This window comes from Bos grunniens, chromosome 7 (assembly GCF_055505025.1).
Source record: "Bos grunniens cultivar Pamir isolate PY7600 chromosome 7, Bosgru_T2T1.0, whole genome shotgun sequence".
Taxonomy (NCBI): domain Eukaryota; kingdom Metazoa; phylum Chordata; class Mammalia; order Artiodactyla; family Bovidae; genus Bos; species Bos grunniens.
This window is the reverse complement of record NC_141171.1, coordinates 94,768,070-94,973,983: the sequence shown is the minus strand read 5'-3', so window position 1 is coordinate 94,973,983 and position 205,914 is coordinate 94,768,070. Positions and strand designations below refer to the sequence as shown.

General features: G+C 39.2%; 3 protein-coding genes and 1 pseudogene across 12 annotated transcripts; 2 read left to right on the top strand and 2 right to left on the bottom strand.

Annotated features, from left to right (window-relative positions):
* Positions 1-21,845: 21,845 nt before the first annotated feature.
* On the bottom strand, positions 21,846-23,895 carry GPR150 (G protein-coupled receptor 150). Its single transcript, XM_086413191.1, has one exon. It carries the CDS (start codon positions 23,732-23,734, stop codon positions 22,415-22,417), a length of 1,320 nt encoding a protein of 439 aa, XP_086269317.1. The 5' UTR covers positions 23,735-23,895; the 3' UTR covers positions 21,846-22,414.
* Positions 23,896-37,553: 13,658 nt separating this feature from the next.
* Positions 37,554-96,533, bottom strand: ARSK (arylsulfatase family member K). Its single transcript, XM_086413189.1, has 8 exons — positions 96,370-96,533; positions 85,401-85,530; positions 81,905-82,064; positions 59,911-60,193; positions 54,062-54,233; positions 50,357-50,581; positions 40,715-40,939; positions 37,554-38,454 (listed from the first exon to the last, which is right to left on the bottom strand). Exons 1-8 carry the CDS (start codon positions 96,505-96,507, stop codon positions 38,165-38,167), a joined length of 1,623 nt encoding a protein of 540 aa, XP_086269315.1. The 5' UTR covers positions 96,508-96,533; the 3' UTR covers positions 37,554-38,164.
* SKIC3 (SKI3 subunit of superkiller complex) lies at positions 38,593-197,932 on the top strand. 10 transcript variants are annotated; one of them, XR_015168293.1, is made up of 43 exons: positions 96,769-96,812; positions 97,846-97,916; positions 103,006-103,096; positions 106,310-106,453; positions 108,308-108,399; positions 108,794-108,869; positions 109,386-109,526; positions 112,963-113,061; positions 113,170-113,278; positions 121,753-121,893; positions 122,700-122,801; positions 123,792-123,931; positions 125,884-125,970; positions 126,054-126,157; positions 126,913-127,039; positions 127,672-127,851; positions 128,244-128,368; positions 129,271-129,524; positions 130,862-130,964; positions 133,140-133,316; positions 133,405-133,549; positions 133,719-133,797; positions 133,878-133,939; positions 134,048-134,104; positions 136,251-136,319; positions 140,869-140,943; positions 141,550-141,691; positions 143,377-143,470; positions 147,656-147,733; positions 149,910-150,034; positions 151,164-151,287; positions 154,992-155,210; positions 157,610-157,682; positions 160,523-160,576; positions 160,757-160,868; positions 163,798-163,926; positions 169,680-169,801; positions 171,874-172,032; positions 181,207-181,359; positions 192,469-192,635; positions 192,928-193,058; positions 195,126-195,249; positions 196,904-197,932. XR_015168293.1 is itself a non-coding variant. In XM_086413184.1 (43 exons), exons 4-43 carry the CDS (start codon positions 103,007-103,009, stop codon positions 196,976-196,978), a joined length of 4,692 nt encoding a protein of 1,563 aa, XP_086269310.1. In that variant the 5' UTR covers positions 96,769-96,812; positions 97,846-97,916; positions 99,640-99,776; position 103,006; the 3' UTR covers positions 196,979-197,932. The 10 variants fall into 10 exon arrangements, 9 of the variants coding, with proteins under 9 accessions (XP_086269314.1, XP_086269310.1, XP_086269311.1 ...); XM_086413184.1 differs by lacking the exon at positions 192,469-192,635 and adding an exon at positions 99,640-99,776; XM_086413185.1 differs by lacking the exon at positions 192,469-192,635 and adding an exon at positions 99,640-99,776 and having other exon boundaries at positions 96,769-96,976.
* LOC147369989 (RNA N(6)-adenosine-methyltransferase METTL16-like) lies at positions 54,624-56,727 on the top strand (annotated as a pseudogene).
* Positions 197,933-205,914: the final 7,982 nt, after the last annotated feature.

Below are 205,914 nucleotides of genomic sequence, written 5' to 3'. Positions count from 1 at the left end.
GTTCCCTGACCAGGGATCGAACCTGGTGCCCCCCACCCTATCCCCACCCCTTGCATTGGAAACACAGGGTCTTAACCACTGGACCACCAGGGAACTCATCCCCTACTCTTGCTCTTAGGATCAAGCTGTTTGTAGGCAAGTTTTTCTGAGACCAAACCTTTCTTTCTGAGAGGTTCAAAAACTGCCTTCAGTAATAATCCAAAGTTCGTCTTGCAAGCTAGTGAGAACTTTGTATGTTGCTAGCAACAGCAGCAGCAGTATCACTACAGGAAAATTTGAAGAGTACCCACCAATTGGAATTTGCTACTTTCTTCAAACCAGAAAAGGGTGATAACACAGCCTGTATTTGGCCATTGGGATTATGATCATGAGATAGTGACGATGACTTTATATACCACCTATCTGCTTACAACTCCAAAATGAAAGTTTACACAACATTCATTTCTGCGGATGTCTGCATACTTTCCCCACCTGGATATTGTGCCAGAAACAGTGGTGTCTCTCAGATATCCCATCTCCTAGCCCGCACTGCCCAGCCCCCTTACAGTCAGTTGAGGCTGTGTGACTAGTTTCGACCAGTGTGCTGTGGGTGAAAATGCAGAGTGTCGCTCCCAGACCGAAGCATAGTAAAGCAGGTGTGTCTTTTTATATAACAACTGAATTTCTAGATGGTGGAGTCTCCATCAGTCACCACCCCAACACACTCTCATCAAGCCATAAAAGACATGTAACTTATGTGAGAGGTGAACTTTTTTTATGTTAAGGCACTGACATTTTAAGGTTGTTTATAACTGCAACAGCATAGTTTAACCTGATATCCCATAATCAGTTGTCTCCAATTTTATATGTTCAAAATTGAAATATTAAAATTCTCCCATAAATCTGTGCTTCCTTTGTCTCCTCCATCTCTGTGACAACACTGTATGTTGACATGCTTAAGGTAAAAACTTAAATACCATACTTGAGATCTCCCTTCTCCTCACTTCTCCTGTGCAGAACAGTTAACATATCTGACCTGAGACTACTATCCTTAAAAAGCTCTGCTTGCAAGATTGATCCTTGGCTGGTGTCTGGTAACTTGGCTGGTAAACATCTCCTACACTTATGTAAAAATTTCCCTAAGAAATAAAGGTGACTCACCGTACCTAAATTGTACAGACAATATGCTTTATGCTAACCATGACCTGGGCTTCCCTGGTAGCTCAGCTGGTTAAGAATCTGCCTGCAATGCTGGAGACCCTGGTTCAATCCCTGGCTTGGGAAGATCCCCTGGGGAAGAGATAAGCTATCTACTCCAGTCTTCTTGGGCTTCTGTGGTAGGTCAGTCAGTTAAGAATCTGCCTGAAATGCAGGAGACCTGAGTTTGATCCCTGGGTTGGGAGAAGGGAATGGCAACCCACTCCAGTATTCTTGCCTGGGAAATCCCAGGGACAGAGAAGCCTGGAGGGCTACCATCCATGAGGTTGCAAAGAGTCAGACATGTGACTTACCATGCAGATTTGAGTGGCTTAAATGTGCAGCCAAATGGACTTGCTCACAGTCTTCTGGATTTAATTTACATACCCAAACCACTGCCTTCTGCCTTCAAGGTGCTGCCTTGAGAGGAAAGATGAGATTGTACTCTGCAGACATACAGATCTGTAGAAAGGAGGAGGGGGCTGAGCTGAGCATACCAAAAAGGGAGTGAAGGGTGGTGATTAAGAAAAAATTAGAAGGTTTCTTGTTCACTTTTGACTTCTGTCTTCCAGGTAGAATGCCAAGTCCTGGGCATGAAGCAAATGATATGTAAGCCAGCTGTAAGTGGTGGGTAGAGAAAGGAGTTTGGTCACTGAATATCAGATAGTCTGCCCTGAGCCTCAAGCAAAACACTGGCCGTAAGTACCAAGCCAGACTTGGCAAATTTGTGAAGCGTCCCATATTTTTTTAAGAGGCTTCCCTGGTGACTCAGATGTTAAAGAGACTGCCTGCAATGCAGGAGATCTGGGTTCTATCCCTGAGTCAGGAAGATCCCCTGGAGAAGGGGATGGTAACCCGCTCCAGTATTCTTGCCTAGACAATTTCATGGATAGAAGAGCCTGGTGGGCTACAGTCCATGTTGTCTAATGAGTCAGGCATGACTGAGTGACTAACACACACATGTTGGGCTTAGCAAATATATGTAGAGCTATGTGGGCCCAGCAAAGGCACAACCCAGAGGGCCTTAGAATGCAGACTGTTGCTCCTTGACTTTGAACCTTGTTCAGAACACATTCATTCCACTGCACTGGGTCTCAGCAGAGGTAGGGAGGCTGCAGAGACCTCAGAAATCCTTACTTAAGGACTAAATTATAGGAAAACTATCTTGCTTCATTAGCTTTTCAGACAACACTAGATAGAATATTGCCTGCAGTTGGAGGCAGTAAAGTTAATGAAACTTAACTTTCAGATCCCCTCACATTTGTGGGCCATTGCCAAGGTCCTAAGGGACCCTGGTAATGAGTTCACATGGTCATCCTCTGTATCATTTTAATGTAATTTGGAAACATACAAAGTTACAGGAAAGTAATACAGGGAATTCTGTTCCCCAACAACCACTGAGGTTATGCTGCCAATCTGATGCTCCATCAGCTCCTAGTGCTTTAGTGTGTGTTTCTTCCATAAGAGGATACTTTTCTACAGAACCACAACACAGCCCTCAAAATCAGGAAGTAAACACTATCTAATTTCAACTACTAAGCCTCAAATCTCCTCAAATCTAGTTCAGAATCAAGTTGGCCTTAGTTGTCTTATCTCTGTTTTTTTAATTTTTATTGGAGTGTAGTCGCTTTACAATGTTATGTTTAGTTGTCCTGTCTCTTTCGCTTCTTTGTCTGGGGTAGTTCCCCAGGCTTCCCTTAATGTTCATGACGTTGACATTTATTCTATGGAATGTCTCTCAGTTGAGGTTTGTCTGGTGTTTCCTCGTGATTAGATTCAGATCATGCATTTGAGGCAGGAACGTCAGAGAGACCGAGCTCTAAGCCACTGTAGGGCCTCCCATCCACCCCCTTCTCTCTCAGCACAAGCGAGACTCACTCCACCACCATGTCACTATCTACAGCACTCTGAGCCACGAAGCATCACCCCACTCCTCCAGCCAACTAGCATGTCTCTGCACTGCCCTACTTGCTGGCTTTAGGAAAAAGCTGTTCAAGAAGGAAAGAGAAGAGGGAAAGGAATAGTGGTCATATGCTTCTGTAAAAATGTACAAAAGTAAGGTGATCTCAGTGGATTGAGGCCATTGTCTCTTTCCCTTCAATCACTCAGGCATTTCAGGGATTTGTCTTGGATCTATTTATATGATTTGCATCCAATTCTGTGTATAGCTATGTTTTTGCTGGTTGTCCTAGTGTAGAAATGACTCCAAAAGTGGCTCTCACAGTCCACTGTGATGACTCTTCGGTTATCTTTGCTGACATGGAGGTCAGGGGTAAGGTTCTATCAAAATGTGAGTATGTGCTGTACTGTCTGGCTCAGAAAGCATGGGAATCCTGGAGGAAAAAAGTTGACTTGAAATGATAGAGCCAGAAACTACTCTAAGGAAAATTCTGTCATCAGCACAGTGTTCTTTTCTCATAGACAGAGTACACATGGGATATGCTCAATAATACAGCATTTAAATTGTGAATTTTCACCATACACCTCTCTTGATGGGAATCATAGGAAACAGAATTTATCAGAACTCCTATGAATATACAAACCTGCATTAGCACTACAAACTGTTTTATGCTTCCTGTCAATTGAAAAATGCTTAATGCGAATCAGGACCACAGTGTACTGTCACCTTATACCTGTCAGAATGGCTATCATCAGAAAGTCTACAAGTAACAAGTGTTGGCGAAGATGTGGAGAAAAGGGAACCCTTGTGCACCGTTGGTAGAAATACAAACTGGTGCAGCCATTATGTAAAACAACATGGAGGTTCCTCAAAAAGCTCAAAAATAGAATTACCATATGATCTAGCAGTTCCACTCCTGGGTATATATCTGAAGAAAAATGAAAACACTAATTTGAATAGATACATGGATCCCAGTGTTCATAATTGTGTTATTTACAATAGCCAAAACATGGAAGCAACCAGGGTCCCATTGACAGATGAATGGATAAAGAATGGTATACCCCCCACACAGTGGTATACTACTCGGTCATAAAAAAGAATGAAATTGTCTTGCAACAACATGGATGAATCTAGAGGGTATTATGCTTAGTGAAATGACAGAGGAAGACAAATACTGTATGTTATCTCTTATATGTGGAAGAAACAATGAATGAATATAAGAGAACAGAAACAGGTTCACAGATACAGAGAACAAACTAATGGTTACTAGTGAAGAGAGGGAAGGGAAGAGAGCCAAGTTGGTGGTAGGGGATTAGGAAGCACAAATAACTACGTATAAAATAAATAAGCTACAAGGATAAGTTGTACAGCACAGGAAATACAGCCAATGTTTTGTAATGATTTTAAATGGAGTATAATCTATAAAAATTTTGAATTACTATGTTGTACATACTTCAGCAATACATGAACCATGAACTTCCTGATGTTCAAGCTAGTTTTAGAAAAGGCAGAGGAACCAGAGATCAAATTGCCAACATCCGCTGGATCATGGAAAAAGCAAGAGAGTTCCAGAAAAACATCTATTTCTGCTTTATTGACTATGCCAAGCCTTTGACTGTGTGGATCACAATAAACTGTGGAAAATTCTGAAATAGATGGGCATACCAGACCACCTGACCTGCCTTTTGAGAAACCTATATGCAGGTCAGGAAGCAACAGTTAGAACTGGACATGGAACAACAGACTGGTTCCGAATAGGAAAAGGAGTACGTCAAGGCTATATATTGTCACCCTGTTTATTTAACTTATATGCAGAGTACATCATGAGAAATGCTGGGCTGGAAGAAGCACAAGCTGGAATCAAGATTGCCGGGAGCAATATCAATAACCTCAGCTATGCAGATGACACCACCCTTATGGCAGAAAGTGAAGAGGAACTAAAAAGCCTCTTGATGAAAGTGAAAGAGGAGAGTGAAAAAGTTGGCCTAAAGCTCAACATTCAGAAAACGAAGATCATGGCATCTGGTCCCATCACTTCATGGGAATAGATGGGGAAACAGTGGAAACGGTGTCAGACTTTTATTTTTTGGGGCTCCAAAATCACTGCAGATGGTGATTACAGCCATGAAATTAAAAGACGCTTACTCCTTGGGAGGAAAGTTATGACCAACCTAGATAGCATATTGAAAAGCAGAGACATTACTTTGCCAACAAAGGTCCGTCTAGTCAAGGCTATGGTTTTTCCAGTGGTCATGAATGGATGTGAGAGTTGGACTGTGAAGAAAGCTGAGCGCCGAAGAATTGATGCTTTTGAACTGTGGTGTTGGAGAAGACTCTTGAGAGTCCCTTGGACTGCAAGGATATCCAACCAGTACATTCTAAAGGAGATCAGTCCTGGGTGTACATTGGAAGGACTGATGCTGAAGCTGAAACTCCAGTACTTTGGCCATCTCATGGGAAGAATTGACTCATTGGAAAAGACCCTGATGCTGGGAGGGATTGGGGGCAGGAAGAAAAGGGGACGACAGAGGATGAGATGGCTGGATGGCATCACTGACTTGATGGACGTGAGTTTGAGTGAACTCCAGGAGTTGGTGATGGACAGGAAGACCTGGCGTGCTGCGATTCAAGGGGTCGCAAAGAGTTGGACACGACTGAGCGACTGAACTGAACTGAACTGAACACCTGAAACTAATATAATATTGTAAGTCAACTATATTTCAACTAAAATAGTTTTTAAAGACTAACTGCACTATAAGAAAAATTTAGTTATCTATTCTTTTTTATAGAAAATATTGTCATAAAATGTGAAGCAATGGCTAAAGAATAGGTAGACAGAAAATGTAGGATAAAAGTATTTTAGAGGTATTTCTGGCAATTGATTAATGAATGTTTGCTATTTTCATGTTTTAATTTTATATTTTTATGATTATCTGCCAACTCTAAATAAATATTCACTTTCATACCTGATTTTTAATTATTTTGTGTACCCAGTTATGATGTGGATCTTTCTTTAACTGCATTTAATCTAGAAGGCATCTGGCCCTTCACCTGTTAAAGACCACCAAAGGGCCTTTTAACAGGAAATTGGCCATGACAGGCATGCGTAAGGTGGCACTACATGGGCTGCTCCAAATTCCATTTTGCATTCTGGCCCAGAGAGGGAAGCATGAAGGGATTTCTTGGATTTCTGTAGGATGTCACATGCTCAGTCACTCTGCAACATGCAGAGTCAAGATGCCTCTGGAGAAAGCCTGCCTAGAAGCAGATTGCTTCGCCAAAGTCACTGAAAACAGCTGCTGAGGCAAAGGACTGGAAACATATGTTCTAAGAGAGCCCCATGACATGATGGAGGCCCTGCTCAATCCAGTAGGAGGGCTCAGAGTGGAAATCGCCTTGAAGAGATCTTTAATCACTAAGAGGGAGACTGAGGCCTCTACAGTACTTTTGTACATTTCTAAACTTGCAAGAAGGCAGGAGTGATTCAGTTCCGTTTGTCTCAGATAACCGCATAAATGCATAGATGGATCTTCCTCTCATCTGAGGTTTTTTAAACATGATGCCAAGTAAACCTCTAATGAAAAGATTTCTCCTAATTGAGTTTACCTTCACAGTTGGACCATCTGCATTGACAAACTGACAGCCAGTCTGGGAAGCTGAGACCAAGATCTTTCCTTCTCTCAGATCCTAAGTCTCTGCTGGAAATCTCTGAGGACACCAAGTACTTGATTCTGGGAAAACCATTTTGTTTAGCTATTATTCTATGGGTGGGAAGTGCTTTGTTTCCTAATTTTGATAAGTATATGAGGGGCCATGCTACAATAATATTCTGCTTCCTCTTAACACTTCAAACTCTTTAAAAGAATGAGACTCATCAAAATATGGGAACTGAACAGATGGAACCAAAGAGATCCTAAAGAACTGACTTATTCCAGGAAGAGAGGAGCTGCAGCTGACTCTGCTGAGGGACATACAGCTCTCCCTGGCTTGGGAACACCCCCAGAAGAGACTACACGGAGTTGACATTCAAGGATGTCTTTTAATTTTTTTCAAACAAGGGCAAGGCATGTGCACTTTAATTTTTTGGATTTTGTTATCTTTGGGCTTTATCAGAGGGTTTCATCCCTGAATTTCATTTTCTCCCAAAATATTGGTTTAGAACACACATATGGAAAAGGCTTTTTGTTTGTTTGTTGTCAGTTGGGTCCCTCTAACCCCAGCAGGCTCCCCACATGGCACTAGTGCTAAAGAATCCGCCTGCCAGTGTAGGAGATGCAAGAAACGTGGGTTCTACCCCTGGGTCAGGAAGATTCCCTGGAGAAGGAAATGGCAACCCACTCCAATATTCTTGCCTGGAAAATTCCATGGACACAGGAGCCTGGTGGGCTACAGTACATGGGGTTGCAAAGAGCTAGACGTGACTGTATGTGTGCGCATGCACACACACACATACACACGCTCACACAACTCCAACAGGGGAGAAAGTCCAATAGTGTTAGTCTAATTGAAATCCCTTCACATGAGACCCATAGCTTAGGGGCTGTGTGTTCCCTACTAACACCCTGTCAAGCCCACAGTTCCTGTCATGCATATGCTGCGTGGTAGTGGTGGTGGGGGGCTCTGTATAGTGTCAAGGTCTCCACATCACTTGTGAACAACATTTTAAATCTTGAACACAGTGGCTGACTTCACCCTTTCTTGTTAGGGAATTGGTTAGGTTTATGCAACTTGCTTCCAGGATAACCCAGTATTTCTCTCCTTCTTTCCACCTGGAATATCACGTGTCCACGTTTCTGACTTTGCTGTTGCTTCTGAATCTGGCTTCCCCAGGTCTTTGGGAGCCAGACTGCCTCTGCCATCTGCTTTTTAAGACACTGCCATCCTCAGGTATGCAGGGTCCTGGGCTTTGCATGGCAGGATATGTCTTCAGTACTTTGGTCCCCTCTGCTGTGTCCTATTCCTTCTAGGAAGGCTTGGTTGACTTTCTGACAGTTTAGCTTCCTTCTTACATTAACCTCTTTCTTTCTCTTTGCCATGTGTCTGCCAAACTGAGTGCCTTCCTTGCTCCCTTTTACTTTCTTCTGTTTTCTAGCCCAGACTTTTTTTTCTGAGTCCATACAAATAATGATCCTCTGTGCAAAAACAAACTTTTCTTTAGCCGACTGATCCCCACAGGAAATAACTTTCCATCAAATCAACATATAAGCCAGACCTGACCTTGTCCTGCTGTGTTCAGCCTGGCTTTATCTTTGTTTGTGGCATCTTGGTCGTGTCTTCTCTAGGGCTCTAACTCAGCACATTTTTCTTACCTGTTTCCTTAAGGTGTGGCCATTACCAATATCTACAGCTACAACTGGACCACAGCCTTGTCTAACTCAATGAAACTATGAACCATGCTGTGTAGGGCCACCCAAGATGGACGGGTCATGGTGAAGAGTTCTGACAAAATGTGGTCCACTGGAGAAGGGAAGGGCAAACCACTTCAGTATTTTGGCCTTGAGAACCCATCAACAGTATGAAAAGGCAAAAAGATAGGACACTGAAAGATGAACTCCCCAGGTTGGCAGGTGCCCAATATGCTACTGGAGATCAGTGGAGAAATAACTCCAGAAAGAATGAAAAGATGGAGCCAAAGCAAAATAAACAAAAACAAAACAAAACACCCATTGTGGATATGACTGGTGATAGAAATAAAGTCCAATGCTGTAAAGAGCAATATTGCATAGGAACCTGGAAAGTTAGGTCCATGAATCGAGGCAAATTAGAAGTGGTGAAACATGAGATGGCAAGAGTGAATGTCAACATTTTAGGAATCAGCAAGCTGAAATGGATTGGAATGGGTGAATTTAACTCAGATGACCATTATATCTACTACTGTGGGCAAGAATCCCTTAGAAGAAATGGAGTAGCTAACACAGTTAGCAAAAGAGTCTGAAATGAAGTACTTGGGTGCAGTCTCAAAAAATGACAGAATGAGCTCTGTTCATTTCCAAGGCAAACCATTCAGTGTCATACTAATCCAAGTCTATGCCCCGATCAGTAATGCTGAATAAGCTGAAGTTGAATGGTTCTATGAAGACCTACAAGACCTTCTAGAACACCCAAAAAAGGATGTCCTTTTCATTATAGGGGACTGGAATGCAAAAGTAGGAAGTCAAGAAACACTGGAATAACAGGCAAATCTGGCCTTGGAGTACAGAACGAAGCAGGGCAAAGGCTAATAGAGTTTTGCCAAGAGAATGCACTGGTCATATCAAACAGCCTCTTCCAACAACACAAGAGAAGATTCTACACATGAACATCACCAGATGGTCAACACTGAAATCAGATTGATTATATTCTTTGCAGACAAAAATGGAGAAGCTCTATACAGTCAGCAAAAACAAGACCGGAAGCTGACTGTGGCTCAGATCATCAACTCCTTATTGCCAAATTCAGACTTAAATTGAAGAAAGTAGGGAAAACCACTAGACCGTTCAGGGATGACCTAAATCAAATCCCTTACTATCACAGTGGAAGTGAGAAATAGATTCAAGGGATTAGATCTGATAGACAGAATGACTGAAGAACTATAGATGGAGGTTCATGTCATTGTACATGAATCAGGGATCAAGAGACAGGGAGACAGGGATCAAGATCATCCCCAACAAAAAGAAATGAAAAACAGCAAACTGGCTGCCTGAGGAGGCCTTACAAATAGCTGTGAAAAGAAGAGAAACAAAAAGCAAAGGAGAATAGGAAATATATACCCATTTGATATACACCCATTTGAATGCAGAGTTCCAAAGAATAGCAAGGAGAGATAAGAAAGACTTCCTCACCAATCAGTGCAAAGTAATAGAGGAAAACAATAGAATGGGAAAGACTAGAAATCTCTTCAAGAAAATTAGAGATACCAAGGGAACATATCATGCAAAGATGGACTCAATAAAGAACAGAAATGGCATGGACCTAACAGAAGCAGAAGATATTAAGAAGAGGTGGTACCGAGATCCAGCCCCGGTAGATCCAGGGAATTCGAAGGGGAGACGGCTTTGGCGATCAGGATACGATAGAATTAAAGATATAAAGAGTGGTTAAATAAGGATAGCTCAGTGAGAAAATTCAGTGAAGAAAGAGGCCGAATAACTTGGTTTACATGGAAAGCTAATAAAATTCCAAAATAAGGAATTTGCATCACCTACATAGGCCGCAGGCGTCCTCCCATTCTCCTGAAGAAGAGGAGACACTAAGGCCTCCCTGGTCAGATCTTAGAAGCCCAGGCATAATTAGTAGGCTTGATGAGCCTCCACATCCCAGATGAGAATTCAGCCAGAAGGTGAGAGAAAGAATGACATGAGGAGACCAAGTTTCGGTGAACAAGGCCCACACTTTATTTTCCAAAGTAGTTTTTATACCTTGAGTTGTGCATAGAGGATAATGGGGGAAGGGGTAGAGTCATGCAAGGACAGCAGTCCTTGATCCCTATCAAAGCCAGGAGTTCAAACTTATCATATGCAAAAGTTTAGATGATTTACATCATCTTCTGGCCAGGGGGCTTGTCAACATTTTAAGATCCTTTCTTCAGAAAACTTATTTTTCTCTAAAGGTGATTATTCTAAAGTCAGGCGCCACCCTCCGAAAGCATTAGATAAAGTTGCATTCCTATAGGGCAAAGGTGTGGTGGGCTATAACAAGAAAAGAATTAACTCAAGGGTCCAAGGTTACAAACATTAAAGCTACTACTTACATTCCTATACACCAATTATATTAATCAATACACTCCCAGGGACACAGTAGGTAAGGGATATGGAAACTTAGCAGCAAACATTGGCCCAAAAAGTGAAAAACCCTTCACCAATACAATTTATAATCAATCTTTTAACTGCTCAAAGGAATCTGTGTTTAGACAGTTTAGAACATCTCCTGCCTCTCACAGTTGGGAGGCTCTGAACAATCACATGTGGCCAGAAGAACCTATTCAGGCAGGCTAGAGGACTTCCAAAGGAGTTTGTAGGTTGAAACACTCTTGTCATGCCCAGGAACTTTATTAACTGGAGCTGTAAGTTAACTCTTGTTCAGAAAGAGGTGGTGGGGGACAGCCCCCCGTAAAGTCAGAGGTGTAGGCGAGAGCACAAAGCAGTAAAGTAGGCAGACTCTGGTTTGGGGGTAGATGCTCGAGAATTTCCAGGGGGACTCCTGAGGCTTGATCCCGCCTTTGCATATGCCGAGCCTCTTTCCTCATGACCTTTGCTACGGGCGGAGTTCCTCATGCTGGCTCCCGGCAAGGTGGCAAGAATACACAGAACAACTGTACAAAAAAGAGCTTCACAACCCAGATAATCACGATGGTATGATCACTCACCTAGAGCCAGACATCCTGGAATGCAAAGTCAAGTGGGCCTTAGGAAGAATCACTACGAACAAAGCTAGCAGAGGTGATGAAATTCCAGCTGAGCTATTTCAAATCCTAAATGATGATGCTGTGAAAGTGGTGCACTCAATATGCCAGCAAATTTGGAAAACTCAGCAGTGGCCACAGGACTGGAAAAGGTCAGTTTTCATCCCAATCCCAAAGAAAGGCAATGCCAAAGAATGCTCAAACTACCGCACAATTACACTCATCTCACATGCTAGGAAACTAATGCTTAAAATTCTCCAAGCCAGGCTTCAGCAGTACATGAACTGCGAACTTCCAGATGTTCAAGCTGGATTTAGAAAAGGCAGAGGAACCAGAAATTAAATTGCCTACATCTGCTGGATCATCAAAACAGCAAGAGAATTCCAGAGAAATATCTATATCTGCTTTATTGACTACACAAAAGCCTTTGACTGTGTGGATCACAATAAACTGTGGAAAATTCTGAAAGAGATGGGAATACCAGACCACCTGACCCGCCTCTTGAGAAATCTGTATGCAGGTCAGGAAGCAACGGTTAGAACTGGACATGGAACAACAGACTGGTTCCAAATAGGGAAAGGAGTTCGTCAAGGCTGTATATCATCACCCTGCTTATTTAACTTATATGCAGAGTACATCATGAGAAACCCTGGCCTGGAAGAAGCACAAGCTGGAATCAAGATTGCCAGGAGAAATATCAATAACCTCAGATATGCAGATGACACCACCCTGATGGCAGAAAGCAAAGAAGAACTAAAGAGTCTCTTGAGGAGAATGAAGGAGGATAATGAAAAGTTGGCTTAAAGCTCAACATTCAGAAAACTTAAGATCATGGCATCTGGTCCCATCACTTCATGGCAAATAGATGGGGAAACTGTGGAAACAGTGACAGATTTTATTTTTGGGGGGCTCCAAAATCACTGCAGATGGTAACTGATTGGAAGAAAAGTTATGACCAACCTAGATAGCATATTAAAATGCAGAGACATTACATTGCCAACAAAAGTCCATCTAGTCAAGGCTATGGATTTTCCAATAGTCATGTATGGATGTGAGAGTTGGACTAAAAAGAAAGCTGAGCCTCGAAGAATTGGTGCTTTTGAACTGTGGTGTTGGAGAAGACTCTTGAGAGTCCCTTGGACTGCAAGGAGATCCAACCAGTCCATCCTAAAGGAAATCAATCCTGAATATTCATTGGAAGGACTGATGCTGAAGCTGAAACTCCAATATTTGGCCACCTGATGTGAAGAACTGACTCATTTGAAAAGACTCTGATGCTGGGAAAGATTGAAGGTCAGAGGAGAAGGGGAAGACAGAGGATGAGATAGTTGGATGCCCTTACCAACTCAATGGACATGAGTTTGAGTAAGCTCTGGGAGTTGGTGATGGACAGGGAGGCCTGGCATGCTGCAGTCTATGGGATTGTGAAGAGTCGGGCACGACTGAGTGACTGGACTGAACCGCTACAACAACTATAATTCTTTCAAACTCACCATTAATACACCCTAATTTTCCTAGTTTCCCCTCTTAAATCTGTCAAAATTTCTGTAACTTCTTGTCATACCTGCCCTAGTCTTTTAGGAGGTGATTTTGATGTAGTAGCCCTGAAGATGGAGTTATGAAGTCCAGATGTGACTGCTGGAGGACTGAGTGTGTGTGTGTGTGTGTATGTGTGTGTTGGAGGTGGGGCCATTTCCCAGACAAAGAGATATTGTGATGACAGAGGCTCAGAAAAGGTGCCCATTAACATGTTGAGGACTCTGAAAGGTACCACAGTAAAGAAACCTGGTTGGGAAGAGAGGAACAAATTAGAAGGTATTGTGAGGAAATACTCAGAAAAATTAAGAATGCGTGATATCTCGTGAGTCAACTGGCTTGGTCTCTTCAAAAGCACAGTATCTTTTTTTTTTTTTACAGGTCAGTGAGAATATTTTAGAATAAAAGAGACTAAAGAAACAATGATCAAATGTAATTCTATTTTGCTTCAAAAGAAAAAAATCTGTTCAAGTATATTGAGGGCAAAAGGGAAGTTTTGAATCTGGACTGGGTATTAGGTGATACTAGGGAATTATGGTTAATTTTTTGGTGATACCTTTATGGTTATACAAGAATGTCTTAGGAGGTGCACACTCAAGTATTCAAAGGTGAGGTGTAATGGTGTCATAATGTCTGCAACTAAGTCTCAACAAAGTCTCAAAAAGTCTCTGCAACAAAATCAACAACAAAAAATATGTATCAAAGCAAAGAAGGCAAAATGTTAACAACTACTGAATCTCAGTGGTGCATATGTGGGTGTTCTTTTGTGTTATTTTTCAAGTTTTCTATCTACTTTATAATAAAAATTTTTAAAAAAAGAAGAAGAGGGAAACCTATTTAACCTAGTGTTCCAAACGTTTAACTAGGAAACTCTTTTTTCCTTTAAAATAGATTAATATGGAAGCATCTGGTGCTTCACAAAGTACACTTGGACATGTTGGCCTCGAGCAGGCTCTCATTTTAAAAATATACTCTGATAAATGCTCAGTAAAGAGTAAAAATTTCAAAATATGTGTTAAAAGCTCCATCCAGCTAGCTGATGAAATGCTTGCTATATCACTTACAATGGGGCCATTCCAATGCTCTCAGCAATGGTATGACTTCACTGGCCAGAGAAATGAAGGTTACAACTTGCACAGTGATTCTTTAATATCCAGTATGTGTTACTCAAATCCTTTGTCTTAGGGTAACCTTAATGATGATAGCACAGGCTAAATTGTCAATCGTCTGTATCCTTCTGTGCTTAAAGAATTAGATGAAGTGATAGATCCATTAGAGCACCTTAAGGAAGATAAACAAATATGCATCATAATTGATGATTCTTAGTAGGGATTAAGTTATAAGGAGACCCCATAGTTTCTTGTGACTGCCTAGATATTTGGTTAAATATTTCTTTGTGTGCCTGTGAGGATATTTCTGGATGAGATTAGCATTTGAATTGGTAGAGTACAGCAGATTGTCCAGTGGCCCCCAGAAGCTCTTACCTCTAGTTTCATTGTCCAAAACCAATCAACTAGTAGGAAGACTGGAATTACCTTGGTTCTCTTGGATATATATCCCAGAGCTAGGGATAACATTATCCTGGTGGATGGCGTGGCAATTTTAAAATGTAACTAAAAATTCTTTGACACCTCATTCCTTAGAAGGTAGGGTTTCTGTTCTCTGCCTTTGAATCTGGGCAGATTTGGGGCTGCTTCACAGATGATATGCTTCTGTGAGACTTTTGAGACAAGACTGCACAGAGCCATGGGGCTTATTTGTTGGGGGCCAGAGTGAGGTACTCCGCCTGTGACAAAGGTCATGAGGAAGGAGGCTCGACATACGCAAAGGCGGGATCGAGCCTCAGGAGTTCCCCTGGAACTCCTCGAGCATCTACCCCCATAACCAGAGCCTGCCTACTTTACTACTTTGTGCTCTTACCTACACCTCTGACTTTACGGGGGGCTGTCCCCCACCACCTCTTTCGGAGAAGGAGTTAACCTAGAGCTCCAGTTAATAATAATTCCTGGGCGTGATAAGAGTGTTTTAACCTACAGACTCCTCTGAAGGTTCTCTAGCCTGCCTAACAGGCTCGTCCAGCCACATGTGATTGCTCACAGCCTCCCAACTTGAGAGGCACAAGATGCTTTAAACCCTCTAAAAACAGGTTCTTTAGAGAAGTAGAAAACTATTAGTATAAGTATAATGGGCTAATTAGAAATTGTGTTGGTGAAGGGTTTTTCATTTGTTGAGCCAATGTTTGTTGCTAAGTCTCCATATCCCCTGCCCTTACACACATTAATGAATATATAGAATTAACCTTTGATATTAATCACGTTAGACCTTAGGCTAAGTAAATTCTTTCCTTAACTAAAACCCACTACACCCTCACCCTGTAGGAATGTAACTTTATTTGGGTGGCGTCTGTTTTGAGAATAATCAGCCCTGGAGAAATAAGTGTCCTGATTGACTGACCGCTGTCACAAGCAGAGGGTCGTAAATTGTCAGCAGGCCCCCCTGGCCAGAAGATGATGTAACACCCCTAAGACCTCTGTATACATTTGTATGAAGCACCTGACTTTGATAAAAGTCAGGACTGCTGACCCCGCGTGACTTTTGCATAACATCTCAGTGTATAAAAGTAGACCATGGAAAATAAAGAATTGGGATCAGTTTCTCGAAATACTGGTCTCCCCATGTCGCTCTCTCTCTCACTCTGGCTGAGTCTCCATCTGGAGCGCGGAACCCGCCATGCTTACTTATTATGCCTGGGCTTCTAAGATCCGACCGGGGAGGCCTCAGTGTCTCCTCTCCTTCGGGAGAACGGAAGGACGCCTGTGGCCTACGTAAGTGGTGCAAGCTTCTTGTCTTGAAGTTTTATTGGTCCCCCGCGTAAACCAAGCTACTCAGCCTCTTTTCTCCTCTGAATTTTCCTACTGAGCTATCCTTATTCTATTACTCTTTATATCTTTAATTAATATCTAATTGAAGCTATCGTATCCTGATCCTCGCCTACGCTGTCTCTCCTTCGAATACCCTGGATCAGCCGGGGCTGGTCCCCGGCACTTATTCACTAGAACACTTGCTCTTGGAGACTTGAGCTGCCTATGGAGAAGTTTGACTACTCTATGGCCATCATGCAATGGGAAAGCCAAAGCCACATGGATAGCAATATGCAGGCACTTTGGCTGATGTTCCTGATGAGTCCAGTTTTGAATATCCCAGCCAAGGCATCAGACATATAAGTAAAGAGGAAGCACTCAGATGATTTCCAGCCCTGTGAACACAATCAAGATTCTTCTAGTAGGAAAGAGAATAAGAAATGTTAATGTGGGCACCCAGAAGGCCTGCCGCATTGTGGACCCCTGCTTCTGGACTGATGTCCAGAGACATGAGGTTTCTCTGACACTTTCAACTTTTAGATTAGAAAAAAAGAAGTGTTTCCTGAGGTTAGGGACTTCTTTTGGAGAAAATATAAGATGTATCCCACAGGCATGATTTGGCTCAGACATCTTAGATCTCTGAGGATTTCACATTCTAGACTTGGTTCTGCTTAAATTCACACCAAACTCCCCTGGAAACACGGGGCCTAGGGAACAGAAAACTAATGAGCAAAACCAACCTAGTCTCATTTAGTACAAGATCAATATATTAATTTCTGTCTAATTTAGCTCAAAATATTAGTTGCTGTAATAAACATTTCAGTGGCTTAAAGAAGACAGAAACATATTTCTCTCACATAACTCCCTGGCCAGTTTAGGTTGTCTGTGCCCCACAAGATCCTGAAGGAATCTCTAGGATGTTGTTCTCATCCAAATGGATGAACCTGATCATTGTCGCTTCATGTGACTGTCACCTCGTCTTCCAACCAATAGGAAGAGGGAAGAGAGCATGCAGGAGCACAAGCCCTATGTCTCAAGGCCCAAGTCTGGAAGCCACACATGCCACTTTTGCTCACGTTTCATTCCCAACAACATGTTACATAGATGTACCTAGCTGCAAGGGAGACTGGGAAATGGAGTCTCTGGCAGGATAGCCACTTAAGAAGGGGAGAATAGATTTTAGTGAAAAGCTGACAGTCTCCTCCATGCCTAGCAAGTGAGTTCTTCACTTGGATAGTTCAGAGGCTGAAATGATGAAACTCTCTGAAATAATCATATACTGGTTTTTCTAAAACACATTTCACTCTTCTGGTAGCCATTTTTTTTTACCCCACATCCATCACCCCTGTCCCCCGCTTGCGGATGATGAGGAAAAAAAAACCAACCAAACAAACAAACCCCTACAGCTCTGCCACTTACTAGCTTTTTGATCTTGGGCATGTTATCATTTTTAGCCCCCATTTCCTTATCTGTAAATTGAAGGTGGTTATGATACTTTCCTTTTAGTTGTTATGAGGGTTAAATGAATTGGTGCTTGTAAAGTGCCAAGCTTCATGGAAATTATTTAATAAATTTTAGCTGTTATTATTGTTGCAGTCCCCATTGTTTATCTATGAGCATTTTGAAGGCAGACAATAGTCCCTTGATAGTAAAACCATACCCAGAACTGCCAGGGTTTGGCCATAGAAGATTTCACCTTTTGGAAAAAGGATTAGAGCTGGGGCTCTAATTCTGTTCCCTGAGCTTGGAGTTCTCTCACTTCAAGCTTGTGTGAAGCCTCATCAGATTATATGGTAAGCAGTTGAATATCCCAATTTGACACGTGGTAGGAGACTAGAACCCAGGTCTTATGATATCTGGGCCTTTTGACTTTCATTTTTAATGCATTCAACACTACTTTACTACTCCACCCAGGTTTTAGTTATCAATTGCTGTGAAGCACACCACCCTAACACTATGATTTGTTATTTCTCACAAGTCTGTGGGTTAGCATGGCAGCTCTCCCTTTGCTCTCCCCTGGGCTTACTAATGTGAGTGCAGTTAGCTGGAACTGGGCCCCGTTAGAATGGCTGAGTAGCTGGCTTTTACTCTCCCTGTAATCTTTCATTCTTGGCTGTTTCATGGCATGGTTGTCTCAATGCAGCTTTTCTGAGAAGGCAAGCCCTGTGCATAAATGCTTATCAAGAGCTTGTCTGTGAAACATCTGCTGATGTCCATTGCCAAACAAGGATACATGGCCAAACCCAGACTCTGGGAAAAGATTACACAAGGGATGGATATCAAGAACAGTGACTCTCTAGGGGCCAATGTACAGTAATATGTGTCTCTGTGTGTGCGTATGTGTGCACGCTCAGTCACTCAGTCATGTCTGACTCTTTGAGACCCCTCTGTCCATGTAATTTTTCAGGCAAGAATACTGGAGCAGGTTCTTACTTCAGGGGATCTTCTGGACCCAGGAATCAAAGTCATATCTCCTGCATTGGCAGGTGGATTCTTTACCACTTGAGCCACCTGGGAAGCCCTACCTCAGCACATTTAGGGTCGTCACTTCCAGATCTGGTCAAAGAAAATATAGTAATAGTTGGCCTAATTTCCCACCCAAAACCTAAACTTTAAATGACATATATGTCTGTGATAAGTGATACAGTATCTTGCACAAGATAGATCTTTAATTAGTAAATACCAAGATGAATGAATGAACGAATAAATCAGTAAAATTACCAATGGCAAGAATTTGCAAATTTTCTAACATTAATAGTTACAGGTTGAGATGTCTCAATAAAGTTCTTAACATAAAAATTATATTTCTTCATAGAATATGAATTCTTAAAATACAAGAGTTACATCTTTGATTTTCTTCCATCTGTCCCACTATGCCCAATATGAGTCCCTCAATACCTATTGGCTAATGAACTATATAAAATTACACTTGGAATGTTCCTATTTCTTTGATAACACACAGTAAGAGAATCAAATGAGATACTTCTTCTTGCCAGACTTCTTCACTTAGAGGCTGCCTGCTGCTACAAATAACAGAAAATTTAGTTTAACTGCCTTGAGCAATAAGAAAATGTACAGGTTTATTTAACAGGACCTGCAGAAGGTGTGCCTCAGTGGTGTTTAACATGACAACTCAGTGAAGTCATTAAGAATCTTAAGTTCTTTTCATCTCGTCACCCTGCTGTATCCTGTATTGGCTTCATCTTACAGCTGGTGCCCCTCATGGTGAGAGGTGGACTGCCAGCTGCCAGCCACACATCATGCTCCCTCATTTAATGTCAGTGGGAGAGAGATGGAGAGAGCTTGCTGGCTCCCATGGCTCTCTCAGAAGAGTTAAGGACCCCCTTCCTAGATGTCCCTCAACAACCCTTCCCCCAAGTCTCGTTGATCTTAACTGGATCACATGACCATTTCTGAGCAGGACATGGTGGTAAGCGGGGGTGGACTTATTTTGATGTGCTTAGATTCATTAAGGCCCAGTCTTGGAGTGGGAGAGGAATCAGCTTCCCTAAAAACATGACTGTTCATAAGAGGCATAGATAATAAGAACCTGAGCACAGCTAGAAAAGAAAAAAATGGATTCAAGGAAGGCAACTGACAATAACTGTGGGCATACTACCAGCTGAAAGGCCTGATTTCTCTATTACCATGTAGCACCATTGAGTGCATTCATCTTACATAGATTCTCCAAGATCTCTTGCTTCCTTCCAGGTAATATTACTCAACTGGCTTTTATTCCTCACAGCCCAGAGCTGGAGAATAACAATAGCTATGGTATATTGAATACTAGGGTGAATCTAAAGAGACAAGCTGGCAGGACAATCCCCCTACCCATCAATCAAGTATTTTACATACATGAGTCCTAAGAAGTAAGGTAATGAAAATATCATTGTATTGATGAGAAAACTAAGACTCAAAAATATTCATCAAACAGACCAAAGTCACAAGCTGCTATGTTGTAGAGATGAAACAAGTCCACATCTTTAGACTCCAAAGACTCTGCCCTTTTCATCATGTTACATTGCCTCTCAACTTTGCAAAACATGTTTCACTTAATTAAACTATTCATTTGTATTTGTATTTTATTAATATCTTCCCTTTAATTGAGTCAGAACATTTTAGGAATGAGAGAGAAACTCCTCAAATTTTCTACTTCCTTTAGTGTTTCCTAGGAAGTGGCTTAGATAAAAACATGTTTTAAATCTATCTTCTCTTTCACAAATGAGCTAGACTGTTGTATTTTTAGTAAATGATTTATAGCCAGTTGTTTGGAGAAGGCACTGGCACCCCACTCCAGTACTCTTGCCTGGAAAATCCCATGGATGGAGGAGCCTAGTGGGCTGCCGTCTATGGGGTCGCACAGAGTTGGGCACGACTGAAGCGACTTAGCAGCAGCAGTGGTTTTAGTTATACTCCTGGCTGTTTGCTACATACTTTCTGCTTCAAATTATGTAACCGGTCTTGTTTACTTATTTTAGCTGTATGTTACTGTGTGGCTAGCTCTTTTTAACTGCATAGAATACTTTTCAGTATTCCCCAGTGGCTCTATGATAAAGAGTCTGCCTGCAATGCAGGGGCTGCAGGAAATGATCCCTGGGTTGGGAAGATCCCCTGGAGGAGGGCATGGTGACCCACTCCGGTATTCTTGCCTGGAGGATCCCATGTTCAGAGGATCCTGCTGGGCTGCAGTCCATAGGGTCACAAAGAGTCAGACAGGACTGAAGCAACTTAGCATGCACATCTGATGGGCCACCCCCCTATTCTCCAGGCTCTCAAAGTTGTTAGATGTTCCTCAGTGCCCTGGCACCCTTCCTGGAACCCCTGTTAAATTCCATCTGACTGTATTTGTGCTGAACTTGTCAGATTGTCTTCTACATATGATTACAAAGTCTTTGAGGGAAAGATGTGTCTTATTCACCTTAGCGTCTCCAATGCCTAGCAGGTTGCTTGGCACAAATAAGTAGTAAGTGTTTATTAATGAATAAAAGTAATGCTATAACCTAGATTTAGGTTCATGAAGACAATTGTGTTCTTTTCTCTTTAGGTGTCTTATTCTTGGTATATTGCATGCCTCAGCAGGATAAGAAGGATTAAAGAGGGGAAGGAAAATCTGTAACTCTGTAACATTTTTGGACATGATTTTGGAGGGAGGTAAGCCAAGTTTAATGAACATATCTTTTTGTAAATCTTTTATTCCAGTCTATCTATGCCTGACTCATATGATGATTAATCAACAAATGTGTTTTGGGTGCGTACTATATATCAAACATTGTCTAAGAGTGTGAGATTCATCAATGATCAAAACAAAGAAGGACCTCAAAGAGCATTAGCTCTGCCAGTGAACTTTACCAGTCATTTCCTCTTTCTGAATCTTAGTCCTGCCTTTGTGCAGGAACCCGAAACACTGTAATGGAAAGCTTGCAGATTCTCAGATGAAAGACACTGGTAAACACATGGATATTTGTTCATCAGCGCTGCTACTTCTCTCTAGAACCAAGGACAGTTAGGAGGAGAAGGAGGTCACTGACTAAATCTGCTCCTTGACTTTGTCCTCAGCAGTCCACATTAGTAGACACTGCCTTTGTTAAAAAAAAAAAAGAGAGAGAGAGAGTTTTATATATCCGTGCAGCATTGGGAGGTTGCAGCTTTCTTTCTAGCTGCCAGTCTCCCTAAAGCTCCACCTGGGACTGAGCCTCTCCCCTATGCAGCACCCAGGTACTTCCCTTCTCTAGTCTGCTAGGGTTTTTGTGCTGAGAGTCTCCACCTGTTCACAGCATCGCAGCTGTAGAGGCTGGTCTGGACACAGGAACCATTTCCTACAGAAACTGGGCGTCTTTGAAAGATTCCAAGGGAAGCTTTTATGTCTCCCTCCTACAATCCCAGCTTCTCCTTAGTGGAAGCTAGACTAAAAACAAAGACCACGCTGATTTTTTTTTTTCTCCTGAGAAAACACAGTACCATGGTTTTTTTTTTTTTTTTTTTTAAGTCCTAATTGCTTGGTGGGAAATGTTTTTATTTCACAAATACTCTGTGGCTCTGAAGTGACAGCAAGATTACATTTCTGATAGAATCACCGGTACAGTTTCCAGGCTCCCCAGGGAGAACACTGTGAGGCTATTCCTCCCGGAACTAGAGGCGCCTTCTCTGGTCCCGACGGTACAGTTAAACACTATCCCAAATAAGTGAAAACAGGGGGTGGCACATAAAAGAATGAGAGCTCGGCACTTGAGCTAAAACCAGTGATCTTAGCCAGAAGACTATGGGAGCAAAAAAGAACTGCAAAAATAACTCTTAACTTCAATTTTTCAAATTCCCAACGGGTCACTCTCTCGTCTCCAAATGGGGGACATGTGACAAGGAAAGGAGAAAACCTGGAAAAGTGTAAAATGTAAACAATACATAAAGAAATTACAATAGGGGAGTGGAGGGCAGGGGCAGCTTCAGGGTGAGGCTCTCAGAGACCCTCCTGCTGGCTGTGAGCTAGAAAGACCCGGGCCGGCCTCCTGTTGCGCGGAGGCGGCGGCGCAGCGACAGATGACCCGTCCCAGGCCATCGAACAGCCTAGAAGACGCTTTCGCAGGAGCAGGGCGGCGGCCGGGGGCGCGGCGGCGGTGGGCGCAGGTAACCCTGTTCGGGCTGCTCCCGCCGGGCGTGGTGGTAATGCGGGTGGGGCCAGCGGTGGCGGTGGAGCGCCTGGTGGCCCCGGGTCCCCTCCTCGTCCTCCGCGACTCCCTCCGGCGGGCAGCACAGCGCGCCCAGGCGCCTCCGCAGGCGCCGCCGGAGCCGACAGCCGCCCGCCTGGAAGAACAAGTAGACGAAGGGATCGAGGGCGCTGTTGGCCACCCCCATGAGGCGCAGCGCCACCGCCAGGTCGTCGGTCTCCCAGTCCCCCACCGGTCCAGACGACCACGTGGCCGCCAGCCGGGCCGCGAAGTAGGGCAGCTGGCACCCCACGAACAGCAGCGCCAGCACCAGGCTCATCTTGAGGCTCTGCACCTTGGCGCGCGGCAGCACGTTGGGCGCGGAGGCCTGGACCGGACTGGCCGACCTGGGTGCCGCCGCCGCCGCCGCGGATGGGGCTCGGGGCTGGCGCGGCCACCAGGTGCGGAGCAGGCGGCCACCCGCGACGCTCATGACCGCGGCTGGCGCCGCGAAGCCCGCCAAGGCCTCGTAGAGCGCGTAGAGCATCAGGTGCCAGCGCGGCAGTAGCGTGAAGATGTCGTGGCAGCGGCGCTCCCCGGGCCAGGCGCGGGCGGGCGGCGGCGGCGAGGGGGCGCCCCCGCGCACCACGAAGGCGGCGGGCAGCGCCAGCAGCAGCGCCAGCAGCCAGCCCAGGGCGGCAAGGGCGCGCGCGGGCAGCGGCGGGCCCTGCGGACGGCGCACGGCGCGCTGGCGCTCGAGGGCTATGAGCGCCACTAGGTGGGCCGAGGCGGCGCGGCCGGACGCCCGCAGGAGGTGCACGCAGCGGCACGCCAGGTCTCCCGCGGCCCGGCGCGGCTCGCCCAGGAGTTCCCAAGCCAGCTGCGACAGCGCGGTGCCCCCGCCCGCGTACAGGTCGGCCAGGGCCAGCTGCACCAGCAGGAAGTCCATCTTGCGACGCTTGGGACCCGCCCAGGGCCCGCCGCCGCCGCACAGGCGACACAGCACCGTGGCGTTGCCGGCCACAGTCACCACCAGGATAACCCCCAGGAAGACCAGGCGGACGCGGCGGCTGGGCAGCCCGGACGGCGGCGGAGGTGATGGAGGTGGGGGTCCTGGGATGGGGGCTTCTTGTCCGGGGGCTCCCTGTCCGGAAGTCAGGTTGAGACCCCAGCCCAGCGAGATGGGTACGGAGAGGTTGGGCGCCGGCGACGGAGTTGAGGGGCTGAAGGGAGCCTCCATCCTTTGCCTGGAGGAAGAGGAGGTACCAAAAAGGGCAGGCAGGGCGCGGGAAACCGAGGTGGAGGAGAGGCTGCGCGGAGTTCCCAAAGTTAGTTGAAAACGCACACGCGCGAAGAGGGAGATGGATGCGGGCAGCTTTGCGCTTAGTTGTTTTTATAGGTTGTCCTCGTCATTTGTCACTCAAATGGGGGTTGTACACTGGAGGAACACACATGATCCCTCTTCTCCACCTTCCTCTGCGCGTCTCCCCTCCCAATCCGGGTAGATCTCCTTCCAGTCTCTGCCGCAGCCCCGCGCTGCCCTCGCGGGAGTCGCAAAACCCTGGGCTCTAGGAACCTCTCCTGTTGGCTGTTTACATAGAACTCAGCCAGACACGACTTAGAGACCGAACAACGAACAGCCAGACAGAAGGTCGCTTTGCCCGGCCATCGTTGACCTGGACCAGCACCCTGGGGAGGAAGGTCCTAATTGAGGCTATACCCCACAAAATGGTATTAGATTGGCAGCAGGAAAAAAAGTAGAAAAGGCACTGGTTTTGATTAAAATAAAAAGAGAAAGATTTGAAATGCAATGGGATCTGCACTAGCGTGGGAAAAACAGGAACACAAGAAACCGAACAGCGTTTTGAGCTGAGGAGTCCAACAGATAAATCTTCCTCTGGCCAACAGCCAGAGTGTTTTATTTGGAGAGAGCTCAAGACAAGGGTATTGGCTGGCAATTAGGAGTAGCAGTGGTTTGCAGATTGTTTCAAATACTCCCCATTACTAGAAACAGCAGATCACAGCTGTTCTCCTTGATGTAAAATTCATGTCATTAGTCTGAACAGGGCATTAATAGGTTTTATGCAAATAGAGTAGTACATTTATTGCTTTTCTCCTAATATTTTCACTCAGTGCTGGATATCTCATCATGGCTCTTCATTCTCTTGATTCTGTTTTTCAGCAGATGGGAGGTTGCTAGGAATGAGTACGCCTCCAATAAGACTAGAGAAAAGGTGACTAAGAAAATGATAAGGCGGCCAATTTTTTAAAAAGACATCCAACTCACAGGAAATGGTTTAGATTAAATGCTATCTCTTTTTATTTCAGCCCTACCTCCTCACAAATTTTAGTTTTCCTGTTGGAAGCATCAATTTGTCTTTTATGCACCCTCCACACTAATTAGGGTGACAGTAGACTTCCTGTGCTTCCTGGTCTGGGTGTCTGTTGGGGTTCATGTTTCCAGGCTGAGATGTGCAGGATAGGTGGATTTGGTGGGTGCTGCGGATGTCTCTGCCAGTTGCAATGGGAATCTCATTTCCCAAGCCGTTGTCCTTTGACCAGAGAACTTTGCCATTTTTATTATATCCCCAGTGCCTATCACTGGACCTGACATATGGTAGGTGTCAGTAATTTTTTTTTGAGTTGATGAATTAATGGACATGTGATGCATTTCAGAAAAATTTGAGCAATGTTTCTACCTTGATTATAAATCTGTCAACCTAAGGGGAAAATTGCCTGTTATTCCTATGCCAGTATGATCCAGAAGAGCTCAGGGAAGCTCTGGGGAGGTATAGGAATAGCCATTATTGTTGGAACATTTAGGAGGTAGGGTGATAGGCTTGGGAAACGAAACTCCTGGTTTAATTTCACATTCTCCCCTCAGAGGAGTTTGCCCATGACCTCTGTCTGTATCACATACATCATATTAGCTTATGAACCACTTCTTCCAGGGAGCTGTCTCTGAGCAATACTCATAACTCAGTGATTCTTCTAGCCAATATCACCTTAATATTTCTCAAGATAATTCTATAGTTTGTCTCAAATTTGTTGAAATGCTTTCATACAGCAAAAGAAGATTCTACCAGAAAAATTACATTTTACAGAACTTTGCTAAGACCTGATAAAATATTGATATAAAAAAACCCAGTTCTTCAGGAAATTCTTCAGGGAATTCCCTGGTGGTCCAGTGGTTAGGACTTTACGCTTTCACTGCTGAGGGCCTGGGTTCAATCCCTGGTCAGGGAACTAAGATCCTGCAAGCCATGTGGCATGGCCAAAAGCTTTTAAAGAAAAATTAAAAACATAGATTCTTCTCAAAGTAATACCTGCACATAATTGGAAAATCAGCTAGAACTAGATGGCTGGTAACAATGTGAAGTTTCCCATCCACACATCCTCACGTCTCCTTCCCTTCTTCTAGAGAGGAGCCAATTTAGTTCTATTTCTGTTCTGGCATTTACTTAATTTCATGATTCTAAATAGTAAATGTACAGTACTATTTATTGCTTCATTGATTTTAGACATTATCTGTTGGTTTCTCATTAGGTAAGGACACAGATTTAGCTCTCACACCCTTTCCCCATGGTTTCTCTTTTTCCATACTGTTAATACAGTAGTATTGTAATTTTAGGTTAGATCTATATTCAGTTTTCACATTATTTTGAAATGAAAATAATGAATGTTGTAATGTACTATGAGTATCATCATTTTCCCTTTACATTAATAATTACTTTTTCTTAAATTTCTTTATTACAATAGGTAGGTCTTCCTGTACCTTAAGGATTCCCTCAGAAGCTAGTCCCTTGTGTATAATTTCCACAAGGTGAGTTTCATAACATGATATAGCACCTCCCCGTTTTTTCTTGGAAACCTTCTTACCAAAGACCTCCATTCCTCCCAGCATGGGCTGGTTTCTCTCTAGGCCTGCCGCCTAATGATAATCCCAGAAATGTCCCTTCATTGTCATCAGAGAAACTCTCTGCCTTTCTCTTCAGTTGGAGTTCCTGTTTCTTGGATCTCCTTTCTTTTTCCTTGATTTCTTCCCCTTTGGTAGAACACAGCATCCAATATGTCATAAAGTTAAAAGACTGGACAGAGGCTGAGGAGAGAGCAGAGAGAGCCCTCAATGTACCTGTTACTTGAGTCACATGGATTCAATCTGGACAGGTTGCCTTCTGGTCCAGATGCGTCTGGGCACCTCCTTCACCATCACCCTAGAGACTCACTTAGCTTTGGTTACTTCTCCTGCTTTCTAACTTCATGTGTTTTCTTCTTTATTGGTTTATTTCTTTTCTTGGGTAGAAAGCATCCCTCAGTGGCTTCCTGAAAAAGGGTAACTTTTTGGGACCTCGCATGTCTGAAAATTTCTGCCTTTAACCTTCATGCTTCGCTGATGACTTGGATGTGTTTGCAATTTTATACTGGAAATATTTTCTTTCTAAATTTTGATGGCATTTCTCAATTGCCTTCTCTCTTCTAAGTGTTTGTGTGTAAAAGCCTAAAGTCATTCTGACTCTTGGTTTGGATGTTTTTCCATTCTAGAAGCTTCTTGATTCTTCTCTTTGTCGCTGATGAATTTCACAAAGATGTGGTTTGCAATGAGTTTATTTTCATTCTCTGTGCTTGACACAGCCAAAAATCATGAATTATATTTGATTGTAATATTGCTCTAGTGGTCGTTTATCCAGAACAGTTTTTCCCAGACTTTCTTTTTCATTTTATGACACACAGGGGTCTGAAGGGCCCATGACAGATGTTTTGCAGAATGTCTGTAAAGTTGTATTTGTTTCCATAAAATTAAATCTTGATTAGACTTCTGGGGCTGAAATAAGACATGTGTAGTACTGTGTCATCAGTGCATTGTTTGTGGGGCACGCGGTTTTAGTTTGTCTTAATAGTGGTGATGTTAAACTTGACATAATCTTTTTAAAATAAAATATTTTTATTATATAAATAGCACATATTGCATAAAAATTAGACAATAACAATCACTAAATATCATCCACATATAATACTTAGATATAAATCCTTCAGACTATAGTGACCAGGTCTGTTTATTTACAGAAATATGTCATACTATATACAGTATTTTATATCATGCTTCTTTTTCCAGTTAACATTGTATTTGGACAGTTTTCCATGGCCGTCATTAAAAATGTGATATAACTATCTGTTTAACATGAAGTGAATTGCAATTATTTAAATAAACCCTTATTTTGGGACAAAGGTTTTCCAGTTTTCACTTTATAAATAATTCTGTGAAGAACATCTCTTCACGTACATCCTTGCACACATATTCAATTATTGCCTTAAGGTAAAATCCTAGGATTGGAATTGCTAAGGCAAAGCATGTGCATTTTTGAAGCATTTTAATACATGGTGCTGAAATGCCCTTGACAGAGGGCACAAGCAATGGATAGTCTTTTAATGCCTAAACTTCTTCCCCATAGTCTTTGCAAAAATAAGCCTAGTTATTGTTTTAAATTTTTGTCATTCTCCTGGATGAAAAAATGTTTCACAGTTAGTTCATCATTTTAAACTTCAGATACAATTCACAAACCGTAAAATTCAGCTTTTAAAAGTGTACAGTTTGGTGCTTTTTAGTATTACATAGTCAGAAGTTTGTGCAACTATCAGTTCAGTTCAGTCGCTCAGTCGTGTCCAACTCTTTGCGACCCCATGAATCGCAGCACGCCAGGCCTCCCTGTCCATCACCAACTCCTGGAGTTCACTCAGACTCACGTCCATCGAGTCAGTGATGCCATCCAGCCATCTCATCCTCTGTCATCCCCTTCTCCTACTGCCCCCAATCCCTCCCCAGCATCAGAGTCTTTTCCAATGAGTCAACTCTTCTCATGAGGTGGCCAAAGTACTGGAGTTTCAGCTTTAACATCATTCCTTCCAAAGAACACCCAGGACTGATCTCCTTTAGAATGGACTGGTTGGAGCTCCTTGCAGTCCGAAGTACTATCTAATTCTAGAACATTTTCACCATTCCCAAAAGAAACCCTTCACACATTGCCTTCATCCCAGATCTCCTGGCAATCACTAATCTACTTTCTGTCTCTATGGAGTTGTTTATTCTGGACATTTCATATAAATTTAGTAATAATAGTATGTGGTCTTTGGCTTTTTTCACTTACCAACATGTTTTTAAGGTTCATCCATATTGTAGAATGTAACAGTACTTCATTCCTCTTGATGACTAAGTACTATCCCATTGTACAGATGATACATTTTGAACTACACAAAACCATTTATCTCTTAGCAGCTGTTGGATTGTTTCCACTTGTTGAATATTGTGCACAATGCTAGTGTGAATATTTGTGTACAGCTTTTTCTGTGAACATCTCGCTTCCATTTTCCAGGATAAACACCTAGGGGTGGAATTGCTGGGTAATATGGTAATTCTGTGTTTAACTTTTTGAGGAAATTCCAAACCATTTTCCAGAGCATACCACTTTATATTCCCACCAGTAATATATGAGTGTTTCTATTTCTTGCTTGTGTAGATACAGATTTCCAAATGATGCCATATTCCTTCTGCTTAAACAAGGTCCTTTAATGTTTCTAAATAGTTCAGATCTGCTGGCAACAAATTCTCTCAGCTTTTTCTTCATTTTTGAAAAATTTTTACTACATATACAAAATTCTAGGATGACAGTTTGTCTTTGAAGAAGCTGCACCATTGTCTACAGTTTTCAGGTTTTGGTGAGAAATCTGCTTTCTTATCTTTGTTCCCTCGTACAGAATGTTTTTTTCTCCCCCTCTGGTTGCCTCCAAGATTTTTCTCCTTGTCTGTTTTTCAGCAGTTTGAGTAGGATGTGCTTATGTGTATTTTTGTCTATATTCTTTTTGAGCTTCTGTAAACATTTAGGTTGATTTGTTATCTTTTATTAGTTTCAGAAAATCCTCAGAAATTATCTTTTCTATTTCTTGTGACATTTTCCCTCTACTCACCTTCTGTTATTTCAGTTGCACTCATATCTTTTCATATTGTCCCACAGTTCTTGGATGCTCTGCTCTATTTTCCCTCATTTTTTCTTTCTTTTTTTTTCCATTCTTTTCTTTTTTTCCTATCCCATGTCTCCTCAGAGGAGTTTGTTACCCTATGAAATTCAGAAATTTATTCTGAACAATTTCTTTTGGCCTGTATTTAAGTTTACTAATTCTTTTTTTCAAGTTTACTAATTTTTTGTTTTGTGTTTGGGTGGTTGCTAAGTTATTTGAAGGACTTCTTCATCCATGATAGCATGTTTTTCATTCCTGGTAAATCAATTTTATTCCTTAAAAAAAAAAAAATAGTTTCCACTTCGCTGCTGAAATTCCCTATCTGTTCATGCATGTTACCCACATTTTGCTCCAGATCCTTCAATAGATTAATCATAGTATTTTCAAGTGACTTTTCTCATAGATCCAATTTCTGGGCCATCTCTAAGTCTGGTTCTGACTATGTCTTCAGAATGGGTTTTTTGTTGCTTCTTTGCCATGTCAGTTTGAACACATGCCAGACATAAGTTACGGAGGTAAATAGTATTTACTCCAATGGGCATGCCTCTTCAGCCGTCAGGCTTAGGGTGGGGGTTGACTAAATGTAGGCAGTAGCTGAGCTAAGTTTGGGTTTTGATGTTGCTGAAGTTATCGTTATTCTACTACAGACCTCAGACCCCTCCATCCTGGGGCTGTTCTGCTTTAGTGAGAGGTCTGGAACGCTCGAAGTTTTTTCTCAGTGTTCCTGCTTCACCCCTACCTTTCAGCACACCATGGCCATGCGGGGCGGGATGGGGGGTTTCTCTCTCCATGTTTCTTACCCTTCTCTCAGAAGTAGTGACACCTAGACAGCATAGTAAAAAGCAGGGACATTACTTTGCCAACAAAGGTCCATCTAGTCAAAGCTATGGTTTTTCCTGTAGTCATGTATGGATGTGAGAGTTGGACCATAAAGAAAGCTGAGCACCAAAGAATTGATGCTTTTGAACTGTGGTGTTGGAGAAGAATCTTGAGAGTCTCTTTACTGAGAGTTTAATGCATATAATTGTAAGCATCACACACACAAACGCAGACAATCTAACCAGTGTAGAAGGGATCAATCTGTTTTCCACATTGAGCTTCTTTCACCTACTTTGTAATTATCTCTCTTTTTTGCTCCTGGCCCCTCATCACCAAATTCTAGTTTGATTCAGTGATTTACAGTATGCTTTAATAGCCAGTAAGGATTGTCCGTGGAGAAGGCAATGGCACCCCACTCCAGTACTCTTGCCTGGAAAATCCCATGGACAGAGGAGCCTGGTGGGCTGCAGTCCATGGGGTCGCTAAGAATCGGACACGACTGAGCGACTTCACTTTCACTTTTCGCTTTCATGCCTTGGAGAAGGAAATGGCAACCCACTCCAGTGTTCTTGCCTGGAGAATCCCAGGGACGGGGGAGCCTGGTGGGCTGCCATCTATGGGATCGCACAGAGTTGGACACGACTGAAGCGACTTAGCAGCAGCAGCAGCAGCAAGGATTGTCCGATCTCAATATTCTCTCTCAATAATTTATTAGATACTTCAGACATTCAATGTTCCTTGAAAACCTTAAGATCATTTAGTCCAATGAAAGAAAAACCTTATTGGGATTAAAAGCTGTATTGTGTGAAATGTATGCATTAATTCTGGAAAAGAGCATTTTAGTATTAGATCCTACTATCTTGAAGCGACTTAGCAGCAGCAGCAGCAGCATCCCAGAACATGCTGTCATTCCGTATCTATATCTTGTTTGTAAACTTAATAGAACTTTATAACTTTTTTCATCTAGGTTCATGCCTCCTGTTAAACTTTAAACTGTTTTGTAGAATGTCATATTGTGAGTGGAATATTTTTCCTAATTTCCATTTTTATCTAGTGATTGTTCTTACAGATGACATTCTTACAGATAGGTATTGATTTTTGTATTTGTTTAACAAATCTCACCTCAGCTATTTAACAGATCTCATCAATTATAGTAGTTTTTAGTAAGATCCCCTGGGTTTTATGAAATGGAAAACCACAAACAGTAGAAAGAATACAGATCTACTTTTTTTTTTTTTTTTTCCTTTTTACAAAGAGAAATAAAAACATATAAAGCTTCCAATTGATGTGGATGCTTCTGGTCCAAGACCATAGTTCGGATAACAAGGTTCCAGACCCATGGTTCTTGCATTTTGCTGCACATTAGAATCACCTGGAGAGCTTTAAAAAATCTCAACAATTGGAGGTGGGAGCCAGGCATTAATAGTTTTTAAACATGCAAATTGCAGCAAGCTGTGAATCCTTGTTCTAGACTAGCAGTTAGCAATCTGTAGCCCACAGGTCAGATCCTGTGTTTTTGTAAACAAGGCTTCACTGGAATATAGCCAGGCTCATTTGTTCACGTATTGTCTGCTTTCATGCTGCTACGGCAGGATTGAGCAGTTGTGAAAGAGATCCATATGGCTCACAAAGCGTAAAATACTTAGTATCTGCCTTTTTCATAGAAAAAGGAAAAATAAAGAGGGGTAGAGTTCCTTCGTCAAACTCTCCTCTGCAGGCTTTTGCCAGAATTTACTCTTTCTAGAAGGCTCAGCTTTTTTGAGCCGTCTACTCCTTTTCACCCCTTGCCCGGCCATGGACAAATGGGTTGGTTTTCTAATACAGTGTAATATCTGAAAAACTCAAATTCCTAGCATATCAATTGAACAAATATTTACTGAATTTCTACTACATGTAAGGTCCTTGGGGTACTTTAGGAAACAAAAAAGGACCAAAGGCCATTCCTGTGCAGAGCCTCCATTCTAGTGGGGTAGGAGGGGTGGGAGACAGAGTCAACAAATGGTCTGCAAAACATACACTAAGCTGGAGGGTAATGGTTTATATTGCAGAACAATAAAGCAGGTAAGCCCTCGTGATGAGGTTAACATTTTAGCAATGACCTGGAGGAGATAACAAAGTGAGCCCTTTTGACATCTGAGAGAAGAACTGCATTCTAGGCCAAGAGAGTTGACAGGCACAAAGGGCTTGAGATCATGCTTGTCTGACATGCCTGGGAAAGGACAGGGAGGCCAGTGGGGCTGGAGCAGAGTGAGCAAAGTGGAGTGCGGGAGCACAGGTACAGCGAGAGGCCAGATCACTTAGGGCTCTGTAGCCAACCAGTCCATCCTAAAGGAGATCAGTCCTGAATATTCACTGGAAGGACTGATGCTGAAGCTGAAACTCCAATACTTTGGCCACCTGATGCGAAGAGCTGACTCATTTGAAAAGACCCTGATGCTGGGAAAGATTGAGGGTGGGAGGAGAAGGGGACAACAGAGGATGAGATGGTTGGATGGCATCACTGACTCAATGGACAAGAGTTTGAGTAAACTCCGGGAGTTGGTGATGGACAGGGAGGCCTGGCGTGCTGCAGTCCATGGGGTTGCAAAGAGTCGGATGTGACTGAGCGACTGAACTGAACTGAGGCCACTGTAATGACTTGAGCTTGTGACCCAGAATGTCACCTGATGTATCAATAAACAAAGGATGTTATGACCATCAAGCCATCAGCCACCATAGTTGCCCCCACTCCCTGTGCATCCTGAAGGTATTCAGGATCTAGAAAAATAGGATACGGGCCCTAGATAGTTCAAGTACGTATCAAAGGAATGATGTCATTAAGCCCAGGTTCTTGCATCTCCCCATACATAGGCCACCTCACCTGTCTCCTGAGAAACCTGTATGCAGGTCAAGAAGCAATGGTTAGAATCAAACATGAAACAACAAACTGGTTCAAAATTGGGAAAGGAGTGTGTCAAGGCTGTATATTGTCACCCTCCTTATTTACGTATATGCAGAGTATACCATGTGAAATGCTGGGCTGGTTGATGCACAAGCTACAATCAAGGTTGCCAGGAGAAATATTAACAACCTCAGATATGCAGATGATACCACTCTAGTGGCAGAAAACAAAGAGAAATTAAAAGAGCCTCTTGATGAATGTGAAAGAGGAGAGTGAAAAAGCTGGTTTAAAACTCAGCATTCAAAAAATGAAGATCATGGTATCTGGTTCCATCACTTCAAGGCCAATGGATGAGGAAAAAGAAACAGTGACAGACTTTATTTTCTTGGGCTCCAAAATCATTGGGGATAGTGACTGCACCCATGAAATTAAAAGATGCTTGCTCCTTAGAAGAAAAGTTATGACAAACCTAGATAGCATATTAAAAAGTAGACAAAGGTCCAAATAGTCAAAGCTATGGTTTTTCCAGTAGTCATGTACAGTTGTGAGAGTTGGACCATAAAGAAGGCTGAGTGCCAAAGAAGTGATGCTTTCGAATTGTGATGCTGGAGAAGACTCTTGAGAGTCCCTGGGACTGCAAGGAGATCAAACCAGTCCATCCTAAAGGACATCCACTCTGAATATTCGTTGGAAGGACTGATGCTGAAACTGAAGCTCCCATACTTTGGCCACTTGATATGAATAACTGACTCATTTGAAAAGTCCTTGATGCTGGGAAAGACTGAGGGCAGGAGGAGAAGGGGGTGACAGAGGATGATATGGTTGGATGGCATCACCGATTCAATGGACATGAGTTTGAGCAACCTCTGGGAGATAGTGACAGACAGGGAAGCCTGGTGTGCTGTAATCAGTGGGGTTGCAGAGTTGGACATGACTGAGCAACTGAACAACAACAACAGTACATAGACAAGTGCTAAATTTATTAACTTAGAATGTTGTTTTTCTCTAATTAACATGTTCCTACTGCCTGCTTTTTTGTTGCAAAAACTCCTATATAACCTGGCTCTTCCCTTATCTCTTTGGGGCAGTCTCTCCTTCAGAGCTATCTGAGAGGCTGCTTGCTGGGCTTAGGTCCTCCACAAGTCTGCCAATAAAATATAATTCTCAACTTCTAGGCTGTGCTTTTTTTTTTTTTTTTTCCCAGTAAACAGGTCTTTACAAAGTGAGAAACCAGTGGAAGGTTTGAGTATCCATCAGTGTGATCTGCTCTATCTTAACAGAATCACTCTGACTGCTATGTTGAGAAGAGACTGAGGAAAGCCAAGGGCAGGCTCAGGGTGACCTCCTAGGAGGCTATTGCAAAACTCCAAAACAACAGATGGTGGTGAACCGGAAGAGGGTGGTAGCAGTAAAAGATGAAGCCCGAAGATTGTCCTCAATCCAGCTATTGATGAGTGTCAGGTCCTCTCAGACTCTGGCACTAGATGATTTGTCTTGGTTTTGCAAGTTTTTCTTTTTCTTTTTTTGCTTTCTTGGTTGGTAAGATACCATTTTGGATTAGATACAGTCCTAAAACATAATTTTACCTAATTATGATCCTATGTTGGTGGTGGTGGTTTAGTCGCTAAGTCGTGTCTGACCCTTGTGACCCCATGTAGTTCATCAGGTCCCTCTCTGCGTGGGATTTCTCAGGCAAGAATACTGGAGTGGTTGCCATTTTCTTCTCTGGGATCTTCCCAACCCAGGGGTCAAACTTGGGTCTCCTACATTGCAGGCAGTTTCCTGCATTGAAAGCAGATTCTTTACCAACTGAGCCACCAGAGAAGCTGTGTTGAATATGATTATAACATTGTAGATGCTTGGTAAATTCTAACAGTGAATGCATCTTAAAGGGTTTGAATAGAATGAGGTGGATTATATTTATCTTTATATGCCCATGTTTTCAGAATCACATTTCTACTATTATTGCTTTATTTTTCCCTATAATAACATATATACTACACGTTAGATATTTTTATATCCCTTAGGTTCCATTAGGAGATAGGAGGTAGATTTGTATATTTTAATTTTAACCTCAATAATCTAGTACTGAAATCTTTCTCTTAATAGTTTTACTTCAGAATACATCTGAAGTGAAATTTATTTCTGAGAAATTCATACATAAATGCAAAGATAAGCTCATATAAATTCACTGAAGAACAATAAACAAAGGAGATGAACTGGCTCATGAAGAAAACTTCTAAGACAGTTTGAAAAGGAAAGTTAGGTTAAAAATAAAAAGAAATTAGGTAAAATTGTTATTTGCAGATAGACTTTTTACCTGAAGAATATAAGATACCAACTGGAAAACTACTGGTACAAAAATATATTGTATTGTTGGCATAAAGTAAATATATAGACATAGAGTTTGCATATATAACTAACTGGTTAGAAGCATCTATTTAAAATATCACAGATGATAAAATACCATCAAATGATAAAATAGCTAGGAATAAAGTCACCTCTGGCTACACATTAGGGTCATCTGCTGGGTGGCTTAACAGACAAAACAGCAGCAAGAACAAAACCACCCAGGTGCCATCCTGGAATTCTAATCCCACTGCTGTGGGATGGGGTCTGAGTGAAGCCGTTTCAGTCATGTCTGACTCTTTGCGGCCCCATGGACTATAGCCAGCCAAGTTCCTCTGTCCATGGGATTCTCCATGCAAGAATACTGGAGTGGGTTGCCACGTCCTTCTCCAGGGGAACTTCCCAACCCAGGGATTGAACCCATGTCTCTTATGTCTCCTGCGTTGGCAGGCAGGTTCTCTACTGCTAGTGCTACCTGGGAAGCACAGGGATGAGGCCTAGGTGGCATTTTTTAAAGGTCCTTACTTTCTAAAAATGTCTATGAAGAAACTGATTACATGAAGAAAACTTAGAATACTATTGAGTGATATAAAGAAATCTTAAAGGGGAAAGTATACTATATTCTTTAGAATAACTGAATATCATAAAAAATTCAGTTCTAATTTAGGCTATACACTTAATATGATATCATAAAAAGACTACCAAGATTTTTCATTTTTGGAACTAGACAGGTTGATTCTAGATTTATATGAGAAAAATAAATAAGTAAGAATAGACCGGACAATTCTGAAAAAGAAAACTGATTCACAGGAAACCGTCCTACCAGATATTGCCTACCCCACTTATAAACAAAATAGAACGGTCCACTGCAAAGTAAGAAATGTTTTGAAAGGACCCAAATGTCAGTGTGACTTGTATATAATAAAAATGTCATTTCAGATCAATAGACGAAAAGATCATTTATTCAATAAAAGTTGTTATATAGCAAAGTGGCATTTTCTAACTGATGGAATAAATATTACTTTTCTCAGTAAGAGGTCAATTGGGTGGTCATCTTAAAAAACACAAGCTAAAGTTAGATCTCTAATATGTAATACATTCCTATGGGTTAAAAACCTAAGAGTGAAAAATAAAACTCTAAATGAAGATAGGTAGGAAAAGCCAGTCTAAATATGACACAAAATCCCAAAGCCATAAAAGCAAGGATTCATAAATCGGACTGCATGAAAATACCAATTTCTACATGTCAACAAACACTAGGGCACTAGTCAAAATACAAATTATGAAAAGGAAAAAGATATTTGCAGCTTCTCTAACAGACAGAGGGCTAATATCTAAAGTATGTAATAAAAAAGACAAATACCCAACAGAAACTAGGCAAAGTATAGAAATAGAAAAGGTCATAGTAAAGAAAATTCCAATGGCTATTAAACATATGAAAATATGATCTACTTTACACATAGTGAGGAAAATAACAATAAGATATCTTCTATCTGCCCAATTGGCAATAAATGTGAGGACACATGTTTCTAGTAGGAGTATAAATTGATATAATGTTTGTAGGGATAATATAGTAGTGTCTAGAGTGATTTTGCTAGATACAGTCTTGCCCCAGCGATTTCACTTCTAGGTGTCTTTGTTAAAGTGAAGAAAAAGAGAGCAAGCTGTGGAACATTTTGCATGGTATGCTGCCATTTTTTGGGGGTGGAGGAGTGCTGTCTCTCAAAGGATATATAGGAAGGTTGTTACAGCAGTTGTCTCCAAAAAGGGGAACTGGATGGTTGAGGGATTGGAAAAGAAAAGAGGCTTCACACTCATTGTTAACCCTTTAGTACCTTTTTGAAATTTATACCTTGTGCATATATTTTGCCTATTTAAAAAAATAAAATCAGCCATATCCATGGTCTGTGTCCCATAAAATACTCCAAATTCTCCCATCAAATACATTCAAATGACCTATGTCCAATCAGATAAAAATAACTCATCAGACACCATCAGATACTCAAAAGTAACTATTTTATGGTTCATAAGTAATAATTTTAATAATTGTTACAATATTCTATATTCCATAATATTCAGAGGAACACAACTTTATGTTCTAATATTTGTTTCCATCCTTTTAATACTCCCATTAAGTTGTTAGAAGTTGCTAAGAATAAGGTCTTGATAGTAATCACTTGGCACCCCACTCCAGTACTCTTGCCTGGAAAATTCCATGGATGGAGGAGCCTGGTGGGCTGCAGTCCATGGGGTCGCTAAGAGTCGGACGCAACTGAGCGACTTCACTTTCACTTTTCACTTTCATGCCTTGGAGAAGGAAATGGCAACCCACTCCAGTGTTCTTGCCTGGAGAATCCCAGGGACGGGGGAGCCTGGTGGGCTGCCATCTATGGGGTCGCACAGAGTTGGACACGACTGAAGCGAGTTAGCAGCAGCAGTAGAAGTAATCATTTTGAAAATATATTATTTTATAATGATTGGTATCTTATTTTAAAAGAGTACATTCTTTAATTTAAAATCAGTAATTATTAAAACTGACATTTAAAATGCATAATGAATCATGATTTTATAACATATTTCTATATAGCTCTAAAACATTCTTTTTTTTTTTCAAATTGTTTTTGCATCAGAGTGGGATTTAAGCCACTGATCGATGGCATTTTCATACTTCTTTGGTTTTTTCAGCCAGTCCTGGTGCCACCTAAGGTTTGCTATGACATTTGAATAGTTTTGCCCTATACTTTGTTTCCACTTGATAAACTGCTCTTTATTGTACTGGTGGACAGAAGCAGAAACCTTAGGGTAGTTAATAATGGAACGAAGCTTCTGATCCAACGAAGAAGTAACTTCTGGAAACTTTGCAGCAATATTTGTTAATTCATCTGGATCTGAAGAAAGATCTGAAAGAAAAAAAAATTGAATAACTGTCAAAACAGTTACCTGCTTAAAAAACATATTTTAAATGTCATTACTCTGTAACGGATAATGCAGTATAGTTTATTTTTCTTTTCAGTTCTTCTTTTTTTTTTTTTTTGCAGATGAGCCGGCAGGAATCACGCAGCTCAGCAGGCCCTGATCACGTGACTCTGCAGGCACTGACCACGTGGCTGATCAAGCACAGATCACGTGACTGAGCATGCACTGATCTTCAGTTCTTCTTAGTGTAGTAAGCTGAAGGGTGGTATAAATGGAAACTTAATATACCAAGAGTTAAACACCTTTCTAAATGTAGGTCTCTTCCTTCTTATCATTATCCTTCTATCACATTTTCCCCTTTATTCTTAGATGGCAGAAACAGTCAAACTAGTAGGCTGGCTTAGCCTCAGTGCTTTCTGTTTTTGATACTTTGCTTACTTTGACGTGCAAAAAATATATATATTAATGCTTATATTGTTACATTTCAACAGGCCCAAATGTTCCAGCTGTAGAATTCTTTATGTAGCCAAGTCATTTTCTTGCAACTTCCCTTACTCCTAGGTTTTCTGTTTGCTTTTAAATACATTTGCAACCCGTGCTTGGATTTTTGAAAATTACATTCAGTGATACTATTTGAGCAAATAGGCATGGAAATAAGAACTCTCAATCACTACCATCGAGAAAATAATGATAAACATTTCAGATAACATAAACACTCCTTTGACCTACAATGTAGGAAGACAGAGGATATAACTAGAATGCCAACCTAGTTGGAAAAATAGCAAATTGAAGCTCTTATGACAATTTGCCTGAGACAGTAAATGAACAATGAGTGCACAGTGAGGGAAAAATCCCTGCAGGCTTATTTGAGTGCATTAGCCAGAAGATTGCTGATGACACGCATGATTTTGCTGGGTGATTTCAGATGGCACCTCTCTGAGAAAGGGAAGCCAGTGAATAAACCCTAGAGAATATAGGAAAGGCAGGCTCCCCCACTGATTCTTTTCAGTCACATCTGCTTTTTGCAGAACATAAACAATGAATGAACAAGAGATGTCCATTACTCAACAGAATGAAAACCTAAGTACATTTTTGAAGCCAAGAATCTCCTCCTTTTAGAGTTAAGGATGGGTCGATCAATTCAGCCTATAAAGAATTATTTTGAATTAATAATTTTGGCATTTATAACTGGGAAAAAACTTAGGGAGAAAGGAATATTAAAAATAGCTTTAGCACATTTTATGTGCAAAAAGGTGTCAAAGAATAAGTAAAACCATAAATCTAATAATGCTGCTTGAAAACACATTCAGAATAGTGATTCTACCACGTTTTTGTAGGGGAGAAGGAGCATAAATTTTGGAGTCAGACGTGGGTTGAAATCCCAAGCTTTTCCACTTCTTAGCTATGAGACTTTGCATAGGTATCTGAACCCTAGTCTTCTCTATAAAATAAGGATGATAATATCATCTTGGAGGGGATTCCCCAATGGCTCAGCAGGTAAAGAATCCATCTGCGATGCAGGAGATGCAGGTTCAATTCCTGGGTCGGGAAGATCCCCCAGAAGAGGTCATGGTAACCCACTGCAGTATTCTTGTCGGGAAAATCCCCTGGACAGATGAGCCAGGCGGGCTACGGTGCATGGGTTGCAAAGAGTCAGACACAATTGAAGCGACTGAGCACACAGCACATCATCTTGCAGGGCTGAGGGGAACGTTAAATAATAAATGTAGGATGTCAGCCTCCATAAGATAGGAGTTAATCTTCCAGAACAACTAAATCTGAGGTACAATGAGAGGGCGCTGACTACTGATTGGGGAAGATAACCATGAATATCAGAAGACACCTTGATCAGAGAATACAGCCGTGTCAGTCTTGAGACCCAGATCAAAAGCCTTAGGGCACTTGCTTTGGAATTCAGATGCTGATTTTCAAAGAAGCGGCTTCTCTCCAGGGCAACATTTTGTAAATCGACCCAGTGTGAGAAACTGCAGGCATTTATTTACTTTAACAAAGATTTGGTTCAGTTGCTCAGTCAAGTCAGACTCTTTGAGACCCCATGGACTGCAGCACGCCAGACTTCCCTGCCCATCACCAACTCCCGGAGCTTACTCAAATTCATGTCCATCAAGTCGGTGATGCCATCCAACCATCTGAACAAAGATTATTGGCTCCCTTGAGCAAATACTGTATAGGCCAACTCATTAAAAATAATCTCTACCTAAAAAATAATATCAGCAAACTTACCGAAGAGTTGAGGCAATACTGAAGCACCATCAGAGTAGGCTATATACTTCCATTGGTTAGTTCGAAGCATGTAGGTGGAAGCATTTACATTGCATCCATGGAATTCACTCAGAATCCATGGTGGGTGTAGGTTTTTAAATTTTTGTTCATTCTTAAACATTTCTGACGATGATGGCAGCAGAGAGTATCCGCTCAGGTTGTGAGGCAGAGGAATTCCAGCAATATCTACATGACAAAAATAAGACTTTTTTTTTTTTTAATTGCATCCCGTAGCATGCGGGATGATCCCTGACCAGGGGGTGGAACCTGTGCCCCCTGCATTGGAGTCATGGAGTCTTAACCACTGGGCTGCCAGGGAAATCACAAAATAATACAGGATTTTAAAATAAGTCATTCTTTCATTCGTTGAACGTTGATAAATGACATCATTAAAGGTCACAGAGACTAGAGATTATATATAGATTTTGTAAATTGCCTAGATTCAAATGCTTACTTCCCAGCCTTGTGACTTTGGGCATGTTGTTAACCATTTGAACCTCAGTTTCTTCATCTGTAAAAGGGAAATAATAATAGTGCCTGTATTTCACAGATCTATTTTAGGTTTAAATCTGATAACTTACGTAAAATTCTGAGAATAGTGCCTGACACATAGGAAACCCTCAATAAATATTAGTTAATATCATAAGTCCTTCATTTCTGAATGATTAAGAGATCACAGGTATCTCTCAGATTTGTTCCACAGAATATTAACAAAATGTATATGAGAAAGGAGTCTAGTAGTTACATATGTTTGCCAACAATGGTTAAAATTAAATATATAATTTTTTTGTAGATGTAAATTTATTGCTGATATGTATCATAAATCTTCAAGGTATATATTGTGCCATGTATCCCAAAGTTATCTGATGACAGAATTTCTGTTTATTCCTAAGTAGCATCTTGAGGGACTAATATTTTGCAGAACATATGTTGGGAAATCCTGGATCATACTGATTTAGAGAAAAATAATCTATTTTTTCCGTATCAAATATAGACGACAGCCCACCAGGCTCCACTGTCCCTGGGATTCTCCAGGCAAGAACACTGGAGTGGGTTGCCATTTCCTTCTCCAATGCATGAAAGTGAAAAGTGAAAAGTGAAAGTGAAGTCGCTCAGTTGTGTCCAACCCTCAGTGACACCACGGACTGCAGCCTTGCAGGCTCCTCCATCCATGGGATTTTCCATTTGCTTGGAATTCAAGCTATCTTTTTCCTATAGAAAAATAGGGAATTCACTGGCAGTCCAGTGGTTAGGACTCTTGTGATTTCACTGCCATGTACCCAGGTTCAATCCCTGGAAGGAAAACTAAGATCTTGCAAGCCATGAGAAAAAAAAAAAATACTGTTAATTATGGCTGGGGACTTGGGGTGGTTCCAAAAGGAATCTGCAGTTGCCTCCCCCACAGTTTCTCTGGTTTCAATGTTCCATGTTTTTAGAAACATTAATTTAGAAATAATTTCCAATGAAAAATAGAAAGTAATATATCTGCAATGCTAGAAATTAAACAAAATTGAATAATAAAATTATTTTAGCTTGACTGTACATATTTAAGCGAGCTTCCCAGATGGCTCAGTGGTAAGGAATTCACCTGTCAATGCAGGAGACCCAGGTTTGATCCCTGGGTTGGGAAAATCTCCTGGAGAGGGAAATGGCAAGCCAATCCAGTATTCTTGGGTGGAAAATTCCATGGACAGAGGAGCCTGGTGGGCCACAGTCCATGGGGTTGCAAAGAGTTGGCCACAACTGAGCCCACACATAAAGGTATGTGAGGAAACAGATTAATTAAAAGAGAATAAGGAAGTAGACAAAGGCCTCTAATATAAATCTTCTAAAGGGACTTGTTTTACATATGAAAGTGAAGTCGCTCAGTTGTGTCTGACTCTTTGCGACCCCATGGACGGTAGCCTACCAAGCTCTGCAGTCCATGGGATTTTCCAGGCAAGAATACTGTAGTGGGCTGCCATTTCCTTCTCCCAGGGGATCTTCCCAACCCAGGGCTTGAACCCGGGTCTCCCGCATTGTAGACAGACGCTTTACCGTCTGAGCCACTATAACTTAATTAAAAAAACTGTATCTTCCATTTCCTTGGAAGGGGCATATTACAAGTCCTAATCTTCTGCCAACCATCCATCATCAGGGACTTTTTTGAGAAAGAATGACAAGTAAAGAAAGGAAGAGAAATATTTGAGATAACTGGTTAATAACAAAAGAAGTAGAAAGAGCAAAGATGTTAAAGAGAGAAAATGCACAAGATGCACAAGAGAAAAGATAGCCCAGGACTTCCCCGGAGGTCCCACAGTTAAAAATCTGTCTGCCAACCAGGGGATCTGCATTGCTTCCCAGGTAGGGGAAGATTCCATGTGCCACGTGGCAACTGAGCCCCTGTGCCACAACTACTAAGCTCGCATTCTAGAGTCTGTTCCCCGCAACAAGAGAAGCCAAGGCAATGAGAAACCCATGTGCTCACTGCAACTAGAGAGTAGCCCCTGCTCGCCGCAACCAGAGAAGGCCCTGCACAGCAACGGAGACCCAGTGAGGCCAAACTTAATTAAATCATTAAAAAAATAATAATAATTTAAAAACTAACAGGATGGCCCAAGATGAAACTAACTGAGCTGCAAGACAGTAGGCCACTTCCTGTAAGGGTTACTGTAAGAAGGGGAGAAGGAAACGGCACCCCACTCCAGGATTCTTGCCTGGAAAATCCCATGGACGGAGGAGCCTGGGGGGCTACTGTCCATGGGGTCACAAAGAGTCGGACACGACTGAGTGACCTCACTTTCACTGTAAGAAGAAAGTGGCCCGGGAACAGGCTGGGTCAGGCTGGTCAGTGTGCCAGCCGTCAGCGGGCACCACTGGGAGGCAGAGGAAGGGAGAGGAGGGCTTTGGAGACGGCTGGAAAGCAGGGGCCAACTGGTATACACCCATGACTGGGGAGTTTCCTGTATTTAGCATCTTAGTCAACTTTATACTTAGAAATGCCTTATTTCAGGTCTAATCTTAGCCTAATTTACTAAAGAAACTTGTTAGACTAAAGAAAATTTAAATAATGCTCTTGTGTTTATTTGTGTTAAGCTGGGATAAGAATCCATTTAAGTATATATATATATATTATTTTTTTTTTTTTTCCCATTCATCTAACAGGCTAGTTGCTATTCCAGATGTAGGGAAACAACAGTGGACAAGACAGGTAAGCTCTCAGACTCTAAGAGCTTACATTCTAATGTGGGGAGACAGATAAATCTGCTAGGTGGTAATCAGTGCAACGAAGAAAAATAAAGCAGGGTACAAGGGCTAGAGAGTGATGGCAGGAATGTGTGTGCGCGCCGTGTTATACAGGATGGTCAGGGGAGGCCTCTCTGATGAGGAGAAAGGGCTGCGGAGAGCCCAGCAGATCTCTGGAAGTGGAGAGGAAGGGCATTCACCCAGGGAACAGCACTTGTAAACACCGAGGCAGGAAGCTGCTTCATCCCATCTGCTCCCCAAACACTAAGGCGTCCAGCATGGCTGGAGCAGGGGACGTGGCGGTAGAGTTGTTTGAGATGAGTTGGGGGAGGAAGAAATCACGCTGGACTCACAGCTCTAATCAAAGATTCTGGATTTTACTCTAAATGATTTTGAAAAGAATCATGTCATGGTTTAGATGGTAACTACTGCATGGTGATGCAGGAGATGTGGGTTCGATCCCTGGGTCAGGAAGATCCCCTGGAGGAGGAAATGGCAAACTCACTCCAGTATTCTCACCTGGAGAATCCCATAGACAGAGGAGCCTGGCGGGCTGCAGCCCATGGGGTCACAAAGAGTCAGACACAGCTTAGTGACATTAATATAAAAATATTAAAAACATAAAATATTAAATAATATAAAAATATTAATGTTAATAATATCTCACATTTAACCATTTACCATTTTCCAGTCATTGTTCTAGGCTATGGAACAGTCACTGTTATTTCCATTTTATTGATAAGAAAACTGAAGACCAGACATGTTAAGTTTCTTTCTCAAGGGTATACAGTTGGTAAATGCTGAAGGAGGTATTTGAATTTAGGCAGTCTGACTCTAGGATCTCTGGAGTCTTCAATACTGCTCCACAAGCCTGGATCTACTGTAGTTATTCAACTTTACAGTATTTTTCAGCCAATTAAAAACAAAATAATCTATGTAAAATGACCCTCCCAAACCTCCACTAAGATCCTGTAACAAGGAAGATTCTGCAATTTAAATCATTAGTATTGAAGCATTCTTTTAAACACAACTGCATGTTTATACAATTACATTTTCACAGTTTAAACATATCCCGAATTTATCCTTTATGTGAAAAGAAGGCAGGTATTTAAAAAAAAGGCCAACTATTAAATGAAAAAAATTCACATGAAAATAAGTTTAAAAGAGAATGTCAAGACAATTTTAATTTAAAAATGATATTATTTCTAACTGAGCTAAAGGATGCTGATGTTAGATTATTTGAGAAGAATTTTGGGGAGTAATTATTTAAAAAAACTATTTTATTGAAGTATAGCTGACTTACAATGTTGTGTTAATTTCTGCTGTATAGCAAAGTGATTCTCTAATACATATACATACACATTCTTTTTCATATTCCTTTCCATTATGGTTTATCACAGGTTGGGGAGTACTTTTTAAAGCATAATCTCTGAATTAATGATATTAACTTTATTACAGTATAAAGAATTCCTGTTCAGAGAGATGGCACTTTTCTGCCAGTCCTAGAAAATGACAATGGGATAGGACCTACAATGATACTTAGACTAAAAGAACTCTTCCTACTTTATCATCAAACATCATTTCATAGAAAATAATCACTCTTCCAAAATATCTTTAAAAACTCTTTATAGACACTTTATCAAAATCTGTATGTTTATTAAGCTTAGATAGAATACACTGTCTCATAGGTCTAAATTTAGAGTTATTAATCACTACTAAAAGTAGCTTTAAACTCTAAGTACTTTCATTTTAAAAGGCTGAATTAAACATCAGATTAAACCCAGACCATCAGAATTATCTTTGCCTTGTTGACTGAAAGGCTGTTTAAACAAGGCAACAGATTCAGTTTATGCTAATCCTGGTTTAATTGTTAATAGTATTCTTTTACTCTAAAAAAATGTGCTGATTTGGACAATAAATTAGGTTGATACTTTATCTCAATAACCAACAAACCACACCAAAACAAAAAATTATTTATATACTTTAAAAGCCTACAGTTTTCTTTTCAATAATACAAGGCGGCCATTGTCATTTATCATTTCACTTTTTAAAATAAAATTGACTATTTTTTACCCAGTTCATCACTACTAGATATTCATACTGTTTCTAATTCTTTAATATAATGTAATATTATCCATGGAGATAAATCTTTGTGTGCATCTATAAGTTAATTTGGACATGGAACAATAGTCTGGTTCCAAATCAGGAAAGGAGTACGTCAAGGCTGTATATTGTCACCCTGCTTATTTAACTTATATGCAGAGTACATCATGAGAAATGCTGGACTGGATGAAGCACAAGCTGGAGTCAAGGTTTCCAGGAGAAATATCAATAACCTCAGATATGTAGGTGACACCACCCTTACGGCAGAAAGCAAAGAAGAACTAAAAAGACTCTTGATGAAAATGAAAGAGGAAAGTGAAAAAAGTTGGCTTAAAAATCAACATTCAGAAAACTAAGATCATGGCATCTGGTCCCATCACTTCATGGCACATAGATGGGGAACAGTGGAAACAGTAAGAGACTTTATATTTTTGGGCTCCAAAATCACTGCAGGTGGTGACTGCAGCCATGAAATTAAAAGACATTTGCTCCTTGGAAGAAAAGTTATGACCAACCTAGACAGCATATTAAAAAGCAGAAACATTACTTTGCCAACAAAGGTCTGTCTAGTCAAAGCCATGGTTTTTCCAGTAGTCATGTTTGGATGTGAGAGTTGGACCACAAAGAAAGCTGAGCACCAAAGAATTGATGTTTTTGAACTGTGGTGTTGGAGAAGACTCTTGAGAGTCTCTTGGACTGCAAGGGGATCCAACCAGTCCATCCTAAAGGAAATCAGTCCTGAATATTCATTGGAAGGACTGATGCTGAAGCTGAAATTTCAATACATTGGCCACCTGATGTGAAGAACTGACTCATTGGAAAAGACCCTGATGGTGGGAAAGATCGAAGGCAGGAGGAGAAGGGGATGACAGAGGATGAGATAATTGGATGGCATCACTGACTCAATGGACATGAGTTTGGGTAAACTCCGGGAGTTGGTGATGGACTGGGAGGCCTGGTGTACTGTGGTTCATGGGGTCTCAAAGAGTCAGATACTACTGAGCAACTGAGCTGAACTGAATAGGTTAATTCCTAAAATTGGAATCTTCTAGGTCAAAATATATGCATATTTCTAAGTAATTTGGAACATAATGCCACATTTGCCTCCAGGAAATCTGTGCCAGTTTATACTCCCAGCAGCAGAACATGAGAAGGCATATTTCCAATATGAGCTTTTCTGCTTTTTAAAAGAATCTTTGCAAACTCTATGTGTGAAAGAAAAATGGTGTCTTCTTGTTTTAATATTTTTCTGACTACTGAGTTTGAAGCTCTAAAAATATATTGGCCATTTATATGTCTTCTATTGTGAATTGCTTATTTATATATTCTGGTCAATTTGCTTATAGGGTATGTCTCTTTTTCATAGACTTGTGAGAGTTCTATTAATATTAACCTTTTATCACTTATAAAAAGGTTAATTTTAGATAAATAATGTTACATGTTGTTTCCCAGCTCCAGCAAAGGTTCTTGGTTTTTTATTTTTTGGCCTTGATGTGTGGCACGTGTGGGATCTTAATTCCCGGACCAGGGATCAAACCTTCACCCCCTGCAGTGGAAGCACAGAGTCTTAACCCAGTGGACCTCTAGGAAGTCCCCTAAGGCTCCCCCTTGCATCTTTCTGTTTCTACCTTATCTCTGATTAACATCTGGTTAATAGGATGCTTCAGTGTTTTATATAAAGTTCCATGCCTAGATATTCTCTTCATTCTCCTCCGCCAACCTTATAACTGTAATTTTTTCCCTTTTCATAATAAAAATATTCGTTATGAAACACATTAAGCCTTGAAGATGTTAATTTTCTGTTTAAAACTGGAGAGACACTGATCTTTGGCTTTACTTACTTGAGTTGGGCAGGTCTGATCAACACACGATGTAAATGCTGTTAATACAAAATATTCTGCTGGGAATGTGACTCAGAAGGAGTCTATTAACAAACTCCAAAGTTAAAAACAACAAAAACCTATGCAGACCTATGAGTTTTTTTAAAACTGTAATAACTGACCAATTATAGAAAAAAATCTACAATTTCAGGGAACTTATCATAATTTCCAGAAGGGTATGGAAGAAATGCAAAGGGGTTTCTGGGAATGTTTTGTTTGGCTAAAGAAATGCTCATTGTCATGTAACATAAAATAGGCAGGGATAGGAAGGTGTCCCCGTAGGTGGATAAATGACAATTCCCTCATTCCAAACAACTTTATTTAGTATTTTCTTAAATAAACTGTTAAGATACATACATTGTGAAATCTTCCAGTTTGCAGATGATTTTTAACTTTTATGAGGCTGGCAAGTAGTGATAATGGTGTATCAGAATTGTAGAGAAAATTTGCATTATAGGCAAATATAAAACAATATTCAAATAAAAATGATTTAAACAGTGCCTATTAATTAACTAACACATAAAGTGATAGAATGACTAGAAAGAGATGAGAACTCATCACAGACGGCTTCCTACAGATACTGGACTATTTAGCTGCTAAGTCAAAAAAGACAAAATGCCAAATATCACTATGAAATACATTGAGGGAAAACAGAAAGAATCATCCCAGCCTTTAACAGTCTTTTGCAGTTCTGATCACTGTACCTCAAGAAAGCAGAACAAGGGTAAAAGTTCAGCAAATTTGGGTGGGGAAAGTTCCATATGAGAAAAAACTAGGGGAGGAAACTAAGGAAATGCCACTGTAAAGAATCATTCACATAGCTACATCTTCATACAGCTACAAAGACGATAATAAGGGAGACACTTCAAATATACATAATCACACACACACATTTTTGGATGAAAAACAGAAGTGAGGAAAAGTAATAGGTATTGCCCGGAAATTGATGGAGCCAGCAAGTGGCAAAGATATGACTGTGTGATAATTGCTTTGGGACAAAAGGGAACCAGAAAATGATGAGTAAGAAACTGAAGAGATTAAAAATACACACCAGGCAAAAGAACAACAAAGAAGTGTGGTCAAATACGCAAGTGATGTGAAAGAGAAAAGAAGGGCACTGATTTTTTTTTTTTTTAATTTGATCGTGAGGCTTGTGGGATTTTAGTTCCCCAGCTGAGGATTCAACCTGGGACCTTGGCAGTGACAGGGAGTGCAGAATCCTAACCACTGGACCACCAGGGAATTCCCGGCACTGATTTAAATGCACAGTAAAGAAATTTAAGACCCCGTAACAGTCTTTAATTAAATAAAGATGAAGATTTTGTAGCAGAAAAAAAAAGGAGATAATAAGATTTTTCTTATTTAATTTCCAGATGTTTGTTTCACATTTTAATTTATACATATTAAACACATATATCTTATGCTATGCACATTTTTCTTTCACCAAAATCTATTTATAAATTGATGGTACTTTTTGCAATCGATGGTGCCTTAGACCAGGGTTTTTGATGTTACTGAATTTAAGGGCCCCTAATCGGAGAAGGCAATGGCACCCCACTCCAGTACTCTTGCCTGGAAAATCCCATGGACAGAGAAGCCTGGTAGGCTGCAGTCCATGGAGTCGCTACGAGTTGGACACGACTGAACGACTTCACTTTCACTTTTCGCTTTCATGCATTGGAGAAGGAAATGGCAACCCACTCTAATATTCCTGCCTGGAGAATCCTAGGGACAGGGGAGCCTGGTGGGCTGCCGTCTATGGGGTCACACAGAGTTGGACATGACTGAAGCAACTTAGCAGCTAAATTAGAAGCTAACAGTTCTATATAACTTCTTCTAAATTTATGATGGCTTTATTCTAGTATGTTTAACAAAAATTGCTCAATACCCACATCCAAATGTTGCTGTTCGAGACCTATGGTTACGCTTATAGACATTGAGAAGCTAGTAAAATAAGTCATACAGAACAATCTAAAGGTTCTGAGGAGAAATATGCACAGAGCATCAACATTAAGGGACATGTAACATTGTGAAAAATTAGTAGTTTCAAAGTGGATGGAATAATCCAGAAGGGAAATGCTTACATTTTAGGTAGGGGATGGTAGAGAATCAAATGATACACAAATCATATCTATAAAGTTATAGAAATGAAATCTTATTGGCTTACTTTATTGTCATATCCTGGTTGTGAATCTTTTGGAGGAAGAAGGACTAGAGGAAGTGAAGGCCAAAGGAACCTGAGGAATATTATCCTCATTTTTCAGATACAGATTTGACTCACAGTTAAATCAGTTGCTCAAAGTTATGAACAAGTCAGCAGGGGCCCCTAACCTATCTTGTTTATTCATTTCCCAGCATTATTACAAATAAATATTCACAGAATGGCATTACTTACCGAGCATAGTAGGGTAAATATCCACAAGAGAAACCACACTTGATACTTGTAGGTTGGCCTGAATTCCCGGCCCCATGATCAAGAGTGGGACATGGGAGCTAGCTTCGTACATACTCATCTTATAAAACTGTCGGTGTTCCATGGCCAGCTCCCCATGGTCTGAGGTGTATATGACGATAGTCTTCTGGAGAAGACCTAACTGGCGCAGAGCCAAAATGATTTCACCTGCAATATATATAGAAGTAAATCTTAATTAGCTTTTAGCTCACTTTTTTTCTATCATAATAAGCTCATAATGATTCTACCCTCTAAGAATTTGTCAGGATGTTTTTTAACATCTGAATGTTATCTACTGTTTTTCAATAAATAACTTATGCCAGATTTCATGTATCTGCTTCTCAGTGAATGGACTAGAGAGAGCAAGGAGAAAATGCAGTACCTAAGGATAAGTTCCTTTATTTGGAGGTCATCCTGGCTTGCTTTCTGTGTTTCTGTCAGGGAGTAGGGGAAAACATTACCTCCAGGGACTTGAATGAGAAAAGAAAGGCATGAGTGGGTATCTGCACTGTGCATGTCTCAGGAAAGGATTGGTGTCACCATCCACCCACAACTGCTGCCCAATGGGAGGAGATAAAAGGGGTCAGAACTCCTCCTCCTGATACCCTTTCTCTCAAATTCCCCATTACTAGATCATGCCCATGAAGCCGGCTGAGTCTTACAGAAATCCCACCTTTAAAAAAAAGGCTGGAAGAAGTACAGACGATATATGAATGTGATTTGGCAACTCTTGGACACTAAAATTCCTCTGACCAGTCCTGTCTCTAAGGGACATGAAACTTCCTCATTTTAATTAAGAGAACACAGTAAGACACAAGTCTAGAGAGAAGCATCATTTCTATTTTGGCAGCTCCTGAATCTGGCCTGCAGGGGTCTGTATTATTTAAAAAAAAACAAAAAAACAAAAAACAAAAAAACCATAGGCAATTCTGAGGTCCAGTTGGATCTGAGACCCAGTCTCTGAGGAGTTATTTATGGGGTGCAGACCATCAGAATCTTTCAACTGGACAACTGTACTTGCTTCCTAATTGGTTTGCTTGCCTCCACTCCTTTTTCCCCTTCATAATAATCTTTCTAAAATATCTGATCATGTCATGCCAGCTTAAAACTTTTCCGTAGCTTCCCACTGTCTCACTCTTGTATAAGTTTAGCACCTTCAGCTAGCTGCCCCTTAAGCCTTTACTTTTCACAATCCTGAATGACTGACAACTCCCTGAATGAATAATAATCAGCTTGTACTTCCTTGCCTTTGTATACACTCTCTGCCTTCCGTGTTGGATGCCCTTTCGTCCACGCTACATGGCAAATCCCCATTCTTCCTTTATGACTCAGCTCAAGCATCACCTCCCTGGTGAAGCATTCCCTGTTCCTCCAGGTAGAATGAAGTCCTCTGTCCCCAGGACCCTATAACTTGTATACTGCTGTAGTTACACCACCATGTTATAACTGCTGATGTTTATACTCATTCCATAAATGTTTACTGCCTTTTTACCTATGTGCCAGGCACCATGGATGCAAAACTGGGCACCTCGGATGCAATGATGAATGAGAAGGAATGTCTCTCCCCTCATGAAGTCCACATTCTTCAAGGAAAATGGACAGTAAAGAAGTGAGTAGACAAAATCATTAAAGATTATGATGTAAACAAACAAGATGATATGGGATAGAGTAAGTAAGATGATGGAGCTGTTATACTAATTTAGAGTGGTTGGGAAGATAGGATAGCCCAGAGAAGGTAATATCTGGGCTGACAGCTAAAAATTGAGAATACTTAAGGAACTCCCTGGTGATCCAGTCCTTAGGACTCCACACTTCCACTGCCAGGGGCCTGGGTTCAGTCTCTGGTCAGGAAACTAAGATCCTGCCAACAGTTTTGTGGGGCCAAAAAAAAAAAAAAAAGCCAGCCATGTAAAAAAGCAAAGGGAAGGGCATCCCAGGCAGTGCTCAGATGCTCAGTCATGGCCGACTCTGCAACCTCATGGATTATAGCCCACCAGGCTCCTCTGTCCATGGAATTTTCCAGGCAAGAATACTAAAGTAGGTTGCCATTTCCTTCTCCAATCCCAGGCAGAAGGAGCAGCAAATATAAAAGCCTGAGGTGGGGTAAGAGGTTAGAGTGCTTTTAATTTCTTAATAATATTCAGCTTAGTACTACCAGTGCCCAAAGTAATGTGAACAGTACATGCTAAGTCACTTCAGTTGTGTCCAACTCTTTGCAACCCCATGGACTGCAGCCCGCCAGGCGCCTCTGTCCATGGAATTCTCCAGGCAAGAGTACTGGAATGGGTTGCCATGCCCTCCTCCAGGAGATCCTCCCAACCCAGGGACTGAACCCATGTCTCTTGTGTCTCCTGCATTGGCAGGCGTGTTCTTTGCCACTAGTGCCACCTGGGAAGCGCAATGTGAATGGTAATGAATACTATTCAGGGACCAGACTAGTATAGGTGTAACAAAGAGACACAATATAGTCCATGAATTTTGTAACATGAAGTGAACTGTTGCATCTTTTTTCTCTTAAGAGACTTAAACAGGTATTCCCACACTGCCTGCAGCAATATTTTATGTACATATAATATTTCATTTTTGTTGATCTGGATGAATGGATAGCTGCAAACTTTCAAAAGTGATTTCCAGTGTGCAAATGAGTGAATATTCATTAATAATAGAAAATATTAAAGTACATTTCAGTAACTGTATGGATTTATGATTGAAGAAATTCATTTAAAATCTTATTTGTATTTAAGATTGAGTACTTGGAAAGTTCTTAGGACTTTTAAAACATATTATACTTGCTTTATTATAGTTTATCTATAGGGCTTTTTGGCTTTCTTTTTTATACTTTCTATTTTTGCTTTTTAAGAAATAGCCATTTATTTGTTCATTCCCAAGGTTTACTTTGTTCAGAAGAAGTGCTACCCACACTTCACTAATTATAATTCTCCACTCCAAAGTGCAGCAAAATAAATGATATGGTTTTATAAAAATAATTTGTCCTAAAATGGAGATATTTTAAACCAGGGTTTTTCCACATCTGAATGGGAAATTGCCATAAGTCTATAAGTGGACAAGTAAAACATTATCTTGATGGTTATCTCATGGAGGCAGGTTTGGTTTTGAGCTGAGTTAGGGAAGGAAATTGAATATAATTCTGGACCATAATGTACACGGGGAAACGGATTTCAGTTTAAGTCTTGCTCTCACTGGCCAAGGAAGAATGGATGTATTTTGCAATTATTACAAGTCTGGGAGAACTCACAAGATTTGCAATTATTACAAGCCTGGGAGAACTCACCAGATTCTATGTCTAATCTGTTTCATCTCCTAGAACTGAAGTTGCCTTAATTCAGGAATATGTCTTGTTTCCAGCAGATTATAATTTTTTATGATCTTTTAAAAATATATGAACAAATCTAAGCATCTGTGAATTTATGAATAATTAAAATAGAAAAGACTTTTATTCTATTAATAATACAAATTACCCAATTTTTATAGGTATCAGGAATCTTTCTAAGTCTGAAGTATCTCAGCAACTGTTGTAAGAAATTATCTGAGGATATTCATACAGGTCACTAACCAGCATGATCACAGTTTGTTGGGAAAATATTATACTTTTTCCTCATCTAATTGCATTTTAATTGTACTACTTACCAAGCATAGCATCTGTCTCAGCACACATAGCATAATAAAATGCTCTAATATTCTTAATTTCCTTTTCTGTAAACTTCCCGGTGCAGTTTTTGGTATATGAAGAGTAATAATCTACCGGGTGCATTTCTGACAGAGGTGACCACTTTGGGATTTTGATGGCATCATACGACACCTAAAGGGGGAGAAAACAAGTTGTAATAATCCTTCCTTCCAACTAGAATGTAAGCTACACCAGACGTTTCTTTAATTAGGTTAGCAGAAAAGAATGGTTATGAATTATGTAAAGAAAACAGCAAATCAAATGCCTAAATTAGGAACAGATTTTTAATATTCCCACTAACAACAAATATCAGTACATCAATTTGTATACATGGTAAGACAGCTGTGAAATTATTTTAAGGATTATACGTGTGGAGGCTGAATGGAGGCCCAAGATGGCGGCACGCTGGGAGCGCAACATCTGCGTTTCTAGAGTCTTCCCAGTGCAGGTGGCTTAAGACCCGGCAGTTGTAGAACCCCATAGACTAGTCGTCTGGCAGGAACTTTGACCTCAGAGGTAGCTCTGAGTAAATCCATGTATGCAAGAAATAGATACAAAGACAAACCTCCTGACTTTGCATATCGGGCACCAAATATCCGGATTTTAAGCAGTACATTCAGATAAATCTTTATGGAAGAGTGAGTCTTAACTTTAAAGACCCTAAAGCAGTGAGAGCTCTGACTTGTACTCTCCTAAGGGAAGATTTTGGACTTTCTACTGATATTCTGCTGGAGAGAATAATTCCTTCAGTTTCCTTGAGACTCAAGTATATTCACTGGGTAGAGGATCTGGTCGGTCATCAGAACTCTACAAAAGTACTCTCTGAAGAGGAACTGACATCTGTACTGGGACATCCTGCATCTATCCTTTACTTGGAACAACTTTAAATGGCTGGTATTTCATGCAACAGAAGTAGATGATATGCGATATCAAGTATGCAAAGAAGAATGTGGAATGGAATAACTTATCTGATTTTATAAAGGTGGTAAAAGTACCACAGAAGACACTCCTGATGGATGCTCTTAAGGAAGAATCTGAGATAATCTGTGACTTTTGCATGTGCAACCCTCTCTTTTTTGCCAGTCAGTTGGAAGCCAAGGTAAAATATCTTCTCCTTTAAAGTAGTTGAATATTTAAGTTTTCCTTGTTTGCAAAAATAAGAGCAGCTTTTATTTTGGAAGTTGTATCAGTTAGTGTGCTTCTGGTATCAAGCACCTGAAAATCCAATTCCAGATTGACTTCACAAGAAAGTTTACTGGTTTATGTATTTGAGAAATCCAGCAATAGCATGGACTTCAGGAACAGTTTGATCAAGGAGTTCATCATAGTATCAAGGCTGAGACTGTTTTTTCCAGGTTCCCCTTGGCTCTGACCTGGCCCTTGGTTGTGTCTATTCTCAGGGAGTAAACGCCTGGAATCCTTGAAGACCCCTACCAAGTTCTGTAAATACAGGAGGTATCACAGAGATCGTGGCAGAAGGAGGTGAATTAGAGTTTGTTAGAAGGATCATCCATGACAGTTTACAACTTAAAGAAAGATTAAGGTGGTATAACTGTATGCTGAGAAAGAAATGCTGCCTGGCTCCTCTGAAGGAAGAATTTTGCATATAAGGGGTTCCTAAAGTCACTTACTCTGCCAAGGTCATTGTCTGCCAAGGTCAGACAATGAGATGGGCTTTGGCTTGGAGTTTTTATGATGATGTAACAGTACCATCACCACCAAGTAAGCAAAGAACATAAGAGAAGCCAAGGAAGCCCATTACGTTCGTTGTACTGGAGTCTGTGATGAAAGAACTAGCCCTCAAGCATCATCTCTGGGCTCTGAGACAGTGGAAGGCATAGTGGTGTGATGACATGGATTGAAAAAAAACTTCTCACCGATCTGAAGGTCTAGAATAAATGAGTTCCCCGTGAAAAGGAGGAAGTTAGCCCTTTTCTTCTAACAGCCATAGAGATAACTTCTGGATTCACTAAAGGAGGAAGAAAAGAGACTGAGTAAGACGACTGAGAGGTTCCCCCTGCTCCCAAGAACATCACTGAAGCCTTGGAAGAGAAAAAGTCCCCCTTCAAAAAGTCCAGCAGTAGCCAACATGTGACTCGGGGCCCCCAGGAGAGTGCGCTGGGAGAGCTTGTTCCACGGGAGGTGAGACTACCACTGTGGAGGGCCGCGGCAGACTCTCCCTGGAGGAAAACCCAGAACCCATGGAGGGTGAAAGGAGTGAGGAAAAGGGAGAGACCGAGGTTCTGGAAAGGCGTAAAGGCTCTAGCAATGGAGCCCAGAACCACAAGGCTTCTGAGCAGTTCAGCAACCCAGGGTCTGAAAAGGAGAACCATCTCCAAGGAATGGCTGGACATTACCTATTCAAGTGTCTGACAAACGTTAAGGAGGAGGTAGATGATGCCTTAGTTGAAATGCATTGGGTCCAGGGCCAGAACAGGGATTTGATGAACCAGCTTTGTACTTATATACGTAATCAAATTTTCAGGCTTGTTGCTAGTTAACTCCAAAAGTTTTGCACAGTTGGAAAGTTCTATAAGGCAGCTTGCTTTGGAGTGTGGCCTGTGGGGTGGCAAGCTGAATTCCATCATTAGCTCACTGGTAGCATTATGTGGAATTATCTTAAAAAAACAAATTAGTCCATTTTTAAATATCCCTCTTCTATTTTTTAAATTACAGGGCATTGTAGTATGGCAGTTCAGTGGAAGAATTGTGTTTATCAGCATCAACAAAAAGCCATCGGTAAACTCATAAGGGATTTAAACCTGACTTAAGCTGATCACCTTGACTTCAGACTGGTTTTCTGAGACCAGAAGGATAATTTTTGTAGTCTGATTCTGATCAGAACTTACAGAGCATCATGCCCTCTATGTCAGCCTTGCTTGCTTCCTGAGGAGGGGTGACTTTCTCACTCCTGCCCCCCATGGAGGTGGTGTCAGGGTGAACAGCCCTGTACCCTCTTCTAAAATCATTCTTAAGACTGAAGACTTTGGGTACATATGATTGATGACCCCTGTATCAATTCAGAGAAAGGAACTGGCCCACCTAATGGTGGGAAAATCAGGGAGAGAAAACTCAGTGATGCCAGGAAGAAGGGCTGGTATCAGGGAGCGCCTGGAAACGGAGACATCGGCACATTCCTGACTCTTGTCTGTTTTGACGTTGCTTATTTCAGAAACAGAATTAGGTAAGCAAAACTGCCAGATGTGATTGAGATACAGCAGAATGAAGCCATACCCCTACCTCTGACCTGTTTAAAGTAATTTTGTAGCAGTTAAAAAAAATTATATGTATCAGTGAAAAACATGAGCTATATTAGACAGTATTCTAATCCATAATAAGCGTCACTTTGCTATAGTTGTGTGATCAATTCAAAACTTCAGAATCAATAACCTAAGAATCCAAACTCTTTTTTCCAGTAGTTCACTAGTAAAAATGCCAATATCCAGTGAGATAGCCAAATATTGGTTAAGAACAAATACAACTTTTTAATATATGTAAATGCTTACAGTTTGGGTGAAAAATCATTAAGACCAGACTTAAGTCATATATATCTTCCAGTCAGATAGCTTTAAAAAATTCAAATATATACTTAACTGTTTACTTAAAAACTATTTGACTCATTTCATTAGGCTAGTACTGACTCCTGACAAGTTTTTCAACATAGAGCCAGCTGGAACTTTTTAAGACACAAACTTTGACATTATTTCCTTTAAAACATAGTTTCTGGATAGAGGTTTTAAAGTAACTTAAATTTGATTTAAGGTGACACATTTCAAAACACAGGCAGTCCTCACTTTGCATAACTCAGGTATGCACATATATTAGTTACCACAGTTTAAATATTAATAATATCAGTTCCCCTATAGCAAGGTTCAAATTTCAGCTACTGTGAACCAAAATTTCAGAAATGGAGACCTGATTGAAATAAAAATGTGTTTATTTGGGGTTTGCACTTTCCAGAGTTTCACAGGATTACAAAATGGGAGAGGCTTATAAAGGCAAAAAGCTGCAAGGCCACGGTCAGTTCCATGAGTTGTTTATCAAGAATTGTAATTGGATTTGGTGAGCAGTAAGGATGCTTAGGTTGTTTGGGGTTTGAAATGACTGCATAGTTACAAGCGGAGACCTTGGGAGCAGAAGGCTGCAGCTGGCCCGTGTTGTTCTGAATACAGCTGGTCTGCTGCTGCTGCTGCTGCTGCTAAATCGCTTCAGTCGTGTCCGACTCTGTGTGACCCCATAAACGGCAGCCCATCAGGCTCCCCCGTCCCTGGGATTCTCCAGGCAAGAACACTGGAGTGGGTTGCCATTTCCTTCTCCACAGTTCAAAGACAGTTCAAGTTTTCAGTGGTGCAGAGACATGTCTGAGACCAGATCCTCAGTGGCTGCTTGACTCCAGTTTGTATGCCTGACTCTGATTTGACTACTCTATTATAATATCAATTTGTCATCATTACCATGGAGAAGGCAATGGCACCCCACTCCAGTGCTCTTGCCTGGCAAATCCCATGGACAGAGGAGCCTGGTAGGCTGCAGTCCATGGGGTTGCTAAGAGTTGGACACAACTGCAGCAGCAGCAGCAGCAGCATCATTACCAAGGTGTATTGACTGTGAGTTGCCTCATAAAGAAGAAACTTTCACATTCATATCCTGCTAGTTCTTTAGTCTACAAATCACGATGTAGATTACATCTGTGTATCAGTGATTAATCATGTCATTTCTTTCTGCATTTGTCAGTGACTGGTTACTGCACATCTTTTATTCCGTACATAAACAGACTGCAAAGTATGTAGGTGGTCTGCTTCCTCATCTCCCACTGATACATCCATGTGACATTAAAATGGATAATCAAAAGAGGAAATTGGTCAACAAAGATGAATATATAGTAAAGAGATAAGCAATAACACTGGAAGTGAAATTCTAATCAAACATTAACTGGAGTTATAGACAAAATAGCTGGAAATGCTGGCCTTGCCACCATTCAGTGCACTCAAGATACACAGCCAGAGGAATTCAGTGAAAACATTGACATCAATGAGGAAGGTGTTTATGGAGAAAAGGATGAACATGACCTTGAGGAAGTGACACTAGCAGAAATCTTCACATTAAAGGAGCTCTCCGAAATATGAAAGTACAAGGGTCAAATGTTGGAGGGTGACCCAGATTTAGAAAGAAATATGAAAAATTCCCAAGACACAGAGAAGATCTTGCTCTATATATTAAGTTACACAATGCGAAGGCAAGCACTGTTCAAACTACTCTTGATTTGGATTTTTTTACAAAAACAAAAACATTTTAATTCTTAATGTTTCCAGTGTTTTCAATTGCAGTGCATTAAATAAACATCAGTTTTACTATGTTGTCATTTCCCTATACATTTATAATCCAAAAGAAGAGTTTTAAATGTTTTGACTAAATGTTTTTTAGTGTCCTAGAAAAATGGTCGTTTTCCCAAATGACTATTAAGAGCTCTTTGTACAGTTTCAGCTTGCACAGTCATTATTACTCTCCTTAGCTGTGCAAAGCGAAGACTGCCTGGACTTCCTAGAGAAGGTCTTTTAAACATATACGTGCAATGCATATAACAGACGTATTATATTCAATGTGTTCAACTCAGAAGCAGTTTCTGAGTTTTAACACATCACATTTTTGTAAAATGGTCCCTTTAGTTTTTGTCAAGTTAGATTTAAGGTGATTATACAGTTTTCAAAATTTTCTGTAAAATGATAATAAAAGAAACAGTGGGCAAGTAACAATAACATATAGATAAAACGTTAGCTTATACTTTTGAGGACACACAGTATACACCTACCTTTTTAAGCCAATAACGAGATGTGTGAAAAGTTGAAGATCCAAAATTTTCTCCTGAAGATGGTGAAGGATACGGGTGTGGTAAATTTAATCCCAAGTACAGAACAAATGGTTGAGTGGAATTACTTGCCTCCTTTCGTAACCACTTTACCGCTCTGTCTGTATTCTTCCAGTCCACTTCCATCACTCTTACTTTAGTCTTTTTAGGGGCAAGATTAGCCATAGGCCTGCCTTCCTGTCTGAGTAAGAAAGCAACATCTCTTGTCCAGGCTTCCACACGATTGCTGAGGGGCCAAAAGAGGACAGATACATTGTAAGGTGTTTGAAAAGTTTTTAAAACTAAGTACTCTTGCCTGGAAAATCCCATGGACGGAGGAGCCTGGTAGGCTGCAGTCCATGGGGTTGTGAAGAGTCAGACACGACTGAGTGACTTCACTTTCACTTTTCACTCTCATGCACTGGAGAAGGAAATGGCAACCCACTCCAGTGTTCTTGCCTGGAGAATCCCAGGGACGGGGGAGCCTGGTGGGCTGCCGTCTCTGGGGTCGCACAGAGTCGGACACGACTGAAGCGACTTAGCAGCAGCAGCAGCAAGCATAAATATAAGAGAGCAATATGGAAAAGAATTTTTAGACTTGGTCATGTAAATGTTTGGACTGATTGTATGAGGTCTCATTAAGAAAGATGCTGAGCACTGCAAATTCAAAAACCAAGAAAAAAATAACAAGAATCAAATATTACCTTATATGTTCTTCAAAATTAAGAGAGATTATTTATGAAGGTTACTTTTTCTCAACATAATATTTAGTAAAATAACAAAATACTTCAAACTCCTAGTATTGCTTCCGAATTTTAACATTTTTTTCTTGTTAGAATAAGAAAAGTAGTATTTCTAACCAAAGCTACTATAATTTCCTCCTATTACCAAATCCTTATATTTATAAAATTCTTACCTCCCACGGGTACCTTATGTGTTTCTCAACTCTCATGTTCTACATTGTTTCCAGCCCTACCTTTTCTTACTATGAGAACAATTTTGAATATGACTAATGGCAGCCCACTCCAGTATTCTTGCCTGGAGAATCCCATGGACAGAGGAGCTGGGGGGCTACAGTCCATGGGGTCGCAAAGTGTCGGACATGACTTAGTGACTAAACAACAACAAAGCTAACTAAGCCAAAATGTCATGCAGATTTCCTGTCCATGATCAACTAGATATGTTTTCTTTACCTGGTAGTTTAAAAGCTAAATGATACGATCAATTAAATTTCTTCAAACATTTTATCTTATCACTTGATAAGTAAGTAGTAGTACTACTACTTTTTCTCAATCAATATAGATTTTTAGTTGGCATAACTGTTTCAGTTCAGTTCAGTCACTCAGTCGTGTCTGACTCTTTGGGACCCCATGGACTGCAGCACGCCAGGCTTCCCTGTCTGTCACCAATTCCTGGAGTTTACTCAAACTCTTGTCCATCCAGTCGGTGATACTATCCAATCATCTCATCCTCTGTCATCCCCTTCTCCTCCTGCTTTCAATCCTTCCCAGCATCAGGGACTTTTCCAATGAGTCGGTTCTTCACATCATGTGGCCAAAGCATTAAAGTTTCAACTTCAGAATCAGTTCTTCCAACGAACACACAGGACTGATCTCCTTTAGAATGGACTGGTTGGATCTCCTTGCAGTCCAAGGGACTCTCAAGAGTCTTCTCCAACACCACAGTTCAAAAGCATCAATTCTTTAGCACTCAGCTTTCTTTATAGTCCAACTCTCAATTCCATACATGACTACTAGAAAAACCATAGCTTGACTAGATGGACCTTTGTTGGCAAAGTAATGTTTCTGTTTTTTAATATGCTATCTAGGTTGGTCATAGCTTTTCTTCCAAAGAGCACTTACCTCAGTTAAGTCACTCAGTCGTGTCCAACTCTTTTCGACCCCATGGACTGCATCACGCTAGGCTTCCCTGTCCATCATCAGCTCCAGGAGCTTGCGCAAACTCATGTCCATCAAGTCAGTGATGCCATCCAACCATTTCATCTTCTGTCATCCCCTTCTCCTCCTGCCCTCTATCCTTCCCAGCATCAGAGTCTTTTCCAATGAGTCAGTTCTTTGAATCAGGTGGTCAAAGTATTGGAGCTTCAGCTTCAGCATCAGTCCTTCCAATGAATATTTAGGACTGATTTCCTTTAGGATTGACTGGTTGGATCTCCTTGCAGTCCAAGGGACTCTCAAGAGTCTTCTCCAACACCACAGTTCAAAACCATCAATTCTTCGGTGCTCAACTTTCTTTATGGTCCAACTCTCAGATCCATACATGACCACTGGAAAAACTATAGCTTTGACTAGATGGACCTTTGTTGGCAAAGTAATGTCTCTGCTTTTTTCAAAGCTTTTCTTCCAAGGAGCAAACATCATTTTATTTCATGGCTGCTGTCACCATCTGCAGTGATTTTGAAGCCCAGAAAATAAAGTCTCTCACTGTTTCCATTGTTTGTTTTCCCATCAATTTGGCATAAAGTGATGGGACCAAATGCCATGATCTTAGTTCTTTGAATGTTGAGTTTTAAGTCAAGTTTTTCACTCTCCTCTTTCACTTTAATCAAGAGGCTCTTTAGTTCTTCTTCACTTTCTGCTTAGGGTGGTGTCATCTGCATATCTGAGGTTATTGATATTTATCCCAACAGTCTTGATTCCAGCTTGAGCTTCATCCAGCCTGGCATTTCGCATGATATACTCTGCATATAAGTTAAATAAGCAGGGTGACAATATACAGCCTTGACATACTCCTTTTCCTATTTGGAACCAGTCTGTTGTTCCATGTCTCATTCTAACTGTTGCTTCTTGACCTGCATACAGATTTCTCAGGAGGCAAGTCAGGTGGTCTGGTATTCCCATCTCTTGAAGAATTTTCCACAGTTTATTGTGATCCACACAGTCAAAGGCTTTGGTGTAGTCAATAAAGCAGATGTAGATATTTCTCTGGAATTTTCTTGCTGTTTTGATGATCCAGCAGATGTAGGTAATTTGATCTCCGGTTCCTCTGCCTTTTCTAAATCCAGCTTGAACATCTGGAAGTTCATGGTTCACGTACTGTTGAAGCATCATTTGGAGAATTTTGAGCATTACTTTACTAGCGTGTGAACTGACTGCAATTGTGCAGTAGTTTGAGCATTCTTTGGCATTGCCTTTCTTTGGGATTGGAATGAAAACTGACCTTTTCCAGTCCTGTGGTCACTGCGGAGTTTTCCAGATTTGCTGGCATATAGAGTGCAGCTCTTCACAGCATCATCATTTAGGATTGGAAATAGCTCAACTGGAATTCCATCACCTCCACTAGCTTTGTTAGTAGTGATTCTTCCTAAGGCCCACTTGACTTTACATTCCAGGATATCTGGCTCTAGGTGAGTGATCACACCATCGTGGTTATCTGGTAAGATCTTTTTTTGTACAGTTCTTATGTGTATTCTTGCCACCTCTTCTTAACATCTTCTGCTTCTGTTAGGTCCATACCATTTCTGTCCTTTATTGTGTCCATCTTTGCATGAAATGTTCCCTTGGTATCTCTGATTTTCTTGGAGAGATCTCTAGTCTTTCCCATTCTATTGTTTTCCTCTATTTCTTTGCACTGCTTACTGAGGAAGACTTTCTTATCTCTCCTTGCTATTCTTTGGAACTCTGCATTCAAATGGATATATCTTTCCTTTTCTCCTTTGCCTTTAGCTTCTCTTCTTTCCTCAGTTATTTGTAAGGCCTCCTCAGACAACCATCCTGCTTTTCTGCATTTCTTTTTCTTGAGGATGGTCTTGGTCACTGCCTCCTATACAATGTCACAAACCTCCATTCATAGTTCTTCAGGCACTCTGTCTATCAGATCTAATCCCTTGAATCTATTTCTCACTTCCATTGTATAATCATAAGGGATTTGATTTAGGTCATTCCTGAATGGTCTAATGGTTTTCCCTGCTTTCTTCAATTTAAGTCTGAATTTGGCAATAAGGAGTTCATGATCTGAGCCACAGTCAGCTCCTGGTCTTGTTTTTGCTGACTGTATAGAGCATCTCCATCTTTGGATGCAAAGACTATGATCAATCTGATTTTGGTGTCGACCATCTGGTGATGTCCATGTGTAGAGTCTTCTCTTGTGTTGCTGGAAGAGGGTGTTTGCTATGACCAGTTGTTCGGGAAAAATTCTGTTGGCCTTTGTCCTGCTTCATTCTGTACTCCAAGGCTAGATTTGCCTGTTACTCCAGGTATCTCTTGACTTCCTACTTTTGCATTCCAGTCCCCTATGATGAAAAGGACATCTTTTTTGGGTGTTATTTCCAGAAGGTCTTGTAGGTCATCATAGAACCGTTCGACTTCAGCTTCTTCAGCATTACTTGTTGGGGCATAGACCTGGATTACTGTGATATTGAGTGGCGTAACTGTTCAGGAAGCAATTTCTAAGAAGCCTGTTTTTTATGAGTTTTGTTAAGGCAAACACCTCTGAAATACATTATCAATTAAGAAGAGAGCTTAAAAAATTCAAACACCAACATAGAAATAAAGACTTTTTAATATTAAAACATAACACTCCACATAATGGAAACTTCAAACCACACAAAGTAGCTAATGGTTCATAGGTGAACTAAATAGAACTTTTATCTGCCTCTTGAAGACAGATAAATAAGTTTAAGCAACTGTAATAAAAACAATTTTTCACAGTAGATACTCAGTATCATACTTAGTCACTCAGTCGTGTCCAACTCTTTGTGACCCCATGGACTGTAGCTCGCCAGGCTATGAAATTCTCCAGGCAAGAATATGCTAGTGGGTTGCCATTTCCTTCTCCAGGGGATCTTCCCTACCCGGGGACTGAACTCATGTCTCTTGCCCTGGCAGGTGGATTCTTTATTACTGAGCCACCAGGGAAGCAGATATTCAATATAGTTTGATAAAAGTAATGAAAACCAGAATCTCAGCAGAATTACATCTAAGAGATTCTAGTTAATTCTGTATAGCAAATGGAAATCCCTAAAACAGTAAGTATGGTAAAAGTTATCACACTACCAAACAATGTAACAGTTTCTCAATCTTTCATTTATATCATTGCTGAATGAGAAAACCCCGTGTGATCATTATTATTGCAGAAGAGTGGGATGCTAGGGGTTTATCACACCAGCAATACTTGTGGTAGAGCTCTACGATTTTGTGGTAAGCAGAAATAGCTCACTGAGATTCATACAAGCTGTTTAGGAACCAAAGTGCTTTCTTTTCAACCAAGGAGTATTATATGGGAACAAATGGCTGAGAAATGATTACAGGGAACAAGGAAATTACAGCAAACCTTCTAATGCAACCTGATTAGTTGTCCAGTGTGATATTGTGATTTATAATGAAAAGTATATATTTGGTTTCCATCACTGATTCTGATACAATTTCCTAAAACCCTCAGAATTTTCTAAGAGATGAAACCAGCCAAAGTGTCTTCTGTTATGTTAACGGGGTTACTTTTGCACCTTACCTAGGTTGGGGCCTGTTTGCCCTAAACAACAAAGAGATTAGAGGGTTGACATTTTTAGTCCTATTGCCTGCCTCTGACCTCCAGGGAGGGAGGAGATTGGAGAGGGAATCGAAATTGATTTCAATCACCAGTGGTCAGTGATCTAATCAATCATGTCTCCCTATAAGGGCTTCCCAGGTGGCGCTGGGGTAAAGAGCCTGCTTGTCAATGCAGGAGATGTAAGAGACACTAGTTTAGTCCCTGGGCTGGGAAGATCCCCTGGGAGGAGGGTATGGCAACCTCCATTTTGGTTAGAGAATCCCATGGACAGAGGAGCCTGGCAGGCCACAGTCCATAGCATCACAAAGAGTTGGACATGACCGAAGTGACTTAGCATGCACACACACCTCCCTATAAAATCCAAAAAATGAGAGGGTGGAGGGAGGGGTGGAAGAGGGGTGGGCTTAGAAGAAGGCATGAAAGCATCGTGCCCTTTCCCCAGGCATCTTTTACATTTGGCTGTTTCTGAATTATATCCTTTTATAATAAACTGGGCTTCCCTGGTGGCTCAGACGGTAAAGCATCTGCCTGCAATGCAGGAGACCTGGGTTCGATCTCTGGGTTGGAAAGATCCCCTGGAGAACAAAATGGCAACCCACTCCAGTACTCTTGCCCAGAAAATTCCATGGATGGAGGAGCCTGGTAGGCTACAGTCCATGAAATTGCAAAGAGTCAGACATGACTGAACAACTTCACTGGTTCACTGGTTCATAATAAACTGGTAATCTAGTAAGTAAAATGTTTCTCTGAGTTCTGTGAGCCACTGTAGCAAATTAACCCAAGGAAGAGGTCATGGGACCCTCTGATTTTACAGTTGGTCCAGTCACAAGCATAGGTGGCAGACCTGGACACGTGATTTGTGTCTGAAGTGGGGTAGTGGGGGCCGTCTTGTATACTGAACCCTGAACTTGTGGAACTGAGCTAAATTTTAGGACACTCTGGAGTTGGGGGCAGAGCCTTGAATGGTGATCAGAGCTTTTACTAGGCTCTGGATTGACACAGGTGTAGACTGTTGCTCTGGTCGGGCTAACCAGCCTCCTCAGTCATGAGTGAGCCTATTACATCTCAAGGAAAGATCGTGCTTGAAAGATGGCTATATTGAACTCAGATTGCCATCTTTTGCCACAGCAATGAGTAAGTGTGATTTCATTTAATCCTTCTGGCAAAGTTATGCCCCTTTCTTTTTTTTTCCCTTTTAATAGTTCTTTGTTTCTAAGGTTATTTTTGGCCCAGGTTGGTCCCCTTACAGATAAAAAGGCTTAAATCAACTTAATTTTGGCCCAGTCATACTATTACAACTAATTTCAAACTTAGCTCCATTTTTGCCATTTTTTCTAAATAACACGTGATTTACCCTCCTATCTTAGTGGCATCTTCTTTTGTCTGTTTCTGAATGTGTGGGCTTTGGGCATGATTCCTGTGACTGCTGGAAGTGGAGTATAACAATGCTTTCATCATTACTAGGGCAGCAGAGACAGGATTATGGTTGAAGGTAAAGGTTCCTCTGTCCTAATTTTCCCTTTTGCCTCTTTCTGGCTATCCCAAGACTCCTGAGTAACCTAGCTGATCAAGAGGGTAATACTTTGATTGATTAGTTGACCCATGTTCAAGCATTGTGCCTAAGTATAAAATAACAACTTTTTTATAACTTAAAAAACATTTAGCACTTTTTATATATTCAATACATATTAATGCATGTGTACATGATAAGTCACTTCAGTTGCGTCCAACTCTTTGCGACCCTATGGACTGTAGCCCACTAGTCTCCTCTATCCATGGGATTTCCTAGGCAAGAATACTGGAGTGGGTTGCCATTTCCTTCTTCAGGGGAATCTTCTCGGCCCAGGGTTCGAACCCGTTGCCTCCTGCAGGCGGATTCTTCACCGCTGAGCCACCAGGGAAGCCCAGTACATACTAACAGTTATAATCAGCATTGATTCACCATTCACTCTCACTGCTCCCTGGGCCAGCCTGGGCCCTTGTTACGCGGATGCAGTATAAGCAGTAGGTGGTCCAGGAGCTGCACCTCTCAGTTCAGAGTCCCTTTTCCCAGCCCAAAGTTCCCTTGGCAAGTAACACTAATGAGGAAAATAAGGAAAGACAATATGAATATACAACTGCATCCATTGACGGCAATGACTGCGACAGAACTGCCATCAGCACCTGAGAGCTCAGTAGGGAAAGAATCCGCCTGCAATGCAGGAGACCCCGGGTTGATTCCTGGGTCGGGAAGATCCACTGGAGAAGGGATAGTCTACCCACTCCAGTATTCTCGGGCTTCCCTGGTGGCTCGGCTGGTGAATAATCCACCTGCGATGCGAGAGACCTGGGTTCGATCCCTGGGTTGGGAAGATCCCCTGGAGAAGGGAAGGGCTACCACTCCAGTATTCTGGCCTGGAGAATTCCATGGACTGTAGAGTCTATGGTGTTGGCAAAGAGTCAGATGCGACTTTCACTTTTTCACTGTGACAGAAAGATAACTCTTAAAGTTATAATTTTCTCTACTAAACAACCAATGTTTTCATTCCTCTTTAACCGGGTCAAACTGTTGCACCAGGAAACATTATGTTTTGACCATGTGCTTAGACCTGCTTTGTCTTACTGCTCAGCATGCCTCCCCTGACCTCCTACTCTCCGTGACTTGCTATAACCTCCTCGAAATAGAAAACTTTCTCATTAGTTGCTCACTGGGGGTATTTGGGACAAATTTCTTTTCATTCCATTTCTGTGTACTTTGTCTGGAATATTAAGAGTGTGCTTTCAATCAGGACAATAATAATAATAATAATAAAAAGGCTTGTATTTATGGTGAGGAATGAAAACTACCTGTGCTTTAGATCAGCAGTCCCTAAACTTTTTTTGGCACCAGGGACTGATTTCACAGAAGACAGTTTTTATACAGACCAGGGGTGGGGGCGGGGGGATGGTTTCAGGATGATTCAAGCACATTACAGTTTGCACTTTATTTCTGATCTCATGCTGCCGCTGATCTGACAGGAGGTACTAGGGGAGCTTGGGGATCCCTGGTTTAGAGACTTTGATTCATTGACTCCTCTCATTATAAATTTACACTCTTACTTTGGCCACCTGATGAGCTGACTTATTTGCAAAGACCCTGATGCTGGGAAAGATTGAGGGTGGGAGGAGAAGGGGACAACAGAGGATGAGATGTTTGGATGGCATCACTGACTCAATGGACATGGGTTTGGGTGGACTCCGGGAGTTGGTGATGGACAGGGAGGCCTGGCGTGCTGCAGGTCATGAGGTTGCAAAGAGTTGGACACGACTGAGTGACTGAACTGAACTGAACTTGAAAATAGGCACGAACATACAATGTACAGTTTCCTACATGCCAGCATTTCTTAGAGTGTGGCCCAGCCATCTCTGGGAGGTCCCCAAGAAGCTTTCAAGAGGTCCACGAGGTCAAAACTATTGTCATAATGATAGTAAGACTTTTTTTTGGTTGCTTTTTTTCACTCTCCTGGGTGTACAGTAGTAGAGACAACTGTAATGAAGCCTCACGTGGGAGCTTGGATGTGGAATACACCTATCTCAAAGGAAACTGTTCTCTATAAACTTAGGCTTCAATGAGTCATTTTGCACATGTATACCAAGTGCCTCTCCTAAGTGGTCCAAAGTTTATTTTACCTCTTTGAGGAAATGCAAGTGAGGCTTCTCAAAGGGATACAAAAGTAACCACGTGTTTCTGATAAAGGCATTCACAATTGACTATACCTTGGCTTACCTCCCTCTGAGGTCCAGTTCCTTATATCTTTGCTACTTCAAGCAGCATCAGCATCACCTTGTTAAATAAGCAGAATTTCGAGCCCCGTCCCAGACCCACTGAACTGGAAAGGGCATTTAATGAGGTGCCCAGCAGATCTGCATGTATGTCACATTTTGAGATGCACTGCTCCACATAACAGTGTACCAATTTTTATGCTTAAGAGCCTCAATTTTTAGATGAGATAATTAAAATAGTTTCCATAGTAGCCCATGAATAAGAACTGGATCTATTCCAAAAAACAAGGTGATGGCTAAATGCACTGTCCAATGATCAGCAATTTTATTAATTCTTTTTTAACAGCAAAATCTCCTAATATGGATGGAAAATAAAACTAACATATTAGCAATTAATTATTGCATAACTCTGTATCTATGCCATTGTTGTGTGGGTTTTCTGTGCCAATGTGCCAAATTCTGCCACTGCAGTATTGGATACAGTCAGCCCACAGGTAGCACTGGGTGAATTTACATAGCAACAATAACCTTTGAAAAAATATCACACATTAAAATTGATGAGAAAATAACAGTTTTCTTTCAAAATGAATTAGGAGGCTAGGCATAAACCTTCAGCTTCCTAAGATTACTAAATAATTAAAGTGTCTCAGACTTTAAGAATTATATGGAAATGGATCTCTTTCTCTCACACAAAGAATCATTGTTCTTGACAGGGCATTAACAGCTAATGTGTCTTGAATAAGTCTCTTGCATGGAAAAATTACAATTCTGAATCATGTCCTTGCAAATTTCACTATCAACCTAATAAATTCAATGAGAGAAAATGGGATTCATATTCATACCCATTAAATGTTCTTCTCTCAAAGTTGAGAAACACACCATTTTTTTTAAAGGGACTCACAAGGCTGTCATCTATCTTTGCATATATTCATCATCACTCACAAAACAGTCTGTTTTAGTTGAGTGAATAATAATAGTTATTAATTCTGTGTTATTTTATTATATATTTATTGTAAATACATTTATGCAATTATACATTATTATACAATTGTATAATAGTAAATAAATTTCAAACAAAAGGTTTGTTTCTCTTGATGTTGGGGGGCACTCAGGGGTTTCATGGACTTGAGGTTGTGAACTTTTTTGTAACCATTTTCTAGTCTGTTAGTGAATTCATCACTGTGGAAGCATCAATTTTTAGAACTTTGAATACCTAGGTGACAGTGACTGTAGCCCTTAACAGAATATTTGCTGCAGTTTGGTTTCAAATAAAGACAGGCTTTTTGATTTAATTCAAGAAATAGTTACTGAATGTCTACCATGTGCAAGGCATTGTGCTAGGCTGGAACTTGAGGTAACTCCCTTAGCAATCAAAATAATACTACCACCTCACATCTCCTCAAGCATAAACTCCTTCTACTACTATACTTCACAAAATTAAAAGACGATTTGCTACCTTGCGGAAAAAGCAACTGGGATAAAATAGTTTAGTTTTGATTATACCTCTAATGGTTTAGATCACATTGACTACTTACATCAGATAAGGAGGAGATTTTCATTACACTTTTAGAGTAATTTAACATCTCAACTTAAGTGACTAACATTTAAAATTTTTTGTAAGCTGTTGCCTTTCAGTATTATACAGAAAATACAACCTGGACAAAATGTCATCATATACGAAAGATAAAGTGGGTGGATTATCCCCCAGTAAATCTTTCATTAATAATTAACTAAGTAGTCTCTGCATTGAACATGTTACCATGTCCACAACCCTTACTGAAGAGGTGACCCAGATGACTACACTGTGTAGGATTTAAGGTTTCTCCTATCTTGTCAACTGGCCAGGGGTGGGCACCTGACCTGAGGACCAGACCCTTGGGTCCTTAATCTGGTCAGTGATTATGATGGAGTCTGGGATGAAACATGTGTTGAGCCCATCGTCCTTGTTTATAGAATTTGAATTCGGAAAGAAAAACAGGTAACTGGTGATTCTCTAGAATGCAGCTATGAGGTTGAGAAAGTCAGTAAAAGGAGATGGATCTTGAGTCAAAAAGCATCGTGCAAGTCAGAGTTCTAGCTGGAAGTAATGTAGCTGAGAAAAGACCCAGAGCTGAGGAGACAAACAAGTCATAAGTTAACAACAGAGAACCAGGATAAAGTTCTCCTGACTCCTGCTTATTGAGGTCCTTAAAGCTGTATTAGAATCAGAATTATTCCCAGTTCCATCTTTTGAAGCTTCCCTGGTAGCTCAGATAGTAAAGAGTCCGCCTGCAATGCAGAACGCCTGGGTTCGATCCCTGGGTCAGGAAGATTCCCTGGAAAAGGAAATGGCAACCCACTCCAGTATTCTTTCCTGGAGAATTCCATGGACAGAGGAGCCTGGTGGGCTACAGTCCATGGGTTCCCAAAGAGTCGGACATGACTGAGTGACTAACACATTCATTTATTCCATCTCTTGAGATCAGTGTTAACAACAGTCCCTGTTCTTAGGCTGATAATCCAAATTCCTTTTCACTGCATAATTAATCTTTTGATCCATTTGCAAACCTTCAATCTATGTTTCTGAATATATGATTTACCAAGCCTATGAAGATACACAGTGACTTTTTTGGAAATATTTTATCTTAAACCTAACGCAGGGCCTAGAAGGTAGGAAGAGCTTAATCATGATTGATATCATTATCCTCTAGGTCACTCTGATCAAATAAATTCATTTAAACTGGGTAACTTTCATGGTAATGGGGGTATGAATGACATCACTGTGGGAATTATTTAAAATCTCCTGGGTAACTAAAACTTGGCAGATTAGCTCAGTGAGTTGCTGGACATGGTATACTAAGACAGCCAAGTTGTTGCTGTGATGTTTTCCAGACCACCTGCCCTTGTGTGGACAGAATTTCCTATTATGTGGGTTCTAATGAAAGGGGAAATGCCCTTGTCCATTACAGAAGCTGAAGTGTGGGTGATAAGCCCTCTGGCTATGACCCCAGGCACCTGGGGAGTAGGCTAGTGACCTGGGTTGCCCATTTGACACCCAGGTCCTGGGATTCTGAATCTTGAGAGTGACAAAGACATAGGATCAGCTAGAGATGCGTGATAGCAGCAGTGCCATAGCTGCAGTGATCTGACCGGCCTGTTTCTGGGCGTGACTTTGGGGTGCTCTCAGACCTGGAGCCTTTTCTGATTCCTGTTTTCTGAGTCTAGGTCTCCAGCTTGGTTGATTCTAAGGATCGAGTTGAGTGACCTAAGGATTTTTTTTTTTTATTTCTTGCTCAAGACTCAGTAGAGGGTAACCTAAGATTTTAGTGGGCAGTTTCTAACATGAATACTACCTTAGAAATCTTGTCATTTGGGTTAAGTGTCAGCACAAAACTATCACTCATTCAAAAAAGTAGTTTTTTTTTTTTTTCTTTAAATTACTTTGTTTATTTGGGTCTTCCAGGTCTTAGCTCTGGCATGTAAGATCTGGTTCCCTGACCAGGGATGGAACCTGGGCCCCTTGCATTAGGAGTGCAGAGTGCCAGCCACTGGACCACCAGGGAAGTCTCAAAAGTTCATAGTTTTATAAAGTGGATCAGTATTTTTATCTTTGCATCTACCTATATATATATACACCCAAAACTGCTTAAAAAATCAATTTATAGAAACAACAGTCAAGCTCAATATAGAAATAGGCGCTAAACTTCGGAGGATCCAGCAACTTTGTGTAGATATTCTGAGACAGTTTTGCTGTCGTAATCCTCCACTTCTTTTGAGGCTTGATACCCATAAATAACTTTACAAAACTATTACAAAATAGGATTGACATTTTCTCTAGTGCAAAAGGTACTTTTAAGAGTCTGTAAGAAATGTCAGGGGAAGGACTGGACATACTGTCCTCTTAAAGGCATACTTTCAGAGCTTGAAAAGACTAGATTCTAATTGGAGCTTTTGTATGCAAAAAAAAAGAAAAGAAAAAGTACTGCATATAACAATGAGAATTCTGAGAATTCTTATAGAAAAAAGCTACAAGTGATCTCAGACTGAAACACATTACAGGAATTGCTGCTTGAAGGCGTTTTTTTTTTTTTTGCAAGTAAAGAAATTTTAATTTTTAGTAATTCAAACATGGATATTTCATATGCTAAATATTCAGTTTCTCAATATTCAGCTTTCTCACTTTGGCATTTATTAACCACAACTCTTTATTACTTTGTGAATTTTACAAAGATGGTAAATAATATCTGTTGTGATTCTCTCGAAATTCAAATATCTCCAAGGTTTGATTACAAAAATTTGTCCTTGAAACAGTTACTTTTTGGTTTATTTTCAGTCCAGTTCTATAAGTCTAAGTGCATCCTCTAATTCTTCCAACTTTCCAAGCCAGATCTATCTATAAGGTCATGGTAGGATATTTCTCAATCAGATTTGAGAGAATTTATTAAATTCCCATAATCTTCTCCCAGATCTCTTTCTGCAATAATTTTTTGTAAAAGTTCATTAGGAAATTTAGAAAAAAAAAACTGATTAACAAAAAGCAAATAAAAATCACTAATTCTACTACAGATGGACAACCACTGTAATATTTTGGCATGTACCTTCCCAGTTTTATCTAGTGTGTGTATGTACAATATATATTTCAAAAAAGGACATGCAACATACTGTTTCATAATTTTTAAATTAAATTATATGTTTTTGGAATACCTTTGTGTCAAATGCCATTCTCTATCAGTTTTTAATTGCTTTCTAATATTTTACTGTGTATATATCTACCTCAGTTTATTTAATGAATTCCCTGCTCAATTTTTTAAACATGTGTTAAGTATTTGACACTTAAGATTTGGGTACTTTTAATGAAATAATGAAAATAATAAAGTAATTTTTGAAAATAAATACATTTCTTCAAAATGTTTTATAAAAGCATATGACAGAAATAAATATCCTTTGCCACTGATTATAAAATTAGTTCTATGGAGGTCATGTGGGGCCAGTCATTTTTAGAAAGCTGAATTTTCCTGCAGCTTAGTTTCTTTAAAAAACACACAAACTCCCTCACATAGTTAATAATTTGGGTTACCACTGTACTTTGCTTCCTAACTACTTTAATAACTAAGGATTGTCATGATGAAAACAAGCTATTATTCTGGTTTATAATATTTGCCCTTAGACTAAATTAGATCTCAATTTTTTTGTAGTTCTTTTGTCTGCCATTAATGAGTTTTGTTCTTCCTGTGTTGACAGATACCAACTTTTAATTCCTCATCTGCTTAAGCAATATTATTGCACATAATTTTTTTAAAGCACATTCTTGTCTTGCTTGAGTCTAAAGAATACAGTAGATACTGTGGTTGTTGCTTTATTTTTAATATTAAGAGTGCTGCTTTACCTATGTACTTCCAGACATTTTAATATTCTTCTTTAGAAACTGTAGGATGAGTTAAATTTTTAATATATTCCTTAGAGAGTAAGTATCTTGCTTTTTCTATTTTTTTTTTATACCTTACTTTTGAAATTCTGCATTCTGGCATCATATTAGAAGAAGAGCCAGATGCTTCCTGGCTAACTGGAATAGGATGTAGTCAGTGAAAGAGCCAAGTGGCAGGATGGAAAGACTGCTTAGAAAACAAGTGAAACGTGAAAGGAGACAAGTTGGATCAATCAAGTAATTACACGAACTCCAAAATCTGATCTAAAATCACCACGGGACTTGATTGGAGGGCAAGAAATATGTTCAAGGATGAAAAGAATAGAACAGAACTACTCCAAGGTTAATTTTTTTTTTTTTTACAGAACAAAAATTTTATGGAGATTCTCATATTCAGCTTCTCTGCTGAAACAGGCAGGCTGTTTTCTGCCAGTGCCTCAGCTTGTTCAAGTCCTTCTCACATATTAAAGTTTTACCTTTCATGGCTTCCTTACAGGAATTCGGGCTTATCCAGTGTCTTCCAAAGGGTTTTCAGTTTCCTACTTGGTTGCATTTGTTCAGAAGTCTTCTTCCTGTCTTCCACCTAAGCCTATTGATGTTCTACTTTTGCAAGTTTATCAAATCTAAAAGGCTAGTAATATGAAATGTACTCTTTTGAAAAATATATACTATTAAGAGAAAACACTCCCAAGAAGACTATAACAGAATTTTGTAGTCATCAATTGTAAGATGCATTGCAACTTCAGATATGTTAAATTGTGGGGAAAAAAATGTGCACCGTAGAATAGACAAAATGTAGTACTTTACAGCTTTTTCTCCCACCCCTTGAAAAAAAATCTGGATGTGTTTGCTTCTTCCTTTAAACATAACTCACCATATTTTGTCCTATACTGTAATTTTTTTAGACTTTTAAAAAAAAATCTCATGTTTTAAACCGTAAGTCACTTTAGCCAGGTCATATCTGGCTAATGCTAACGTTAAATTAAAAAGTGAAATCTCCACCTTATTAGATATCTTCAGGTTCTTTGAAAAGTAGATTGGAATAAATTCCACGAATGGTCAGCACTGGCAAAAGGGCCCCCCCTTTTACACTTCACTGAGAGCAGCTATACACAGGACCTTAAACTTGAGTAATTAAATGGGAAAAAAATCTAAGAATCGTAATGAAATTGTAGACTTAGAACTATCACTGGTATTCCAAGAAACTGGCATAGGAGTTATGGTAGACAGCATTCTGAAGATAGCCCCAGTAGCTGCTTCAACCAGAATTTGCTAGATATCAGAAGCAAGGGTTCTGGAGCAATAAAATAAAATAATAGCAGGCTTTTTCACTATCAGCAGTCATTCTGGCAATGTACTCAGAATAATGCAAGCTGTTTTAGATACTGAATTTCATTAAAAATGACAAGGTATGTAGCTGTGGGGTTCTAAAAATGCTTCTAAAATGACCAGAGGAATGGATATCTTTTTCCATTATAAGGAAAAGAATAAAATACACTCCTCTTTAGTATGGATAAATCTGATCTAAGTCAGGTAGGATCCTGTTGTTATTGTTCAGTTCCTAAGTTGTGTCCGACTCTATGACCCCATGGACTGTAGCCTACCAGGCTCCTCTGTCCATGGGATTTTTCAGGCAAGAATATGGGAGTGGGTTGCCATTTCCTTCTCCAGGAGATCTTCCTGACCTGGGATCAAATCCAGGTCTCCTACATTGGCAGGGAGATTCTTTACCACGGAGCCACCTGGGAAGCCCCACGTACGATCTTAGATTATACAGTTAAAATAAAAGTAGAAATGGATGAGATAAACACAGACTTATTCATTGGGCTGCAGAATTGAAAGGGACCCTATGGTTGCTGTTCGAGTTCTGCTGCTTCCCTCTTGGCCACTTAGGTTCTAGTTAGAAAGCCTGTGCTTCTGGTCTGGAGGCCAAGGGAACAAGAAGATGTGAGAGCAGCCCATGGTTTGCTGCCTTTTGCCGGTTGTCAAGCTCAAGCTAAAAAGTTTGCCATAGCAATTGTCTCACTTGGGAAGTAGGCTTCTAATTTTTCATTTGTCTCATGGGATTAAGTACGGCCTATTGTGACAGGTTTCAGAAACACATTAAGACACATGAATTGAGAACATTTATGCAGTAAGATGAGAACAACAGGAGTAAGATGAAGTGCCAGGGCATCTGATTTTAGCTTTTAAACTTTTAGCTAGGAAAGATAGGACAGCAGTTTGCTTATATTTGCTCCTGATTTGCTTAAATTTGCCACTAGAGTATAAGTTCCATGAGGCTAGAGATTTTTGTGTTTTGATCACTACAGTATTCCCATCACTTAAAAATAGCATCTGGGACTCTGTAAGTGGGTTAATAAGTATTTTCTGAACGGGTGTTCCATACATGATTTTACCCTTGTAACTTTAGTAAGGATCATCTTAGTCTTAGTATTTTAAGGAATGTTACTTAATGTTTACCTTCTTTAATGTACTGATCTTAGAAATCTAGTTTTTAATATATCTATAAAAATCAATTACTCAAGACCTTCTAATTCTATACACTTCCAAATTAACATTTTCTTTGATTTTGTTGATTCTAAAAAAAACTGAAATACTACTGTTTAAGTGGATCTTAACCCTTAGAATATGGGACAATAAATAAAATTCAAAATGCAAGCTGGTGACTGCAACCATGAACTTAAAAGATGCTTGCTTCTTGTAGAAAAAGTTATGCTCAATCTAGACAGCATATTAAAAAGCAGAGACATTACTTTACTGAGGTCCATCTAGTCAAAGCTATGATTTTTCCAGTAGTCATACACGGATGTGAGAGTTGGACTATAAAGAAAGCTGAATGTTGAAGAATTGATGCTTTTGAACTGTGGTGTTGAAGACTCTTGAGAGTCCCTTGAACTCAAGGAGATCCAACCAGTCCATCCTAAAGGAAATCAGTCCTGAATATTCATCAGAAGGACTGATGCTGAAGCAGAAGCTCCAATACTTTGGTCACTTGATACAAAGAACGGACTCATTGGAAAAGACCCTGATGCTGGGAAAGATCGAAGGCGGGAGGGGAAGGGAATGACAGAGAATGAGATGGTTGGATGGCATCACCGACTTGACAGACATGAGCCTGAGCAAGCTCTGGGAGCTGGTGATGGACAGGGAGGCCCGGCATGCTGCAGTCCAAGGGCGGGCAAAGAGTTGGACATGACTGAGCGACTAAACTGAACTGAAAATGCCAGTGATGCCTTGCAGTGTGACATTCCTAAGGCCATGATGATGAGTATAAAGTATTTAGCTTGAGATCATGGTTCCTCGCCCTTTGCACTATTGACGTTTTCAGCTTGTTCGTTTTTTGTTTGGAGAAGTGGGTGCTGTCCAGTGCATTGTGGGTTGTTTGGCAGCAGCCTTGGCCTCTACCATCTAGATGGCAGCAGCATTCCCCCTGTGCTGTCAACCAAAAGTGTCTGCAGACACTGTCAAAAGTCTTGTGGGGGTGTCAAAAATTGCCCTTGATTGAGACCACTGTTTGAGACTTTGGGGATGTGATGATGAGAGGGTAACAGGCAGGAAGGCCAGGGGTCTCCAAATAGAGGAAATAGCCTGCAAGTGTCAGACATTTTTATCTCTCTTAAGCGGCAGGAGGAAACAAACTAGCAATATTTTTTCCTTCTCTATACAAATTTAAAGAGAGGTTTCTCTTAAAATATTGTGTTGCCATAATGACACCCGGTTTCGCCTGAAGTTAGCTATTCTCGAGTCTAGAGATAACCAATGCCTTTTTCTTATGGAAATGTTTGTCTTAAGCTATGCTAATGTACTATGCCTTTACCCCAAACTCTGTCTCCAAGTCGGTTCCGCCTCTTGGCCCAGAACCTACTTGACAAACCAGTATGGATATTGTTCCCCTAATCTATGTAAATGAAACTATTTGTATGGTGGTCTGCCCTTCTTCAAGATTCAAGTTAATCATTTTATGGCCCAGGATAAACCATTTATCCCAAAATGCATCTTATGGGTGAGGGGCCTGGTGCCATTCTGAATTTTAAGACATTGCTTTCTTTCATTAACAGACTGCTAGTGACTATATAACATCCAGCTAAAGACTAGCAGGGGGGTATTCTTTCTGCCCCCTTCTGATGCCTATGTCAGAAGCTTTCTCTATCTCCTTTATACTTTAATAAAACTTTACTACACAAAAGCTCTGAGCGATCAAGCCTCGTCTCTGGCCCCGGATTGAATTCTTCTCCTCCGGGGGGCCAAGAATCCCGGTGTATTCGCGTGATTCAACAACAACCTTTCAATGACAAAAGCTTTACCCCATAGAGAAAGTGATCAAAACACCTTAAGAATTAAGTACACGTTTCCTTTCAATTGCTAAGAAGATACAGAAAATTTGAACCTAATTAGACTTATTATGAGCACAACACCTATAATGTGAGAGGGCAGATTAATATCAGGATTTTATAAACCATGTAACCGTACTCCAGTGAGGTCATAGAACTTCAGAAAGAAAGAATTTTTAGAGTCATCTAGTATACACTCAATGGCACCCCACTCCAGTACTCTTGCCTGGAAAATCCCATGGACGAAGGAGCCTGGTAGGTTGCAGTCCATGGGGTCGTGAAGAGTCGGACACGACTGAGTGACTTCCCTTTCACTTTTCACTTTCATGCATTGGAGAAGGAAATGGCAACCCACTCCAGTGTTCTTGCCTGGAGAATCGCAGGGATGGGGGAGCCTGGTGGGCTGCTGTCTATGGGGTCACACAGAGTGACTTAGCAGCAGCTTAGCAGCAGTGTACACTCATTCAGTGAAACTGGCATCCTGAGTAGATAAATAACTTGCCCTGGTCTTATAGTTAGTGTCATCTTAACGAATGGTACCACCAACACGTGTTTAACAGTTGTCTGGAAGAAACAAGCATGTAGCCTTTAAAGTTCCCAGTCTGATGTAGTGTAGTATATACAGGAAGGGACACATAGCTGGATTAGTGTCCCTAAACTGGTACAAGAAGAAAGCATCACATGATGTCGAGAAAAGAAAGAGAATTGGAGCAATAAACTAAAGGGACTTGTAATCCTGGCTGAAAATACAAACAGGTTCAAAAATTGCTTTACCACTTTCAGTGGTAAAGGTAGCACAATGTTATAAAAACTAGTTTTGAGAGTCAGTCTATCAAAAAACACTGAATGCACCTATTTATGATGTTTTATAGTGAGAGACCTTTTTTTAAAATTTATTTTTAATTGAAGCATAATTGCTTCACAGTACTGTGTTGCTTTCTACCAAACATCAACATGAGATATGTTTCCCCCCCCTGAAACTCGTCTTTAAACTTGTACAGAAAAATCTGAAAGATACTGTGCTGTAACTCATGCAGACATGCCATTCACAGCAGCCTTAACCTATGTGTCAGTCAAGTGCCATATGTGGGCACATACAGCAGAAATACAGTCTTGACAGTTTATTTAAGTTTCCTAAGGGTCACAAAGAGTCGGACACGACTGAGCGACTGAACTGAACTGAACTGAACCTAGATAGCATGTTAAAAAGCAGAGACATTACTTTGCCAACAAAGGTCCGTCTAGTCAAGGCTATGGTTTTTCCAGTGGTCATGTATGGATGTGAGAGTTGGACTATGAAGAAAGCTGAGCACGGAACAATTGATGCTTTTGAACTGTGGTGTTGGAGAAGACTCTTGAGAGTCCCTTGGACTGCAAGGAGATCCAACCAGTCCATTCTAAAGGAGATCAGTCCTGGGTGTTCTTTAGAAGGACTGATGCTAAAGTTGAAACTCCAGTACTTTGGCCACCTTATGGGAAGAGTTGACTCATTGGAGAGGACTCTGATGCTGGAAGGGATTGGGGGCACGAGAAGGGGATGACAGAGGATGAGATGGCTGGATGGCATCACCGACTCGATGGACATGAGTTTGAGCAAGTTCCAGGAGTTGGTGATGGACAGGGAGGCCTGGCGTGCTGCGATTCATGGGGTTGCAAAGAGTCGGACATGACTGAGCAACTGAACTGAACTGAACTGAAGCTCTGGTGAGAGGATCAGTAAATGAAAATATGCTATAAGCAATTATTACACTGAAAACCATCTTTGATTTCCCAAATATCAATGTTTAAGTAGCTCTTTTCCTTTTATTGATTTTAACCCTAGGTAAAATAGAATATCATTGTTTATCAAATAATAAGCTGTAACTTTTTATTCCATTCATTTATTCATTAACCAAAACATTTAACTGTGTGTCTACAATGTACAGGCACTATGATGGCAGTGGGAATAAAGTAGTACAAAGGAGAAACAGGATCTGTGCACGCCAAGAAAGATTATCCCACTGAGGAATAACACTTAGATCAAAGTTTAACCATCTCACACAGAGTGCGACAGTGATACGGAGTACATTGCGTTCAATCTTAGATTCTTTTTCATTATTGGACTGACTGAGGAAACAACAAAAACAAAAAAAAATTTCAAACATGATAATATGAATGGGTGTATCTGACTTTGGATTAACCTTACTTTCTAAAAAGTAGAAGGATTTTAAAGAGAAACTGGTAAAACTCCATGAAATGAGCACATACTATTTCATTTAGAATTCACCACAAAGAAATTTAAATAACATTATTTAATATTTAAATTTTATTTAAAAAATTACTTAAATTTAAGGAAGTTAGCTTAAATAATAGCCCTAAAATTATACTGCTGGTTAGTAGTAAACCAAGAAACTAGGATTCAAAAGTAGGCAATCTGATTCTAGATTTCTACTCTTACCGCCTATGCTTGGTTGCCTAATTTTGAGGACTGAGTAAAATGAAAGAAAAAAATTACAACAGAAAACTAAACTTGGAGAGAACTGACAAAAGCAAGTAACAAGAAGATTATAGTCTATGAAACAAATTTTAAAGTAAATAAAGCAGCCATTGTATATATAAATCAAAATAACTCATGGACTACACAATTTTATAGACCTTTAATGTTTAAAGAAAACAAAATTACTAGCATATAAGTAATTTCAATATTTTAAGAAGGTTAAAGAAAGCTAAAGATTTAGCCAAATTAACACAATCTAGAGGTTAAGAGATTTACTTTCAGCTTTGCGGAGAAATAACAGAAGTCAAAAAGGGTACATGTATGTATTACAGTAGTGGGCTGTCTATGAAAATCATTTTTTAAAACTTTTAATTTTAGATTAACGTATAGCTGATCAGCAATGTAAAGATAGTTTAAGGTGGACGGCAAAGGCTATCAGTCATATGTATACATATTCATTCTCCGCCAGAGAATCACTTTTATTTTATTTTTTACCTGATGGAGTGATGTCCTGAAGTATAGTCCAGTTTTCCAAATTTTTGTGTTCTGTAGCCATGCTTCTCCATGACATCCATCCATGTTGTATAATTTGGATCTAAGCCCTTAAAGTTATTCCAAGATTCTGTTAAGTGAGTGAAGAGCCCACTCCACATTGCTGGTGGAAAAAAAAAATGGGATCAGTGTAAACAAAGCTTAACAATTTATTTTGATGACTGAGACAGTTATACCAAGAGAGAAAAGAGATGACTAGTTCAGAGCTCAGGCTCTGCAATAAGATATACCTGCATTAGGTGTTTCACCTAACATTTTTGATTGTTACCTCGTTTTATTCAGGGGAAAACTGAAATGAGTTCCTATTTCCGCTTTACAGGTGAATCTCTAAGGCTTACAGGTCAGGTTGTTTAAGGTAAATAGATGCAATTAAATATAAAGCCTATCTTACTTGAGTTTCTTTCAATCATAAAAATAATCACTATGTATTTATTGGTCAACTTTCCACGTTGGTCAAATGACGTACAGATCTCATTTTCCCAAAATTCCCAAGGATTTTCCTTGTTTCTTGTCTTGTTACCGGCTTGCCACAAAAAAGTTAAGTGTACTTTTTAGTTATGTCTTCTCTCTTATTTTCTACAGCTATGATTGTTTAGTCAATAAGTCTTTTCCCAAATATTAACAGGACTAAACAGAGAAATAGACACAAATACTAGGGGACTTCAATATCCCCACTTTCAACAGCAAATAGATCTTTCAGACAGAAAATCAAAAAGGAAACACTAGACTACCTGTTAGAACAGATGGACTTAACGTTTTCAGAACATTCCATCCAAACACACAGAAAGTACATTCTTTTCAAGTGCAAATGAAATATTCGCCAGGAATATCATATTAGGTCATACAACAAGACTGAGTAATTACATTTACTAAGACTTAAATTCTTAAGAATTTAAGAAATTTAAAAATCAATCGAGCATCTTTTCTGACCACAATGATATGAAACTAGAACCAATTACAAGAAGAAAACTGGAAAACTCACAAATATGTGGAGATTAAGCAACATGCTCCTAAACAACCAATGGGCCAAAGAAGAAAAGAGAAAAAACGATTTCAAGACAAATGAAAATGAAAATACAGCACAGCAACACAAATGGCATGCAGCAAAAAGCATTTCTAAGAGGGAAGGTCATAGCTATAAATACCTTTCTGTGGTATCAGTCGTAATGTCTCCTCTTTAATTTCTGAGTCCTTTCTTTTTTTTGGGAAAGTATAGCTAAGGATTTGTCCATTAAAAAAAAAAACAAACTTAGTTTTTGAGCTTTTAGTCTCTGCTTCATTTATTTCCACTTTGATCTTTGTTTTCTTTCTTCTACTAACTTTGGGCTTAGTTTGTACTTTTTTAAAAATCACTTGCTCTGCAGCTATGTTCCAGTCATTGACCTTGGTCCTGGGGACACAATGTTAGTAAGGCCCCAGTGTGTGGGGCTTAGCTTTGGTAGTTACCTCATTGTTGCTGCTTTTGTGGGAGGTAGCACTATGGCTATATGTTGCTATAAGTGCTGTGTGATGCACATAAACCTGATCTGACTGATTCAGCTCATGAAAATGTTCTTATTCTCTCTAGAATATGGTGTATACCTTAAACTAACACAGTGTTTTATGTCAATTATATCTCAGTAAAGCAGGGGAAAAAAGCCTTTTCCCTTTTCTGTGTACACATGTAGTAGGGTTGAATCCTTTTCTCATCTAACAAAATGCTTTCTTCATGAGAAGTGGAATAGGGTATCACCTGGCATTGAATCCCAACACTGCTAGCCCTTTGATAAGTTATATAACCTTCCAGTACTTTAGTTTTCATCTGCAAAATGTTTATAACAACAATTTCCACTTTGTGACAATGTGGATAATTATATAAATTAAGACCCGCAAAGGCAGTTAGAATATGGCCAGGCACGCAGTAAGAATGCAATACATGTGAGTTTTTATTACGATTATTCCCTTCTCTTTGTTCTAACTGTTCAAAATAGACTTCTTCCAGGAAAAGGATCACCTAACATTTCTGAAATCTTTAGAGTTCCTTGAGCACTTTTAAAATCCATTATCTCATTTGATGCTAGAACAGCCCTGTGAAGGACACAGCGCATAAAAGCATTCTGCGATTAGGAAACGGAGGGGCGCGCCTGACATAGTCCATTGAGGACCGGAACCCAGTCCTCACCTCACCCCAGTACAGCTCTCATTCCACTTGCTCAATAAAGAACAAAAAGTGAACAAAAGTGTTTGTAATACACCTGGTCCTTCATCATGGAAACATCATTTATAATACACTTTAGGTTTCTTTTAATCATCAGTGATTATATAGTTGGTAGTGCTGAAAACATAGTCACAAAATAAAAACATGTGGCTCAAATCATGGAGAATATGATGTCAGGAACTTAACGGACAAAAGAAAATCATTGGGTGCTATTTATGAGTTCCAGTGCAAACCATCATAAAGTGGAAGAGAAAGACAACTCTATCAGAGAACAGAATTTATAAAAATGTCAATTTCTTCTTTTTTTCAGTTAGTCATGACTTAACTGCCTATTTCTTAAATTACTATAATAAAAGTAAACAGTTAGATTTGGGGTAGAAGTGAATTGAGACCGAAGGAAAAAATATCTAATCTGCAATAATACGGAAAATTCCAGGTATACCTGAGAAGTTTTACTACTTTGTAGCTCAGATGCTAAAGAATCTGCCTGCAATACAGGAGACCTGGCTTCGATCCCCAGGTTGGGAAGATCCTCTGGAAAATGGAATGGCAACCTACTCCAGTACTCTTGTCTGGAGAATCCCAAGGACAGAGGAGCCTGGAGGGCTACAGTCCGTGCGGTCGCAAAGAGTCAGACACAAGTGAGTGACTAACACTCCTTCAGTTCAGTTCCTTAGTATACTTTACAATCCCCTCCCAACCACTTATCTCTTACTGAAAAATTGAAATGGAACTCCTCTGGGAAATATAAGCATTTCCGAATTTGCCTGGAGAGCTGAGATTCTTAGTCACAAGTCATAAGGAAATGAAACAACAGATTTGAACTAAACACCATTTTAGGTGATAAAATTTCTACTCTTAAAAAAGCCCAATACCCAATGTTGTTGTTTAGTCACTAACTCACGCCTCACATTTTGCAACCCCATGGAGTTGCATGCTCCTCTGTCCATGTGATTTCCCAGGCAAGAATACTGGAGGGGCTGCCTTTTCCTTCACCAGGAAATCTTCCCAAGCCAGGGATCAAACTCACGTTTTCTGCATTAGGAGGCTGATTCTTTACTGCTGAGCCACGAGGGAAACCCCAATACCCATTACATACCCTAAAACACATCTCACATATATTCAAAAATTTTTATTAGATGCCAAATACGATTTACTATCCTATTTTGGAGTATAATCTTTTAAAGTGTGAAAACATTTTCAGGGTGGGGCTACTTCCAGTAAAATTAAGCATGTTCGTACCTGCACGCGATGGACAGCAGATTGGAGAGTTTGTGTAGGCATTTAGAAAGGAAGTGCCATGTGCCTTCATGAAGTTGATAAAAGGAAGTTTCACTACCTGACTTCCTGGATAAAATGTTAGCCTTCCATCCTGGAATAAAGAAATTTAATTGTTTATGAAGCATTGATTACATCGCAAAAGAAAAAAATAATTTCCTTTAATTTAATTTAATTTTTTTAAATTTTATTTTATTTTTAAACTTTACATAATTGTATTAGTTTTGCCAAATATCAAAATGAATCCACCACAGGTATACATGTGTTCCCCATCCTGAACCCCCCTCCCTACTCCCTCCCCATACCATCCCTCTGGGTCATCCCAGTGCACTAGCCCCAAGCATCCAGTATCGTGCATCGAACCTGGACTGGCATCTTGTTTCATACATGATATTTTACATGTTTCAATGCTATTCTCCCAAATCTTCCCACCCTCTCCCTCTCCCTCAGAGTCCATAAGACTGTTCTATACATCAGTGTCTCTTTTGCTGTCTCGTACACAGGGTTATTGTTACCATCTTTCTAAATTCCATATATATGCGTTAGTATACTGTATTGGTGTTTTTCCTTCTGGCTTACTTCACTCTGTATAATAGGCTCCAGTTTCATCCACCTCATTAGAACTGATTCAAATGTATTCTTTTTAATGGCTGAGTAATACTCCATTGTGTATATGTACCACAGCTTTCTTATCCATTCATCTGCTGATGGACATCTAGGTTGCTTCCATGTCCTGGCTATTATAAACAGTGCTGCGATGAACATTGGGGTACATGTGTCTCTTTCCCTTCTGGTTTCCTCAGTGTGTATGCCCAGCAGTGGGATTGCTGGATCATAAGGCAGTTCTATTTCCAGTTTTTTAAGGAATCTCCACACTGTTCTCCATAGTGGCTGTACTAGTTTGCATTCCCACCAACAGTGTAAGAGGGTTCCCTTTTCTCCACACCCTCTCCAGCATTTATTATTTGTAGACTTTTGGATCGCAGCCATTCTGATTGGTGTGAGATGGTACCTCATAGTGGTTTTGATTTGCACTTCTCTGATAATGAGTGATGTTGAGCATCTTTTCATGTGTTTGTTAGCCATCTGTATGTCTTCTTTGGAGAAATGTCTATTTAGTTCTTTGGCCCATTTTTTGATTGGGTCGTTTATTTTTCTGGAGTTGAGCTGTAGGAGTTGCTTGTATATTTTTGAGATTAGTTGTTTGTCAGTTGCTTCATTTGCTATTATTTTCTCCCATTCTGAAGGCTGTCTTTTCACCTTGCTAATAGTTTCCTTTGATGTGCAGAAGCTTTTAAGGTTAATTAGGTCACATTTGTTTATTTTTGCTTTTATTTCCAATATTCTGTGAGGTGGGTCATAGAGGATCCTGCTGTGATGTATGTCAGACAGTGTTTTGCCTATGTTCTCCTCTAGGAGTTTTATAGTTTCTGGTCTTACGTTGAGATCTTTAATCCATTTTGAGTTTATTTTTGTGTATGGTGTTAGAAAATGTTCTAGTTTCATTCTTTTACAAGTGGTTGACCAGATTTCCCAGCACCACTTGTTAAACACATTGTCTTTAATCCATTGTATATTCTTGCCTCCTTTGTCAAAGATAAGGTGTCCATATGAGCGTGGATTTATCTCTGGGCTTTCTATTTTGTTCCATTGATCTATATTTCTGTCTTTGTGCCAGTACCATACTGTCTTGATAACTGTGGCTTTGTAGTAGAGCCTGAAGTCAGGTAGGTTGATTCCTCCAGTTCCATTCTTCTTTCTCAGGATCACTTTGGCTATTTGAGGTTTTTTGTATTTCCATACAAATTGTGAAATTATTTGTTCTAGCTCTGTGAAGAATACTGTTGGTAGCTTGATAGGGATTGCATTGAATCTATAAATTGCTTTGGGTAGTATACTCATTTTCACTATATTGATTCTTCCAATCCATGAACATGGTATATTTCTCCATCTATTAGTGTCCTCTTTGATTTCTTTCACCAGTGTTTTATAGTTTTCTATATACAGGTCTTTAGTTTCTTTAGGTAGATATATTCCTAAGTATTTTATTCTTTCCGTTGCAATGGTGAATGGAATTGTTTCCTTAATTTCTCTTTCTGTTTTCTCATTATTAGTGTATAGGAATGCAAGGGATTTCTGTGTGTTGATTTTATATCCTGCAACTTTACTATAGTCATTGATTAGTTCTAGTAATTTTCTCGTGGAGTCTTTAGGGTTTTCTATGTAGAGGATCATGTCATCTGCAAACAGTGAGAGTTTTACTTCTTCTTTTCCAATTTGGATTCCTTTTATTTCTTTTTCTGCTCTGATTGCTGTGGCCAAAACTTCCATCACAAGCACGGAAATTGAAACTGTAATCAAAAATCTTCCAGCAAACAAAAGCCCAGGTCCAGACGGCTTCACAGCTGAATTCTACCAAAAATTTAGAGAAGAGCTAACACCTATCCTGCTCAAACTCTTCCAGAAAATTGCAGAGGAAGGTAAACTTCCAAACTCATGCTATGAGGCCACCATCACCCTAATACCAAAACCTGACAAAGATGCCACAAAAAAAGAAAACTACAGGCCAATATCACTGATGAACATAGATGCAAAAATCCTTAACAAAATTCTAGAAATCAGAATCCAACAACACATTAAAAAGATCATACACCATGACCAAGTGGGCTTTATCCCAGGGATGCAAGGATTCTTCAATATCCGCAAATCAATCCATGTAATACACCACATTAACAAATTGAAAAATAAAAATCATATGATTATCTCAATAGATGCAGAGAAAGCCTTTGACAAAATTCAACACCCATTTATGATAAAAACTCTCCAGAAAGCAGGAATAGAAGGAACATACCTCAACATAATAAAAGCTATATATGACAAACCCACAGCAAACATTATCCTCAATGGTGAAAAATTGAAAGCATTTCCTCTAAAGTCAGGAACAAGACAAGGGTGCCCACTATCACCATTACTGTTCCTTTAATTTTAACCATAAAATTCCCAAGTAGTTGGGACTTCCCTGGTGGTCCAGAGGCTAAGACTCCATACTCCCAATGCAGAGGGCCAAGGTTTGATCCCTGTGCTGGGAACTAGACCTCACATGCCACAACTAAGAGTTTGCTTGCTGCAACTAAGACCCGGTATAGCCAAATAAATAAATATTTAAAAAAATTCACAAGTAGCAAAAAACTTCAATATGATCCTAAGAACCTTCAAATAATGAAAACAAGTAGAGAAAGTGTTATCATTCTCTGGCTCATAATAGTGCAAATTCATGTTGTGTGAGACTTAGATCCATTTGAATACAGAAAATAAATGAAAGAAATTAATGGAAAGTTGGATGGACTGACTGAACCAATGTTTGTTGAGTATTTGGTATGTGCCAGGCACTATGAAAGATCTGGAGATACAATGGTGAATAAAAATAGAGTCCCTGGCCTCATGAAGCTTATAGACTAGTGGGAGAGGCAAAAAACATCAGTTCAGTCACTCAGTTGGGTCCGACTTTTTGTGACCCCATGGACTGCAGCATGTCAGGCTTCCCTGTCTATCACCAACTCCCGGAGTTTACCCAAATGTCCATTGAGTCAGTGATGCCATCCAGCCATCTCATCCTCTGTCTTCCCCTTTTCTTCCTGCCTTCAATCTTTCCCAGCATCAGGGAAACCAAGAATAAACCAAGAATAATTACAATACCATTACTGTTATATGGCCTTAAAAAAAAATCTAAAGATACAGAATAACAAAGGAAACCTTCTTGGTAAGAGTGAACAGGGAAGGCTTCTCTGGGAAGTGAGAGCTGAAGAATGAGGAGGGTCACCCATTCAAATAAATTAGAGACGTCTGCAGGACTTAAGTGGAGATACCAACTAGGCAGCTGGAGAGATGAGCTGGAAGACTGGAAGAGATGTTTAGGTTGGAGATACCTATTTTGGAATTGAATTGAGAATTGAAGAACTCTTCTTGGTAAAGAGCAAAAAAGAGAAAAAAGAATGTTCCAGTCCTGGAGTTATATCTATTGTATGTTTTCAGTGTAGTTTTGTAAATAAAATACAGTTTAAAAGTGAGCTAATCCAAAATACAGGACATACATACATCTTTGAGATGTCTGAGATTTCCAAATGGAGATATAAATTAGGGTACAGATAGGAATCTGGAGCTCAGAGAAGTCTATCCTAGTGAAACAAGGCTTTAATATATCCATGGCATTGAAAACTGTGAGACAGTGAAATCTTTTAGGGAGAGAGAGAAAAGAAAGAAGCCCTGAGGAGTCCCAGGTAAGAAGAGAAGGCAGAGTGGGAAACTGAGAAAGAATGACTAGTGAGGGAGGAAGATATCAGGAGACTGAGTCTCATGAAAGCTGAGGGAAGACACTGTGTCAAGAGAGATGGAATAGCTGTGTTGAGAGGGTATGTAAATAAGGTCAGAAAATGCACATTGGAATTGGTGGCTGGTGACGTTGACAGGAGCACTTCCAATGGAGTCATAAGAATGGACACCTAAAACAGAAAGGGAAGAGAGAATGGGAGGTGAGATGGCAGGTGGAGAAACCACTTCTAAGTATTTTTTTTGCAAAGGAAAACAAAACAAAACAAAAAAAATGGGATGGATGTTAGCTAATAGAGGGTTAGATACAGGAGAAATGTGGGATTAAGGTCAGGATTTTTTAAAAGATGGGGAAAGTTAGAGCATGCTTATATGTTGAAATAAATACCACTTCTAGCAGAAGTAATCACTGAATACTAAGCAAGTAACTCCTGATTTCCTGAATGATGAGCAAGGGAGCCCAGGACAAAAGTGCACACTCTACCCTTTTAAGAATTTCACTAAATCCATAAATTCAAACTCTCGGAAACTTATCTTGATAAAACCCAAATGCCTACAGGTCTTATTCCTTCAATCTTTTGGACATGGGGGATGATAACCATTTGTGGCCACTGGATGGATTCTAGACAACCCAGCCACCCAGGTTCATCCTTTTGGAGGGATGGAGCAGGAGGTCTTGTAGCAGAAGCACTGGGATGCCATACAATTCAGACAGTGAGGCTTGGACTCCAAGACCTGCAGGCTAGATTCTGACGGGTGTAATGACCACTGAATGGATACAGCAGTGTGTCTGTAATTCATGTTAGCAATTTCTTGACTCATTTCCATGGAAAGCAGACGAGAAAGCAGGTATCTTTAAATAGCAGAATAGCAAGGATGGCAAATGGGGGAGGGGATAACTACCTCACTTCGGGAAGTTTCTAGCACAGAATATGTAAAAGGTGGTCCATGTAAAGATTACTGCCTGCGATATAAAGGCACTCAATAAATATTCAGTGAGTGAAATGAAACAAGTCTTTAATTCAGAGCTGTATAATTTACAAAAGACAAATTCAATATGTTCAAAATTCAACACTGCATTTTTGTAAAACTTAATAAACCTGGATTATGTGCATCAATGGAATGATTTATATTTGACTAGGTTCTGAGAAAATATTTAAATTATGCTACACATATTCTCAAGGTCAAAAGCATACTAATACTTTAAATGAAGATCAAAACTATTTTATTAGAGAAGATATTGAACATTTCTAGAAGTTTTGGCTTTTTAACTTCATGTAGTTTTTACACACTAGCAAATACTTTTAAAAAGAGGCTAAAGTGGTACCACTGCTCATGGTATCGATGGGAGGTGGTTCACATAGTAATTCAATCTGAACTGAAATGGATCTTAACATGGTTAGCTGATGAAAACCACAGAGAAAGTAAGTTTTCCATCGTGTGGTACTGTAGTTCACAATGAATAGTCAGGTCTAAGTACAGTTCTAGCACATTTTAGTTGGGAGAGAAAATCTTCCAGAATGGTTTTCAGAATAACTTTCATTATCTTAAGGCCATTCCTACTGTTTAAACAAATAGAGTACCCTAAAACTGGGCATTTAAAAAAGAAAAAGAGACCCACTAATTGGCTTTCTGAGCACCAAAGAATTGATACTTTTGAACTGTGGTGTTGGGAGAAGATTCTTGAGAGTCCGTTGGACTGCAAGGAGATCCAACCAGTCCATCCTAAAGGAAACCAGTCCTGAGTTTTCATTGGAAAGACTGATTGATGCTGAAGCTGAAACTTCAGTACTTTGGCCACCTGATGAGAAGAACTGACCCTGATGCTTGGAAAGACTGAAGGCAGGAGGAGAAGGGGATGACAGAGGATGAACTGAACTGAATTGGCTTTCTGCATAAAAGTGTCAGAAATGATACCAATTGCCTTTTGCCTTAGTTTTTGAATTCTGCTATTATTCTTGACTCTCCTGGGAGGCAGGCATTTCCCGCCTTGGGATGGATAAGCTTTTTGGTAGATATAATTCTGTGATCTGGATTGCTCCTTCTAGAGCCATGACTTGGTTCAGTTCAGTTCAGTTGCTCAGTTGTGTCTGACTCTTTGCAACCTCATGGACTGCAGCTCACCAGGCTTCCCTACCCATCACCAAGTTCTGGAGTTTGCTCAAACTCATGTCCATCTAGTCAGTGACGCCATCCAACCATCTCATCCTCTGTCATCCCCTTCTCCCACCTTCAATCTTTCCCAGCATTAGGGTCTTTTCCATTGAGTCAGTTCTTTGCATCAGGTGGCCAAAGTATTGGAGCTTCAGCTTCAGCATCAGTCCTTCCAAAGAATATTCATGACTTGGTATGCAACTCCTTATTCTGGGCCAGGGAAAACCAGTGATGTTTAGATTTCAAGACATCAATCTAATGAAGAATATAATAGTAATCTTAACTGTCTGATTTATTATCAAGCAAGACTGTTTAGAGCATTCTTTTCAGATCTGTTCATCAGACTGAATGAGAGCCTCACTAGACACTACTACACAGTCCTGTGTATAGCACTCCCGAAACCTCATGAAAACTACAAAAAGCACAGGTGCAGGGGTGAAGGAGGGAGGCAGAGAGGATGCTTATGCCCTTATGCCCTTAAGACTCAGGCTGAGGTGTTTATTTTCTCTTTTAAAAAATGGGTTTATTAAGATATAATTCACACATCATGCAACTAACCCATTTAATTTATACAATTCAGTGTTTTTTTTTTTTTTAGTATATTTAGAGAATTGTGTAAGCATCATCACAATCGATTTTAGAACATTCTCATCATGTCCAAAAGAAATCTAGTATTCCTTAACTGTCACCCGTTAATCCTCCTGTTCTCCCGAATCTAGGTAACTGTTGGTCTGTCTCTAATTTTTGTCTCTGTAGATTTGCTTTCTTTGGACAAATGGAATCATACAGTATGTTGTCCCTTCTGAGTAGCTTCTCTCACTTAGCGTAATGACTTTAAGTTCATCCACGTTGCAGCGTGTATCAATACTGCATTTTTTTTTTATTGTTGAAAAATATTACTAAATTTTATTTGCCCATTTATCACCTGATATATATTTGAGTTGTTTTCACTTTTTGGAAGTATTAATATTTATGTAAAAGTTTTTGTGTGGACATATGTAGTGGACATATGTTTTTTATTTCTTTTGGATATATACCTTGAAGTAGAATTGCTGGATCAATGTGAAACTCATGTTAAACATTTTTGGAATTGCTAGATTGTTTTCAAAAGTAGCTACGCCATTTTACACTCCCACCAGCAGCATATGAAGGTTGCATTTCTCTCATATTCTCATGGCTCTAGTGTGTCTCTGATTATAGTCATCTTTGTGGATGTGAACTGGTGTCTCATTGTGGTTTTGATTTGCATTTCCGTATGATTAACAATATTGAGTATCTTTTCATATGTTTATTGACTATTTGCATATCTTCTTTGGAGGACTGTCTGTTCAGATCTTTTGCCCATTTTTAAATTGCCTAAGAGCTTGCCAGGAGAAGGCAATGGCACCCCACTCCAGTACTCTTGCCTGGAAAATCCCATGGACGGAGGAGCCTGGTAGGCGGTAGTCCATGGGGTCGCACAGAGTCGGACACGACTGAGCGACTCACTTTCACTTTTCACTTTCATGCATTGGAGAAGGAAATGGCAACCCACTCCAGTGTTCTTGCCTGGAGAATCCCAGGGATGGGGAAGCCTGGTGGGCTGCTGTCTATGGGGTCGCACAGAGTCGGACACGACTGAAGTGACTTAGCAGCAAGGGCTTGCCAGGTGGTGCTTGTGGTAAAGAACTGGCCTGCCAATGCAGGAGACATAAGAGACTCGGATTCCATTCCTGGGTAGGGAAGATCCCCTGGAGCAGGAAATGGCAAACCACTGCCTTGAGAATCCCATAGACAGAGAAGCCTGGCAGGGTTGCAAAGAGTCAGACATGACTGAAGCGACTTTGCATGCATGCAAACTACCTAATCCAAAGTCACAGATTTGCACCCATGTTTTTTTCTAAGGGTTTAATAGTTTTAGCTTTTATGTTTAATTCATCAGTTCACTTTGAGCTACTTTTTAAAAATGGAGTGAGACATTTTGCATGTGGATAATCAGTATTCCCAGCATTATCTGTTGAAAACACTATTCTTTCCCCCATTAAATGGTCTTTGCATCTTTATTGAAAAATCAAATGAGAGTTTGAGAGTTTATTTCTCTACTTTCAATTCTATTCCATCGATTTATATGTCTATCTTTATACCAGTGACACACTATCTTGATTACTACAGTTTTGAAGTGAAGGTAAGTTTTGAAGTTAGAAACTTTAAGTCCTCCAATTTTGTAGTTCTTTTACAAGACTGCCTTGGGTATTCTGGGTCCCTTGAATTTCCATATGAATTTCAGGATGGTTTTTTTCTGTTTCTGCAAAAATGTCATAGTGATTTCTGAAGAGACTGCATAGAATTTGTAGATCAATTTGATGATTATTACTATATTAACAATATTAAATCAATTTCATAAACATGCTTATCTAGGTGTTCATTAATTTCTTTCAACAATGTTTTATAGTTTGATTCAGAGTATAAGAATTGAACTTCTTTGGTTATATTTAATCCTAAGTATTTTATATTTTGGATACTATTTTAAATAGAATTATTTTCTTAATTTTATTTTTCGTTTGTTCATCAATCAAAGGTATAAAAATACAATTGATTTTTATGTATTGATCTTACATCCTACAGCCGTGTAGACTAACTTATTAGTTCTAAAAGTTTTGCAGTAGATTCCCTAGGATTTTCTTTATACAAGGTTATGTTATCTGCAAATAGAGACATTTTTCCTTTCTAATCTAGATGACTTCTATTTCATTTTCTTGTCTAATTCCCTTCCTAGAAAACTGCCAGCTTAACTGCTGAATAAACACAGTAAGAATGGACAGCCTTGTCTTGTTCTTGGTCTTTGGGAGAAAACATTCAGTCTTTTATAGTTAACAATAACATTAACTGTGGATTTTCTGCAGGTGTTCTTAATCAGGTTGAAAAAATTCTATTTCTACTTGGTTGAGTGCTTTTATCATGAAGGGTTATTGAATTCTGTCAGATGCTCTTTCTGCATCTATTGAAATGATCACCTGTTATCTGTCCTTTATTCAATTAACATGGTCTATCACATTGACTAGTTTTCAGACATTAAACCCACCTTACATTTCAGGGATAAATCACATTTAGCCATGGTGTATAACCCTTTCTATATATATTTGAATTTGACTTGCTAGAATTTTCAGGACTTTTTCTTCTATATTCATAAGAGATATTAATCTGCATCAAAATTTACATACACACATATAGAAAAATCTATGTGCTTATACTATACTAAAAACAAACAAACTCCAAATATTTCAGTCATCTTCGGAAGTTTCCAGGATGTTGTGACACACCACGCAGATTCCCTTTAGAGTGAAAGATTGCCTCTGCTGACGGTAGTTTGTCTTGCTCCAAATGGTGCCCCATTCTGGGTGCATTCCACAAATAATGGCCATCCAACATGAAAGGCCTGGTCTCCTCCCCCAAACTGGAAACAGCTCTGAAGCATCATGCTAGTTTGAGAACTACGCACAAGATCAGCTGAGGCAACAGTCAGTTCTCTTTTTGCAGGATCCTGCTTCCTTCCTTTCCCTTTAATCTCAAGAGCACTGATAATAAACTCATTCTTGTTACTCTCCAAGATTGCCTGTTAGGATCCTAAGTTTAGATAATCATAAAGATTACTTTAAGTAATATTCTCAATAAATTCTAGGGGTATATCCAGATTACGTAACTTTAATCATCCTGGGTTATTTTATGAGGAAGGCAATACAACGAAATGATTAAAAGTGCTCTTTGCTGCCAGACATACTTAACACCAACTATCTACCTGACCACAGTGACACCCTGTCATAATAAACTAACATTATATTTAGTAACCAAACATTTGTCCAAGCAGTAGTTTTAATATCATGGATAATACTAAAAATATCAGGTAATGTTAATATTTGTATCCTTTTTAGTTGATGGTTTGGGAAAGTTACAAAAAATGTTTAAGTTTGGGATTAAACAACAACAACACATACACGCATACAGTTTATCCGGAATATAGGAGAATGGGTCAAATTATGTCAACTAACGAACATAAATCAACACTAACAGATTATCAGACAACTGGGTAATAAAAGTACATTGATCGCTGGAAAGCTAACAGGCTTTTACGTTGATGCAGAATGTTATTTTTCCCCACAAGTGAATCAAGCGGGGATATGGACTGAAAATTTATTAGTAATTTAATGGGCCAGCAAAGAAAAAAAAAATTTTTGCTAAGATGCGAATCGGACTGCGTCTTACTAAAGCATGTTTTTATGTGTGTTACATGCATATCTATGTAGTGCACGTAGGTCTGTACGGGGCGTCAAGGTAAAATGCATTTCTTGCTTTGCATCAGGATAAAACGTGTTTGAAAGTCTCAGATTCTGCTCCCCGAAGCCTGCAAGCAGGGCAAGGGCTGGGCCAATCGCGGCTGTGCAGCAGGGCTCCCCCTCCCCTGCCTTTCCATACTTACGAAGGAGTCGCTCACGACTAGCAACACGTTAGGAGCATCGGGCCAAGCCTGAATTGCTCCCCGCCTCTGCCCACCTGCCCCGGGAGCTGGTGCTGCCAGCGCCGAGGCTGCAACCACCGACACCCACAGCGGCAGCATCTCCGCTTACTGGGCCTCCGGGCGCTGAACCCCCTCCCCCTCCCTCTAGGAAGTTCCTCGGGAGAAGAGGAGGGCGGGGATTGCTTTTACCCACAGAACTACAACTCCCATGAGGCTCGAGGGGAGCGCATGCGAACGGGAGTAGCGCCCGTCTCTCAACTCTCGTTAAGACCTTTTAATCAAATACCGAGAGAACTAAACTTCCCCCGGCCACTTCCAGTCATGTGATCGATGGCTGGGGGTGAAATGCGCATGCGCTGTGCTTTGAGCTTGGGCGTTTTGTAGTAGAGGGGCATCTTTCTCAGGTGGGTTTTTTTTTTTTTTTCCTTTGGTGGCTGTCGCCTTTTGCAGAAGTTGAAGCCGGTCGGCCTGTGGAATTGTTACCTAGAGCGAGAAAGGATAGGGTGCCGGGGGCTGCCGGTTTGGCGCCGGGCGAGCCTGGCAGAGTGTCAGGCGAGACTGGGAGACGGTGAGGTGGCAGCCTGTCTGTCACTGAAGCTAAACCGGGCGGTTCCTTGGGCGTCTGTCTGTCTGTCTGGACCGCCTCACGCGGGATGCGGGTCCCGTGAGGCGCCTCTAACACCTTCTCCCGAAAAGTATTTCTAGCCTGCCTTGTCCTGTTCCCCGCTTTTCCCGTGCAGTGATGTGCTCCGGAGGGGTGAGGGTTGCGGCCTACTAAGACAAGTTTCCGGAGAAGGCAGTGGCACCCCACTCCAGTACTCTTGCCTGGAAAATCCCATGGACGGAGGAACCTGGAAGGCTGCAGTCCATGGGGTCGCTAGGAGTCGAACACGACTGAGCGACTTCACTTTCACTTTTCTCTTTCATGCCTTGGAGAAGGAAATGGCAACCCACTCCAGTGTTCTTGCCTGGAGAATCCCAGGGACAGGGGAGCCTGGTGGGCTGCTGTCCATGGGGTTGCAAAGAGTCGGGCACGACTGAGCGACTAACCCACACATAAGTGCCCTTAATTGTTCTAGATTTAAAACAAAATGTAGAAGTAGATAATATTCTCTTCTGGCTCAGTTTTTTACATTGAAGTCAGTGTATTTTGAGTTTCTGTAATTTTTTCCAAATGTGATTGCTTATGGAAGTTTCTTTTGTCACCTTGAGGCCATGGGGACACAGTTTAGACCAACTCAGAAATTTGGAAATTATAATTAATATCTTTTTGGGAAAGAAAGAAATTGGAAAATTGTACATAATTATTTCTCATGTTTTAAATTATAAATTATGAAAATTGAACCTGAATCTGATGTGTTAAAAATTCAACATGTTTTGGGTGGTGTATGTTACCTTTTTCATGTGCCTAACTATCCTGTGTTTTACTTAATCTAGATGGATAAACATTTAAGGAACAATCTGAAACTCAGTTGACAAAGAAGATAGTTTGTGATAATAGATAAAAGGTAAGTGTCTAGAGTGCTAAATCTTAGGCAGTTAGACTCTGCTTTTACTCAATGACTGGTATTACCAATTCTTTTGAGAAGGATGGTTAAATGGTGTGGGTTATTATCCCAGACTATAGGTCATCACAAAGCACCTTTAGACTTTTGTAATTAGATTTAAAGGTGTCATTTTTTTGCTTTTCTATAATTAACTTCCATTGTTGTTATCGTTACTATTTTTTTTTCTTCTTCTTATTTTTGCTTTGAGGAATGTTTGTTTCTGGCACTGCTGAATGTGGCTTCAATTTTCATAGCTTTAGCTGGGGTGTGTAGGACATATCAGTTCATCTACCTGTCATCTAAATGTTAGTTTTGAGGTATATCATTGTCTTTTGGCATGGTTGTCACTTTGTAACTTTTTATTAGGTGCAGTTGATTTTTATGCTTGATATGTTGAATCAAAACCCTTTTAGTGGTAGTAAAAAAAAAAAACACCCTTCATTGAGTGAGAATGTGCTAAATATACACTTTTCTTGAGATTGAGGATAAAAAATGGGAGGAGAGGTATAAGGATAAAGTCTGTGGGGCTATGGAAGAATACTAAAGACACTTGTAAAAGGGCTGGGGTTTTCTTTGAAGTGTTGGAAATGCTTGGAATAGAGGGAAGTATCCCAAACAGAGGAATATGAGGTTATGTGGAATCCTTGTGAGTAGTAGGTTTTTACTCTGCAAAATGGGTAGATGATTAGTGCTCTATAAAGCTTTGTGAAGAAAATGAGTGAATGAGCCTCCTCGTTCTCCATAACACTTCCTAAAAAAGAGGAAAACATTTTCAGGGCTAGAAAGAGGGCTAGAAAGGCAGATTATTTTGTTTTTCAGAAAAATATAATCCCCTGAAACTAATATTTGTTTATATATATGCATTATATTTTGGTGAAGAGAGAAGGTGTTAGTGCTATCTTGTTATGCTAAATGCCAAATCAAATGAACAAGAGATAGGAGGAGAACAGAGGATTCCACTGCAGCAAGTTGGTTGTTCAGTCGCTCAGTTGTGTCCAACACTTTGTGACCCCATGGACTGCAGCACACCAGGCTTCCCGGTCTTTGACTGTCTCCCAGAGTTTGCGCAGACTCACGTCCTTTGAGTCGATGATGGCATCCAACCATCTCATCCTCTGTCATCCCCTTCTCCTCCTGCCTTCAGTCTTTCCCAGCATCAGGGTATTTTCCAGTGAGTCAGGTCTTCATATCAGGTGGCCAAAGTATTGGAGCTTCAACTTCAGCATCAGTCCTTCCAGTGAGTATTCAGGATTGATTTCCTTTAGGATTGACTAGTTTGATCTCCTTGCTGTCCAAGAGTCTTCTCCAACACCACAGTTTGAAAGCATCAATTCTTCGCTGCTCAGCCTTCTTTATGGTCCAACTCTCACATCGTACATGACTACTGGAAAAACCATAGCTTTGACTATATGGACCTTTGTCGGCAAAGTGATATCTGTGCTTTTGAAAACACTGTCTAGATTCATCATAGCTTTTCTTCCAAGGACCAGCAGTCTTTTAATTTCATGGCTGCAGTTACTGCCCATAGTGATTTTGGAGCTCAAGAAAATAAAGTCTGTCACTGTCTCCATTGTTGCCCCATCATTTGCCATGAAGTGATGGGGCCAGATGCTATGATCTTCATTTTTTGAATGTTGAGTTTTAAGCCAGCTTTTTCACTCTCCTCTTTTACCTTCATCAATAGGCTCTTTAGTTTGTCTTCACTTTCTGCCATAAGGGTGGTGTTATCTGCATATCTGAGGTTATTGATATTTCTCCCGGCAATCTTGATTCCAGCTTGACCTTCATCCAGCCTGGCATTTCGCATGATGTACTTTGCATGTAAGTTCAATAAGCAGGTTGACAATATACAGCCTTGATGTACTCCTTTCCCAGTTTGGAACCAGTTTATTGTTGCATGTCCAGTTGTAACTGATGCTTCTTGACCTGCCTACAGGTTTCTCAGGAGGCAGGTAAGGTGGTCTGGTATTCTCATCTCTAGGAATTTTCCATTGTTTGTTGTGATCCACACAGTCAAAGGATTTAGCATAGTTAGTGAAGCTGAAGTAGGTGTTTTTCTGGAATTTCCTTGTTTTTTCTGTGATCCAACAGATTTTGGCAACTTGATCTCTGTTTTCTCCCTTTTCTAAATCCAGCTTGAACATCTGGAAGCTCACAGCTCACGTACTGTTGAAGCCTGGCTCGGAGAATTTTGAGCATTACTTTGCTAGCGTGTGAAATGAGTGCAATTGTGTGGTAGTTTGAACATTCTTTGGCATTGCCCTTCTTTGGGATTGGAATGAAAACTGACCTTTTCCAGTCCTGTGGCCACTGCTGAATTTTTCAAATTTGCTGGCATATTGAGTGCAGCACTTTCACAACATCATCTTTTAGGATTTGAAATAGCTCAACTAGAATTCCATCACCTCCACTAGCTTTGTTTGTGGTACTGCTTCTTCCTAAGCCCCACTTGACTTCATACTCTAGGATGTCTGGCTCTAGGTGAGTTATCACACTGTCATGGTTATCTGGGTCATTAAGACCTTTTTTGTACAGCAAGAGTAGATGTAATTACCTGTGAAGACATGTCAGGCTATAGAAGGATATTGAACATTTGAATTGGCCCCCAAGAGAAGAATAGACTTTGTCTCGTATGGTCTTTAAAAATAACCCACTTCGAGGCATTTGACAGATGTATGTTGGCTGCTCCATTTAAGTCCAGATTTGTCTGTCTCATTTTCAAAGTCTTATGTAAACTGGTGCTCTACCTACCCAGCCTAATTTTCTTCTGTTCTTCAACAAGTCCTTCCTCTTCCATTCAGTCTGGCTTCCTTATTGTTTCCTACACAATCCACAGTCATTCTTCTCTCTGCGACTTTGCTAATGCAGTGCCTCTGGCTGTAGTAATTGTCCTTCCCTCCATTCTCAGATCCTTTCTCTACCTCGTAGCCGTTGATTATTTCACATCACACTTCTGTCTTCTACACTCCTTTCGCACTTGCACTCATTAGCCTTAGTTTAGAGTTTGATTCTTCAGTGACTCATGTGCCTGAGGTCTTTCTCTGGATTGAGATTATATTCTTCAGAGCAGAGGCCTTCCTTTCTGTGTCTTCAGTCAAAGGCAACATATAGCTTGGGAGCTGCGTGCTGTGTTAGTGCTGCTTGGTTCTGCTTTATTCAGAAGTGCTTTTACTTGTATGTTGGGTGATAGAAAAGATGGTGATCTTTGTCCTGGAAAAGTTGCATTCTTCTGATTGCTTTTGCTTGGTCTTATCTTGAAACGTTTTTTGTTCTTTTTTAACTTGGGTATCTCTTGATTTTTTTTTTTTCTTCTTGGGTGTCTCTTTTTATCCCTTTCTGTTGGTCCAGATTAGTTGTCATCATCACTGTCATTCTCTTCTTTCAGTCTGCAGGTTTATCTACCAAAGATAACTTAGGTGTGAGAAATATAATGTTGCATCAGCATACAGACTTGGTTGCTTCAAGCAAGATTTGCAGATTGTATAAAAATCCTTCTGATGTTTTACATCTGTAAATTTATGCCAATATCATTTCAGCTAACAGAGCAGTGTCCAAAATAAGAGCACATGAGATACGTTGCTTTAATTGTCTAATTATTGTAACTAAGCAAAAAAATCCCTTTTCTGTCTATTTAGGAAGTCTCGTTTTGGCTATAGATAAATTGATATTTTAGTATTTTAATTTTTGTATTATTTGAATCTAAAATTCTTTAAGTCAAAAGGATTTTTTTTAATTCTCTGGCTTCTTAAATTTCTTTCATCTTACGCTTGTGCCTCAGCCTGTTTGGATCTAAAGAACTGTCAGCTACCATGTCCGTGAGCCATCTTCTTTGTTCATTTTGCTACCTTGAGCATCAGTGATCTATAATTACCTAATATGTACATAGCTTTGTTTTACATTCTTGAGGTTAGAGTTCAATGGAGTTGGCAAAAAAAATACAAATGTTTCTTTTTTCAAGATCAAGTTGTGATTGAATTTGGCTGGTTTACTGGTAAATGGAATAAGTTGTGACATCTTAAAATATGTTAGTTTATTTAATATTATACTAATATATCTTCAGTGAATATTTTGTGTACAAATTGAAATATCTATAGCTAAAATTAGTATACAGTCTTCTTGAATATTCCTTTCCTTTATTTAAGTATAAACATTACGTTTACTTCTCTTCAAAGAATATTATATTACAAGGAATACTAGACTACTGTCATCCTAAAGAAATCCTTACTGTGAAAAAAGTTAAAATCCTGATTTATATTTTATAGAAACTAACATCAAAACAGAATGCTTTCTTAAACTTACATGATAGTTACCGAAATTTATTTGTGTTAATGTTTTTACTCTGTGACTTGGATTTATTTTAGTACTTGCTTTGTATAGAATTCTGTTGAGATTGGTGTGTGCTTTGGGTCCTGGCCCATAAGATCATCTGTGTTTTAGCCTACTATACGGAGAATGCATATAATTCAAATACAATGCAATTTCAGCAAATATTTATTAATATATACAGTTTGTCAGATACTAAGGATTGAGGATACAGCAGTTAAGCAACAGCAACAACCCAACAACAGATTAAAAATCCCTGCCTACATGGAGCTTATATTCTGGTGGGGTTGGGAAACAGATAATAATAAATAAGTATATAATATATTAGATGGTGTTAAGTGCTCTGAAGAGAAATAAATGCAGTGTTAAAGAGATAGTTAGGGAATATTGAGTGGTTGGGAATTGGAAGAAGAAAGTGTTAAAATTTTAAATAGCATGGCCAGGGAAGGTTTCATTGAGGAAGTGACGTTTGAGTAAAAATCTGAAGGGATGATCTGACTTTCTGTTTTTTAAACATAATAAAATATGTTTATTTTAAGGGGAAAGAATGCTCCATGTGGAAGGAATTATGTGTGCCTTTTTCAGAGGTTAAGTTTGTTCAATTTGTTGGAACTGTTATAGTTAGGCAGGTATCATTGTAGTTTCATTCAGGCTGAAATTAGTATATAGTCCTCTTGAATAGTTCTTTGCCTTTATTTAAGTATAAACAGGCTTTTTGTTTTGACAGAATGTCCAGCAAGGAAGTAAAGACTGCTCTGAAAAGTGCTAGAGATGCAATCAGAAACAAAGAATACAAAGAAGCTTTGAAACATTGTAAGGTAACTAATATTTTTTTTTTCCTTCCAGGACAGAAAAGGTCACAGCTGTAAGCACCACTGATTTGTAATATGTGAATCATTTGTGTCTAAATACAACAAAAGTGGTCATGCCTGTTAGTAGAACCATTAGCGTGGTTGTGCCAGGATAAGTTACTTCTACCACTTACTTTTGTCTTTCTCTCTATTGGTAACTTGTCAAAGACAAGTTCCCAAAACCTGAATGTGTCTTAGCTGTCTTTTGATGGATTGTACTATGGAACACTTAAGTTTTCCTTCTTTAATGGTATGTCGTCGGGAGAATCCACTTGGTGTGTGGTTGTGAGTATTAGGATTCTAAAGGTCCTTTCTGTGCTGAGGGAAATGTTTGTGTCCAGAAGGAGGAACTGAAGGTGCAGGAGAGATGCAGGCTGGCAGTAGGAGAGCAGTCCCTGGGAGGGTGAGTGAGGATGGAGTCCAGAGCTTGAGAGGAGGGCCTTTGACACTTCTGTCTAAACAGCAGGGAAGATAGATACAGATCCACAGCCATCAGGTTTGTAGATTGGGTGGTGGTGGTGGGAAGATAAATGTCCCCCTCTGATGGCTCCTGTCTCTTAGGGATAAGCTGAGGCTGAAAGAGGAGTTGTGTAGGAGGCTGGAGACAAAAGAAGGTATGATATGGTTGTCATTCGCCATGAGAGAAGAAATTTATTAGTAAGGATTAGCAGGATTACCGGACTGTAGTCAATGTCCTTTTGAAAATTTCATGTTACTAAAGGGAGATTGGTGTATTCAGCTGTATAGTGTCTTCCTTCATGCCACCCTTCTCAGGCTTGGAGATGGACAAGATGAATTCAATATATAGGTAGTAAGAAAGCTGAGGGGAAAGAGAGGCAAAGGAGTTGAGGATGTTTGCAAGGGAATGACGACAGTGATGTAAGCTGGTATAAGCTGGGACATGAGAGATGAGAATGGAGAAGTAGGGTGATAGTTGGAGGGAGGTGAGATTAGAAAAAAGTTGGTCATAATAGAGGTTAAAGAACTGTTACCATTGCAGTAATTGAACTGGGAGGCTAGGAGAGGTGCATGCTGGAAACCCAGGTTTTGGATGGCTGAGTACTGAGGGTAAGTAACTGAGAGGCCTTGACATTCATTGGGTCGTCTGCATGATTGATAGAATGATTACTGGAATTGAAGTGGAGAGGAGGGATACCCTATTTTCACTGAAGGAAAGGGGATTCCTAGGAGGTTGGTAGATGGTAGCAACAAGAAGGATATTTTCTAGAGTATAGCTGGTGGTTTGATCTTCAAATGTGCTGGGGTTTTTAAAGGAGGAGGGGGAGCAGAAGAAGAATATATTACAAGTGACAAGTATGAGCAACAGAAACTCTTGTCTTAGCTCCTGGCCTGTGATATGTGGGATGAATGTGAAAAGAAATTGGCTGCAGCATGTAAGATCTGTAGGGCCATAGCCCAGTTTCATTGCAACAGAACTTGGTGCAGTTCAAAGAAAGATTGAACCTAGGGACCTTGGCTGTTCACATCAGGAGTGTCAGCAGTTGCACTAAAGAGTTCAGGACAGTGGGAGGGAGAGAACTGAGTAAGCCTGGGGGAAATAGATAGCAGTATAGAATGAGAGTCTTAAGGGGTGAAGGATGCCCTTGAGAGGTTAGGTTTCTAGTGAGCCCAGCACGGGTGGAGGCCATGACAGAACTAACCCTCATACAGAAGAAGGTGGATGGGCTCTTTAGACTCACAGTAAGAAGGAGGAGGTGGCAGGGGTGCTGGGAGGGGTTGTTTCCTTCAGCACTAGACTAATACACGTGTGAATCTGTTTCTGTTAATATATACAGAAGTACCGCAGCCGTCTTCTTTCTGATTCACATATGAATGCCACCAAGCAGTTTATAATTTATACCTGAGAGACTCAGCTAGAAAGCCAAAGATGGGGAACTAGTCAGTGGCAAATGTGTGACGACTTAACGTGTAGTAACCTAGAATGTTGACATTTTAAGAGAAGTTGCTCCTTAGTGTATTTGCTGTGTCTGGTCTGATTTATCACCTCCTCTGCTGGTGCGTCTGTAACACAGTATAAGCATGCCTTTAGGCAGCCTTGTCTGACTTGTTCGGATGGAGTTGGGAGTCAGGTACTTTTTTCCTTATCTCAGAATGCCATACCTGCTTTCACTGCACTGTTATTTCTTTAAAAAGTCTGTTTCCAATCTTGAAAACCCGATGATTAGGCAGACAACAGGTCCTTACTGACTGTGGGTTGACTGTGGCATTTATCGTTTGTTCCGCAGTCGTATGCCAGTCATTACCCTTGGTGTTGGGAACACAAACGTTAATAAGACTTCAGTGTTTGGAGCTTAGCTTTGGTGCTTACCTCATGGGTGCCGGTTTTTTGGGAGGTAACATTATGGGATAGAATATTGGTGACATTGCTAGAAGTGTCATGTGGCCGCACGTAAGACTAATAATCTGCCTGCTTCAACTCAGAAGTGTTCTCAGAAGTGTTCAAAAGGAAGTGTTCTTCCTTTTCTCTAGAATATGTAAAACCTTAAGAGCTAATTTCATTTTAGCTAGTAGTTTTGTGTTCCTTTCACTGGAACATCTTTGCTTTCCATTTCAAACTGTTTTACCTTAGCAAGTAGCTGTTACTTCTGTAAGCAGTAGCTCTCTGTATAATTTTTGTTCTAGTTGACAGGTGTTGTTTAAACATTCATCGCCACTATTTCTTTTGAACATATTTGGTACAATCACATTGAAGTCAAAATACTTTCCTAGCATATAATTTCAATGAAAATATCTATCTGTTTAATATGGGGAGATGCTATCATAGGGGAAAGAAAATACGGGAGTTGGATAAGGGAGTTGGATACAATATGGAAAATAGTTTTGTAAGTGACTAGTAGCAGTGTGCCGTGGAGGGTGGTAAGAATAGTCTTAATTGTGCTCTTTATACTTAGTGTTATTCTCAAGGGGCAGAGGGAGGCATTTGGCTGAGGCACGAGGATTACTTGGGCATCTCTGTAAAATATGCCTCATATTTCAGGCCCCCCGCAGTCACTGGTCCAGTCCAGCTCCCCCTCTCCTTGAGGAAACCGGGGACCAGAGAGGTTGAGTGGTATTCTGAGATCACCGAGTTAGTGGTAGATCCAGATTTCCTGACTGTTAGGTAGACTGTCCACAAGTTTCTAAAACGTAACGAACGTCTCTTTTAATTTTTTTAACCAGACAGTGTTAAAACAAGAGAAGAATAACTATAATGCCTGGGTTTTTATTGGCGTTGCTGCAGCCGAGCTAGAACAGCCTGATCAGGCCCAGGGTGCCTACAAGAAAGCTGCTGAATTAGAGCCAGACCAGCTACTAGCTTGGCAGGTATGTAGACATTCTTTTTTTTTTTTTTGACTATGTTATAGGAAAGAACGTTTTTCAAAATACAGGTGACAGCTTTACAATAAGCATTTAGACCGCCATTTCCCCAGTATAAGAGAGAAGAAATTAAATTTATTGATCTTGTAAACTTTTTCTTTTTTTTTTTGATCTTGTAAACTTGAAAGTTAGTTGGTGCCAAGGATGCTGTTTGCTACTATTTAACATCTAATCCAAAGGATTATTTCCAAATGTTAGGACAGAAATTGAAACATGATTATATAAATCTCCAACTTAATTATGTATGCATATGAGAGACTTATGAATAATATTCTTTATGCTTATCTGAGGGAAAAGATGGTATATTAATGTGTTTTTTAAAAAATAATATGATCCCTGGGTCAGGAAGATTGATCCCTGGGTCAGGAAGATTCTCCAGAGGAGGGCATGGCAACCCACTCCAGTATTCTTGCCTGGAGAATCCCTCACAGAGAGGAACCTGACAGGCTACAGTCCACAGTGTCTCAAAGAGTCAGACACAACTGAAGTGACTTAGCATACACACATGCGTAACTGATTAACCATGTTGTGTTAGTTTCAAGTGTACACCAAAGTGACTGTTATGCATATACATTTATCTATTCTTTTTCAAATTCTTTTCCCATTTAGGTTATTACAGGATATTGAGCAGAGTTTCCTGAGCCATACAGTTTTTTTTTTTTTTTAACTTTTTATTTTGTATTGGGGTATAGCCAATTAACAGTGTAATGATAGTTTCACGTGGCCTGTGAAGGGACTCAGTTATACATATACATGTATCCATTCTCCTCTAAACTCCCCTCCCATCCAGGCTGCCACATAATATTGAGCAGGGTTCCCTGTGCTATACAGTAGGTCCTTATTGGTAATCCATTTTAAATATAGCAGTGTGTACATGTCCTTCCCAAACTCCCAATCTGTCCCCAACTGATTCTGAACTCAGTTGCCCAAGGACCACATTCTGAGAATCTTTCTCTTTCATGGTGCTGTGACCTCAATCCTCAACCCATCTTCATCATTTATCTTTAGCAATGTGATAGACACCTCATTTTTTTCCCCATTGATGGGTCTTCGCACTGTTGTAAAAAAAAAAAAAATAAATAAATAAATAATAATATGAAAAAATTTGAAATTCCTATCTGAGTATGAGTTACATTCTTTTTTCTTATTTTAATGGTCTCTGTTTTTTACTTGGCTTCTCCAGCTTTTTCATGTATAATGACTTTGTTTCGTATCTCAATCACATCTTAGAAACTGTGATTAATAGGAGGTAGAAGACTCTGGAGAACGTGAACCTGTTTGTCTCAGGTTCACATGAACAAGAACATGAGTAGGTTGTCTGGTAACATCTCTCTGATGCCAGCTTTTATTGTGTACTGATTGGTTTAGGATATCTATCTTTATTTGAAGCAAAAATGATAATTTCCACAGAGTACTTGGATTTCTTTCTTTTGACCATGTGAAAATAGTGTTGTATGGTAACATCTTAGGGGTTAAAATTGCACAAGAATTATTTAAGAAGTGTTTATTATTGTGAAATACATTTTCAAAAGTAAAGAGAATGATGAAATGAACCACTCTGTGCCCATCATCCAGTTTCAGTAAAAACCTACTCATGGCCAGTGTTTTTTCATCTGTACTTTCACCCACTCCCTCCTACCCCCAATTATTTGGAGGCAAATCCCAGGTGTTTTATTTCATCTGTAAACTATAATAATCTCTGTCATAAATAATCTTTACAGATTGTCACTTTACTTAGCAAAACAAATGTGAGCACACTGGATGTCTTTGAAGAGTAATCATTTCTGTTTCCTCTTCTAGGGGTTAGCAAGTTTGTATGAGAAATGTAATCACATAAATGCTAAGGATGACTTACCTGGTGTTTACCAAAAGCTCCTGGATCTGTATGAAAGGTAATCAGTACGTGGCGAAAGGCTCGTTTCTGTAAAGGCTTGAAGTAGAAGAAACTGGTTAAAATTATATACAAGTACTTCAAACATTTACTGGGAATTGGAAATCATTTTCCTTTCAAACTATTGTTACAGAATCTCTTAATTGTGATTGAAACAGTAATAGTAGGCGGGTTGACTAATTTGAGAACTTTGATATTATTTTTAGTCAATATAATAGAAGATAATGTTTCTTAAACCTTTATTTTTTATGAGAGGCTCATTTTATGAAATTTTTCTGTAGTGTGATAGAGGATATGTTCCAGTAGTATTATTTTGGTGATATTTTAATTTTTGTGTCTTAAGTCCTCAGTTTTTTTCATTAATCAAATTCAAAATCCTCTTTTTCTATTCTAAGTGTTGACAAACAGAAGTGGTGTGATGTCTGTAAGAAACTGGTGGATCTGTATTACCAAGAAAAGAAACACGTAGAGGTCGGTTAATGATTTGCTTGGGTAGTAAATTTCTTTTAATAAAACCATTACTAAAAGGAAGCTTTCATTTAGCTTAAGGAAACATTTGAAAAATTAACATATGGTACAGCATCAAAACAAATTACAGTGCTTTGAAAACTGTAACTTGGAATTCAGGTATCATAACTTCCAAACTTTTTTGAAACTGGGCAGGGATAAATAAAATAAGTAAAAGTATATCATCTGTAGAATTCAGTGACTCATTTGTGGTATCCCACTGCTGATGCTGTAAGTTATGAGGACTGGGGCATATAGTCATTCCTGTATGCACTCTGGTATCTCATCAGTCATACTTCTCATATATGTGGGTTTGCCCAGTCATCCTATTTTTTTTATGGAATTCATAATAGATGGAGCTCTCTGCTTTTGCAGTTTTTATGTATTAGTAAATAAAGATGTTTTTATTTATAGATTTAAATGTTTTTAATAGCATTTCAGTATTTTAGATATAGTAACCATTTTAAATCTCCTTGATAGGTGGCCCGAACATGGCACAAATTGATAAAGACACGACAGGAAGAAGGTGCAGACAACCAGGAGCTTCATCAGCTGTGGAGGAAATTGACTCAGTTGCTGGCTGAGTGCACTGAGGACCAGAATAATGAGACCCAGCAATTGGTACTGAGCCATGTACTCCCCACAGTTTGTATCACGAAAGTTGATCATTCAGTTGAGTTTAGAAAATGCAAACATGATATAATATAGAAAAACACTGTATGTCAGACTGGATATCTTAAATTCATAGATGCTCTTCCTGATAAAGTCAGAGTTACAGGCCTGCAGTTTCAAACTAAGTCTGGACTGAGTGGAAATGGTATTCAGGGTATCAAAATTTTACATCCCTGTATTCACAAGAATTCACACTATATCAGTTACTTAATAACTGTGAAAAAGAAACTATGAAATTGACTTTTACAAAACTGCTGTTTCTAAAAAATTGTACCTTAAAGGTATGTTTCTTCGTATTTCTGAACTAAGAGTATTAAATTGCTTTCAGGTTTAACAATTAGAGTATTTTATTTTTTTATGTATTTAATTTTTATTAAAGTATTATGGTTTACAGTGTTGTGTTCATTTCAGGTGTACAGCAAAGTGAATCAGTTATTCATGTACATACATCTACTCTTTAGATTCTTTCCCCATGTAGGTCATTAAAGAGTATTCAGTAGAGTTCCCTGTGCGAGACACAGTAGGTCCTTATTAGTTATGTATTTTACATGTAGTACTGTGTATATGTCAATCCCAGTTTCCCAATTTATCCCTCCCCTGCTACTTGCCCCCCTGGTAACTGTAAGGTTGTTTTCTACATGTCTCTTTTTCTGTACCATTTTTTAATAGATTCAGCATGTAAGTGATATCATATGATGTTTGTCTTTCTGCGTCTGACTTTCCTCAGTACGACGATCTCTGGGTCCGTCCGTGCTGTCGCAGATGGGTTATGTCATTCTTTTTATGGCTGCGTGATAGTCCATTGCATGTATGCCTGCATCGTCTTTGTCCACGCCTCTGTCGATAGACATTTAGGTTGCTTCTGTGTCTTGGCTATTGTAAACAGTGCTGCATTGAGCATTGGGGTGCGTGTGTCTTTTTGAATTATGGTTTTCTCCAGATATATGCCCAGGAGTGGGATTGCTGGATCACATGATAGTTCTGTATTTAGTTTTTTGAAGGACCCTCCATGCTGTTTTCCATATGGTTGCACCATTTTACATTCCCACCAACAGTGTACGAGGGTTTCTTTTCCCCCACACCATCTCCAGTGTTTGTTGTTTGTAGTCTTTTAGATGATGACTGTTCTGACTGGTGTGAGGTGATACCTCATTGTGGTTTTGGCTTACATTTTTCTAATAATTAGTGATGTTGAACTTCTTTCCATGTGCCCCTCGGCCATCTTCTTTGTATGTCTTCTTTGGAGGAATGTCTGTTAAGATCTTGCACTCGGTTTTTGCTGGGGTTATTTGGTTTTTCTTTTTGTTGTTGTTGAGCTGCATAAAGTATTTGTATTAAATGTATTTTGGAGATTAATCCCTTGTCAGTAGTAGACTATTACATTTAGAGTGTTTATATTTAGTATCTGGATTGCTTATTCCTAGCAGTATTCCTTTTTAAACTGCAGCTTTTCAAGTAATTGAAAAGAATTTTTAAAAGACTATTAAAAAACCACTGGTTTTGAACTGTAAATGAAAAATATTTTCATCATTATATTTTTTATAAGTTTAAAGGTAAACTTAATTTCTTATTATAGTAAATAAGCACTCAATGTACACTTGTTAAATTGAATAGAATTTTAAAATGTTAACAATTATAGATTCTGCGTAAGATTGGAAGCTCTTTCTTCATTTGTTCACTCACTCATTTGTTCCTTTAATCAGAAAGTATGGGGAAACTATTACTGTATGTCAGGCAATGTCCTAAGTGCTAGGAATGAAAATGTGAGAATAAGGTTTTCATTCATTTGTATATTGGAGAATTAATCCTTTGTCAGTTGTTTCATTTGCTATTATTTTCTCCCATTCTGAGGGTTGTCTTTTCACCTTGTTTATAATTCCCTTTGCTGTGCAAAAGCTTTTAAGTTTAACTACATCCAATTTGTTTATTTTTATTTCCATTTCTCTAGGAGTTGGGTCATAAAGGATTTTGCTGTGGTTTATGTCAGAGAGTCTTCTGCCTTTGTTTTCCTCTAAGAGTTTTATAGTTTCTGGTCTTACATTAAGGTCTTTAATCCCTTTTGAGTTTATTTTTGTATATGTACTCTATATGTTTGTAGGAAGTACTCTAATTTCATTATTTTGCACATAGCTGTCCAGTTTTCCCAGCACCACTTGTTGAAGGGACTATCTTATCTCCATTGTATATATTGATTTACTGGTATATAGATTCACTTGTAGAAAGAAATTGAATGGCGACAAAATTAGGTGATTTATTGATTTCTCTTAAATCACATCTTCATATTTGACTTCATTATTTCTATAAAATAGTATAGGTTACTGGAGTATCAGAGACATACTGAAATAAGTAAAATTTAAAAAAATCCATACTGTACTACTTCATGGAAGAGAATTAATTATACTTGTCATTTTAAGAATTAATTTCTAGCTGTTAAAAATAGGATAAAAGTATTGGGGGGCAGTTATTTTCAAGCTGAATGCTAGTGATACTCTGCTTCATTTGTGTTCAGAGAAAAAAATTTGTCATATATTTTACATATGGATTAATTTCTTTATTATGTTTTTGAACCTGTTGTGCATGCTTGACTTTGTTAGGCTTCTTTTTTTATTTTCTTCAAGATCATTAACTTTATCAGAGCAGTAAAATTTTACTTACTTATACAGACTTCATGTCATCCTTTACAAAAAGAATTTGAGATGGTGAACTGTATTATGAATTTTCATTATACAGTCATGGAAATTCATTGTGAAAAATGCGGAACTTATGTAACCAAATGAATGGTACTCTTTAAAAGTGCTTGCCTTGGATTCAGGTATTGCTGTTTTTGCTGAGGAAACATTTAGAAGGCTTCTTTTGGAATTTTCCTCAAAGTCAGTTAATAGTACTGTATAAAGGAAATGATCTCATTACAGTTCAGTCATATCTCTGATTTTCTTTTATCAAAAGTATGACTTCAGAAACATTTTGTTTTTGAGATTGAAGATTTGCTATTATGAAGATGTTCCAAAGACTGTACTGGTGATTTCAGAAGGGATGTTTTAAAAGTGATCTGGGCAATAGAAGCTACACTGACATATGAGACTACACCTCTTAACTCCTTAGTAGAGAGCAGCAAGCACTTAAGGGAACATTTCATTACTGTTGTTAAGCAGTTTATAGTTGTCCCTCAGTTCAGTGCAGTCTGCTGGCCAGTTGGAGTTGGGATGTATTCCAAGCTTATACATTTTTTCCCCTCATTGAAATTGTCAGGGCCAGACAATAAACATATTTGCAGTTACTAGTTGAGGGTGTCCTTTGTATAAGTGAGTCTTCTGTGTTCAACTGTTTGTTACATTTGTCACTTAAGTAAACTACAGATGATAGTTTTTTTGTTTCTTTGTTTCAGCTTTTAACTGCTTTTGAGAATGCATTGGGCTTATCAGATAAGATTCCTAGCGAAGATCACCAAGTGCTTTATAAACATTTCATTCAGTGTTTATCCAAAGTAAGTTGATTTTTAAAATTTCTAATATGACTTTTCTATTCTAATGAGGAACGTATTCATAAATATATTTTACTGCTACTCAGTTTATTTTACTTTTTTTTTTTCAAGTTTCCTCATGAGACTGCTAGGTTGAAGAAGGCCTGTGAAGGAATGATAAACATCTATCCCACTGTACAATATCCATTAGAAGTGCTTTGTTTACATTTAATTGAATCAGGTAATTTCTTCTTTATTATATTGTGTGTCCTAGAGATCTGAGAGTAATGTTGATGTCAATCAAAAATTGCTTTATTGCCTATTGCTTGTAAAGTATTATTTCAGTATTTCTGGACATGAGAGGAAGTATGATAGTTAGTCTTTATGCACATGAAAAGGCTAAGAAATACAGGAAAGTATAGTGACACAGGGAATTGTGAGCCACCGAGTTCATTGTACAATTGCACTCGTCTCACATGCTAGTAAAGTAATGCTCAAAATTCTCCAAGCCAAGCTTCAGCAGTACGTGAATCGTGAACTTTCAGATGTTCAAGCTGGTTTTAGAAAAGGCAGAGGAACCAGAGATCAAATTGCCAACATCCACTGGATCGTTGAAAAAGCAAGAGAGTTCCAGAAAAACATCTACTTCTGCTTTATTGACTATGCCAAAGCCTTTGACTGTGTGGATCACAATAAACTGTGGAAAATTCTGAAAGAGATGGAAATACCAGACCACCTGACCTGCCTCTTGAGAAACCTGTATGCAGGTCAGGAAGCAACAGTTAGAACTGGACATGGAACAACAGACTGGTTCCAAATAGGAAAAGGAGTACGTCAAGGCTGTATATTGTCACCCTGCTTATTTAACTTCTGTGCAGAGTACATCATGAGAAACTCTGGGCTGGAAGAAGCACAAGCTGGAATCAAGATTGCCGGGAGAAATATCAATAACCTCAGATATGCAGATGACACCACCCTTATGGCAGAAAGTGAAGAGGAACTAAAAAGCCTCTTGATGAAAGTGCAAGAGGAGAGTGAAAAAGTTGGCTTAAAGCTTAATATTCAGAAAACGAAGATCATGACATCTGGTCCCATCACTTCATGGGAAATAGATGGGGAAACTGGAAACAGTGTCAGACTTAATCTTTTTGGGCTCCAAAATCACTGCAGATGATGGCTGCAGCCATGAAATTAAAAGACGCTCAATCCTTGGAAGAAAAGTTATGACCAACCTAGATAGCATATTCAAAAGCAGAGACATTACTTTGCCAACAAAGGTCTGTCTAGTCAAGGCTATGGTTTTTCCAGTGGTCATGTATGGATGTGAGAGTTGGACTGTGAAGAAAGCTGAGTGCTGAAGAATCGATGCTTTTGAACTGTGGTGTTGGAGAAGACTCTTGAGAGTCCCTTGGACTGCAAGGAGATCCAACAAGTTCATTCTGAAGGAGATCAGCCCTGGGTGTTCTTTGGAAGGAATGATGCTAAAGCTGAAACTCCAGTACTTTGGCCACCTCATGTGAAGAGTTGACTCATTGGAAAAGACTCTGATGCTGGGAGGGGTTGGGGGCAGGAGGAAAAGGGGCAGATGGAGGATGAGATGGCTGGATGGCATCACCAACTCGATGGACGTGAGTTTGAGTAAACTCCAGGAGATGGTGATGGACAGGGAGGCCTGGCTTGCTGCGATTCATGGGGTCGCAAAGAGTAGGACACGACTGAGCGACTGAACAGAACTGAACTGAATTCGTTGTTGATTAGTAAGGTCTTTTGGAAGGTGGGAATTGGAGAAGGTCTTGAATTTTCCATAGAAATTAGATGAACAGGAGGAGGTGAAAGATACTCCCCATGGCATGAGCAGAGGTATGGAGCTAGGTGCAGTTTGGGGGAATAGTAGAATAGTTTTATTTGCTGTAGTAGAAAGACTAAGATCTGTTTCAGTTAAGTAGTTTAGACTGTATTACATAGGGATATAAATGTCCTGGAGAAGATTTTGTTAATGATAAGCATTCTCAGTGTTGATGTTATGTCGTATGTCATTGTCACACAAGTACATTGTTAAATATGATAAAGTAATGAAGTTTGTGAATGATCTGCTTTTTCAATAAAACAGAGCAGAATTCAAGTCAGATAGTGTGTCTTAGTGTGTGCTCAGTGCTCTTGCTTCGTTGTGTGCTTTCTCTGGGGGAAGAGAGAGAGGTGATGACAGCTAGCCTGCTGGGAGTTGCCACAACTTGCAGCTGTAGATGTCTTGTGCCTATCAGTTTACAGAATGTTGACTATATTGCTTTTCATAGCAGCTGCTGTCCTTTTTTGCCAGGGTCTGTGCTGAACAGGTGCTTTAAAAATAACTTGAATATCACTCCTGTCCATGTGTGTATTCACCTGATACAAATAAAGTTCATTGAAGTCAGTCATTGGGATGGAATTAACAGTACCAGTACCAGTGTGGTAGTGATTGTGAGTTGGTGCAGAGCTTTCCTAAGCTAAGTTTTTTCACTTTGTTGCTAAATGAGTATACACTTGGGAATGCTTTGTTTGTTACTGACTGTCACATATTCCATAATTGAAAAATGGTCGAAAATTACCGCTAAAGATAATTGAGGGAAAATTCCTATTACAGAAATCTCATTACACCAATCTTGACTCTGCCTACTCTGACTTCCCCTTCTAAGTCCAACTTGTATTTTTTCCCCTCTCGTGCCTGAGTTGAAGTCCTGAACTCTTACCTTCAGTCTGTGATTTTTTTATGGTGAGCAGTAAATGGATCCCCTTCTCCTTACTTTAACTGAGTCCAAGATAGACGTGGAAGAGCACTTTGCTCTAACGTGAGAAAAGCAAACGTTGTAAGTGTTGTGCACGCTCAGTTGTGGCCGATTCTTTGTGACCCCTTGGACTGTAGCCTGCTAGACTCCTCTGTCCAGGGAATTTTTCAGGCAAGAATACTGGAGTGGGTTGCCATTTCCTCCAGGGGATCTTCCTGACCTAGGGATCGAACCTACATCTCTCGCGTCTCCTGCATTGGTAGGTGGATTCTTTGCCGCTGATGCCACTCGGGAAGCACAGAAGTGTCGTAGTGAGTAGCTTATGAAGTATAAAGTCTCTAACTTGGTTTGCAGGATATATTGTACAGAAAATAGACTAGATTGGATAGAATAAGTGATACTAAGAACAAATGAACTGTAGGAACGAATGAACTGGGAATATGATAGCAACTGAAAGTAACAGGTAAATGAAGACAATAGAGATTTTTTTAGAGGTGAAAGGAGGGAGAAATCAATTTTAATTTTGGGCTTTCCTGAAAAGTTGCACTAATATGGAATGATGGTTTGTACAAAGGTAAGTTGTTGAGAGGAGGTGTTAACGGGTGTTCAGAGGGGAATGCTCATCAGGGTTTACTCTCGAGATAGCAGTACAAAGGCTAGTTTTAAGGCTTGGACACCATTTGCGTGTAGGTGAAAGGGAATGGAGTGGATGACTTCAGAGGATGCCTGAAGAGCAGAAACATGTACAATGTGCCTTGTGTGGAAAGGGAGGAAGAGGGGGAAGAAGGAAATGGAGGACAGAGAAGTGAAGAGGTCAGAGAGGAAAGAGGGGGACCTCGATAAAAAGCAAGACAGAAGGCAAGGAAAGCATTTCACAAGGGAGAGCTGTCATGAGAGATTGAGCAACTAGTTTTATGATTAAGAGGCCTTTAGTAGGGCTGTCTTTTTTAATCAAAGTGAGTGAATTGGAATTTAGAATACATGATGAGAAAAGAGGAGGAAGAAGTGGAGAGCAGGTATAAAGGGAAGCAATCCAGGGACAGACTGACTTCATTTAAGGGACGGGAGGAGGAAGTGTGAAAGGGGATAATAGACTTTTAGAGGAGAAGGGGAATTGCAGTGGTGTCACCTGGAAGGAGACTTTCAAGAAGAAAGAGCTAGTTAACATTATGGGCGTTGCCTTGCGGTCAAGGAGGAGGATGCCTACTGAGAGACTTTCAGTACCAGAAGCATGCTTAGAGCTTGTATGTATGGTTTTTATTTTGTTTTGCTCTAATAGGAAGCTTAGTTCTAAATCACTCAGTTTCTTCAAACTTTAACTTGAGGCCAGTGTGTTCCCAAGATAAGCGGACTGGTTTTCTTTATCGTGTAGCCCCTGGTATCCATCTTCCAGCCATTTTTCTGTGTTTACAATTGTGATTGATAAATTAATGGCTGGAGTTTACCCTTTTGTTTCTGTTCCTGTTCAGCTATTAATGGCTTGTGCCATTCCCTCATTCTTGACCTGCTCACATGAAGATACTCTGACATTTCTTTTTGAAAACTAATTAAACGTTTTCTTAAGAGGCACATATAACCCTGTAATGTGAATTTGTCGAGTAAATATGCCTTCATATCCCCAAAAGCCTACAAAATTGTAGAAGTGGGATCAACAAATAGTTTGCATGTAAAATACTTATCCTTTAATTAAAAATGAACTAAAAAACAAAACCAAAGAAAAAAAAAGTAGTCTGCAGACTTTTGCCTATAAATTCAATACTTGACAAAATATTTTAGTAAAGAGATAGCAAAGGGGTTATGCCGTTTGATTAGAGAGGGTGTTGGTTTATGTGAAAAAAAAAAATCATTCTCAAAGAGGTTTTGAGGATGGGTAATTTGCAGAGTTGAAAGAGAGCTCTATATCCTGGCAAAGGGGAGTGGGTTGGTGGATATTTATCCATGTGGGACAGCTTCTTTCCCTGCTGGAATGTTAGTTGTGAGGGTTTGCGGAATGGAGCAGTGCAGACTTGGACACGTTAAATACAGGAGGTGTAGCTGGCAACCCACTCCAGTGTTCTTGCCTGGAGAATCCCAGGGACGGGGGAGCCTGGTGGGCTGCGGTCTATGGGGTTGCACAGAGTTGGACACGACTGAAGTGACTTAGCAGCAGCAGCAGCAGCAGCAGCAGCAGCATTATTCTGGGGTGAGAGCTTAATTGTTAAGGCAGGACAGTAGGAAGCTGTGCTTAATGGTTTCTTTCTTTTTCATATTTTCGTTGCTCCTTGAAGCTGAACTTTCTGTATATTAAGAACTTTTGAAAATCTGGAAGGCCTCCTAAAGGCTGATCTATCTTCCCCCAGAGTACTTCAGTGCCTGCAGAATTTGCTACTTCAACAGCAGTTAATCACTGGGTTCTTTTCCACTGAGGACAAATAGATCCGTTCTCCTTTGTCCTCCTTTGCATGTTGAGGCTTGAAGATGTGTTTTCAAAATGACTCTGTTTATAAAGCTTCACATAACAAGTAGTGAATAGCTTTCGCCTGATGAAATGTTATTTCATGCTAAATGACCTTTTTTGATTTATTTTGTTTTGCTTTATTGCTGAAATGGGGGAAGATAAAAAAGGACTTGGTTCTTCAAACAGAAAAGAGTGTAAGGTTTTGTGTTCTAGAAATATTAGGAAATCCAGGTGGAAATAAAGAAATGAGTACATGCTGTTTTTCTCCCTCCCAAGCTAGGCTATTAAAAAAAAAAAAAAAGTTCTATAGCACTGGATTCCTTTGGGATGTCAGAAATAAAATAGTTATTAAAAAAAAACACCTCTTGCCTTTTTTTGTGATAAACTTTAGAAAACAGAATTCTTATAGCTATTACTTAGCACCTGCTCTGAACCTTTTCAGAACATCTTTTATCAGCTCCATGTCTAGCTTGCCCTGTTTATTTTTTTATTTGGCTGTGTGGGGTCTTTGTTGCAATGTTTGGGATCTTTAGTTGTGGCATGTGGGATCTAGATCCCTGACCAGGGATCAAACCCGGGTCTCCTGCACTGGGAGCACAGAGCCTTAACCACTGGACCACCAGGGCAGTGCCTCTTACTTGCCTTATTGATAAATAAAGGTAATATGGCCAAACTGTTTTAAAGTCACTGAATCTGGAATCTTGGAATCTTTTAAATGTTAAAAAGAGCAGATAAGTAAATGATTTTCTGTTCAGATTAATGAAGTCTGTTTCCTCTCTGGTTTTGTCTCCAACATTTGTATAGGTAGTATTTTCAATAAGAATTAGTATGGAGAAGTGGATTGAGAGTTGAAGCTGGAATATTCCTTGTGTCGTTATTACTGTTGATGGTTTTTGTGAACACTGTAGAGAAATCCTCTAAGTGCCACTTGATCATATGTAGAGAGTATGTTCTTAAGGGCTTGACGTGAATATAGTTTCTTCAAATCTCATTTTGTTTCTATAATTGTGCTCCCAGATGTTAACAAAGGGAGTATGTTAGAAAAATTTACCTTCTTTTAAAAGGTTTTCATGTTGTTCCTGGACCTTTTGGAAACCGTTTTCATCTCTTAGTCACACTTTGCTTACGCTCAGTGTGGATGTTCATTGGAAAGATGCCTGACTGGCTTGTCTTCTTTTCATCTTAGGTGTGTTTTCTGTAATCAGGGCAGTTGTGATAGCCAGGATAGCCTGTCATGAATTGTGTTTTTATGGAGTAAGAGAGTTTTGACTCAGTTGAGTAGAAATTGAAGATAAAATTTTAGTAGCCATTTTATTTTCTTTTTTAGAGCGGTGACTGTTTTTAATTCTCCATAGTAATTCTCAGCCATTTGCCTATTCATAGACTCAGCCTTTTGGGACATCTGTTATTACAGTATTAATTTTTTTAAAGTTTTTCCCTTTAGCTGTGCTGGGTTTTCGCTGCTGTGTGGGCTTTTCCCTGGTTGCAGCGAGTGGGGGCCACTTCCCGGCCGCGGTGTGAGGGCCTCTTGTGGTGGTGGTGTCTCTTGTGGAGTATGGGCCCCAGGACACCTGGGCTTCAGCAGTTATGGCATGTGGGCTTAGTGGTCACATCTCCCGGGCTCTGGAGCAGAGGCTCAGTTGTTGTGACTCATAGGCCCTCTGCTCCACAGCACGTGGGATCTTCCCAGCCCAAGGACTGAACTCATGTCTCTTGCACTGGCGGGGATTCCTCACCGCTGAGCCAATAGTAAAGCCTCGTAATGGTATTTTTAAAAGATCATTACAATATTTAATGAATGTCTGCCATGTGTAAGATACTATACTAGCCCCTATCTTTCAGAAATGACTGTTTAGTTACAGAGACAGCAAAGGCAGGGTATACCTATCATAAAGCTAGTAATACAGTGGGCATATGGTATTGGCAACTACTGTAGACTGGTGGTTCTTAAAGTATGATCTCTGGACCAGGAGTATCACCTGAGAACTTGTTAGAAATGCAGATTCTCAGGGCTAATAGCAGACCTACTGAATCAGAAACTTTGAGAGTGGAGCTCAGCATTTTTGGTTTTAAAAAGTCTTCCAGGTTATTCTGATATCTGATAGTTTAGACAATACCACTGGATAAAATAGAGGGGGGGACCCCATTGGTTTGCTTTTGGAGGATGCAGGGTGTATGAAACTAGGCATGTCTATTCTTGGAATTCATATTTATAGACGCGATAGAACATGTTGACAGAAGGAGAATTCTTGTGTAGAATCAGGCTTCTTCTTTCTGGCTTATTAACCAAAGTAATATTTCTTCCAATTGATTCTCACATTTCACCAAACAGTATTGAAGTTTTAATTCTTTAGCCATTATGAATTCTGTGAATCTTTGGCGCCAACTTGGACTTCTAAGTTAATATGTAAAATATTATTTAGGGATTATGCATTGTTGTATGTTTGGTTTTGAAAATTTTGTGTAAATATGTAAGCTAAATGGTATCATGCAAAGAATTCACCTTTAATATCTGTTGCTGAAACAGTGGTTCCATATGTGGTTTGTGACTGTTTTACATAAATACATAAGCATCAGGTCTTTTTTCAGTTAACCTGTTTTTATTTATTCCCTTGTTTATTGCTTCAAGTTGTAAATTACTGTCTAAATTACTTTTTAAGAATTTTCTTATGTGATTAAATAATTTATTAAAGTGGTGAATGGTATTCACAGTTTATTCTCAAAACAGAAGCCTTCTTTTCCACCTGTTTTTCTGCTTTCTGGGAACAGGAATCTTGGGATTGATTGTGGTTTGAGAAAATGGAAATACAACAGAACCTACAATGTTTTCTAAGCTAATTATTTTTACCAAAATAAATTCAAAATGCAGACATTGAATGATTACTATGTAAGCTTAACTGTTAACTTACATAGGAAAAGGAAGTTTTGAAAGAATGCAAAAATGTAGTGCTGAACTTGTAAGCCTGAGAAGAAAGTGACTTAGTCTTTGTACAGGGTGCCGTGTGCTGGACGAGTCCACTGCATCTGGCACCTTGGGTGTCTCATCTCTGGCAGTACATTGTTGTCCAGGGAGAAATTAGCGAAGATTCTGTCCTTTGACAAGAATTCCTTCATATAACAACCAAAATTGTACTGCTGAATAGAAAAGGGAGACCTGGTGGCAAGCGGTGGCTGAGTCTTAGCATTATGACAAGTAGCCATAGGTTTCTTGTGTGAAACCCTTGAGTATGACAGCAGGTTTGGTTTACTGATACTGCTGTGAATAAAGTGGTTTCTACTTCTGGTATTTAAGAACAAGAAGGAACATGATTTTTTTTAAATGAAATGTTAATATTTTCTAGATTTGTTGATCTATTTAAGTTTTGAATTCCTGGAATCAGAATGTGGAGGTGTTTGTAAGAAGCCAGCTTTTGAGATTTAATTTTTCAAAAACTTACATCTTAAAAAGATTTATGGTGCGTAGGTTTTGGCACATATTGGTATATGTATGCTAATAACTTTTTCTTTTAATTCCAGGAAGTCTTACTGATGAGGGAGAACAGTATTGTTGTAGACTAGTGGAAATGGATCCCCAAAGTGGTACAGGTCTCATAGGTTTAGGCATTAAAGCATTACAAGACAAAAAGTATGAAGATGCTGTTAGGAACTTAACAGAAGGTAAGTGGGTGCAGAGTATAACATGAGGTATAGGTGTCAGTCAGCAGTTATTTATCTTTGGGCCTTTCTTTAAGGAATGTATATATTTAGGATAGAAGCAAAAAAAAAAAAATGTACATACATATTCTGGAGTCTGCTTAAGTTTGAATTCCAACTCTGCCATTCACAAATTTCAAGACCTTAGGAAAGTTCATTAAACTCTTTATGTCTTATTTTTATCTGTAAAATAAAGATAATGTCTCCATCCTTAGGAGGCTTTAGTTTAGTCTTACCCAGTATGATGTTTCTGGATGAACTTTGATTCAGATTGAGATCTGAGTGACAGATAGAAAGCCTGGTGCTGGGGAGGGTGCTGTGGGCTGAGAGTTGAGATGGCCTGAGGCGAGAGAAAAGCTGGCATTCGTGGCACTCCTGGCCATTCAGGGAGATTGGAAAAGGAAGTATGAGAACGATTGAGGCTGGAGAAGGGCCTTGCAAACCTCATTAAGGAGTTTGTGTGTTATCCAACTGGGAACCATTGGAAGGTCTTAAGTATAGGGATTTCATAATCCCATATGTATTTTTAGAAATATTCTGACTACAGTGTAGAGAATGAATTTGAGTAGAGGGCAAGCACTTGCACTGATCTGGGATGGGTGATGGAGATCCCAACTGAAGTGATGGGCATGGAATCAGTGTGACTTTGTGACTGGTCAGATGGGTGACAAGGGAGAGGGGAGGAGACTGATTTGGGGAGTGGGTGGCGGGGCTGTTCACCTCAGTAGTGATGGAAACCTTGGACTTTGTGATTGCTGTTATCTTCTTAGGGATAAAGGAAAGCCCCCTCTGCACAGCTGGATGGTATCATCTAGCAGAAGCCCAAGTAAGAATGCATAAACCTAAGGAAGCTGTTCTTTCATGCAATCAAGGTATTCCTGACATCTTTAAGGGTGGTCAACCCTGCTGCTTCTCGTCTTAAGGAAGAACGATGGTGGTGCTTTATTTTGTATTCTAAGTTGACAGCTAATTTAAATTTTACTGGGGAGATTAAAAACCCATCAGGAGAGGGGTTCAGGATTGGGAACACATGTACACCCGTGGCAGATTCATGTTGATGTATGGCAAAACCAATACAATATTGTAAAGTAATTAGCTTCTAATTAAAATAAATAAATTTAATTTAAAAAATTAGAAAAGAAATAAAAGTAGAAGTGAAAAAAAAGCCCATCAAGTCTGTATGCATGTCTACTACTATATTTATTTTTAAACCAACAGTGAGTATTTTTCCAAGGTTACTTATAGTTGGAATTTTGATAAAGCCACTTTAGGCTTGCGTGGTGATGCTGTGTGTAATCGGGAAGTTTCTGGTGTGTTCTACAACCTTCACTCCAGTGTAGATTCTTGATTCCTCTAATGTAGATAATAGACAAGGAAAGGTATCCTAGAGCTTATTTGAATATGTTCACATGGGTCAGGTGTGGGTGTCAGAAATCAGGAAAGCGATTCACTGCTCTTGACCTAGTTGGTGACCTTACTTCTGCAGCTGAGAAATAATTTACCATGGTTCATCCTAATTCAGCTTCTTTACCCTTCCCTTATCTTTAATGGGCTATTTCTGTGATAGATGCTTTGGCTAAGGGTTAACCTCTGCTATATAGCAGATATAGACAGCCATTGTTGTGTTTCAGGATGTTCAGTTTTATTATATGTTATGTGAAGATAGCAATTTTAAATTTTGATCTGTTTTAAATTCAGGTATTTTCATAAAGAGTTCAGGGAAAAATTTATATTTAGCTTTGAATTGTTCTTCATGTATATTGTTTCAACAGTTTATATATCTGTACTTTGTTATGTTACCCTTAAGAAATGAAAGTGAAGTGTTTTGGTTGTCTTCATTTGGCTGTCCTTCCTTTTGTCAGCTCTGAAGAATATAGATAATCTTGGTGTGTCTGGTGGCAGTCTGCATCAGAAGAATCTTTGTCTTCGTTTGAAAGCAGAGGCTTTGATTAAACTCTCAGATTATGAATCTTCAGAGGAAGCAATTCGTACTCTTGATCAGGTAGTCTTATCATTGAATTTTCCCTTCGTTATTAATATTTAGTTTCTGGTCAACCGGGCATCAACCATTCTCTCCTTGCCACAAATAGTTACTTAGGAAAACTTTGTGTTAGAGGTATGAATTCACTAAATCTGCACTTCTGTAAGTTATTTACACACTTGGAAACTCCTCAAGTTATTTGTTTGCTTCTTGGTTAAGTGCTTACAATGTTTTTCATATGATGCAGTTTCTTTCTTATTCTTGCTCTTATCCTCCTTTTCACTGTTTGCCCTCTGGGGTTATAACTACTTGATTATTATTAATTTGAAATTCTAAATTTTGCCCTTCAGATAATATTTCATAGATTATTGACAAGAATTATTGAAGACACTAGTAGTTTCATGGTGCCTTTAGAGATATTTTTCAGATAAAGGCTATTTTTTGGTAAAACTGAAATTATATCACTCAGTATATTGCAGAGTTTTTAATTTTTAGAAAAAAAGTCCTTGTTTTATATATTTCAAAGGGCTTTGCATTTCATAGTATTTCTTTAAAATTAGAACAGCTGTCAGAATCCTTCAAAACCTAGTATCTTATTTTCTTGTTTCTACTTGTCTTCTTGTCTTCATCAACAGTGTGTTTTGTGTAGATGCTTTGGAGAGGTCTTTCCATAGTTTTCTTTTTTTACAAAAAAAGAAAAGATGAGTTTCTGGAAGAACTGGTGGAATCCAAGTCTGAGACAGAAAATGTACAAGAAGAGTCCAGAACATCTTATAATGCAAGAAATCAAAAAAATTATAAATGGCTATAGAATTATCTCAGAAGGGTTCAGGAGCTAGCATGAATTGATTTTTGCAGACTAAAAAGGGGATGCTTTGGGAACTAGTAACTGCATTAGATTAAAATACATCATTTATACTTAAATCCTCATGTTAATGTTAATACCAAAAAAATCAATGAAACATGCTTAATAAAGTGAATCTTTGAAGGATGCTAAGGGACCAGTTAGAAAGAAAAAAGTACCTTTTGTGTCTTTTATGAACTGTTCCTCAGAATAATCAAATAGATACTGAGAGAAGAATCTTCTCTTTGTTGAATTATGCCACTGAGTAAGGAAAGAAGGAATGATAGAATCGGAAAATCACTATTTTCCAGTCTGAAATGGATTAAAACATCAAGAGAAAAGAAACAACTAGACGAAACCTGGAGCAGGTACACACGAGGTATTCTTGCCAGAGCATCAAACCTAATCAGACCAAACTTCTAGACCTACTGATTTATAGAAGATACAGGGGATCAGGTAACATGTCAGTACCATGAGAACACATTTATCAAATGCCAGACTCTGAGAAATGATGACAGTAGCCTGTATTTTCGATAGTAAGGGATCAAAAAAAAAAAAGAGATGGAAGAGAAGTCTATAAATTAAAAGAAACTTAAGAGACATATCAACCAGTGGAAATTATGCCCCTTATTATTTAGATTTGATTAAAACGAATTGTTTAAATATTTTATGAGACAAATGATAAATTTGAATACTGGCTAATTATTTGATGATGTTAAGGATGTATTATTGCTTTTGCATACGTGTTTATGATGGTAGTGTATTATGTTATTAAAAACATTTATTAAATATAGATACTGAACTGTCAAGTGAAAATTTATAATTTGGGGGTAATCTAAGCAGGAATTTGATGAAATGGGTAGAAATACAGATGGTAAAAGATTGGCTTTGAGTTAATAATTTTGAAACTGAATGATAAGTAGATGTGGGTTTATTATGCTATTCTCTAACTTTCTGATATATTTGAAATTTTCTTTAATGAAAAGATTACAAAGAATGAAAGTGTTAATAGTGATAGAAATCAGGACCTCTATCTGAGTCTTTATACTTTGGTTATTATTTAGTTAAAGTAAACTCTGCTGCACTGTGTTGTGGGAGATTTATAGCAATTCTTTAAATTATTTTCTAGGTTTCTGATGCAAATAATATCCCAGGACTTTTGGTTCTCAAAGGCTTGGCCTATCTGAACAAGGGCTCATTAGATGAAGCTTCAAAGGTTGGTGTTTTCATTTAAGCTGGGTTTTTAAGTTAAAAATTATATTTGTCTGGATATGGAATTGATAGATGTATACTTTATAGATTATGGAAGACCTTCTCTCTTCTTACCCTGACCTAACTGAAGTGCATGCCCTGGAGGCTTTGATTCATTTTACCAAAAAGGACTATCTACAAGCAGAAAAATGGTGAGGATATATTTAGATTGCTCATACATCTAGACATGTCTTAATTTATTATTTCTTGAAAATTCGAACTGAAGGAATCTGATAAAGATTTTCATTGTTTTTGTTGTTGCTAAGCTGTGTCCAACTCTGTCACCCCATGGATTGTTGGCTCCTCTTTTCTCCACTCTCTTCTGGAGTTTGCTCAAATTCATGTCCAGATAAAGATCTAGTTTTGCATAAGTTTGCTCTTTGTAAGCTTTACTATTTTTTAAAAATATATTTTTTTATATAGCACAGTAAATATGGAAAATTTCATGGTGGATTTTTGAAATCTCATTAGCTAATCATATGGTCAATAAGTATGTGTAACTGTTTGGTTTTAAGTTCTTCTTTAAATCTTTTTTTTTTTCCCTTCATGACCTAAATCCTAAGTCCCAGTATTAATTGCTTAGTCATGTCTGACTCATTGCAACCCCATGGACTGTAGCCCACCAGGCTCCTCTGTCCATTGAATTTTCCAGGCAAGAATACTGGAGTGGGTAGCCATTCTCTTCTCCAGAGGATCTTTTGGACCCAGGGATCAAACCTGGGTTTCTGGCACTGCAGCAGATTCTTTACCGACTGAGCCACCAAGGAAGCCACAGCTTGTTTCTAATTTGGCGTCTTTGAATTACTCAAACTTTTAGTGTTCCAGTTAGGGGTCTTCTAATTTTTTTAATCTATCTGCCTGCCTACCTCCCTATCTAAATATGCCATCCTTCCCTTTTGTGACTTAGTTTTCAGCAAGCTCTTGAAAAAGATCCTGAAGTTGCTGAATATCATTACCAGCTTGGGTTAACATATTGGTCCATGGGTGAAGAAACAAGAAAAGATAAAACAAAGGCTCTGACCCACTTTTTAAAGGTGACACATTCTATCATTTAGTTCTTAGTTGGAATGGATTTGTTATAAAATAATAAATATTGATAACCAAATAAGTTAGGTACTTCAGATTACTCTTTACTGAATTGTTTGTTTTGTGTTTCATCTCTCACGCCTAAGGTTTTGTGAGAATGTTGTATGGGTTTTCTAGGAGAAAATTAAACCATAAAATTGTAAAAGTTACTGATTTAAGAAACATATGTTATAGAAAATGAAACATAATTACCTTTGGAAAACAATATTGCTTTTAGGTAATTCTACTCTGCTTTTATCAGTGTATGAGTCTTATATACTTCTCCATGTTTAACATATATTTTAGGTGTGTAACATCTACAAGTTTTGCATCCCTATCTTGATTCATATAGTCAAACTGATGAAATAATAAGTCAATTTCACATTTTTTAAAGCAAAGAAATAGTATTTTTATGCTTACTTTTATGTAAGTAGTGATGGCTAGCTTTCATGTCTGCTTTTAATCTTATGTTAAAGGATGTTTTGGTATATTGTATATTTAATTTTTTTCTCTAATCTGTGTATTTGTGTGTGTATGTTTTTAAAGGGACCCATCCTAACAAACTTTAATATTCTGTAATTATAAATTTTTTTTTTCAAAGGCTGCCAAACTGGATACATACATGGGCAAAGTTTTCTGCTATTTAGGTCATTATTACAAAGATGTAGTAGGTGATAAAAACAGGGCCCGTGGATGTTATAGGAAAGCTTTTGAATTGGATGACACCGATGCTGAATCTGGAGCTGCAGCAGTTGACTTAAGTGTCGAGCTTGAAGAGATGGTATGTCTAATAATTTAAACACTTTTGTCTTTTATTTTATTCTGAGTATAGAAGTAGAGATATATTTTTTTGTTATTCTTTTTTTTTAAATTTAATTTAATTTTTTAACTTTACAATATTGTATTGGTTTTGCCATATATCAACATGAATCCGCCACAGGTATACACGTGTTCCCCTTATTTTTAGATGCTATAGAAGTATTTGTGCCACTGCTTATAAATTGAGTAAATTTTTATTGGCAGATACTGAGTTGCTTAATGTTGAAAGTGTGGTTCAGTATATACCAGTTTAAAAAATCAGAAGTGGTAAATGAAAATATATCTGTTTACATAAATGTTCAGTATTTTTTATAATATTTAATATCTCTAATATTAGTCTTTTCTTTTTGTTAGGAAACTGCCTTAGCTATCCTGACAACAGTCACTCAAAAGGCAAGTGCTGGGACGGCAAAGTGGGCCTGGCTTAGGCGAGGCCTATACTATCTGAAAGCTGGTCAGCATTCCCAAGCAGTGGCTGAGTAAGGCGCCTTTCTGTATTTAACTTCTGTTAGCCTAATGCTTCCTTAAATTAAACACCATTTATATCCAAAATGAACTCACAAGTTGCCGCCCACCAGATTGTATTTTAATCGAAGAAGTAGCAAAATTTATTTATGGTTTATTGGCTGTTATTATCTGCATGCACTAGAATTACGAAACTGGATTAACTGATGTCCTTGTGTTAAGGAGAGAGAGAGACGTCCAGTCAAGTAAAGTCTTAATAATATCATGTATATAGTTGGTTCTTAGAATATATTTAAGGAGTGATAATAAGCCAAGGTCAGTATCTTTGTTTTTCTTGCACCGACAAGCATTGTTTTGGGGCAGGAGAGATATTAGTAGCTTGAAGGGCATTTGGGGCAGCTCATTTTTAGTAGTTTGGCTTGAACCGTGTAAAGAAAATGTATTTGATTCAAAATTGTTTCTTATTTATGTTAATACATAGAATACAGGCATTTAAAATTTTCATGGATATGGAATTTTATCTGAAATTAAAAGTATGCCTGTTATTCCCATTTTTCAACTCTCATATTTCTTGGTGAGGGCTTATAGACTGATGTTCAGATGTATACCTGTTCTGGTAGGATAGGAAATTGGAGTTCTCCCACACAGTCAAGGAAAAGAAATTTTGGTGGGCATTGCTTCAAAAAAGATCTTATTATTATTCATTCCAAAACTACAATAACATTTCTTACTATTAAAAAATTCACATCATAAGAGGGACAGGTATACCTGCTTTAAATAAATATGGGTTTTCCCTTTTATCCATAAGGGAAACCATGGATATGTGTGATTCAGTTACATTACTTTGTATTTTCCTTTAAGGTGTGGAAATAGTTTTATCACTTTTACTTTTCTTTCTCTTTCTTGAAATTCTTAGTTTACAGGCAGCATTAAGGGCAGACCCGAAGGACTTCAATTGTTGGGAGTCATTAGGAGAGGCATATTTAAGCAGAGGTGGCTATACAACAGCCTTGAAATCCTTCACAAAAGCCAGCGAGCTGAACCCAGAATCCACATACAGTGTGTTTAAGGTGGCGGCAATACAGCAAACCCTCGGCAAATACAAAGAGGCGGTAGCTCAGTACCAGCTGATCATTAAAAAGAAAGAAGATTATGTGCCTGCTCTGAAAGGTAATTGCTTTTTAATAGCTCCTTTGACTTTTTGTGATGCCAAAGTATAAAATCCTTGAATAAATTTCTAAATGTATTGAGTAACTTGAAAAGAACTTCTTTAGTTAATCACATGTGTCCAGTAAGAACCTTTTATAGTATAGCTTGTTACATAGGTCTGAATCTAGAAAGGTCAGATTTTGTTTTGTGACAGTTAATAAATAATAATGTGATAGAGATACAGCTTTTAGATAAATAGCATGATAGGTACTGGATCTAAAAATTAGATCTCTAAAACAGGAATTTTCCTACTCTTGTATTTTGATAATTAATTCGCTATATCCTCAGAATATCTTAATAGGTTTTAGTTACTTTGTAAGTTATAAAACCTCATTTTTTTCCATTTTTGAACTTTAGAGGCAACTTTCATTGTTTGTAATCATCTAATTTTAGTTCCTTTATAGGTATCTATTCCTTCTTATTTTTGTAATTTAAAGTAAAACACCACCACCCATATTTTATTACTTTTTAAATGATTATTTCTAACCATTAAAAAAAACACTGGAGTTCATTGTATTTGCTTTCCTCCATTTCCTTTTCCTTTTTAAAGAATCAGTGGGGAGTTTAATTCAGAAGTGTTGTATGTCATAAGTGACATGTAACTTAGACCATGAAACCCTTTAAAAAAATATTTTATGAAATTCCTTAACAGAAGAAGAATTCACATTTATTAAACGTTTACTAGGCAATTTAGGAAATTGCTATTTCTTTTAATTTTTATAATATGAACGTGAAAGTCGCTCAGTCATGTCTGACTCTTTGCAACCCCACGGACTGTACAGTCCATGGAGTTCTCCAGGCCAGAATACTGGAGTGAGTAGCCTTTCCCTTCTCCATGGGATCTTCCCAACCCAGGGATTGAACCCAGGTCTCCCGCATTGCAGGTGGATTCTTTACCAGTCGAGCCACAAGGGAAGTCCAATGAATGTTTTGAATGTAGAGAGATCAAATCTTGTTTCACGACACCAGATGATAATACTGTGATAGCAGGTAGCATCATATTAGGTATTTATTAAGTAATATCCCCATTTTCAAAGAAGATTTTAAGAGGTAAGTAATTTGTTGAAAATCATGAAAATTCGTAGGTTCCATAGATATTATCTTTCAATACATGTTTACTCCAACAGAACTCTGCCATTTGAATTCTTCAATAAATGTATGCAAGACCATGCTTAAAGATACTTTTTATAAAATACCATTAAATTTTGTCTGTAATAGTACACCAATAAATTTATTTGATGTTCATTTTCAGTGTTTCTTTTACATATTTTAACATCTTCAAACTTACCTGTTTTTAGGTTTGGGTGAATGCCACCTCCTGTTGGCAAAAGCAGCTCTAGTCGATTATCTTGATGGGAAAGCTGTAGACTACATAGAGAAAGCACTGGAATATTTTACTCGGTTAGTATTATTATTTATTGTGTTTATTTTCTTAGTATTATAATAAAGTCAAATTTAGAAAATCATTCTCTGTTTATCCTATTAGCTACAGCAGTCATTATTCAGACTTGCAAACGTAAACAATGACAGACTAACCAATTAATTCTGCAACATACATTTGTATTGATTTTACACTGGGGAACAAATATAGTTTCTTGCTTTTAGCAGCTGAAATGCTGGATGCATAGAGAAGAGTGGGAAGGAAGAAGTAGCTAGTGTAGCAGCAGCTTGGGTACCACTGTTTCCGTGTTCTCTTTTAGGAGACCTAGAGGTACGAGCACCTAGTTGGAACTGGTTGGTAAATGGCACTTTAGGTGTACAACTGGCTTTACATTCAGTAATTAGAGCCTGTGTTAGACTTAAGGGTAGGACTAAAGGTGAAGTAGCAGTCTGATTGTTCCTGGAGAGAATTTGTGTAGGAAAAAATGTGGTATCTAATACCAAGAAAGAAGACAGAAACGTTTCAGCAACTCTGGTTATTTTATGGAACTATATTCATTATTTAAGTGGAATGTTATTTGTGATAGATGGCTATAAAAGGTACACAAGTTAGGTGCAGAATTAATTTTTTTGCTCTTAAACATCTTTATTGTGCTTTACTTCCTTTCTTTTCCTACTTGCCTTCTCCTCTGTGTCTGATTGATTTCCTTGCTCTCGAATTGATTTGCTTTGAATATGAACCAAATTTGAAGTGAAAGCTTCATTTTTTTTTCTCCCTCTGATTTGTGTAGTTTCTTTTCAAGTCTTTCATAACACTTAGAACTCTTTCCATAGAGGATGGTATTGTGAAGAGGGTGTAATTTGTTTGAACTAGCGTTTAAAGGTAAATGTGAGCCTCTGATTGATGATGCTTCAGCTCCAAATACTGCCTTTCTGAGTGGAGAATTTTGTTCTGGATACCATGTAGCACTCACAACTAATTACAAGCAGTTATATAGAACTTTTAACGTGATAGCCCCAAGTTTGTATTTAATTCTATACTTGAATGTTCACATAACTTCAATTCTTGTGTGAGGGCAATCGAAGTTATTTCACTTTACAGATATTTTAGTTTTTACTGAACTTAAAAGGAGATAAGAGTTTGGGTTGTTAAAACTGCCAGTGATTCTCTTCTTTTTTTCCTCTCTGTTTTCATCTTTCATGCTGTCAATTTTGGAAACTGCACTGAGATACTTAGGCAAAGGAGCAACAAATAGTGTTGCCCTTCCTCCTGATCCTCACATTGGGCTTTCAGTGATGACTTCAATAATTAATCTTGTTTCTCAGAAAGACATTGGAAAATGATTTTTGGCTGGACTCCATGAGTAGAAAAGGCTATGAACAATGTTCCATCTGCTTGTCCATCTGCCAGTAACATAGCTGTTTGTGATGGCTGATTACCAATACTTGGCTTAATTGTGCAATTGCTGTGTTTTATTTATAAGATTTTGAGAAAAGTGAAGAGAAATGAATAGCTGAGATTTTCTTATTCTAAAAAAAAGTGCCCTTTGCCACCATAGTTAATATTTTTATTTATTTTTTGAGCTTGTCCACTGAGTCTTACTTCCTTCAATAAATAGGGATTTTTCACGCTTTCATATTTAGATTTTTGGTATCCTTGAACTCAGAAAGTAAAACTCCTTTGGATTACCAGATATATTTGCTATGTTATACATTTGCTAGTTCTTTTTTTTAAATTTGAGGGAGATCAAGCAAAACCCTAATTTATGGTAATCAACTAAGAGAGATTTACTGACTTTAATGGTTTGGTTTTTGTTTAAATAGACAAACACAAAAAGCATAATTTAAAAGATCCAGTATTAAAGGTAAATTTTAATGGTCCTGGATAATTTATTGATTTATTTATGGGATTTCTGCTGCTTCTAAGAAAAATGATAAAGAGTACCAAAGAAATGTTTGCACAGTTTCTGTCACTTAAAACAATTCCTTCTCCTTCCCCTCTTCCTTTCTTCTTAAAAAGGAGGTAATAAGATTTAAGATGGTTAGTAAATTCAGTAAAGCATTTGCTGCATTTAATTAAGGAACTAAAGACTGTATATATGTACACTTTCCTGTTTTAATTGTATGTAGTAGTGAGGGAGATAAATGCCATGCTTTTTGGAAATAATTTTTAAGCATCGCAATTTCTTTTTTTAGGGCTCTGCAGCATCGAGCTGATGTGTCTTGCCTTTGGAAGCTAGTTGGGGATGCTTGTACCTCTCTGTCTGCTGTCTCACCATCTAAAGTGAATGTCAGTGTCTTAGGAGTCCTTCTAGGTCAGAAAGAAGGAAAACAAGTATTAAAGAAAAATGAGCTCCTCCATCTTGGAGGAAGGTAATTTACAAAGATGGTCATTTGATGACATTCAAATTAAATTAGAACGTCATAAAAAAATATAACATTCACTTTTATATTTCCATAGATGTTACGGTCGTGCATTAAAACTGATGTCTACATCTAATACGTGGTGTGACCTTGGAATTAATTATTATCGCCAAGCGCAACATCTAGCAGACACAGGCAGCAACTCAGATGACCTTCAAGAGTTACTGGAGAAATCTATGCATGTATGATTTTGAGAAATTTTTTATAAACTTTAAAAAAAAAACTAAGTTATTTTCTAAAAGATGCTTTTGATAAAGTAAATACTAGAGTGTTTTCACATAAACTCACAGTTATCTGTATATAAATGCTGATATTCCGAGAAATAAAAATGTATCTAATTTTACTTTTCAGTATCTGAAAAAAGCTGTGAGACTTGACAGTAATAATCACTTATACTGGAATGCTCTTGGTGTAGTTTCCTGTTATAGTGGTAAGAATTGAGTTAACACTTCAATATTTTTAGATTGTTGTAAACAATAGTTGAGTTTTATGAAAGTCTGTATTTTTCAGGTATTGGAAATTATGCCCTTGCTCAGCACTGTTTCATCAAATCAATCCAGTCAGAACAAATTGTGAGTGTTCTGTGTCTCTGTCTATGAAAAAGAACATCGAAATGTCGTGTTAATAATTTTCTGAGACTGCCATGTAGACAAGGGGCCTAATTTTATTTGATTTTTTAGAATGCTGTTGCATGGACCAACTTGGGAGTGTTATACCTTGCAAATGAAAAAATTGAGGTAAATACTATATTGTCTGCTTTGTTGTAGTCTAAGTAAATAACATTTTCTGTGTATGATCTCTTCATAATTAAGCTTCTTGTGGAGAAATACTTTGCACATTGTTAATTTATCTAGTGTTCTCGCTGATATGCTAGATGTTGGATAGCATTTACTTTACTATATTGAACATTGAATGTGTAAGATTTGTTTTCCTTTCCATGTCCCGAGAAATTTCTGGTTTTATAATTACATTGTATTTTCATTTAGAGGTTAAAACAATTTTATTATGAATTATTTGGGTGTTTTTCTTTTTATCTTTCATACATGTCTTGGGCGGGATGATGAAGTAAGGGCAATGATTAGTACGCTTTAGAAACTTAAATTTAACCCTTGCTTTGGTGATTTAGATTCACCTTTAACAGATATTAATCCCTTTATATGTACGGTGTACTTTGTCATACTCGAACAGGTGTATGTTAGAGAATTGGAGTACATTAATGGGGAGCCTGTTTGTGGGTCTTGTTTGCTTCTCTGATGGCTCAGTTGGTAGAGAATCCACCTGCAATGCAGGAGAGCTTGGTTTGATTCCTGGGTCAGGAAGATCGCTTGAGAAGGGATAGGCTATTCACTCCAGTGTTCTTGGGCTTTCCTGGTGGCTCAACTGGTAAAGAATCTGCCTGCAGTGTGGGAGGCCTGGGTTTGATCCCCACATTGAGAAGATCCCCTGGAGAAGGGAAAGGCTACCCACTCCAGTGTTCTGGCCTGGAGAATTCCATGGGCTGTACAGTCCATGGGGTCGCAAAGAGTGGGACACAACTGAGCAACTTTCACTTTCAGAAGTTTCCATGGATCTGTAGATAATAGCAATCTATACTGTTTTGTGTTTCAGCCAGTATATTGAATACCATCCTTTAAAAATAGCTCAGTGATATTCTCAGGGATACATGAAGTCTCTGCAAAGACTGCTTTGGAAGACTATAAATAAAGTGAAGAAAAATACTAATTTGGATCTTAAAATATGTGAAAATATTTTTTAAAAATTTAAGCAAAGCCAAGTCTTATTAATAAGCTATGACTATGGTTTTATGGTTAGTGTTGCCTGTGAGCCTACGTTCTCCTAAGGAAGAAAAGACAATATCAGCCATGCAGAGATTATTGGGAAAACAGTGTAAAGCAACATATAATAAGCTATTCTTCGTAGCAGAAAAAAGGAAAAAAACATGTGATTTTAAGTGTCTAAGTGAGGTGTCTTGAAAGTTTCCTAAATGCTTAGTGCAGATTTATGTTGGCCATTCCTTTACACCCACTAGCAGTTCTCAGACCGCGCTGGTTGTTATTAATAGTTTTATGTTCCCAGTTAAGTCAAGGCAAGGGGAATAGATACAGTCTTCTCTAAGGATTTCCACTAAACCTGTGTTGTGGTAGTCGCTCAGTCATGTCTGAGTCTTTGTGACCCATGGACTGTAGCCCTCCAGGCTCCTCTGTCCATGGGATTCTCTAACTAAGAATACTGCAGTGGGTTGCCATTTCCTTCTCCAGGGGATCTTCCCAACCCAGGGACTGAATCCAGGTCTCCTGCACTGCAGGCAGACGCTTTACCGTCTAAGCCATCTAGGAGGTCCTCCATTAAACCTGTGGATTAGCAAATATCCGGGTGATTGACTGAAAATTTTGCAGACAAGAGGTAGACACCTGCGGAACTCCCAAGCCTGTAGAGAAATCCGTTGTATCCAGAACTCTTTTGCACATGCTCAGTCGCTGAATCGTGTCCAAGTCTTTACAACCCCATAGACTGCAGAGTGCCAGACTGCTGTCCATGTAATTCTCCAGACAAGAACACTGGAGTGTGTTGCCATTTCCTCCTCCAGGGGATCTTCCTGACCCAGGGATCAAACCCATGTATCTTGCATTATCAGCCAGATTCTTTACCACTGAGCCTCCTGGGAAGCCTGCAGAACTCTTTTTAGGAGTAGGCATTTAAGACTTGTTTTAGTGTTGCTACACGTGCACGTACGAATTGTGCTTAAACAGTGGAGTATTAGTTCTCTGTTTCATTTCTATTCATGTTTACAAGTCTGATTTTTCTTAATCTCTTATGCTTTTTTAATATAAGCGATTTAATATTAGATTTATAAACTGACTATTTTTTGTCTTTTTTTCCTAGCAAGCTCATGAAGCTTTCAAAATGGCTCAGTCCCTTGATCCATCTTATTTAATATGCTGGATTGGACAAGTAAGATACATAGCATATGGTTATTAATAACCTGTGATACAAATAACCTATTAATAGAAAGTGGTATCAGTTCAGTTCAGTCACTCAGTCATGTCCGACTCTTTGTGACCCCATAGACCCAAAAAGTTTAGATTTTGTACTGCCAAGTAGGAATCAAGTTACTAGTCTGAGTCTGTCATAGACTAATTGTTTTAACTTATCAACTGCTGGATTTCACTTTGCACACCTGGAGAAGAAGGGGATTGGTCTGAGTGGCCTCCTGGGTTTCGAGTCTTTCAGTTCAGAGAATAGTGGGAGCATCACCCATATTAGAAAATCAGTAATCAGTGATTCAGTTCAGTACAGTTCAGTCGCTCAGTCATGTCTGACTCTCTGTGACCCAGTGGACCACAGCATGCCAGGCCTCCCAGTCCATCACCAACTCCCGGAGTTCACTCAACCTCATGTCCATTGAGTCAGTGATGCCATCCAACCATCAAATCCTCTGTTGTCCCCTTTTCCTCCCGCCTTCAGTCTTTTCCAGCATCAGGGTCTTTTCACATGAGTCAGCTCTTCGCGTCAGGTGACCAAAGTATTGGAGTTTCAGCATCAGTCCTTCCAGTGAACAATCAGGACTGACTGATCTCCTTTAGGATTGACTGGTTGGATCTTCTTGCAGTCCAAGGGACTCTCAAGAGTCTTCTCCAACACCACACTTCAAAAGCATCAATTCTTTGGCGCTCAGCTTTCTTCACAGTCCAACTCTGACATCCATACATGACTACTGGGAAAACCATTACCTTGGCTAGACGGACCTTTGTTGGCAAAGTAATGTCTCTGCTTTTTAATATGCTGTCTAGGTTGGTCATAACTTTCTTTCAAGGAGTAAGCGTCTTTTAATTTCACGGCCGCAGTCACCATCTACAGTGATTTTGGAGCCCCCCAAAATAGTCAGCCACTGTTTCCACTGTTTCCCCATCTATTTGCCATGAAGTGATGGGACCAGATGCCATGAGCTTCGTTTTCTGAATGTTGAGCTTTAAGCCAGCTTTTTCACTCTCCTCTTTCACTTTCATCAAGAGGCTTTTGAGTTCCTCTTCACTTTCTGCCATAAGGGTGGTGTCATCTGCATATTTGAGGTTATTGATATTTCTTCCAGCAATCTTGATTCCGGCTTGTGCTTCTTCCTGCCCAGCGTTTCTTGTGATGTACTCTGCATATAAGCTAAATAAGCAGGGTGACAACATACAGCCTTGACGTACTCCTTTTCCTGTTTGGAACCAGTCTGTTGTTCCGTGTCCAGTTCTAACTGTTGCTTCCTGACCTGCATATAGGTTTCTCAAGAGGCAGGTCAGGTGGTCTGGTATTCCCATCTCTATCAGAATTTTTCACAGTTTATTGTGATCCACACAGTCAAAGGCTTTGGCTAGTCAGTAAAGCAGAAGTAGATGTTTTTCTGGAACTGTCTTGCTTTTTCTATGATCCAGCGGATGTTGGCAATTTGATCTCTGGTTCCTCTGCCTTTTCTAAGACCAGCTTGAACATCTGGAAGTTCATGTTTCATGTACTTTTGAAGCCTGGCTTGGAGAATTTTGAGCATTACTTTACTACCATGTGCGATGAGTGCCATTGTAGAGTAGTTTGAGCATTCTTTGGCATTGCCTTTCTTAGGGTCTTGGAATGAAAACTGACCTTTTCCAGTCCTGTGGCCACTGCTGAGTTTTCCAAATTTGCTAGCATATTGATTGCAGAACTTTCACAGCATCATCTTTCAGGATTTAGAATAGTTCAACTGGAATTCTATCACCTCCACTAGCTTTGTTCGTAGTGATGTTTTCTAAGGCCCACTTGACTTCACATTCCAGGATGTCTGGCTCTAGGTGAGTGATCACACCATCGTGATTATCTTGGTCATGAAGATCTTTTTTGTACAGTTCTTCTGTGTATTCTTGCCACCTCTTCTTAATATCGTCTACTCTGTTAGGTCCATTTCTGTCCTTTATTGAGCCCATCTTTGCATAAAATGTTCCCTTGGTATCTCTAATTTTCTTGAAGAGATCTCTAGTCTTTCCCATTCTATTGTTTTCCTCTATTTCTTTGCACTGATCACTGAGGAAGGCTTTCTTATCTCTCCTTGCTAGTCTTTGGAACTTTGCATTCATATGGGTATATCTTTCCTTTTCTCCTTTGCTTTTCGCTTCTCTTTTTTTCACAGATATTTGTCAGGCCTCGTCAGGCAGCCATTTTGCTTTTCTGCATTTCTTTTTGTTGGGGATGGTCTTGCTCCCTGTTTCCTGTATAATGTCATGAACCTCCGTCCATAGTTCATCAGGCACTCTGTCTATCAGATCTAGTCCCTTAAATCTATTTCTCACTTCCAGTGTATAATCGTAAGGGATTTGATTTAGGTCATACCTGCGTGGTCTAGTGGTTTTCCCTATTTTCTTCAATTTAAGCCTAAATTTGGCAATTAGGAATTCATGATCTTAGCCACAGTCAGCTCCCGGTCTTATTTTTGCTGACTGTATAGAGCCTCTCTATCTTTGGCTGCAAAGGATATAATAAATCTGATTTTGGTGTCGACCATCTGGTGATGTCCATGTGTAGAGTCTTCTCTTGTTTTGTTGGAAGAGGGTGTTTGCTATGACCAGTGCATTCTCTTGGCAAATCTATTAGCCTTTGCCCTACTTCATTCTCTACTCCACGGCCAAATTTGCCTGTCACTGCAGGTGTTTCTTGACTTCCTACTTTTGCATTCCAGTCCCCTATAATGAGAAGGACATCTTTTTTGGGTGTTAATTCTAAAAGGTCTTGTAGGTCTTCATAGAACTGTTCAACTTCAGCTTCTTCAGCATTACTGGTTGGGACATAGACTTGAATTATCATGATATTGAATGGTTTGCCTTGGAAACAAACAGAGATCATTCTGTCATTTTTGAGATTGCATCCAAGTACTGCATTTCAGACTCTTCTGTTGACCATGATGGCTACTTCATTTCTTCTGAGGGATTCCTGCCTACAGTAGTAGATATAATGGTCATCTCAGTTAAATTCACCCATTCCCATCCATTTTAGTTCGCTGATTCCTAGAATGTCGACGTTCACTCTTGCCATCTCCTGTTTGACCACTTCCAATTTGCCTTGATTCATGAACCTAATATTCCAGGTTCCTATGAAATATTGCTCTTTACAGCGTCTGACTTTGCTTCTATCACTAGTCACACCCACAACTGGGTGTTGTTTTTGTTTTGGCTCTGTCTCTTCATTCTTTCTGATTTCTCCACTGATCTCCAGTAGCATATAGGGCACCTACTGAACTGGGGAGTTCATCTTTCAGTGTCCTATCTTTTTGCCTTTTCATACTGTTCATGGGATTCTCAAGGCAAGAATACTGAAGTGATTTTCCATTCCCTTCTCCAGTGGACCACATTTTGTCTGCTTCTGTTAGGTCCATACCATTTCTGCCCTTTATTGTGCCTCATTTTACTAAAACTCAAAACCCAAGGAAGAGCGTGAGGTGAACATTCTGAGTACTTTAACGCATGTATGTCTTTAATTTTATATTCATTCATATCAGTGATTCGTAGTCAGTGATTAGGTATCTTCTGTTGTATTTTGGCTTTTGGGTCTGATTCTAGTTAATTGAATGGGTGAAGCTCCCAGAGTTAGAAAAGGCAAACTCCTGTTCCCATTAGCTGTGGTAGCATTTGAGAACAGTGGCGTTACCACAGTAATCTCTGTGTAAGGTTTTGGGCCCTGGGGGCCCGAGAATTTGCATTTCTAACTACTCCCAAGTGAGGACAGTGCTGCTGGTCCAGGGACTTCACTCTGAGTAGCACTGATGGAGGTCAGTAGATCTTAGGTGCTCCTCAGAGTCACTTAAGTATTTTTTTTTTTATCTTTAAATTATTTTTGGCCTTACAAATAATTTGTTTCAGGAGGTAACTAGTAGATTTAATTAAAATGATAATGATAGAGTGAAGCTTAATATTAATTTCTTAATTAGTAGTGCATGATAATTAAAAAAACCCTGCTTTCTTATAAAAGATAGATGAGCTTGAAATTAATTTTAACTATCATAAAGTCTTACTATTTGAAATCCTGAGGCAGTTTTAAAAATAAACATGTTGAGACTCTACCCAGATCTATGGAAGCTAGATTTCTAGGGGTGAGATCTCCTTTTTAAAAAGTTTTCCAGTTGAATCTTTGGTGACCCTGTGATTAACCAAGTACCTGTATGAATTGATGGGCCGGTGCGGGGGCACGCTGGGTAGTGAAGGGAGAAGGTAGCATAGCTTTATCAGGATTCTGAAGAATTTCATGTGGATTATTCCACCACTGTCTGATTGCAATGGAGTTCTTCAGGTGTCTATCAGCTTAAAGGCTCATTTAGCAAGTCATTCTGGTCCTCTGAGCCATGGAATATGGTAGTCAAGATTGAAAAAGAAATTAACTTTGCTTTTAAGCACAGTTAGAAAAACCTTTGGTTCCTCCAAAAACTTGCTTATTGTTAGTAGTAGTAGTAGTATTCCTTTTGAACATATTAAGATCCTCTTTTTTCCTTTTATAGGCTCTAATTGCAGAGACAGTTGGAAGTTACGACACCATGGATCTGTTCAGGCACACTACAGAACTCAGTATGCACGTAAGAATTTGAGCTTTCTTCAGAATTCGTTAATGAATAAAATTTTAATTACCCTTGTTGAGAAAACAAATACATGGTGATGTCAGATGCTGATGACAGCAGTTGTCTCTACTCTTTGTTCTTTCTTGAAAAATAGATAAACTCTCATTAAAGAACTTCAAGAGCTGATGAAGAAATGACTTTGGAATCTAATAGATGCAGTAGTCATGCAGAATAGAAACAGATTAAAAAAAAAGTAAACTGAGACAAACACTAGACTTAGTTGACATTTTTAGATTATTTATGAAAGCGTTTGGAAATCTTTTGATTGGTCATTATTTGTTTGACCTAGGGGAATGATGTTGAGAATCATACCAAACCATCAGGACAGTCTCTGTTTTCTCCTCTTTATTTATCCCACTTATTCCTCTACTTAGGTTTGAGGCAAGTGATTTAAATATATTCTTAGTTGTGTTGTATCATAGTGACCTTTTATTTAAAGGCACTTAATAGCTGACTTAGAAGACGAAGATCTGATATTTATTGTATTGAAATACATTGTTTTGTTTCTTAATTTTTCTTGGCAGATTTATTACTCTGTGTCTGCTTATTTGGCTTTTCTTACAGACTGAGGGAGCAATAGGTTATGCGTATTGGGTCTGTACAACATTGCAAGATAAGAGCAACAGAGACACAGAGCTGTACCGGTATAACATCCTCCAGATGAATGCAATTCCAGCAGCACAAGTGGTCTTGAGTAAATACGTGGGTACGGCACCTGTTATATAGCAAGATATATGAATAATTGTTGAGATAATTTAAAGAATTTAAAGTTAATTCCAAATTAAATATTAGTTCTTAAGACATGAATTTGCCCTTTTCTCCCATGAACAAGTATGAAGAAATCAGGTAAACTGAAAACCAGAAGAGAAATGCAGCATCATTGTAATCTGCAGGCTGGTAATACTCTGCCTGCACTGAGCCTGGGACACTTGAGGATAAGGCGGTCCTTTGTAAACGTCAGCACTTTGAGACATTAACGTGTTATGCAGTGTGCCCAAATGAGTGACTTGAATGAATACCTCCTAGAGCCTTGCTGAGAAAATGTAGGATCAGAGATTTTACTGATAGGTTTCCTTACAGAATGGGAAACATTTGTGAAGGATTTTACATAGAGGTAAACTGATGCTGAAGCTGAAACTCCAAAACTTTGGCCACCTGATGCAAAGAACTGACTCATTTGAAAAGACCCTGATGCTGGGAAAGATTGAAGGCGGGTGGAGAAGGGGATGGACAGAGGACGAGATGGTTGGATGGCATCACCGATTCAATGGACATGAGTTTGAGTAAACTCCGGAAGTTGGTGATGGACAGGGAGGCCTGGTGTGCTGCAGTCCATGGGGTCGCAGAGTTGGACACGACTGAGTGACTGAACTGAACTGAAACATTTAGCTTTCTGCAAAATTGAAATGCCTAGAACAGCGAACTTTTTCTGACAGTTGTACATAGCTAGGTTTTTGAGTCTCTGAGGGAGCTGTGTCATATACTCATTTCGCAAATTCAACTATATGTGCTTGGCCAAAAACTATATTAATTTAGAAGCAGAAAGGTGAGAAAGCGAGGATAAGAAAAATGGAGATAACATCTGTCACTGACTGTTGGCTTCAGCGTGAGTCCAGGGCCTGAATCTCCTCATTCACTTTGACTCAGTTTGGTTACCTTCTCCTTGTGAGATGACTTAAAAATTTTTCAAGAATCACTTTGTGTGATTTTCATCTTATACTGTGAACCTAACTATCACATAAGATGGGATTGTGCTCCACTTTGTTAAACAGCTCAATAAGAGATTTGAAGGCTTGCTTCCCAGCACAAATTAAGTTAAGTAGTTCATAATTCAGGTGCATTTCTTTTTCCTTTGTATATTTCCTTTATAGTTTTATGATGTTTTTTGACATTAGAATTTAAAATACTGCATTGGAAGTGCCCAAATCATCTTCTCTTTCTAGTGCACAACACTGATTGTTTTTTTTTTTTTGAAAAAAAGTGCATAGAAATTGGAACAGAATCACCAAGATAAATTGTTGCTAAATCTAATCAAGTAAGGTTTATGTGATTAGCCAAAGAACTGAATTTCCTTATAATTTAGATGACTAGTTTTAACATGAACTCTGATTTTAAATTGTTATACCTTTGGGAATAAAAATGTGTTTAAACTTTGAAACATGAATAGAAGCCACATGTAACTATAGATATTATTCAATAATTTAAAAGAGTTATAGAATGATTACTGGTATTTTATAGTCAAGATAAACTCAACTTCTATTCTTAGCAATGCACATGACCTCAGGAAATAATCTACTGTTTAAAGTATCGAAAAACTTGAAAACAAAAGTAATGTTTTTACAAATACAACCATTACGCACATATTGAGAAAAGATGTTTTTGGATTTCCAGAGAGAATTCAGAATTATGCTCCCGCTTTCACAATGTTGGGTTACTTAAATGAACATCTACAGCTGAAGAAGGAAGCAGCAAATGCGTACCACAGGTAAAGGCCCCTTGAATTTAAACGTGGTCCTTCTTGGTCAGTTGGCCAATGGAGCCTCATTTTCTTGAAGAAGGTACAAATAAAATGTTCTGATTCCTTTCCTGACCTTTCATTATTTATTATTACTACATTTTGAAGATGAAAAAATACAGTTCTAAATTTTCAACTGTGTTTTGGTTTCTGTTGCTCAATCTGAGAGAGAGAGAAGAAAAAAAATAAAACCAAACAAAAAACCCTCTCAGATTTGTTTTAGAAAAATCTGTCCATTTATAGTTTGTCTTGCTTTATTAAATACATGGATTTATTCAGATAAGAAGTGAGATTTCAGAAATGGAAAGAAATTATGTGTTTGTTTAAATCATTTTAATGTTGACTACATAGTGTTAATTCATTCAGTAAATATTTGTTGAACTGCTGCTGTGTGTCATGCAGTGTCCTTGGCTGTGGCAATTTAGCAGTGAATTAAAACAAACGTAGGCTCAGTTCTCATGGAGCTCATTTCTGGTGGGGGTGAGGTACATGGTAAGCTAATAGACATCTGTGATGGTAACAGTTGCTAAGAAAGGAAATCAGAGAAGAGTAAAAGGCTAGACAGTGGAGGGGCAGTGGATTTGAGGTGGGTGTAAGAGGTAAGTTTCCTGAGCAGGCAGTTGAGGTCTGGCCTCGTTGAGGGTGGCCATAAGTCATTTGGTCCTCAGGGAGAGAGTATTCCAGGCAGAGGGAACAGCAGGAGCAAGTGTTCTGAAGCAGGAGCGGCCTGGACGTTGGGGAAACCAGGACAGTGTGTGCGAGGGAGACGACCAGCCCGGAGAGTGATGGGAAGTGAAATTAACGTGAGGTTTTTCTTCGCTGCAAATTCACTCATCTGTGAATGAGAAAATCACACTGATCTCATGGGTACTAGATGAAAAGTTAAAAAAAACCCTGAATGCCTAACTTCTGAGGTACATCATTGCCCTAAATCAATAGAAACCTGTCAGATAAAAAATAATCATGGTATCCCAGATGCTTTGCCGTCCTTGTGTGGCTCTCTCTGTAGTTCACAGAAGTGGTCACTAGATGGTACTGAAGGCTGTAGTTATTTTGCCAGGTGTGTGCAGGAAGGTGTGTGTGCAGGAAGGTGTGTGTGCGGGGGAGGTGTGTGTGTGGGGAGGTGTGTGTTGAGGGGAGGTGTGTGTGGGGAGGTGTGTGCGGGAAGGTGTGTGTGCGGGAAGGTGTGTGTGTGGGGGAGGTGTGTGTGTGCGGGGGAGGTGTGTGTGTGGGGAGGTGTGTGTGTGGGGAGGTGTGTGTTGAGGGGAGGTGTGTGTGAGGAGGTGTGTGCGGGGGAGGTGTGTGCGGGGGAGGTGTGTGTGTGGGGAGGTGTGTGTTGAGGGGAGGTGTGTGCGGGGGAGGTGTGTGCGGGGGAGGTGTGTGCGGGGGAGGTGTGTGCGGAGGAGGTGTGTGCGGGGAAGGTGTGTGTGGGGGAGGTGTGTGTGTGGGGGAGGTGTGTGTGTGGGGAGGTGTGTGTTGGGGGGAGGTATGCGTTGAGGGGAGATGTATGTGGGGAGGTGTGTGCGGGGGAGGTGTGTGTGCAGGGGAGGTGTGTGTTGGGGGGAGGTGTGTGTTGGGGGGAAGTGTGTGTTGGGGGGAGGTGTGTGTGGGGAGGTGTGTGCAGGGGAGGGGAGGTGTGTGTGCGGGGGAGGTGTGTGTGCTTAGAGGTGTGTGTGCTTAGAGGTGTGTGTGGGGAAGTGTGTGTGCGGAGAGGTGTGTGTGTGGGGGGAGGTTTGTGTGTGGGGGAGGTGTGTGTGGGGGAGGTGTGTGTGGGGGGAGGTGTGTGTGTGTGTCGGGGAGGTGTGTGTGTGGGCGGGAGGTGAGTGTTGGGGGGAGGTGTGTGTGTGAGGGGGAGGTGTGTGTGTGGGGGGGAGGTGTGTGTGTGGGCGGGAGGTGAGTGTTGGGGGGAGGTGTGTGTGTGAGGGGGAGGCGTGTGTGTGTGGGGGAGGTGTGTGTGTGTGTGTGTGTGTGTAGGGGGAGGCATGTGTGTGTGGAGGGGAGGCGTGTGTGTGGGGGAGAGGTGTATGAAAACCCACAATACTATTTCTTTCACCACTGCAGTAAAGTTACCAATAAAGTAACTGTAGAAATTTGATAGAATACAAGGAACAGGATTTTTAAACAGAGAAATATGCAGTGCTATGTCACTTCAGTCGTGTCCAACGCTTTGCCATCCTATGGACCGAAGCCCACCAGGCTCCTCTGTCCATGGGATTGTCCTGGCAAGAATACTGGAAGGGGTTGCCATGCCCTTCTCGAGGGGATTTTCCTGACCCAGGGATGGAACTCTGGTCTCATTAGGTCTCCTGCATTGGCAGCCCAGTTCTTTACCACCAGTGCCGCTTGGGATCAGGTTAGTCGCTCAGTCGTGTCCCACTCTTTGCGACCCCATGAATCGCAGCACACCAGGCCTCCCTGTCCATCACCAACTCCCAGAGTTCACTGAGACTCACGTCCATTGAGTCAGTGATGCCATCCAGCCGTCTCATCCTCTGTCGTCCCCTTCTCCTCCTGCCCCAGTCCCTCCCAGCATCAGAGTCTTTTCCAGTGAGTCATCTCTTCGCATGAGGTGGCCAAAGTACTGGAGTTTCAGCTTTAGCATCATTCCTTCCAAAGAACACCCAGGGCTGATCTCCTTCAGAATGGACTGGTTGGATCTCCTTGCAGTCCAAGGGACTCTCAAGAGTCTTCTCCAACACCACAGTTCAAAAGCATCAATTCTTTGGCGCTCAGCCGCCTGGGAAGCCCCTTGTAAATGGAGGGGTAACCATTCCCTTCTCCAGGGCATCTTCCCGACCCAGGGATCGAACCTGGGTCTCCTGCATTGCAGATGGATTCTTTACCGTCAGAGCCACCAGGGAAACCAAAACAGAGAAACTAGACAGCTTTAGAATGCTTGCTCCTTTTTCTGGTATACGTTTTAATCACAAATATTGCAAGTCTAACATTGGTTATACATTTGGCTAAAATGGCAACTCCACAGTCACCTAGGCTTCCCTGATAGCTCAGTTGGTAAAGAATCCGCCTGCAATGCAGGAGACCCCAGTTAGATTCCTGGGTCAGGAAGATCCACTAGAGAAGGGATAAGCTACCCATTCCAGTATTCATGGGCTTCCCTTGTGGCTCAGTTGGTAAAGAATCCGTCTGCAATGTGGGAGGCCTGGGTTCAACCCCTGGGTTGGGAAGATCCTCTGGAGAAGGGAAAGGCTACCCACTCCTGTATTCTGGCCTGGAGAATTCCATGGACTGTATAGTCCATTGGATCACAAAGAGTCGGACATGACTGAGCGACTTTCACTTCACTTCACAGTCACCTGGATATACACCACTCATTCTTAACTTATACCACTCTTGTTTTCTGCCTTAAACAAGTGTTTGTGACTTGAAATTACAAATTAGGTAATAATATAACTGCAGGTATAGTTTTTACTATGACAGGTGGTTTACTATTACTATGTCTATAATACTGCCTTGTTTTTCATGTAATGTCAAAGGCATTAAAAGCTTTTCTTGGATATTTCTTCCTGGCTAATCTTTAAACAGAAAAACAGAAAAAAAAAAGTATTATTAAATATCCAACTCCTTTAGTTGTTGAGACACTTTGCTGCTTGCCCAAAGGAGACTGAGCATGAGAAGGTAAATGGGCTGTCAGCATGTTGTTACATTATTCTAAACCTCTCAGGACTCCTGATGACTCATTCCCTTCTCTGAATTCAGGATTGCCTGAATGTCTTTCTGTACGTAACAGGTAAAGGCACATGAAAGCACTCAATTTCCTAAGTCCCTACCTTGAACTACTAGTATATAAATAATTTAAAGAGTGTACTATGTACATCAAATTCTGTGTACTTCAAACGTGTCAAAACTTTAAAACATTGACACAATTGTTTCCCACATTTGAATTAAATTTTCCGGAATATTTAAAACTCAAGTATGATAAGTGATTTCACATATCAAGAGGCCATTTCATTATTAACAGTCTAAAATCTATTAAGTGCTTTTGTGGTACCAATTTAATAAAATATAAATAAGCTATTATGGAACTAGTTAAATAATTAAATGAAAACAAAAATCTGTAGATTGTTAAGGAGGAAGAGTGAAAGAATGCTATTGCACGTAGATAATTTTAAATGCTTTGTCCTTTTTTTTTTAAAGGGCAATTTTGTTGTTACAGACTGCAGAAGACCGAGATGCTTATTACGTTACAGTAAGAAATTATGGCAGATTGTTATGGTAAGCATATTTTTCCCCATTGATTTTGTGGATCTGTTAGGTTTTTCTGGTGAAGGCTGTGGAGCTATTGAGTGATGCCCAGTCTCTAAAAGAGTGGGGCGAGTGTGAATGAGCACAGTGATGACATCCGCCCAGGGCACATCATTCCCACCGTCCCAAGCTGTGTTAACAGTTTCCAGTCCCAGCCTCAGTGTCCTTTGGGAGGAGCAGGTTCAGAACTGAGGGATGTGAACTAGACAGAAGAGGCAGTTCCTCTTTCTCATAGCAGAAGCCTAGTTAATTGAAAGTGGATTAGATTTATTCTGATTTGATGTCTGTTCTTAAACTGGGAGTGGGATTAAGGGTCCAGAAACCCTTTTGAGATAGTACACAAAAATTTTTGTCTGTGCATTTTGAGGATGGCGAGGGAGCAATATAATTTTCTTTAGATTCTCAGTGACTTCTGACTTCGAAAAAGACTTTTAAAAAAGGTGGGAAACCAGTTGTTTCAGAGGTTAGAACTAGGTCTGGACAATAGGACTGTTAAGGGGAGGATGGTTTGGGGCTCAAGTTAAGGAGACTCACCTCAAATTGAGAGCTGCCCCCAAAACTGAATGTTCCTGTTTGAAACACCTTATTTATTAGACCTATAGTTTGGTATTTTGGTATTAGTACCTACATCTTTTTAAGGAGCTACACAGTAAAAATCAGAGGTAGCCAGTTCTTTTATAACCGTCTAACTGAATCATATCTGGTACCTGTAGATAGAAAATTTTCCCTGTTTTGATTGTTTTTCCTTTTAATTCCTTTCAACTGTGTGTTTAGGAGTTGATAGAACTGTCACTTCCAAGATTTTGTTGTTAGAAGCTGTATGGAACAAAGTATCTGTTTGCTTTACTTAGATGGTTCATATAATGTAACTATTTTAGAGGAAAATTTATACCTCCCATCAAAAATAGGTCCTCTGATTTCTTTTTAACTTGTTTTTATTATGAAATATATTAAACATGCAAAATACAGTATATGGAGCATGATTCGGTGAATAGTTACGCTTCAGATAGCACAGATCTTAAAATTCTGTTGATAGGCTTCAGGTTTCCTTAAAAAGAAAAAAAGTTACAAATAAAGTTGAAGCCCTTGTGTCCTCCAGTCTTTTCTCTATAAAAGTAATCAAATGTTTGAAGATGGTGTTCATTAAAAAAATATTTTTAAAATACATGTGTGTATCCATAAACACCTAAGGTAGTTCTCTTCCCTTCATTAAATATTTGTCAAAATTTGCGTTTGATTTTTAAATTCTTTTACCCTCATAAAATTAATTTTAGAAGCAAATATTGCCCATATTTTTAGCTCCCAGCCACTCTTCCAAGATTAAAAAGATTTCCAAAAACACATTAAAAATAGAAGCAAGCTCCTGAATATAGTGACACGTACCAGAAATAAGAGTCTCAAAGGTACAGTGTGTCTATTCCAGGTGGTGGCAACATCTCTTTATTTTTAAAGAAACAAAAGGTTTTTTTGTTGTTGTTGTTATTAAAAGGCATTCTACTTTAGTATTATATGTTGCAGTTTTTACTTTAATTCATATTAAATACAGAGAAGATAATGTTTGATTTTGTCTGTGGAATTTTAGTATATCTATATGCCCTTCAAAAAAAATGGATGTGCAGTTTACACAAAGGCTGGGCTTGATTATGACTTACTAAGCTTCTCAAAGATGCTAAACCCATGGTCACAGGGTAATTTTTAGCTAATGTATTAAGCTTAAAAATTATTGTGAAGGTCAACTGGAAATTATTTTTATAACTTAAGAGTTTAATTCAAGTTTATTTAAAAAAAAGACCAGTTTATTTTTTTTTTCTTTTTTTTTTTAAATTTTATTTTATTTTTAAACTTTACATAATTGTATTAGTTTTGCAGTTTATTAAAAAAAAAAAAAGACAGTTCAGCAGAGCTGTTCATTTTCACATATAATTTAAAAGAAGCAAAGTGTGAAGTTAAATCCCTCTGGTATATACTATTTGAAATAAGTGATATGCCTTCTATTTTAATATAAGTCTTTTCTGCAGCTTTAACACTGAGAGATGAAGTACGTTAAGTTGTTAAAAGAACCTTAGTATAATTATATTTCTGTATTTTGATGATATAAGCCAAAATGATTTTTGATATTAAAAGTAAGTTATGTTTTGCTTCTTAGTTCCATTGGTGAATATGATAAAGCTATCCAGGCTTTTAAGTCAACACCCCTTGAGGAGTTAGAAGACATCATAGGTTTCGCATTAGCTTTATTTATGAAGGGTCTGTATAAGGAGAGCAGCAAAGGTAAGTATGTTGTGTAAAGCTTAAGGATACATCCTACTTTTCCAGAGCTGAGAATTTCAATCATAGTGAGCTTATACATAGAAAGGTATAATTCTAAGATGTTGGTCGGGATTGTAGTGTTTATTAAAAATCTGACAAGAGATATGATAATAGGTACTTTTTATCTGTTCCTTCATTTAGTACATGATGATGAATAGTTCTTTTAGCAGTGTTATGAACTGAATGTTACCTTTATTATTTAGATGAGGAAACTGAGACCCAAGATCACAAATGGCCTTCCCTGATAGCTCAGTTGGTAAAGAATCCACCTGCAATGCAGGAGACCCTGATTCAATTCCTGGGTCAGGAAGATCCCCTGAAGTAGGGATAGGCTACCCACTCCAGTTTTCTTGGGCTTCACTGGTGGCTCAACTAGTAAAGAATCCGCCTACAATACAGGAGACCTGGGTTCGATTCCTGGGTTGGGAAGATCCCCTGGAGAAGGGAAAGGCTCCCCACTCCAGTATTCTGGCCTGGAGAATTCCGTGGACTATACAGTCCATGGGGTTGCAAAGAGTTGGACACAGCTATACACTACACTATACACACGACTTTCACTTTCACTGAAAGCAAGTATTTACTACTCCACAGTGTTTCCGGGTACTTTTCTGGTAAACAAAGACCTCAGACATTGTTTGTGATAATATATTAATATTTTGGTTTCTCCAAAAATGCTTTTGAGTGCATTTCCCCGTGTATGGGCCCAGCCTATGTGTGTGTGCAGCTCATTGTAAGAACTGCTTAATGGAGTTGCTTGTTTCTTCATGGAAATTTGGGTGAAAGCTCAATGACTGTAGGCCTCCACTTCTTTTGAAGATAGTGACTCAGACTTGCCTGTAGATTCCCAAGATGAGAATTGAGGAATATCACATGATAATCTTAATGATATTCCAGAATCACCTTGGAACAGTTAAACCAAGTTAGATTATTACAAAATTTTATTCCGTTCACTTGAGATCAAGGACATAATAAGATACAATTTTAGTTAGACCGTTTTAAAAAATAGGATTAGGAAAGGAAAAATCCCATTATTTGTCATTCAGGATTGCTTTTATATTGTTTTGTTTTTGTTTCCAATTCTGTGTAACAGCGTATGAGAGAGCCTTGACTATTGTTGAATCGGAGCAAGACAAAGCTCATGTCTTGACAGCTCTGGCAATAGCGGAGTATAAACAAGGAAAAACGGACGTAGCCAAGACATTGCTATTCAAATGGTATGTATAGTCGACATCAACACTCAAATGACCAGATACTTAAAAATATTGGGTTAAAATTGGAAGCAACGTAAAATGAATTTCTTAATGTTTTAGGAACTTTTTGGTGAACAGAAGGGATCAGACCCACCTGGTTAGCTAGAGATCATGGCTTCATTCAGTTCTTCAAAACCATCCTGTAGTCTCTGTGTATTATTTATTTTTTTAAAACAGTAATTGATCAGCTGTTCTCTTGCTGCTGCTGCTAAGTCGCTTCAGTCGTGTCTGACGCTGTGCGACCCCAGAGACGGCAGCCCACCAGGCTCCCCCGTCCCTGGGATTGTCCAGGCAAGAACACTGGAGGGGGTTGCCATTTCCTTCTCCAATGCATGAAACTGAAAAGTGAAAGTGAAGTCACGCAGTCATGCCGACTCTTAGCGACCCCATGGACTGCAGCCTACCAGGCTCCTCCGTCCATGGGATTTTCCAGGCAAGAGTATTGGAGTGGGATGCCATTACCTTCTCCAAGCTGTTCTCTTAGGATTATAAAATTTTAATGAAGGCAGTCATAACTGGCTTGTTTTCAGCCCAGTGGGTTTCCAAAGAGATTGTGTTTCCTCTTCCCTTTTCAGGTTAACCTGATAAAGTTAAAGTTGCGTCTAAAGAAAGTATATATACCAGTATAACTTGTAACTATTTCTGTATTTTGGAGATAATTTAATAAAATAGTAGTCTCTGATATATGTGGTTTATAAGGTACTTTTTGACTTTTTGAAAATTTTTTTGAGAAAGTTGACCTTAATCTTTAAAAAGCAGTAGATAATTAATGTATGCTATTGGCCAGTGGTTATCAGTGAGTGCTCTATTGACATTTTTAGTACAGATTTTTAGTACAGATCTTCATAATACAGAAATTTTCCACCCCTTGTAGGAAGATCACATCTCTGTTTCCCATCACACTAATTGCTTTCTTCGTTCATTGTGAAAACCAAAAAAGTGCCTTCATGAGTCTCCAAATTATGCTCCCCTACAAAGATAGGGGGAAATGATTATTAGATGGTAACTAGGTCAAGATGACTTCTTATAGGATAAGGTTTGTTTTTGTTTATTCATTGTGATACTTTTGTCTCATCCTGATTAAAGTAATTTTCTTGTATAATAAGTAAGCAATTCATTCTCCTTCTCTTAGCTATTTTGAGAAAACCAGTCAGAATTTAAAAAATCTTGTCACTTTACATGGATACACTCATGTTCAGAAGACCCAAATTTTTAAATAGCTTGGGAAAAAGAATTGTGTGTGTACTAAGTTGCTTCAGTCATGCCCAGCTCTTCAGACCCCATGGATTGTAGCTTTGCAGGCTCCTCTGTCCGTGGGATTCTCCAGGCAAGAATACTGTAGTGGGTTGCCATGCCTTCCTCCAGGGGATCTTCATGACCCAGGGATTAAATCTGCATCTCTTATGTCTCCTGTGTTAGGAAACGTGTTCTTTACCACTGATGCCACCTGGGAAGCCCCCAAAAGAATCATAGATGCTAATATATTGCTGTAAATTATCAAGAGCAAAAGTAACCCCAAATTAGATATGATTACATTAATCTTGGGCTTCCCTGGTGGCTCAGTTGGTAAAGAATCCACCTGCAATGCGAAAGACCTGGGTTCAAACCCTGGATTAAGAAGATCCCCTGGAGAAGGGAATGGCTACCCATTCCAGTATTTTGGCCTGGTGAATTCCATGGACTTTATAGTCCATGGGGTCACAAAGAGCTGGACATGAGTTACTGACTTTCACTCAGATTAATATTGGGTTACTATTTAAAACAGTAACAAAAACAATTTTGAACATTGAAGGAAGTAGAGAAAAATAATAGAATATTATTCTTTTCTCATTCTCTTGTGAGGGAAGGCCTTTACCTCCTTTTTCGTGTGTTACTGAATCCCCGACTAAGTAGTTTATATGATCTGTGTTTCTTTTTTTTTGGTTCTCTGTGTGTCATCTTTCAGACTGCTCCCTTTCCTGCCCCTTGGATTCTGTTCTCTGACTGACATTCTGTGAAAAATTAAGATTCCAGTTCTTTATTGATCTTGTTTGGCATTCATATCTTGGGAACTAAGCAGTGTCCTAGGTGCTTAAGGGGAATAGGCATAAATTCAATATATAAGGGGAAAAAATCCGATTACCAGCATCATAGAATTTATGATATAAATAATTACATGTAAAATCCATAGCACGTGGTACAGGACAGCTTGCAGGTCTGTGCATTCAGCACATGTGAGCCTAATGGGATGTGGTCATTCCAGTAATAATGTAGATTTTGTATATTAAGAAATATTAGAGTAGTAAGGGGTTTTCCCTTTTGAACCAAGACACAGATTAGAATGTCTTCTTTTGTTGTTAGTTGTTGTTCAGTCGCCTGGTTGAGTCTGGCTCTTTGCAATCCCATGGACTGCAGCATACCAGTCCTCTCTGTCCCTCACCATCTTCCGGAGTTTGCCCACGTTCATGCCCATTGCATCAGTGATGCCATCCAACCATCTCATCCTCTGTTGCCCCCTTCTCCTCCCACCTTCAATCTTTCCCAGCATCAGGGTCTTTTCCAATGAGTCAGCTCTTTGCATCAGGTGGCCAAAGTATTGGAGCTTCAGCTTCAGCATCAGTCCTTCCAACGAATATTCAGGACTGATTTCCTTTAAGATTGACTGGTTTGATCTCCTTGTTGTCCAACTTACAGTTTGGGTTATTTGTATTGATGGAAATGACTTACTAAATGATACCATTCCATATTCGGATGCTTCCATTAACCTTTATGGTAAAAAGAGTTCCTGTGGATTCTTTTAAGTTTAATCCAGAGCTGCCCGTGAAAATTCATGATTTTGTACCTATTTTTCAAAGTCAGATTCTAAACAATTTATCCTCCCACCCCAACAATAGAAAGGCATAGTGGTAGGTGTGTGATATTTTGTAATGTTGTAAGTATTTCTATTATATTTTAATGAATTTTAACAGATTTTTAAAAATTCCTTTGTTTTGTTACAGTACACATTCATAATTATTATTAGAAGTTCTATTAAGTTTGTAAAGAGCTTGTTTTCTTCATTTAAATTAATAAGGATTCCTAACATTAGTGACTTTTACCTCCATAAAATTTCACAGTTGAAGAAGGAAAAGAAAAATTGGATGCTTACATACAAAATTTAAATTCTCCTTCAATTATAAATATGCTCGCTTGGAATATGGTGGATATAGGTTGTATTTGTACTTACATATACTAGCTCTGATTTCAAATACCACAGAGCAGCAAGACAGACTGTTTTTGCAAATGATAAAAATCAGATCTTAGATTAAGGATTTTTCTTTATTATTCATACCTTTTAGGATTTTACTGAAATCAAAAGATTTTAGCAAATTATTTTAATTATTTACCTAGAACTGTGAGACCCAAAGAGACTGTGCTGTGTATTTGTTTCTAAATGTAGATAAAATGACCAGAAAAGAAATTTGGCTACTGATGCTCTATAAAGGCCCTTGGTACCTTCTAACTGCTTTAGAAATTCAGGGAAGTTATGGTTCCTAGAAACCATGGAACTTAGTTTTATATTTATCATAGAGCTGGACCGTAGTTTGGTGAATCTATAAGTACACTGTTTTTTTCAGCTGTTCAGTGTGTTCTAATAGCTACAGAGTATTGTACTCATGGCTAATAGGCAATTAAAAATATATTTACAGCTCTATCTTAAAGGAACCAACAACGGAAAGCCTTCAAGCCCTGTGTGCTCTCGGATTGGCAATGCAGGATGCTACACTGTCAAAGGCTGCCCTTAATGAGTTACTGAAGCACAGCAAACCGAACAGTGACTATCAGAGGAGCCTTCTTACGTCAGCCATCTGTGCCCTGCAAGGCCGCAGCGTGGCAGTGCAGAGACAAGCGTCCAAAGCTGTTCACAGGTAAAGTCTGCACTTGTGAACTTGCTGTCCCGTTGTGCTTGATGAGATTGTCTTTGCTGTTTAGACCTTACTAAGATTATTTGCGTGCGTGCTAAGTCACTTCAGTCGTGTCTGACTCTTTGCGACCCCATGGACTGTAGCCCACCAGGCTCCTCTGTCCATGGGATTCTCTGGGCAAGAATACTGGAGTGGGTTGCCATGCCCTCCTCTGGGGGATCTTCCCAATTAAGATTATACAACAAGGTAATTGAGTATATTTGGAAACCAGGTTGTGGTTTTATGAAACTGTATATTGGACCAGGTAATTGACAGTTTTTTCATGTGTAGTGATTTAAATACAAAATTCGGTTGATAAAGAACAGAAAATTTTCCTTTATTCAGATTAAGGCCCAAATCTTTTTTTGTATGAAAATCCTTACAAACTCTCAAGTTGGTGATATTGTCCGTTTGTTATTTGATACTGTTCAGTTTAATGGTTTTAGGAATTTTTTGGCCACTCAGCATTCATTAATATATTGAAAATTTGGAAAATAGAAAGCTTTTATCATTAGCCATAGTGGTTATTTGTTTTATTTTCAACAGAAAAGTGTTATATCTGTAGTTTATTTTCCTTCCATAATTCTGATCTCTGTTTTCTTTGAATGTGACATATTAAATTTCTTTAACCTTTCCTGATTAGATCTCATGGCTCTGTATTCATCACATTGCTGATTTTTCTTTCTTATTTTAATAAAGAGATAAAATATTCTTTCTAAAAATTCACACACTTCCAACCACATGTGAACAATTAATTTGAACTTGTTTTAGATGTTTAAAAGATATTTATTTTTCTGGAATTGAGCTGCAGGAGTTGCTTGTATATTTTTGAGATTAGTTGTTTGTCAGTTGTTTCATTTGCTGTTATTTTCTCCCATTCTGAAGGCTGTCTTTTCACCTTGCTTATAGTTTCTTTTGTTGTGCAGAAGCTTTTGATTTTAATTAGATCCCATTTTTTATTTTTGCTTTTATTTCCAATATTCTGGGAGGTGCGTCATAGAGGATCCTGCTGTGATTTATGTCGGAGAGTGTTTTGCCTGTGTTCTCCTCTAAGAGTTTTATAGTTTCTGGTCTTATGTTTAGATCTTTAATCCATTGAGTTTATTTTTCTGTATGGTGTTAGAAAGTGTTCCAGTTTCATTCTTTTACAAGTGGCTGACCAGTTTTCCTAGCACCACTTGTTAAAGAGATTCTCTTTTCTCCATTGTATATTCTTGCCTCCTTTGTCAAAGATAAGGTGTCCACAGGTGCATGGGTTTATCTCTGGGCTTTCTATTTTGTAATAAACGATCCAATCAAAAAATGGGCCAAAGAACTAAATAGACATTTTTCCAAAGAAGACATACAGATGGCTAACAAACACATGAAAAGATGCTCAACATCACTCATTATCAGAGAAATGCAAATCAAAACCACAATGAGGTACCATTTCACACCAGTCAGAATGGCTGCGATCCAAAAGTCTACAAGCAATAAATGCTGGAGAAGATGTCGAGAAAAGGGAACGCTCTTACACTGTTGGTGGAAATGCAAGCTAGTACAGCCACTATGGAGAACAGTGTGGAGATTCCTTAAAAAACTGGAAATAGAACTGCCATACGACCCAGCAATCCCACTGCTGGGCATACACACTGAGGAAACCAGAATTGAAAGAGACATGTGTACCCCAATGTTCATCGCAGCACTGTTTATAATAGCCAGGATATGGAAGCAATCTAGATGTCCATCAGATGAATGGATAAGAAAGCTGTGGTACATATACACAATGGAGTATTAATCAGCCATTAAAAAGAATACATTTAAATCAGTTCTAATGGGGTGGATGAAACTGAAGCCAATTATACACAGTGAAGTAAGCCAGAAAGAAAAACACCAATACAGTATGCTAACACATATATATGGAATTTAGAAAGATGGTAACGATAGCCCTGTATGTGAGACAGCAAAAGAGACACAGATGTATAGAACAGTCTTTTGGACTCTGTTGGGTGGGGGATGATTTGGGAGAATGGCATTGAAACATGTATAATATCATATAAGAAACGAATCGCCAGTCCAGGTTTGATGCAGGATACAGGATGCTTGGGGCTGGTGCATTGGGATGACCCAGAGGGATGGTATGGGGAAGGAGGTGGGAGGGGAGTTCAGGATTGGGAACACGTGTACACCCGTGGCAGATTCATGTTGATGTATGGCAAAACCAATACAATATTGTAAACTAATTAGCCTCTAATTAAAAAAAATTTTAAAAAAAGATTTTTAACTTAGGTACTAAATAAATTGTTGATTTTTTTTTTTTTTGTACTTTTTGTGGTTAAAGTAACTCCCATCTCTAAGCCCTCTGCTTTTGATGATTGTTGCAGTAACCCAGCTGATCCTGCTCTTTGGTCCCTGTTGTCCCGAGTGGTTGCCCAGTATACTCAACGAAATGCAAAGGTGAGTAACGTTCTAACTTCTGACCAAAGGTAAAGTAGCTTAGTTTGTAATATGTAATTTTAAAGTATTGCTGTTATCATTCTGGAAAATAATTAATATAGCGAGGGAGTTCTGTTATTTAATGAAGTTGTTTATTAGTTATTCAGCAAGTAGTACACTGAGTTTCTTCCATGTACTGTTGTGCTGCTGGGGTGTTATGGAATATACAAAGAAGGAGGTGGGCTTTTTTGAACATACATAGATTAAGTTGGGCTTTCCTGGTGGTTCAGACAGTAAAGAATCCGCCTGTAATGCAGGAGACCTAGGTTGAGAAGATGCCCTGGAGGAGGGCATGGCAACCCACTCCAGTATTCTTGCCTGGAGAATCCCAATGGACTGAGGAGCCTGATGGGCTACAGTCCATGGTGTCTTGAAGCGTTGGACACGACTTATCGACTAAGCACAGCTCATAGTTCGGAAGCATTGCTATTGTGTTTCAGAATACCCCCAAATAATTTTATTTAAGTTTCTTAAAGATAAGAAAATAACAACTAGAACAGTGCTTATGTCTAAAAATATAAGGCTAAATATGAAGTCATTGATGTTCCATAAAATGGATTTTCACTGTTGTTAGTTCTTAAGAGCAAGGTATTTTCAGGAGTCAGTAAAGTATTTTGTTAATTTCTATAGTTAATATGGCCTTTTATACTTTACACTAGTTAGTAAACATAATACTAGTAACTACTATGTTTTGAACACTTACTACATCTAGTAATGCCAATATCTGAAGTCTAGTACATCTGTTTTGTTTGTTATTTCTATTGGTTTCATACTGGCCTTGTTTGTTGATTGACTGTGTAAACTTGAAGATTATTTGTGGAAATAATTTAAGGCCTACCTAGTATTAAGGTACGCTTCTGTAGAAAGAAGTTGTACTTTTTAATGCCAGTACTTGGGAGCTGCACCAATCTGGAACCACCTTAAAGAAGGTTTATAGCTTGAGCTTTCTGGACCATACAGGCTACTGTGTGCCTGGGTTTTCAGAGTCATTTGAATCCTGGTCTAGTTCTGATTCACCTTAAATCTGAGTGCATAGCCCCTTGGCCAGGAGTGGGGGAATCTCAGCTTATTTTGATGCAGGTTTCCTATATACTTGCTCCTTGTGTGAATCCTGGGCTCTAATTTCTCACCTACAAGTCCTTCAAACTGAAAATTAAAATTGTTTAGGAACTGCAAACTGACTTCCTTCACTTATACCTCTGTGGATTTCAGTTTTCCCTTTTAGTTTTGGCTTGAAAAGTCCTAAATATCTTGTCAGCTAGCCAGTGCTTTTAAGAATACATGCTTCTTATATTTTATCCCAGTGCTTATTAAACTTTAATATGGAATGAAATTACCCCATAATTTTGTTTAAACCTAATTCAGTAGATGCGGGGTGGGGCCTGATATTCTGCATTTCTGACAGCCTCCCAGACAATGTCAGTTCTGCCGGTGGTATACAGGTCACACTTTGAGTAGCAAAGTTTTATCCTACAGTTTGTTATTTTCAGTGAATGTTTTGTTCCAAGAACCTGAAAGACCATCATTATTAGACTCTGGAATGAAGCATTTATATGCCAACTACTGTGCTTGGCATTTTTATCTGTCTTGTCATTTAATCTCAAAAGCATTATGAAGTAGCTGGAATTAAGTTCATTTTGTAGAGGAGGGTCCTTGAGACATAAAGATTCAATAACTTGAGCAAAATCACAGTTAGTAGTTGTGGTGATGAATCATTTCAGACTTTACTCGTGAACCTTCTTTTTTTTTAATTCATCTTCTATTTGTTTTATATTGACATGTTTTTTAAAATATTTGTGATACACTTATTTTAAATAAGTGTAAAATTTTTAAGTTTAAATTTAAATTAAGTGTAAATTTATTAAGTTTAAAAATAAATTTTTAAATATTTAAAAAAATATTTGTGATACACTTAATGATGTAAAATGAAATATACATTAGAAGTATACTTCTAATTTAAAATGAGATCATTCTTACAACTTACTTTATCAGGTGAAACATCTAATTGAATTTTTAAAAATTAAGAATTTCAAGCCAACTTTATGAAACCTAGGATGCTGCATAGATTTTCCTTATTTTTAGTATTGAGTAGATTATTGAGGCAGTGATGAGTTTCACGATGCTCTGAACTTTAATTACCTATTTTGCTAGGGTCTATAGATGTTTTAAAAATACTATGTTTTCTTGGAGTGAAGTTATATTAGTTTATCTTAAAATAAGTTTTGTGGAATCTCCACTGAGTCTTTGTTTCACAATCTTGTATATTGTTAGAAAATTGTATGTTTGTTTGTTACCACTGTGAAATCATGTAATTCTTGGACCTTTAATGAAAATTGTAAAAGAGCAGAGTTGAAATTCTCATAGTAGAAAAGATTTTCTTTTATAAAAATATTAAACTAGTTTTTTGAAACAGTGGTATTAAGTTGGTGCTTAGAGAGCTTAAAGGCTTCCCTGGTGGCTCAGTGGGTAAAAGAGTCTGCCTGCAATGAGGGAGACCTTGGTTCGATCCCTGGGTCGGAAAGATCCTCTAGAAAAGGAAATGGCAACCCACTCCAGTATTCTTGACTGGAGAATCCCATGAACAGAGGAGCCTGGCGGGCTACAGTCCATGGGGTCACAAAGAGTTGGATATGACTGAGTGACTAACACTTTCACTTTCTCAGGAAGTTTAAAAGTTAATATAAATGTGATAAAACTGAACCTTTCAAATGATTTAATGTAAAGATTCTATCAGTCTTAATTTTTACTTTTTCATGGAAGTTTATGCATTTATCTAAGTAATCATTTGTTTACTATTATAGGGAGGTGCAGTGGCAGGAAACGTGGCTCATATTCTGGACTCAAATCATGGAAAGGTTAGTTTGCCCCACTTCAGGGCAGTGTTTTACTTGTTAAATAATATTATTGATGAATGAGTAATTTTTTTTCTTAAGCTCAGGAGTCACATCATATTCAGTATAGTACTATTTTTCATCACTTTGAAAGTCAAGGAGCTGTAAAGAGAATTGGTTAACACTCTCTTTTCTCTTATGTAGAAGGCATTACTGTACACTGCAGTAAATCAGTTGGCTATGGGAAGCAATTCAGCAGAAGATGAGAAAAATACTGCACTAAAGACCATTCAGAAGGCAGCTCTCCTTTCTCCAGGTGAATATAATATAATCCATTTCATACATAGGATTCTGTTCATCTTACATTTGTGAAGCAAAGTTTGTACTTTTATGAAATGAGAGAATTTTAAAATATTTTAAGATCTTGCATATTATTTGATTATCTGCATTCAGCTACTGATACTTGAGAGATAATTAGTTACTGGAGTAGGCTCAGAGGAATATCTCTTTAAAGATAGGTCATTAACCATTATTGAAAATCTGAATTATATACTTTCAAGAAGTAGTTTTATGTCTGTTTTCCTATCAGTCAGGTTTAACGAGGTTTATCTATAGCTACTAAATTATTTAATAAACATATTTAGTTACTTTTATGTATAGTTAGTTTCTTGAAGAGTGGATATATGTATTCTGTTGTAACTGTTAGAACTGACAGGGTGCTGACCTCACCTGAACTAACCTCTTCTCAGTTCTAACCAGAATTATGTGTACCATTGATCACCAAAGGCCCGAGGAATTGCTATAAATGGCATCAGCTTTCTTCCATTACTACTACTGGAAAAATGCTTTAGAGAACTGGAAAGTCTGGCAAAGTAGGGTTATGGGGTATATTTTTACAAAATATTGTTTTTAATATAAAACATAAGCTTTAAACAATATATTCCACCAGAGCACTTCAAACATTTGTTTGATCAGAATGCTATTGCTTTTGGCCAGGGACTGTGGGGAAACATTGTACAAAGAACAGATTTGATGTCATCCTCACAATAAATTATAAAGCTTGTAACTAAACTTCAGAGATTATTTTATAAAACAAGTAGACAGACCTGTCCTTGTTTATTTTTTCTTTCATTTTTGAAATAGAATAAAAAGGAACGTAAATATTTGGTTTTGTCTGTGTTACATGTTAGGTAAGTGTCTGATTTTTAAAAGTGTTCTCAAGCAAGTTATTAGGTATAGAATTGCTCTCAAGAATTCTTACTGTGGATCTAGAATGATTGATGTAAGTCTTTGATTATGTAAGTGAGATACACTTAAGAAAGGTAAGATTGCCCAGGAAAGTGAATGTAATTGTAGTTATGTGTAGTGGCTGTATACCTAGGCTTTATTGATCTTGAGTTAAACAAAGTTTTGATAGATGGTACTCCAAGGAATCTTTTCAGAAATTTAAATGTAATCCCAAGAATTTAGAGTCGAATAGAAAGAAATCCAATGTCTGTTAGATTAATGATTCTGTGATATTAAAAGATATGTTTAGCCAAGTATATGAAAAACATTAGATTTCTAGTATAATATATGTATATATGTGTGTATATGTATACATATTTGTAGATATGTATACTAATTATCACTTTGTTTCATAAGGAATTTGAGTTGCTGGTTATTTCTAGAAGAGAAAACAACAATTCTTCTGAACTATTTATGGCAAGAGAAGTTGCTTCCAGCTAATGTCTATCCCTCCCCCCAAAATCTAAACTATACAGTACCCTAAGAGCCTTAAATGAGTTGTTCATTTAATCTTAGAAATATAGAAATTGAGTCCACTTCAGTTGAAATTACAGAATATTACACCTCAGGGCACCTGAACTGTCATTTAATTTAGATGCCTTGTTTTATAAAAGTGTGTGTTCCAAAGGGAAGGTGGCTGCACAGTTCATCAGTGGCATTGTTAGACCTAAAACCCCAGGCCTAAGACTCAGTCATGTGCCTTTCATTATATAGTGTTCAGATCGCATCATAAATTCTTGGAAATGGTCCCCATTTTCTTATTCTGGATTTGATGTTCTATGATATTTAAAATAAGCTAGTCATTATCTTCACTTTCATGCATTGGGGAAGGAAATGGCAACCCACTCCAGTGTTCTTGCCTGGAGAATCCCATGGGTGGGGAGCCTGGTGGGCTGCCGTCTATGGGGTTGCACAGAGTCGGACACGACTGAAGTGACTTAGTAGTAGTAGTCATTATCTGGGCAGAAACTATTTTGTAATATCAAGGTAACTACTTAATTTTTTGTAAAAATTTTTGGTCTGCATAACATTTCTAATGATTCCTGTATAATCTGTAAATGAAATAGATCTACTTCAGACATTTGATAGACAGTATATGTTGGATGGGGCAGTTAGATAAGAAAAAATTAAAATCTAGAGCTAAGGAGTATGTTTAAATGACTGTATTGTTAACTGGAACCTCTTGTAGGATTTTAAAATTATCCATTTTTTCTTTAAGGGTAAACAGACTGAAAATATTAACCTGTAAAATATGATTTGTGAAATACAAGACCAAGCAAATAAAAAAACCTAAATTCCAAATCCGAGTGTAGCTTTCTGTTTTCACAATTAACTCTTGAAAAGAGTCTGTACTCATAATCTCTTTTATTACCTCTCAACTCACCACTATCAAGGTGTGAAGGAAGGAAAAAAAGATCAAATAAATGAAGGGATATATAATCAAAATTGCTTCACTTGGAATGATAAAGTGACTTTCATGTTTGGCTGTTAGAACATAGGTAAAATGGAGTTGTCTTGAGGTTTTCCTTTGCTTCAAACTTTTTTTAAGAACTGAGAAATTGTGTTACCTCGCTTTTCCTGTGACTGAGCCTTTAGTATAGGGACAGAGTGATGAACACAACTGAGACTTGTCCTTGGAATTCAGCGAATGTGACTGTAATTAACCTTCCACAACAGCGTAGCACTCTAGGCACCGCTCGTGTAACCAGCAGTGGAAGAAGAGTTTAATAGGATATTTCTTATCCTCTGATGTGTTTGGAAAAAACGGCAAATCTTGAAGGATGGATATAGTATTGTGTCTTATGAGTTAGTTTTTCTTTAAGAAAATAGAACTTTTCTGTAGATAACATTTTTTTATTTTATTTTCTGGTGTTTATAAACTCTTACTTTCAGTTTTGGTAGTTTTTCAGCAGCATGTTGATATCGACAAGCCTCCTAATTGTATTTCTTATGTCTAGGTGATCCTGCTGTCTGGGCTGGGCTGATGGCAGCTTGTCATGCTGATGATATACTGGCTCTAGTGAGCAGCACTCAGCCAAAGAGGATGGATTTATACTTGGCACTGTTGTCTGCTGTTTCTGCTTCAAGTAAGTTTGAAAAAAGCATTTAATACATGATATATTCAAGATAAAGTATTCAGAAGGATATTGCCAAAAGCTAATAGGCAGAATTAGCCGTGCATGAAAGGCTATTATATTCTCATCTAACAAAGCTTAAGAACAAGACAAAATGGTCAAATCATTTTTAAGGAGTTCATCTGCATTCAGAACAAACCTTAAGAACATTATAGGAACAGAACTATCCAGCATTCAGCAAGGTAAAATTCACAATGTCTGGTATCCAGATAAGACTTGATAAGCATGCAAACAAGTGGAAAAATACCACCCATGATGAGGAGGAAAATCAATCAATAGAAACAGATCAACAAAAGACATAAGGTAGAAATCTCTTTAACATGTAATTAGCTGTTTAAAGCACATACGACAATAGCACAGAGGCCAGGAGGAGAAAATGGAAGTATTTTTTGTAAAGGTTTTATACTGTAAGTGGTAAAATATTACAGTCATCTGTAAGTATTCAGGGGGATTTGTTCTGTGACCTCCCTCAGATATCAAAATCCACTGATGCACAACTCTTATATAAAATGATGTATAATAGTTGACTCTGCTTGTCCGTGGGTTCCATATCTACAGATACAGAGGGCCAAGTGTACTTAAAGTTAGATGGTGACAGGTTGATGATAAATACGCTAAACTTTAAAGTAGATACTAAAAAAAAATAGTTATAAGTTTGCAATAAGCCACTGAAGTAGAAAAAAATGGGGTATAAAAAATAATCCAAGAAAGGAAGAAAAGAGAACATTGAATAAAGAGAGAACAACAGCACAATAGAGTCTAGTTCAGTTCAGTCGCTCAGTCATGTCCGACTCTTTGCGACCCCATGAATCGCAGCACGCCACGCCTCCCTGTCCATCACCAGCTCCCGGAGTTTACTCAGACTCAAGTCCATCGAGTCAGTGATGCCATCCAGCCATCTCATCCTCTGTCGTCCCCTTCTCCTTCTGCCCCCAATCCCTCCCAGCATCAGAGTCTTTTCCAATGAGTCAACTCTTCGCATGAGGTGACCAAAGGACTGGAGTTTCAGCTTTAGCATCATTCCTTCCAAAGAAATCCCAGGGCTGATCTCCTTCAGAACGGACTGGTTGGATCTCCTTGCAGTCCAAGGGACTCTCAAGACTCTTCTCCAACACCACAGCTCAAAAGCATCAATTCTTCGGCACTCAGCCTTCTTCACAGTCCAACTCTCACATCCATACATGACCACAGGAAAAACCATAGCCTTGACTAGACGAACCTTTGTTGGCAAAGTAATGTCTCTGCTTTTCAATATGCTATCTAGGTTGGTCGTAACTTTCCTTCCAAGGAGTAAGCGTCTTTTAATTTCATGGCTGCAGTCACCATCTGCAGTGATTTTGGAGCCCAGAAAACTAAAGTCTGACACTGTTTCCACTGTTTCCCCATCTATTTCCCATGAAGTGATAGGACCGGAGGCTATGATCTTCGTTTTCTGAATGTTGAGCTTTAAGCCAACTTTTTCACTCTCCACTTTCACTTTCATCAAGAGGTTTTTTAGTTCCTCTTCACTTTCTGCCATAAGGGTGGTGTCATCTGCATATCTGAGGTTATTGATATTTCTCCCGGCAATCTTGATCCCAGTTTGTGCTCCCTCCAGCCCAGCGTTTCTCATGATGTACTCTGCATATAAGTTAAATAAGCAGGGTGACAATGTACAGCCTTGACGTACTCCTTTTCCTATTTGGAACCGTCTGTTGTTCCATGTCCAGTTCTAACTGTTGCTTCCTGACCTGCATACAGATTTCTCAAGAGGCATGTCAGGTGGTCTGGAATTTCCATCTCTTTCAGAATTTTCCACAGTTTATTGTGATCCACACAGTCAAAGGCTTTGGCATAGTCAATAAAGCAGAAATAGATGTTTTTCTGGAACTCTATTGCTTTTTCTATGATCCAGCGGATGTTGGCAATTTGATCTCTGGTTCCTCTGCCTTTTCTAAAACCAGCTTGAACATCAGGGAGTTCATGGTTCATGTATTGCTGAAGCCTGGCTTGGAGAATTTTAAGCATTACTTTACTAGCATGTGAGATGAGTGCAATTGTGTGGTAGTTTGAGCATTCTTCGGCATTGCCTTTCTTAGGGATTGGAATGAAAACTGACCTTTTCCAGTCCTGTGGCCACTGCTGAGTTTTCCAAATTTGCTGGCATATTGAGTGCAGCACTTTCACAGCATCATCTTTCAGGATTTGAAATAGCTCAACTGGAATTCCATCACCTCCACTAGCTTTGTTCGTAGTGATGTTTTCTAAGGCCCACTTGACTTCACATTCCAGGATGTCTGGCTCTAGGTCAGTGATCACACCATCGTGATTATCTGGGTCGTGAAGATCTTTTTTGTACAGTTCTTCTGTGTATTCTTGCCACCTCTTCTTAATATCTTCTGCTTCTGTTAGGTCCATACCATTTCTGTCCTTATCGAGCCCATCTTTGCATGAAACGTTCCCTTGGTATCTCTAATTTTCTTGAAGACATCTCTAGTCTTTCCATTCTGTTGTTTTTCTCTATTTAAACCCAACCAAATCAATAATCAAGTTAAGTATAAATGCTCTAAGTACCCCAGTTAAAAGGCAGATTGACAGGTTGGATAAAAAAGCAAGAGCTTTTACTGCTTAAAGGAAACATAGCAAAATATAGACCTATATTTTAAGACAAAAGTAATCTCATGCTATCTATAAAATAGATAAGCAACAAGCACCTGCCATATATAAAATAGGTAAAAAAGGACCTGCCTTATAACACAGGTGAGCTATATTTATGTCTTGGGCATGTGTGCTTAGTCACTTCAGTCGTGTCTGACCTTTTGCGACCCTATGGACTGTAGCTCACCAAGCTCCTCTGTCCATGGGATTCTCCAGGCAAGAATACTGAAGTAGGTTGCCATGCCCTCCTCTGGGGGATCTTTCCCACCCAGGGATTGAACGTGGGTCTCCTGCATCTTCTGCATCGCAGGCAGATTCTTTACCACTGAGCCACCAGGGAAGCCCTTTAATAACTTGTAATAACCTATAATGGAAAAGAATCTGAAAAAGAATATATATGTGTGTGTGTGTGTATATACACACATATGTAGATAGGTATAACTGAATCACTTCTTTGTATACCTGAAACATTGTAAATCAGCTATATATCTATTTAAAAAAAGATTTTAAAAAAGACAAAAATGATCTAACAAATTAGAGAATGGTAAAAGACTCTTGCAAGTCCTTTGGACTGCAAGGAGATCCAACCAGTCCATCCTAAAGGAGACCAGTCCTAGGTGTTCATTGGAAGGACTGATGCTGAGGCTGAAACTCCAATACTTTGGCCACCTCATGTGAAGAGTTGACTCATTGGAAAAGACTCTGATGCTGGGAGGGATTCGGGGCAGGAGGAGAAGGGGACGACAGAGCATGAGATGGCTGGATGGCATCACTGACTCGATGGACATGAGTTTGGGTGAACTCCGGGAGTTGGTGATGGACAGGGAGGCCTGGAGTGGTGCAGTTCATGGGGTCGCAGAGCTGGACACGACTGAGCGACTTCACTTTCACTTTTCACTTTCATGCATTGGAGAAGGAAATGGCAACCCACTCCATTGTTCTTGCCTGGAGAATCCCAGGGATGGGGAAGCCTGGTGGGCTGCCGTCTATGGGGTCACACAGAGTCGGACACGACTGAAGTGACTTAGCAGTAGCAGTATCATATTATGGAGGCTTCCTTGGTGGCTCAGCCAGTAAAGAATCCGTCTGCAATGCTGGAGACCTAGGTTCGATCCCTGGGTTGGGAAGATCCCCTGGAGAAGGCAGTGGTTACCCACTCCAGTATTCTGGCCTGGAGAATTCCAGGGACTGTATAGCAGTCCATGGGTTTGCAAAGAGTCAGACATGACTGAGCAACTTTCACCACTACATCGTATTATGAGCCATTAAGCAAATCTAAATAAATTTTAAAATCATACAGAGTATGTTATCTTAATACAGTTGAATTTAAGAATCAATAACAATAAATCTGGAAAATTCTCAAATATTCAAAAATTTAATAGACTTTCAAATAATCCAGGTCAAAGAATGAAGCAGGAGGGAAATTAGAAAGTATTTTGAACTGAATGAAAGTGAAAAATCAATATATAAAATCCTGTGATGCTACTCAAGTACTGCTTATAAGAAAATTTTAGCACTAAATGTCTACATCAGGAAATAAGAAGGGCTTCAAATTGATGATCTCAACTTCTCCCTTGAGAAAGTAGAAAATAGAGAGGGAAATTAAACCAAAGTAAGCAGAATAAAAGAAAATAGAGTAGAGATCTGTGAAATAGAAAACAGAAAATCAACAAAAGCAAAACCTAGTTCTTTGAGATCAATGAAATTGATAAATCTCTAGCTAGGCATCAGGAAAAAATTGTCAGGAATGAGAGAGGATACATCTCTATAGCTATTAAAAGGCTCATAGTGAAAGTGAAAGTGGCTCAGTTGTGTCTGACTCTTTGCAACCCCATGGACTGTAGTCCATGGAATTCTCCAGGCCAGAATACTGGAGTGGATAGCCTTTCCCTTCTCCAGGGGTTCTTACCAACCCAGGGATTGAACCCAGGTCTCCCACATTGCAGGTGGATTCTTTTACCAACTGAGCCACAAGGGAAGCCCAAAAAGGCTCATAAGAGAATCTTAAGAACAGTTTTATGCCCCTAAATTTGGCAATGCTGATGAAATGGATAAATTCCTTAAAAGACAGAGAGCTTACTTAAGAAGAAATAAACTGAATAGCTTTGTATCTATTAAAGAGACGGAATTTACAGTTAAAAATCTTATATAGAAACCTCCAGGGCCAGATAGAATTCTACCAAACACTGAAGTAAAAAATAATACCAGCTCTATACAACTCTTCCAGGAAATTGAAAAGGTAGTGACATTTCCTAACTTCTGCTCTGAGGTCACCATTACATAAATACCGAAACTAGAGAAAGGCATTACAAGCAAACTACGAAAACTACAGGTGCGGACATTTATAACAAAACTTTCACAATTCAAATCCAGTAACACACAAAAAAGATAGTACTACATCATGATCAAGTGGGATTTATTCTAGGAATGCAAGGTTGCTTTAATATTTGAAAATGAATGTAAAATTTACCATATTAAATGCTATAAAACATGCCAAAGAGTTTATCCTTTATGGTTTCATTTATATGAAATTCAAGTAATACAAACTGATCTATTGTGAGAGAAAATAATGAGTGAGTGTCTGGGGACAGAGGGAAAGAGGAGAGGTGGGTTGGGGACAGGAAGGATTACCAAGGAGTAAGAACAAGCTATTCATGATGGTGGATGCATTTATTATCTTGATAGTCGTGATAGTTCATAGATAGATGCTTATGTCAAAAGTTATCAGATTTATAGTTTGAATATGTACAGTTTATCATATGTCAATTATATTGCAATAAATCTTTACTTTTTTCATTGAATTATTTTCAGTTTTACTGGAGACTGATTTTTTTTTTAATGAAAGTCACAAATATAAAAAGTCTTAAGTTATTCAGCCACAAATATTCCTACTATGAAACTTTTCGGAAATCTGTCTCATGTTGAGATAGTCTGTGATATTCCAGTGGTATGTGTAAAAGTTGTATTGCGTGGTAAGTTTAATTGTCATACTTAATAACTAATTACTTCTCAGAGAACACATTATAAACTGCAGAAAAAAGTTTTAACATTAACTTGTTTTATTGTAGTTAAAGACAGAGAATTCTTTGAAAATTACAACCAGTCTCTTGAAAGGTGGTCTCTCTCTCAAGCTGTCACTGGTCTAATAGACACAGGAAGAATATCCAAAGCTGAAGCCCTCTGCACAAAGGTATTTTTATGGAATTGAGACTCGTGAATTCTTATCCTACTTGGAAAATAACTTCAAAAATAGAGTGCACATTATTTAGAGAGCATTTGGTTGTGATGGTGGTGGTGATGATAATGAAGATAATACCCAGTATTAACTGAGTACTTACTATAGGCTAGTTAATACATTTAGCAGTTTGTATTTGACCTTCACAACAATCCTGTGATTTAGGTATTTATTATTATCCCCATTTATACAAAAGAGAAAACTAAGGCTTAAAGAGTGTAACTAATTTGTATAAGAGTTCACAGGTAGAAATTGACAGACTTGCTGTTTAAGGTCACATGTGTCTGACTCTTGAGACTCAAAGTTGAATTTATTTGGGGTGTTTCTTATGGAAGTAGTATTTTCCTTTGATTTCTAATTACTCTCTTTAGAATGCTATGTTTTCCAGCATCCCTGCATTTTCCCAAAGTTCTGAACCATATAGAATGACCGTGGGGACTATTAAGTGGGTGACTGAAATTACTGAGTAATCAGTTTTTACCTACCTGGATTGTAGTCTCTGTGAGTAAATTCTTAGACTTTGCCTGACCCATAGTAGAGGCTCAATAAATATTTATTGAATGAACAAATCAGTTTTATAAACCTACTCAGAAATAACTTAATGAATAAGGAGAGATTTAGACATCACTTTTCCTGAAAACACCTTTTTTTTTTTTCCCATAAATACTTACCCGGGAGATTGTGTTGTTTTTCTAGAAATGTTTTTGAAAGATCACTATGAATTTTACAGAGAGAGAGGAATGGATCTTTGAAGATCCCTTTGGTCCTTGAATTCTCTGAAAAGCAGAATCATACATTATCTCTTTTATTTAAGAAATTCCATCTAGGTTCAGGACAGTTCAGTATAATACAGTGACTGTTTAGTGAGCGTAAATTGGCAGTTGCTTCTTACTCTCTCTGACAGAGTAAGGGATACTTTTATGAACCTTTCCTCATCATTTTAAGGTTCTAATCTCTTACTTAGAAGAAAGCAATCACATACCTTTCAGAAATAAGGACATTTAGAACTATGACCTAATAGAAGATAAAGAATTAGGTTATTGAGAGACAGACAATAAAGAAAGATATGTCTAAAACAATAGTGGAAGGATTTGCTTGGAGAACTAGCCTTAACTTCTTGTATGTGTATATTGCGGATATATATTACATATACATATATATATTGTATATATAATTATAATACATATATACATATAAACAACATATACATTTATAAATATATATATATACACATATACACACACACACACACACACATACATACAATACTTTTATGTCTATGTATGTGTTTTAAGGTATAAATAAATGGCTTAGGGAAATATGTATAAGAAGTCTGTGCCTGGAGGAAGGACAATGTGTATCTTTATTAAGATGTTGAGAAAGGGAAAAAATTATAGCTCTTTCCTTCTTACATAGTATGCATATGCTCAGTTGCTTCAGTCATGTCCAACTCTTTGCAACCCTATGGACTATGGCCCTCCAGGCTTCTCTGTCCATGGGATTCTCCAGGCAAGAATACTGGAGTAGGTTGCCATGCCCTCCTCCAGGGGACCTTTCTGACCCAGGGATCAAACACGTGTCTCCTGAATCTCTGGCATTGCAGGCGGACTCTACTTCTGAGTCACCAGGGAAGCCCCTCTTACATAACACAGTTTCTTCCAAATAAGCGATAATACTAGCCTTCACTGTTAATTTTATATTTTCTTAGTTCAGCTATTTATATGCAGACTCTAAATTTTTCAGGCTATCACCTAAGAATAAACCATCAAAGGAACGTACTAAATCTAAGAGTGACAATTTATAAACTACAGTAGTAGTATTACTGATTTTAGAGTTTACTTAAGTATAGAGTTTGATATTCCCAAGATGATCAGTGTTCTTTTTTTACTTTTGCTGTTATTTTTTAATAAGAAAAGGTTAAATTCAGGTTTGTTTTTTTTTTCAGTATGGAGAATAGCTTAATTGCCTTTTACATTTAACATTTCAGAACCTGTTTCACGAATTTCTGTTTGGGGTTTGATTTTTAGAATTTAAAAAGTAACCCTGATCAACCAGCTATTATCTTACTCTTGAGACAAGTTCAATGTAAACCACTCCTGGAGTCACGAAAACCTCTCCCAGACACTGTACTTGAAGAGCTGCAAAAAACAGTCATGTCCAACTCAACCTCTGTTCCCGCTTGGCAGGTAAATTTTCTCTTTTGTTATGTGAGTCCTGGGGCTGGTGCACTGGGATGACCCAGAGGGATGCTATGGGGAGGGAGGTGGGGGGGGGGGGTGGTTCAGGATTGGGAACACGTGTACACCCGTGGCGGATTCATGTTGATGTATGGCAAAACCAATACAATATTGTAAAGTAAAAAAAATAATAATAATAATTTAAAAAATTTTTTTAAACTATTATAAAAAAAAATGCTCTGTGATGTTCAGTGAGGTCAAGGGTATGCCCCACTTTTGTCTTGCCTTTAAACCCACTGTGTCTCTCGTTTTCACATAGTAGTTAATATGTGGTTAATATCTCTCATTAACCACAATAGTTAGAGAAACTAAAGAAGTTGATTATTCATTAAGGATCTGCTGCTGCATGGCTTTAAAGCATTTAAAATCGCTGGTTATAAACCTTTCCATTTAAAACAGTATTGAAAATAATGTCTTTTATAAGGAGTTGATGTAAGAGAGCTAAGTGTTACAAACATAATAAGCTTGCCATAGTGGTGCTTAACTCTCCCTTTAGAGGCGATGTGTGTAGCTTTTCCTTAGCTTCTTTACAGGTAACCTGTATCTAAGATTCTAATGGGTTTTCAGTGCCTTCAGAAATAGTTATTTTCAGGATTGATGCCTGAATCCCTAAGCTGTCAGCCCTTTTAGCTGGCTCTGCTTACCACAATGACAAGTACATAATGATCACTACCTACTTTATTCTTATTGTTACTAAAATACAAAAGCATATATATTGCTCAACTTGTTACAGTTCTTTCATGCCCTGAGACAGTATCAAAGGGACTTTTTGACACAGGTTTTACAGAAGTTTGTTTTACTACAGTTCTTCATTTGATCTTTTGTTCTATGAATGTTTTGATGTCCTGCTTAAAAAGATTATCTAATGGTGTAAAATAGTTGGATTATGCACATTAAGCTTCCTTTTTACTCTAATCCTTGAAGAAGGATGGTGTTTTTATCCCCCTCTCAGAGTAAATATGCCATATGAGACTTAACATACTTTAATTCTAAGGTCAACTGGATATTGATGATCTCATGTTCTTTATCAAGGGGAAAAGCACTTTGTCAAACTAAAAGGGAAAAATTAAAGGATAAATTATGCAGTAAATAAAGTCTTAAGAGATAGCATATGTGTTTTCTTTTATACCATGATATAATTCACAAAGAATAGAATGTAAAAATCTTACTATATATGTAAGTAATTTTAACCATTACTTACATCAAGATGTAGGGATTTCCCAGGTGGCTCAGTGCTAAAGAATCTGCCAATGCAGGAGACACAGGAGACTCAGGTTTGATTCCTGGGTTGGGAATATCCCTGGAGAAGGAAATGACAACTCAGTCTAGTATTCTTGCCTGGGAAATCCCATGGACAGAGGAGCCAGGCAGGCTATGGTCAGTAGGGTCACAAAGAGTTGACACGGCTTAGCGACTGAACACACACGTCAAGGTATAGAGCAGTTCCTGCAGCCTAGTGGCCTCCTCCTCCGTTGTTTAGTTGCTAAGCGTACCCAACCTTTTTGTGACCCCATGAACTGTATCCTGCCAGTCTCCTCTGTACGTGGGATTTCCCAGGCAAGAATACTGCAGTAGGTTGCCATTTCCTTCTCTGTGGGATCTTCCCTACCCAGGGATCAAACCAACATCTCCTGCACTGGCATGTAGCTTCTTTACTGCTGAGCCACCAGGGAAGCCCAAATAAATTAATGCTAGAAAGAATGATTGTCAGGATAAACTAAAGATAAGGACAGAGAACCATATGATTAATTGTTAGAATTCACTGCCACTACTTTATACCTTACCTTTATACTTTTAAAATATTTTACCTCAACAAGGTTTGAAAGAACTTAGCTTTAGATATAGTGGAATATTAAGCAAGTGTCAGGTTATATCTTAAGATGCTCTGATGTTTTCTTCTGTTGACAATTGAAGGCAAATTGTCTTGGTTTCTGAATTAATCTGGCACTGAAATGTGTTAGTTTCACAATTGTGTATGATTTTAGGGAAAAAAGGAATATTGCAATACGTGATACTGGTGGCTCAGACGGTAAAGCATCTGCCTACAATGTGGGAGACCCAGGTTCAATCCCTGGGTTGGGAAAGTCCCCTGGAGAGGGAAATGGCACCCTACTCCAGTACTCTTGCCTGGAAAAATCCCATGGACAGAGGAGCCTGGTAGGCTACAGTCCATGGGGTCACAAAGAGTCGGACAGGACTGAGTGACTTCACTTTCACTTTGATAAATGTGGTGTTAGTCTTTTTCTCTAGCAGTACAGGACTGAAGACACCTTGGAATTAAGGTTGGGTATTTCTAACTGGCCATTAAATCCTGTACATATAAAGCCCCTGCAGGAAACCATAAAAGGCAATAAGAATTAATAGGATTCTAGAAAAAAAATTCTGCCCACATCCCTACTGAATAGGCACCTCAGTCATACTACCATTTTGGAATTGGTGTACCTTGCATGAAGGCCAGGTGTGTAACTGCATCTGCAGAGTCTTCATTTAAGTGTATTCTACTGCCGAAAGATTGGACGTGGTTGCTGGTATTAACACAAATTGCTAACAAAAAGTTTTCAACTTGAATATACTACTAACTGGTTATGTGATTTTAGTCCAGGTACACCCACTTCAGCTCCAGAGTCTTCATCTGAAACATGAGAGAGGAATTTTAGATAATATAATTACTGTAGAAGTCTTTTAAAAATTATCAGTAAGTATTCACTGTTCAGCAGTTTAATGGAAGTACCATATAAGCAGTGGTACATTGTTGAAATAAGATCATGCTGAAGATCACTAATTGGTTTTAAGTACAGTCCTTACTTTACATACTGTTCACCTCTACACTATTAGACTTCTGTGTCTGCTTTACAGAATATGCCACATGCCATGGCCAAACTCTCCCTATAACTATTACATCTAATGGCTCATGAACTGCTGCCTTCAGAATCTGTGCTTTGTTGTTCAGTCACTAAGTTGTGTCCGACTCCTTGCAACCCCATGGAGTGTAGCACGCCAGGCTTATCTGTCCTCCACTATCTCCTGTGCTAGATCCAAACAGAACTGAAACCTCAGATGAGGTTTCTGTTCCATATTGAAGTAGTTCCAGTTCATGGTCTCCTAGCTACCACTTCTCCATAACTGCAAACCATTTAAGATCTGACCTGCTATCCTGTTTGGCCCTCTGTCATCTTCGGGCATCATAATTTCTGTGACTTCCTGCAACCTAGCGGCTTCCCCCATGCCTCTCCCTTTGTGACTCCCCCTGTGTCAAAAAAAGAAGGCGGCAGAACCACTATTATGCCTTATATCACTTCTGTCTAATTTTGCCTGTTTTTAAACTTGATATATATGGAATATCTTTTTGTATGTGGTTACTTTCATTCAACATCATGTCCATGAAGTTCATTTAGTTGTTTCATGTAGCCATAGTTTTTTTTTCACTTATTTTTATGAATAATATACTGTAAGATATCCCTTTTACTGTTGATAGACATTTGGATTACAGTTGACCCTTGAACAGCATGGGTCTGAACTGCATGAGTCCTGTTATACATGGCTATTTTTCAGTAGTCCGTGGTTGGTTCAGTGCTTGCAACCATGAGTACAGAGGCTGACTGTAAGCTACATCCATGCTGTTCAAAGGTCAACTGGGTTTCCAGGTTTTGGCTGTTATAACACTGCTGGGATATGCCCTTTGTTGGGTGATAATTTCGTGAACAGAGAAGCCTGGCAGGCTATAGTCCACGGGACTGCAGAGAGTCAGACGACTGAGCTGCTAGCACTTCTGCTTTTTCTTTTCGTAGTGAAAATGTATTCACTTTAGTAGATCCTGTCCAGTGTTTCTTTAAAATGGGTTGTCAATTTATGTTTCCACCTGCAGATTATAAGCCTTCCAATTGCTGATATTGCTAGATGGTGATTATTATTTTCCCTTTTCAGTGGATATGTAGGTAATCAGATCAGATCAGATCAGTTGCTCAGTCGTGTCCGACTCTTTGCGACCCCATGAATCGCAGCACGCCAGGCCTCCCTGTCCATCACCAATTCCCGGAGTTCACTCAGACTCACGTCCATCGAGTCAGTGATGCCATCCAGCCAATTCATCCTCTGTCGTCCCCTTCTCCTCCTGCCCCCAATCCCTCCCAGCATCAGAGTCTTTTCCAATGAATCAACTCTTCGCATGAGGTGGCCAAAGGACTGGAGTTTCAGCTTTAGCATCATTCCTTCCAAAGAAGTCCCAGGGCTGATCTCCTTCAGAATGGACTGGTTGGATCTCCTTGCAGTCCAAGGGACTCTCAAGAGTCTTCTCCAACACCACAGTTCAAAAGCATCAATTCTTCGGCACTCAACCTTCTTCACAGTCCAACTCTCACATCCATACATGACCACAGGAAAAACCATAGCCTTGACTAGACGGACCTTTGTTGGCAAAGTAATGTTAGGTTGGTCATAACTTTCCTTCCAAGGAGTAAGCGTCTTTTAATTTCATGGCTGCAGTCACCATCTGTAGTGATTTTGGAGCCCAGAAAAATAAAGTCTGACACTGTTTCCCCATCTATTTCCCATAAAGTGGTGGGACCAGATGCCATGATCTTCGTTTTCTGAATGTTGAGCTTTAAGCCAACTTTTTCACTCTCCACTTTCACTTTCATCAAGAGGCTTTTTAGTTCCTCTTCACTTTCTGCCATAAGGGTGGTGTCATCTGCATATCTGAGGTTATTGATATTTCTCCCGGCAATCTTGATTCCAGCTTGTGTTTCTTCCAGTCCAGCGTTTCTCACGATGTACTCTGCATATAAGTTAAATAAACAGGGTAACAATATACAGCCTTGACGAACTCCTTTTCCTATTTGGAACCAGTCTGTTGTTCCATGTCCAGTTCTAACTGTTGCTTCCTGACCTGCATACAAATTTCTCAAGAGGCAGATCAGGTGGTCTGGTATTCCCATCTCTTTCGGAATTTTCCACAGTTTATTGTGATCCACACAGTCAAAGGCTTTGGCATAGGCAATAAAGCAGAAATAGATGTTTTTCTGGAACTCTCTTGCTTTTTCCATGATCCAGCAGATGTTGGCAATTTGATCTCTGGTTCCTCTGCCTTTTCTAAAACCAGCTTGAACATCTGGAAGTTCATGGTTCACATATTGCTGAAGCCTGGCTTGGAGAATTTTGAGCATTACTTTACTAGCGTGTGAGATGAGTGCAATTGTGCGGTAGTTTGAGCATTCTTTGGCATTGCCTTTCTTTGGGATTGGATAGTATCATATAGTGGTTCTAAGTGGAATTTGTGTGGTTAGTTGCTCGGTTGTGTCCGACTCTTTGTAACCCTGGGGATGGTAGTCTGCCAGGCTCCTCTGTCCATGGGGATTCTCCAGGCAAGAATCCTGGAGTGGGTTGCCATGCCCTCCTCCAGGGCATCTTCCAAACCCAGGGATCAAACCCAGATCTCCTGCATTCCAGGTGGATTCTTTACCATCTGAGCCACTAGGGAAGCCCAAGAATACTGGAGTGGGTAGCCTATCCCTTCTCCAGTGGTTCTTCCTGACCCAGAAATTGAACCAGGGTCTCCTGCATTGCAAGTGGATTCTTCCCAGCTGAGTTACCAGGGAAGCCCTGGCAGCTAAGTGGAATTTACCTAATGAAAAATGCTGTTGAGCCACTTTTCATATGTTTATTGGATCTTGAATATCTTATTTTTAAAGTAGCGTTTCTTTACTGTAGTTTTTAATGGGCTGTTATCTTGCTGAATTGTTGAAATTCATTATATTTTCTGGCTACAAGCACATTTTTGGATATCTCTATTGCAAATATTTTCGTAATGTTATTTTTTGATGAGTAGTTCTTAATCTCAGTGAAGTCCAATTTATTATTTTTTAATGGTTAATGTTTTACCGGAGTGTTCTACTTTAGTTCATGAAGATTTTTTTCTGTTTTTCTTTACAAACTGTTGTTCTGTCTTTCATATACAGGTCTATGATCCATCCTGGATTAATTTTTGTGAGTGTTGTAGGGTCAAGGTTCATTTTTTTCCTGTATGGATGTTAATTGTTCTAATACCATCCTTCAAAAAGACCATTATGTCCTCCACTGAATTGTCATGATGCTTTTGTTATAAATCAGGTGACTGGGTATGTGTGGTTTTTAGGGCTCTTTATTCTTTTTCTCCTTTTTCATTGATCTATTTGTTTATTATTGCTTATAGCTTTATAGTTTGTTTTAATGTGTGGAGGAAATATTAGGACCTCCAAATATTAAGACCTCCATTTTTGTTTTCCTTCAAGTTTATCTCAACCATTTTAGGTCTTTTGCATTTACCTGTGAATTGTCAGTTACCCTTACTCTCCCCGCCAAACAAAAGTCCAACTGAGGTCTAGATCGGAATTACAATCTATAGTTTAAATAAATAATAAATTTTTAGTTTAAATTAGTCTATAGTTTAATTTGGGAAAATTAACAAAGTATTACTGTTGAGTTTCTCTATTCATAAATGTGTTATGGGGGTGGTGGTTTAGTCGCTAATTCGTGTAGCCTGCCAGGCTCTTCTGTCCCTGGGATTCTCCAGGCAAGAATACTGGAGTGGGTTGCCATTTCCTTCTCCAGGGGATCTTCCCAACCCAGGGATCGAAGCCAGGTCTCCTGTATTGCAGGTGGATTCTTTACCAACTGAGCTGTTATAGTCCTTATTATTTAAGTTCTAAATTTGTCTCAGCAGTGTTTTAAAATTTTAAAAAGATCATAGAAATACAGTTGATTTTTATATTTTAACCTTCTAGCAGCCTTGCTAACTTATTCTTTTGAAATAGTTTTGGGTTTTCTGTATACACCAATATTTCCTTTGTGAATAATTTTTACTTTTTCTTTCTAATAATTTTAAGTTAAAATTTTTCTTGACTCATTGCACTATTTAGAGTCTCAAATACAGTGTTAAACAGAAGTGGTGATAAGGGAACATACTGGTCTTATTCTCTGCCTCAGATAGAAAGCATTTATTATTTCAGCTACAATATTTGCTTTAGGTTTTTATAGGCATTTAACAGATTCTAAGGGCTTCCCAGGTGGTGCTAGCAGTAAAGAACCTGCTTGCCAATGCACAAGTTCTAAGAGGTGCAGGTTCGATCCTGGGGTTGGAAAGATCCCCTGGAGAGGGGCATGGCAACCCACTCCAGTGTTCTTGCCTGGAGAATCCCGTGCACAGAGGAGCCTGGTAGGCTACAGTCCATAGGATTGCAAAGAGTTGGACACCACGGAAGCAACTCAGCATTCATGCATGCAACAGATTCTAAAATGGCTGTCCAGTTTATCTTTCACATTAAGGAAATGCTTTTCTGAGTTTGTCAAGAGAGATTTGTTTTTTATCATGAATGAGTAGATTTTGGGGGGCCATCTGTGAGAATGGTTCTTTTTCTTTATTCTGTTAATATGGTAGATTGCATGGATTTTCAAATATTAAACCAACCTTTCGTTCTTAGAAGAAGCCCTGCTTGGTCATATGTATTGTTCCTTTTATATGTTGCTAGAGTCAGCTTGTTAAATGTTTGTTTACAATGTGAATACCTATATTCATGAGAGAGATTGGCCTGTAATTTTTCAGTCTCATAAGGTCATTGGTAGGTTTTGCTATCTCTGTTATTATTCCATTTTTCTTTATTTTTCTGAAAGAGTTTGTGTTATAATAATAAATAAATGTAGTAATTATTATACAGTAATATATTTATTATTACATATAAATTATTATAGAAATTATGTATAATTATAAAAATAAATGTAAGGACATTTATTTCCTTAATGTTTGGAAGAATTCACTATTGAAGCTATTCAGACCAAGAATTTCCTTTATGGGAAAGTTTGTATCTTTTTAAATTCTGTGTTAAATTTCTTTAATACATATAGGACTTTTAAGATTTCTTGTTTCCTTAGCATTTGTGAGTTGCAAGAAATTTGTACAGAGTATCTCAATTTCTTAAACATGTCGTTTAAGTCAAGCTGGTTAATTACGTTTAAATCTTCTATATCCTTATTTATTTATTTGTCTGTTTCTGTTATCATTGCTGTGATAGGTGTGTTGAAATCTCCAATTCAGATTCTGGATTTGTCTATTTCTTCTTAAATTTCTATTTTTGCTTCATAAATTCTATGTGATTGGGATATAAAAATGTAGAAATGTTATATCTTCCTTTGACTGACTCTTTCATCATTATGAAACAGCCCAGTTTCTCTCTTAACATCTGTTGTCTTGAAGTCTACTTTGTTGGGAATTAATACAGTTATGCTAACTTTTGGTTAGTGTTTACATGATATATCTGTCACATATGAACAATCATTGTGTGTTTTGATTTTGTTCCTGACTTGCTATCTTGAGAGACTTTTTAAGACTTCAGACTAGATGTGGCCAGTATGCTGTTGCTAATGGAATGTGCAAGATGGCGGTACATATGTCCTCTCTCTCTTAACCTCCCTCCCGCTTCCCAAGTCATCCCAGCCTTCTAGGCTGTCACAGAGCACCGGGCTGAGCTTCCTGTGTTACACAGCAACTGCGCACTAGCTGTCTGGCTTACATATGGTAATATATGTGCTGCAGTGCTGCTTTCTCGGTTCATCCCACTCTCTCCTTCCCTCTGCCCACCATGTTCATAAGTCTCTTCTCTATTCCTGCCCTGCAAATTGGTGCAACAGTACCATTTTTCTCAATTCCACAATATTTATTTTTCTCTTTCTGACTTATTTTACTCTAACAGACTATAGGTTCATCCATCTCACTAGAACTGACTCAAATTCCTTCCCTTTTATGGCTGAGTAATATTCCATTGTATGTATGTACCACAACTTCTTTATCCATTCACCTGCTGATAGACATCTAGGTTGCTTCCATGTCCTGGGTACTGTAAATTGTTCTGCAGTGAACATTGGAGTACACGTGTTGTTTTGAATGACAATTTTCTCAGGGTATATGCCCAGTAGTAGGATTGCTGGGTTATATGGAGCTGTCCCCTTTCTTAACCTGTGATTTTTGTTTTGGGGGCACAAAATTCATCAATAATTAAATTAAAATTTTTAACTCCAAAGTTTATTGAATTTGTTGGAAGTAGACTGTGCAGTAAACTAAAATTGTTTGGGTCCTTTTCTCTTTCTACTCCTCAGTGGCTGGCACATATATATCAGTCCCAAGGAATGATGGGTGCTGCAGAGATGTGTTACAGGAAGAGCCTGCAAGTAGCATCCCAGCAGGGCAGCTGGAGTGGGAAGCTCTCAAGCCTGCTGAGGCTAGCACTGCTTGCACTGGAAGTCTGCATGGTAAGACCTTGTTATAGTTATGATGTGGGAAACTGCTTCTTTTATTTTTCTTTAAGATAAAAGCTTTTTACATAGTGATATTCCATTCAGTTCGTATCGTTTCATCACCTTCTACTGGGGCTCCTCGTAGACGTTGATGGGAATAAAGTAACATAACATAAACTCATAGTCTCTAGCAGGACATTGCCATCATTTAGGAGGAAAAAAACAAAGATCGCAACTTAAAAAGCTGAATTATGACAGAATATATATTTTTGTTTCTTGGTGACTTGTTAGAATTAACCCAGCTACCTGTTAGTGACAAAGATGCATTTCGTCATTTCTCAGTTCAATTTGATGTTCTGTAAGAGGGATTCCTAGTAATTTCTGACTTGATATATTTTCTGATACCAAGTTAGGTGTGTTAATCTAGAGGTCTTATAAACTCTTCTAGATAAATATTTAAGTGGGTGTCTGGAGGAGGAAACCCCAGAAGAGCGTATATGGTGCCCTATTTGAGTGTATATATGTGTAGTATGTAGTTTCGAGAAGGTTTATCTGTAAAGACACTGTGTACATGTGCATGTTAAAAGACACACAGAAGATATGGAAAGACACAAAAGAAACAATGGCAGTTACTTTGGAGAATGGTATTAGGGGTCTTTAAGGAATGGTGGAGGAGAACTTTTCGTTTTCTATCCTTGGCTAGTGTTTTAATTTTTTATCATAAGCAAATTACTTCTGTAATTAAAAGATAAAATGTAATTTTTAAAAAATTTTCCTAGACAGGACTGAATGAACTGTTGCTTATGCCATGGTACTCCATTGCCGACTTTATTTACTTGCTTTCACTGGGCATTTTAGCAAACAAATACAAGATTTAGGAAGTGTGTTTAGCTTTGGTGCTTTACTCTGGGGCACATTTCAGAGCTTCTTAGGTTGGGGCCGTGTTTTGCTCTTGGTTGTGTTTTGCTTTACGCTCTGCCTAAGACCTAAGGGCTCCTCCGCCAGTAGTTTTGAATGAACGGGCGGGTAATAGTGGTAGTCAAATTTGAGATAATTTGGCTGGAAAGAAATGGTGGTTAATGGTAACTGTGGGCCACTGAAGATGTTATTTTTGTTTGTCCCATATTTATGTTTAACAAAAGTCTCTGTGATGCTGGTAGCTGGTGGGCTGTGGAAGCAACATGTGGCATCTATAACTGTTCCTGAATGTGTGGAGAAGTCTAACTTAATTTTTGTTTTAGCCCTTTTACTCTTTTTTAGGCCTTTTAGTCTAACTTATTATTTAGCCCTTTTAGTCTAATTTATTAATATGTTCGTTAATAAGAATTATTTTGTGATGTGTTTTTTGTTTGTTTGTTCTTCATGCTGGGAAATTAAATCTGACCTGGAATAAAATAAAAACAGCAATAATAATAGCAAACATACAGAACATTTAGCCTGTGCTAGGTTCTGTTCTAGTGCTTTATATGTATTAACTTTATTAATATTCATAAGAATCCTATTTTTCAGATGACGAGATTGGATTCAGATCAGATCAGATCAGTTGCTCAGTCATGTCCGACTCTTTGCAACCCCATGAATCGCAGCATGCCAGGCCTCCCTGTCCAACACCAACTCCCGGAGTTCACTCAGACTCACGTCCATCGAGTCAGTGATGCCATCCAGCCATCTCATCCTCTGTCGTCCCCTTCTCCTCTTGCCCCCAGTCCCTCCCAGCATCAGAGTCTTTTCCAATGAGTCAACTCTTCGCATGAGGTGGCCAAAGGACTGGAGTTTCAGCTTTAGCATCATTCCTTCCAAAGAAGTCCCAGGGCTGATCTCCTTCAGAATGGATTGGTTGGATCTCCTTGCAGTCCAAGGGACTCTCAAGAGTCTTCTCCAACACCACAGTTCAAAAGCATCAATTCTTCGGCACTCAACCTTCTTCACAGTCCAACTCTCACATCCATACATGACCACAGGAAAAACCATAGCCTTGACTAGATGGACCTTTGTTGGCAAAGTAATGTCTCTGCTTTTGAATATGCTATCTAGGTTGGTCATAACTTTCCTTCCAAGGAGTAAGCGTCTTTTAATTTCATGGCTGCAGTCACCATCTGCAGTGATTTTGGAGCCCAGAAAACTAAAGTCTGACACTTTCCACTGTTTCCCCATCTATTTCCCATGAAGTGGTGGGACCGGATGCCATGATCTTCGTTTTCTGAATGTTGAGCTTTAAGCCAACTTTTTCACTCTCCACTTTCACTTTCATCAAGAGGCTTTTTAGTTCCTCTTCACTTTCTGCCATAAGGGTGGTGTCATCTGATATCTGAGGTTATTTATATTTCTCCTGGCAATCTTGATTCCAGCTTGTGTTTCTTCCAGTCCAGCATTTCTCATGATGTACTCTGCATATAAGTTAAATAAGCAGGGTGACAATATACAGCCTTGACGTACTCCTTTTCCTATTTGGAACCGGTCTATTGTTCCATGTCCAGTTCTAACTGTTGCTTCTTGACCTGCATACAAATTTCTCAAGAGGCAGATCAGGTGGTCTGGTATTCCCATCTCTTTCAGAATTTTCCACAGTTTATTGTGATCCACACAGTCAAAGGCTTTGGCATAGTCAATAAAGCAGAAATAGATGTTTTTCTGGAACTCTCTTGCTTTTTCTATGATCCAGCGGATGTTGGCAATTTGATCTCTGGTTCCTCTGCCTTTTCTAAAACCAGCTTGAACATCTGGAAGTTCACGGTTCACATATTGCTGAAGCCTGGCTTGGAGAATTTTGAGCATTACTTTACTAGCGTGTGAGATGAGTGCAATTGTGCAGTAGTTTGAGCATTCTTTGGCATTGCCTTCCTTTGGGATTGGAATGAAAACTGACCTTTTCCAGTCCTGTGGCCACTGCTGAGTTTTCCAAATTTGCTGGCATATTGAGTGCAGCACTTTCACAGCATCATCTTTCAGGATTTGGAATAGCTCAACTGGAATTCCATCACCTCCACTAGCCTTGTTCATAGTGATGCTTTCTAAGGCCCACTTGACTTCACATTCCAGGATGTCTGGCTCTAGGTCAGTGATCACACCATCGTGATTATCTGGATCATGAAGATCTTTTTTGTACAGTTCTTCTGTGTATTCTTGCCATCTCTTCTTAGTATCTTCTGCTTCTGTGTACCCGTGTATACCTGCCTCCATCCCCCCACCACTGCTGTCACCACAAAAAGTGTTTTCTCTAGGAGCTTTGGTTCTGCGTATGAAAACTTCAGCCAATTAAGCTGTCTAGAACTCCCCTCCTAAGTTGTTTGATAATAGTGGATATGGTAATAACTACTTTGCCTAGGGTTGTTAGGAATGTCAAATGAAGTAACACAAATGCATTTGTAAACTTCAAAGCGCTGTTCACATTTGATTTGCTTGTTATAAGATTTGATACCCAGCGGTTTTTGTAAGGAGATGTCGTATTTCTCTGGTAAATAGCTGGCAGTGTATGGAGGACGTGTATATGAAAATTAGGGTGTTTTATATGTGATAATATATGAATAGATTGTTAAACTGAAAGGTTCTGCTAAGATATTAAATATCTTAGATTCCAAAGAGAGATAGCAAATCAAGATACAGATTTCTGAAGCAGCTGGAAGACTTAACCCATAAGGAAGCTATACAAAGATTAGGAGAGTAGAGTTGGAGGACTGTGAAGAAATCTTTCTGGAGAAAGCTGTTGCCTCCTCATCATCTCCCTGGCACATTTCCACACACACAGGTGCCCCCCAGGCAAGAAAGGCAGTGCCGCCAGAGAGAGGGAGGCTGTGACGTGTGGCCTCAGAGGTCCTGCAGGCGCGTGTCCAGAAGCATATGGACAGGTGTCTGATGCGTGCCTTGAAAACTGCAGCTCTCCACCTGCTGGGAAGAGAGTTGGTCATGGTTTGGAAAGTGACTGCCTGCTTCTGGGAGAGTGGTCAGCAGTGGGTGAATCCCAGATAGTTAGGAATGCACGTTTGGCTACAAGATGCCCTCCATCTTACTAAAGAGTTGCTGCAGTGTGAGTTGCTCCAGCACGCCTGGAGTTCATTCGATCCAGGAATGGATGATGCCACCTGAGCTGGTGGACTGGCATTGGAATTATCTTAGGTCCTGACATGCAGAGCCACCTAGAGGAGTGATGGAATCTCAGCAGAAAGGAAGCTGGAGGTCTCCAGATTGCCAGAGCATGTGAAGAGAGGAAGTGGAACAGAGTCCATCCACCCAGCTTAGTGCAATTGTGCGTCCTGCCCTGTGCACAGACCTCCCACTGGGTTTAGTGCTCTGTAGTCACCATGTTGACATGTTTAATCATTTTTTAACAAAGGGCCCTGCACGTTTTATATTTTGCATTGAGCCCCACAGATTTCAAAGCCAGTTCTTCAGTAAGAGACTACCCACAAAGCTGGGAGTCTCTGATAAAACCAAGAAAATCCACATGAAGAGACAAAGATCTTTAAGTGTCTATCAGGCCTAAGGAATCAGACATCACCTTACAATTGAGAAGGAACTCTTAAAGTTGCTCAGTCGTGTCAACTCTTGTGATCCCATGCATTTTAGCCTTCCAGTCTACTCTGTCCATGGAATTCTCCAGGCAAGAATACTAGAGTGGGTTGCTGTTTGCTTCTCCAAGGGATCTTCCCAACCCAGGGATTGAACCCTGCTCTCCTGTATTGCAGGCAGATTCTTCACCATCTGAGCCACCAGGGAAGCCATCACCTTACAATGACACCCACCAAACTTCTGATGTTTCAGTTGAGGCTGGAAACTACAATTAGCAAGAAAAGGTGGGAGTACTGGGCAGAGGAACAAGCCATGTGCTGCTGCCTGTAAGCACACCCTAGCTAGGAGCTGAGGAGATGGGAGTAGGGTGTAAATACCTGTGTATGAAGGTTGAAGTTTTGAAAAGAAGAGAACTTTCTAATTAAGACTCTGAATGGATGTCAGAGTCATGTTTCTTATTCAGTCACTCAGTCGTGTCCAACTCTTTGCGACAACATGAACTGCAGCACGTCAGGCATCCCTGTCCTGTACCATCTCCCAGAGCTTGCTTAAACTCATGTCCATCAAGTTGGTGTTGCCATCCAACCATCTCATCCTCTGTGGTCCCCTTCTTCTGCCTTCAGCTGTTCGCAGCATCAGGGTCTTTTCCAATGAGTCAGTTCTTCACATCAGGTAGCCACAGTATTAGAGCTTCAGTTTCAGTATCAGTCCTTCCAATGAATATTCAGGACTGATTTCCTTTAGGGTGGACTGGTTGGATCTCCTTGCAGTCCAAGGGACTCTCAAGAGTCTTCTCCAACACCACAGTTCAAAAGCATCAATTCTTCGGTGCCCAGTCTTCTTTATGGTCCAACTCTATATGGAGTTGAAAATGACTTCTGGAAAAACCATAGCTTTGACCAGACAGACTTTTGTTGGCAAAGTAATGTCTCTGCTTTTTAACGTACTGTCTAGGTTTGTCATAGCATTTCTTTCAAGGAGAAAGTGTCTTTTAATTTCATAGCTGCAGTCACCATCTGCAGTGATTTTGGAGCCCAAGTCAGTGAAGTCTGTCACTGTTTCCATTATTTCCCCATCTATTTGCCATGAAGTGATGGGACTGGGTGCCATGATCTTCATTTTTTGAATGTTGAGTTTTAAGCCAGCTTTTTCACTTTCCTCTTTCACTTTCATCAAGAGGCTCTTTAGTTCCTCTTTGCTTTCTGCCGTAAGGGTGGTGGTGTCTGCATATCTGAAGTTATTGATATTTCTCCCCGAAATCTTGATTCTAGCTTGCACTTCGTCCAGTCTGGCATTTCTCATGATGTGCTCTGCATATAAGTTAAATAATCAGGGTGACAATATACAGCCTTGATGTACTCTTTTCCCAAATTGGAACCCCAGTCCATTGTTCCATGTCTGGTTGCTTCTCGACCTGCATACAGATTTCTCAGGAGACAGGTAGGGTGATCTGATATTCTCATCTCTTTAAGAATTTTCCACAGTTTGTTGTGATCCACATAGTCAAAGGCTTTAGTGTAGTCAATGAAGCAAGAGTGGATATTTTTCTGTAATTCTCTTGCTTTTTATATGACCCAGTGGATGTTGGCAATTTGATCTCTGGTTCCTCTCCCTTTTCTAAATCCAGCTTGAACATCTGCAAGTTCTTGGTTCACATACTGTTGAAGCCTCTCTGGAGAATTTTCAACATTACTTTGTTGCGTGTGAAACAAGTGCAGTTGTGTGGTAGTTTGAACATTCTTTGGCATTGCCTATCTTTGGGATTGGAATGAAAACTGACCATTTCCAGTCCTGTAGCCACTGCTGATTTTCCAAATTTGCTGGCATATTGCATGTGGCACTTTCACAGCATCATCTTTGAGGATTTGGAATAGCTCAGCTGGAATTCCATCAACTCCACTAGCTTTGTTCCTTGTGATGCTTCCTAAGGCCCACTTGACTTCACACTCCACACTGTCTGGCTCTAGGTGAATGATCAAACCATCGTGGTTATCTGGGTCATTAAGACCTTTTTTGTATAGTTCTTCTGTGTACCTCACAGACAGAGGAGCCAGTCCATGGGGTCGAAAAGAGTTGGACACAATTGAGTGACTTCACGCTCACTTTCACTTTTTCTGTGTATAGTTCTTCAGAGTCATGGGACCTACTGTAATTTACATCCTTATTGTATAAGGAAAAGTCTCCCTCATACAATAAGTTTAAAACCATAAGGGGAAACATAAGTAAGTGCATCCTAGGGACTTCCCTGGTGGTCCGGTGGCAAAGACTCCATGCCCCCACAGCAGGGGATCTGGGTTGCATCTCTGGTCAGAGAACTAGATCCCACACACTGCAACTAAGGGTTCACATGCCAGAACTCAAGATCGGAGATCCTGCATGCGGCAATTAAGACCTGGTGCAGGGAAATAAATCTACGTATATATATATATATATATATATTTTTTATTAATTTTATTCTATTCTCAAACTTTACATAATTGTATTAGTTCTGCCAAACATCAAAATGAATCCACCACGGGTATACATGTGTTCCCCATCCTGAACCCCCCTCCCTCCTCCCTCCCCACACCATCCCTCTGGGTCGTCCCAGTGCACCAGCCCCAAGCATCCAGCATCGTGCATTGAACCTGGACTGGCATCTCATTTCATACATGATATTTTACATGTTTCAATGCCATTCTCCCAAATCTTCCCACCCTCTCCCTCTCCCACAGAGTCCATAAGACTGTTCTATACGTCAGTGTCTCTTTTGCTGTCTCGTATACAGGGTTATCGTTACCATCTTTCTAAATTCCATATATATGCGTTAGTATACTGTATTGGTGTTTTTCCTTCTGGCTTACTTCACTCTGTATAATAGGTTCCAGTTTCATCCACCTCATTAGAACTGATTCAAATGTATTCTTTTTAATGGCTGAGTAATACTCCATTGTGTATATGTACCATAGCTTTCTTATCCATTCATCTGCTGATGGACATCTAGGTTGCTTCCATGTCCTGGCTATTATAAACAGTGCTGCGATGAACATTGGGGTACACGTGTCTCTTTCCCTTCTGGTTTCCTCAGTGTGTATGCCCAGCAGTGGGATTGCTGGATCATAAGGCAGTTCTATTTCCAGTTTTTTAAGGAATCTCCACACTGTTCTCCATAGTGGCTGTTAGAAGTTTATTCCAATCACATTGTTTAATATACTGGTTACATATAGAAGGGCTTCCCTAGTTATTTAGCAGTAGAGAATCTGCCTGCCAGTGCAGGAGATGCAGGTTCGATCCCTGAGTCAGGAAGATCCCCTGGAGAAGGAAATGGCAACCCACTCCAGTATCCTTGCTGGGAAAACCCACGGACAGAGGAGCCTGGTGGGCTCCAATCCATAGGGTCTCAAAAAGAGTCGGACACAACAGCAACTAAGCATGCACAGTATGCACATATAGAAAATATTATATAATAATATTGGGTTGACCCAAACGTTCATTTGGATTTTTTCATAACATAAAAAAACTCAAACGAATTTTTTGGCCAACCTATACGTGCACTAACTTTACAAAATACTTTATATGAATTCTTGGAATTTAGACAGTGCATTGTAAAACCACCCAGTGAGAGTTTTGTACTATTGGCTTTTTAAAAAATGTACTAGGAATAATTTTATTAGTATGGGCTTTGCCTTACATTCTTTGCCGGGTGGGAGCAAGTTCTCATTGCTCCCATCTTTATGGAAGATGTCTCACAACCTCTGGTCTCTATTTTCAAATTCATTATCCCTATGACTTCCTCTTCCTTGATTATACAAATTACTGTTGGCTGTGCTGAACTCAGAGTTCATTGCTCTAACATTTGAAAAGAATAATTTTATTATTTGAAAGGAACTACAGAGCATGGGGTTGCAAAAAGTCGGATACAATTGGGCGACTGAACTACAACAATGTATTCACTTATTATATTGACTTTATTAAAATGTGTATTCTAGACACCTGTTATTAGGAAATCTTGGTTACAATTTGAGGTTTTTAACAAAAGATTTTAAATGCATATTTTTCTTCTTGTATAATTCAGTAGAGTGTTCACCATTTTATTTTCAGTTACTGTTTCTTAGGAAATACTTAATCTATGTTATTTTTGTACTCAGTACATACTATAAGAAACTAAACTTTGCAACTGAGTAATCTTACATTTTTCCCCATATAATGAAGTTCTGAATAAAATTTTCAAAATTGTTGACTTTGATTTCAGTTCAGTTCAGTTCAATCACTCAGTCATGTCCGACTCTTTGCGACCCCATGAACCGCAGCACGCCAGGCCTCCCTGTCCATCACAAACTCCCGGAGTCCACCTAAACCCATGTCCATTGAGTCGGTGATGCCATCCAACCATCTCATCCTCTGTCGTCCCCTTCTCCTCCCACCCTCAATCTTTCCCAGCATCAAGGTCTTTTCAAATGAGTCAGTTCTTCGCATCAGGTGGCCAAAGTATTGGAGTTTCAGCTTCAACATCAGTCTTACCAATGAACACCCAGGACTGATCTCCTTTAGGATGGACTGGTTGGATCTCCTTGCAATCCAAGGGACTCTCAAGAGTCTTCTCCAACACCACAGTTCAAAAGCATCAATTCTTCGGTGCTCAGTTTTCTTTATAGTCCAACTCTCACATCCATACATGACCACTGGAAAAACCATAGCCTTGACTAGATGGACCTTTGTTGGCAAAGTGATGTCTCTTCTTTTTATTTTATTTTTATTTATTTATTTTTAAATATAAATTTATTTATTTTAATTGGAGGTTAATTACTTTACAATATTGTATTGGTTTTGCCATAGATATCATGAATCCACCACGGGTGTACATGTGTTCCCCATTCTCTGCTTTTTAATATGCTGTCTAGATTGGTCATAATTTTCCTTCCAAGGAGTAAGCATCTTTTAATTTCAAGGCTGAAATCACCATCTGCAGTGATTTTGGAGCCCAGAAAAATAAAGTCAGCCACTGTTTCCACTGTTTCCCCATATATTTGCCATAAAGTGATGGGACCAGATGCCATGATCTTAGTTTTCTGAATGTTGAGCTTTAAGCCAACTTTTTCACTCTCCTCTTTCACTTTCATCAAGAGGCTCTTTAGTTCTTCTTCACTTTCTGCCATAAGGGTGGTATCATCTGCATATCTGAGGTTATTGATATTTCTCCTGGCAATCTTGATTCCAGCTTATGCTTCCACCAGCCCAGCATTTCTCATGATGTGCTCTGTATATAAGTTATATGCAGGGTGACAATATATAGCCTTGACGTACTCTTTTTCCTATTTGGAACCAGTCTGTTGTTCCATGTCCAGTTCTAACTGTTGCTTCCTGACCTGCATACAGGTTTCTCAAGAGGCAGGTCAGGTGGTCTGGTATTCCCATCTCTTTCAGACTTATTTATCTCTAACTGGCTTTGCACTTTTTTCCTATATTGGGATTTTGTTAACATATTTCTCTTTTGGCTTTCTTCTCTCCTTAGGTAATTTTTGAAATGTGGAACTTTATCATTACCAGTTAAAGAATTAAGTTGTATGTATTTGGTAGACCAGGAGCTTAGTAATGGATAGATTTCATTCACCCATAGAATAGTGTTTCTTCTTTTAGCAAATATTTTAGTGTTTTAAAAATGGTATCTCCTTTTTGAATCTTTCCTTAATCCCTGTCAGCCTTGTTTTGTAGTTCCCTAAGGTCAGGAATCAGTTCTTAGTAATTTTGTAGAATTTCACCCCCTATAGCATTAAATGGCAACTTGGACACTCAACAAGTAAGAGCTGATTGTATTTTTAAAGTAAACATGTCAAATGTCTAATGATTTAATGTTTAGTCTCTAAGTCACGTGTAACTCTTTGAGACGCCACGCATCCCTATCCTTCATTACCTCCCGGAGTTTGCTCAAACTCATGTCCATTGAGCTGGTGATGCCATCCAACCTTATCATCCTCTGTTGCCCCATTCTCTTGTCCTCAGTCTTTCCCAGCATCAGGGTCTTTTCCAGTAAGTCAGCTCTTCGCATCAGGTGGCCAAAATATTGGAGCTTCAGCATCAGGCCTTCCAATGAATATCCAGGGTTGATTTCCTTTAGGATTGACTGATTTGATCTCCTTGCTGTCCAAGGGTCTCTCAAGAGTCTTCTCCAGCCCCACAATTTGAAAGCATCCATTCTTTGGAACCTAGTCTTCTTTATGGTCTGGCCCTCACATCCATACATGACTACCGGGAAAACTATAATTGTGACTATACGGACCTTTGTTGGCAAAGTAATGTCTCTGCTTTTTAATATGCTGTCTAGGTTTGTGATAGCTTTCTTTTCAAGGAGCAAGTGTCTTTGAATTTCATAACTGCAGTCACCATCCACAGGGATTTTGGAGCCCAAGAAAATAAAATCTGTCCCTATATCCTCTTTTACCCCATCTGTTTGCCTTGAGATGATGGGACTGGATGCTATGATCTTAGTTTTTTGAATGTTGAGTTTTAAGCCAGCTTTTTCACTCTCCTCTTTCACCTTCATAAAGAGGCTGTTTAGTTCCTCTTTGCTTTCTACCATAAGGGTTGTGTCGTCTGCATATCTGAGGTTATTGATATTTCTCCTGTCAATTTTGATTCTAGTTTGTGACTCATCCAGCCTGGGATTGTACTCTGCATATAAGTTAATAAGCAGGGTGACAATATACAAGCCTTGATGTACTCCTTTCCCAATTTTGAACCAGTCCATTGCTGCATGTCCAGTTGTAACTGATGCTTCTTGACCTGCATACAGGTTTCTCAGGAGGCAGGTAAGGTGGTCTAGTATTCCCATCTCTTTAAGAATTTCCCATAGTTTGTTGTGATCCACACAGTCAAAAACTGTAGTCAATGAAGCAGAAGTTGATGTTTTTCTGGAATTCCCTTGCTTTCTCTGTGATCCAGCGGATGGTGGCTGTTTGATCGCTGGCCTTTTCTAAACCAAGCTTTTACATCTGGAAGTTCTGGATGTACTGCTGAAGCCTAGCTTGAAGGATTTGGAGCATTACCTTCCTAATGTGTTAAATGAGTGCAATGATTTAATATTTGTGTTTATTTTTATAGGCTAATGTTTCCAATGATCACTGGCCATCCTTGGTTCAAGAGGCTACAGCTGAGGCCCTGAAACTTTGCTTTTGTCCACTGGCTGTCCTTTTACAAGCTTTGTTACAATTCAAACGCAAAATGGGAGCAAGGTATAAAGAGTCTTTGTTCATTTTTTTCTTAAAATGTTTCTTCACTTTTATTCCTTCTGGGAAACAAAAGTTTAGAATGAATTTAACAAACTTTGATGTTATTCATATATATATTTCTACGTTGGAAAGGCTGATTCTAGTAACCCAATAAGGAAGAAAATAAAGTCTTACAATTTTTTAAAAAAAGTAATTTGGTACACAGATATAGAATATGAGAGATTTGCATGATAGCCTTTCAAGTGAAGAAGGCCTTGGTATTTTTGGTCTTAAGTGTTTTAGGATGAGATAACAGTGTGAATTCTAGTAACAGGCAAACTAGTGGATTCTAGTAACAGGCAAAATCCAAAAGGCTCAAGTTCAAAGCTAGATTGACATAAGTTCTTGCAGAGCACAATAAGCTATGAAAAAGTAATAAATATTGAAAAGGCAGAGACATTATAAACAATGTGGTTTTTAATACCTAGAAAATCCAGAAGCTTCACAGAATTAAATGTAGAAATTTTAGCTTCCAAAATCTTATCTTTGGAAGGCGGGGATGAGGTCAGAAATAAATTTGAAGAAAATCACTTAAGCGTTATATGGATGAAAAAACAGGCAAGAATATTTTGAAATTCTGAGAATAATATCTAGTCTAATGGATATCACGCATAATACAAAGCATAAGTAAAACAGTAGTTTAGGAGCATATATTACTGGAACAGAATTAGGTATTGTAGACATAGAGCTTAACACACAAATATGTGGCAAAGGTCACATCAACACCACGAAATAGGAGTGAAGGAAGAGTTAAAGACCTATGACTGATTAGCAGTCCCATCTTCATTTCTGTTATATATTTATTTTGCCATTTTTTTATATGACTAATTTTACCAAGAAATGTTTTAGGCTATAATTTGAAGTTCCTAATGAACTCTTTCTCCTGAAGCTCAGTACACATCACTTCAGTTCAGTTCAGTTCAGTCGCTTAGTCATGTCCAACTCTTTGCGACTCGATGGACTGTAGCACGCCAGGCCTCCTTGTCCATTGCCATCTCCTGGAGTTCACTCAGACTCACGTCCATTGAATTGGTGATGCCACCCAACCATCTTGTCCTCTGTCATCCCCTTTTTCTCCTGCCTTCAATCTTTCCCAGAATCAGGGTCTTTTCAAATGAGTCAGTTGTTCACACAGGTGGCCAGAGTATTGGAATTTCAGCTTCAGCATCAGTCCTACAAATGAATATTCAGGACTGATTTCCTTTAGGATGGACTGGTTGGATCTCCTGACTTAGAGAGCCTTAACCCCCAACCCCCTGTAATCTCTGTGAGCAGCAGCCAAATTCAGCTCAAATAAACATACTGCTTTACTATTGATTCCTATGTAAACACATCTTAAAAACAAGTTCTTTAGCTCCTCCTTCTAACCAGTTGCTACTTACAAAATCTTCTTATTCAGCAGTTCTGAAGTTAACACAATTTGTGTTATTTCTACCCATATAGAAGTCTTTGGAGTCATAAATATTAGTAAAATTGGAAGAAGAAATTAGAACACAACTCTAAATCAGCCTGTTACTACATAAGTTCACATACTATACAGGTTTAATACATAAAAGCATATGCTAAAAGTCTGATATTCTACACTTAGCCTCTATTGTAGATGTTAAATATTTCTAATTGTTCCAGTGTATATTATCTTTGTATCATTTATTTTCTGCCTGCTTTCAAGAAGGATTAGAAATAGAGCAGTCAGAAGTGCTCATAAAACGAGTCATTTTCCCAATTTTTTTGGAAAGGGCCTTATTTGTCTGCAAAATGAGAGTAATAGCAGCAACCAACCTTACAAGGTTGTAAATGTTAAGTGTGACCATATGTGTAAAACATTTGGCATACTACTGCATAGCACATAATAAATACTTCATAAATGTTAGCCATTATTATTACCCTTTTTGTTACATGTATAAAAAATTTATGAAGTAATCAGCACATCATCTGCAGAAGAATGAGAAAGATAATATGTGTGTGTGAGACTAGTAGATGACGCATCTTAGTTTATATGCTTTGGACTAAAAGTGAGTATCTTTTTCCCAGAGAGACACGACGACTTTTGGAGAGAGTTGTGTATCAGCCTGGATATCCCAAATCTATTGTTTCAACAGCACGTTGGTACCTTCTGAGACACTTACATGCCAAAAATGACTACGAGCTCATTGATGTAAGACCCTGATTTTATTAAAAGTATTTCACTGTGGACCTTTGTTGTATGAGGGCTGAGTGTTGCTTTGTCCTGGGCTTTGCATCCAGAGGCTAGGTTGCCTAACCAGCATCCCTGACCACTGGATGCTGGTAGCAGTGTCCTCCACCCAGCTTACAGCAGCTGAAAATGTCCTAGACATTGCCAAATAATACCTCAGGTGTCATCACCGCTAGTTGAGAACCCCTGATTTAACGTGTAGCATAAGAAAAGATAGACGAAGTTTCTGGGTTCTGGTTGTAGTATTTCTTATAACCAGTGCAGAGGAGGCAATAGAGAGGTTTGGAAGTAGCAGAAGTTAATGGGATATTCATATTATCTTTGGAACAGTTTGCTTCTTGTTGTCCTTGCTATAAAATGCACATGACAGTTTCTGCTCCGGGTGTCATGGGATGGCTCTGGTTTCTAAATATGTAAACGTATACAGTTGACTCTTGAATGCATATTTAAACGGTGTGGTTCCCTTACACTCAAATTTTTTTCAGTAGTAATTACTACAGTGCTCCATGATCCTTGATTAGTTGAATTTACGGATACCAAGGGCCTACACAGGTGGCTGACTATAAGTTGTATGTGAATTTTTGAGCATATAGAGGGTCTTCATCCCCAATCCACATGCTGTTTAAGGGGCAGCTGTTTAAGGTGTGTGTGGATTCTTTTTAAAAAGAGTATGTAAGACATGTATTGGGTCAAAATTCTTACAACTTCAGCCAACAGTTTTAAAAACAATGAAAACTAATGAGAAGCTTTTTTTTTTTAACACCCACAGCCTTGGGAGAAGAGATAAATGTCTCCCTAGAGCACAGAGTAGGCATGTTTACTGCCAATTATAAGAGTCAAGTCTCCTAGGCTCAGGGTTCCCCTCTTGTCATGCAGCTCACTGTGTGTGGGGAAGCCATGTGCACCCATCCACATCACCCTGTGAGACTTACAGGGTGAGGGGAATGGATGCAGATATAATGATACTCATGTTGTTTGCTGCACTCTGAATGATGAAGATATTTGCCTCTGACCCACATGTCCCATATCTTCTGGCAATATTTGTGAAACTGTGGCAGGCTAACTTGTTAGCTTGCTAATAGAGCAACAGCTCAGAGACCTTCTCAGCGTTTGAAAATGAACAACCAAAAAATGTGTTAGTAATCGAATGAGCAACAGAAATCAAAGCTTCTAGTTTGTGGAATTGGTGAAAATTATGGAAAGGTTCTTAATGGAACTTAGAACCTCAAGGCTTGATCTTAAGCTGTGGTTTTAAAGGAGAGCAGTGTCATTTGGACAGCCCTGTGCATAAAATGGTCTTTGGGGTATGGGTTTAGAGGTGACAGTGTTGTAAAAAAGGCCTCCAATCAAAACCTTTAACTTCATGCGCCACTGTCAGTGGTAACAATCAGAATGTTGACATCTCTACTATTGAGTATTTGAATAAATAGTGCTTATGTGATGTTAGCTTTGAAATTCATTTCAGCAAAAATGACTGAAAGGTTGCACAGAGTCAGTTCTTGTTGTGTAGTTTGATGTTGCCAACTGCCCTATGGCTTACTTCATTTCTAAGAATCTAGATATAGGTATTGTTAATAAAGAGAATACTGATGTTCCTGTCTGTGATTTCCCACAGGTGCTGGTAAACAATGCCAAAACTCATGGAGATACAAGAGCATTGGAACTGAATCAGAAGTTGTCCTCAGAATAACAGTGCTTTATTTTATAGTAAGCAGGCAAAGAAAAAGCTATTAGAAAGAATGAAACAAAGAATCAAGACTTTTCCCCAAAGCAACATTTTAAAAAGCTATAGTTATAATCATCCATTCCTTTTTAAAATGGAAAGACCTTTAAGTTCTTAAGCTAGGGATGTGATTTTCCATAAACTCTTAATATAACTTTAGTTTGAAAAAATTTTTTGATTTTGAGAAGTCTATAATGAAAGGAAAAACCATGATTCCCTTAGTTGTTCGTTAGTTATTTGCGAATCATTATTTTCTGTATCTTGCATGGTGCACAATAGGGCTTTTTTTTTCTAATCCCTTACAATAAAGCCTTAATAGCCATTTGCTAAATTATATGCAAAATGAGATTAGCACAGTGCAGAATTTTATTTGTTAAAAAACAAATTAAAAGTTTAAATTCCTTCTGTGAATTCTAGAGTTCAGCAGACCAATTCATCCAATATCCAAATAATCTTATAATCTGTTTTATTAGTGGTTCATCTTGGGTTCTGTTGAAGAAGTATAATGTAAATGTTAGGTGAGTCCTAGACTGCTAATTGGGCTTCCTTGGTTGTTCAGACAGTAAAGAATCCGCCTGCAATGTGGGAGACCTGGGTTTGATCCCTGGGTTGGCAAGATCCCCTAGAGGAGGGCATGGCAGCCCACTCCAGTATTCTTGCCTGGAGAATCCCCATAGACAGAGGAGCCTGGTGGGCCGCCCTCCATGGGGCTGCAAAGAGTCGGACATGACTGAGCGACCAAGCACAACACAGACTGCTACTGGATATGTTTATAGAATTCAAAACACTCAAATGTAAGGCTGCATTGAAAAAGTGCATGAACATTTTTCAAAAATAATGCTGACAATATTTAACTGATCATGCAATTCCTTCATTTATGCTAAAAAGACGAACTTTTCTTAAATAAAAACAAAAATGGTGTCTTGTTTTCTTTATAGTATCAATTTAGATATAATTTCAGAATTTCAAATTTGAAGATTTGAAAGTATAGTTTCCTATTTTATTTTTTCAAAAAGCCATTTATATTAGTTTGAAGAAGCTGTATGTCACTTGCTTTGGATCTTTGGTTTTAAAGTGTTTGATCTATTTACATAAATTATTGTGTGAAAATGGGTGGTATAATTTATATATGTAGCTTTTCTGAACCATCAGCTTCACAGTGTTACTTTGTGAGATAGTACAAATTGATAATATCCTGTAATTAAATTTTACTCCACAGGTTAATCTTTTGAATGCCTATATTTGGCTGAATATTATCATCATTGAGACCTATTCAATCTGAATCTTTAACGATGGGGGCTAGGACTCTGCATTTTAAAGGCATGCCTAAGAAATTCTAATCTTGGGCCATTGACCCTCGTGAACCACTGGATTAATGCAATGATGACCCTGCCCTTTACTTCTTTCTTTCATAAGACCAAGCACTTGCCATTCTCTGCCCATGTCTTCCTGTCCTCACAGCTGTCAAACCGATTTGTGCTTTTAACAGCGTGGTCCTTAGACCTGGCAAGGCTGTGCTAAAGAGGCTGCCCACACAGCCCCATGCCCACACCCTCCTGCTTCCTCGAGGGCATGTTAGCCTTCACCCCCACAGTGGACTCATCCGTCTGCTTACACGTTTATGAGTCAGTTCTTTTTTTTTTTTTTTTTTTGGAGGCTAATTATTTTACAGTATTGTAGTGGTTTTTGCCATACGTTGACATGAGTCAGCCATGGGTGTACATGTGTCCCTCATCCCGAACTCCCCTCCCATCTCCCTCCCCATCCCATCCCTCAGAGTCATGCCAGTGCACCAGCCCTGAGCACCCTGTCTCATGCATCGAACCTGGACTGGCAATCTGTTTCACATATGATAATATACATGATTCAATGCTATTCTCCCAAATCATTCCACCCTTGTCTTCTCCCACAGAGTCCAAAAGTCTGTTCTTTAAATCTTTGTCTCTTGTGCTGTCTTGCATATAGGATCATTGTTACCATCTTTCTAAATTCCATATATATGCGTTAATATACTGTATTGGTTTTTTTTTTTTTTTCTGACTTACTTCACTCTGTAAAATAGGCTCCAGTTTGATCCACCTCATTAGAACTGATTCAAATGCGTTCTTTGAATAGCTGAGTAATATTCCATTGTGTATATGTATCACAGCTTTCTTATCCATTCGTCTGCTGATGGACATCTAGGTGGCTTCCATGTCTTGGCTATTGTAAACAGTGTGACATACAGACACGTACATACATGCAGATGGCTAACACATGAAAAGATGCTCAACATTACTCATTATCAGAGAAATGCAAATCAAAACCACAATGAGGTACCATCTCATGCCGGTCAGAATGGCTGCTATTAAAAAATCTACAAACAATAAATGCTGGAGAGGGTACAGAGAAAAGGGAACCCTCTTACACTGTTGGTGGGAATGCAAACTAGTACAGCCACTATGGAGAACAGTGTGGAGATTCCTTAAAAAGCTTGAAATAGAACTGCCATACAACTCAGCAATCCCACTGCTGGGCATACACACTGAGGAAACCAGAATTGAAAGGGACACGTGTACCCCAGTGTTCATCGCAACACTGTTTACGAGTCAGTTCTTGTTCTCCACTTGATTTCTGGGCTGGTACTGCTTCACAAGGTCACTTTCACCGACACTGTGGACTTGGCTGACTTTTGTTCCAAGCCTGTAATCAGGGAGTAACCTTTTGACTCCATTACCTAGTTCTGGCCTCCAGGAACTTCAAGCTCAGATTTTTTAGAAAATAAGAAAGTACTCTAGTTAATACTATCTCAGGTAATTCTCTCTCTCTCTTTGCATAGCTGTATATTCATCCTATTTGTTGCCTTCTCTTCAAATTGCTCCTCAGTTACTGTGAGCCTCAAATCATTCCTAACCATATATAGAACTGACTTTATGCCAGACCTGTGTGAAGTGTTTTAAACATAATTATTTAATCCAAGTTGGTAAAGAAGAGTGATACTAAACAGCATACTTAAAGCAGAGAAACTATGAGTTGAATCAGTGTTACCTGATTCTAAGAAGTGGCTGAATTTTCAGAGTTTATATGTAAGTTTAATTAGAGTACATTAAAATTATTTCCTGACATATCAATATTTAGCATTCATATTAAGTGTTTCATTATTTTTATCTCTGAGAAGTAGAGTGCATTTTCTGTGAATTCTTACTACCATTTGCTATTATTAACAATTGTTAGTCAACTTGATTAATAATAATTAATTAATGATTAGATGCACATAGGCTAGCTTGGCATCTAATAGTCATTTCTGGTTGGAAAGTCACTTTAGCTTATGAGTAAACTTTTGGAGCACAGTCTGTTTGGAATCACTTGTCATAGTTCTTAAAGTGCCCCTTGTGTTAAAAACACACAACCTTAGTTGATTAAAAAAACAACCTTAGTTTTAAATTACTCTGCTCCTTTTTCACTTTACAAAATGAGTTGACAAGCTTCATTTAACCTGACACTCGACACAAATCAGGATTGGTCAAAAATACTCATGTTGTATATTACAGGAATTAATGTGGTTATTTAAACTGGTATGAAACTTTAGGTAAATAAATATTTAGTATTAAGTCATATACAAATATGAAAAGATAACACATATTTGATTTCTCCACAGAAAATTAGTTACCTGCTTCAGGGAAATTTTATAGGAACACAAAAATGAAGTATATTTTATTTATGAATCAGTGTGTCTTGCAGATTCATTTTAATTTTTGTGCATTAAAAAATGTGGAAACTTTGTTTTGACAAAGTTGACCCTTGTCTCTGGACAGGTCTTCCTTTTTCCCACTTTAGTTTTATTGGATAGAAAACTTCTCAGACTCCCAAACTGTTTGTTATAAGATACAGCATTCAGCCGTTGATTATAAACTGACCTTCAATTTGCAGGAGAGGTTTTTTGTTTTGCCTTTGTTTTGTTTTTTGTTTTTTTTTACTTTAGAAAGATAATGTATCAGATACAGGTAGAGTGGTCATTTCATGTTTAAGTGATATGTGTTTATTTTGCATGTGTGCTCAGTCTGCTCAGTCGTGTCCAACTCTTTGTGACCCCACGGACTGTAGCCTGCCAGGCTCCTCTGTCTATGGAGTTTTCCAGGCAAGAATACTAAGTGGATAGCCATTCTCTTCTCGACTGGATCTTCCCGACCCAGGGATCAAACCCGTGTCTCCTGTGTCCCCTGCATTGGCAAGTGGGTTCTTTACTACCAAGCCACCTGGTACTTTTTATACAGATAAACTAGAAAGTCCATAAGGAAGGCTGAGCACCAAAGAATTGATGCTTTCAAACTGTTGTGTTGAAGAGTCCAACCAGTCTATCCTAAAGGAAATCAGTCCTAAATATTTGTTGGAAGGACTGATGCTGAAGCTGAAGCTCCAGTATCTTAGCCACCTGGTGTAAAGAGCTGTTTCATTAGAAAAGACCCTGATGCTGGGAAAGATTGAAGGCAGGAGGAGAAGGGGATGACAGAATGAGACAGTTGGATGGCATCACTGACTCGGTGGACATGAGTTTGAGCTAACTGGGAGATGGTGAAGGACAGGGAGGCCTGGTGTGCTGCAGTCCATGGGGTCGCAAAGAGTCGGACACAACTGAGTGACTGGACAACAGCAACGAAAGTAAAAAATCAGAAAATACCTTTATTTATGCTATACACAGAACTTCTGGTTTAGAAAATGTAATCACTTAGGTCTGTTGGACCTAAAGACCACTTGCAGTGTCTAGCTGTCCACATACTATATAATAATGGGTTTTTCCTCTCTTTGGAGGATTAGGAACTTTTTGAGTAACAGTATTTATTTAAAATTCTGATTACCTGAACAAATACCCTTATACAACTCTTAGTTTTTTTTTTATAAATGCTATTTTTAAATTTCACAGTGTTGTGAAGAAATTTAGAATCTCTTAACAGTGTTATGAAATAGTTAAAAATTTTTTCTTGTATTTTAAGCTTAGAATTGAAATACCTGTTTAGTGAAGGGAAATGATGCCAGGAGAGGGATCATTGAAACTGGAGTGTCCACTAAAAAAAAGGTGTTGGATTACATACAGCATCACCGGACTGTTGAAATAATTTGTATGTCATGATCTTGCATGAGTTTGAATCAGTACACAGGTTCATTTGGGCTTCATGATTTACCACATACTTTCCTTATATATAATCTCTATGACAAAAATACTTAAGTTATATTTATTCTGGAGAGAAGAGAGGTAATGAAAAAAAAGCTTATCTTATTATTATTTCTGTTTGTGGTAGCAGAATAATGGCCCCCTAAGATGTCTGTGTCCCAACCCCTGAAATTTGTGAATACGTTGCAGATGTGACTTAAGGTTTTGGACCTTGAGATGGGGGGAGTATCCTAGATTATCTGGGTGAATCCAGTTTACTCATAAGAGTTCTTAAAAGTAGAGAGCCTGTCAGAGGGACGTGCCAGCGGGAGGTCAGAGAGATTCAGTGTTGGCGGCTGTGAAGATGGAAGAAGGGGCCCCTATAAGGGCAGCCTCCAGGAACTGGAGAAGGCAGGACACGCTGTCCTGCCGAGTTCCCGAAAGGGATGCAGCCCGGCTAATACTTTGATCGTAGCCTGGTGAGACCCATGATGGACTTCTGACTTACAGAACTGTAAGATAATAAATTTATATTTTTCAGCCACCAAGTTTGTGGTAGTTTGTTAGGGCAGCAATAGAAAATCAGTACATTGCTCACTGTGATAGCTGTTAAAATGAATACTCGTACCTTTGAATCTGAATTTCACCAGATCACTACAGTTGAGGATCATCCTCTAAATTGTTGCCAAAAGGGGTGGGGGAGGGGGGGGGTGGTCATCAGATACAAGATAATGAGTTATTAAAAATGGTTACTGTGAAAAGTACCTGGCTCTTAGGAATATGTGGCTGTTTATTTCTGTAATAAATGTCTGGACTATTCTCAACAGTCTACTTACAACACAGTATCACCGACTTAGCTGATTACATATTATACTTCTCAATTCTCTTTAAAAGAAACTGCACTGGATTATACTCACAAAACCTAAGTGATATATTTCAAACTCAGTTTCAGTGTTGAATGGGGATGTGCCTGCTGCTGCTGCTGCTAGGTCGCTTCAGTCGTGTCGACTCTGTGCGACCCCATAGACAGCAGCCCACCAGGCTCCCCGTCCCTGGGATTCTCCAGGCAAGAACACTGCAGTGGGTTGCCATTGCCTTCTCCAATGCATGAAAGTGAAAAGTCAAAGTGAAGTCGCTCAGTCCTGTCCGACTCTTAGCGACCTCATGGACTATATACTAAATAATGGTAATTAGAATCCTTACCTTTGGGCTGCTGTTTTTACTATTGCTATCTGTACAATAGCATGAGGAAAGCGTCTTACAGTTCCAGAGCATAATGATGTATTTTGTGTATTTTCACTCAATTTCTTATGTGCCTGGATAAGTATATCTTTTTTTAATTTCTCTAAAACCTTATCCAGAGTTACTCACCTCACTGTTACTAAGGTGTGCAGTTAATGCTCTGTGTGGTGTTACTAGAACTGCCAATTGCCAGCAATGGACTATGAGAAAACCCATTTCCTAAAAACCCCGAAAGTTAAGTTACTCTTTTTAAAACAGCAAACTCCTAAAACCTGCAAAAGTATGCATGTGCCGTTTTCCCATCAGTCTTTAAATCTGAAACTAGATTATTAATCTATATCAGTGGTGGTTAAAATGAAGTCATTTAAACAAATTATGTAAATCAAAACACCACCAGTTGATATGAGTATTTTACAAACACTACATTACATATTACCTTGCAATCTGAATCATTACATCTCATATTTGTGTGTTTATTTTCGATAATTGAAACTTCACAGAATTCAGCAGCAAATAAAGTATAAAAAAAATAGTTCTGTACATTCAGTTCAGTTCAGTCGCTCAGTCGTGTCCGACTCTTTGAGACCCCATGAATCGCAGCACGCCAGGCCTCCCTGTCCATCACTAATTCCCGGAGTTCACTCAGACTCACGTCCATCGAGTCAGTGATGCCATCCAGCCATCTCATCCTCTGTTGTCCCCTTCTCCTCCTGCCCCCAATCCCTCCCAGCATCAAAGTCTTTTCCAATGAGTCAACTCTTTGCATGAGGTGGCCAAAGTACTGGAGTTTCAGCTTTAGCATCATTCCTTCCAAAGAAATCCCAGGACTGATCTTCAGAATGGACTGGTTGGATCTCCTTGCAGTCCAAGGGACTCTCAAGCATATTCAAAAGCAGAGACATCACTGCCAACAAAGGTCCGTCTAGTCAAGGCTATGGTTTTTCCTGTGGTCATGTATGGATGTGAGAGTTGGACTGTGAAGAAGGCTGAGCACTGAAGAATTGATGCTTTTGAACTGTGGTGTTCTGTACATTAGTTCCAACTGTTTTACAACCTATAAGGCTTATGTCATAGTTCAGCACCAAAAAGATCTACAGAACTTCCTAACCCAGTCTTATTCATTTCATGTGATAGTTTTTGTTGTTGTTATTTTTAAGGTGAAAGTCTGAGAAAATGCTTTATATATTCTACTTTCAGACCTTGAGGAGTGAAATACTTTTGGCTGATCATGTGTTGTAAAAACTTGAGTTGTACCTTTTAGTTTTTTTTTTTTTTAAGCAATAAGTGATATTTTATTTCTATTTTTGGCCACATCATTTGGCATGTGGGATCTTAGTTCCCTGATCCAAGGATCGACCCCGCACCCCCTGCACTGGAACTGTGGAGCCTTAACCACTGGACCACCAAGGAAGTCCCTGACCTTGTAATTTTTAATGTGAATGTGTGAAATCAGGGCCTTGAGCTAGATTTCTAATGGAAGCATTCCATTATTCTAAGGCTACCCAAGTTTTCCAAGTCCAAAGTGACCTAAAGCAAAACACTGATGTAAACTGACTAATGCAGCACAAGCAAAGCAGCAACTCTGGTTTTCAGCGAGCAGCCCTGCTGCCCCTCCCCCCAACCCTCTTCACCAGTGCTTACAAACCTTCTTAGGGTAGAAGCCCTTTTCAAAGATCCTCACTGTAGGAACGTGGCTCATCAGTTCTAGGTACACGAGTAGACCTTTACTTTGAAAGTGACTTAATAGAAGCCAGTCTCTATAAATACTTGAATGGAATTGTGTGTGCAGGCGAAAAAGGCTATACTTTATTCCTCTCTGTTGTTCAGTCCCTCAGTCATGTCCAACTCTTTGCCACCCCATGGGCCAGGTTTCCCTGTCTTATCACCAACTCCTGGAGCCTGCTCAAACTCATGTCCATTGAGTCGATGCCATCCAACCATCTCGTGCTCTGTCATCCTGTTCTCTTCCTGCCTTCAGTCTTCCCCAGCATCAGGGTCTTTTCTAATGGGTTGGTTCTTCATGTCAGGTGGCCAAAGTATTGGAGTTTCAGCTTCAGAATCAGTCCTTCCAATGAAAATTCAGGACTGATTTCCTTTAGGATGGACTGGTTGGATATCTTTGCAGTCCAAGGGACTCTCAAGAGTCTTCTCCAACACCACAGTTCAAAAGCATCAATTCTTCGGTGCTCAGCTTTCTTTATAGTCCGGCTCTCACATCCATACATGACTATTGGAAAAACCGTAGCCTTGACTAGATGGACCTTTATTGACAATGTAATGTCTCTGCTTTTTAATATGCCTTCTAGGTTGGTCATAACTTTTCTTTGAAGGAGCAAGCATCTTTTAATTTCATGGCTGTAGTCACCATCTGCAGTGGTTTTGGAGCCCAAGAAAATAGTCTATCACTATTTCCATTGTCTCCCCATCTATTTGCCATGAATTGATGAGACCAGATGCCATGATCTTCAATTTTTGAATGTTGAGTTTTAAGCCAGCTTTTTCACTCTCTCACTTTCATCAAGAGGCTCTTTAG

What these genes read in the sequence shown, in the direction of transcription:
- GPR150 (XM_086413191.1), bottom strand. Translation starts at nt 23,734, where the DNA reads ATGGAGGCTCCCTTCAGCCCCTCAACTCCGTCGCCGGCGCCCAACCTC.
- SKIC3 (XM_086413188.1), top strand. Translation starts at nt 51,922, where the DNA reads ATGGATGCAAAACTGGGCACCTCGGATGCAATGATGAATGAGAAGGAA. An exon ending in CTCCTCCATCTTGGAGGAAG is followed by an intron (nt 133,317 to 133,404) that starts GTAATTTACAAA and finishes ATATTTCCATAG; the next exon opens with ATGTTACGGTCGTGCATTAA. An exon ending in TAATATGCTGGATTGGACAA is followed by an intron (nt 136,320 to 140,868) that starts GTAAGATACATA and finishes TTCCTTTTATAG; the next exon opens with GCTCTAATTGCAGAGACAGT.
- ARSK (XM_086413189.1), bottom strand. Translation starts at nt 96,507, where the DNA reads ATGCTGCCGCTGTGGGTGTCGGTGGTTGCAGCCTCGGCGCTGGCAGCA. An exon ending in TAGTCGTGAGCGACTCCTTC is followed by an intron (nt 85,531 to 96,369) that starts GTAAGTATGGAA and finishes TCTTTATTCCAG; the next exon opens with GATGGAAGGCTAACATTTTA. An exon ending in TATTTACCCTACTATGCTCG is followed by an intron (nt 40,940 to 50,356) that starts GTAAGTAATGCC and finishes TTTGTCATGTAG; the next exon opens with ATATTGCTGGAATTCCTCTG.